General features: G+C 49.2%; 6 protein-coding genes, 2 long non-coding RNA genes and 1 other non-coding gene across 18 annotated transcripts; 4 read left to right on the top strand and 5 right to left on the bottom strand.

The window, feature by feature from the left end:
- Positions 1-569: 569 nt before the first annotated feature.
- LOC139036801 (uncharacterized) lies at positions 570-3,792 on the bottom strand. The gene is made up of 2 exons (XR_011489665.1): positions 3,439-3,792; positions 570-1,458 (listed from the first exon to the last, which is right to left on the bottom strand). It is a non-coding gene; the product is annotated as an uncharacterized lncRNA (long non-coding RNA).
- Positions 3,061-59,145, top strand: BCAS4 (breast carcinoma amplified sequence 4). 3 transcript variants are annotated; one of them, XM_020888680.2, is made up of 5 exons: positions 3,066-3,288; positions 18,695-18,766; positions 26,505-26,606; positions 32,809-32,943; positions 58,594-59,145. In XM_020888680.2, the coding sequence occupies exons 1-5, from the start codon at positions 3,199-3,201 to the stop codon at positions 58,714-58,716; spliced, it is 522 nt and encodes a 173-aa protein (XP_020744339.1). In that variant the 5' UTR covers positions 3,066-3,198; the 3' UTR covers positions 58,717-59,145. The 3 variants fall into 3 exon arrangements, with proteins under 3 accessions (XP_070328857.1, XP_020744339.1, XP_070328856.1); XM_070472755.1 differs by having other exon boundaries at positions 3,101-3,288; positions 58,597-59,145; XM_070472756.1 differs by lacking the exon at positions 32,809-32,943 and having other exon boundaries at positions 3,061-3,288.
- Positions 59,146-68,021: 8,876 nt separating this feature from the next.
- Positions 68,022-103,756, bottom strand: ADNP (activity dependent neuroprotector homeobox). Of its 6 annotated transcripts, none has more exons than XM_070472759.1 (6): positions 98,430-98,534; positions 96,224-96,397; positions 95,244-95,322; positions 78,477-78,589; positions 76,625-76,717; positions 68,022-73,500 (listed from the first exon to the last, which is right to left on the bottom strand). In XM_070472759.1, exons 4-6 carry the CDS (start codon positions 78,582-78,584, stop codon positions 70,393-70,395), a joined length of 3,309 nt encoding a protein of 1,102 aa, XP_070328860.1. In that variant the 5' UTR covers positions 78,585-78,589; positions 95,244-95,322; positions 96,224-96,397; positions 98,430-98,534; the 3' UTR covers positions 68,022-70,392. The 6 variants fall into 6 exon arrangements, with proteins under 6 accessions (XP_070328860.1, XP_070328859.1, XP_070328858.1 ...); XM_070472758.1 differs by having other exon boundaries at positions 95,210-95,322; XM_070472757.1 differs by lacking the exon at positions 95,244-95,322.
- Positions 98,137-111,478, top strand: LOC139036458 (circumsporozoite protein-like). The gene is made up of 3 exons (XM_070471830.1): positions 98,137-98,713; positions 99,043-99,117; positions 105,046-111,478. Exons 1-2 carry the CDS (start codon positions 98,137-98,139, stop codon positions 99,114-99,116), a joined length of 651 nt encoding a protein of 216 aa, XP_070327931.1. The 3' UTR covers position 99,117; positions 105,046-111,478.
- Positions 99,726-118,949, bottom strand: DPM1 (dolichyl-phosphate mannosyltransferase subunit 1, catalytic). 3 transcript variants are annotated; one of them, XR_002313023.2, is made up of 10 exons: positions 118,643-118,949; positions 115,618-115,717; positions 112,151-112,184; positions 110,678-110,754; positions 110,572-110,597; positions 108,785-108,880; positions 105,737-105,805; positions 103,667-103,781; positions 100,286-100,349; positions 99,726-99,827 (listed from the first exon to the last, which is right to left on the bottom strand). XR_002313023.2 is itself a non-coding variant. In XM_020888737.2 (9 exons), the coding sequence occupies exons 1-9, from the start codon at positions 118,801-118,803 to the stop codon at positions 102,482-102,484; spliced, it is 783 nt and encodes a 260-aa protein (XP_020744396.1). In that variant the 5' UTR covers positions 118,804-118,949; the 3' UTR covers positions 100,523-102,481. The 3 variants fall into 3 exon arrangements, 1 of the variants encoding a protein (XP_020744396.1); XM_020888737.2 differs by lacking the exons at positions 99,726-99,827; positions 100,286-100,349 and adding an exon at positions 100,523-102,586; XR_002313025.2 differs by lacking the exons at positions 99,726-99,827; positions 100,286-100,349 and adding an exon at positions 104,900-104,977 and having other exon boundaries at positions 103,701-103,781.
- Positions 118,950-118,985: 36 nt separating this feature from the next.
- MOCS3 (molybdenum cofactor synthesis 3) lies at positions 118,986-121,912 on the top strand. The gene has a single exon (XM_020888730.2). It carries the CDS (start codon positions 119,090-119,092, stop codon positions 120,497-120,499), a length of 1,410 nt encoding a protein of 469 aa, XP_020744389.2. The 5' UTR covers positions 118,986-119,089; the 3' UTR covers positions 120,500-121,912.
- Positions 121,913-155,917: 34,005 nt separating this feature from the next.
- Positions 155,918-177,895, bottom strand: KCNG1 (potassium voltage-gated channel modifier subfamily G member 1). Its single transcript, XM_020888789.2, has 3 exons — positions 177,664-177,895; positions 165,623-166,422; positions 155,918-162,117 (listed from the first exon to the last, which is right to left on the bottom strand). Exons 2-3 carry the CDS (start codon positions 166,394-166,396, stop codon positions 161,347-161,349), a joined length of 1,545 nt encoding a protein of 514 aa, XP_020744448.2. The 5' UTR covers positions 166,397-166,422; positions 177,664-177,895; the 3' UTR covers positions 155,918-161,346.
- A 39,853-nt stretch (positions 177,896-217,748) lies between these two features.
- Positions 217,749-217,852, bottom strand: LOC139036815 (U6 spliceosomal RNA). The gene has a single exon (XR_011489682.1). It is a non-coding gene; the product is annotated as a U6 spliceosomal RNA (small nuclear RNA).
- A 924-nt stretch (positions 217,853-218,776) lies between these two features.
- LOC139036803 (uncharacterized) lies at positions 218,777-222,782 on the top strand. The gene is made up of 3 exons (XR_011489666.1): positions 218,777-218,882; positions 221,136-221,342; positions 221,830-222,782. It is a non-coding gene; the product is annotated as an uncharacterized lncRNA (long non-coding RNA).
- Positions 222,783-283,489: the final 60,707 nt, after the last annotated feature.

Below are 283,489 nucleotides of genomic sequence, written 5' to 3' on the forward strand. Positions count from 1 at the left end.
GACAGGCAACCATTTTGCAGCTGGATGTGAAGCCAGATGGGGTGGGGGGCGGGAGGCCGGGGGGCCTCGGGGCCGAGCCCGGGGGCGGCTGCGGCGCGCTCTCGGGGGTCGCGGGGCCCGGTGGGCAGGGCGCCCGCAGTCCTGGCTGGTCGGGAGCCAGGGGCCCGGCCCCGCGAGCCGGGCGGGTAGGAGGCCGGAGCGGCTCGGAGCGCGGCTCGGGCGCCAGGGGGAGCTCGCGGCCCCGCCGCGCCCCTGTCCCCGCAGCTGGTTCAGACTGGTTCGGGCAGGGTGCGGCCCGGCGGGCTGCATTCCAGGCCGCGGGCGCGCCGCCGGCTCCGGGGTCGCCCCGAGCGCCTCCGGGGGGCCGGGCAGACTTGTTTGTGTTTGTCTTCTTTGTTTCAGATCATTCATTTGGCCCCCCGACACACCCTGGGCTATCCTGGTGTCCTGAGTGCATCACAGGCCACCGCAGAGCTTTCCAGAGGGCCCCCGCCCAGCGCCCCTTCTCCCAAAAGACTCCGACTCCGAAAGCTGGGGTGGGGCTCCGGGCAGCTGCATTTTAAGCAAAATGTTTCTAATGCATCATTTATTTAGGAGGGGGGAAAAAAAAAGACGGGAAGCAAAATGACTGTTGGCTAGCCAACTTGGCCCAGGGTAGGAATCCCCTTGATGCTTGTACAGAGCGAAGATCTCTTCCCCCGACACCCCGTCTCCAGGAAAAGCGGGTCGGGGTAAGCAGCGTTTTGAGCTAACACTCTAGGGTTTTGGTTTTTCTATTTTTTTTCCCCCTCCAATGAGTCATATTGGGCATCTTAAAAGTTTAAATACTGTAACAAGCATCAGCGGAAGAAATAGAACACTACGAATACATAATTGAAACCCCTCTCGTAGCCTCCCCAGTTTCCTCTCCGCCACCCCAAAGGAACCCGTTTCCTGAATGCGGCGCCGCACCGCCGTGCACAGCTTTATACTGTTACTCCATATGTCTGTATCCATAAACAATATATAGTGCGGTTTCGCGTGTTTTAAAAACTTTATGTTAATGGCAGCGTGCCCTACAGAGCCTTCTGCGACTTGCTCCCCCCCCCACCTCCCTTCCTTCTCTTTTTCTTAGCATTATGTTTTTGAGAGTCCTCCATCAGGGGAAGTTTGCTGCGCTTAGGCCTGTTTGGCTAATCTGAAGCCGTTTCTGGGTTTTTCCGAGGGGAGCCCGGGTCCGTCCGCAGGGGTGAGGGTCAGAGCTGGGCTCCTGGCTGTCTGGTGTGATGCAGAAGAGCTCTGGGCATCAGACGCTTCAGGACAGTAATGAATGTCCAAGTGCAGGTTCAGTGAGTTTCTGCTAAATCCTCTTCCTTAGCACCTGAGGCCCAAGTCTTAGCCAGGAGTTTTCCAGAATATTCCACTGGCCCGAAAGCCTGGATATTTGGGCCGCGATGTAGAGCAATTAGCAATGGACAGCTGTGGAAGGGGGAAGATGGATTACCCAAAAGACACACCAAGCATGTGCTCATGCCCCCTACCTAAGCTTGTCGGATAAAATACAAATTCAGATTTAACAGGATGGGGATAAGGGGAGTCCTGTATACTTATTTCTAGCTCTAAGCCGAGCCTGATTTTAAAAAAACCAATGTAACACTTTAAAAAATAATCATAGGAAAAATTAGACTGCTAGACCTCCAGATACCTCATTACATTTTTTAAAAACTTGACTCACTAGCAGGTCTGTCTAGTCAAAGCTATGGTTTTTCCAGTAGTCATGTATGGATGTGAGAGTTGGACCATGAAGAAAGGTGAGCGCGGAAGAATTGATGCTTTTGAACTGTGGTGTTGGAGAAGACTCTTGAAGAGTCCCTTGGACTGCAAGGAGATCCAACCAGTCCATCCTAAAGGAGATCAGTCCTGGGTGTTCATTGGAAGGGCTGATGTTGAAGCTGAAATTCCAATACTTTGGCCACCTGATGCAAAGAGCTGACTCATTGGAAAAGACCCTGATGCTGGGAAAGATTGAAGGCGGGAGGAGAAGGGGAGGACAGTGGATGAGATGGTTGGATGGCATCACTGACTCATTGGACATGAGTTTGAGTAAACTCCGGGAGTTGGTGACGGACAGCGAGGCCTGGTGTGCTGCAGTCCACGGGGTTGGAGTCGGACACGACTGAGCGACTGAAGAAGGATAGCATTGCTTTGGACCCTGCCCTCTTCAGCTAAACTCTAAGGAGTTTAGACTAGCCTCTTAGGGGTGGGGGTCAAATTTAGTGCGCTTAAGGAGTCCCTGTGGAGTTTATTTTAAAATCTGTCCCCGAGAAGAATAGGATCGCTACATCCAGCTTCCCTGTTAGGACTGTCAGCCAGGAGCAAACAAGCTGCAGTCCTAGGAGAGGCCTGGTGGGCGGGGTGATGGGGGAGGGGTGTTCTTTAAATGAAAGGCTCCTCTAAGTTAGCTGTTCTCTATACTGAATGCACGCTGGAACCACCCGGAGAGCTTTACAAACTACTGATGCCCAAGCGCCACCTCCAGAGATTCTGGCTGAATAGGCCTGGGGCGAGGTCTGACTTACGGGCTTTTAGAAACTCCCCAGTTCAGTTCAGTCGCTCAGTCGTGTCTGACTCTCTGCGACCCCATGGACTGCAGCACGCCAGGCTACCCTGTCCATCACCAACTCCCAGAGCTCGATCAAACTCGTGTCCATGGAATCGGTGATGCCCTCCAGCCGTCTCATCATCTGATGTCCCCTCCTCCTTCCTTCAACAAACTCCCCGGGCCACTCTAAAGTGCTGTGGGAGCTGGGACCCGCTGCTCCACCGGATTTCAGTGCAACGGGGTAGTCTGCAAGCCACGCTTCTCAAACTCAGCGGTGTGTTAGACTCACCTGGCGAGCATCAAATCGTGCAGATGCCCAGGTTCCAACCCTAGAGACTGTGTGTGGCCTGGACTTGGGGCGTTTTAAAGGATCCCTCGGTGATCGCCATCTGAAGGCGGGTTTGAGACCAGGTGGTGCGGGGGCCGGGCGCAGGGAGCGCGGCGCACCACTGGGCGGCGCTGCCCACTCGGCCCGGCGCTCCGCTCGGCGCTCACCGGCCCCGCCTCCGCCAGGCCTGCCGCGGGGCGTGCTGCGGGACGGGGGCGGGGCTCCGAGGCCGGGACACGGCGTCGGGCTACCGGGCAGCCTCCGCCGGCCGGACCCTGCCGTGCTCGTGATGCTGCTTCTGGACGCCGATCGGCCGGAGCCCGTGCGCGGCGGGGCGCGCGAGCTCGCGGTCTTCCTGACCCCCGAGCCTGGGGCCGAGGTAGGGGACGCGGCTGGAAGTGGGGGAGGCGGGTCTCGGGGTTGCGGGGTCCAGGACTCGCGCGCCCCAGGGGCGAGTGGACGAATGGGGGTGGGGGACCCCTGAGCGCTGGGCCCGGACCCTCGGCTTCCCCGAAGCTTTCTTTCGTACCTGGCGCTGGGGCTCCGGGCACGCACGGGCGGCCCCGGGGCTCTTCTCGGCGGCACGGTGGCTTCCCAGGGTCACCCAGTGATGCGCGTCAGGTCGCTCCAGCTCCGTCCTCCAGCCAACACGGCTCTCGGGGGCCCAGACTCGCCTCCCATCCTTACCTGATCACCCCCTCTTTCCGACCCCCCATCGCCGGCATCCGCCGGGATGCCAGAGGGAGGCGCGCTCAGAGCTGATGCCCTTGGCAAACCCGGGCCCTCGGGGAGGCCGAGCCCGGGTCCCGCCTCTGCCCGCGCGTTCGGCCTGCCCGGCTCTGAGCTGACGCCAGTTTCCCGCAGGAGGCAGACAGGCTGCGTCTGTGAGGATGCACCCGGCCTCGGTTCGCTTCTGTTGCTAGGAGGGAAAATTCCTCATCTCTGGCTGTTCTTGCTGTTTTAAAAGCACAGAATAAAAAGTAGATCTAACGCTGGATTCTTTATCTTCCAGCTGAAGCCAGTATGTTGACAGTGCCGTGAAAAAGTTATTTACCCAAGTTCACCCGGAGTTATTTAGGGCCAGAAAGTCAACCCATTCTCTTTTAAAATCTCAGAAGTGGTACACAAGTATTTAAAATAAAGAGGAAACAACTTCTTTCTCTCTCACCCCAGTTCTGGTTCCCAGAGATAACCATCTCCCACAGTTTGGTGTACATCATGCCAAGCATATTAAAAATGCATTTACAAATGTAGGTGGGGATGTATACTAATAATTATACATAATTAGTTTTTACAAAAAACCCTCTTGATAGCAGAATACTTTTCTGCAACTTGCTTTTCGTTATTCAAAATAGCATGGACAAGTAGAAAGTGATTTAATGGTAAGGCACAAGGCTTCTTTCAGGGTGATGAGAATATTCTGGAATTACTGCTAATGGTTGCACAACTTTGTGAATTCAGTGAAAACCACAGAATTGTATACTTTAAAAGGTTAAATTTTATGGCATATGAATTCTATCTCAATTTAAAAAATAATATGGACATATTTCCATGTCAGAATGTAAGAACTGTCCAATAGAAATATAATTTGAGCCAAATATGAGCCAATAATTTTAATTTTTTTAACATTTAAAATATTCTAGGAGTCATATAAAAAGGGGAAAGAAACAGGTGAAATTGTCAATATATTTTTTTCCAGTTTTATTGAGATCTAATTGACATACAGTGCTATAAGATTAAGATGTACAAGTTTCAGTATACTTAACATACCTATCCAAAATGTCCTTTCAGCATGTCATCAATGTAAAAAGAATTCAATGAGATTTTTACATTCTCTTCTTTGGACAAAGTTTTCAAAACCAGGCTTAGAATATTAAGCTTACAACACACCTCGGTGTGGACCAGCCACATTTTAAGCATTTAGTAGTCGTGAGGGGCTTCCCTTGTGGCTCAGCTGGTAAAGAATCCACCTGAAATGCGGGAGACCTGGATTCGATCTCTGGGTTGGGAAGATTCCCTGGAGAAGGGAAAGGCTACCCACTCTAGTACTCTGGCCTGGAGAATTCCATGGACTATAATCCATGGTGTCGCAAAGAGTCGGACACGACTGAGCATCTTTCACTTTCAACAGTCATAAGAGGCTGGTGGCTTCCATGTTGGAGAGTGTAGGTCTTCATCATTCTTCAGCTTCCTAGTGTCCTGCCATTACATAATGTTGTTGTTCAATTGGCAAGTCATGTCCAACTCTTTGTGACCCCATAGACTGCAGCACCTCAGGCCTCCCTGTCCCTCACCATCTCCCAGAGTTTGCTCAAACTCGTGTCCATTGAGTCAGTGATGCCATCCAACCATCCCATCCTCTGTTGCCCTCTTTTCTGTCTTTAGTTCTCCCGGCATCAGGGTGTTTTCCAGTGAGTTGACTGTTTGCATCAGGTGGCCATGGTATTGGAGCTTCAGCATCAGTCCTTCCAATTAGTATTCAGGGTTGATTTCCTTTAGGATTGACTGGTTTGATCTCCTTGCTGTCCAAGGGACTCTCAAGGCTTTTCTCCACATCACAGTTCGAAAACATCAGTTCTTTGGCGCTCAGCCTTCTTTACGGTCCCGCTCTCCCCTCCATACATGACTACCGTCACATAATAATCCCTCCTATTTTCTGAGCATATGCATGTGCCAGCAGCTTGCTGCACCCTGTTCATGGACTGTGCCATCGCATCCTGGCAGTGACCCCGTGGCTAGGATGTTGCTCTGTCAACTTCATATCTGTGAAACCTGAGGCCCTCACCAAATACGCAGTGTCCTGTGGATGTCCGGTAATTTCTGAACCACACCCCCAGGCGTGGGCATTTAGGCTGTGTACCTGCTTAAGGGTTTAAGTAACCTGAGTGTCTTTCTTCTTCTTTCTCTGCCTTACTCTCAGCAGCAAGATGTCATTGTGCCCAGGGGCTCAGCCTCATTTTGTCTGATTAGGGACAGCCTCCAGGAGAAGCTGCATGCATTCATTTCATTCGCTCACTCGGGGCTCTCTCTAACTCAGACGCGAGCTGGATCATGCTCATTTGTAAGGGCTGTAATGAAGAGCCGAACTCCCCGTAGCTCCATGCGGCAATAAAGGCACTTCGAGCTCTTGCTGAAATTTATTTACCAAAAGAAGCAAAAACTGCCCGGGTGGAGTCACTTGCAGCATCTACTTAAAGCTTAATTCATTAGCAGTTCCCCGTGCTGCAGCTGTTTGCAGAGATGGGCAAATGAGCTGGAAAAGGGAAGCCTGGTTTGGGATCAGGCCTGGGTGCCTGGAGCCTCCTGAGCAGCCCACGTCCTCAGGCCACTTTGGGCTTTTAAATGGCGTGGTTGGAGTCCCAGGCTCTAGTCCTGGGGGTGTCCTGGAGTTCCTAGGGAGGTGGGTCCTCCAACACCTCGAACCCCTGCTGTGTGCTGGGAGTGAACCACACGAGGGTCCCCCGTGCTCATGGCCCCACTCTCAGACAGTAAACGTGTAACACATCAAACCTCTGCGCTGTGATGAATGCCGTGGAGAACGCAGCATGGGTGATGTGGTAGAGAGTGTGTGGGAGACTTGGGTGGCGATGGCCTCTCCAAACCCCTGAGGAATGTGCAGGGAAGAGGGAGCGCAGAGGTCAAGAGGCCGAGTAGCAGGGGACCCCCACTGTGTCTGGGAGTGGTCAGGGAGGGCTTCCCTGAGACGACATCAGTTTAGGCTGAGCTCTGAAGCATGAATAGGAGTTGGCCGGGCTGAGAGAGAGGAGAAAAATGTCCCCGGCAGAGGAGACAGAACTTGCAAAGGCCCTGGGGTGGGATGAAGCAGGGCCATCGTGAGGGGAGAAGAGCAGCAGGTGGAAGGGCGGGCAGTGAGGGCAGGGTGGAGCCAGTGAGAGGACCAGAAAGAGGACTTTGCACTGCCTCCCTGGATGGAGGAGCCACTGAAGGGCTGCCTGTTGACCAGTTGACTGGGGAGCGTTTCACTCTTTCTAGAGCCTTTGGGTTTTTCTGTCTAACCAACTTTTTTGTGCTTTACTTTCTCTCTCTTTCTGATTTGAACTTCCTCTTTTGGGGGAACTTTCAGGCAGGGTCTCCAGAAGCTGCTTCAAGATGGCAGGGAGAGAAAGAGATGTTTGCCTCTTGGGGGCCCTCCTGGATGGCTCAGTCCTGATACCCACCCAGGGCGGAGTTCCTGACAAGACTCAGAGTTCCATTTGGTTCCTGTGCTGGGATGCAGGACAGGTTTGGCCCACAGATGGGGTTCATGGCCTGCCTGGAAGGAAGTAAAGGACTTCACTTGCTCACACTTGCTCTGCCTGAGTGAGCAGAGATGAGAGGGGAGAGTTAACCCGTGGATGAGGTCCCCGGCTGCAAACTGGTGGCCCAGGGGCTGAATCCAGAACTCCGATATGATTGGTTCACTTCACGTAGGGGTTCTTTTTTGTTGCTGTTGTTTAATTCTTTTTTCACATAGGGGTTCTTAAATGGAGAATTTTCATGAAAAAAAAAAAATCTGAGTTTCTTGTTTGTTTAAAATAATGGACAGTCTGGAAATCCACAGTCCCTGTTTCCTAGTCATGGTCGCCTGTGAGCCACAGTCCTCACCCCTTCTTACTGTCTCCCTCTACTGAAGCTGGTATCAGTTACCACTTACCTTTGCGCTTGAACCTGTGACGTTTCTAGTCATGATGAGAGGAGAGGAAACTGTTTCTCCAAGCCAGGAGTCTGGACTGAATAGGAAGACATGAGTTAGACCCAAATGCCCCTGGGTCTCAAGACAAAATGTAGAAGAGACCATTTCTTTGTGGAAGCAAAGACTATTTATTGTGTCCAACCTGCAGACACCATGTGCCTCTGGGAACCCTGGCACGTGTCTTATTCTTTTGACCTACTGGTCCCCTTTCTGCTTTCAAATTTTGGATGTTCAGATTAGAACTCTGTGGGTGGGTTCTAGGGCACAGTCTACTGTGTCTCGAGATATAGTCCTGGGTTAGTTTATTCCTCTGATCCTTATGGTGGACTTGCTGTGGGCCAGACAGTGTGCCAAGCACAGGGGAGAGGCCAGCAAGGTAGGTGCAGTGCCTGCTCTCAAGCACAGGAGCCGGCTAGGAACGATCCTACAGTTAGCGAACGGTGGTATCTGCCCCAGAGGAGACACCTGGGGGCTGTGACGGAGACACACAGGGAGGACTGGAAGGACCATCAGGCAGAGATCTGGCATCGTGTGCTAGAAGCAAGGAAAGAGGATGACCCAGGAGGTGCCCGAGTGGGTGGACCTCAGTGATCAAGGAGAGAGTGGACAGGGCCAGACCAGGGCCTGGAGTCAAAGGGAGGAGCCTGGAATTCGATTCTAGGGGGTCATGGGTGGAAGCTGTGAGCAGGGCCGAGCTGGGTGTGAGCAGGAGAAAGACAGGATCAGACCTGTGGATTTAGTGCAGTGCCAGAGGAGTTGGAGGGGCTGGCGCGGCCGCAGGGGGACCACCGGTGTGGACGTCCAGGTGGACGTGGGCTGAACCGGCCGGGCTCCCTGAATCAGAGCCTTCACGGGTGTGTGAGTCCAGGCCAAAGTGGGCGCTTGGAGAAGGGTAGTGTTTCTCAGAAGAAAGCTCGTGTTTTTCCCGTGGCAGAACTGCCCAGCGGCGGAAGGACCCATTCCCGACTCTGAACAGTCTCTTATCACAGGACATCTGGGCTTTGGGAGTGGGTCACCTTGGAACCGTGGCTAAATGCTAGAGTCTGGCTAGAGTCTGCTGACTCTCCGCATTAATCAAGAAGCTTGGAAACAGGTTCCCCAAAGGTGGGAAGGAACCCTGGTGTCCACCCGCGCAGGCTGGTCACGTAGGGATGCTTCTGCACAGCGGGCGGCTCACGGTTGCAGCAGGAGTCCACTCTGAACACACCATTCTGGAGCCAGGGGAGAAAAGAAGATGCCCAGAGGTGTGTGTGGTGTAAATGAAAACTTTGAGGGCAAAAAACACTTATCTCATGCATCTATATAAATAAGAGATGAAGATAGATCCATCTCTGGGCGGTGGGGGAGGATGGCCAAGCTGTGAGCCCTGGGGTAGGGCGTGGTCCCCAACTTCACCTCACATTGGCCTCATCTGTGATCTCCATCAACGACGAGAAGAACTGCTGCCTCCCCCCCACCCCAGGTACCCTCATTTCATTGGTGTGGGCACCTCCTGGGCACTGGAATGCCCAAAGCTTTCCAGCAGAATTGAAAAGCCCGGGATGACCAAGACTGATTTGTCTGTTGGAAAGTCCCCGTGGCTGCTGACTGTGGGGTGCACCCAGGAGGCACCCCAGGCCTGGGGATCTGGACTTGTAAGCCCTCTCCGGAGATCCTGATGGTCAAGCTGGTGGGTAGCTCACGACTTGCCTCCCTGCAAGTGGCACCTGCCGCAGGCCCAGAGTGCTGGCTCCCCGCCCCTTGCAGAGGGCAGAAAACCCTTCTATCCTGCCTGCTGCCGTGTCTACACCACCGGCTACTGACTCCTCACGTATCAATTGAAGCAGCATCCTTCGCAGCTGTGTGCCCCCCGCCGACCCCACCTGCACCCCTGCCCTGGTCAGGCTGCGTGGTGGGAGGTCAGCTCCAGAGCCACAGGGTCTGGGTTTGGATGTCGGCCCTGCATCCCCTCCACCCTTCCTCCCAAGCTGTGGGGTTGGGGGAGGTGATGCCCGGGCGATGCTTGGCTCGGAGTCTGGCCCACAGTAAGTGATAGGCGGCATTAGCTGCGATTATCCATTTATTCATTCTGTAGGTGTTTCTGGAACAGGAACTGGGTGTGGACCCCGAACCGGGTGCTGGGAAGTAAGTGTGCAGGGGAGGCACACCCACCTGCAGGGCTCTCGGAACAGGTGGGAGCGGGGCCCGGACACGCACTGATAATTCTACTCCGTGTTTGCAGGAGGGCGATTTCAGCCTCCACTTGCGCAGAAGATAGTGAGTTCTCACTAGCATGACCTCCTGGAGGCCTGGAAGTCCAGGGTTAACTTTCTCTATCTGTGTACATGAGGCCAACCGTAGATCCCAGGTTTTGGTTTGCAAAACAGTTGCTCCTTGCATGGTCCACATGAGCCCTCGGTTCTCTTAAACTGTTTCAGGATCTGAATTGATTCCTTGGGGCAAATGTGGTGGGCATTTGGCCTGTGGGTTCCTCTAAGTGGATTGGAGTTGATTTTATTTTTAAATAATTTTGTTTATTTTTGGCTGTGTTGGGTCGTCGCTGCTCAGGCTTTTCTCTGCTTGTGGCGAGCGGGGGCCCCTCTCAGGTTGTGGTGTGCGGGCTTCTCTGTTGCAGATCACGGGTTCTGGGGTGCGTGGGCTCCCAGACTCCAGGGCACGGGCTCAGTAGTTGTGGCACGCGGGCTGCGTTGCTCCTCAGCATGTGGGATCTTCCTGGATCAGGCTCCCCTGGTGGCTCAGCTGGTAAAGAATCCGCCTGCAAAGCGGGAGACCTGGGTTCCACCCCTGGGTTGGGAAGATCCCCTGGAGAAGGGAAAGGCTCCCCACTCCTGTATTCTGGCCTGGAGAATTCCATGGGCTGTATAGTCCGTGGGGTCGCAAAGAGTCGGACAGGACTGAGCGACTTTCACTTTATACCTGCATTGGCAGGTGAATTCTTTACCACTGAGCCACTAGGGAATCTGGGAGTTGATTCTCTTTAAACAGGTTTTGTTTAAAAATAAACACTGTGTGCGCAGGGTACAGAACCCCAAGGTCCCTGTGACCACGGGGCCACGCGTGAGGCCCCGCCCTGCCCGGTGCTTGGCTTGCGGTCCCGGCCACCCGCTGCCCCCATCGGCATCCTGCTTTCTTCACTCGCTGTGTCTCAGCTTTACACGTGAGTGCACAGCGAGCTGGCCAATTATTTCTAGCTGCCAAACAATCTCATCGTCTGTCTGAATGGTAATTTAGGTATCCGTTCCTCTCCTTTTGCCGTCACAAAGTCTATTACAATGCGTATCTCTGTACCTACACCATTCTGTATTTGTGCAGATATGTCTGGAGGACAAACACCTCGCGGGGGAATTACAGAGTCCAAGGATACCTGCTTTTAAAATTTAAGGGGGACTTCCTCGGTGGTCCAGTGTTGGAGAGTCTGCGTTCCGACGCAGGGTACTTGGGTTGGATTTCTGGTTAGGGAGCTAAGGTCCTACATGCTGCCGGGCAGCTGAGCCCGTGTGCCACAGCTAAGACCCAGTGCAGCCAAAGATCAATAAATAAATATTTAAAAAATTTTTTTAGTTGCTGTTGCCAAATTAACCTTCTTGTCAGGGTCAGGGCAAGAATAGTCAGCCCTTTTGGACATTTAGACCTCAAGGTCAAGGGTCCCTCAGGGATGGGAATGCTTTCTTGGGCTGCTTTGGGGGCCTGGGAGGAAGGAGTTCCCGCGTCTCCTCTTTGGGAAGGGGATTATCATCTGATGGGCCAGGCCCCTCTGGGTTTGAGATTACAGCGCAAGAAGGACATTTCCTTCCTTTGCTCTTTCCACGACTTCATTCGTGGCTTGCCCCAGCTCCCAGGATCTTTCTGACATCAATCCAGCCCGTTCATCCTGTGCCCAGAGACGAGACTGCTTCTGCTAAAGGCCTTTACTGAAGGTAAAGGTCTGAAAAGGCTGTCTGAAGGGGCCACCATGAGTGCTTTTGGAGAAGAGGAGGCATTCCTAATTTGCCTGCCCTGGGTGTGGGCAGGCCTCACAGTCCTTGGGCGGAGTTCATTTTCACCCCCATCCTGCACTCATGGACCCTGGCCCAGCCTGGCTGGGGGAGAGAGGAGCAAGGTCAGGCCAAAGCACCAAGTGTTAAGCAAAAGCTGAACCCACCCCACTCCCCCAGACTTGATCCAGCGGCACGTGGGTATCCTATGGTTGGCCCAGTGATCTGATCTGTAAAATGCTAAGTAGACGCCAACTCTAAAAAAAGTGGAGTTTTCACATAAAAATCCTAATGTCTGGCTTTTCTAAAAATGTTGTGACAAAAGGTGTAGATCTTCAGTGGCCTTGTTTCTGGGCTGAGCAGACCTTGTGTTTTCTAGAAGGATTCTCCAGACAGAGAGAGAGAGAGAGTGTGTGGGTGTAAGCAGTGTTATTGTGATATAATTCACATAACGTCAGTCCACCATTTAAAGTATACAGTCGCATTCAGTTCAGTTCAGTCGCTCAGTCCTGTCCGACTCTTTGTGACCCCCTGGACTGAAGCACGCCAGGCCTCCCTGTCCGTCACCAACTCCTGGAGCTTGCTCAAACTCACGTCCGTCAAGTTGGTGATGCCATCCAACCATCTCATCCTCTCTTGCCCCCTTCTCCTCCTGCCCTCAATCTTTCCCAGCATCAGGGTCTTTTCCAATGAGTCAGCTCTTCGCATCAGGTGGCCAAAGTATTGGACCTTCAGCATCAGTCCTTCCAATGATTATTCAGGACTGATATCTTTTAAGATGGACTGGTTGGATCTCCTTGCAGTCCAAGGGACTCTGAAGAGTCTTCTCCAACACCACAGTTCAAAAGCATCAATTTTTTGGCACTCAGCTTTCTTTATAGTACAACTCTCACATTCACACATGACCACTGGAAAAACCATAGCTTTGACTAGATGGACTTTTTTTGGGAAAGCAATGTCTCTGCTTTTTAATATGCTGTCGAGGTTGGTCATAGCTTTTCTTCCAGGGAGCAAGCATCTTAATTTCCCATTTCTTTAAGAATTTTCCACAGTTTGTTGTGATCCACACAGTCAAAGGCTTTAGCAATTTCACTGCTTTTGGTTTATTCACAGGGTTGCACAACCATCAACCACAATCAATTTAAAACACTTCTGTTATCCCCAGAAGAAAGCCTGTCCCTCTTCACTCTCACACCACCAAGAATCCCCTGGCTGACTTTCTGTTTCTGAAGATGTGCCTGTTCTGGACATTTCATAGATGTTTGTGCTTTAAAGACACTGGTAAGCCAGAGGGGTGAAGGCCACATTCAGCTTGCAGCGAGGCTTGTTTGGCCATCGTTGTTCAGTCGCTCAGTCGTGTCCCACTCTGCAGCGCACCAGGCTTCCCTGTCCTTCACCGTCTCCTGGAGCTTGACTGTCACAGTGTTTTTTTAACTTTTTAGGTTAGTTTTCAACATTTTCAAATTGGGAGAGTGTGTAGGAAGACCTCTGTCACTGTTCATCTTGAATAAAACCAGTTTGGTGCATTCCCACCTGGAATGAGCCACTCAAACCAAGAGGCAGATGTCCTCTGTAGATGGGGTCAGGGGCCTGTTGGCCACAGTCTCCACCCCTCCCTTTTGTCTTCCTGCCTGAGTGTCAGCTGCCATTTATTACCCTGCTGATGCTACTGTTTCTTAGAGAAAAGTAAAAAGTCTCTGTCAAGAGTGGGAAACTGAAATAAGCAATGTGAGGAAAATATCTTCTTAAGCTTGCCTTCTTTTCCCTAGCATTCACTTCCTACCTGGCTTCCGTGTCTTTCTGAGTTTGGAGACCCTAGTGGGTCACAGTCCTCTCCTGTGTGGGTGGAGCATCATGCCAAGAGTAACCTAGAGAAAGAACTTACCAGACCCATCTCAGCTTCCCGCTCAAGACAGAGGAAGTCTGAGGCGTTCCTCCCGCACACACTCTTTCACATGGGGAAACTGAAGCACGGGGATGGTCAGAGGTGTCGTTAGGACCACGCAGCATGAATGGGAGAGCGGGACTCAGGCCATCCCTCTTCCAAGAGAGCACTTTTCCTCCTTCCTCTGGCCTTTCTCTTTTCTCCTCCCTCCTCTCTTTCTTGCAACAAATATTCATTGAGCATTGTATTGGTTACTGGTTTCCAGGTGACAAACCACCCCCAACTTCAGTGGATAAATACGACCCCCACTTTAGAGTGCATGATTGTGCAGTTGGTGGGCTCCTCTGAGCCATTCTCTCCCGTGGCACTGGGTGGGCTGCCCCACGGGGCTGCAGACAGCTGGGGGTCCGCGGCAGCTGAAGGTCCAGCATGACTGCACTCGTGTCGGGTGTTTGGTGCTGGCAATTGGGGCGCCTTGGTTCTCCTCCACGGCCGCTCGTTCTCCGGGACTGCTCTCATCCTGTGGCCTCTCAGACGACCAGAACTGCCTGCTGTCGTCTTCCAAGAGGGTGAGCCAGAAGCTGCAGGGTCTCTAGTCTCGGAAGTCAGACGTGGAGCAGCGTGTTGCTTCCACATTTTATTGGTCAAAGCAAGTCCCAGGCTAGTTCAGGGGTGGAAAGCAATGACGGTGCCTCCCCATGGGCAGAGGAGCAAGGCCATATTGTGAAAAGACATGGAGAGAGTTGGAAGGCTGTCTTAGGAAACACAAGTAACTACTATGTGCCAGGCATTATTTTAGTCCCTAGGGGCACAAAGGTAAATGAAACGAAAACCCCTGTTCTCCAGAAGCTTTCATTCTGTTGAGGGAAGATGACAACAAATAAGTAAAATATGTAGTAAGTTAAATGGTGATGCAGGTTAAAGAGAGAGATAAATTGGTGCAGGATGGGGCATGGCAGGAAAGCTACAAGACCAGGGAAGGCCTCACGAAGGAGAATCATATGGGCAAAGGCTGGAAGGGAGTGTGATATAAGCTTTACCAGTGATGGGAACAGCAAGTGCAAAGGCCCTGGGGTGAGGACATGGTTGGTGTAGTTGGTGGGGAGTGAGCAGTCAGTGATGAGGTCAGAGAGACGTGGAGGGCTGGGATGGTGTGGGGCTGGGGAGGCCCCCAGTAGGTGTTTGCTGACTGAGGCGGAAGATACAGTAAAAGTTAAGATATAATCCATGCAATATAAAATTTACCATTTTAGAGTATACAATTCAGTGGTTTTTAGTATATTCCCTATGTTGTGCAGATATTACCACAACCTAATTCCAGAACATTTCCATCACTCAAAAAAGAAGTCTCATAACCATTAGCAATTATTCCCTGCTCCCCCCGACCCTGCACCAATTCCATGGGGGAGACAACCACTTTCTGTCTCTGTGGATTTGCCTCCTCTGGACATTTCAAATAAAAGGAATCATGTAAGGATTATTTTCAAGGATTATCAACATTGTAGCATGTATTAGAGCTTCATTTTTTTTATGGCTGAATAGTATTCCATCCTGTGCACATGTCACTTTTTGTTTGTCCATCCATCAGTTTATGAACATCAAGTTATTTCTACTTGTGGGCTATTAGGAATAATGTAAAAGCTTTTCTGTAAGAACCTCTGTTTTCAGTTCTTTTGGGTACATTGCTGAGTCATAGGGTAACTGTTTAACCTTTAGAGGTTGGTCTCCAAACCAGGCTTGTTTCCAAAACAGCTGCACAATTTTACAGTCCCACCAGCAGTGGATGAGGGTTGCTTCATATCCTCACCAACATTTGTCACTTGCGATTTTTGTGATTGTGGCCATCCTAGTGGCTGAGAATGGTAGAGTGGAAGATTGTGAGCTGAAGAGGGCTTTGGTTTTCACAGAATCTCTGAGGACCAGATTGAAGGGGAGCAAAAGAGGAAGGAGGGGACTAGTGAGTAGCAGCCTACTGCAACGGTCCCGTCAAGGGAGAGCGGTGCCTTGCACCAGAGTGGTGGTGAGGAGTGGCTGGATGTAGGATGTATTGTGAAGGCAGAACTGAGAGGATTTGCATAGAGGATGGATGGGGTGAGGGGTGGGAAAGAATGATGAGCCAAGGATCCTCCCAGCTGTTTGGCCTGAGCACCTGGATGATGGGGTTTCCATTTGTTGAGCTGGAGAAGACCACGGATGGTGGAGGATCTTTTTGTGTTTTCTTGTGCCAGTCACTGGTGGACAGGGCCAGCCCTTTTTCGGTTTTTGGCACATCCGGCTGGGAAGCTTGGCTTGGAACTTTGGGAGAAATCAGGGGGTGTGGAAGAAGACAGTAAATCATAGTTCACGCGTATTAAAAAATGCCCACCTGCCATCTCCAACGGTCAAGCCCTGAATGTCACTTAAAGAGGAATCACTTGCTTCCCTCCCCTCAGAGTGGGACAGTTTCTGCATGGGGAGGTGCAGAGGATGATGAGGGCATTCATATTGCTTATGGGCTGGGTTAAAAAGGCATGTGGGTTGCACCTGCAGGAATCATATTTCTGGGGCCACTTTCTGGGAGAAAATTGCCCGCTGAATGATTTGTGGGGCACGGTGGGGTGGCTGATCCTTCCCTGTTGGCTGGGAATGTCTTGGGACCTGCTCCTCCCTTAGCTGACCAGGCAGTCAGCAGATCATTGCTTCACTCGCCTCCTGCTGCTTGGTGACCCCCTGGGTACCAGGAGGAGGTGGGGGGGCGAGGGTGACTGTAGTTGACAGGCAGCTGTAAGGTGGGCACGCTTTCCCCCTCCCCAGAGAGCACCTTGGTCCTTGCCAACTTCTGAAGTTGTTAGGTCAGATGTTGGCTTCTGTATTTTTTAGCTGTGTGACCTTGAGCAGGTGACTTAAGCTCTCTGATCCTCTGCTTCTCAATCCATAGAAAGAGGGAAATTACGGCACCTGCAGGACAGTTTTTGTGAGAATCAAAGGAGATAATTCATATGTAGTGATTTGCCATTTCTTCTATTATCTAGTGAGAGAGATCCATAAAGCTACCGTTTATTCACGCTTCCTGCGTGCCCACACCCTGTTAAAAGACTTAGCCATAGCATGAAGTGGACCTAGCAACCCTGCCAAGTAGGCGTGGCCCTTCTTGTCCCTGGTGAGCCAGCCCAGATGCCCAGCGGAAGCCACTGGGTTAAGGTCCCACAGCTGGCAGAGGGAAGATGGGGTTAGAACTCAGGACTGACTTCCTTCCTGAACGTGCTTGGAGAGGTCCAGAGCTCTTCCTGCGAGCAAAGAACTGCACGTGTGTCTTGGGAAGAGGTCACCCAGCCAGGGGTCCTTCATGTCCCTCCGGGGTTCCGTCTTCCCAGGCATGTTTGGACCTGGGGTGTAGATCATCTTGGGGTTTCCCTGGTGGTCAGAAACTAAAGGATCTGCCTGCAATGCTAGAGACCTGGGTTTGATCCCTGGGTCGGGAAGATCCCCTGGAGACAGGAATGGCAACCCACTCCAGTATTCTTGCCTGGGGAATCCCATGGACAGAGGAGCCTGGTGGGCTACAGACACGACTCACCTAGACTGTGCTCCACCGCGGATCTGTGCCCCCTCCCGTCTCTCGTGCTTTCCTCTGGGTCCAAAGGAACCATCAACTTCCCCCGTCCCAGCTCAGTGGCCTCTCAGCTCCTTCTTTCTCCCTTAGTGCATTAAGGACATTTTTTTTAAACCATGCTTTTCTTTTTAGGGGGTGGGAGGGGGAGCTTCCTGTGTGTTTCCAATCCCCCTTCCACTGTGGTCCCCTTCCCCTGTCAAGCCTCCTCCAGTCAGGCACAGAAATAGTCCCAGCTGTGAGACGAGGCTCCAGAGTTTAAAATTGCAGCTCTGTACTATTTATACTCCAGCCGGAAAGAGGTTTTTTTGCACTGCCGTTTATTTGGTTGTGGTAGTGACGCCCTAGGCTGCAGGCGCAGCTCCTGCACTGTATAAACATTTCTCTGGGGACAAGTGGGCGCTGAGGGCAGCCTTCAGGTGAGGGGGCAATGCCAGGCCTGCCCAGGAACGCCTGAGAACATCTCCCTGCAGCAGAACAGTTCGGCCTCGTAAGCCAGAGAAAGTGCTTCATGTTCCAGCCGAACTTCCTTCCGAGATGCCTGGTTATTAGGGGGAAGAAAGACAAAAAAGCAGGTATTTTATTCGTCATGAAAATAATACACGCTTGAGGGGGAGAAGGGTTCAAACTCCTCCTTTACGCAAGTGATTAAAGCAGACTCTTCATGTTCTGTTTTGCTTGGCCCACGAAGCATTAAAATGGAAAAATAATTTTAAAAAAATATGTGCCACTATTTATCAAGGGATAAATTTATAAGGGATCCAACTTGCATCTCTGGTGTCTCCTGCACTGGCTAACCCCCTAACTGTTTGCAGTTTGGTACATGGCATTCAGGTGGCTCTAGTGGTAAAGAACCCGCCTGCAATGCAGGTGACATAATGAGACTCGGTTGGATCCCTGGGTCAGGAAGATCCCCTGGAGAAGGAAATGGCAACCCACTCCAGTATTCTTGCCTGGAGTATCCCACGGACAGAGGAGCCTGGCGAGCTACAGTCCATGGGGTCGCAAAGAGTCAGACATGACTAAATTGACTTAGCATGCACATGTCACTCCAGTTGAAATGAGATGAGGTGAAATCCCACTGTTGAAACATGCACATTTCTCGGTATTCATACAAGGACAGTTTTATATTCTGCCTCTCGCAGTTCACTGCTTCTCTCCAGGGTGTTTCTCAGGAGGCATTTTTCGGTGTTGATAAGAGCAGGCTTTGAGGCTGGGGACTCAAACCTACCTGAGAATGTGGGCCCCGACCCTTGTTAGCTGTGTGACCTTGAGCAGGTTCCCTTACTTCTTGGAGCCTCAGTTGCCTTATCTGGACCACGGATGGTGATAAGGGGCACTTTGTTATCTCCAGTGAGTATTTATTTATCTCCTTTCTTTTGAGAACTGCATAGAGTGGATGGTCCACAGTGGCTTTAACCAGAGTGGTTAGACAGAGGAGTCCACAGGCATCAAGACTGCCACTGGCACTTCCAGGTTTCAAATGAGGCTTGAGAGGTTTTGAAAAGGCAAAGTAGGTCTGGAGGGAACTGGGCAGATAATCCTAAGATTTAGTTTGCTTTAAAAAAAAAAAGAAAAGAAAATGAAGGGCGTTTGTCTCCCTGGAAACCACTTGCTAATCTCCAGGATATTGTCTCTTTTCAGGCGAAGGAGGTGGAGGAGACCATCGAGGGGTTGCTCCTCCGGCTGGAAGAGTTTTGCAGCCTGGCTGACATGGTGAGTGGCTGGCTGACATGGTGAGGGCCTGCCTGGGAGGCGTGGGTCGAGGCCCAGGCCAGGCTTCAGGGCCTTCCTGGGCCTCCCTGGGGAGCCATCTTGGTGGTGGCTTAGCGAGCAGGAGGCGTGGGCAGCGGCCGGCCTGGGGAAGCCACCCTTTCTATCTCTCTCTCTCTCCCTCTCTCTCTCCACACAAGGCTCCCTGAGGCGGCCATCTTGTTAACGCCCTTCCCCCTCGAGACGCTTTCCCTCCATGGAGGAGGCGGGAGTAGGCCACCAGGTGGCGCTCTCGGCCCCGATGCGGGGCGCCGACCGGCGGGGATGCTAAGACTATATTTAACTTTCCTCGCTCGGCGCCGTTCACCAGGCAAACGTGGAGACAGCCAGGAAATGGCTTAAGGCCTGGGAGGCCCAGGGGGAGCCACCGGCCGGGCCCTGGCCCCGGCGGGGTCGGGCATGGAGTGCCTTCCTGAACCCTTTGCTGGCTCCACTGTTGCCTCCTCCCCTGTTGTGTGGGGAGGGCTCCTCCTGGCTGGAGGGAAGATGGTGCCCTCGGCCAGGAAGACGAGGTCTCCAGGATTGCTGCCAGATAGATGTGGGGCCCTGAGGAGCACTGACAGAATCTTCTGGAAGTTCCCAAGCTTATTAAAGGCACACCAGCAGCCAGGGTTCGTGGTTTCTGCCTGGAGGCCCAAAGGGTTGAGCTCCATGTTGGGAACAGGCCTGCCTCTCGCCGGAGCCCCGAGCCCCGGAGCCCCGGCTGGGTGCGGCCGTGTGGAACGGCCCCAGGTGTCTGGAGATGCGGTGCTGAGAGCCCAGGGAGCCACGTGTGTTGAGCATCTACTCTGTGCCAGGCTCCGTCCGGAACCTGCTTCCCTGTCCTCCCGTCTCGCCTCAGAGCCGCCCGCCATGATGGGTGCAGCTCTATCCCCGGACGTTCGGCGGATATCTGAGTGCCTCGCTGCGCCAGCCCCTGGGGACACTGCAGTGAACCAGGCAACAGACGTTCCCACAAGGACCTGTGTGTGTTTTTCTCTGCAGAGCCGAGTTTTTAGTTCAGATGTGGGTCCAGGTGGGAACCAGATAACGAGACTGACTTTGAACAGCGTGAATAGTCCTTTCTTCATCCGAACATTGTGCACCTTCTCCGACTGGTCCCTTGAAGAGCCTGAGAACGCAAAGAGAGACCAATCTGTCTCCCTTCCCCGCCCCCTGCCCCTCTGATCCCCTAGGTTACCGGGGAAACCGATATGTGCATCAGCGCTGGCCTGGAGGTGTGTACCAGGTGCAAAGTGGAGGCTTTGTGAAGGGAAAGAGCTTCTAGAAGGAACCAGGCACCTAATCCCAAGATTCGGTTTGCTTTAAAATATATATATATATGAGGAGCAGAGGTGTTAAATTCTGCCTGGAAAATTGGGGAGGCTTTGCAGAACAGGTGGTGATTAATTTGGGGTTTGAAAGAGGAACGAGAAGAATTCAGTTGCTGGGAGTGGGGGGTGGGGGTGGCAGGCACCCAGGCAGAGGGACTGGTCTGTGGGGGCGGTGTGCTGGGCCCGGCGGGACTGATGTGGGCCCCCACAGCAAGGGTATTGTGACGGTGGTAGGGACAGGCAATCCTGGGACATCTCTGATCTCAAATCCCAGCCCATCTTCCTCCTGTGATGAGAGACCCACTCTCCACCCTTTATGAGAGCTCTGGACGGAAGCCCGCTTGGATAGACAGAAAGGGGTCCAGATAAGGCTAGTTTTACTAGCCTTAAAAACGTCAAGGCTTCCCAAAGCCTGCGTTTATCTTGCCAGGAGGCCCAAGGTTGCATGCAGCATGGAGAAGGTCCTTTCTGAACTCAAAGTCTAGAGATGCATTGATGCAAAGGTTTTAAATCCAGAGGTCACAGGATGACCTGTGGGCCCAATCCTGCCTGCAGACGTGTTGGATGCTCCTGGGAAAAAAGAAAGGAGGGCTAAGCGGCTGACATTTATAGAATGTCATGCAAAAAAAAAAAAAAATGTGGGTTTCCGGCTTCTCTTGGAAAAGCAACGACCTGTCTTGCACTCGCATCCCGCTACCCCTTGGGTGCTTTCTCTCACCTGGCCAGCATCAGCCGGAGCCCCCGTGGAGCACACACATGCTCTACAGCTTGTCGTGTCCTCGTGGGAGCCCCCCTGACTCCCCTGCCCCCCGCCAGCGGCATCCATCCTGCGTGTGTGTCTTTTGTGGGAGCGAAAATTTCTCTGTACTTCGGGCCCTACTGAAAGCAGGCACATATCAAACAGAGCAAGAGAGTCCTGTGCTTTAAGAAATGGAAAAGAGTGCACTTCTTTGAAAGTAAAGACTATTTCTGTGTGCTTATATGTAGATGAGCATGTCTATGTCATAATAGAACGCACCTAGTTTGATGCTTTTGTGGCCCTTGGAGCTGTTTTTTATTTTGAAATCCCTACAATGAGGCTCTGCGCTGATGCCATTTAGATTATAGAAATCCTCTCAGTCCCACCAGCTGATGGTTAGCTTATCCGGTGTGTCTGTGCTGGGGTGTCGTGGACTCCACGGTACAGAGAGAGATCTGTCCAGCTAGTGGCCCTGGCTTGGGACCTCCTTTTTTCTTCTGATCCAAGCTAGAGACAAGTGGGGACCTGTGGGAGGCAGGCGTTGTCACAGCACGGAGCGCCATCCCATGCTTTGGCCTTTGTGAACACCAATCAGGTTAGAGGTCCCAGAGAGGCTGGGCTCCCCGGTGCCAGTCCAGAGAGAAACACTTCATTTCTGATGAAGTCAGGCTACTGCAAATGAGAGTCCAGCTTCCAGTCTGTTGTATTAAGTCCTCTGCCAGCCTGTCCCAGGTCACTCTTGAGTAAGCAGCGTTCACACTGTGTGCTCAGGACCTGTTCTGACCTTGGATATAATGCCCCTTGCCATCACCCCGAGCTCTGACGCTTCCCAGTGTGAGGCCGTGGTCACGGTCACTCACCTTTCTGTGCCCTGATTTTCTCCTCTGTAAAATGGAGATGGTGGTTGGTTCCGAGTATCTATGGCAGCATCAAACTGCCCCAGAACTTCGTGATGTGAAACAACCACGAGTTTACCACGTGGGCCAAGACAGGGCACAGAGGGTGCGGTTGGTCTGAGCCAAGTGGCACCTGCTGGGGTGAGGACGCCCAGGGCGGCTCCTTCGCTCACTTGTCCGGTGTCTCAGCTGGGGGCGCTGGGTGGCCGGGGACTCGTTGGCCACATGGGCTTTCTTGTACCATGGCAGTCTGGCCTCCCAGAGCCAGCATTCCAACAAACACAACGTAGACGTCTCTGAAGCCTTGGGTATGGCAATTGACACAGTCACTTCTGTCATATCTTATTAGTCAAAGGAGCCACATAGCCTACCCAGATCCAAAGGGAAGGACATCGACCCCTCTTCTTCATGGAAGGAACGTGTGGCCATCTTTCATCCGCTGCACATGGTACCCATCTCCAAAGAGTCATCGTGAGGAATAGACAAGGCCGGGGTGTGCCCTTTACATCCACTAGAATGACCAGAATGCAAGACAATAGCACATGTGGGTGAGGGTGTGGGGACGCTGAAACTCCCCTTCATTGGCTGGTGGAAATACGCAAAGGGACAGTCACATGGAACACAGAGCCGTTTCTTGTAAAGTCAGACATATACTTAGGCTGCATCCCAGCAGTTCTAATCCTAGATAATAACCCATGAAAAATGAAAACAAGAGTTCAGAGACTTGCTGATAAATGTACATGGCAGCTTTGTCTATCATCTCCAAACTGGAAGCAACCCTGGTATCTGTCAGCAGTTGTCATTTAGTCGTTCGCGTCTTTTGTGACCCCATAGACTGTAGCCCATGGATACTCTGACTATGGAATTTTCCAGGCAAGAATACAGGAGCGGGTTGCCATTTCCTGCTCCAGGGGATCTTCCTGACCCAGGGATGGAACCCACGTGTCTTGCATTGGCAGGCAGATTCTTTACCACTGAACTGCCACGGAAGCCCCGGTCAGCAGTAGAAACCAGTAAATAGGGAATTCCCTGGCGGTCCAAAGGTTAGGACTCCGTGCTCTCACTGCCAAGGTCTCGGGTTTAATCTCTGGCTGGAGAACTAGGGTCCCACAAGCCATGTGGCATCGCTGAAAAATAAAATAAAAAGAATCGAGTAAATAAGCTGTTGTTTATCCATATGCTGGGATGCACAGCCACGGAAGAGAATGACCAGCCATATACAACAACACGGGCGATTCTCACAGACATGCTGTTGAGAGAAAGAAGCCAGACACAGGAGTACTTCCTGTGTGGAGCTCCGTAATCTGAAGTTTAAAAACAGGCAAAACCAGTCCCTGTGATGGAAGTCAGATAGAGCTTAGCTTTGGGTGGGCGGCCATGACTTCAAGGAGGCTGGAGGGAGTCTTATAAAGCAAGGGGTGTTCCATGCGTTGGTCTGGTTCCACAGATGTAAGCACATGTACCAGTTATCAAGCTGTTGGCTAAAGCCTGGGCTCTTTACTGTATATCATTTGCACTCAATTAATAATAATTGCTTAGCACAGTGCCTACTATGTCTTAAGTGACCCATGAATAGTAGCTACTGAGGTCAGCAGTGTCGTCAGTTTCAAATCACCAGAGGGTCATGCCACCCATGAGTTTATCCACAGAAACTAGATTTGTGAGGCTGCTCAGCTCAGTGCCCTTGGGGGCTTGGGCAGCTTGTCTGGGCCCTCTGAAACCCCAGTGGCCTTGGACCCACCTTCTGGCAGGGAGCAGATTCTCCCCTGTCTCACGTAAGCGGAGAAAACTTCCTGTTGGCCTCGGCCCAGCAGTTGCATTTGGCATTGGGGTGTGTTCTTAGGTCAAGTGCATTTGGCTCTCCTTTCTGGGCCCTGCGTCGTCCAGGACAGCCGCGTTTGCTCTGTGATAACCTCCTGCATCCACTGCCCAGACTTCTGGGCTCCGGAGACCAGCTCTGGGGAGTGGAGATGACAGGCTCCCAGGTCCATAATCCTGGCTGGAGGTTTGTCCCAGCAGAGGCTCGGAAAGCACTGATTCTTCCGTGCCATCTTTGTTCTTCTGAGCAGTAGGCACAAGCGTGAACTCACATGTCTGTGATGTGATGATGTGAAGTGGGTTGGATGTAAGAAAAGCAATGTCTTCCTTTCCTTACACTCCCCTAGAAGATGAAACAGTGTAGGGCGTGGCCATGGACGCTATTTGGGGAGACTTTAGGGAGCGGTGGAGGCTGTGGTTAACCCAAGGAGGCCATTGTCACCCGGCTCCAGTTGATTGTTGCCATGTGGAACCTGGGATCAGTGTGGCTGGGGCCTTCTGGCTTTTCACAAGAAGCTAGAAACCTGAGTTTCTGAGGGGAACTTCCTGAACTTTAGATCTTGGCACCTAGATTGGTTATACTTCTGGGGCTTTAAGCGTGACACAGGCCAGCTCTGTGTGGGCCTGCTGGGACACATCTGCAGACCTCTGGTATTAGCAGGTGGCCTCAGACGCAAAGAATCTACCATCTCCCACTTTGCAGCTGTGTGACCTTGCCCAGATGATGTGGCTTTTCTCAGTTTCGTCACCTATGCAGTGAGGTTGAAGAGCGAACAGTTCCTGCTGTTCCTCGTTCACGTGATGAATGCTCCTGGGTGTTGGTGTCCCGCCCTCCCTGGTTTTTGCCATTTGGTTCCCAGCTTACTGGGAGCGCAGGGGAAGGCTTGGGTGTTTCAGACGCCCTCCGTTTTCCCCTCAAGGACTTGCAGGCTGCCTTCCGGGCAGGAGTGGACAGCTGCCCTCACCCTCAGCCAGTGGAGAGGCCTCTGCAGAGAGGGGCCTTCCTGCTCGGCCCACAGACCCTTGACCTTCCAGTTCCTGCAGATCCGGAGGAAGGCGGGGAGTGGTCCCTGAATCTCTTCTCTACCACGTTCCCTTCACCCATGGGTTGCTAGGTCCAGTCCCTGCTGATGCTCGCGTGTTTCCCCTTTTTAGATATCAGCAGGAAAAAAAAAGATCTGCCTTTGATCCCGGTGCTCCCGATTGACACGAGTTTCCTGTTCTGCATTGTATCTTAGCAATTTCTCCTGAGGTTAGCCTTGTTTGCTGACAAAAGTCCATCTAGTCAAAGCTATGGCTTTTCCAGTAGTCATGTATGGATGTGAGAGTTGGACTGTGAAGAAAGCTGAGTACTGAAGAATTGATGCTTTTGAACTGTGGTGTTGGAGAAGACTCTTGAGAGCCCCTTGGACTGCAAGGAGATCCAACCAGTCCATCCTAAAGGAAATCAGTCCTGAATATTCATTGGAAGGACTGATGCTGAGCTGAAGGTCCAATACTTTGGCCACCTGATGCAAAGAGCCAACTCATTGGAAAAGACTCTGATGCTGGGAAAGCTTGAGGGCAGGAGAAGGGGATGACAGAGGATGAGATGGTTGGATGGCATCACCGACTCAGTGGACATGAGTTTGAGTAAGCTCCAGGAGTTGGTGATGGACAGGGAAGACTGACGTGCTGCAGTCCATGGAGTTGCAAAGAGTCAGACACGACTGAGCGACTGAACTGAACTGAACTAGCCTTGTTGAGGGATAGGCCTCTCTAGACATTCAGCCTGGGGGAACAAGGGAGGATATTGAGCACTTTTCCCTATTCCAGCTGACAAATGCAGGTGCCTGTGGGAGCTCCAGCATAGGCTTGGAGCTTGGCTGAAAACAGGTTGCCAGCTGACCCCACACAAGCTAGACCAGACTTGGAAGGGCCTGGGAATCTGCATTAGGCTTCCTCCAGGGGATCTGGATGCTCCTTAGCACCTGAAAGTCATATGTATACTGCCTCTCTGCATGATGAAGATGTGATAACATGGAAATTGTATCTCTCTCTCTCTCTCTCTAACACACACACACACACACACACACACACTCTTAAGGATTAGACTTGTCTTCTTGGCTGTGAATGAAAATGGAGGCTTAAGTGTTCAATCTCAGTGATCAAGAGGAAGATACAACTTCCCAAACTTCACAGTCACTTTCGGGGTCCTTCCAAGCAGAAGAAACTTAAGTGAGTTTCGTGATGTGCAGGAAATACTTCACACAGTGGCTACATATAGGAAGCACCGTGAGAGTGAGATTTGTGGTTATCATTATTAGTGTTAATGATTATTATTAACTCTTCTCATTAGGGCTTCCCCAGTGGCTCAGACGGTAAAGAATCTGCCTGTAATGCAGGAGGCCTGAGTTTGATCCCTGGGTCAGGAAGATTCCCCGGAAAGGGAATGGCAACCCACTCCAGTATTAGTTTCAGTGGAACAAAAACTCGACTTTGCTCAATTTAGGGGAAAGATTTTGATTCTTTCCATTTGGTCCAGTTCAGTGGTTAATAAAGATACTTAGTTTGAAACTGGTGCTGTTTTAGATGTTTGCAGGGGACAATTAACTCTCTTTTCCAGGGGATCTTCCCAACCCAGGGCTCAAACCTGAGTCTCCTGCATTGCAGGCAGATTCTTTACCATCTGAGCCACCAGGGGAGCCCAGTTAATTTGTAGCTCAGTAAATCACACCTGGCTGGGTCTGGGTCCCCAGGGGCAGTGACATCGGTCCCCACCCGCGACCCTGGGTCATTCCTGGGCCTGTCCCTGGGCAGGGTGACACTTGGTGTCTCGGCCACTGGCGAGGTCTCTGCAGAGCCTGGCCACCCCCAGAGCAGGCGGAAGCAGGGGCCGGAGCAGAGGGGCTCACGAGCTGTCCTGTTCCCTGCAGATCAGGAGCGACACCTCGCAGATCCTGGAAGAAAACATCCCCCTCCTTAAGGCCAAGGTGGTGGAAATGCGTGGCATCTACGCCAAAGTGGACCAGCTGGAGGTGAGTCCAGGGTAATTAACTTTGTGAGCCTGTGGACTTGTTCTGACTCTTCTGTCCTCTCTCCCAAGACGCTGATCTGGCGTTGATAGTGTTAGGCCTTAGACCCAGTGGAGGGAGTGGGCGGCCCAAAGGGGCCTACATGGTATTTTAAAAATATAACAAATATGAATTTATATAAAGAATCTCATTTTAAAGTTGGGGTGCTTTCTATAAAAACCTGAATTTCAAGCTGCTTTTTGTCATTTATTTATTTTTGGCCATGCCATACAGCTTGCGAGAGCTTAGTTCCCCGACCAGGGATTGAACCTGAGCCACGGTTGTGTAAGTGCGGAATCCTATCCACTGGACCGCAAGAGACATCCCTAAGTGGCTTTTGGAAATTTAGCATTTCTCAGAACTCTGAGCCCATATTTCTTTAAATAGTTTGATCTGTTTACTTTTTAAGGTGCAAATACGTAAAGTGTACATATCATAAGTGTACAATTCAGTAAATTTTAACATGTATCAACCCACTTGAGGGCTTCCCCGGGGGCTCAGCGATAAAGAATCTGCCTGCAATGCAAGAGTCACAGGAGACGAAGGTTCGATCCCTGGGTTGCAAAGATCCCCTGGCAGAGGGCATGGCAACCCACTCCAGTATTCTTGCCTGGAGAATCCTATGGACAGAGGAGCCTGGCGGGCTACAGTCCATGGGGTTGCAAAGAGTCAGACACGCCTGAGTGCACACACGCGTGAACGCCCGCGTGAAGATGGCCCAGGTTGAGAAACTGAGCCTTCCCACCCCTGGGGCTGTTTCCTGGGAGAACTGGCGCTCAGACAGGGCACGGGCTCTGTTTCTCCGCAGTCCCCACCCCGCCCTGTTGCCTCCTGCTGACTTAGTTCACCTGCCTTTTGTCTGTGTGGGCTCCGGGCCAAGATGCAGGGTATCTCATTTGCTCCTGGCTGCACTGCGAGTCCACACCCTCCCCTTCCCAACTTCCCGACGAGGAGCATGAGTTCCTTGAGGTCAGCCCCTTCCCAGGGATCACACAGCTGATTCCATGAAGCGGGGGCTTCAGTTCACATCCACGAGAGCCCAGGCTTTTCCTCAAACTGGGGCCCTTGGGCTGGGCTCCTGGCTCCTTGCGCAGTGAAGACCGGGAGGCTGGAAGAGCCTTCAGCATAGCAGAGGTGGCCTGGACTGGACGTCAGCCCCCCTAGTCTGCCCAGGAAGGGAGCCAGCGGTGGGCCCTGGAGTTCACAGAGAATTAACATTCTTGTCAGCAGAGGAGGCAGGAATATAATTAAAACTTTGCCCTTGGAATAGCTGATTCATTTGAATTTTATTCCACACGTTTGAAGGAGGACAGAAAAATGCAAAGATGTGCAGCCCTGCTTCTTACCTCGCTTGGGCCGCCCCACCACTCAAGCCGCATTGTTTCCTTGGTACTCAGTTTCCTAACGCTTATTGAGGGCCTATTTGATGCCGCTGCGGGCCCTCACAGCGAGAAGGACAGAGTTCAAGGCTGTGGCTCCCTCCAGGAGAAACAGCAACCGAGTGTAACCATTGTGTTTCCCGGGGCTCCTGTGACAAGTTATCACAAACGGAGTGGCTTAAAACAGCATGAACTAAGCATCTTACGGCTCCAGAGGTCAGCAGTCTGAACTGTGGCAGCAGGAGTCAGCAGGGCCGGCTCCCTCTGGGGGAGAATTCCCGTCCTGGCCTTTGCCAGCTTGCATCTCCCAGCTCGTGACACCTTCCTCCCATCTTCAGAGCCACAGCACAGCATCTTCCAGGCTCTGTCCTCCTCCAAGTCTCCTGCTTCTGTCTTATAAGGACCCCCGTGATTACCAGGACAGTCTCCCCAGCTCAGCATCTTTTTCACACCTGCTGAGTCCCTTTGGCCATGAAAGGTGATATGTTCACAGGCCCTGGGAGTGAGGCTGGGGACCTTTGGGTGGGGTCATTACTCTGCTGCCCACATTCACCAAGGGTGACTTCAGAGGCGTGTGCTCTGGAGGGCAGCAGGGAATGGGCAGTGGATGCTACAGGCCCTGGAGCGTGAGTGGAAGGAGCTGTGTTGGATGGGAGGGGCAGGTGGGCGGCACAGCCAGGGGTAGACGCTCAGTGGTGGGAGGCTCCGGGCTCTGGGCAGCAAGGAGATAATGGACCAGAAGGATCTGGGATGGCCAGGTTACAGGGGCGAGGGGGGCGATGACCAGAGCGGGGCTGGAGATGCCAGCAGGGTCCAGGACTGTCCTGGGCAGCCAGGGATGAGAAGGCCAGCCCCAAGCCACTCCTCCTTGTCCTCCGGGAACAGTTGGAGCTGAGACGCACCCTCCCCTCCCATGAGGTGTGAATCTTCAGGCCGCCGCAGTCACCACTCTGACCTAGAGTCTGCTACCATCGAGACCCAGTAGCATTTGCCTCCTGTCAGCCCCCTGGGCTGCTGTTTTCTGTAGAGCAGAGAGAGATTTCTCTGCAGCTGGGCCCTAGTTAAAAAGAAGAAAAACTGCGTTGGTCCAAGAGGGTCATGGATTTCAAGGCAAATGGGAGACTCCGTATTTCCTGCTGAGCTACCTGCGACATAAGATGTAGGACCTGATCAGAACCCAGTGTTGTCCTGAGGCAGATGGACTCCTCAGATCTGCCCCTTGGAGACTGTTTTTTGTTTGGGGTTGTTTTGTTTTTATTTTTTTGACTGCATCATGCGGAATCTTAGTGGCCTGGCGAGGGATCAGAGCTGTGCCCACTGCATTGGAGCACAGTCTTACCCACCGGGCCACCAGCGACATGCTGGATCTGCGCATGGGCCGCTCACTCCCCTCTCGCGGTCAGCTTCCTTCTCTAGGTGGGGTGTGTCATCGTGAGGGTGTGAGGCCGGCCCCTGGCATCCTGCAGGTGCTGGGGAGGACAGGCTGTCACTGTGGGGGTGCCTGCAGGCCGAGAGCCGGGATCCAGCGCCTGCTCATCACTCTGCCCAGCCCACTGGAGGCTCCGGGGAGCCCAGGAGCGCTCTGCTCCCATATCACTGTGACCCGCTGGGGGCCGGGAGGCTTGAGAACCGTGGGGGTGACCTCTCAGGCCCGAAAAAACTAAGTTACTGAGCAAGTGCTGTGAGCCACGGCCTCTAAGTGCTTTAGATGAAAGAACTTGCTTACCCCTCACAGCAGAGAAGGTCCTGGTATTGGTCCTGTTTTATAGAGCGGTGAGGCACACAGAGGTGAAGGGATTAGCCCAGGGTCACACAGCCGGGGAGTGGTGGAGCTGGGATTACAGAAGTCCGTGCTCCTGACCCCTCCTCAGTGCTGGGTGCTGGCACCGTCTGGACCCGGGCCTGCCCTGAATCCGGGGGCCTTTGTCACAAGGATGCAGGCGCATCAGAACTCACACCTGTATTTTAAGACCACATCTCACCCCTCCCCTCCTCCTTCCCTTCCTTCCTTCCTTCCTTCCCTAGCTTCTCATAATAAAAGTGGTTCATTTTCACCATAGAGACAATTATGTGGAAGTCACCTCTGCTCCCAAAGGCAGTCACAGTCCCCAGCTGCCCCCATCTGTGCCCTCTCCTCCCCTCTCCACGTGGATGCCCGTCGGGGTCGTCCCGCTGCCCCCGTCAGCTTTCCTGGCCAGGTTTGGCCTCTCCCTGGCCGCGGCCTGGCCGGCCTGCCCTCCCTGGCAGGCGTTTTGGAGGCGGATCAGACCTCGTGAGCGCACATTCCTCCGCGTCCCTCACACTTCCCACCACAGCGGCATTAACGCAGGGAGCGTAAAATTGGAACCGGCTGCAGGGAGGGCCTGCAGGGCTTCCCTCTGTGCTTTATAGCCAGATGCGCCAGCCGGTGAGGCCAGGGGAAGCGGCCTGGCCCGGGGCCCCTCGTGTCCCCCTCCACCCAGCACACACACACACACACAGACACACACACACACACACACTTGATGTGCCTTATTCAGAGCCTTTCAGCTCTGCCCTTGCCAGAACCATAGGGCAGCAGCCGCACAACAGTGCTGCCATCCTGGGTTCATCCACTGTTTTTTTGCTGAGGATGTGGTCATTCATTTATTCACTGACTCTTGCGTGTATGCCTTCATTCCTGGGTGTGCATTCATGCATAGATGCATTCATATGTGCATGCATTATTCATGTGTGTGTGCCTTCATTCACGTGTGCATTCATGTATACATTCATGCATGTATGCATTCGTTCATGTGTGCATGCATTATTCATGTGTGTGTGCCTTCATTCACGTGTGCATTCATGTATATATACAATCATGCATGTGTGCATTCGTTCATGTGTGCATGCATTATTCACGTGTGTGTGCCTTCATTCACGTGTGCATTCATATATATGTACATTCATGCATGTGTGCATTCGTTCATGTGTGCATGCATTATTCATGTGTGCATGCCTTCATCCACGTGTGCACGCCTTCATGCACACACGTGTTCTCCTGTGCGCACTCATCCTCTCACGCATGCATTTATTCCTGCCTCCGCCATCCGGCTGAGCAGGCCCTGGTTGCGGCCTTGTGAACAGCACTGACTCAGCACCTGCTCTTCCAGAACTCACATTCTGGAAGGAGATGGACCCTGAACCGGCAGACAGGAAGTTGAGAGGGCGAGGGGAGCTAAGAAGACGGGGCCTGGGCAGCTCTGCGGTGGGGCCATGTTAGCCTAGGCGGTCGGGGAAGGCCCCTCTGTGGAGGGCCAGCAGACTCAGGGCCTGGGAGAAAAGCAGGGTTCACCCATGGAGAAGAGAGGTGCCCGGGCAGAGAGAGAGCTGCTGCTAAGGCCCCAAGGAGGGTGAGGCTGGGGTTTTCGAGGAACCAGAGGGAGGCCTGGGTGGGACACAGGGAGGGGGCAGAGCGGGTGCTGGGCCTTGCTGGGTGGGCGGGCCTGGGGCCTTCCATTTGCGGAAGTGGGGCTCTCCCGTGGGGCCTGGCGCTGAGAGGGTCTCTGGCCTCTTCCTGATGCAGGAAAACCTTCTGCATTTTCCTTTGGGAAAGGAGAGGCCCACAGAGGGGCGGCTTGTCCGAGATGGACCTGGAGTCGCCACCTCTGGCGGCCTTCCCGGGTGGACGAGCCATGCGCGCACATGTGACACGTGCTAGCACATGCGCAGGTACACACAACACACACATGCGCACAGACCCAGGCACAGATGCCGACGCATGTGCACCCAGCACAGACGCAGCAGAAGTCACAAACAAGGGGGCCTGCACAGCCTTTTTTTATTGCTAACATTGTTCCGGATTTATTGCTAACATTGTTAAAAACTGGACATTTTTCATGAAATCTGAATGCCCTGTTGTTTTTTTAAATGATGTTATCTGGCATTAATTGAGCTCTTAATATGCCCTGGGCACTAAACTGCTGAGCAGGGTTGATATCATTATGATTCCTGCTTCACAGATAGTAAAATTGGGGGGTAATAGAAATAAGGTAACCTGGCAAAAGGCATATGACCAGTGAGTGGTAGACCCCTGGGTTCTAATCCAGTGGGTCTGACCCCAGCCTTCTCTTTTCTCTTCTCAATACTGGAGGTTTTGCAGTAGAGCCCCAAGCCGAGTGACCCCCCGGGGCCAGGGACCTGGTATTCCAGCTCACCCAGCCTGTTCTCAGTCTGTTTCACTCGCTTGTCACCTGCCTGCCCCTTGGCGGTTTCTGAGTGTGAGGCTCCCCAATACCCATCAAATATTAAACCGAGCAATTTCGGGGAATTCCCTGATGGCCCAGGGGTTAGGACTCCACGCTTCCACTGCTGGGGGCACAGGTTTGATCTCTGGTCGGGGAACCAAGAGCCTGCAAGTTGCGCGGCATGACCAAAAAGACAGAGCGGTTTCTAAAAACTTCAGTTTTCATAAAGAAGGTCGTGCAGCCTGAGTACCCTCTCTGCTGCTGCCTAGCTGTGTGACTTTGGGCAGGTGGTCCGACCTCTCTGACCGTTGGTTTCTCCCCTCTGTAAAATAGTCTAAACAGAGGGTCACTAGAGGGAGAAGGAGAAAGGATACGAGTGGAGGCTCGGCAGGCCGGGGCTCCAAGAGGAGGCATCACTGTTACCGTCAGGGTTTCTGAAGGTGCTCCCAGCAAGGCACCAGCGAGCCTGAGGTCTCCCAGAGCCTGGCGCCGGTGGGGCAGGCGAGAGGGAGGCTGGAGGCAGTGGCTGCTGGCGGCCGAGGGAGGCAGCCGTGGCATCTCGTCTCTCCGCTCCCCCGACAGGCCTTTGTCAAGATGGTCAGACGGCACGTCTCCTTCCTGGAGGCCCACGTGCTCCAGGCCGAGCGGGACCACGGGGCCCTCTCGCAGACCCTGCGGAAGTGGCTGGGCTCCTCGGGGCTCCCCGCGCTCGGGAACGTGAGTATCCCCACCTCCCCGCCCCCTCCCAGACCCCGGAGCCGGGAAAGGGGCACCGGAAACGGGAGTTCAAAGGGCACGGCTGGCTTCTGCAGACAGGAAGCGGCGTCTGGCTGGCTGGTGGGGGGCTGGCCGGGCGGCTGGGGCGTCGCAGACTCTCTCTTGGGTGCCCCCGTGTGCCCTGAGCGGTGGTGCCGTGGCTGCCCGCCCCCTCATCCACAGTTTAGTAAATGCCTGCTGTTTGCCTAGCACCGGTCTGTCTGGAGTTCCCGCGCTGGTTAGAGACAGCTCTTGTCCCTTCCTTCCGCATCAGAGGCTCAGGGCCATTTCCAGAATTCAGGCGGGGTTCCCCGTCCCCGGGCACGAGTCAGGGCCATTTCCAGAATTCAGGCGGGGTTCCCCGTCCCCGGGCACGAGTCGGCCTCCAGCTGACCAGAAGGGCGGGGCGCAGGGGGAGGGGCAGCGAGCCCACGGCTGGCCAGGGCCTCTCCCTCCCACACTGCTACTTCCTTGGAATCTTCCCTGTGCAAAAGGAAGGGTCCTTGTGCCCCTTATACTCGTCGAAAAACTGCTATGTGCTGATTACCTGCTTGCCTGCAGGTGAGGGACTGCCCCAAAGCCAGTAACAGCTGGATCGTGGCATCAGAGTTCATGGTCTCAGAATTCTTACTGATCCTTTAGAGCCCAAGTTAATGTCACCTCCTCTGAGAAGCCCTCTAGGATTGCGCTCTCTTTAGACAAATGCATTCTCTTGTGCCTTCCAGTGACAGTGAAGTCAGGAGCGGCCTGCTTGGTCCTCCTCTCCCTCAAGTTATGGTGACTATTGCAGGGTGACCAGGAGCCCCCCAGTCACACGGTGCTCTGCCCACCGATGGCTCAGAAGCACCACGGAGGAGGGAGGACAGAGGTCCTGGCTGCCTGCTGTCTGCGGCAGCAACCTCACAGTCGGGCCTGCCAGGCCCTTGGTCTAGGCAACCTCACAGTCGGGCCTGCCAGGCCCTTGGTCTAGGTAACCTCACAGTCGGGCCTGCCAGGCCCTTGGTCTCCGCACCGTGCAGTCTTTTTCTGTAACCCGCACGGCTGTCCCTTTGTGGTTGGCACCAGTGTCTTCCTTTAGTGGCAAGGCTTGGAGGGGAGAGTCAGGCATCTGAGGTCAGTGCTGGGGTTGGAACTCAGGCCCGCGGGGCTGTGGAATGGGGTCCCCCGCCCACTCCTGCTGCGGGATCCCATTAGGGCGCGGCCAGGCACGCTGGGACCTGCACCCTCTCATCTCTACCAGACTCGGGGCCCCCAGCCCTCCCTGTGGTGACTTGTTCCAGGAAGCGCGTCCCAGCCAGGGCTGGTGAGCCATTCAGCAACCCCGGCATGTTGGTCTTGGCCCTGGGAGGGCTTTGTGTGGTCCAGGGGATGCAGGTGAGTGTGCGCACATGCGCGTGCAAACCTGAGGGTTTCCGGGTGCACGTGCACCCGGGCTGCCAGCTGCAGGGGCTCTTCTAGATAAGAGTCGTCACAGCTTGCCCTGGGGCCCAGACCCGCTGGCATCTCGCAGCCCATCCAGTGAGGGAGGGCTAGTCATCAGATGAGGAAACTGAGGCACCAAAGGGTCAAACCACTTGCCCGCCCGAACATGGTGGAGCTGCGATCTGAACCTGCGGAACCGGCGCTCTGCAGTGCCTGGTCCTGCTGGGTCTCTCGGGGCCTGGTTCCGACCGCTGCAGCTGCAGTCTGGGGTGGGGTCCTTGAAGAGCCCCCACGTGGGTCCCCGTTTCTTCTGTCTGGAAGAACCCACCCAGCCAGGGTTCCACGCTGTGTCCAGTCAGTTCCCCTCCATCCCTGCCGAGGTGGACACCTCACTGACCACTGCCCTCACCCTCGAAGGCCACATGGGCCCGGATTCTGCCTTCCTGCCGCCACTTACCCTCCTTGACCCATGCAGTGAGGGGCTGGTGCAGGGCAGGGGCTCTTGACTGAGAGTCCTGTCCCCACTCCTTTGGAAGCCCACCCCCTCAAAGGAAACGGGCGGCTCATCGCTGCCCTCAGGCCCTCCTGGAGTTAGGGGGCATCAGCGAGGGGCCTTCCTCCGGGGGCCCAGGCAGGAGGCCCTCCGCCCTTCTCCCCTGGAGCTGGGCAAGGGCCTTTTGGGGGGGGTTTGCCCCCCTCCCTGCTCAGCCATCTGTTGGAGCAGGAGATCCTGGGGAGGGCAAGGGGTGGGGAGAGGCTGGGTCTGCGGTGCTGTTAACTCTGCCAGCGCCACCTGCCCTCCTGGCCTCCTTTCTCCGTCTTTTCTCTCCCTCACTCTGCAGCTAAAGTGGGGAGGCCAGGGAGGGCACAAGGCACCAGGCCAGGGTCTCCCAACACAGCAGTGATGGGGCCAGAAAGCCCCCCTGCCCCCACTGCCCCTCTGCCCATGTGACTCGCTGCTGGCCGAGGCAGGGGCCAGCCTGGGGATGCCAGCTGAGTGTCCCTCCTCGCCACGCGCTCCCCCCGAAGGCTGGGCCTTTGGCCTCTGACTTGAACTGTTGGAGACGTGCGTGGTCAGTGCCCAGACTGGGGTGAGGCTGGCCTGGTGCCCTGGGCCCTCTGTGCCCAGACATAAGAATGTACACACTTCCAGGCTTCAGTTTTCATGCTAACACACACATGAATATTTTCATGGTACAAAGGTTCGTGTTTCCATGCTGTGTGGCATGAAAGTTTCCTGTTATGCTTTTATGTTGATTCTTACAATGCTGCAAACCTGTAATTCAGAATCGCACCTCTCTTTGGCTATGGCATTTTTTAGCTGTGTGACCGTGGGTCAGTCTGTTAGCCTCTGCAGACCTCAGATAGCTTACCTGTTGGTTACCATGGACTTGATCATGAAACAGTCTGCCTGCTAGAGAACTGGTTTCGATTTGATGTGCGATGAAGAGGGCCTCCTCCACTAAAGCCGTGGGAAGAAAAAGAAGAAAGAGAGTCCAGAACTCTCAGACGGAGGGTTCCGAGCACCGGTGGGTCTGCCGTCAGCTGCGCCTTTAAATAATGGTTCAGGACAGACTGCCTGAGCCCTTCGTGGCGGTGGTGACAGAGAGCAAGCCGGGCAGTGCCAGCTGCTGTTCTCAGCCCCAAACCCCACAGGGGAGGCGCTATTTTTAATCCCGGCCAGGGAACTGAGGCACAGAGAGGGGTCACTTAGCCAGGGCCACACAGCTGAGCACCAGGATAGGAGTCTGCATCCTTAGCTCTGTCCCTCATTATCTTGGGAGAGAGCCATGACCTCTTACTTCAGGAAGCACATGTCCAGTAGGAGAATAGAGGCAGTGACCAAATCTCAGAAAATTCAGTAGCTGGACATTTCTAAAGAGGGCCTGGCTTGCTCTGAGGGATGACCTGTAAGGAAGGGCCATGTAAGGTGAGACCTGGACGGTGAGTGAGAGCAGGCTGAAGTCAAAAGCAGGGATGTTCCCAGCAGTGGGGGTGGCGGGCCGGGAGGCTCTGGGGTGGGACGAGCTTGGGTCCTGAGGAAGTGCAGTGAGTCCCATGTGGGGAGCCGGGGAGGGTGTAGGAGACGAGGTGGGGGCAGCTTGGACAAAAGCAGGGGTCTCGGGCCACACCGGGGGCCCGAGCACTAGTCCAAGGGCGGCGGGAGCCTTGGGAGGGCTCGTAGCCAGGGAGTGACTTGGTAGATGTGCTCTGCTTTAGGGAGTTTCCAGGGCTCATTCTCTACCCTGAGCTCAGACTGGCATTTGGGGTCAGCGCTGTCTTGTTTAGACTTGACCACGGGAGCCGGGCCGGGCACAGGCATGCCCTCCAAGCTTCAGAGTTCAGCTGTTAGGGCTGCGTTTCCTTGGCCTGGAAACCCCACATGCTGTGCCTGGAGCTCCCTGAGACCCTTGCGTTGCTGGGCCTCGGGGCCTTTGTCCGATTGGGAGAGAAAACGGGGACTCTCGGGGGGCACCCTGGTCTCCCGGCGTGTGTCTGGTCCCAGAGACCCTGCCTGAGGAGGCGGCCCCCCTGCCCACTCACACAGGGCCCCTCACATCTGGAGATCATTTCAGGCACATGTGGGAGTGAAAGTGAGAGGGGGCTGGAGGCGTGTGGCCTTGGAGGGGCGTGGAGAGCACGCCAGGGGTCGCCGTGCCCCCCCGGGGGCCAGGTCCCGGTGAAGGCCGAGTGCCCACCATGGTGTCCTGACCACGCCAGGCCCTCTGCTCGGCGCCTGCACCAGAGGCTCAGAACAGCCTCGCTCATTTGTTGTCAGCCACTGTTTGTTTTCCGCCAAACCAAAACATCTTGTTCACGAGGTGTCATTTTGATTAATTTCCCGATGGATAACAGTATACTGTTTTCCAAGGAAGGCTGTCTGGCTAAGCGCAAAACCACTTGGGGCCAAGTCCTGACACTGCGCAGAGCAGGCTGCCGGGGTGGGCTGTGGCCTGGGCTCGACTTGGGGCTGCCCGACTCACCTGTTCGCCCCGCACCTGCCCACGGGGCGATCTGGTAACACAAATGGGTGTGTTCCGCCAGGTGTGATACAGCAGGGAGTGGTGCGGACTGTGGCGAATTGCAGAGCCCGTGCCTTAATGATAGAGGTAGCGAATTTCAGAAGCAGCCTTTGCAGAAACGGGATCAAGGAGGGCCAGATTTTCCTATTTGGGGGAGCACGCCGGGCATGTGGAGTTTTATACGAATTTTCTATTGTCTAAAAGTCAGCAACTAATTTTTCTCACTGTTAAACATTTGAGGGGGGAAAAATGTGTTGTGCCGTGGGTCACACCCAGCACACTCCCCAGCTCTGGATTTGGGGATGATGGCCGGTATCCCAGAGCTAACCCCCCTCTCCCCAGAGGCATTTGGGACCAGGGAGGAGGGGACAGCCCGTGGCATCTTCCTCCACTCTGCGCCAGCCCCAGCAGGGGCCTTCAGCTCTCTGCAGCAGCGTGATGAGTGACCAGCAGTTTTGTTGGGCGTCTACTCCGGTTCCGACTGTGGTTGTATTGAGTACTTGCAGGCTTCCCTGGTGGCTCAGGCGGTAAAGAATCCGCCTGCAGTGCGGGAGACCTGGGTTGGATCCCTGGGTTTGGGAAGATCCCCTGGAGCAGGCCGTGGCACCCCACTCCAGTATTCTCACCTGGAGAACCCCATGGACAGAGGAGCCTGGCGGGCTGCAGTCCACGGGGCTGCAAAGAGTCAGACACGGCCGAGCAGCTAAGCGCAGCACATCACGTTGAGTACTTTCATGAAGGGCTTCCTGTGTCTTGTCTCGACGTCCCGTAACAGCCCCAGAGGTGAAGGGACCCGAGGCTCAGAGAGGGCCGTTCACTTGCCCAGGGCCACACAGCGCAAGCGCCAGAGACAGATCTGACCCACCTCTGGTCTTGTTCAGGGTCTCTCCCTTCTCTCTGTGATCCTCCCAAGTGCAGGAACCACAGCCTAGATGGTGGAAGTTGCAAACTGGAGATCCTGGGGCCGGGTCTGCCCCACCAACATGTGTTCTTTGGCCAGCTTGGTATATGTACATGTTTAATTTGAATTAGCTGCCAGCATCTAAAAAAGGAAATTTTACATAAGAAGGTAACCTCTGGCTTCTCTTGAGAAAGCAGAAGGGGGATTTCCTTGGTGGTCTGGTGGCTAAGATTCTGCCCAGTGGAGGGGCATCCAGGTTTGATTGCTTGTCAGGGAACTAGATCCCACGTGCCATGACTGAGACCTGGTGCAGCCAAATAAAAATATAAAAGAGAAAAAGCAGAGGTCTGGGCCCGCGAGCAGCATTCCTGCTGAGCACCCGTCTGGCCCATGTCACCCTTTGTCATTACCTGCCTGTGTGCACTTGAGTTTCCTAGTGGGTTGAGCGCCTAGTAGGTGTTTAATAAACGTTAATCAGTGGATGCTCTGAAGGCGTCCATGGCCCTGGGAGGCCCCCTTCCCCCGGGTCCCTCTGGGGGTGGTCCCCAGGCAGTGGAGAGCTAGGCCGGACAGGGCCCAGGTCTGCTGGTCTGCCCAGCGGCCCGGGGCCCCCTCCTGGGCTTCCCTGGAGGTGGCGAGGCTGTGGGCGGAGCTGCCCTGCCAGGCCCGCCTGCAGCGTCCTCGGTGCCAGGCTTGGCGCTGCCCCGCCCCCCGCCGTCCCCCCACCCCGCCCCCAGCTCGCCCCGCCCCGCCCGGCCCTGGGGAGGCAGGGGCCCCCTGCCCCGCCCTCGCGCTGTGCCCAGTCCCCCGGAGGTGTGACTCCCGGAAGGAGGCCCGGCCCGGCTGGGCCTTTATCTCGGGCCTCACAAAGAAGGTAGAGGAGATCCCCTGGCGCCTTCTCCCGGCCTTGGAGCGGCCTCTCCTCCTCTGCCCCGTCGTCCCTTGCGGGGGGAAAAATGCAGCCCGAGCAGATGGCAGATATTAACGCAGCAGTGGAGGCGAGGGGGGCTGGGTTAGTCCCCCCAGCAGGCTCGCTGTCCCCGAGCTCCTCAGCACTCACACGTTAACGGATCTTGTTTGAGTCCAGATAGTTGATGACACGGGTGCCAGGGAAGGACAGAGGGCTGTTGGCTGGCTGCTTTGGCAATCAGATTTTTTGTTTTCAGTGTTACATTTTTATTTAGGTTTTGAGCGGGAAGGAGGCTCCTTTCCACAGAGAGGAGTGTTTATTTGGGTCAGGGGGCACTGTTGAGGCCCACGTGGGGGTACCCCAACTTCTCTATGGTTGGCAGGGCACAGCGCCCTGTCTCCTAACAGCATCGCCCTCAGGGCCGCCCCCTTGAACATCCTAGAGCCCAGTGCTGCCTCGTGGCCCATCCCTGGGCCTGGTGGACACTGTCTCTGCTCTTTGCTCATGCGGGTCCCCTGCCTGGAAGCCCCTGCCTGCTCCCTGCTTGGCGCTGTTTATTTGTCATTCAAGGCTAAATTGAGCGTCACCACCTCCCGGAAGCCATCTGGATTGCCCCGGGCAGCGTTCCTCTGGGCTCCCCAGTCCCCTGTGGGCACAGCACCCTGGGGAGTCACCTCTGTTTTCACCTGTGTTCCCCAAGACAGAGTTTCTCAAGGGTAAGGACTGTCTTCTCTTGGACTTAACAATAGTAGTTATGACGACGTTGGTGCCAGCAGGGAGCGTTCCTTGGGCTCTCCTTTGGGTCGACCCAAGCTAGCGCTTCACCTTCCCTGGCTCGGTTCATCTTCATGTTCATCCACCTGTTCCGTGTGTTCAGACGCTCAGTCGTGTCTGACTCTTTGTGAGCCCGTGGACTGTAGCCTGCCAGGCTCCTCTGCCCATGGGATTGCCCAGGCAAGAATACTGGAGTGGGTGGGTTGCCATTCCCTCCTCCTGGGTCTTCCTGACCCGGGGTGGAGCTGGGTCTCCAACCCACCGCCCGAGTCTCTCCTTGCGTCTGACACACAAGCCCGCACCATGCCCCCTCTCCTCAGCCCCTCCCTGGCCTTGGCGTCTGTTCAGCTTCCCTAGGGCTCTCGCTGGGACCTTCCCCCCTCAGAGGGAAAGAGAAAGGCTGTGGGCCCAAGTGGGCTCTCGGTGGGGACCGGAGGGGCAGGCCGGCTGTGCGTCCAGTCTGCGCCTGCTGCCTGGGCAGCACCAAGGATACCTCCTGCCCGTCTCAGAGTCCGGGGGTCCTTGTTGGACATAAGCGGGGCCACAGTTGGTGGGGGTGGGGGGGTGGTCCTACAGAGATGTGCTTAGCGTGCTGGAGACTCTGGTGAGGGCACTGTTAGTGATATCGGCGGTGAGCTGGGCACTGACGAATGCAGAAGTGATGACACTGGTCCCTGCCCCAGCTCACGCTCACCCTGGAGAGTAAACTCATGGGCGGGCGTTACAGCAGATAATTGTGGGTAGGGTGCATGCCAGAGACCGGGGGAAGAGGGGTCAGGAAAGGGCCGTGGGAGGGGATGGTGCCCGGTATGTGGCATCAGCTTGGCGCTGGGTGTCACGGTGGTCCTGAGCGAGGCAGGCCCCGGCAGAACACAGCAGCTCCCATCCGCGACTGCAGGTTGCAGGTGACGTGATGGATGGAGGGGGTTCCTCCTGGTGTAGGAACCCGTGTGATGCCTGTAGCTGGGGTTGAGGCATCTGCAGAAAGTGTGATCCCTTTAATACCCAAGGAGCCTGGGAAGTTCTTGAACTTGGCTCCATTCACGGCCAGCTTTCTGCCAGGAAAATAAACCACGTCTCATTAAGCAGTAAATTCATCTTGGTGCCTGTTCTGGCTGATACCATCACACCTTGTCACATTGTAATGTCAAGGCCAAAGTTCTTGTTACTTGGAGAGTCCTAATAAGTAACCTGGGACACCTGGTCGAAGAGTGAGGCGTCCTGGCTTTTCAGTGGCGTGAGGAGTTGGAGCAGGGAGGTGGCTGGTGCAGAGATGGCCCTAACTGAGCCCCGCGTGGGAGGCGGCCCCTGGTGACCTGGGCTGGGGACCTCAGCACTGTGGCCCCAGCTCTGCCCTGTCCCCGCCTGTGTCTGGCGGCTCCTGACTGGCTGGACCTGACTCCAGAGGCCCCGGGCACCACTCCCAGGAGTGTGTATGAGGAGGGGTGGTGGGCAGGCAGACGCAGATGCCAGCGGTCGTTGCTGGTGGGGGACGCGGGAGGCCGTGGGCCAGGGGGCTGGTCTCAGGGCTGGTGCCCAGTGTGCCCCCAGAGATCTGTCCCTGTCTGGCCAGCAGGTGTTCCTCAGCATCTCCATTGAGCCTGGTCACCGGGGTGATGATAAGCCATGCCTGTTAGGGGCTGAGAAGTGTGCTGGATAATTTTTGAGGGTCGTTGGGAATTAAAAATCAAAGCAGTACCAGAAACTGGCTTCCCCAGTTGTGATTTAGTTTAAATACTCATGCTTTGAAACTGAATGCATTTAACACTGAAAAAACGCAGTGTTGTAAAACTGTACCCTTGAGCTGTTCCCGAGCTAATGGCATCATTTAGGAGAACTGAGGGGCCTGACGTCTGCAGCAAGATGGACGGGCCTGGAAACTGTCACTCTGAGCGAAGTAGGTGAGACACGGAGAGACGCATCATTACGTCACTCACAAGTGGAATCTGAAAAATGAGGGAGGCACAAATGAATGTATTTGTAAAACAGAAGTAGAGTCGTGGATGCAGAGAGCAAATCTGTGGCTACCAGGGCACAAGGTGAGGAGAGATAGATTGGGAGATTGGGACTGACATGTCCATCCTGCTGCACATAGAATCGGTAACTAATAGGCACCTGCTGTGTATCGCAAGAAACTCAATACTGTGTAACGACCTATATGGGAAAAGAATGAAACAGCAAAAGTGGACACAGGTATACGTGTAACTGATTCACTTTGCAGTACCACAGAAACGACCACAACATTGAAAATCAAGTATAGTCCAACCTGAAAAAAAAAAAACCATTCAGAGGGCAGTAATAATGAAATTCTCCAGCATTCATTGAGGAGTTACTGTGTTCTAAGCACTGTGGGGGTATTTGGGTAAAACACCCTATGAGGTAGAAATGATTATTAGCCTTGTTGGCAGATGAGAAAGATGAGGCAAGAGAGGTTAGGCAACTTGGCCAAGGTCACGCAGCTCAACAGAGGGACTGCTGCCATCGGAGGAACGTGGAAATGGGGCATCGTTTACTGTGCTGGGGGAGGGGTCTTGCTCTCAGCACTGGCAGCTCCAAGTAGGGCTTTCGAGGGGATGTTGAGAGCATCGAAAAGTCTACTGACAGTAAGTGCTGAAGAGGGCATGGAGGACAGGGAACCGTCTTACACTGTTGGTGGGCATGCAGACTGGTGCCACCGCTATGGAGAACAGGGTGGAGGGTCCTTAAAAAGCTAGGAATAAAGCTGCCACATGACCCAGCAATCCCACTACTGGGCATGTGCCCTGAGGAAACCATAATTGAGACAGACACATGTACGCCAATGCTCACTGCAGCACTGTTTTCAATAGCTTGGACATGGAAGCCACCTAGGTGTCCATCAACAGATGCATGGGTAAGGAAGTTGTGGTACATGTACTCAATGGAATATTACTCAGCTACAAAAAGGGAACACATCTGAGTCAGTTCTAATGAGGTGGATGAACCTAGAGCCTATTACACAGAGTGAAGCAAGAAAAAGACAAAATATTGTACATTAATACATATGTATGGAATCTAGAAAGATAGTACTGACACTCCTATGTGCAGGACGTCAAACAAGACCCAGACACAAAGAACAGAGTTTTGGACACAGTGGGAGGAGAGGCTGGGATGATCTGAGAGAATGCCATTGAAACCTGTGCGTTACCAGAGGTGAAATAGGCCGTGGGAGTTTACTGTGTGATGCCAGAAGCCAAAGCTGGTGCTCTGTGCCAACCTGGAGTGATGGGGTGGGGAGCGAGGTGGGAGGGGGTTCAGAAGGGAGGAGACACGTGTACCTATGGCCAGTTTGTGATGATGGCGAAAACCATCACAATGCTGTAAATAATTATCCTTCAATTACAAAAAAAAGTGCCAGTCGGAGGTCCTCTGTGACCCCTGCCTTCACCCCCACCCCCGTCCCCACAGGCAGCTTGAGCTGCTCCAGAGGCAATGGGCAGGTGGTGGGAAGCTTTTATGGCTTGTCCCCGGGCCCCCCAAGAGGCCCCAGAAAGGGAGCTCAGCCTCCAGCCCACCCCAGTTTGTTGTTCTCGAGAGCGTGTGGGCTGGACACCGTGGCCTGGCCTGCGGTATTGTCCCAGCTGCTGTCCCTTCATGCCTCGGGCTTCTGCTCCGGGAGACCTAGAGAGCGCGTGCCTGGAGGCCAGCCCGCCATCCCCCTGTGCTGGGCGCTTCTTCCCCTTCGGCCTCCCCTTGTGTTCCCCAGAAGGCCCTGGGTGCTCCAGGAGCCAGCAGTGGGCAACCCCACCTCTTTACCCCTTTCTTCCGTAGCCCCTGGGCTGGGCTTGACTCCTTTGATGCCTCGTCTCCGCCCAGCACCTCCCTTTTCATTCATTCGTTCAAGTACTTATCATCCACCACCTACCTGAGGCAGATGCTGTTTCAGATCCTCCGAGGCCCGGGAGGACAGAGAACGTTCCTGCCCTCCAACAGCCGATAGTCTAGTGTAGCCTGTGAAGTGCCTCCTGGGGGAGAAGGAGGTGAGCGAGGGGGGTGACATGGGTCTGGGGGCAGGAGGGGTCAGAGAAGGCCTCCCTGAGGAGGAGACATGGAGCTCAACGAGGTCCCGGAGGAGGTGAGGAGGGGAGTGTGCAGGTGTCTCAGGCAGGAGCGGGAGGCGAGGCCTGGTGGGCGGTGTGTTGGAGCCGGGGGTGAAGGTGGGGGGAGTGGGGGGACCAGGTCGTAGGGTCCATGCAAGGACTGGGCCCTGGAGGGTTTCGAGATGCAGAGGGAGATGCTGGAAGGGCAAGGGTGGTCCAGAGGGAGACGCTGGGGGCCTGGGCTGGGGGCCAGAGTGCAGGTGGGGGAACGTGTGTGTGTTTCATTGAAGTTCTTCATTGACACAGTTAGAGATTCACACGCAGTTACAAAAAATAATAGAAAGCGCCCTTGTACACTTTGCCCAGTTTTCCCCAAATGGTAACATTTTCCAAAACCGTGGTGCATCACAACCAGGATTTCAACCTTGGTACAGTCTGCTGCTGCTCTTGGATCTCCCTGGGTTTTTTGGGTTTTTTTGCTACATCACATGACATGCGGGATTCTAGTTCCCTGCGTGGTTGCGTTCCTGCCCAGTCACTTCTGCGTTCGTGCCCAGTCGCTTCAGTTGTATCTGACTCTTTGCAACCCCTGGACTGCAGCCTGCCAGGCTCCTCCGTCTATGAGACTCTCCAGGCAAGGACACTGGAGTGGGTCGCCATGGCCTCCTCCAGGGGATCTTCCCAGCCCAGGGATGGAACCCGCATCTCTTGTTTCCCGCATTGGCAGGCGGGTTCTTTACCACTAGCACCACCTGGGAAGCCCCAAACACCCCCCCCCCCCCCCCCGCCTTAGAGGGAGTCTTAACCCCTGGAAGTCAGGCAAGTCCCTTGGGTTTCCCCAGTTTTACCTGTACTCGGTGGTGTGTGTTTTAAGTTCTGTGTAGTTGGCTCTGTTCTGTACAGTTCTGTTTTATTGAGGCTCCTGTCTCCTCCACCGCAGCGCACGCTGAACAGTCCCAGCCCCGAAGGGGTTTCTCACGTCCTCCTGTGACCACCTCCACCTTTCCTGCCCCAGCCCTCTGCCCAGTTCCTGCAGCCACCAGTCTGTCCTGCATTTCAGAAATTCAGCTATTTCAGAAGTGTTCTATAAACGAATCACACAGCATGTCACCTCTGGGGACTGGCTTTTCTCGCTCAGCATAACTCCCTGGAGATTCATCCAGGGAGTGTGGGTCGGGGGTCGCTCTGGGTGCACTGGCAGGCAGAGCCAGGGTCGGAGATGCAAGGGTGGGGTTCAGGGCTGGAGGGGTCCAACGGGGGCCTGAGGCCTTAGCCCCGAGGCAGAGCGAGCACTTGTTGATCGAGCATCTGCTGTGGACCAGGTGCTTCTGGGCACAGTGGATGCAGTCATGGAAGAGAGGAGAAGGGAGACGCCCCTGCGAGCGGCGCCAGGCTGATGCGGGGCTGGAGGCCTGGGCTGGCCCTGGGGCCGGGGGCGGCCCCGAACCTCTCTTCCTCTTTCTGGCTTTGCAGCTAGGGACGCTTTGCAATGGGCACCGCCCCTGGGTGGAAGGGGGGAGACCAGAGGTTTCTCCCGGGTCCTGAGTCAGATGAGAGAAGAGCCTGGTGCTGTCCCTTAGGCCAGATGGAGTCCGCTGCACCCAGACCACCCTGTCTCCTGCACCGGCCTTTGTCCTTTCAGAATACTGTTATTTCTTGGACAAAGGGGTGGGGTTTAGCGTGGGGTGACTTGGGGAGTTTCTCGTGTGCCTGCCGGGCACACCTCCTGGGTTTGGATTAGGGAGGCCCTGCATCCCAGGACCGACTCCCAGCTCCCATCACGTCTGCTCCCTGGTCCTCGCCAGAGCCCACTGCCCCTCGCGGCCCCCAGTTTCCTGTCGGGGCTTCTTGGCGCTTCCCTCTCCTCCTCCCTCTCATTTTCTCCCCCCCCCCCTCCATCTTCTCCCTGCCCCTTCCCACTAGCTCTTCCCTTTCTGAGCTCTCCTGTATCTGGTCACCACATCTTCTCTCTCTCATATTTTTCTCTCTGTTTCTTGTGTGTTCTGTCTGTTTCCCTTTGTCCGAGTCTCCGTCTTTGTGCCGCGCTGTGCCTAGTCGCTCAGTCGTGTCCGACTCTTTTCAACCACATGGACTGTAGCCTGCCAGGCTCCTCTGTCCATGGGATTTTCCTGGCAAGAATACTGGAGTGGGTTGCCATGCCCTCCTCCAGGGGATCTTCCCAACCCAGGGAGTGATCCCAGGTCTCCCACATTGCAGGCAGATTCTTTACCGTCTGAACCGCCAGGGAAGCCCCCATCTCTAATGATGTTCATCTCTGTTTCCACCAAGCTCTGTCTCTTCCTCTTTTCCTTTCACTTGCTCTCAAATGTTATGTCGCAGACTTTGGAAAGCATCCTTTTTCATGCTCAGGGGGCCCAATGGATAAAATGTCCTAATCCAACCAGGAGAGTACGCAAGCTGAGTTCTTGTGAAAGGGCCTTGTGAGATCCGTGTCTGGGCCTCTGGGGCCACGGGGATGGGATCGGTGTGGCGACCGTGACCGTCGGAGGCTCCCAGGCCACCCACTCACCTGGGGTCGGGGGTCGGAGCCCAATGCCGGCCTGGGGCGGCCTTGCAGCAGGTTCCTGCCATCCTGGGTGAAGAGCAGGGGCGCGAGGCGGGCCCGTGGGCAGCTACTCGGTGCCCACCAGTCCTGGTGGCTGCCTCCGTTTTTGCCCTGATGGCTTGTTTAATGGAGAATAGCTGCCCACGTGTAGGATGCCGACAAAACGGTCGATTGTGTCTGTCTTTGCTTTCTGCTTCCCAGAGCTAACTGGTGCTGTTTCCAACATCCTTTCATGGAGTCAACCACCTTTGAGGTCGGCCAATGAAGCCTCGAGGATTCTGTTGTAAATTGGCATCAGAGTGAAACAAGGATGGCTCTGGTGAGACCGTGACCAGCTGCTGGGCCCTGGCCAGCTGTTGGTTTGGGCTCACGGACGTGGAGAACCCCAGTAGGACAGGGAGGCCGCTGGCCGTGGGCAGCTGGTTTGGTGCCCTGGCCTGGAAAAGCATCTTCTTTACCTGATCTGTTCTGGGACAGCCCCAGCTGCAGCCAAATCCATCTGCCAAGGTTCTCCCCCAACTCTACCATTGCTAGCCAAATCCATCCGCCAAGGTCCTCCCCCAACTCTACAGTTGCTCCTACAAGCCACCCTTGGCCCCATGAGGTTTTCTCAACCAGGAGTGCTGGGCCCATGCTGTGCACGGAGGTGACTGCGTGTGACCATCCTAAGGATGGAGAACGCAGATCCCAGTTTGTAATCCGGCTCTGTCACCACAGCCCGCTACAGAATTGGCAGGGGCCGTGCAAGATGAAAACCCGGGACCCCTTTGTCAGGACTTACTGAGAGGGGCTTCCCCTTGGTGGCTCAGTAGTAAAGAGTCCGCCTACCAATGCCAGAGAGACAAGTTCGGTCCCTGATCTGCGAGGAGGGAGCCACAGGCCACAGAGCAACCAGGAGTCACAGCCTCGAACCCGAGCATGGCAACGACTGAAGCCCGTGTGCCCTGGAGCCCGAGCTCCCCAACAAGAGGAGCTGCCGCAGTGAGAAGGCTGAGCACCGCCAGGGGCACCCAGCACCTCCAGGGACACCCAGCATCGCAAGGGGCACCCAGCACCGCCAGGGGCACCCAGCACCACCAGAAATAAGTGAATAAAAGTTTCCTAAAATATTAAACTTACTGAGAATTTCAAGACAGTGATAGCAGAGCAGCAGATCAAGCCGTCTGGCCGCCCCACCTGTCACTTACAAGTGTCGTGCTTTGCGTGGAGCTTAGCTTGCAGGATCTCAGTCACAAGGGCTTGATACCCAGTCCTAGCCCCTGTCCAGGACTGTCCTGAGTAGTGGCTGAGATAAAGGAAGGTCCAGCTGCCATCTCCATCACTGGCGTCGTTAGGACATCAGTGTGATTGTTCAGCCCTTCACGTGTTCTGCCGGGAATACACTTTGTGTGTTTATTTTTAAATTACCTTTTTACTTTGAGTAATTTAGATTTGCGGAAAACATTTTATAAAGACGGTACTCCCGAGAGCTTCCGCACTCCCCTTGTTTCGTCTTCCCGTCTCCCGTCACCTCACGTGACAGGTGGGTTGACAGCCACCCAGGAGAGTTGTCAAAACCAAGACCTCCCGCACTGGTCCAGTGTTATTCACTGAACTTTGGATTTTACCAGATTTTCCCTTCTCATCTGTTTTCTGTTCCAGGCTTCTCTCTAGAGCCATGCATTGCTTTTACTGTGTGCTTTTATTTATTTGACTGTACCAAACAGCACGTGGGATCTCACCAGGGACTGAACCTATGCCTTATGCAGTGAAAGCACGGAGTCCTAACCACTGGACTGCCAGGGGATTCCTGAGAGCCTCAGTTTTCTCATCTGTGAAGGGTCTTTGTGATCTGCAGATTTAAGTGTCTGAAATGTAGCAGGTGCCCAGTTAAATATATATGTGAGTGCACAGTAGTTAGACGGTTAGCCTCAGTGTCCATCTGATGAGAGGCAGAGCCCAGGTCAGACACCCGCCTCCTCCAGGAGACGGCCCCGGGAGAGCAGAGGGGCCATGGCTGGAGGGGTCAGGGAGCCCCCAGAGACCCAACTCGGAGGGGGCCATGCCGTGACTCCGTACCCGCTGTCCTGTCTTGCCTCCCAGACCCCGTGTGTGTTTGCAGTTGGTCGCCAGTGTCTTGGCAGAATTTCCGGGGGCTCCTTCTCTGCTGGTTTCCACGTTAACACTTTTCCTGAAGCTAAAAGCGGGATCCACAGGGCTCTGGAAGCCGCCAGGGTCAGCGTGGCCTCTCACGAGCCTGCACCAGCTCGTCCCTGCTTCTGGGGTCTGCCCTGCACCGGAGCTGTCCCAGCTGGGGACCCCAAGCCCTGTCCCCATCACCCCAGCAGCCTCCGCTGCCGCCGGCAGCTGTGCTGAGCAGGCTGGCGAGGCCGGGCAGGAGGGCTCGGGGCAGGGACGCTATTGCGTGCGGCCACCATGGGGCCAGCCAGCCCACCCCGCAGGCAGGATTGAACACACAGGGGCTGCTCGAGAGGGATGGGAGGGGCCCTGCTCACAGCTGTCAGAGTGTTCTGGAAGGCTGGGGGCCCTGCAGCAGACACAGTCGCTCCGGCAGGACAGGCGGGCGGGGCCTGAGGAGGCCTTGAGGGGGGCTGAGAGGCTGGGCCCCGGGGGTGAAGGGCATGTGGGCTGGCCGAGGTGGAGGCCGCTGCCAGGAGCTTGGGAGAGCCCGTTTGGCGCTCGGCTCTGCCGTTTAGCAGCTGTGTGACCCTGGGCACATGCCCTGCCCTGCCCTCTGCCAGCTGGCCTTCTCCCCACAGAACAGCCCCAGGGCGCACCTGACTCCGGCCCCGGCACGCCCTGGGGGGCCCCGGGTTGAGGGCGGAGCCGCTGGTCCCAGCAGCGGCCCGGGCTGGCCGTTCCCCCCACCCCCGGGGACCAGGCCACAGGACAGGAAGCACCCATGGCCCCACGGTGATGTGAGCCCGGAGCCCATGGGCCCGATGTCCTGAGGGCGAGTGAGGCAGGCCAGCGGCAGGCCGGACAGCACGTGCCCAGACATCTAGGGGCCCAACTTGCCACAGCCCGCGGGAAAACGGGCCTGGCGTGGCCAGGTGGCTGCATTGTTCCGGAGAAGCAGGCATGCAGTGTTCACGTGAACCATCCTGGTGCCTCCACGGTGGCAGGTAACGCGTTTTACAGTTTGCACCAGCCCATCCTGTGAAGTGGCAGACTTTATTTTTGAGGGCTCCAAAATCACTGCAGATAGTGACTGCAGCCATGAAATAAAAAAGATACTTACTCCTTGGAAGAAACCTTATGACCAACCTAGACAGCATGTTCAAAAGCAGAGACGTTACTTTGTCAACAAAGGTCCGTCTAGTCAAGGCTATGGTTTTTCCAGTGGTCCTGTATGGATGTGAGAGTTGGACTATAAAGAAAGCTGAGTGCAAAGAATTGATGTTTTTGAACTGTGGTGTCGGAGAGGACTCTTGAGAGTCTCTTGGACTCTAAGGAGATCCAACCAGTCCATCCTAAAGGAAATCAGTCCTGAAAGTTCATTGGAAGGACTGATGTTGAAGCTGAAACTCCAATCCTTTGGCCACCTGATGTGAAGAGCTGACTCATTGGAAAAGACCCTGATGCTGGGAAAGATTGAGGGCAGGAGGAGAAGGGGACGACAGAGGATGAGATGGTTGGATGGCATCACTGACTCAATGGACATGAGTTTAAGTAAACTCCAGGAGTTGGTGATGGACAGGCAGGCCTGGTGTGCTGCTGTTCATGGGGTCGCAGAGTCGGACATGACTGAGCGACTGAACTGAACTGAACTGATCCTGTCAAGTGTGTGGGCCGGACGCTATCCAAAGGCCACTGGTTTGCTGTCTCTGAATAAGCTAGAGGGGGGTGCCTGAGGGTCCAAGGTTGGAAAGCAGATCCTGGAGGGACGTCTCAAGTCCTGGGCGAGAGCACGGCTCCCTGCCCCACTCGGCCCCAGGGCCCCTGGGTCCTGGCTGTGCTAGGCCAGGGCGAGCCTGGGTTCGAATTCCGCTCTCTGCCAGTTCCCAGTGGGGCGATCCTGGGCAGGTGTGTCTGTGGGCCTTCATTTCCTCTTCTGGAGAATGGGAGTAGGGACACCTGTCTCTCTCAGCAGCTGGGCATGAACGGGCTGTGGGCCTGCAGATCCCACTATGGGCTGGGCACTCAGGAAGAGCTCATTACTCGGCCACTGTGGTTGAGATGAGAAAGACTGGGGGCCTGGTCTGTCCTGATGGACCAAGATGTTTCTTCTGTCTGCCTGCTTCACCCTGCCTCCACCCAATACAATTTTGTACGTTAGAATTAGAGACCAGTTGCTGTGATAATACAGAGTTCTCATATGCCGCTCACCCAGTTCCCCCAAGTGTCTTGCTTGACTGGGGTGCACTGTCACAGCTAAAGGACCCTCCTTGATACACTGCTGTCTAACTAACCTCCGAAGTTTATTCGGGTTTCACTGGTTTTCCCCAGTGCCCTTTTCTGTTCTGTATTATAGATAGTCCTCGTGTCTGCTCCGCCACCTCTGGTTTATGACAGCTTCTCAGACTCTCATTGTTTTTGATGACATTGACAGTTTTGAGGATTATGGGCTAGGGATTTTGTACAACGTCTCTCAATTAGGGCTCATTTGATGTTTTTCTCGTGATTAGGTTGGGGTTGTGGGTTTTGGAGGAGGGGGAGACCCTGGAGGTGAAGTGCCCTTCTCGTCACATCAGATCCAGGGCCCCTGCTCTCAACGTGACGTAGCACAGATGATGTTGATCTTGACTATCTGGCCGAGGCAGAGTTTGCCAGGTGTCTCTACTGGGCAGTTATTTTCAGCCTGCTCTCTCTCCTACTCTTGTTCTGCGGAAGCAAGTCACCACGTGCAGCCCTCACGCGAGAGGAGTGGAGCTTCTGGAGGGGGCAATGCATACATCAGTTATTTGGAATTCCATTTTATCTTTTGGAACAATTCTGAGATCCAGAAGTTTTCACTGTTTTGGTGATCATTCCATTCATCACACGAACGACCTGGGTTGAGTCCCGGCTCCACCCATTTCCTAGCTGCATGACCTTGGGCAGCTCACTATTAACTGGAGTGATGGTGAGCGTAATAGCATGTGTCCGTCAGGCTGTGCAACAGAAACCTGACTGAAGTGGTTTAACCAAGTAGGGTTTGTGTTTTTTCCTTGTGTGACAAGAAGTCCTGGATGGCCAGTTGATTCTCTGAGCTACTACCCTGTCATCTTTAAGCCTCTGGCTTTTGTCCTCACAGTGCCAAGGTGGCTGCAGCGCCTCCACAATCACTGCTGTGCTCCAGGCAGGACTCCACGAAGTCGACGGCATATCCTCATTTGACAGAGAGGAAACTGAGGCTCTCGAAAATGGGAAACCTCTACCTTGAAGGAGTGCTGTGAGGGTTAGAGATAAGCGTATTGAACAGGGTCACAGGAGGTGAGGTGGTTGTTTGCCCAGTAGGTTGGGCCTCTTCCAAGTCCGCTGGGCTGGAGGTGCCTGGTAACGTGGTGGGTGAGGGTGAGTCTCTGGCTGCCTGAGCTTGCATCCATGGTCAGCCTGAGGCCTCTGCCTCCCAGAGGTGGACCACACCTTAGAGCCTCAGAACCCGGCCCACGTGTGGGATGGCGGTGTGCTGTTTCTTTTGAAGTGGAGGATGCTTAGTGAATTGGGACAGGATGGAGTTGCAGTGATGTCTCAAGAGCAGCCGACCAAGCAACACTCTGGCCTGGGGATGGTCAGCAAGGTGGACCCAGCCCTGAGCCCTCAGCCTGTGTCTGGTGGCCCCTTACTTGGTGACCACTTGCATGGGCGAGGGATGGGTTTGTTATGCCTGTTCTACTTAGGAAGACAGATTTAATTTAGGGGCAAACTAAAAATACCAAACCTGGCCTGCCCCCATCCTTTTTTTGGCTGCTCTGGGTCTCAGTTGTGGCACATGGAATCTTTTAGTTGTGGCATGTGAACTTCTTAGTTACGGTATGTGGGATCTAACTCCCTGACCAGGGACTGAACCCCGGGGCCCCCTGCATTGGGAGCGTGGAATCTTATCCGCTAGGCCACCAGGGAAGTTCGTGGGGCCTGCCCCCATCTTTGTAAATAAAGTTTTATTGGCACACAGCCACGCCATTACTTTATCATTGCCTGTGGCCGCTTTGGTGCTGGAAGGGCAGAGCTGAGTAGCTGTGACCCAGACCATGGGGCTTGCAAACACTTACTGTCTGGCCCTTTGCAGAACAAATGTGCTGAGCCTGGCCAGGACTCACAGGGGTCTGTGGGGGACTTCTGGGAACAGGACTGGGTGGATGAAGCCCTGAGGCAGGTGGGCCCGGCTTCAGCAGATGGTGCTCTGACTCGGGGGGTGGGGGGCTTCAGAGGAGGGGCCCCCAACCCATTCTGGCCTGAGGCTTTCCTTTGCCACTTGCTGCAGTGGCCTGGCGGGGGCTTTGTCAGAAGAGGAGCTGGTTGGGGGTGCAGCCCGCCCGGGGGGGCCAACCCCAAAGCACCCACCACCAGAAGCAGTGGGTTCTGGAAAGGCGACGTGGCCGCCAGGGGCCCGGGGCCGCCCGCAAGGGGCGCCTCAGCCCAGCCACTGGGAGCTTCCAGATCATCTGATTTTCCAAGAGAAGCTAGCTGGCAGGCTGGTTTTTCTGAGAAATCTGATTTTTTTCAACATGTTTGAAATTAATTCCAGTTTTTAAAAATCATGCAGCCAACCAAGCGCGCGCATGCACACACACACACACACACACACACACACACACACACACACACGTCTGGTGTGTGGGCTGCGGGTTTGGGAACTCGGGGGTCCGGGGTGGAAGTGAGGAAGACGTGGGAGGCTGGGCAGACCCGGGAGGGCCTGCCAGGCCTGGTGCCCCAGCTCCAGAGGCCCTCCTCCAGCTGGGGGCGCGGGCTGGTGGCGGGGGGTGGGAGGGGGCCGGGGGGAGGGTGGCAGGGCCCTGGACCTGTGGTTTCAGGTTTCCTCCCATCCGGTTCCCCCCTTGTGGAACCTTCCCGCCCGCAGGCTGGGGGGAGGGGGACGAAGCCTCAGGGAGGTGAACAGTCCTCCTTGCGAACCTGGCCGCTCCTGGGGAAGCATCTTAGTATCAGCTGCAGGCCAGGGATGGGCCGGGATGCTCTCAGAAGTCCCCTCCGAGATTCTCCAGGATTTGGGTTTGAGGCTGGAGCCTTGTGGGGAAGGGGCAGGGGTGACCTGGAGCCGGAGAGGCCTGAGTGGACCCCAGCTCCGTGGCTCATGTGACCTCTGAGTTGGGGACCGCCCCTCCTGTTGCAGGTCTGTCCTGAGAATCCAAGAAAGCATGGGCGTGAGAGGGCTGGGTTTCCTTGGCATCCTGAGGGGGGGGGGGCCCGGGATTGGGTCCTGGCCTCCAGGGTGTGGTCCTGCTCAGCCTGACGGCGTCTGGGGTGCCTGGCTGCCTGTAGCTTCTGCACCTGCCACTTTCGCCTCTGGTTTCCAGGCGTTTGCCCACACTCCTGTGAATTTATTATTTGCTTTAGACAGGATGCTTGGTTGCAAGTGACAACTGCTCAGGTCACCCTGGCTTAAGAAAAGAAGAGAATCCTGTGGTCTCATGAACAGAAAAAGTCCCAAGGTAACACTAAGTGTGTGTCGGTCGCTCAGTTGTGTCTGGTTCTTGGCGACCCCATGGACTGTAGACTGCCAGGCTCCTCTGTGCATGGGATTCTCCAGGCAAGAACACTGGAGTGCGTGGCCATTTCCTTCTCCAGGGGATCTTCCCGACCCAGGGATTGAACCCCGGTCTCCTGCATTACAGGTGGATTCTTCACTGTCTGGGCCACCAGGAGAGCCCAACACTGACTAGTTAACACTAACCTTGGGCAAAATGCGGTTCAGGTGCTCCAAGGATCCTGTCAGGATTCTATGTTGCTTCCCCTCCCAGCTCTGCTCCCCTGTGTTGGTGTCTTTCTTGGGCAGGCCCCCTAGCATGGTGGCAGAAATGACCCCCAGGCTCGTGGCCCATCCTCGCACAAACCTGCGAAGGGCCGATGGGAGCAGAAAGCATGCCTCCCCCAATAGCCAGAGCCCCAAGCCTGTTTCTCAACTGGATGAGCCTGGGTCACCTGCTCACCCCTGGACCAGTCACGGCCCGGGTGGGTCAAGCCTCCTCTCACCCCTCCTTCAGCTGGCGTTAGGGGGTGGGGAGGGCAGCGGGGATGGGGAGCTGACACCAAGGACCCCTCAAGACCATCAAGGTACTGATACCTGCGCAGGACGTGGAGGCTGAACAGGCTGAGCTAGCATCCCATGCCCACCCGCTCTCCAAGAGCAGCATGGAGGGCTGAAGCGGCCATGTTCGGAGCCCCCAGCTCAGCTCCGGGCACCCCCCCCCCAGGCTGACTGCAGGCCCAGAGCTCCGGTGAGCTTTGAGTCACTTTCCCACAAATTTCCCATGTGTCCCAAGAAGTTATTAGGGGCTGGGCCCAGGGCCAGGGTGGAGGGGCGAACCGGCCTCCAGGGTGTCTCTCACCATCTCCCAGGCTGGGGCCCCCACAGAAAAGGGGAGCAAGTTCGTCTGGGATGTCTCATCCTCATGAGTCCCTGTGGGGTCCGGGTGAGGGGCTTCCTCTTGCGAGCACACACGTGGCCACTCTCTAATAATCCACGGCGCTGGCAGAAGGCTCACCTCTCCAGGTGTTCCCCTCCCCCTTGAGTCTGAACGCAGGAGGGACGGTTCCGCCTCATCACCAGCAAAAGTGCCACCGCTTTTTGCACTAGACCTTGCTGGCACTAAAGATAAGATTATATCTAAAGTTGCTCGGAGAGTCTCAGGACTCCTTCTTGGTTCCTTCATCGTTATATGAATTTTCTCCTTTTTCCTGGAGCCTGTCTCCTTGAAAGAGGAGGCAGAAGCCCCATCCCCATTGGGAGAACCATTTCAGAAAGAATACGGAAGGACTTCCCTGGTGGTCCAGTGCCTAAGACTCCAAGCTCCCAGTGCAAGGGGGCTGGGGTTCGATCCCTGGTCAGGGAACTAGATCCCACGTGCCACAATTAAGAGTTCAGAGGCTACAACTGAAGATCTCGCATGCGGCAACTAAGACCCAGTGCAGCCAGATACACACAATAAATAAATAAATATTCTTAAAAATACAAACAGAACAGTGGGTCAAGAGGCCCAGCATCCTCAGGACAGGGACACCAGCTCTGGCCTGGCCCCTTTGGCTGTGTCCCGAGATCAGGAGAGGAAGGTACACTTTAACCCCCAGGCCATCTGTCAGGACAAGGGAGCTGGTCTTTGAACTGTTATTACTTGCCTGTTGCATTTTCTAGATACTACAGCAGTCAGATCTCAGGAGAAAGAGGGTGAGGATAATCTAAAACGATGGCTTATCCACGGACGGCATCCTTCAGGCTGTGAGACGATCTTGGGGCTCCTTTCCCAGCTGTGTTTTGGTCGTGGTGCTATGGGAGGACTCCAGTCCACTCGCAGGGGTGGGGGACAGCCTAGGAAGATGCTGGGAGAAGGGGGTGAGTGTGTCCCAAGTACCCACCCCCCCCACCTCCACCCCTGCCAAGCAGGCTGATCCCAGAGCAGCTGACCCGGTGTCCACTGGTTAAATGTTCCCTTTTATGAGGCAGACCCTTGGCCAAGGTGACTTGCTTGCTTGTCCCAGCTTTCCAGATGTGGGTGGTGGTGACTCAGGGAGGTATGCAGTCCCTGGACCCCGGGTGCATTCTACCTTATCTGAAATGAGGTAGATAAGGTATTCTTTGGTGGTTTCTTTCTGCAGCAGAGACAGGCTCTGGGGAGTGGGGAGTTCAGGGCTCAGACATTAGAGTCTGTGCTCTCTCACCCCAAATCCAGCCACTCTCACCTTGAAGGGATGCCTGCCTGCAACAGCTTCTGCTCTGGTCCCCTCTTTCCCCTCCAGTCTGGTCTCTGCTCTTCCTAAAACACATCTCATTACACACACTCCCTGCCGCCCCCCGCTCCCCCCCCCCCTCCTGATCTCTTAGGATAAAGTTCTTAGTACGACCTCCAAGGGCCCATGTCGTCTGGTCCTGGTTTACAACTTCCTGTCCACACGCTGACCTGGCCCGACTCCAGACGGACCCCCTTGGTGCCCGTTGCCCAGCACACCCCCCAGCATTGTCTGCATGGTCACGGGGTGTCTGCAGCCTGGCCACCACCCTTCCCGCCGACCCCCCACACAGCCCCTCCTAGGTCCTCAGCTCCTGGGAACCTCTGACCCCTGCAGGAGCTGGGCCCCTCCTGGGCTCCGAGGGCCCCGGTGCCACGTCCCGTATTCCCCGTCACAGGTTGGGGGTGTGTTCCCAGTGGCTCCCTTGTCTGCGGATAAGCAGGGAGCCCCTGATGACTGGGGCTGCGTCCTTTTCACAGTGGTGCCCCTGGCCGGGTGCGAGCACGTGTAAGGTAGGAGTTAAGGGGACAGGTGCTCGGAGTTGTGGCGGGGTAAGTCACCTTCCTGGGCTTTGTCTCCCCCGCCCCCCGCCACAGTGGGGAGGGCGGTCCTGGTGTTGCTGCGGGGACAAGCATGGGGCAGGTGAGGGCACACGCAGGGCAGCGTGGGGCTCATGGGGGTCTGACCTTTGGGGGAGCTGTTATTAACCGTGGGCCGGAGCCCCACACCACGTGCTGGTACCTGTGGCGGCCGCTGAAGGCTGGGGCAGAGATGGGATCCCGGGGGCGGAGCTAGGACCTAAGGGCGGAGCTGGGGCCCAGGGGCGGAGCTAGGGCCTAGGGAAGGACCTGGGGCCCCGGGGCGGGGTTAGGGCCTAGGGGCGGACCTGGGGCCCCGGGGCGGAGTTAGGACCTAGGGGCGGAGCTGGGGCCCAGGGGCGGGGTTAGGGCCTAGGGGCGGACCTGGGGCCCAGGGGCGGAGCTAGGGCCTAGGGGCGGAGCTGGGGCCCGGGGGCGGGGTGGGGGCGCAGCTTGGGCCGGGGCGGTTGGGGTGGGGGCGGGGTGGGGTGCGGAGGTGGCCTGTAGATCACACAGCAGAGGGAGCTGCGGGTGGGGGTGAGAGGACCAGAAGGTGGTCAGAGGGACCCCAGGTGGAGACATGCAGAACTTCCTCCCTCCGCCCCCTGGACCCCCACATTACTGCCCGTATCTGCCTGCCGGGTCCACCTGGGAGCCTTGCAGACCTTCCCTCCTCCGAGCAGGTCACGGGATCAGCCCCGGCTCTGAGAATCACCTGAGAGCTTTGAAATACTCAGGTGCACAGACCGCACCCCAGACCGATGACCGCAGGCTATGGGGGCGGGGCCTGGGCATAAGCATCCATTACTCTCGCAGGAGGCCCCCTGTGCAGCCAAGTTTGAGAAGCACTATTTGGGGCGGTCCTCTGTGAAACCGGTTTGACCCAGAAATGCCTATGTAACCTGTAGGGTTAGGAGAGCTTGGAGACCATTGGTTGATGGAAAATCTCCCCTCCTTAATCTCCCTGCTACAAAAACCCACACGAGACATAAGTAAACCCTTCTTAAAATGGTTCAATTAAAAAAAAAAAAAAAAAAAAGGAACACATGCATATAGCCCGGTCTTCAGGAGCACAGACAGGCGCTCACAGAGCCATCGCCGACCCCAGATTCCCCCAGCGGCGGCCTGTGGCGCGGTCTAGACTGCGCTGCTGCGGGTCTAAGTGCCCCTTCTTGGCACTCGGTGGCCCGAGGTGCAGCTGCGTTCTCAGCCATCCTCCCAGAGCCTTGTTCCGCCTGTGCTCTCAAACACTGCAGAGCTCTGCGCACACGGACCAGCCCTGCCGGTCCCCATCAGGTGTCAGACGGGCTGGCTTTGGCTGTCACAGGCAGTGTGACATTGCTCTGCATTCTTCACCATGATTCTTGGTGAAGAATCATGGACTCTGCTCGCCTGGACCACCCCCCTGCGGGGTGAACTGCGACTGGAGTTCTTGGCTCTCAGAACAAGTGGCTTCACGTGACTGACCGGGCACCTGGTTTTCTGTCCTTCCAGAAGCGGTGGGCACCGGTGGCCCCGACGTTCAAGCTGCCCGCGTTGTACAGAACGGAGGACTATTTTCCCATGGACGTGGGGGAGGTGATGCCCCGAGCCCCCAGCTGTCAAAGACGTCTGTGAGCGCTTCGGTCCTGCCATCCCAGCCGTGGGGAAGTGAAATCTGTGTGCAGAGCAGATGTGGTTTTCTTCTTTTCTTTTATTGTTGTGGATTCGTTTTCTGAGTTTTCCCCTTACTTCACGGGGGTGCATGGGGTTTGGAGAAGCGCTTGGGACCCAGGGGGTGGGAAGTGCCTCAGTGATGAGCTGGGAAGGCCTCCTCCACCAGCTGTGGCCTGCTTGGTGGTCTGGACGAGGTGGTCACCCCTGGGGATAACTGGTCACCCCAGGATACGGGCTGTGGGGACATGGATAGCTTTGCACAGGAATTGTGGGGGTCTTGGGAGGTGTCACCAGGGTGCATGGCTCCAGGTCCATCTGTATTGGCTGGTTTGTCTGAACCCCAGTGCCCACTGGCCCTGTGAACCATCTCAATAAAGTGTCAAGAGGTCACCTGGTGTGAATGTTTCCTTGATAGGTGCTCGGGCCACCGAGTTGAGCCAGATCCTCAGAAGCTGCTTATTCTAAAGCCCCTTGCCTGAGGGGAGCGCACAGCTCTGGCCTTCAGATGCCCAGCAGAATGCCAAGACCATTAGGATTTCCTGAGGTCTCCCAAGCGGTGTTTGCTTTAATTTCTCCTCATATAGGTGGGTTTTGAGCTATTATCCTGAAACGTTGGGTTCCTCACTTTGGTGATGGCTGTTTCTAGTTTCTGGAATCTTTCCCAGAGCTGAGAACACACACACACACCCCCCCTGTACTACAGACCTGCACTCAGATTTCAACACACACACACACACACACACACACACCCTGTTCTGCAGACCTGCACTCAGATTTCAACACACACGCGCACACACACACACACACACACACACCCTGTTCTGCAGACCTGCACTCAGATTTCAACACACACACACACACACACACACACCCTGTACTACAGACCTGCACTCAGATTTCAACACACACACACACACACACCCTGTTCTGCAGACCTGCATTCAAATTTCAAGGAAATCTGACATCATGAATCAGGCAAGAGAGCAGTAGTAGCAAGACAAAAAGTTGAGCCTTGTCAATTTTAGGAAACTTTTTTAAATGAAAAGATATTAAGTGAAGCCCTTGTTTCATGTAGAGCCAGTGTTTTTGTATACAGATAATTTTTGTAAACTTACTTTAAAACGTTGAGACCTTATTATCCATTATTGAAGTATAAATCCAGTGTTGAGGTCACTGAACTTTCGCACATGAACACATCTGCCTGACCCTCACCCCATCTAGAAGCGCACTCGTCAGAAGCCCCCCGTGCTTCCTTCCAATACCCCCCCCCACCCCCACCCCGAGCTGACAGCATCCTGACGTCTCGCAGCGCACAGGGGGCTGCTGTCTGGGCTTCTCTTCTGGCCCTGGAGGCGGACTGGCGTGTGCAGGCTCAGCGTGGCACCTTTGTGCCCGCTCCCCCGGCCGCCGCCGAGTCTGTGGGCAGCGTCCCTGTGGCTGCTGACCGTTCGTTGTCACAGCTGCGTTGTATTGATCAGGACTGTTTTTTAATGAAGAGGGATGCTTAGACACTTCCCCGTGCCCTGGTCTGCTGAGGGAGAGCGGAGAGTCGACAGGAAGTTCGTTTTTTCAGACAAGCGGCCAGGGCACACGTTTCTGGAAGACCGGGCTTGTGTTGATGGCTGGAGGCGCCCACGCTTCTTTCTCCTTCCGAAGCCTGGACCGAGGGCCCGGGAGAGGCGGGTGGGGGGCCACGTGATCAAGCCACAGCCGCGAAGTGTCCTGAAGTAGAGACCCGCGGCCCCGGCGCACCGTGCTTTCCCTCTCTGAGCCCAGCCTCCTCCCCAGTAAGAGGCAGAGAATAAGGGCGCCTGCCTCTGGGGGTGCAGTGAGGAACGACGGCCTGCGAAGGGGCCTGGCAATGGGCTCTGGGCAGCAGGCGGCTGTGACGGTGGCGGGGCTGGGCGCGGGGAGGGCCGGCCGGCCCGCGCTTCCCGGGGGCTCTCGGCACCCCAGGGCCCGGGCCTTGGGAACGGCCCTGCCTTTGAGAGTGAGACCGGGGCAGCGGAGCGTGAGAACCTTCGGAGTCCTGCTCAGCCTCGCCGGCTCTGCTGTCCGGGGACTCTCGGGGGGCCAGCCCTCACCCCCAGGGCAGTGAGGAGGGGTGAGGTTCCTTGACAGCATCTATGGGGAAACGGTGACTCATGAGCTAGAACTGGTTTTCCCAAGTTTCCTGGAGCTGCAGTGCCAAGCAATGAAATTTTAGGGATGCTTGGAGACGTTGGGCGGGAGGGTGAGCCAGGGCACAGGGCCTGCCAGGAATCGCTGACCTCGGTCCTCTGAGCGGCTGAGGTGCTGGCCTGGGGCCACGTGCCCTGACGGGTGTCATCTTCAGAGCAAGTGGCAGATGTCTCCTAACAAGTCGATGAAAGCCCTGGTGGGTCAAACCCACCAAGGGTCAAACCCAAAGCCCAAGGCCAGGGTCACTTTGCACCCGGGGAAAGGGTGATCTTTGTCTTTTCTTTCTTCGGTGGCTGTTTTCGGACAGGGGTCCCAGAACCTAGGCCATCGTGAGTCTTCGGAAAAGCTACGTCCTTTGACCATTCCTACGTTCCGCATGGATGTGAACTTCACATCTGTCCAAAGCAAGAGGTTTCAGGATAGTGGCCCACAGGTTGGCAGAGCCATGTGGTTTGCCCTGAACTGTTTCAAAATTGTTTTCATGTTGAGACAATGCGGTTACCATCTGGGAAAAATAAAGTGAGTTCCATACCTCACTCTGTACGCCAGGAACAGTTCCAAAATTCCAAATGGATTAAGGAGGAGTTCAATGTGTAAAATGAATTTATAGAATAAGGAGGCGGAAACATTGGAGAATCATAAAAAATCCAGGAGCCATAAAAGAAAATTGTGATATTTAAAAAATTTTAAATCCTCTGCATGGCAAAAACAAGCAGAAAATTCAACCAAAAAAAAAAAAATATGAAAACAAAACAACAGAATTCTAACCAAATGCAAAAGCCAAATGACAAACTAGTAAAATATATTTGCAGCTTGTACTACAAAGGGATAATCTCCCTAGTATATAAACATCTCCTACAAATAAATAAGAGGAAAGAAACCCCCCAAAATAGCAAAGGATATGAATAAGCATTTCACAGAAAAGACTATGCAAAAGGCATTTTCAAAATATGAAAAGATATTAACCTCAATCTGTAAGTATGAAAGAATATTGAATACTCAGTTTTCATTTCTCACGCTGGCCAAAATAAAATGTTTTTTATGACACTGTTGGTGAAATTTTGAAGAAAGGTGCATGCTTATACACTGGTGGTGAGACAGGACTCTCATGGAGATCATGGGCAGTGTCTATCAAAGCTAGGAACGTATGCGCCCTTAGGCAATGTGCATACCCAGCTCCATCCCCAGAGATCTAGCCTCCCAGTATATACACACAAAGAGAAATGATAAATGCAAAAATTTACTCACTGCACATTGCAACAGCAGGAGATCGGACAGAATCTGTGTCCATCAACTAGGGATTGGCTCAGTTACAGTACCTCCATACATGCATGGATGGGTGGAATCCTATGAAGATGTAAAAGTAGAGTAGGAGTTCTTTACGACTGGGTGAGGAGAATCCCCAAAGCCAAAGTGGAAGAAGGACACGATATGCTATCACCTGTGTAAGAAAGGAAAGCACTAAAGTTCTCTGGGAGGATAAACAGATATTTGAAAATGGTGAACATTCTGTTTTCGGTGAGATGTGGCCTTTCCATTTTTATTTTATACTTTTTGATATTTTGGTGTTTCCCTATTCAAAAAATTCAATTAAAATAAGTTGCTAGCAATTAAAAATCAGGACATTTCTCATAAAGAACTGGGTTACCAGCTTCTACTCAAAAGCTAAAATATGGCAGTATTGGGCTCATATTCTAGCCGGATGATAAAGTTGAGTCCCTTTAGAAGGGCCTCACTCTCCACGTTTCTCTTGTATCTAAATTATCTCACGAATTTCTTAACATGCCTGGACTCACTGGTATTTGCATTTGCAGAAGTCCTCAACAAATTATTAGCAGACTGAATCCAGAAACATATAAATAGGATTAAACACCATGACCAAGTGGGCTATCTCCAAGGGATGCAAGGTGGGTTTAACACCTTAAAATCAATCAGTGCAACATACTTGGATCAATAAAAGTATTAAAACCCCCCACAAGATCATCTCCATAGATGCATGAAAAAGCATTTGACAAAACTCAGTGTCCATTCATCATAAAGGCACTCCTTCTTGGGGTCAAAAGGAGAGTTCCAGAGAAGAGGTGAGAAGCCGGGCAGACACCCCCAAAGGGGTCTGTTTCCAGGATTATCAGTTCTCTCAAGACAACCTGTTGACCAAGGCACCTGGAGGCCTCAGGGCATCTCCCTCTGCAAAGTGCTTTGTCTGCTGGTCAAGAGCACAACCATCTTTGGGTTTGCAAGAATTCAAAGCAATTATGACTGAGCAGCTGTCACAGAATTTCCTCTCTGAGCCCTGTGTGTTTGCTGTAGACATAAAAGATTCAGAATTTGTCTTATCAGGAAGCACCATCTGGATGCATTTTAGCCTTGCAAGCAGCTGGGCAGGGCCGGGGAGGCTTGCTTCTGCCTTCTTCTCTGGGACTTCCGACGACTGTGCTTTGCTGTCGGCCTGTGATGCCGAGTTTGAGGAAGGAGGTAGAGAGATGGCTGCTGGAGGCAGGTGTACTCCGTCAAGAGAATGACAAGATTTCCTCAAAGCACCAAGTCAAGCCAAGCCTGACTGCTGGAGGTCGGCCCCTCAACCGGAAGGACTTCCTCGTGAGGTCATCCAAGGGAGCAGCACCATCATACATGCTAACGGTCAGTGTTTCATCAGCAAGGCTCTTCCGGGCGGAGACGTGCCCGAGGAGCGGGCAAAGGAGACCTGGAGGAGCGCCCTGGACGATGAGGTCTGTGCTTTCCTTCTGTGGGCACCAGGGCTGGGGTGGCTGCAGCGGTGACCCCTCCCGGAGTAAGGGTGCCCAGTGAACACCCATGGTCTCCTCATGGCTCCCAGGGAACCGTGGAGACATCACAGCATCATCGTGCACACGTGCTGTTTTCTACACACAAACTGCACCCCTGGGTGTAGAGATGGGGGTTCTTAGGCTGTCCGATGAGGGTATGTTTGTTGAATGGAGAGAAATAGCATCAGTGGTCTTACCCAGGAGACCACTGGTAGCAAACAGATGAACTGGGGAAGGCTCACGCTGTAGCATCATTCGCTTGTGTCTTTAGAATGGTGGGAAAAAATTTAAAATTAATTTAAAAAGGGACTTCCCTGGTGGTCCAGTGGTTAGGATTTTGCATTTCCACTGCAGGGGGGCACAAGTTTGATCCCTGGTCGGGAAACTAAGATCCCACATACCAGAAGGCGCGACAGAAGGAAAAAGAATGGTGGTTTTCCGGCTTACTTGTCCTTTGGAGTCAGCTGGGCCACAGCCTGTGACCAACTGCGTCAGAATCTCTTGGGGAGGGTCCTCAGGATCTCTAAGTGTTAAAACTCCCCAGGTGACTTGGAGACGCAGCCGGTTCTGGGACACGTTTTCTAAGAGCTGTTAAGAAAAATTTCAAGGAGGTTTCCTTTGAAGAGTGTCGAGACCTCAATATCCGTTTCACATCCTCCCTGGTGTAATAGATGGAATTGGGTTTGAGTTGGTTTCTGGTTTGGGCTTCCCTGGTGGCTCAGATGGAAAAACATCCGCCTGCAATGTGGGAGACCCGGGTTCGATCCCTCAGTAGGGAGGATCCCCTGGAGAAGGAAATGGCAACCCACTCCAGTACTCTTGCCTGGAGAATCCCATGGATGGGGGAGCCTGGTGGGACAATCCATGGGGTCGCAAAGAGTCGGACACGACTGAGCGACTTCAATTTCACTTGAGCTGAACTGATCGCGCCCCAGCTCGGGATGGGCACTGCCTGGTCGAAGCCCAACCAGGTGAGCCCAGCTCACGGTGACTCAGCAGGGTGGTTCTGGTCTAAGCCTTGTTTGGTGGTGTTCAGTCAACAAGTTGTGTCTGACTCTTCGTGCCCCATGGACTGTAGCCCGCCAGGCTCCTCTGGCCATGGGCTTTCCCAGGCAGAAATACTGGAGTGGGTTGCTATTCCTTCTCCAGGGGATCTTCCCTTCCCATGGATTGAACCCAAGTCTCCTGCACTGGCAGGCGTTTGTTTTTTTTTCTTCAAACCACTGAGCCACCACGGAAGCCTGTCTTAAGCACACCAGCATGGAAACTGGTTCTGGAATGATCCAATTGGCCCCCAGTTCAGGACTCTTGCTCAGTAGTGAGGGAGGGGATATCCTCTCTCAGGGCAGGTGAATGGGAAGCAACAGGAATGCCAGGGCACCTGCTTAGAATGAAGGTGACCGCGTGAGTGGCAGGGCCAGAAGACAAGAGGCCCGGAGGCCTGCCCACATCGCCAGGCAGCCTGCCTTCTTTGGGCACCACTGCTGCTTGCATTTTCCTTTACAAAAAGCCCAATTTGAGTTGGAGTTCCCATTACTGCCAATGAGAATCCTATGTCAGAAAAAGGGGTGTAAAACCAGGTAAGAAGAGTGGGGTACTCAGTGATGGGCAGAGACTTCCCTGGGAAACTGAACCAAAGCCATCTGTTGACAAATGGGTTTGGTGCCATCTGGCATGCATTAGGTAACATGACACAGAGACACAGCCAATTTTTCCAGTCTTGCCTGGGCCAAGGAAAAGGTCTCACCTTGGTGCTAGTCTGCCCTGGACCCCTCTGATTTTCCTTTTCAACCAACAAAGCAAGTCTCAGACTCACAGCCCTCGGCAAGCAATGGCAGGTGGCAGTCTGTCTTACCGTTTTGCCTTTGTGTTTTTAGGGGTGCCTCCATTAATAGCAAATCACGCTGCTTGGACTTTTCTTGCAAAAATACAGTTTTCCCTTTTAAAAAGGGGAGTTGAAACATACTAAGTATGTAAAGCAGCTGTTAGGCAGATGTGGCAAAAATGACGAAGATGGCAGTGTGAATGAGTCGTTTGGGAGACACTGTGCTGGGGAAAGTAGGACGTGTTGGTTTAAAACCCGGGGCTCACGTGTCCTTGCGTTCACAGCAGGGAAAGCCTTTCTTGAGAGGGTAGTCTTCAGCCAAGATCAGGGCTGGATGGTGTGGCTGGGAAACCGAGGCTGTGGACTCAGGATATCCTGGGTCCAAATGAGCATCTCCCCTCTGCCAGCTGGAGTCTTGGGACAAGTTGGCTTCGCTCAAGCTTCATGTCCTGAGTACTAACACTCCTTTTACAAGACTTTTTTTTGAGGGGGTGGAGGTGGATTTAGGGAATTGAGGCAGGACTGTTTTGAGGATTCAAATTATCTTGGAACCTAGTACACTACACTTGTTGGGCGTTCGGAGAGTTTGGAAAGTTCTTGAGTCAGTATGTGCTCAGGATGTGTGCTGCGCTCTGGGTGATTTTATGAACAGTGTCAAACTCCTGGGAAAGGTGGAATGTTGCCCCTGGCCTGGAGGTCCCCTCCTTGGAGGACTCTGTATTTAAGCCTCCGGAGTCCTCTCCGGGGGAAGCCGACACAGCCAGCCCAGCAGATGCAGCCGTGCAGCCGTCTTTTCACCTGCTAGCCTCAATGCGGGGTCTTCAGTTTTCACTCCCAGACGGCTGTCCCTGTTACACAGCGGTCACATGTGGCTTCAGGCTAGGTGGCGACACTTACCACATGCATGCACTGGAAAAGGTCCTTTTATTTCTAGCCTCTTGCTTTATCAGCTTCCAAAAGGTGGATGATTTGCTTATCAGGAAATCCATTTCGTTTCACTTGGTAGTAAGAAGATATTAATAAAGGTACAGCCAAACTTTTGCAAAAACCAGTTTAGGTTTGACTGTCCTTACATCTTTCTAAGGGGTCCTGATGGTGTCCCAGTGCGCAGGTGGGGGTTGGTTCGCATCACAGATGTGCGTTGTACACATGCTGAAAAAATAGACGCCCCCAGCACCTCAGTTACGTGGTGCAGAGCATGTGTCCTGGAAATACTGGGGCCCTTCCCTCCTGTATCCTTAGCTGGAGCCCTTTGAAAACATGACTCGATTTTCAGGACATCTGCAGCTATGCCTTAACATGCAGATTTTTCAATACAACTCCACTAAGTTGTAATCCCTCTAGGATTCAAGTCATAGTGAATATTAATTTTTTAAAGTGGAGTTTGTTGATGGACGTAGCAGGATGCAAAGAATTGCCAAATAGCAATCTTCCTTTTGTGCAAGTTTTGATTCATTTTTGAGCTAACCTTCTAGTAGCAGTTGGTAGAAAACACCGTTTTATCTTTTAACTTGCCTGTCTGGTTTATCTGTCTTTTTCTAGATCATGTCAAGGTGGCCCGTTAATAACTGGTATGTTGGAATGCATTTCAGTTTGGTGAGAGCAGTCTCTTGCCTTTATTTTCAGTCCTCTAGGGGTTTAGGAGTTATGCTCCTACATGACACTTGGGTGAAACATGGCCTGCAACTGGTGCCAGGCCAATAAGCTACTGGGTGGGTTAGAAATAAGGGTCAAATGGGTTGAAAAGATCACTGCCTGAGGGAGGGGCAGAAGGCTGACCAGCTGCTCTGTGGAGTCCAGATTCATGTCCTCTACTTAGTCTCTTGGTAAAAATCAGATCTTCCCATCACTCAAGCTAAGTGGCTCTCAAGCTGTAGTGGCGAGATGATCTGAGAGCCCCCCCTCAAGGTTTAGTCCTCAGAGTAGAGAGACACCCCTGTATATGGCGGTACTCATTTGGCAAAAGCAAGCTGAATGGCCCCTAGAGAAGTGTTTCAGGTGGGGCATTCCTCAGTCTTTGATACAGATCTTTTTCAAATGTATTTTCTCCCTTCTGAAGAAATGTACATCTTTACAAGTGGGTAGGCATTTGGGCTAGACACAGCCATGGGGGTTGGGAGGGGGAGGAAGGGGCATTTCCTTTTCTGCTTGGAATTTAAGAGGGAACAATGAGCTGTTTGCTGAAGACCCTGGTACTATTCAATGGTAAGGAACCAAAGATGGGACAAGAAAATGCTTCTACGAGCTGAAACGGGAGAGAAACCATAGTGCTTACTCAGGTTGAGTCTGGATCTTCTGGCCACAGGGAAATTTGAAGGGCAAAAAGTGCTCTGGAATTTTGTTTTTCCTTGTCCAAAAGAAAATCTCCAGGATTATTCATTCAGTCTACAGTTATAGACCTTCTCTAATTAGAAGATGGTAGAAGGTCAGCTTTTCTTTCCAGATTATTCCAAAAGCAAACAGTAGCAACAGCATTGTTTTAAAATGGCTTTTATTGAGACACTTTCAGGGCTTCTCCAACAGTTCTTACTGGGGAATCTTTATTTCCAGTTCTTGGGTGGCTCAACTCTCTTCTCCGTGCTGACAAGGCCCACTCACACCACCACAGCAAGGAAGTGTACTCAGCCACCTCTGCTCAAATGTCCAGCCCGGGGCGCACCTCCCCACCCGCACCCCCTATTCTGCACAGTGTAGGACTCATTAAGACCAAGCTCAATTCTTCCTATTAGGCAGAGTAATTTCAAAGCAAATGTGAGATGGCTTAAATGCAGCTGGTATTACTATCCTCAGGTAAGCCATGTTCTCAATGCCACCTTTTCTGATTAGGTAATCTGTAGCATCTTGGATGTCCACAGCATTTATAATCTGTGAGACAGATTTAAAATAGCTCCAAAAAAAAAAAAAAAAAAAAAAAAAAAAGCTCCGTGCCAGCCCTAAACACCCTAAAGGTTCCAGTCCATTCTTGTGCTTTCTCCTGTATTGTTCTGAGAGGCATGTTACATTCTGGGGGGAGGCTGGTCAAACTTTTGCTCTCAGGTAACAAAAGCGTTAAGCTGAACTTTCTGCAGCCTTGGAGATCACGGAAACTAGCCACTCTATGAACTCTTTAGGCAGATGTCCCTGAAAGGTGACTGATCAGCCTCCGCATGGACTAAAAGAGCATCCATCCCATCACATTATCACCACCAAACGCACTGGACCACTTCTGCCACCTCCTAACTCCCTGTTCTTTGGTACGGGGTCACTTGCACCCTACCAGCTCCTGCATCTTGACAGCCCCCAGAACGCGTGCTCTGCAAAGCCTTTCTCTTAATAGCAAGATGGTCCAGAGTTAAAATAAAAGCAGAGAGTAGTTCCCTGGTTAGTACAACTGTTCCCATTATAAGGTGAAAACTACTATGAACTTCATTTAGAAGAAAGAACACCAGGGTATTAAAATTCTGCTTGCAAACCAATGCTTATTTATGTTTACATCCTTTATCACTGAGACACTTACATATCTAAGCAGGTTCTGATCCTTAACAACTGGGAACTGAAAAAATTCAAGGATGTTTATTTTAGTGATTAAAAAGGTAAAAGACAAAAGCCAAACTGAACCAAAGAATTTGCAACAGGAGCCTTGAGAGAAAGCAACTGTCATGCCATTCTTGGTCTTCCACAAGTCTCCTCAGTGGCTGTGCCTCCATCTCTGACGAGGAAGCCATGGCATCAACTGGTCCAAGGCCTATCTGACACACAGGACTGGAAGGTGTAAGAAAGCAAGTATTTACATTAAGCACAATACAGCAATTTATTTAGATGCTTAAAATGAATACAAAGGGAAATAAAGATCACAAAATTATACATACTACAACAGTGTGTCATATATTAGATGGTATAAATGAATACACCAGGGTGGTGTTTAACTAAAGATAAAACTAAATATCCAAAAAGCAGCACTCATCGGTCTGCTGCTTCAACACAACACACTTCCATACAGATCTAAAAGGTGTCAAAATTAGTAGCTGCAAAGTCAATTCTTGCATGTGATTTTTAGCTTAAAAGATTTCAGAAAACATCTGAAATGCCAGTTTTTGTTTTTGTCAGCTGTCATGTCAAGGATATTCAGAACAAGAAAAATTCTATAATACAAGAGAGTCCAGATATATATCTTATGTGGCTGGCCTCTGTCGCGAGATTGTACAAGGTTATGTGCAAAAACTAAGTCTGTCCCGAAGTCCACACTAGCGTAGTTTCAGGCTTTTGCTAGGTCAACTAGATACAGCGCTTATTACACAGCAAGGGCAACACTAAAAAAAGAAACAAATCTATGGTGGGTACACGATAACAATATCATAAGCATCACTTGAATAGGTCTAAAAGACTGTACAAATATACATTTCAACTATTCAGAATGAATACATGAAAAAAAATTGATTTCCCCAAAGTCTACTGTACACATTGGACTGGTAGCTTGTGTGTTGGCCCTACACTACCATTTTAATCAGGAGAACGCTTCTCAAGGATGTCCAACCAGACACTGTTTTACAGAGGGAAAGAAATGTTGAGAAGGCAGATAAAACAAACCTCTGCTTTTTCTTGTGTGCGTTCATGAGCCACCAGCTTATTAGTTTTTCACATTTAGTTACTGTGTCTGTCACAGAGCATTCTAAAGCAAGATCAGCCAATCGTGTGTCACAGACTTAGAAATAACCACTGGGATTGGAGTGGCCACATGTCCCCACCGCCTGATGACCCGACACTCAAAAGGCAGTACCAGTGAGAACACAGCTTTGCAGTCATAACTGAAAGGAGAACAGAGTTCCAGGCTGCAGCATTTGTCACCAAAGCCAGAGAGGTCAGCCCTTAAGCCTGCTGGCTGCTCAGTTTAACCCCCGTCAAGCTGCCGTGCATTGGTTCAGCCACCCCATCAGTCATGTTGTCAAACTGCTCCCCATCCTCACTGTCAATTGTGCTGTTCTGCCACTCAATCTGTGGGTTGGATAAGCGCTCATCATTTTCAGTTGCATTCTTCCACTGTGACTGGTCCTTGGACCAAAACCCTTCAACTTTTCCATAGGAACTATTCTTCCACTTCAACTGCTCTCTGTCACCTTGCACAGTAGCCTTTTTTTTGGCAGCTGGCTTACTGCTCCTTGCGTCTTCACTCTGGGAAGACTCATCGGACCAGGTTCCTGTTTTCATCTCACACGTGTTGTCCTCAAAGTCTGACACTTGTTGGGAACCAGGGCCGCTCTCAGATGGAGAAGCACCATCTTTCCACTCGACAACATCATCTTGGTCAACCTCACTATCAGAGGCATCATGCGTTAGTTTGGTTGGCTCCTCAGTCAAATGAATAGTTTCATATTTTGAACCATCCTCCTCTTTTTGGTCTAGCTTCTCAGATTCTAAAGCATCTTCAGAAATTACCTTCGGTATGTGTTCCTCTGGGTTATCATTAGGGACTTTAGGTTCAACTTCAAAAACAGGGTCAAAAGGGCTATCACTTCCATTGGATTCTTCCTCCAAATTTTCAAAACTGTCTGAGGAACTGTCATCTTCCTTCCCGAGACTGAGCTTTTTGTCCGCTGTTTTACTAGCATGGACTCTGGAATCCTTCTCATCATGGTTTTCAAATAGCCACTCAGCATCAAAATCCATCTCATGCTTAACTTTGTTTAACTCTTTCATGTTGAAGCCCAGTAACACACCAGGCTTGTACTTTTCACAGTCTCTGACACATTTCTTCCTCTTGTTACTAAAATGGGAAGCAATGTCACTCTTCCACAACCATAAGCTTGCCGCCAGCTTCTCAATTTCTCTCCTGGTGGGATAGGGTTGTTTGTTGAAATATTTTGTTAGGAAGCTTTTCCTGGCTTCATAGGAATCATCTTCATGACCCTTAGGGTCTAAAGCTAAAACAACAGGCTCCTCAGGCTTCTCTTCAAAGAAGCCTGGTGAGTCACTATCTTCATCCAGCTTTCGCTTCTTCAGCAAGGGAAACTCCATCTGCTCGTAAGTGCGCTTCACAGGTGCCAGGCCTGGAGACTGGTTGAGCCGCGAGGGTGCATTTGTCTTGTCTTGGCCGTTCTGGGTCTTCCCCACGCCCCTGCAGTGAACCAGATGCAGAGTGATGGTCGAGGCGGTCATGTTGCTGGTGTACACGCCAAGGCAGTGGATGCACTTGTAGGTGAGCTTCTTCTCCACTGGATGAACCGTCTGAATCACCTGGTGCCTCTCTCGTAAGTGATGTGCAAGTGCGTCGGATATGGGTCCTTTCAGGATTGAAAAGCAAAGAGGGCAAAGGGTTTTCCCGACATCTTTTTTATAGGGCACTGCAGCTTGAGGTGAGCTCTTAACAGGGATATCTGCCTTTTCCTGCACTTTTGGTTGTGGCTTTGGAGGGATGGGTGGGTTATTTTGGGCATGGTAAGCAACAGACTCAGCAGGAGCATCCCTCAGGTTATACGTGGTTACAAGGAGATGGATGTTAGTGTGACTACCCTGCTGCAATGTCAAATCAAAACTCAGAGTAGAATCTGTTTTAGGTCCCATCTCTTCGTCCACGTGAACCATCCGCATGTGAGCTGCCATCTTTTCCACATCATTGAAGGTTGACCGGCAATACGGACAGGACAGACCATGAATTAGCATATGGTTGAGCAGAGTGTCTGTGGGCAAATAGCGATTACAGTAGAGGCATTTGCTAGTGAAATTGTGTATTTTCATAATGTAGTTGGCTACTGCTGGGACTTTCTCAGCTTTATGTTCTTTTTCGAAGTGCACACTATATACATTTTCAGGAAAAAGCTCATTACAGATTGTACATATTTTCCACTTCTGAGTCGAGGAAGTATTGGGTGGTGGAGGGCCAGTGGCAGCTGCAGTTGGCTTGGAGCTGGACTGACCTAATACTCTGGATGCCTGTGACTGGGAGAGGGAAGGAGACTTTAACTGGCCTGAAGAGAGAGATGGGGCATTTGGAGACTGCAGTGAGTATCTTGCTGGTGCCTGGGTCCTCTGCTCTGACCCAAGACCGTAAGATCTTCCATTGCCACTTGGAAGCAACTGCTTCACAGACTGAGACTGTTGAGGAATGGAAACTGGTGCGTTGCCACCTAGCCCCAGTCTCATTGACTGACCAACGCCATAGCCCTGGCCTACAGATTTGACTCCGTAGTTGTTCTGCTGTAGGTGAACATTGGACATCATGTTGACACCTGTGGAATTTAAGTTAGGCTTTGGTATTGAGAGTCGATTTACCATCTGCTGTGATGGCAAAGACCGTACGTTTCCAGAAGCGAGGGAACCAATTCTCGATTGGAGTCCCATGCCCTTCTTCTCTTGAGGTTTGGGAGCAATGAGCATCAAGGGTTTGGATCGGGGAACCACCACATTTGTGTGGCCAATCATGGCAGTGACCTGATAGCCTATGCGCTCGTGGTCTTCAATGACATGCTGCACCAAAGCTTCGTAAGACTTCGGCATGAAAAGGCATCGCTTGCAGTGAATACTGCTTTCCTCCCGGGCATTTGCGCCTAAGGGGACTGCACCATTGAGTGACTTTTCTCCTGCCTTTGCTATGTAAGGTGCTGCCACATGCTGAAAATGTTCCCTGTAAATGTGCTTCCTAACTATTTCATAAAGAGGATCTCGGTAAGTGCACTTCTTACAGTAATAAACAGCTTGCTCTACACTGTCAGCCTGCTTAGGTTTAAGGCCATCACTTTTGCTTTTATCTTTGAAAGTGCTGAGGCTGCTACTTGGTGCGCTGGCGTTTGGAGCATGAAATATTTTAATGTGTGTTTCCAAAGTCTTTTTGTCTGCATTGAACGTACAATAGGGGCAATTAAGGAGAATCCTATTTTCAAAGTCTTCACTATGGACATTCCGGAAATGACTTTTGTAGGCAGAGAAAAATTTTGAAGAAAATGGGCAAGCGCTGCAGCAAAAAGGTTTTGTCCGATAGTCCTAAAGAAAAGACAAAAACTGGAATCAGAATGCCACTTCAGATAAGCATTAACAGGTTCTAGATATTTTTCCCCAAGATAGTCTTGAAGAGACAATGTTATTTTTAGAACTGAAACTGTAATGCATTGATCTGAGTAAAACTTCCTTTTGCAAAATGCATAATTTATAAAAATTAGGTTGGTGCAAAGGTAATTGCGGTTTTGGACTGAATTTTAATTATAACTAGGCTCAAACACATCTTTATAAATAAAAATAGGAACCATGACAATCAACACATTTTTGCCAATGAGAAATAAGTTTGTTTATTCCTGTAGCGTGGTAAAACTCTGTGCTTCAGGATTCAACAAACTCTTGGAAAGCATTTTCTGCCTCCCGCTGGTTGTGAAAGCCTTTTCCCTGCAAAAAGCTGTCAAGATGCTTAAAGAAGTGGTAGTTGGCTGTCAAGAGTTCAGGTGAACATGGCGGGTGAGGCGAAACTTCTGACGGGTGCAGCCTTCGAAGCGCTGGCTGTGCCACATGCGACCGGCTGGTGTTGGCACAGAAATGGGGCCCTGCTGCTGACCAGGGCCTGCTGCAGGTGGGCGGGTTTTCGGTGCGTCTCATCGATTTGCTGAGCATGCTTCTCTGCTGTAATGGTTCCATCGGGATTCAGAGAGCTACACTGGCTCAGACAGGCGGCGACCACCGAACTGCGATCATGCTCTTCCTTCAGTGCCAGCATGGCTTTGGGAAGCACTCTGGAGCTTCCTCTCGGTCACGACCGAGCCGGCTGTCGCCGTCTGTCTCATAAAATCCACTTCCTGCTGCACGTCATGACCCGATAGAGAAATGGCTTGTCGTCATTGCGTGGAACAAGAGAAGACACTTCAAAAGGCCTTTTTTTTTTGAGTTTTGGTTAGCTTATCATGAGACACCCCCTTATCGAGTTTTTCTACTTTTCCAATTTGCTGCAAATGCTGAACAACTGTAGAATGGGCAGTGTTGTTCTTTGGCAACTTCTCTTGTAGTAAGAAGATCCGCTTCGATGATGGCTCTGACCCGGTTGTTGTCAACTTCTGATCAGTGACCGCTACGTTCCTCATCGAGGCTCTCATCTCCTTCACGAAGCCTCTTGAACCACCAGTGTGCTGTACGCTCGTGAACAGCTCCTGGGCCAAATGCACTGTGCTGTTAGTTGATTCCGCTGCTTTACAACCCATTTTGAACACGAATAAGAAAATCACTTGAATTTGCTTTTTGTCTAACATCCTTTCCATAGTCTAAAATAAATATAAACAGCAAGTAATAAGTCATTCACAAAAGACATAAAGTGAGACACGTGCATTAAAATGTATAACATAACTACATTTATTTAAGTGTATTCCAATAGCAAAGGTAAATTTCAACAACACAAAAACCGCAATTACTTTTGTACCAACCTAATATAAACTCAAATGAAAAAGCTGTTGTAAACTAGTAGACACTTATTTTGGTGTTACAGATAAAAACTCCATTCAGAATTCTTCCTCAGTGTTTTCAGAAAAGAACAGTCACATTTGCTCACTGGTTTAGAGAAACCCAAAGATAAATGGCTTCAAGATAAACATTTTATAGTTAGAAAGGACAAAGAATAAGCTAGGTGAAATCACTACAATTACTCTGTAAGTAAAACTGTTAAATTGCCAAAGGTTTCAGATTCACTGTATACTAAAACTTAGGGCCCAGAGTGTTCTAGTGCAATTAGGCAATACGATATAAAGACACACCTTTGATCATTTCCATCATGGAAAATTTTTCATGTAAAAAAAGGGCACATTTTCAAAAATCTCAAACATTTCCCCCCTCTAAGTAGAGTGTAGTATTCGGATTTCACTGAGATCAAAAAACCCACTGATCTGAAAAGGCAGCTTTCTTCTGTAAGCCATGCTGTTCCTTCTTCTCAAGCAAGAGCAGCTTCAAAGGAAGTAATGAAGTGACAGCTGCTCTGATTCAAATTAAGAAATTAAGTAAAAAGTCCTACAGAATGTGGGGAATGCAGGATGTTAAAAAGCCAATAAAATAAGCACTGCAGAATTTACTAGTATCAAAGAGCAACTTACAGAAACAAGTTCATTAACATCTGTGCAGTTGGTCCTTTGATGATAGGGAAACACAAATTTGGTGAGAGGTGATCTTTTTTCCTTATAAAAAATTTCCCTTGTTTCAGACACTGGTTACAACCAAAATTAAATACTACACTTTTCCTTCTTTAGTGTCAGTAAAACTGAATCAACCAAGTGATGTGTCCTACTGGAAGGCTTTCCTATTTTAAGGCTGCTGGTTAATACCCTTTCCTGGGTTATTAATAAGAAAAGAACCTGATGACATCACATTTCTGAGGTGGAGTTTAAAAGTACTGACTCCCTGCCAAGTATGTTCCAACGGATGAACAGATAAATAATCCAGAATTACAATCACCACTGAAATAAAGAATGGTACAGTTTGAATTGATAATCACTTCTCCCTGTGGGAAAAGACACATCACCCATAGCCCTCTATTTTTGTTATAACATCACCTACCGTTATTTGTTGGCACTGCTGGTGCCTTTGATTTCATGATACTGTTTTTAATTCCAATCAGTAACAATTAAGCTACCCACCTCTACCATCCTCCAGAGCCACCTATCCCACACCCCAAGTGCTGGCTCAGATTACCCCACAGAGGCTAGGTGACGATACAGACGAGTAAGAAAACCTAAATGGAAGAAACAGTCCCTACTTCCCCTTTATAGAAAAAACAAGGACTGCAACACAGAAAAATGATGGATACCCTAGATAAACTGAACACTGGAAGGAACATTTTAGAATCAGAAGAACCAGAATACTTTTGGCAGGGTTAGGGGAGGAGAGGGGAATTCTGAAACACACTGGGCATCACAACTTTTAAGTAACAAACTTTCCTGTTCATCTTACATATAGTTTCAGGACAATGAAAAAAAATAGACCAAAGTACTTCCTATTTTTCTCTCTCTCTTAGGAAAATATGAAATAATAAAATGCTAACACTTTCCACATTAGGTTGACTACCAATAATGCAGCACTATGAAAGGTCTAGAACTGAAAAGGGAAGATGCTGCTTTTTGGGCAAGTCTCCTGTGCCACTTACCTGGTTTTTTGTAAGCGAAGGGTCCCATAGTCCTACATCCTCCCATGTAGTGTTTTTCAAATAAAAGTCATTAGGTTCAAACTGTTTAAAGTCCTAGAAAACAGTGAAAGAAGTTTCAAAAACATGGTATTAATTGTAGCCCAACTTGACATATAAATCCTATCTCTAACTAGGGTTGGGGAGATGCACAGGAAAGTCAACCCCACCCAGAACTAGATTAGGTGTAGTAAGGTTCTTAGGGTATACAAAAGGGCACATGGATGTTACAGTGAACATTGTATCAACTAAACATTCCCCTCACGGTCACCAGGTTTCCTAAGAAACCACTGGAAGTTCTAATTCAGTAAAAAATTAAGCCATGTATTGATACCAAAGCACCCTTCTTAAGAGTTGTAACTCATCAGCTGTAATATTAGAACAGAGTGTAGATGTGGGATCCTGGTTCTGTGCAAGAAAAATGTTCTATGGAGATGGGGGTGGGATTGGACTACAAGGAAAACTCAGGACTTCTGAACCCCAAAAGGAGGACAGCTGCTCAAAGAAAGCATGTGGTAGGTATTATGTTAAATTACTCTTGTGTAAAAATTTGATCCCCCCCCCCCACAACCTTGAGATAGGTATATAAGTTTTATGGTAAAATTCCTCTTGTTCCCAAAAGGTTCACAGTTCAGTGTGGAATATCAAGTATACATAAATATATTAGAGTACGTAGTGGGTGTAATAGGGATGAAAAAAATCAAATGTAGGATAGGAAAAGTACCTTTAATATTTGCACTATTTATTCTTGTGAAGATTACTCCACTGCATGGGAAGTAAATGGACTATTTCATCAGGTAGATCTACCTGCACTTGAAGTATTGGAGAGGGTGTGGAGTGAACTTCCACACTGGGGATGACATAGCTAGAGAAATCCAATTCTGAGAAGCTTTAGTCTTCATGATATGCCCCTAGAGTAGGTAAGGGAACCAGGAAAAGAAAACCTGTTGCATGAAGGAAATTGCTTTTTTACTTTCAATTTCTTCTGAATATTTACCAAGTGCCTGTTACATGCCCAGCACTGTGCTGGGTGCTGAGGAGATACAGACGGACAAGGTGGTTATAGTCCCTGACCAGCTGGACTTAAAAGGCTAGTGGGAAAAACAGCTTTAAACGTTTCGTTCCAATCGGAGGTTTCTGATCCACTAACCACAAGATCAGAGTAATGAGATCTAGAAGAGGAGACCACTGCACTGGTTATCCCACAGGGCTGGTAGAAAGTTCACAGAATAAAAGGCGAGAAAAACAGTTTGTAAAGTCTAAACTGTTACCGAGGGAAAGACAATAGTCTATGATGGGTCAAAAGGGCCAACAAACGCTCAAATCCCAAGGAAAGAGACAACAAGCACCCCAACTACTACGCCTCAACAATCAGAAGGTCAACCAAAACGTTCAGGCACACCAGAATGAGAACAGGCTCTGGAGTCCCACAGACAGACCTGCCACATGTTCAGCTGTGAGGCGGACCTAAGTCTTTACTGGTTCTTCATCTGCATATTTGAGATAAGAATTCCTATATCCCCCTAGGGTCTATTTTAAAGGATTTGAATTTAGAGACCACTTTAAAGCACCTAGTAGCAAACGTCCGACATGGTACATTCTCAGTGGTAACTGCTTTTGCTTCAGGATGCAAAGACGAAAAAGCCCACTTTAGGGAGAAGGGAACAAGTTAGGCTAATTGAGAAAGTTCTAGCAAAGCTAATGCTGCAGTTAAACTTCAGAATCACACCTAAAAATTAACGATCCTGGCCACTGACACAAAGTAATGGAGCAGAAGCTGAGTCGTGTGAAAATTAAAAAATGACATGCTACTTACTTCTATGTGTTCTTTACAGTATTCCAACCCAATGTCACTAAGTATTTTTTTCACAGTTTTCCGGGCTTTTCTTAAACTGCCAAGATTGTTGACAGGAAGTTGGAACATAGTTTCTATTGGAAAAAAAAATTTAAGTCAAGTCAAAACACGAACAACTTGCAATATTTACTAATTCCACTGATGGTAGGATCACAAACCCTGGCCCAGTATGACAAAAAAAGGTGAGTAGATATCCTTATCCAGTATGTTCTCAATCCCTAAAGGAAGCACTCCCTGATCTTTTCTATTTTTAACAGGACATTTTATGTTGTAGATATCATGAATCCAGTGTGGCACAATTCTGATTAGACCTTTAAAAAACTAGTTTGGGATGAACTTATTTAAAGTTGAGAATTAGGATTATATCCCAACCGATTACTTTAAAATCAAATGTGAATGTTTTTCTCCTTGTGATGTTGAACCTCTGAAAACAGAAACATGTTCACCATTTCAGCATCATTCCCACATAATCTTGAGTGCCAGAGGAAGTCAGTTTGTGTTGCCTGGGAACTTTCCTGTAGATTGTGATGGTGCTGGGAGTTTCTGCACACTGCCCAAACTAGACACGGATGGCCGTGAAGCCTGCCCCAGTCAGCACCACTCCTGGACAAGGGTGCTCGCACGTGGCGTGGAGCGAGTGCTGAGATGGGGAAAGCCTAGCACTAGGCGTCAGAGCAAATGCTGACAGAACATCGGGGAGCCTTTAGAGAAAGAAAAAGCTTCTGTGTGTGTGAGGGAACTGAAAAATCATTTAAACGGCCCAATACATTAAAGCAAAAATTTAGATCCACTTTTCCAAGTTCCTTAAAAACAATGGTTAAGAAAATAAAACTTGGGCAACTGATAATTTGTATAGCTTCAAAAGTAACCATGAATGTTTCCTACACAGCAGGGTAAAAATTTATTATCAACTTAATAATCTAAATAAAATTTACAGGCTATAAAGTAGCTCTAAAGACCAAAACCAGGCAGAAACAAAAGCCGATACAACATCAGGATTTAAAATTCAGTACATGCAAATCTGGCTTTCTAATTAATAAAGGCTGTCACTCTGTAATACCACTACCATTTGTAAACCACGATCACAAAGTCAACTATCTCAACTGTAGTAAGGTAAGTTACTGCACTTACTAATCTAAAAATCAATATTAATTATGAAAAATGGGGGAAAAATGAATCTTACCAAACCCCTCAGCAACTTCTAGAAATCCTGTGTCTGAATGTATCACCAGGACCCAGTACACTCGAGCCAAAAGCAGCACGCAGCTCACTGAAACCACCACCCTCACGACGGAACTCCCGGCTGTAAGGCATGGCCACGGCGTCCTCCGCACATGTGGCACAGCGTTTTGCAGACAGACTGAGAAGTCAGTTCTGGTGCAAACTGATGTACACTGAGGCCAAATTCACTGTCCCTTATGGAGATTTCATTGCTAAATTGTTTTGAACCATCTTTTTGATTTAAAAAGTCTGTTGCTTAATAAACTGATTAAAAAGAAAAAAAACTAGGTTCCCACAAACTTGGTCATTCAGAGAGAACCACCTGACAGAAAAGTGTTTCAGAAATAAAGGAGGTGTTCTAGGCTAATTCTGAAGAGACCAAGCATTACAATGAGTTCTGAGAAGAGACATCTTGTGTCTCCATTCATTTCATAAACTCTCCATGGGCCCATATCCAATTCTTTTGGAACTTCCATGTTAATCCCATTTCACTTCAGAACAGAGATGCAACCCAAAGACAGCACTTTCTGGTTTTCCCTGCCTCCTGGAAAAGCAGCTCAACATCTTAGTAAAACAAATACAGAAAGATTTGGAAATGTCACCACATACAGAAAACATTCTGGGGGGTCAAACTGCAGCTCGGGATAAAAGAAAACCCCATTTCCTACGAAAAATACAGGTGTTCTAAGTGCTGCCCCACAAAAGCTAACAGAGTTGTTTTAAGACTTCCAAGTGAGGTGCACCTCACTGCTTCATGGCACCCAATGTTATCTATCCTCAAAAACAATTAAAACTTCCTCTAGCGTTTCACTTACTGAATAAAACACTTTTCTCAAATATAAAGCAGGTACACGGTAGAGAAAAACAGTAAGTAAAGGAGGCTCCCTCCTCCATTTCCTGTGTATATTTCTTCAGTTCTTCTATGCCGACAACAAGCCAAAGGTTCCTTGAAAGAATGTCTCCAACAACCTCTATCAGCTATGTTAGAATTATTATGCGTGATTAGAAAAAGAACTCAAGGGGCCTATGTTTTTTAATTTTTGCCCAGCTTACTGCTTGCTGTTAAGAAACAACTTCAAATCGACAGCTTCCTTTGGGGTTCATTGATGTTATCTATTTGATTCTTGTTTGAAAACATTTAAAAGACACTGGTCTTTTCTTCACCCCTTAAAATCCTTTGAATTAGAAACTGAATCAAAGGGCCCACACCTTCCTATTTATTCTGTTCTTAATTGGGGAGGGAGGAGGACAGAGTAAACAGGCAGTTGACTGCCTGAGGTTAAGAGGTATTCTTCACTTCTGAATAGAGCTGAAAATATTTACCATCATTACTCTTAGGGAGGAAGATGTCTTACAATAACATCAAAAACTGTCTAGAGGTGGGCACTGAAAAGGATGCAGTGGGATGGGCTTGTTTTCCAGATCTGTCCCCAAGTGGCTAACCATTCTCATGAGCCTCCTGGGCTATCAGGATGGCCACTTTCATCAGGTCAGCACCACTATCCAAATACCAAGGAAAGCTTCCTTTAGCCAAACCATAAACTTCTGGGCTCACAGCATAAAAAAGGGAAAAATATCCAATTTAATAGAATGAAACCACTGTTCATCTGTTCATCAATCATTTCTGGAGCACTTTATCCATTTATGTGCTAAATATAGAGAGCTGAACAGGATACAGTTCTTCCCCTTCAACAGCCCATCACTTCTTGGGTATACAGCAGGCACTGGGTCACTGGAGGAAAGGAGACTCACTCCCCTCCCTGCCCAGCTTCCTCTTGGAACCATCAGAGCAGAGAGTATACGACTCTGGTTAACCAAAGACTTCGACATGTGCCCCAAACGGGGCTGACAGTGAGCATGAGAAAAGCACAGAACGGAAAGCTCTCCTGCTGCTGCTGCTGGATCCTCAATCAGCTGTGCCTGAAAGACAGCCCTCTTGATCTCACCATTCCACCCCCAAACTTTTCATAAACAAGAACAAGCACATGATCACTGTTGCTTACGTTTTGGTTCATGGTGCTTGCAACCAAAAGTTTTGGTAGTGGGAAGTAGAAGAGGAAGTGAGTAAGAGGGAAGATCGGGAATTTTATGCAAAATAATTACATTTGTGAACTGGGAGTAGTAGGAAGAATAGAGATTTGTCAGGAAGATACAATTATTCTGAAATAGCCATCGGCCCCTGGTTTCATTAATTAAAAACAAAAACACCTTATGGGAAGAGTAAAGCACTTTGTAAATTCGAAAAGATTTTGGGAAAAGCTCAAACCCATTAATAATGGAATTAACATTTCTAAGTGTTTTATTAACTGAAGTTAAGTGACTTTTGGTTAAGCATATGCCATCTGATGAACTACATTTAAATCTTCAATTTTTGAGAATGATTTAAATTCACTATTGAATAATTCAGCCATATTCCTTCTTATCAATCTCTGCAAAATATACCCACACCTACTGATTTGGGCCAAAACACTCAAGTTTTTACTAATAATCCCGGCCAAATTCCCACTCAGAAAGTAATTCCTTCCACAGAAAGGAAGAGTCAGATGATCGAAGTGAAAATATGAGATCTGTGGCCATAGGGTACCGATGATTTAAAACCATATGAATTAGCTATACATAAGACTGATCAAGTGCATGAACCTCATCTCAAAAGCTAAAATACTCCTTTACACAAACTACAAAGAGGTAAACAAAAGCAGAACGTCTGTCTCATGAGGAAGTATCTATAGGTCAAAGCTTGACAGAAGGATCATGATACATCAATGACTGTGAACTCTATTTAGGCAAAGCGGTCATTAACTGACAAACATAATCATCACCATTCACAAACGAGCTCTGCCAAAAGGCTTAAATCTTGTCAGGTGCTGCACTCAGGCTCATCTGGGTCAAGAACATGGAGAGGAACCCAAAAGATGGCAGCGCGGGTCCAGGAGGCTGAAGGTGAGACCTGCAGGACCTAACGTCCAACAGCAGGGCTTGTCTGTATACTGCGGTCCCTCAGCAAAGAGGCCGTATCAAGGACAGCATCACTTAGGCCCTATTTTTAGGAGAAAAGCATTTATAATTGCACCATCAAAGTAAAAACAATACAACAAAAAGAACCCCCAGGAAACCTAATGTTAAACCTTTGACTAGGCATACATAATCAAGTCAGGAAAGAAAAAAAAAGCCTCCAAATCAAACTTCTACATGTTATATTTTAAATAACTGCAAGTATGGATCTAGTACAGCATTTTCCTGTATGCAAACTCTTCATATTTTTATGTGTATTCTTATATGTTTCAAGTTGCTAATAAAAATATATGGTGCTAATTTAACAGGCCAGAAAATACGGAAGTAAAAACAGTAGTGTGTCCTGGTTTCCAGCACCTGCAGGCATAACTCTGTCACTTTATAACATGTGGGAACTCAGATCTGAACATATACTAGAATGACAACTACTACATCAGTTATACTGGTGAATGCAAATCTACAACTCTCATGGAAAAAAACATTTCTAACACTGTATTGAGAGGTAGACCAGACCAGGTTTTTGGTAAAATCTGAACCTAAGTTGCTTAGTTTAAACCAGGGGTTTCCACTGCCCCCACCTGACCGTAAAGGGGTGAAATCCTTGTTTTTAAAGAAATCTTAAGTTGAAATATGAAAAGGATAAAAAGTGGAGAGAGGGGCTCAGGTTGATGGAAAGAGGAAGAAGGAAAAGTTCTCCATCTCCAAGTCTCTCCTTGAAATAGTCACTTGTCTAAACTAAGCTCAAAATGCAAATGTATGCCAAGGTCACCCAAAGCATTAAATCTGATGGCTAGAGCAGAATTCCAATGGTTTACTGAAAATCTCCCCTGAATAAAATTACAGTCTTATCAGAATACGGTTATAGGAAGCCCACAGTAAGCCTAAGAATTAGGACACAGTTATACTCTTCTGTTTTCTAAACATTTCTACATTAAAGCTGTTAAAAAACAAAACAAAAAAACCCACCTCTCTGGAAACATCTTTTTGGTAGGGAGTGGGGAAGAATCAAAGGGCAGAAATGATGCCATTACTAGTGAAGAAAAAAAAAAAGGCAGCAATATATTCTAATAAAAAAATCAGGAAGACATTCAGATACATACTACAATAAATACTACATTCAAATACACTACAATATAAACAATTTCAGTTCTGGTACATCATCAACCCAAAATATGTAAGAAATTCAGATCCTAAATACTTAAAACAATATTCCACTTAATGTTGGTGCAAGTATTTACATAACCCACACTGGGGTTTTTAAGTCAGTATTTGAAACTTCTTTAAACCACTGATCTAACTAAAAATATTGTTATGCTTTTTTCTAAGAGGCGCAGGCATTTGAAGAGTCACAGGAAGAGAATTAAAGCATCAGCTACTCCACCGCTACCCATGAGGGCACTTAAAAAAGTGTGCTGTGTCTCTGTGGAAACATTTTGGACCCGTTAAGTTAAAAACTACTCAGGCAGAAGGAAAACTTCATTCCCATATTTCTGTCACCCCTCAACAACATATTTAATACTGTAAATATCACTCACTGAGTAAAAGTGTGGTCACTATAAAACACTTTCTTTTTATAACCAATTAAGTGTTTATCTTTCCTGACTATTCTGGAATCCAAAGTGGTTAACACAGACACCTTACATGCTTTTCAGGATGTCACTAGCCCTACTTTAAATTAAGCCAGATGTAAAAAGGTTTATAAATTTGTATTTTAAGAAAATGAACCTTGTAAAGCCTTTCTACAACAACCCTCTGATGAGTGAACACATCGGGAGCCTAGAGCCTACATTCAGTCTGGAAGCAATCACCCTACTCAATCTTTTCGCAAAACACAGACCCGAACAGAAGCAGCTTATCTTTCAATTTCCTATAACCGTGGGCAAAAGACCTTCCAGATGCCACAGGCTTTTCACATAAAAGGCAGCTGGGTCTCCTCCTTTTCCTCTCTTCCTCAATCCCAAACACCACAAAACAAGTAACTGACTATCCAGGAACAGAATGCTACTCTGGATTAGTGGATAAAACTGTGCAGCACAAAAGTAAGTTTAGTCTTCCTTCGCACCAGAAATGCTCAGTAGTGTTGAGGAATTTGGAAAGCCCAGAGGGATTAGAAAAAGAAACTACCTTGCACCAAAGGTAAATTTAAATACTGAACATCAATTATGTTGCTTAGGATAATCATATTAGGACATTGTTAATAAAGACAAGCAAGTAGGAAATGTAACTAATTTTTCTTCTGTTCTTAACTACTAACTGAATTTTTTTCACTATTCTTTCAGTTTGATAATAAAAGAAACCCAATTAATCAAGTGAAGTGACATATATGAAACTGCCTCCACTTCAGGAAAAAAAAAGATTTTCAAGTTTTTAACCAAATCAGTTATTAAATCCCTTATAATTAAGTTTTCATAACTATTTCTGTGGTAGGTAATTGTATTTATGCAAGGCAAAATGACTGTATTCTCTAGATACAGAATCCTGTACAAAACTGTTTTATCATAGGCATACTTTTGTCCCGTTTCTATAAAGTGTGTGACTCTTCCACAAACAGCTCCGCTCTAAGAGACTGTCTGCCTGACTGCTCAGCGTGAGCGAAGCACAAACCCCGCCAGGCAGCCTGCCCGACTCGGGACAGTTCTGTTCACAAGTTCACTCTACAAGGCTCTGAAATGCCCACAACTCCCAGTTCAGCCACGTAAGTCTAAATACTTAGCTACCTAACAGCCATTCAAGTTTTTAAGACACTTTCTCCTTCCCTCTCAAGAGGTCCCCTTCTCCAAGTTAATCATGCTCAGTGCCTGTCACCATTCCTTCTGTTTTTCACCTAGGCCAATCTCCAACAAAGGGGCTCCAGTTGGTCAATCTCTTTGGTGCCCTGTTAAAACATGGTTACTTCAGGCGTGACAAGATCAGGCGAAGCGGGACAATGCTTCTCTAGTTCTCAGTATGATTTTTAAACTAATGCTCCTAAAAAGGTGCATTTGTATTGGCTGGATCCACTTCACACACATGACTACAAACAACCTTTTTTATTTTGGCATTATGTGCCACCTTTTTCAGCATTAGCTGATTAGAAAAAGATACTCTATTCTGAATACATGTCTGGTTAGAAAAGAAATAACTACCAACAATCTTTAGGCATCTTCTCATTGAAGGGGCATGGACATACAGGTCTTAAGAAGGACAAAAGACTGAGACTCATATTTCAACTAAAATCAATTATGAAAATGCAGCACTTTGAATCACTGGGAAGAATCTAGGGTTTTACCTAAACTCTTCTTGTTTTACAGAGGAGCAACTGAGAGGCAACTGGCTTAAGGGCAATAAGCGTGTCACTCACAGAGCTGGGTCTCAAGGTCATCTCAAGATCTAGGATGCAGTGCTCTTCCTATTATCCATGCAGATGAAGCTCTGATCACTGACATTAATTAAAAGTAAACAATGCATACGATATACACACGTCTGAAAGTGTCAAGACTTTAATATTCAAGGTTGAAATAACCATAAATAATTCAGTCACACCAGCTCAGAGATATAAAATTAAGAATGCATACATGTATCTCAGGTTAGATGGTCCCATTACCTTCAAAGAAGTGAAACATGAACTCAGCTCTGACTGAGACCACTTACTCTAAAGCGCTTTAAACATCACTATGGATTCTGACAGTTACTAGATGGTTACATCTGAGAGACAGCTTTCTATTCAAGTTGTAATGGCAGTATCTTGCAAAATGAGAACCACAATCTTAGAATCCTTAAATAAAGCAATAGCTTTAAAAAAGCCAGATGTATATTCTAGGCCACCCCTATGATAATGAACCGGTTAACCATTATCATACTCAAAGTATGTTCTGAGAACTGCCTAGAAAAACCAGAGGCTTTGGCAATCTTTTTTCTTTTTCTAAAGGGCAAGGGTAGACAGGGGACTAGTTTGCTCTCAACTATCTCTAAAGTTCAGGTTCCTTTCCCCTGCCAAATTCTGTTCATTACTGTTACAAAGGCAATTGAGAAATGAAAACATATGCCTAGACAAAAACTTGTACATGCATGTTCTCTGCACTATTCATAATATCCAAGAAGGAAAATCAACCCAAATCTCCATCAACTGATGGTTAAGTAAAACGTGGTATTATCGATACAATGGGACATGATTTAGCCATAAAAAGGAGTGAAATACTGATATATGCTCAATATGATGAACTTTGAAAATACTAAGCCAAATGAAAAGTCAGTCACAAAAGGCCACTTATTTTATGATTCCATTTATATGACGTATCTAGAAAAGGCAAATCTCAGAGGGTACTAAGCAGGGTCTTCGAGGGGTGAAGAAAGTATTTTAAAATTTTGTGCTGATAGCTGCACAACTCTGAATATACTAGAAAACACTGAATCATACACTTTAAATGGGTGAACTGTATGAAATATGAAAAATATTTTTTTTTTCAAAAATATTTTAAGCTGTTAACAAGCCTAGCATAAGATCACAAAATGTAGATAAGGCGATGAACAAAGACAAGACAACAGTAAATACTGGGGTATACTTATCCTTCCAGATTTTATGCACGCATAAATTTTTCTTAAAAACAAACACACACACACACACACAAAAGAAGGGAATCAAGGTATTTCATTCAGCATTTACTCATACAGCAAGAGAATCCATACTGCTTGAAAATTTTCTAAATTAAAAAGAATTATGTGTTCCAATATGGCAGATATTAGCCACACATGGCTCCTATGCACTTAAAACGAGGCTAGTATGAACTGAACTGAGATGAACTGAACTGAGATGAACTGAACTGAGATGCTTTAAACTTCTTCTACGCTAACATCACCGCCATCCATCTCCACAACTCTTTTCACCTTGCAAAACCGAAACCCTATCTGCATCGAACATTAACCCACCGTCTCCCCCCTCCCATATGCACTTGGCACCCACCATTCTGCTGGCCTCTAGGATTCTGACTCCTTTCCCACCATTCTGTTGGCCTCTAGGAGTCTGTTAGGACTCCTCTAAGTACGTCACGTAAGTGGAGCCATAAATGCCTGTCCTTCTGGTACTACCTATTTCACTTAGCATAAATGCCGGTAAGGTTTATCCAGCTGTAGCATCATGTCAGATTTCCTTTCCCTTTCAGGCTGAATAATATTCCATGCTATGTATGCGTGGCATTTATCCATTCACCTGTTGATGGACACTTATTCTATCTTTCAGCTACTGTGAGTAACACTGCCATGAACATGGGTGTAAAAGCAGCTCTCTCAGACACTGTTGCTACATCACATGGTAACCCTGTGGCTCTGCCATTTACACTCCCAAGTGTACAGGTTTCAACTTCTTCACCTCCTCACCAACACTCGTTTTTCTTTTTGACAGTAAGCATCTTAATGGGTGTGAGGTTATTACTTTCATTATAATTTAAATTTGCTCTTTCCTGAAGATTAGCGATGTTGAGCATCTTTCCATGCACTTTGGGGCAATTAATATATCTTCTTTACCCATCTAGATTTGCTTTTAAGCATAAAATATATCTGAGATTTCCAATGCTTAGTATGAAAAAAATGAAAAGTATCTCATAAATAACCTTCCAAAAATAGACTGCATTTTGAAATGACAATACTTTGGACATACTGGATTGAAAATTATTAATTTCACTTTTCATTTTTTAAAAAGTAGCTACTGGAAATATGGATAAACCTCAAAGATATTACACTAAGCAAAATAAACCTGTCACAAAAGACAAATATTACATGATTCCACTCACTTGAGAAACTAAGAGTAGTGAAATTCACAGAGATAGAAAGTAGAAGGGTGGCTGCCAAGGACTGGCAGGGAGCGGAGAATGAGGATTTACTGTTTAACAGGGACAGAGTTTGCACTCTGCAAGATGAAAAAAGTTCTGGAGATGGATGGTGGTAATTGCTGCACAATAATCCGAGTGTACTTAACAGCACAGAACTGTACACTTACAAGTGGCTGGTTAACGTGATGCATTAATTTTATGTTATGTATATTTTACCACAATTCAAGTAAAAAAAAAAAAAAAGCGGCTACCAGAAAATACAAGACAAACAGCAGTGAATACAGGAGCAGATAATGCTGTTATTGTGTCTGTTAAGATTGTTAAAAGCTTCCTTTGAACAGGATAGATGCTTTAGAGCAAGTCCTGGATGTAATAAAAGAACTCTGAAGGCCTTTACAAATTTCTAGACTATTTTGGACTATATTAAACGAGTGTCTCTCTGGTAACACATGAATGGCCTCCAAACTGTTAAGTACCTAAAAAGAAAAATCTTAGTAGAGTTCACTTTCCTGGCAAAACTGCTTCACTCCAAGAGGTCAGGAACAGAGGAACGTTATCACTTTTGTCAATGTCAAAGACCGTCAAATTCACTCTGCCTTAACTAACAGTTTAACCCAGTTAGGGTTACTTTAATAAGAAGTTCAATTATTTTTTAATTTTTCAAAAAATTGAAATGATTCTACAGCAGGTAGCAGCAGTACAGAAATGATTTCCACATAATTTTCATGTATTGAACTTTCAAATCACCTTATCTTTCAAAAGATAGCGAGTTTCTTTGCTATCTTTTGTACAGGATAGAACTGTATAAAAGGAGAGGTCCTAGGAAAAACAAAACAGGAAACCTTTCCAAAGGTAACGGAATGCTGAAAATTTTAATTTTTTTAACAGTTTAAACAAGTATTGTTTTCTTTAATGTTGGTGTGGTTCATTAGTAGCAAACCAAGAATCTAATGGGAAATAAACAACCTAGTTCACCACAATATCAGTCACCAAAATTATAATCACACTGTGTCTTAAAAAGTTTTATTTTAAATCCTCATCACAGGTGACCTCGAGATTTAGTAAAACATGACTTGAAAGTGTAATTCATATAACTGATAAAAAGATCTTTATGTCTTTACATTATAATCACTATGAATAATTTTTCAGCAGAGATCAATTTCCCTGATCTCAACTGATAGGCTAAACAGAAAAATTAAAACAGGCAAGAAGACAAGGATGCCATCTCACTATTCAAAGCAAAGCATGTTCATTAAAACATTTTTAAATGTTTTCCTCTGCTATCTCTCTAACATGTTAGTCAGTGGCCGGCACGTGGCACGCGCTCAGTAAGCGTAGAATGAATGAACAGTCCCTGCCTACAAAGGGCTTACAGAGATGACTCCCTATACGTATAAACACACACATACGGAAAGAAGAAATGTGTTCAGATGCGTCACAGATTAAATATTCTGAGGCTCTGTAAGAGGGACAGTTCATTCTTGGCAGGGGTGGTCAGGAGAGGGTGGAAGAAGCTATTGCACTGTGGCCACTGTGTTCAGAGAAAAACCTGCATTTACTGCATGGCTGCTCCATTGAGCTTCTGAGATCTGAGGGAGCTCACACACACTGCAGACCTACCTACTCAATCTGGACAGTCTGCAAAAGAGCCAAAGCCTTAGGTTTAAGATAACAAGATACAGAAGTGATAGCAGAAGGACAGAGGTAAAAAGGTGAAGCATAAAACTACAGCTGACATTAAAAATTTATGTTTTCCAGCAAGACTATATTGGTTTTATGGACAAAAATTCAGCTTCCTTATCAGTCACATGTAAAAAATCTCTCCCCCGCATACCTTTAAAGTCCTATAATACAATAAGTAGGGCGACACGGTACAGTAAAATTTTGCCCTGCTAGAAAAGATGGTACAATGTAGTGAAAAATAGAGCTCTAGAGCTCAAGAGATCTAGAGATCTGTTTAAATCTTTGCTCTGCGGCTTACTAGATTTTTGACTCTAAAAATGTCACTTAACCTCTGGAGGTCTTGTTTCCTAGGCCATAACCAGTGTAACACCATTGCACTGTTCAAATGTCAGAAGAATCAAGTAAGATGAAGCCAATTAAAGCTTAGAGCAGTTATTACCTTAAACTAGATCAGAAGCTAGAATAACTCTGCAAATTATGAGTTCATACCAGGATATAGTCTTTTAAAAAGCCCAGACTATTGTTATTACTGAGAATCAGATGTGGTTGCCATACATGTTCCTGAATGCATTATAATGTGCATTCATACTTACAGAATAGTGTTTTTATACATCACTGTCATTCATGTTAAGAGTTAGCATATTAACTTCACAAGCTCTGTGGCACTTATAATAGTTATGCAATAGAGTATCCACAAGTACCCAAAACAAACCTGGGTGACTTAGAAATACAAAGGTGTGATCTAGAATTTGCTTATAAAATACGTGTGTACTTATACAATTCGGGTCACTCCTGTGTTGAAAGGCTTTCAGGCAGAAACTCGTGCCTGTAACTAGGCGCTGCCACCTCTGAGTGCTCCGCGTCCACACGAGAACCCCAGCGCAGCCACCCGGGCTCTCGTGGAGCCACAGCTCTCGGGGGCGCCTCTCAGAGTGCGCTGAGAGGGACGTGCAGCTGGGGGGGAAAGTGACAGCAGGAAAGCTGACCTTGTATCAATTTTAAATACTAGAGTTCACATGCAATTTTATTTGAAATGGGGAACTATACCTCACTGCTTGAAAAAAAGAGAAAAATGATTGAGAACATGGCTTACATCCCAATCTAGCTTCAGGGAGGGTGTGAGATGGGAAGTGTTTCCACATTTACTCCACTTTAACAGGCCCCCAGCAAGGCAGGGACACACCCTGTTGAGGGGCTCCAGCACGCCGCTGCCTACGCGGAACTCCACAGCCTGGGGACTGCTTGCTGTCAATGGACCAGGTTTAAAAGATGTGACAGTGGGAAATCAAATGAATTCACAGGCAGGCCTAAGAGGACATCCAGATATGTTCATTTATAAGCATTCCAGAAGCACATCTAAATAGCCTAAGATAGAAAGTAAGTTATTTTCAATTCCTTAATAAGTTTTCCATGCTCTAGCAAAACTAGTCAAAACAATTTTCCCATAGGAATGGGAAATGTCTTTCTTACTATTCTTGAATAACAAAATACATAATTTTCTTAAATTATCTTCTCACGTTTTTCTAAGCTATCTCCTACAGTCAAGGCTTACCAAAAGCATTATTCTTACAGCAGGTTTTGCCACTTGATGGCTCAATCCTTACACTTTCCACCAGTTCTACTTTTCTGATCCCAAACCAGGATTCTTAAGCACTCCCTGCATTAGAACACACCGAGTCTCACTTCATCTTTTTCACCAGAGCAAGAATTCCTAATTGCTGACTTAAAACGTACAATATGTAAAATTTTAATAAATCCCACATTTCCACTAGATAAGAGGTTTCTTCAGATACATTAGGTTTCAAGAGACCACTCATACAGGTCCTCAATTGTTGCCAGCTCCCACCAGAAAAGGAAAGCCTTACAAATTTTCAAGGGAAGCTCAAGTTTCCGTAACCTCTTAAATGGGAGCATAGAGGGTTCAGAAAAAGAAAAAGCAGAAGGGCAAAAGCCAGCAATTATCTAAGCAAAAATTACTGCTCAGAGGAGAGAAGGAACAAGACTGCCCTAAAACAAAACACTGGGAAAAGCAACGGACTAGAAACAAACTTTCTTTTTAGATCCTTATACAGGCAACTTCAAACCTTACACAGTTGCTACTTCTTCAACTACCTGCCACTAGCACAACTCTCACCCATAAAGCAGCTAGTGTAGCTCGATGCTTTAACTGCGCAGCCTACTTGGAATCCTTGGGTGTGAGCTGACATCCAAACACAAAACATCACTATGAAGTTATGAAGCACTCATATGGGCCCTCATCAGCCAAACAGCTCACAGAGGCACTATAAAAGCCTGTGCTCCAAACACAGGCCCGGGAGCCAGGCCAGACATGTTCCAAAGCTCACTTCACTGCTGAACACCGTAGTGCCTTGATTTCCCTACTTGTGAAACAAGGACAGTCCTGAGAGAATTGAGAATGGTTTATAAAGTGCGAAGAAAATGACACCAATATTAAAGGCTTCGACCAAATCGTATGTGAAATGACGTACAAACAACTGAAAGCTAAGAGACTCAATTACAAATCTACACCCTTACTGGAGAAGGAATTAAGATGTGGAAGGATTTGTTTTTAATTCTAAGAGATGGTCCACGTAGGAGTCTCTTACAGATTCCACACATGTTTTTCAGCTACAACTCAGTCTTAAAATGTGGCATATGTTCAAGGCTGTCTTACCCTGGTAATTCTGTTCGGTCTTTTATGCTCTTCTCTTTAATTTTCAAGCCTTTATTTCTGGAACACTGCTAAAATTATTGAAATATCAGTATTTCTCTAGCTGCTGTCTTGGAACTAAGCTAGGGATCAATAAAACCAAGGAGGCCTGTGACTGCACCTAAGACAGAGGACAGGAACACATACATGGAGAGAAACTGTAACAGTGAAAAGAATTCTTTATTTTACACTTATTAGAACAAAAATGTGCACCCCTCATCAAAACTCACTTTACATAGTTGGCTCACATTTTACCTGTGACTTCCTGTACACAAACATATCCCCACACAATCAAGTTGAGAGAGAGAGATATATGTATCTCCCAATTTGAGAAGCCTGCTAATATGTAGAGAGCCTTTCCCTTCTAGTGAAGCAGAGGATGAACTCTCATTCCCAGCGACCCCTCAACTGGCAGATTTTTAAGACAGGTTGTGATCAAAACAAAGGTATAAGGGGCACTGAGACCATAAGAGACTGAGGGAACCCAATCACCCATCCCCTCAGGTTCCAATGAACTGAATCAGGCAAACAAAAAACACAGAGTCACATGGAGCTGTGGCCACTCATGCTGGGCAAAACACAGGTGACTGCTCTTACAAAGTGTCTCAGCAATCAAGGTGGAAGGTGCCAATGTGTAAACAAGAAACAGCCTCTACATTCAAAATATCAATTCACTTAATTAGTGTGGGGTTTGGCTCATACCAGTCTCAAACACCAAGTTTCCAAACTAACAACATAAAATGTGTAACTAACAGAGATGCACATCAGCAAAACCTGGCATTTGCTCCAGACACCACAGGTTCTTATAGAACCAGGGGAGGAAAACCTTTGTAAGTTTACTGATGCTAGCAACACATCAAGGTCTGTGAATTTAACTATAATTAATACATAATAACATTTCTCTTAATGTTCATGCCTCTTAGGCAAATAAATGAAAATTACACTCTCATGGAAAATATTTCACCTTCTGGACGATATAACAGACTGGATGAAATTTTTTAAAAGTGAAAGTCCTTTGGAAGCCTAGGTTGAACAAGTAGTTTATTACACAACAGTACTTGGGCACCTTGATGTAAGCTATGAATTAGGTTCTAATCTTATAAAAAAATTTTTTTTTGTATTTTCACATTAAAAAAAACTGTTTATCTAAAGTTCAAACAGATTTAAAAAAAAAAAACAAACCCCGAACATTTATTGATTTTTTTCCCCATACGCTTAAATGTATTGTTTTTTAAACTACTTCTGATATTTGGACCTTTTATTTGTATTTTAGGTGTATATATCATTTCAACACTAAAAAACTATCATGTGTGTATATATGTATCTCAACCCATCTATTAAGAAAACCAATTTGCCAAGGTCTGTGACAATTTATGCAATTTGTTATTTATGCAAGGTTCTCAAAACAAAAAACACTACTTTCAGAATAAATTCTCAAGTTTTCCTTTTATTTTTTTCCCTACCCAAGGAGGGATCCCTACTTGCTCCTTTATAACAGAACAGTCCTATCTTCCTTATTAAACTGTATTTTTCACAATTAAATGTGCAGTCAGAATGTGTACATTAACCACCAGATTGCTACTTAAAATTTCATACTAAAAAGTACTTTTAATGTTTTCTAAAACTTACCAGTAGTTACACTTCAATATATGATGCACCTAATATAATTATAGTTCTAGCAAGCAAATTAAATAATAAAGACATGTAGGAGTGTACGTCACTAATAAAAATCAAAAGCCATTTTTATTTGATAAAGCCTACTGATTATTTGCAAACAAGTACACATTCATGGAAAGGTTTGTTCTGATCACAGAATGTTTCAGGTTTTTAGAAGCTTAGCAACTCTTGAGACTGGGTCATCAAAATAACAATAATCTAGAACTTACTTGACATTTAGTCTATTCAACATGGTGACATTTTATTTTTAATATAAATAGCATTATAACTTTCCCTGCACTCCGGTTTAAGGGAAAAAAGACATAACAGGTATGTTTAAAACCAATGACTTTCAGAATAAGCAGGACCAAGGATCTTTAGAGATTCACAGTCCAACTTCCTCTAATTCCTACATAGAGACTATAAGAACCAAAAACCAAAGACTTAGTTAGTTCAAAGTATAGCAGTCTCTAGTATGGCAGTGTTATTAGGAAATTTTCAAAAAGGGCCAACAACAAAGGAGTATCTACTTAAAGTTCAATTAAATAGAATACCCATTCCCCACCCTCTAGTTAATTGAGGCTTTTTAATAAACCCTCACAGTTTACCTAAATTTCAGCCCATCAAGGCCAACTGTTTCACCTTTTTTTTTGAACGCCAAAATCAGGAAACCCTTGAAATTGCAGAATTTATGCTTTTTAAGAGCTCACAGCAAGTTTTCCTGTAGGGGGAAAATGGCTATTACCACTAAGGACATAAGTTAACATTGTATCTTATGTGTAATTTACTAAATCAAACAAAAACACCTTCACAAACTTCGCCTCCAACATAAAACCTCAAAGAAGAATTTTATTCAAATTAGTCATTTAAAAAGTTGTACAACTCTATATCAAACACAAAATCAGATCAAAATTTTATCTACTTAACCAATACTAAACAGTATTTAAAAATTACAAGTAATACCCATTTAGATTATATATCTGATTCTTCTAATTACTAAACAAATTGTATAAGCAATTATAGTTAAGTCTCTAATGGAATACCTGAACCAAGTTGCCTCCTTTTCACTCACCAAAATGTTATTTGGTAGCAAATGTCCAATGCAAATTCTCCCTTAAGCATCAACTGGTTAACTATGTTTCAAAGACTACAACATTTATTTTCCCAAAGATTTATCTTGGTGAATCTTTATAAAATACTTGCATCAAGGTCTTAAAAGTACCCCTGAGTGTCAATAAACATTGTCAATCTTTGGTAGCAAGTACATGTTCATGGAAAGGCCTGTTCTGATCAGAGAATCTTTATGGTTTCTAAAAGCTTAGTAACTCTTGAGATTGGGTCATCAAAATAACAGTAATCAAATACTTAAGGTACTTCATACACAAAGAGTGAAGAATGCAAATCATTAAAACAATATTAGCAACTTTAAAATTTTCTCTTAAATAAGCCACAAGTCATTTCTCTGTTCAGAACCCACAGCGGCAACCAGCTCTAACCAGTTCCTTGAGGAATGTGGCTAGGCTGAAATTTTGGAAGTGTTGGTTTTGGTGGTGACCAAAGAGGAAGAAATCTCTGGCTTCCCTGTTGTTGCAGTTCCCACCCTCCAAAATGAATATACCCACCGGTGTGAATTGACAATGTGGTCCAAAGAGCAAGGCAGGAACGGAGTCCAGATCCTCAAAATGGTAGTACAGGGCATAACCACTAGGCCACCTATCAGTTCAGTACAAAAAGTACAACCCTGTGCATCATGGTGCAAAAGCTGGGGCCTAGGTTTCGCATTGTGCATCTCACACCTATGGAAATAACAAGAGGAGTAAAATCTACAGAAATCAACTCGCCCTAAGAAGGTGGGTGCTCACAGAAGACTGGTGTCAACGCTTTTGCAAAGGCGGTTGGCTACTGGGATAACGAATGGCAATTTCAAGTCCAAAGTTGGAAAGAAGGGAAATTTACAATCAACTCGGTTGAGTTTAACAGTGGAGAACTCAACATGGTCTTGATGTTTACCAACAAGGCTTTGCAAATCATGACACCCATCTACACGCTTATGAAAATTACTCCCCCACTAAAATCTAACATCCCTCAAGGATTCTGAACTCTCAAAGAGTTGAAAAGACATGGGGCCATGAAGAAGGAATGAAATCAACAATACTCCCCCAAACCTGCTCTCAGGTTTTGAATTTTTCCCTTTACCATCTGACCTTGGAAAGATATGGTGACACATTCAAAGCTTAAGGCAGAAGAATTCCAGAGAAGGGGGAATCTGTGTACCAAGGATGTGCCAAGGTGATTCGTCAAGAACAAATGTGGATTGATTAAGGGTCAACACTTTGAAAAAGTCAAAAGAGAAAACTTCTAAAGTGCAGGGTGCATTCTTTAAAAGAAGTAAAATCACTGCTCTTGGCTCACTTGATCCTTCACCATGTTGCTGTCAGCTCACCCACTAAGAGTGGCAGAGTGTCTTGCTGGGTCCATTTCCCCGTGGTCTGTAGAAGGCGCTGTGAAGCACATCCTGCTCTAGCTCTGGGGCCCTCCCCCCTCTGCAGCCTTACCCAGTGCGGGGAATGCGCCCCCTACTGACTCCAACACTCATCGCCTTTAGCCGACTTGGCTGCGGTGCATTTTGGGTGGGGGCTGGTATTTTCTTCATGGCCATAAACCAGAAGCAACAATGCAGATTTATAAAGAAACTCTATCAAGCTACCCAGGAGATTTTTTCCCCCCTTTCATTCTGAAGGTTCAAGACACTGGCACAAGAAGCATCAGGGAAAGGGCTTGGGTCTGTGGGGATGGACAGCATTAAAATTGGCAAACACAGGAAACAGTTTGGTTCTTTTCCCCTCCTAAGCCTTTGTCTGAGAAATGGGGTTATGGCAAGAACTGTCCAGAGGAACGGGGGAATGCAAGAACGTCAAGAAGACTTAGTGTGGTATGTGTGTGGCTGAAAAGAATATTAGGTCTCAGCGCCTGGACTTAGGCAGAAGAGGAAGAGAGGTAATCGCGCCTTTTCCAGCAGACAGGCATCCAGATTTGGGGGGGAGGGGAGGGCAGGGAGGCAGTCCAGAGGAAGAGAAGATGTGAATAAATGGGTGCTCAAAGAACTACTCCCCATTCATTGCACTAAAAAAAACAAAAAACCGAAACCAAACTCGCAGCTTTCTGGATTTCCATCTTTTACCATCTTATTGCAAAGTTGGGGCTCAGAATGCTCGCAAGAGGTGGTGCTGACCAGGCAGCTGCGATTGAGAAAAGGGGGTGGTGGAGGACTCAGTGGTCAGGATAGAAGGGAGCTGGCGTGTTGGGTAGGAAGGACCGCGCAGGGGAGGCAAAGACTTTCACTTCGTGCCCTGCATGCTCCCCGCCCCCCAACCTGTCCCCCTCCCCCAGCTAAAGGTGGGGAGACCCGGCAGAAGGCTCGTCCTAGGGACTGGGGTTGTGCGTGGGGGGGTCGTTTGGGGCGGGGGGCGGGAGAGAGGGATTGGTTCCAAGGATGGGAGCAGCTCGGTTCTCGCTGGGGGCGGGGTGGAGGGAGATGCCACTAGCGGCAAAAGCTCTGGCGGCCGGGGCGGCTGCCGGCCTCCGCGGGCTCGCGGGGCGGGGAAGGGGGGGGGGTCGGGCTGCAGGAGGAGGCGCCCGGACCCCGGAGCAGAGCCCGGGTAGCGGTCCGCGCCGCGGCGGGCGCTCCGTCGGCACCGGAGTGCGCAAAGGGAGCGCGTGCGGTCCCAACAACAATGCGCCCGCGGGGCCGGCGGGCGGCAGCCGCGCGGGCCGAGGGTCGGGAGCCGGGGCGGCCGCGGGTCCGCGCGCGGCGGCCGCCGGGCTTACCTTGACTCGGCCTCGAGGCGCGCGCGGGGCCGGCGTGCTCGGGGGCCGGGCGGCGGCGGCGGCGGCGGGCGGATGGCGGCGGCACGGCGCTGGCGGCGGCGAGGGCGCGCCCGGGGCCTCGTCGCGCTCCGGCTCGGCGGCCTCGGCGGGCTCCGGCTCGCGCCGCGGCCGCGGCTGCTGCCGGGGGGCGCGGCGGGCGCAGCAGAGCGGCGGGCGGCGGCGGCGGCGCGAGCGGATCCCTCCAGTCCCCGCGCGGGCGGCGGCGGCGGCAGCGTCGTCGAGCGGTGCAGACAAAGGAGGGGCGGAGGGAGGAGACGGAGGGTGTGGGAGAGGCGGCTTCACCGGCGCGGGCAGGCGGGCGGCGGCGGCGGCGGCCGCGCTCCTCTCGCTCCTCAGCAGCGGGGACCGAGAGAGGGAGCTGTATCTGAGGAGACGCCAAAATCCCCCTTAGCGCTGCCTGCGGGAGGGGGAGGGGGCACAAGATGGCGGCGGCCGGGGGGGGCGGGAGTTCAGTTCATGGATCCCGGCGGGCGGCGGAGGGGAGACCGGGCCGGCGGAGGCGGCGGCGGCAACGGGCGGGGGAGGGGGCTGATCCCGCGTCTCCCCTCGGCAGACAATACAGGCGCCTCGGAGCGACTCCCCGAACCTGCCCTAGCCAAAATGGCGGCCGAGAAAGAGCGGAAGTGACGTAAGTACCTCATTAGCATAAGAGGACTCATTGTCCAGCTAAGTAGGGGGGGCAGTGGGGGCCAGTACCCCTTCCCCCCATGCCCCCCAAAGACAACTCTCACTTCTGTATGTGCTTGCACGTAACTTTTTCTGAGGGAGGGTGGCATCAGCACCCCATCCCCGCCTAAGGGAAATTATATAATCCCCATTGAGGGGGAGCTCTCGCGAGAGCCAAAAGGATTTGCCATTGACCCACTAGGAGGCGCCGCGGATAATGGCCGCAGTGCGCTTCCATGGCCCTTGTGCACGGCGGGCGCCTTCCTCTGGTCACAGCGCCGACGGCGGAGGCACAAGCAGCGGGCCGCAGCACGCCCTGCACTCAGTCAGGTGGCCGAGCTGGGGATCCCTGCGCGGGCCCGGACTACATCGGGCGGGAGGGGCGTTGTGGGCAGCCCCGCGGCTCCACGTGCTGGGAAGCCCGCGCTCCTGGGCTTGGCAGAAGGAAGCCCAGGACACCTGGCCTGCCATGCCAGACACTTCCTGCCTTAGAGGAGGCGTGAGGGCCTCGTGCTTCACACACCGACCTGAGATGCAACCCAACTCATGGGTGCTTGATCCCTTGCCCGTGGGGTGGGCTATTCAGTGGACAGGCCTGCGTTTTACAGAAGGCTGGCTGTTGCTCGGGGACAGGGCATTCTTCCAAATCATTGACGGGCGCTTCTCTTTGGCCTGAAGAAAACAAATGGGGTCCCTAGTTTTTTGAGGCCATTGGACTAGTGAGCCCAAGGATGAGAAATGATGTTGCCAGTGGGCCTCCACAAGATCCTTGAAAACCACAGACTAGTCCCAAAGAGTCACTGAAAGTGCTCCCACAATTTGGATAGCACAGGACGTAATTAATGGAGGCCTTTGAAGCGTTAGGTCAACCCCAGCCAACACATCGTCTCAACATTCTTGAGCCCATCTTTTATAGTTGAGTGCCTATGAGTGTCTATCATTGGCTAAACATACTAAACAATAATGTCTATTGTGAGCAATTAACCAAACCCATTAAGATGTGCTCTGTACATCTTACACTTATTTTGCTGTTTCTCTAAATTTCAAATTAAGTTTCAAACAATAGGTAACATCCCCAAAGAAGCTGACTTAATTGAAAACAGTACAAATTATGGTTACATAGAGCTTACTGTCTAAGGCTTCAGTTAGCAGGTTTAACAAGCTGTTTCATCCAACTCAGTATTCCATTCATTTCTGAAATTGTGATAAAATATATCTTTAAAAGCCAAATCAGTACTTCAAGGGAAAACAATAGCTGGAAAAAGTTCTATTAAAAGGGGGGGGGGGCACTGAAAACAGTTTGATTTTAGAGACAAAGATGAGGAATCTAATTACATGTTGACAGAAGACACAAGCAACAACTAATATGAAATAAACAAAATAATTTTTAGTTTTTTTTAGATACCATACTTAAGATTCATACACAGATAATACAATACAAATGGAGAACATCTGGATTTCATCCCTGGCCCCATTTACAAAGTAAAAAGGGATGCTGGATTCACATGCAAATGTTTAAAAAGATTTTACAGTGTTTAAGTCACCAGATTTACTACAAAAATGCATCTAAATAGTCCAGATTCTTTTCTAATAACTTCCAAATGGTGAAAGTTTTCACTGCCCAAATACTTCACAGTAAATTCCAACAGTGATAACTGTTGTAATGATTGTAGGAATAAGAATCAAACGACTAAAAAAGGCAAAAGGTACCTAACCTACTCCAGTGACATCTGAGAAGGCAATACTGAGTTCTCTGAGGTGGTTATTTAATCTCTGCTCCACATAGCTGACAATAAAGATTTAACTTTGGGTTTAGATGAAAAAGAAAACATACAAAAAATTACTTCTGTTAGCTTAAAACTAATTTTACATCAGTGATGATAAATTTTCTAGTTGTTATCAGTGATGAGAGAAGTCATTTCCCCAAGGAGAGGGGTCCATGGTGGGCCAGCTATTCAGCTCTGCACAAAAGGGAAACACACTACTACTGGCCCTTATTAGAACATGTCCTATGATTCAACTATGGGAATAGGTAGTGTTCAAAATGACACCAAAGGTTGTATACTCTGGTATTCATTTCTGGTAAGATCTGTTAGGAATGCAAATGGAAAAATCAGATTTTAAATTGCTTTAGCAGCCAAATTAAACTAGGAAAATACACTGTCCGCTAGATATGTTTATTTCATTTAGAGATGCCTCTCCCTTTTACTTGTAAATGAAAAGTCAACTTGATTTTAAGCTTATTTGCTCAAAGTATGTTTCACTCAAAATTTTAAAAGATACTACATGATCTAAAAGCTATAACTGGAAATTGATCTTATTTGCAATACCTGCTTAAAATGGGTAAATAGAGTGTCTGTGCTGGCTTTACTGAACCACCTTTTAACTTCCAGAACAGTTTCCTCAAAAGAAGACATCTAGGGGATTCACTCATATTACTAAAGATGTATGCTTTGTTAAGGGTCCTGAAATAACATGGAACCAAATTATTTTGAGGGAAAAAATAGTTGTTTAAAAATTGGTGGTAATTCCCAGGTGGTAATTCCCTGGCAGTCCAGTGGTTAGGACTTGGGGCTTTCACTGCCAGGGACTCCAGTTCAAGCCCTAGTTGGGGAAGTAGGATCCGACAGGCCTCATGGCCTGGCCAAAAAATAAAAATTATTACAGCAGCTAAATTTATGCCTTAATGTCATCAATGTTTTTCTTTACTGAAAGAAGTTTGTGCCCAGAAGAGAAAAAAAACTATGCAATAAAATGTTGTTGCTTCCAATGCACGATATGTATTTTAAACAGACTTGCTCTGACAGGTGAAACGCTTTCTCAAGTCAACAGTTGCAAACACCCAAATTTAAATTGTACTCTAAATGTATTATCTGGCTTAAGAAATTTGGGGTACATTGTAAAAGAGCAAGCAGAGGTGTGTATTTTTCAGTTCATACAGAAACAGTCATATATATATTTCATGAATGTAATTAGCATTCATCTTACTTCTGGATGTATTAGGTATGAATTCAGTCATTTTCAACATCTTCCCCGGTAAGAAAGCCTGCATTTATATACTTTAATGAAAGCAGCAGTATTTTTATGCAGAAATTCCATATACCTTTATTTATAGGTCTTAATACAGCAAAATGTAAACGAAAATTGACAACACTGCTCATTTTTCTAATTTAATTTGACATATAAAATGGAGTTTCTCCAGAAGATAGACTTGCCTTACCTTATGACTTATGTTCTAAGAGTACATTTTATAAAATTGAGCAACCAGGCTTTTTCCATGTTTAAACTGAATTGAACATGATTAAGTATAAATGAGTAACTTTCTTTTATGTAGTAGCAAAAAGAGTCAGTAATCCTTTCAAGAAAGAGACTATTTCATTTCCTCCCAACTTGGATTCACCATAAACACGATCCACAAATGATATTGGCACCTAGTTAAGAAAATATATGTTAAGTGAGTCTTCAAGCCCGAGAGAGAAGTACGGCAGGCGCGGCAATCATCAGACAACAGAAGCAAGACTGCCCCCCTCTGCTGCCAAGTCCTTCAAGGCCAGTGCAGACTATGGGGGGCTTACAGTGACCGCCTGCACTTCCCAGTCTTCAAAAGTAAACGCAACATGCATTTTATTATCTTAAAACAGGTTCTTTGAACCAGATCTACTGTTCTGAAAGGCGCTGATCCTGAATATTAAGTTGGTTTACTCAAGCTTCAAGAAAAAATTATCCTCCAAAAGTAAAATGGCCTGAATTTTCTTCAGTAGTCCATCAAGTTTAGTGTTAGTTGCTCAGTCATGCCTGACTCTTTGCGGCCCCATGGATTCTAGCCCACCACGCTTCTCTGTCCATGGGATTTCCCAGTCAAGAATACTGTAGTGGGTTGTCATCCCCTTCTCCATCATCAAGTTTAGCTGTGGCTATTTTAGCACGAAGCTAAAAATCTTACAACTTCCACAAAAGCAGCAGCATTCCAGTTAGCTATCTTCTTGCTCTGAATAAGAGTGTTAAACTGCTCCTCCAATTCCTGCCCTTTTCATTTACGGGATTCACCATGCATTTTTTTTTTTTTAATTAATTTTGGCCACGTGGCATGTGGGATCTTAGTACCCCTACCAGGGATCAAACTTGTGCACTCTGCAGTTATAGGGAGTCTTAGCCACTGGACCACCAGGGAAGTCCCTCACCATTCATTTTTAAGTAGGGTGGCTAATGGCCAAGACAAGGGGAAAAGCAGCAGACAGACTCATCCCATGATGCTGAGTGGTCAGAAGAAAAGGCAAGGATGAAGATACCAGTCACTTTTATTTATTTAAAAGGGGAATACTGCCTTCTGTTAAGCTTTAGATCTTGGTACATCAAATATGTTAATTTTAAAAGAATGTGAATTTTCACTCTTTTGCATGGACACCTGGAAGCCTTCCACATTTATTTAGTAGTTTATGAAAATTAAGCTTTTATTATAAAAAGTCTAAACCTTATCATTTCTTTATGAGGAACTGACACTATTTACATACCTCACCAATAGTATAATTCAGCTGTCTTGCTCGAACAATCATCTCCATCTGGAAGACGTAGCCTTTAGAAATACATTTTCCTATTAATTTCTGTAAAACTTCTTTTCTGTATAACCTATAAGAAATTAAAATGTATATGAACACTTGGATAAATATACATGCCTACATGTATCCTGACCTTTCCAAAAATTCACTGGTATTTATAAAAACTTAACTTTCACTGGCCATTTATCTACAGGAAAGTTCTCACAGTTGATGATTATGATACATTTGTCCTGAACTGGAAAGGCCATAAAAATATTTGGTAAATAATTTAGGACAATTGTGAAAATGAATCCTTAGTATCTTTTAAAGAGTTATCTTCCTATCACACTATTAGAAATTATTAAAATATGGTAAAGTGAATCATGTGGAACAAAACCACCCATGGTTTGTAGTTTCAAAATTTTTCTTATTATTTATTTTTAAAGTTGAAAAAGAAGAAACTGTTTCAAATACTGGGACAACAGAGTTGGTAGATGATGAAGCACAATATAAACTCGATAACAAGAAAGAAGTAATTATCAGGTGATTCCTCTTAAGTATCTATGCAGTTTCTATTTCCTGAGATCTAAATAAATTCCTGGGATAAACTAAGTCCCTCTAGGTTGAGCCTGGTTAAGTTAAAGACAGGAAGTAGGGATCACAAGATTGAGGCAATACTGGTGGGAATCTGCTATCAGTAATGAGGTCACAGTCAGACAATTAAAATGGGTGAATGCACCTCTTAACTTTAGACGGACTGCAGGCCAAAGGCAAAGCTCATCAGGTTTACAAAGACGACAGGAGCTGGGAAGTCCTATGGGTGAACTCAATCTTGTTCTTCAGGAGCTCTGTTTTTAGAGTCACTGAGGTTAAAAACCAATTCCCCCTGAGTCTCAGTGTATACAAAGGCAGCAATTTCTACCTTTTTTTCTTGTAGTTTTTCAGAAAGCTATGAGAGAAGGCACTAGGTGATGAAGTAACTAGGGGAACTAGGCCCCAAAGCAAAGTCCCCATCTCCACAACCGATGAAGCTATCCTGGGTCTTCATTCAAAATCATTGTAACACATGTGGGCTTCATATATTCATTTGCCTCAAAGTGTGCAACTGAAGGATGTATGTATGGATCTGTAGCTATCTTTCATACACCAAACTGCTTTCAAAACAACTTACATTTTAATTCTAGAGAGGTTTCGTTTTCATTATCTGACCTCTAATTTGTGATGGCTCCTCTCTTCACTTCTGACTCTCTCTTACTGTCTCTGAACTGCTATCCAACAGACTTGCAGCTGCAATAGAAGTACTCATTACCTTCAACAGCAGGCTCCTAACTTCTGTATTTGTGTGTTCTAACAAGGGCTTCCCAGGTGGCGCTAATGGGAAAGAATCGGCTTCCCAACGCAGGAGATGAGGGTTCGATCCCTGGGTCGGGAAGATCTCTGGAAGAGAGGGCATGGCAACCCCCTCCAGTATTCTTGCCTAGAGAACCCCGTGCACAGAGGAGCCTGGTGGGCTATGGCCCACAGGATCGCAAGGAGTCGGACACTGAAATGACTGAGCATGCCCACATGCATTCCATCAAAGGTCAGAAGAATCAACATTTAATGGATAGAAGCATACACGGCAATATGATGTTTTAACTAATGCATGGAGTCTGGACCTTAAAGTAGATAAAGAGACATTTTAGTTTCAGAGATTAAAACCCCAAGGACCTAGCAGGAGGCTTTGCACCATTTAGACAAGAAGTTATGTCCTGAATGAGCAGTTAGTGGTCACCTCAGGCCTCTCAAGGGCTGAGCGGTGATACTAACTTTGGGCACACCAACCTGTCTTTCCTGCTCTTTAAAAAGTACAGTATTTTCCCTTAAGAAGATGCTTAGGCTTCATTAGCACCTCTAAGAAACTTCAATCTGCCTTTTTTAGTGTTCCAGAACAAAAATGGGGTACAAATGAAAAGAGTTTCTTTAAAGTAAGTCATTATAAAACAGGAGATTTAGGCAAGAAATCGTAAATAGTAGAAAACATACAGTTATAAGTTTTCACTGTACCTGAAACTCCCTGTTAAATCAGATGCTCCTGGTCGCAGCAAAATCTGAGTTATAAAATTGGCCACACGGCTGTCAAAGAAAAGATTTTCTTTATAAAATAGTTTCTACATGAAAGAAATACAGCCAAGTGCACAACGCTAAAAATGCTATACTAATTTCAAAAATGCAACAAAGCAAGGATTTGTCAGTGAAAGGAGATCTGACAGTTCTCATTTTTTCAGAAAATAGGTATTTTTTATTCTTTGAATGTGACATGTGGAGATGACCTATAAAACAGTCATTCTCCAAACACCAGTCATTCTTACCAGGGTAAGAATGGTAATAGATTTTTAACTCCACTTGCATATTCTCCAATAGTCATAACTTAGATTACAAACATCTGTCAAGACAGGAAAAGTGATCTATCAGGGATTTCAAACTGCTTTTTCAGATTCAAGTCACCAAGGGAGGGCTGTTTCCAACCACAGGTTCCACTCTTGAGACTGCTCCCTCTGCTTGGGATTCTGTAACCCACAGACTGGGTGACTTAACAACGGATACTCAATTCGCACAGTTCTGGAGGCAGAAAAGTCCAAGATAAAGGTGCTGCAAACTTGGTTCCTGGTGAGGATCCTGTTCCTAGCCTCCAGATGGTGCCTTCTTGGTGGGTGCTCTCATGGAGGGTGTAGGAGCTCAGGGTGGGGGTAGGGAAAGGCCAAGCTCTCCTGGTTTCTTCTTGAAAGGGCACTAATTCCACCAAATAATGCCCCACATTCAGGACCTCAGGTAAACCTAATTACCTCCCCCAAAGCCCATTTCTGAACACCAACACTCCCAGGGTAAGGCACACATGAATTTGGAAACATTCAGCCTGTAACAACGACTTTAGGGTCTGTGCTTCAAGCACAACCATGTATCAATCAATTATAAGCTATTACTAATAGGTATTATTAACATTTCAAAAAGATGTAAAGTACACTTGGAAAAAATGACTTTGGCACTGCAGCTATTTTAGTGTGCTCAGATTCAGAAAACTAGTTGTTCTGGAGGGAGGGAAGGTGGCAGGGAAGCAGTGTGGAAAAAAGTTTCTCTCCAAGGCCAGGAGAACCATCAAGGCATTCCTCAGAACAGCCTATCTCATATAAAATTCACGGCGAGGGATCTAGTTGGGATAATGGCTAACAAAAACATACCCCGCTGCCCCCGCAATTTGATTCTAATCGTTACAAAAAAATTCCAAGACATAGTTTATCCCACAAAATTGAGTCTGACCCAAGGAATGTGAGAGTATATGTATTTATGTGTATGTGTGCATGCGTATGTATATATTTATACATTACACATCTATTCAAGGTAATGCATTTTAAAGTTGGGGTCTTTAACCAAAATGCTGCAGTCCATGGGGTCCCAAAGAGTTGGACATGACTGAACAACATCAAAATACAGCAAGAGTCACAGACTTGGGTTCAAGTTCCGGTTCTGGAATATAAAAATGAGACCTTGAGCAAGTGATAATCTTTCTCAGCCGTTTTTACTATAGTCAGTGCAAACATTAAGAAGCCATGATGGATACAACTCAATACAACTAAATGATCCAACCAAAAGTTGTAAACTGTCTCTCACTGGGACTCCCTGATTTTAAATAATAGTTTTAATGACCAAATTCAGAGAGGCCCAAGAGATCACTGACTTGTTGGTCTCAACCATGGGTGCACAACAGAATCCTCTGGGAACCTGTGAAAAATACTGAGGCTTTTGCACCATCCCTGGAGATCCATTCAAATGGTCTCCAATATGTGTACACACAAGAAAGGAAGGGAGGATGAATAGGGAGCAGATGTGTATAATTTCCTCCTATATGATTCTAATCCTCAGAAGGAATGAAAACTGCTCATTTATCTAACCCCTTCATTTCACTGAAGATTGAGGCTTTTTACATGTTTTAAGTTTCACAGTTAGGAGGCAAAATTGAACCTAACACAAACCTTTGATAGGAATGAGTGATAAAAAGTACTATCAGTAAGAATTTATATAAAGTTATGTTGTTACACAAAAAGCAATAAGCTAGGTAGATCTTTTAGAGATAGAAACATCTCTCTCCAACAACCTAGGTGAGATAGACTAAATGTGGTCAAAAATTCTTTGTGGGTCTCCCCATCAAAAGAGGGATTCTACTTCCCCAGCCCTTGATTACGAGTTTGCTTTGACCAACATTTAAAGTGGTGTTAGCCCCAGAGCTCAGGACTGAAAGAGTGCTTGCAGCTGCGGTGCTTCTGGGTGTGCCTTTCGGAGGCCATGTGAAGCAGCTGAGGCAGCTTCCCAGGCGAGCGGCCACAGGCAGGGGAACTGAGGCGGGCCCAGTCAGCCACCAGCACCGACTGCTGAACACATCAACGAGGCCACCTGGGAGCTACCAGCAGAGCTGACCTCACGCTGAAGGAAACTGCGTGAACGAGCCCAGGTAAAGGCGGCGGAGGAACCAGCAGGCAAACCAAAGAATTTACAGAAATGATAAATTTGTTTTAAGTCACTCAGTTTGGGATGGTCTGTTACACTGTAACAGAAAACTGAACCGGCTTGTTTTACTTCCATTTCATCATGAGGACAATAAAGCTTAGAAAAGGTAAGATAAGCAAGGGGACACAGGTAATTTAAATGACAGAATCAGGATTTTAACCCAAGTCTGCCTCCAAAGCTTCATCACTTTTCTCAGTAAAAGCTGAAATCATGATGTATCTTAAATTATTAGAAAATATTGATATATTTAGTCCAAAAATAGATGAATAATTCACTTAGAGCTGAAGGTTCACACAGAATAAATTTTGCTGAATTAGATCACTTCAATGAAAGGTTGAAAGGTTTATGCAGATTTTCCCCAAGTAAAAAGCACCCAAAATAAAATACTCTAGAAAAATCAGAGGTAAGAAGCTACCTGGGAATATTTTTTGGAAGTCACAATCTGATTTCACAAACCCCACATGGTAATTTAATCCAAATACTTGTTAAAAACATAATTCTAATAGTTACACTAAAAGAGAAATCATAAGCACATTTTCTGTATGTATATACCTGATTATTTTTCTTTTCAAGTCCCAGCCATATACACCACCATTTCCTTTGTAGCGAGTTCCAGAGACAATGTCAAAATTACCCTCCTTTTGCTTCCTATAGAAAAAATAAATTAGCTATCAATTTAAAAAAACCACTGAGCTTTCAATAAAATTGCTAAAGCAAAGCTCTTAAGTATTTTTAATTCTAACAGATATCACAAGAAATTACTTTCTGAAAAGGCTGCAGTAACTCACACTTCTTCCAGCAACACTTGTGTCCATTTTCTACCATCTTATCGGTGCTGGATGTATTGCTTCATAGGCTTTTAATTTTGAAAAACTAACGGGTAGTAAATAGTAACACATGGTTATTTTAATTGCATTTCCCTGACTACATCCCAGGACGAGGTTCTTCGCTTAGGTTTATTAGCCACTTGGATTTCTTCTACATATGGCCTGTTTGCATCTTTCACCCATTTTCTAGTCCACTGGTTCCACTGCCTTACCAGGTCAAAGGAGTTTTTGCATACTGGTGACCCAAGCAGAGAAGGTGTTTCTGAGGTGACTTTGTATGCAGAGATGAGAGGAGTAGCTGGCATTAAGGAGCCGTGACAGAGCACTTCAAAGGGTGGAGGGCAGAGGAGGAGTTCAGATTGCAAGGCAGGGGCCACTTCAAAGTGGGTTGAGTGGCAAGTGGATTTTCCATGTGTTCCCAGAACTCCTGGTAGTGTTCTAAACAAGTGAATGACATGATCTGACTCTGTTTTTCTATTTAGTTTATGTTCAGAACAGGTTCCAATTTCTTTTTCTGGAATGTTTCATGGTCTCTTGGATTTTCTAAAAATATTTTTACATTACCTGCAAATAAATAGAATTTTGTACCCTTTACTGATATATGTTAAATTCTTATGTTACAACATTACTTAAAATTTCCGTGTTTAATGATATCCTGTACACCTACAGTCATTGATGTGTTTATTGAAAATTAATTCAACATTTCACCATTTGGTAAGAGTTTCATGGGGAAATCCACTGGTGGTTAGGACTCCTGCTTTCACTGCTGAGGGCCCAGGTTCAATCCCTGGTCAGGGAACTAAGATCCCACAAGCTGTGGTGGTTTAGTCACTACGTTGTGTCCAATTCTTGCAACCCCATGGACTGTAGCCTGCCAGGCTCCTCTGTTTATGGGATTCTCCAGGCAAGAATACTGGAATGGGTTGCCAAGCCATGCGGTGCAGCAAAAAATAAAAAGGTAAGACACCTCTGACTTAGGACTAGGTTGTCTTTAGTATGTTTAAGTGATTTCCTTCTATTTCTATACTAAACTTTTAAGAAGAAATGGATAGTGAATTTTATGACATACCCTTTAAGCACCTACAGACTTAATCAGACTGCCTTCTTTGTTAATATGATAAATGAATTATTTTGACAGATTCCTGATTTTGGCATTCATTCCCCATCTATTCATAGGGTTCCAAGCTTTTGATGCAGGGTTTAATTCCAGTTAACAGGGAAGGTGTTTTTCATCTTTCTCTATAGCGATTATAGAAATTAACTATACTTTATAGAAATTTCCTGTAGTGTTTATAGAATTAGATAATAAAGGGATTATTTTTCAGTTAGTCCTCTCAGGGCCCCTAAAATACTTCCTTTAGTCTTGTAACTATATTCACATGCCTCAAATCTATACACTGGTTTTATTTTGGATACAAACTTAAAACAGCATGAGCATTTTAATGAATGAAAAATTAAGTAAAAATATAAATGACTTGAATTGTAATTCTTTCAAATATTAGAAATACCTACCTAATGAATTCAGGAATAAATTTTGGCTGAAATTAAGAATAAACAGTAGGTCAGTAAAATAGGCTAAGACTATAATAAATAGCTAATAAAGAAACATACCACTTACATGGTGTGAGAGGTCAGCATCCATGATGATTATGTAGTTGCCTGTGGCATGTTTCATCCCGTGAATATATGCAGTTCCTAAAAATGAAGACATCTGTATCCATTAAAGGAAGTCACTGGAAATGCTGAGGTCTACATCTAAACAGGGAAGAAACTGCTAAGCCTCTCTGAAAAGCATCCATTAGTCCTCTAAAGCTGACACTGAACGATCATCTCTTTAGTCCTGGGCACCGCCATGTGATGCCTGGACCCCACCTAACCATTTCTCTGCTTCTGCTCGTTCCATCACAAGCCACCCAGGGAGTGTCTTCCACACTAAGCCTGGTACACAAGAGCCCTCTGTCTGGGGCCAAAGGTGCAGCTAGCGATTACTCAGCCACGCTCATGCCTGAAAGTTCCTCGGGGACTTGGCAGGTGAGAGAAACTGGTCAGGAACAGGAGACAGGAATTCCTGCGTTCTCAAGCCCCAAGCCAACACAGTATCTTATTAGCAAGGCTGAACTCTTCTGACTTTTGTTAAGAAGTGACTATCTATAGGTTTTTGGATTGCCACTGACTGGTTAATAATTCTTGGTGGCTTTCAGGGCAGTTTCAAGATTACTTCAATCTCGAAGAAGCTTCTGGATTCAGATATTCAGAACATTTGATCATCCCATGAAATCAAGGATCTTCAGGACAACAGATATTCAATTTCCAAGGACTGTGCTTCCTCCATGCTCCCCTAATTTTTCAGTAATAATAACACTTTTCAACATAAAACAACTGTGACCCACAACAGAAATAAAGGCATTCAAGATTTTTATCTCAGAATGAGGCTGAGTTCATTTGAGATTTGCTAGAACCTCTTACATTGTAAAGCCAGAACAGCTTTCTTTTTAAAAAAAAAAAAAAAAATACCTTTTAAAAGCGTTTGACTTAAAGAAATGTTCATGGACTTACAGCTAAGGCAGTGTGCTGGTCCAAATGTTTGCCCTTAGATCCCTTCTCTGTTCTAAATATATCGCAGGCTACTATATTTGTTCTCTTGTCAACTGATTTCCAAACAGCTTTGGGAAGCACAGGAAGAAGGGAGATTTCAAGCAGAAGGGGAAAAGCCCAAGAGTCCTCCCCCCACTCTGCCTCTCAGCGTGGACCAGACTCCCTCCACGGCGCCCACTTCCACCAGTATCCCTGACTCTACCATTCTAGCTCCTCCAGGCACGCAGACCGGGTTCCTGGTTCTAAAAACACCAGCTCCTCCATCGCTGCTCCAGCCCCAGGGGAGTAGCAGTGACCTCCAGCAGCTACCTATCTCTGAGTAGCCTCACTCTTCCATTTGGCTTCTCAGCAATTCCTTCACCGGTGTAACCAGATTCTCTATATTAAATTCCTTATATTCCAAACTGGGAAACTACACATGGGAAATCTTAACAAGGTAAGGAGCAGGTATTGGGGGGGGGGGCAGGGGGGAACAGGGGTGAGAGGTTCTGCTTACCTAGTCCCAACTTTTTCTCCCGTGGCCTTAGAAGCTGTAAGGATAAGAAATGGCATTTTAACACAAATGAAAATCTAATAAAAACTTTTTAAATAAGTGCTCACTCATTTTAACAGAAATACAGCTGCATTTATTAGAACTTAAAGCAGAATATGCCTAACATTTTTTTTCCAAAATAAGAAATGCATTTAGTAACAAAGTATAATTTAACAGCTTTTAAGGAAAAGTAACATTTTTACCCAAACCCCCCACAGAGAAAATCTTAAACTCCACCCCCATCCACCAAAAAACAATGTTTTTTTTTTTTTTTTTTGGTCTATTACTTGATTTATCATTTTAAGCAGTATCTATTGATTCCTTCCTAAGGAAACTGAGGATTTAACTCACTTATACCTTTTTGGAATATATACTTGTAAAATTCCCTCTTTGATTTTAAATGTTGATATTCCATCAACTTATCTTGATTTTATGCTTAGATGACCTTATCTCACTCTCTATTGATCCACTCACATGATTTCAGGTTATATTCCTAAAAGATTGTTTTTCTTTCTCCTTATTGTTTGTCAGTCAGTCTTTCTACACTTTCTGGTTCGCATATAAACCCTGACTTATTTAGTTTTTCCCTTTTTTCTCTAAATCCCTGGAAAAGTAGAATGCCAGTGTTTGACACCAAGTTTCTGAGGTACTGGACGAAGACTCACCGCTGAGCATTTCCTACCCACCCCACTGCACTGGGCAGTATGTAGGCAGACTGCCTCAGACTGCAAACCTCCAAACAAAGTATTTTCAATTTTATTCAAACAGGTTATACTTTTTAACTACATGCAAGCTGCTGTAGGTCTAAAGGAGGAACAAAGATAGATAAAATAGATTCCTACTTGATGAGCTCTTATATACAGGAGAGCCATTCAATCAATCATCTATGATAATTACAATTCACTAAACAAAATAAAATGACGTGTCAGGTTTTATCTGATTCTGTGCTTGATGGTTACCATCAAAATACTGACCTAAACAAACTCATTTTAAACTCAAATTGTTTAAAGTTTATCTTAGATTTTCTATAACCCTGTTTTAGCTTAAAAAAAAAAAAAACTTCTTTTCAAAGGATAATTTTATTATTTATAATTTTCAGACTTTCAAAGGTTTATATTAAATAGCTCCATCTTTCTCTCACTGCTGAAATATTCCTTCCAGCCAGTTTGAAAGGCTAACAAAGCATCTATGAATATTTTATCTGAGATTTTTCTAAGATAGTTCCTATTTTTCTTCAATTCCCCCCACCCCTCCAACAACTAAATATACTTATGTGACCCAAAAAGCAAGCAAGTACCATCTTTGGCATAGCTTCTTATTGGCACACACATACACACACATCCAGTAATTTTCTTAAATGACCTAAAAATGATAAAATAATGAGTAGGCAATTTCCCTGAGCCCATGGAAATCGTGACAGTAAATGCTATTTTTTCCCCTCATCCATTTTAGATTTTATCAGATTGATGGAATTCTTTGAAGACCATGTTTTAGAATTTGAGGTCAATTCAGCAGGCACAATCAATCACACCTCAAGGTTGAGGTTCGAAGATAAAAGTATTCAAAAAACTGTCAGGCTGATGTTTCCGGGTTAAATGGAAGTACATAATGAGAATATTCTATGCATTATGTGAATCAGTGCAGTTGGCCCAGAATCTATAAAAGAAGAACTGAGGAAGCTGTTGGCCAAATTAATTGATTAATTATTAATCAACCATTATCAAAAGTCATTGCTAAAAGGATGAAAAAGTTAAGATTTTCATCTAAGTTTTCATTTCATTTTTATCTCCTCTGTAAGCTTGTACATCTGGAAATATTCAGAGGACTGAGGTGTGACAGTTCTGTGAATGGCGTCTGTGAGACGGAAGGAAGCTCTAGCACAGCATAGATTTACACTGTACATAAGCGTAACACATTTCCTGGGACTTCGATACGGTCCAGTGGCTAGGGTTCTGAGCTTCCAATACAGGGGGCCTGGGTTCAATCCTTGGTCTGGGAACTAGAACCTGCATGCAACAACTAAGATCTGTCACAGCCAAATAAATTAAAAAAAAAAGAGAGTGTAACACATTTCCTTTAAATTCTTCTCATTAAGATCTGACAGCACAGAAATTATTTCATTATTGGAATTAATCAAGAATATGTGCACTCAAGAGTCTATTGTTTATGATCCTTAATTGCTACTTCTTGAAATACAAGTATCAATAAAGGTTCTCCAAGAGACTTCTTTATGCCTACACCAATGGGTTCTCTTTAGCATGAGGGGATTATTTTGCCCACAGCGGGACATCTGACCATGTCCAGAGGTATTTTTGGTTGCTGCACTCGGGAGGGGGGTTGCTGCTGCATCCTGAGGGTAAAGTCCAGGGCTGATGCTGAACATCCTGTAACATACAGGACAGTCCTCACAGCAGAGACCCCTCAGGTCCCAAAGTTGGTAGTGCCGAGAACAAGAAATTCTGGTCTATGCGAATTACAAAATACTCAGTGTCTAAAGTGGCATTTTCTAATTAAATCGGGATTTAACTGTTTTTGGCCCAAGAATTAGCTGAAGTAAACAAAAAAATCTGCTCCAGCACTGATAAAGCCAAATCAGTGATTAAAAATAAAAACAACAAAGCAACTATAAAAAGAATTCTACATCAGCCCAAGTTACTCCCGTAGAAGAACAACAGGCTTTAAGGTTCAGTGAGAAAGTTTATGACTCAGAAAGTCAATCTATTCCCACAAGACTATCCTACAGGTAAAACTGTCAAGTTCTTTGAAAAATCATGTTTCACATGAAAACTATCAGTCACCTTTCCCAACTACAAATTTTTAGCTGCAGACAGTATCCTCTACTGAAAGTAGGAGAATACCTAGAGAAAGTGAGCAAGAAAGATCAAGGCACACATTACTAACTGCAACCTAGGTTTAAACATTGTTACTTAGTCGCTGAGTTGTGTCCAACTCTTTTGAGATCCCATGGACTGCAGCTCAAGAGGCTCCTCTGTCCATGGGATTTTCCAGACAAGAATACTGGAGTGGCTTGCCATTTCCTTCTCCAGGGGATCTTCCTGACCCAGGGATCAAACCCAAGTCTTCCTGCACTGGCAGGATTCTTTACCACTGAGCCAGCAGGGAAATCCCCAGTTCTATAATACTCCTTCTGAATTCAGTATCACGCTTTAATTCTGCCCTTCAAGGAAACTGATTTGCAGAGTCAGACATAAAGAGTTCATCCAAAGGCCCACTGTTCTGCTATAAATCTACCAATGACTCAAAATACCAAAGGTATGTAAAACCTCAAGCACAATGAAAATGCATCTAAATCCCAAGCACATATACTGCTCTTTATTTTTTCAGTTTCTAGACAGATGGAATCTGTGCACTGTTCATTTATCATCTTTCCCCCATATAAACATAACTGACATGATAGAAAAATAACTTACAATTCTGTCTGACCCATAGATCTTCTCCAACTGTTCAGCAACGTCCCTTGTTCCATCTGGGCTTCCATCATCTATGATTATAATTTCATAGTTGAAGCCACTAAAATAAAAAAAAATTAAATTTGTATTGCTTGGAGACAGTAGTCTCAAACGAAAAAACAATTTAAAAGTCACTAACTCCTCCCTAGTATAAGTGGAAATCTATTTCCATGTTAATTACCAAGGAAAACTTCAATTATCAATTGAAATAAATGTCAAATATTCAGTATGTCACTTCCAAACTATGTAAGTGAAAGTGAAAGTCACTCAGTCATGTCCAAGTCTTTGCGACCCTGTGGACTATAGAGTCCATGGAATCTCTAGGCCAGAATACTGGAGTGGGTAGCCTTTCCCTTCTCCAGGGGATCTTCCCAACCCAGGGATCAAACCCAGGTCTCCCGCATTGCGCGGATTCTTTACCAGCTGGGGCACAAGGGAAGCCTCCCGGGTGCCCCGGGGCCAGCAAGAGCAACTCTTGCCTATTGCTGGGCCCGACTGCTGGAAATGCTACTATACAGTCCTGAGATGTTAAAATTCTCACATAAAACATATCCTTTCGTTAAAAAAAATTATTGATCATATATTTATATATGATAGGGTATCATATTTTACTTATCCACTTGGGAAATTTTATTTCAAAAATACATTTAAAAGGTATCTAGTCAGCTGAGTAGCTCTGGATGATTATTCTTTTTAACTTAACCACCAATAGATTGAAATAACATAATCAGGAATCTGATTTTATTACATCCTTAAAAAAACTCCACCTGAGGATGGTGACAGTCTTTGACACCACTATTTCAAATAATTGTACCCATTACCCCACACTATCAAATAAAAAGCACAGAACTACAAAAGATGTCAGTGCTTCTGAATTAAGGTCTTTCTATTGTTCTCATTAACTTCACGTGATAGTTTGCACTCAAAAAACAAGTCAGCATAATACTTGGCTGTACCTGTGCTCACCATCACATCTTCCCCCATCCCCTTGAAAGAAGACATTCTTTTTGTTAACTTCTCCGGAAACTTATGGGGAAAGAGGAGGTACAGATAAACCCTCATAACACGACATTATGTTTCCTCTGCTCCTGCTTTAAGAAACAAATGCAAGGAAAACCACCAGAATACACATTCCACTGTTATAATGCTTAAAAAAAAAAAAAAGTCAGCCGCCAGCACGCTCGGAAGAAAGCAAAACCCGTTTTATCTATTCTCTAACAGCAAAGACAACTTCAGTTCCCCACAGGGCACTAAATCCGGGCATGTGCTTTACAAGTCAAAACAAGTTAAGATGTTGATTCTATTTGTGGTGCTGAGATAATTCATAAACAAATGAAGTCATTCATAAGCAAAATTATTCTCCTCTACACTTCAAAGCACCAAGACCACCTGAGGAAGAGGTAGCTTAAACGAATTGAGCTGAGCGGACTTTAGGTAATTAGACTGCCATCTGAAAAGAAAATAGTTGTTCCCCATTAAACGTCATTCTCCACCCGGAAGTTACTAAAGATAAACTGCACTACATCAAAGAACAGAGCAGAGAAAATATCGCGTCATCAGAAACAAGACAAGGCAAGGCCAGTTATGTGACAATTGCTCTAACTTGGAAAGTTTGAGAAATCAAAATATAACTTAAAAAAAAAGTTAAAAGCCATGAATAAAAACTTTGAAAAGCCATGAATGTGAAGATAATTATAATCAAACAGCAGTGTTTTTCACTAATCAGCATTTCCCACAATGTACGTTTAATACCGCTGGCTGGTTCGTGAGGAAAAAGGTCCCCTCTGATAAACGCTGCCGAGTGCTAAGCTGGTACAATTTTTTTTTTTTTTTGACAGCAATTTGGCATTAACTACCAATCTTAGTAGGATTGGGAATCTCGGGATTCCCTAGTGGCTCAGACGGTAAAGCGTCGGCCCGCAATGCGGGAGACCCGGGTTTGATCCCCGGGTTGGGAAGATCCCCTGGAGAAGGAAATGGCAACCCACTCCAGTACTCTTACCTAGAAAATTCCATGGATGGAGAACCCTGGTGGGCTACAGTCCATGGGGTCGCAAAGAGTCGGACACGACTGAGCGACTTTACTTTTACTTTTTTATCAATCTTAAGCACATTCCACCGCGAAGAAAGAATGTGTAAGGAGCACTTACTACAAATACGTCGGGGAAAAAAGTCTCCGTCCTCATTTGTAAAACAGAAGTCAAAAGAGGAAAAACAAAAAAGTCTGGAAATAACGCGTACTCGATTGAGAGCACCCGGTTGGAAAAATGAAAGATATATGATATTATCTAATTTTCAAAGCACTGTAATTTGCTAAGTTTGTATGTGCTGATACCTAAAGATCAAAGATTTATACATGATCCCCAAAACAAGGTAATTCGTACTAATACCATAATTTTCTGAAGACAGAAAAAAAAAAAAAGTTTAACATTTTCAAACTCAACACCAACACCTGCCAGTTTTTTTTTTAAACAATCAAACATCCACCTGCAAGTCTGCCCTTCTGCCTTCTCCACAAGGTTTGCCCAGCCCAGAAGCAGCTCCCTAAAACACAGGACCCAAACCTCCCGTTTACAGAAGCCCTCGGCACGGGAGCGGGAGACAGCGGGCTCGCTCAGCGTCCCGGCTCCGGCCACACCGCCCGATCATCTAGATGAGGGAGAAGCGAGGTCAGGTTTTCGGACCCGCGGGCATTAAAAACGGTGGCCAGCCCTTCTAAGAAAAGACGGGCAGACGGCTATCGGAGAGTGTACAATAAAGAAGAGCTTCATAAAACCCAAGGGCGGGACTAAGAATCCGAGACACGAAGAGAAGCGCAGAGGAATCCGCCTCTGCTTTCCTCGGATGGCGACGTCCTCCCCAGGTGCTCCCGAGGGGGCCGAAGAAAGGCCGGGCAACGCCGCCTCGCGCAGCCGCCAACGGCCGACACCCAGGCCCGGAAAGCCAGCTCATCTCATTCCTCGGGGAGGGCGGCCCAGCGCGCTACCTCTCGGAGAAGCTCTTCACCAACAGCCACACGATGAGCGGTAGGTTCTCGCGCTCGTTGTAAGTGGGCAAAAGCACCGAATACTTGTCTTGCCGCGGGGCGCGCCCCTTCGGCTCCCGCCGAGACCTAGGAGAAATACGACTCGCTTCCAAGGCAGCCATGGCGGAACTGCGCGACAGATCGGAAGCGGAAATACATCACACGGGGCGGAAAGTGACGGGTTGGACAGGACCAAATCCTGAGAAGGGGGGGCTGGTCTATGTGGCCGAGTTCTAGTCCTCCTAAGGTTCCTTTCGCGGTTCCTTTGGAAGCAGTCAGAACTTGTGAACATTTAAAACTGAATCTGAGTGTGGCGCAAGAAATGCGGATCTATTTATCACCTTTGCTCAAGCTCCATAAAGTTTTTGTTTTGGTTTACTCCGGCCTCGCGACAAAGAGAAGCCGGAAATGGAAATGCCTTTCACGACGACTTCCGGAAAGAGGCCGGGTATGGCGGCCGGGGAGGAAGTGCTGGCCCTGCAGGCCGAAGTCGCGCAACGTGAGGAGGAGCTGAGTTCCCTGAAGCAGAGGCTGGCGGCGGCCCTTTCGGCGGGGCAGGAGTCAGCGCGCTCGGTTCCGGTGTCGCCCCTGCCTCTCAGGGCCGCCCTGTCCAGAGAGGAGATCCGGCGCTACAGCCGGCAGCTTGTGCTGCCGGAGCTCGGCGTGCAGGGGCAGCTGCGCCTGGCGGCCGCGGCCGTGCTCATCGTGGGCTGCGGGGGGCTCGGCTGCCCGCTGGCGCAGTACCTGGCCGCGGCCGGCGTCGGCCGCCTGGGCCTCGTGGACTACGACGTGGTCGAAGCGAGCAACCTGCCCCGCCAGGTGCTGCACGGGGAGGCCCTGGCCGGCCAGGCCAAGGTCTTCTCGGCGGCCGCCGCCCTGCGCCGCCTTAATTCGGCGGTGGAGTGCGTGCCCTACGCCCAGGCGCTGACGCCGGCTACGGCGCTGGACCTCGTCCGCCGTTATGACGTGGTGGCCGACTGCTCCGACAACGCGCCCACCCGCTACCTGGTGAGCGACGCCTGTGTGCTCGCCGGCCGGCCCCTCGTGTCCGCCAGCGCGCTGCGCTTCGAGGGCCAGCTCACGGTCTACCACTACGGCGAGGGGCCTTGCTATCGCTGCGTGTTCCCCCGGCCACCCCCGGCGGAGACGGTGACCAACTGCGCGGATGGCGGGGTGCTTGGCGCGGTGACCGGGGTCCTGGGCTGCCTGCAGGCGCTGGAAGTGCTGAAGACTGCTGCGGGCCTGGGCCCCTCTTACAGCGGCCGCCTGTTGCTGTTTGACGCTCTCCGAGGCGATTTCCGCTGTATCCGGCTGCGGAGGCGCAGGCCCGACTGTGCCGCCTGCGGGGAGCAGCCCACCGTGACAGACCTGCAGGACTATGAAAGCTTCTGCGGCTCCTCGGCCACGGATAAGTGCCGCTCCCTCCGGTTGCTGAGCCCGGAGGAGCGAATTTCTGTCATGGACTATAAGCGACTTCTGGATTCTGGGTTACCCCACCTGTTGCTGGACGTCAGGCCTCAAGTGGAGGTGGACATCTGTCGTCTGCCTCACGCCCTGCACATTCCTTTGAAACGTTTGGAACGGCGGGATGCGGAGAGCCTGAAAGTCTTGGGAGAAGCCATCCGGGAAGGGAAGCAGGGCGCACAGGAAGGGGCGTCTGTCCCCATTTATGTGATTTGCAAACTGGGCAACGACTCCCAGAAAGCCGTGAAGGTCTTGCAGTCCTGGACAGACTTAGACTCTTTAACAGTTAAGGACGTTGTAGGGGGACTCATGGCCTGGGCTGCCAAAATCGATGGAACGTTCCCGCAGTACTGAGGTGGCTGGTGGAGTCTGACCAGCGAAGGGTGTGGGTTGCCATGTTACCTAAAGTTTTTTGACCTTTATTTATTTGCAGTTGTTTTTTCCAGTATGTATGGAAGAGTCTGGGATTCTACAGTACCTGTGATTAGGTGGACTTCTTTTTATAAGGATCTTTAAAATTGTAATTTATCGAATGATGTCGTTATTAAGGGGTGATAACATTGTTCCTGTGAACTGTCTTGTGTTTGCAGCACTTGCTGTAAGTGGTGTCTTGAACGGGTGAGATACAATGTAAGTGACAGGGCTTTGTGATTTGAATTCAGGTCGTTTGCCTGTGCTGCCCCCTCCCTCCCCCCCAAATAAAAAGCTTCTCAGGATGTGAGGGCGATCTGGTTGTAACACCCGTCGCCCCTTTGATCACCAGGGTTGGTGCGACTGACCTGGCTAGCTAGGCAGGTGTCTCCTTCCTCCTCCACTGCTCCCACGAGCGTTTCTCCCGAAGCTGTGCCCTCACTGAAACCGGACCGCCATCCCTGGTGGAGGAGGACGGGTCTTCAGTAAAGGGCCTGGGAGTAGCTGTGCTTCCCGATAGACCCTCCCAGCAAGCTCCCAAGTTTACTTGCTCTTTAAATTGTACATTTTAATGCTTGGAAAGGTGTAGTAAACTTAATTGATTACAGATAAAATAGTTAAGCTCAGTTTATTGTTTACTAAGACATTTTTTGGATGTTATTTCTACTTCAAATGCTAAAACAAGTTCTAGAGCAGTGGTCCCCAACCATTTTGGCACCAGGGACTGATTTCATGGAAGACATGTTTGGGGGGGGTGGGTGGGAAGGGCGGGGGACGGATAATTTCGGTTTCCATCACCCACCTCTCCACTTTGCAGTCCGGTACCTAACAAGGCACCAACCAGGACTGGGATTCCGGGACCCCTTTAATAGAGAAATCAATATTTAAAATGTAAATTATTTAAACATTAAAATGCAAATTACCTGGGACGTGGTCATTTTATTGTTTCAAATTAATAGCCAAGTAAGATACTTACAGTCTAGTAAGATAGAGACCATCTTTGTAGTTTGTCAGTTTCTTTTATAAATCACTGATGTTTTTTATAGGTTTAGCTTCAGGTTCCACCTTCTGTTGTGCAAATAGAAATTTCTAAACTGTGTTGTGTGGCTTGCTCTGAAATCTTAAGGTCCAAGTCCCAACTTTCTGCCCTTCCCTGTCCTTTTTTCCATGTTCAACCTGTTACTTTAATTGTTGGCTTTACTGTGTGGCCAGGATGCCAAATACAATATTAAAGTGAAATAATAAACATTTCTTCTCTCCTTCACAATTTCAGGTGAAAAACTTTGACCAATATTACCTGTTGTTGCTTTACTGTAAGTAAATAACCTCTCTCAGATTAAATTTCTATTTATAGTTTGCTAAGAGTTTTCATTGAATTCATCAAATGCTTTTTCTGCATTCTTAGGTGATTTTTTTTTTCTGTTAACATTGTGAATTCCTTTTTTTTTTTTTAAATTGTGGCAAACAAACACATAAATTTCACCCTCCTGACAGTCTCCATGTGTACAAACAGTATTGTCAGCTACATGCATGTGCTGGCACCAGATTCCAGAAGCCCCCATCCTGCATGACTGAGACTACACCTACAGAGCGCCTCCCCATCACTCCCCTTTAATTTACCTTTTCTATTTTTTAATCTATTCTAGCATTTTATGTTTGTTTTCTTATGCAACAGCATTTTCATGAAATGGCAGGTAGCCTGCCCAACTTCCAACATACACAACAAAATTAAAAGTGAACATGTGGCATATGAGTATATATTAGAGGCAATCCACATATCCAAAGGGAGCCTGTCCTCCAGCTGATTGACGTATGCAAGCTTATAACTGTCAGAAATCACAGATAAAAATGTGAAATGTTTGCATCTCTGAGTACAGTTTTTAAAGTTTCAAGGCATTGTGGGCCAGGATTTCCCTGGTGATCCGGTGGTTAAAAAGCTGCCTGCCAATGCAGGGGACACAAGTTCGATCCCTGGTCTGGGAAGATTCCATGTGCTTTGGGGCAGCTAAGCTTAGGCATCACATCTACAGAGTCGGTGCTCCCTAGAGCGCGTGCTCCACAACAAGAGAAGCCACCAGAATGAGGCGCTCTGGCACAGCCAAAAATAGATAACTAGTTGTAAAAAAGATCTTGCAGCCCAAGGGACTCTCAAGGGTCTCCTCCAACACCACAGTTCAAAAGCATCAATTCTTCAGCGCTCAGCTTTCTTTATAGTCCAACTCTGACATCCATACATGACTACTGGAAAAACCATAGCTTTGAGTAGATGGCAAAGTAATGTCTGTTTTTTAATATGCTGTCTAGATTTATCATAGCTTTTCTTCCAAGAAGCAAGCATCTTTGTTTAATGGCTGCAGTTACCATCTGCAATGATTTTGGAGCCCAAGAAAATGTCTGTCGCTGTTGCCATTATTTCCCCATCTATTTGCCATGAAGTGATGGGACTGGATGCCATGATCTTAAGTTTTTTGAATGTTGAGTTTTAAGCCAGCTTTTTCACTCTCCTCTTTCACTTTCAAGAGGCTCTTTAGTTCCTCTTCGCTTTCGGCCTTGAGGGTAGTGTCATCTGCATATCTGAGGTTATTGATATTTCTCTGGGCAATTTTAATTCCAGCTTGTGCTTCATCCAACCTGGCATTTCTCATGATGTACTCTGCATATAACTTAAATAAGCAGGGTGACAGTATACAAGCTTGACGTACCTCTTTCCCAACTTGGAACCAGTCTGTTGTCCATGTCTGGTTCTAACTGTTGCTTCTTGACCTGCATACGGTTTCTCAGGAGGCAGGTGAGATGATCTGGTATTCCCATCTCTTTAAGAATTTTCCACTGTTTGCTGTGCTCCACACAGTCAAAGGCTTTGGCGTAGTCAATAAAGCAGAAGATGTTTTTCTCAACCACAGCTCGGGGGCCAGAACACAAAGTTGGCTTTACATTGCTGTTCCCAGGTGGTGCTGGTGATAACCTGCCCGCCAATTCAGGAGAGATGAGACATGGACAAGATGAGGACGGCAGGCCGAGATGGTTGGGTGGCGTCACCGACTCAATGGACATGAGTTTGGGTAAACTCCGGGAGCTGGTGATGGACAGGGAGGCCTGGCGTGCTGCAGTCCGTGGGGTTGCAAAGAGTCAGACACAACTGAGCGACTGAACTGAACTGAACTGAAGAGGCGTGGATTCGATCCCTGGGTAGGAAGAGCCCCTGGAGGAGGGCATGGCGATCCATTCCAGTATTCTGCCTGGAGAATCCCATGGACAGAAGAGGTCTACAGTCCATAGGGTTGCAAAGAGACGCAACGAAAGCGACTTGGCCCTGGCACTGGCTCTGTTCTGAGTCAGTCCTTTGAGGGTGTGTCTGGTGAGCAGAGCCTGCTCACATGCCTTTATCCTAGTCACAAGAGCCACTGGGATTTTGAATTCTGACGTCTACAGTAGGGAGGCAGAACTCTTAACCCAGGTTTTTTTTCAAATTAGGGAAAGGTTTTTCAGTAGATAGGCTGTTGAGAATATGACAGGTGTCCACCCATGCCATTACAGGACTCAGATCTTTTTATTCTTTGAAACTCACTTTTCTCTTGTAGCTAGGTTTTTACAGTCAGATGGGATTTGAACTAGATAACTTTTTCCCTTTTCATTTAACATCAAGTGTACCAGTACTATTCTGAGCTCTGCGGTAAGGATGAACAAGAGGGAATTGCCTGCCAGTTCAGACGCTAGGACTCAGAACTTTTACTGCCAGGGCCTGGATTCGATCCCTGGTTGGAGAACAAAGACATAAAAAAAAAAAAAACCCAAAGACCGAGAGATTTCCTATTGGTATGGAGCTTATATTTAAATGGGGGCGGGGAGAGACTAGTCAACAAGTAGCAGGAGGTAACCCTGTCCAGGTCAGTGATAAGTGTCATAAAAGAAATGAAACGGTGATGTTTTAGGTTGGGGAAAAAGGAGCTATTTTGAATAGATTCAGAGAGGGGTTGATATGAAACCCAAAAGCTGAGTGGTGAGAAGCCGATTAGACCTGGTGGAATAGCTCATACCAGAAGAAAAACAAGTGGGAAGACCCTGAGGCGAATACACTTGTAATGTTGGAGAAACTGAAGAAGCAAATGGGTTGTGAACAGCTCAGGAGAAGTTTAGGGAGACGGGGAACATCTGTAGGTTGTGGACCATAATGCTGCTGCTGCTGCTGGACCATAATAGAAGGTTTTTATTCAAAGTAAAATAACAACTAACATTTGCTGAGCGCTTACTGGTGACTTGGGATTTGAACCCAGATGGTCTGAGCAGAGATCCTGTGCCCTAAGCAGTATGCTGTGCTCCGCTGTGTAATTGCGTATGTTTTCACTTTTGAAAAGCAATCTGTGCCTGGATCATCAGGGAAGGGAAAAAGCTTGTGTTTCAGATGCAGCAGGATCGTACTCGGCTGCACTTGGTCTGCAGACCTCTCTCTGGGGAAGGAACATCAGAGCGAAATCCCTGGGAACCAGCTGATATTGATGTGTCACCTACGCGGTGTCCACAATTGCAGTGCATCCTTTGGTATGAAGGAACCACTTAGGTCGGGGAGAAAGAAGTAAACTCTCAACGTGGAAGTCACAGCTGGTAAATGGAACGGTTTCCAAGGAGAGGGGCCAAAACAGGGCAGTAAGAACCCTGAGAGAGTTCCCACTGAAGAGGAGGTGTTTTGTTTTTTAAGCCTGTTTGTTTTTAATTAGCTGCTCCCTCCCACACCTGCAAGAGGGTCCCCTCAGAGCCTGGAGTTAGGTATGTGGCCCAGTTTGCTCAGGAGAAGATTTTTTTACTTTCACAGATTGTATTTTCCCAGGGTTCCATATATAACATGAGGTAACCCTGTCCAGGTAAGAGTAAAATCTCATCACTTGAAATTATGCACCTGCCTTGGGGTTCAGATAATTTTGCAGTCAGTTGGGAATATTAGGAAAACTACTATGGTGCAGGAGTGGGAAAGTAATTTGCAAATAAAAATGGTAAAGGGGGTTAATTATACCTTTGATGAAGTATAGTTTCCAGAGCTCACTCAGGATGTGGGAGAAAGCTAACTAAACCATTCCAGAATTTGGCTGATAAGTAGTAAGTATACAGTTTACCATAATTTACTATGAAACCGACTCATTGGAAAAGACCTCGATCCTGGAAAAGATTGAAGGCCAAAGAATGGGGTGGCAGAAGATGAGATGGTTAGATAACATCACTGACTAACGGACATGAATTTGAGCAAATTCTGGGAGATAGTGAAGGACAGGGGAGCCTGGCGTGCTGCAGTCCACGGGGTCGCAGGGAGTCGGGCACAACTTAGCGACTGAACACCACCACCACCGCCAACTATGAGGTCCTACATATTGACACTGATTCTTGTTTCTAACCTTTGGTCCAATTATTCAGAATTGAGAAAAAAATTTGACTTATTCAGGTGTTTTGTTCCTGACACTTAATGCCAATTGTTGGATAGCTTGCTGAAGATAAAGAAAAGGCTTTATATATATATATATATATATATTATATATATATATATATATATATTTAAGGCTTATATCTTAAAATTTCCCTTCTTGGTGGCACGTTGGTTAAGAAGGTGCCAGAGTAGGGTGACATTGCGGGAAGATGTTTGGGGCATTATTTTTAACTAGCAGTATTTCCCTTACTCAGTGCTTCCTGATTAGGGAGCCGTGAAACCAATTGGAATTTAACAGACCAAAGTTCAGGTGAGTTGAAATAGTTGACTCTCAAGTAGAAGAAATCTCCCAAGCAAGCCTTGCTTGTTCAGTAAGAGCCAAGGGAAGCAGTGCTTTCAAAACCTCGACTTAGTCATCTGGGGTAAACTCAGTTGTCTACCCAAAAGCCTCCCCACTCCCACTTTCTTGCTGGCACTGCTGAAAATGTCAGGCTCCTTTCCCAGCCTCCCCTGTGATTTTGGAAGAACCTGCACTTCGAAACAATTTTTTCCATCGAATACAGTTTTCTGTCTCCAGTGCTGCCACCCCAATCGAGCCATCTTTCCATCAAATGTATCACTTTTTAGGAACGCACACCACCAATCATGGATTACCAAAGAACCAAGTATTGGTCTTAGGTCTCAAGATAACAGAAGAGGTCCCTGTGGGCAGCAGGGACTATCAGCCTTATATATGTCTTTTTGGCAGTCTTGAGACCTATGAAGGAAAACAGGACTTTTTAAACATTTACTTATTTTCATTAGAGGCTAATTACTTCACAATACTGTGGGGGCTTTTGCCACACGTCGACATGAATCAGCCACGGGTCCTCATGTGTCCCCCTGTCCCGAACCCCCTCCCACCTGCCTCCTCACCCCATCCCTCTGGGTTGTCCCAGAGCGCTGGCTTTGGATGCCCTGCTTCGTGCACTGGACTTGGACTGGTCATCTATTTTACCTATGGTAATATACATGTTTCAGCGCTATTCTCTCAAATCACCCCGCCCTCACCTCCCCCAGAGTCCAAAAGTCTGTTCTTTGCATCTGTGTCTCTTTTGCTGTCTTGCATATAGGGTCACTGTTACCATCTTTCTAAATTCCATATATATGCGTTAATATACTAAAACAGGACTTTTAGATCACCTTTCTCCTAATGACATAGTGAACAAGCCTAATCTATTTTGCACAGACCTCAGAGGGATTTGCCAACTCAATAATGGCAGGGGCTAGGCAAGTAAAGGGGCGAGCAAAGGTGATCAGCCGGGTTCTCTGGCGAAGTAGAAACAGCTGCTTGAAAGCCATTCATTACACAGCTAGCTCATTCTACCAGACAGGACTGTGGGTAGAGAGTGGATGAATCTTCATTGTTTTAACAAAATCTCAGGGCTTCCCTGGTGGCCCAGTAAATAAGAATCTGCCTGCCAATGCAGGGGATACGGGTTCGATCCCTGATCCGGGGAGATTGCGCATTCCGTGGAACATCTAAGCCCGCCAGCCACAACCACCGCCACAACTACAGGAGCGCTAGGGCCGGTGAGCCCCCGCCTACAGGCCCGTGAGCCGCGACTCGTGAACCCCTGAGCCGAGCCTCGAGCCTGACGCCACCGCAATGAGACCCCAGCGCTGCCAGGAGGAGGAGCCCCTGCTCTGGGCTACTAGAGAAAAGCCTGTGTGACAGCAAAGACCCAGCGCGACCAAAAGTTTACAAAAAAATTTTAAAGAAAACCTGGACATTTGGAGTTTTCTGTGAAACCTCCTAATTTAAAATGTTGAAAGCAAATTTTAAAATTCCAAAACTCTTTTTGCCGTTGAAATATACCTATAGGAGGCTGGATAGAGCCTTTAGTCTTAAATAGGAAAAACCAAATGAACCGACAAACAAAAAGCCCAGAAACACATGATTTATCTTATTTAATTTGGTGGCCATGGAGGTTACTGAGTGATGGGAGAAGCCTAAAGCAGTTTTAACAATTTGTTAACACCTGTATTTTATGTTTTTCATTGTTTTCTTATTTAGAAGCTAATCATCTTAGATGGTTAAAGTTTTGAAGGGAAGTACAATTTTCACTCATTTTAATGTCATGTAAATTTATATGTAAAGTAATTTGAGTGTGACATTTTTCCAAAGGCTGAAAAATTGGAATTGGGGAGCTGCATGTGCTAGCAGTCAGTATCTTTTGTTTTTCCTGCTATTTTGGTGAATTAGTAATTGAATGCAGTTTTTTAGAAAACTATACCTGCATAAAGGGGATGACAGAGGATGAGATGATTGGATGGCATCATTGACTACCAGTGGACATGAGTTTGAGCAAACTCCAGGAGATGGTGAAGGGCGGAGAAGCCTGGTGTGCTGCAGTCCACGGGATCACAAAGAGTGGACATGACTGAGCGGCTGAACAATGACAAACGGAAAATCATAGTGAAGGTGGAAGAGCGTAGTGATGGAAATGAGAGTCTGCACTTGATGTTTGGAAACTTTGCACCTGTAATGTTGGGGACTGAATGACACCCATGAATGAACCTCTAATAATAGCAAGAAAGAGAGTTTTTGTTTAAAAAAATTGTTGAGAGAGATGATTCACAATGACTCTCTGAAAAAGAGGTTTTATTATTCTCGAAAACATTTGCTTCTAATTTAAAGAAGCACTGTGCCGTCAACGCATCAATATTACATGACTGTTATGATCATACATTTCATTTTTATAAATGATTGGTTTTTACAAAGTATTTCATGCTCATGATAAAATTTGAGCAGCTTAAAGGGATACATACTAAATGTAGTATGGGATCCTGGATTGAATCCTGGAGCAGAAAAAGGGTATCAGTGGAAAAACTGGGGAAATTCAAATAAAATCAATAGTCAATTTCTTAGTTTTGACACATGCACCAGGGACATGCACGATGTTAACTTTAGGAGAGACGGGCTGAACCGTACACGGGAACTCGGTTTACTAACGCTGCACTTTAACATTCTTTAAAAGCAAAAGTTTAAAAGCAAAACAGAAAATAGTACATAAAGAAAGTGCAAGTCTTCCTTCCCACTACTAACTCCTATCCTTTCAGTTCCCTCCCTAACGACAGTCTATGTTACCAGCCTTAGAGAAGCGCTTTTTGTAGATATACCTTTTTAAGATAAATGATATTTACACCATTCATTTACATCATTTTTTTAAAAGTAGTATATATTGTCCACTGTTCCAGTTCCTCTGACTTCACAAGGATCAGCTTTAGTGTCTGATTTTTATTTTTAAAATTTTGTGGTCATACCACATGGCATGTGGGATCTTAGTTCCCCAGCCAGGAATCAAACCTGTGCTTCACCCTCAAAATAGAATTGTGGCAGAAAGTATGTCCAGTTCTAATGCTGGGTAGGCAGCACCAAACTCCCTTTCCAAGGGGCTGTATTAATACATACCAGTATGCTTAAGAAAGGCTGTCTCCCAGCATCCTTGCCAGCGTAGTCTTTTTGAATGTTTAGATCTTTATCTAATAGCTTTTAAAAATCTTATTGTGTCATTTTAGATTTTTTATTATAAGTAAGTTTGAGCAGTTTTTCATGTGTTCAAGTCTTCTCAAACAAAAAATTCCGTTTATTCTTTGCTTACTTTTTTCTATGAGCTGTGTTCTTTTTTTTTTTTTTTTTTTTTGAGCTGCATGTTCTTATTGATATGTATAGTTAAGAAAAGACCATTTAGGGGCACTTCCCTGGTGATCCAGTAGTTAAGACTCTGCACTTTCAGTGCAAGAGGCATGGGTTCAATCGCCTGATTGTAGAACTAAGATCCCATATGCCTCGTGGACACAAAAATTAAAAAAAAAAAAAGAAGAAAGACTGCTTAGGGGAAAAAGAAATCTATATTCCTTAGCAAAAGAGTTTCGAATTTATTCCTTCTACAGACACTTATTGAAAGTCTATGTACCAGGTTCTAGGGATACAAGATAATGAGAATGTGGGGCTTGCCTTCCAGGCGTTCATTTCTCAACTACATAGGTGGAATTGACTTACAGAGCACTTCCCCACCTACATTGTTTCATTTACTCCTTCAGCAAGTCAGAGCTCATAGACTTAGCTCTATGCTTAGCTCGGAGAACTAGCTTGTATGTTTTTACCAACAATAGACTGTCGTTGTTCACTCGTTTAGTCGTGTCTGACTCTTTTGACCCCATGGCCTGCAGCACACCAGGCTTCCCTGTCCTTCACTATCTCCTGCAGTTTGCTCAAACGCAACCATTGAGGTGAATAGGTTACCCTGAAATAACATAGTTGGCAGGGAGCTGGATTCTCAAATCAGAATCCTGTCACTATGAGATCAGGCTCTCTTGTCCCTGTGTAGCCTTCTAGAAAAGTTTCTCTTGTAGACTGGATGAATTTCCCAGCCCTTCCCAAGTATTTTATGTGTCTTCATCATCATCAAACTTGGAGCCGTGGCGGGCTGTGGTGAGTGTGATGCATGGCCACTGTGAAGCTTGTCTCCTGTTTCACTGTTGGTCTATGGACGGGGTCAGACTCACTTCCGTGCAGACGTTGGTCTTCTTTTCAGACCACGTGGTTGGAGTCAGGGCACTTGGGACACATAGGCCGTTATTGAAGCACAGATATTTCCGACACATTCTTTATTCCCAATGCATGGGTTGCATAAAACTGCTTCATTTAAGATTCTCTGTGTACATATTTAGGATACAGTTTCACACTTGAGTTTCCTGATCTGGAAGCGAGGATTTCATGGGAACTGTTTATCCTTGGTTGAATTTTTTAAAAGTATTAATTTTTTTATTTGCCTGCATCGGGTCCTAGTTGTTGCCTGGGGGATCTTTGATCTTCATTGAGTCACACGAGATCTTTAGTTGCAGCGTAGGGCATCTAGTTCTCTGATGAGGGATCCAACTTGGGACCCTTGCATTGGAAGCACAGTCTTAAAATACTGGACCACGAGGAAGTCCTCCAAATTGCTGCTTTTTTAAGCCAGTCAATTTCTGGCAGTTGGCCATCCTACAGCCATCCTACAGCCATCCTAGGAATCGGATACAAGGTCTACCCAAATTTTTGCATGAGTGTTTCAGTAGTTTGTTCCTTTCTGTTGCTGAGTAATGTCCTAGTGTGGATTGCATGGCATTTTATTTAATCACTGATCAGAGTGATTTCCAGTTTTTGGCTATCATGAAGAAAGCTGCTGCAAATATAGGCTTGTTTTTTATCAATTTTACTTTCGATTTTCAAGATAAAGCTCCAGTGAAACTATTAACTCTGAGAAATCTCCCCTTCGATGTTGTATTCTGAAATCTGGGTGCCCATTTTAAGTAGACTTGCCTTTTTTTAGAGCGGGTTATATTGGTCTCCTGGGGCCTGCTCTCCTCAGTTCAGCCAGCTTTAAGATTTCCCAGCATGTTGACTGGACTCCCGTTTTGTAGAAGGGAGGGCAAGCTAAATTGGCCAGAATTAATACAAAAGGAAGGCCTGCCCTGAGTGGGTGGAGCTCGGAAATGCAGTGTGAAGGCTCTCCCTCGGCCCTTATCTGCTTACATCTGGGGATTACCGCTCTGTCCAGCTGACACGGCATATGGAGCCCTAGAGAAAGGCCCACAGACCACACAGGGGGCATTTGCCGCTTGACACGCTTGAGGAGTTTGGAAGAATGTTCCGGCAGCCTGGGGAAGGCAGGCTATTGAATAGAGCATAGAGCGACTTAGGCAGGTCGGCTGAGGTTACATTTCCTTCTGTTCCTCAGCAGGGGTGGTGGGGGGGGGAGGTTGGGGCTGGGGGTGGGGTGGGGATGGCAGCCCCAGGGCCTGGATTCAGCTTCTTCCTTGATCCTTATTTGCACATATTTTTCAAGCACTTCCTCTGTGCTGGCGCAGAGGGTGCCACAGTAAATAAGGTAGACGCATTCTTTGCTCCCAAAGCCAGTGCTGTGAAAGTGTCAGTTGCTCAGTGCTGAGAGAGAGAAGCATTTAAAAAAAAAAAAGGTAAGGACTTCCCTGTCGGTCCAGTGGTTAAAGCGTCCACTGCAAGGAGGGCAAGTTTGATCCATGGTTGGGTAGTTAGGATCCCATATGCCTTGTGTTCAAAAAACCAAAACAGGAAACAGAAGCAATATTGTAACAAATTTAATAAAGACTTTAAAAATGGTGCACATTAAAAAAAAATCTTAAACTGAGGTACACAAACAGAACCCAGCCACACAATTTGCAGGGCCCCTTGTTTAGACACTAGTAAGAATATTATGATGGAAACAGCAGAACAGTAAAGCACGTGTGGGAAATTTGGCGATGTCTGGAGACATGTTGCTGTCCCCCTGCGGATGGGCAGGGGAGTAGTCACCAGCGTCTAGTGAGTGCAGGGCAAGCATGCTGTTAAACGTTCTAAGATCCACAGGAGAGACACAGCAAAGATTTCTGTGACCCTAAATTTCAGTGGTGTCGAGGTCAAGAAATCCTGCTTCAGTCAATGGCAATTTTGATATGGGCCGGAGAGAAGGAAGGGCTGCAGTCCAGGAGACGGCAATTCAATTCCAGGGTCGGGAAGATCCGCTGGAGAAGGGACAGGCTACCCACTCCAGTATTCTGGCCTGGAGAATTCCATGGACTGTAAAGTCCATGGGGTCGCAGAGAGTCGGACACGACTTTCACTTCACTTCTGAGAGGAAGAAAATCCAGAGGGGTTTATGAAAGCACACAGCCAGGGAATCTGCCTTGGGCTGGGGAAGGCTTCTTGGAGCAAAGCTTCTTTTTAGCTAATAGGTGAAGACTGTGTATGAATTAGCCAAGCGCTGAGAGAGAAAAGGAGGGGGCAGAAGCTGGAGTTGTGGGGTGTGTGTGTCAATTCTTACCATCCTTTTCCTCTCTAGGGAGGTTCACAACCAAGTGAGAAAGAGACCTGGGACTTAGGGAGACGGAAGTGAAGATTCTACCTTAATAATGGGAAGAGCTACTTAGGGACTGTGCTTAGGTTCAGCCGACCTTGCTAATACACCGTCCCGCCCCACAGCATGCACTGGGGCGCCGGTGGGGAGGCTCTGCGCCAGGGACAGAGGTGCCAGTCTCAGAAAAGGGCCAGAGGGGACGAAGCACATATGCCCACTTCCCTTCCCCCAATTCATCAGCTGTAGAAATCATTCCTCCTCCCCAGTAGAGGCTGAGGCTGGGTGAGGGGTTCGGAAGCCAGGGTTGACGGGGTTGATGAGATCAGGTCTCAGTATTTTTTTAAAAAACTCCACCTCCAAGCATCATCTGATAAACTACAGGAGGCTGAAGTAACTTTGTATTTCAGCTAAACGACAAATAAAACTTTTCAGTTCAAGTAACAGTCTCGAAGATTGCATGGACACACTTATCAATACATTGCAAATGCATTTGTTATCTGAGGGGCTTCCCAGGTGGTACTAGGGGTAAAGAACCCGCCTGCTGTTGTAGGGGATGCAAGAGGCTCGGGTTCGATCCCTGGGTTGGACAGGTCCCGGGAGAAGGAAATGGCAACTCACTCCAGTATTCTTTTTTTTTTTTAATTTGTTTGTTTTTCTGGCTGTGCGTGGTCTGTGCTGCTGCACAGGCCTTTCTCTAGTTGTGGACAGCCGGGGCTGCCATCCAGGCGTGGCGCACGAGTTTCTCATTGCGGTGGCTTCTCTTTCGCAGGGGCTCAGGGCGTGCGCGCTTCCGCGGCTGCAGCGCGTGCGCGCAGTAAGTTGAGAGCACAGGTTCAGCAGCTGTGGTGTCCGGGCTCAGTGGCATGGGGAATCTTCCCAGACCAGGGAACGAACCAGTATCTCCTACATCGGCAGGCGGATTCTTTACCACGGAGCCACCAGGGAAGCCTCACTCCACTATTCTCGCCTGGAGAATTCCATGGTCAGAGCAGCTGGGCAGGCTACAGTCCGTGGAGCCGCAAAAAGCTGGATATGACTGAGCTCCTGAGCACCTTAATGGGCCGATCTGAAATACACAGTGAACTGAGACGTCTTGGGTTATTAATCTGTGGGACCTGGCAAGCCCGTGAGCCCAGCTGATTCCCACCTGCAGCAGGGTTGAGGCCAGGGGACACAGGGAAACGGTGGAGTGGGGAGCAGGCATCCTGCTCCCACGTCCTCCCACCTTCGGTTCTTCTAACTCTAAAACCTAACAGTGAAGCCTGTGGGCAACCGGGGGTGGGCTGTCCTCATGGTGGGATTGCAATCTTTCAGTCCAGTCCCGAGCCTGCCTTCTTGAGCCCTGATATCAGCCAGTGCTCCTTGTGGGTCCTCCTAGAACAATGACTCAGCAGGGGGCTGGGAAAAAATTCCTCCTCTGAATCAACACTGAATCAAGCCTACCCACTACTCTCCATTCAAAATGAACTCTGTTCTTTTCCCATCTCAAATTATGTCTGACTTTATAATCCAATGGGCTTCCCAGGTGGCTCAGTGGTAAAGAATCTGCCTGCCAATGTAGAAGACGCAAGATGCGGGGTTCAATCCCTGGGTTGGGAAGATTCCCCTGGAGAAGGAAATGGCAACCCACTCCAGTATTCTTGCCTGGGAAATCCCATGGACAGAGGAGCCTGGTGGGCTACAGTCCACGGGGTTGCAAAAGAGTTGGACACGACTTCGCATCTAAACCACAACAGCATTATTATTCAATATAGTTTATCAGAGTGCATATAGATTGTATCTATATATATTCCTATAATACAAGCCAATGGTATATTGCCTTCCATTCAAATAGAAAGTCTCTACAATAGTCTCTGGGACAAATTAACGTCCAAAGATTCCTTGAAGCTGAAGGTGCAAATAGATTGAAGTTGAAAGAAAGGCTGAGGTCAAATCCACTGGCCCTTATGAGTTGTCAAATTCAAGCAATTAGGGTCTGAATTCATCTGCCCTCATTTCGTATTCTGCTCTAGGACTGACGTCCCTGTCTTCTACCTGCTGTCTGCAGAATCTTCCAGTCTGCTCCTAGAAGCTGCCCCATAGCTCCTTGCCATGTGGCCCCCAGAAGCAGTTCAGGACCTGGCTACTTGGTTTTCTCCAGGCCAAGAGGAACACGTTCTTCTGGCTTTTGTTTCAGACATCTAGCTACCCTTGAGAGCGCTCACCTGATTAGGTGAGGCTTACAAAAGATAATCTTCCTTTTGATGATCTCAAATGATTAGGTATATTATTTACAACCACAAACATCCTTTTTGACTAAAATGTAACATATTGCAGGAGGGGATATCTCTCATATCATATTCAAGAGAGTCCCTAAATTATTTATACAAGCATCAGGGCCCTGAAGCCTGGCTCCACTCCATTCCGCGCCTTTCAACTCATTTCCTCCAGTGCCTCAATTCCAGCAATGCCTTGGCCCGCCAGGCTTTATCAATTCCTGACCCTGCAACCTTCTCTTTTCACTCCCCGGCTCCTCCCTCCCCGTATTTCAGTTCCTCTCCAAACCATTTTAGAGTCTGTTGTCCGTTGCTGTTATCCCTTTTCAGCATACTCCACACCTTTGCCCCTGCTGCTGTGTTAAATATTTCATGGGCAAAATCCCAGCGGTCACTGAATCCAGCCTTCTGGCTGACTCCTGCACCTGTGCCGCTCAATGCAGCAGGAGAAAGCACTTCCGTGCTGGTAAGTGTTGCTGTCAGTCCAGTGGGTCCTTGGGTTTCCGGCTGGGGAGAGCCTGCTTGAGAACTGAACCAGAGTGGCAAAGCAGAGATGAGACATCCTCTCATCCACTCTTCCCCGACTGGTCTAGCGAAAATCTCAAGACGGACTCTCATTGGACATTTAACGAAGGCACGCAGGGATAGGATACTCTGATTGGCCAGATCTGGGTCACGTACCCACCGCTGAAATGGGGCTAGAGGTGGGGTAGGTAAGCTGCATTCAGTCCCGCGGACTGCACGTCGGGGGAGACATCATTTTTGTTTAAAAATGCAGGTTTTGTATATATACTCAGGAAGGGTGAGGCTAACAGCTCAGGCGATGGCTGCCATTGAAAAGATGGTTTCAGAGACTTTGCTGGTGGTCCGGTGGCTATGACTATGAGCTCCCAGTGCAGAGGGCCTGGGGTTCCATCCCTGGTCAGGGAACTAGATCCCACATGCCTCAACTAAAGATCCTGCATGCCACAACTAAGACTCAGCCCTGCAAAATAAATAAACTTTTTTTTTTTTTTTAAAGAAAAGATGGTTTTGAACTGACGGATTCTAAGAGGTAGGGGTGTACCAGGGGGCAGCTACAAGGGGAAGCAGTAGGGTTGGTCAGAGTGAGGGAGACAGCAGACTTTCTCGTGGTTTGCATGAGCGGGAACAAGGGAACAGGGTAAGTAGCCTCGGGACTGGCTAGTCTGAATAATTTCAGTGGGCTCTCGGGCAGAGGGCCTCCCCTAGTCGCTTGGTCCCTGGGTCTGGAGTAATTAGGGCAAGTGGATAGTGGCCTGGAGTGAGTACCAAACCCGTAGAGGAGGCGATGGGGGTGTGGCTCTGAATTGGTTGGTTTGCATATAAAAAGCAAGCTCCAGGCAAGAAATTTACCTTCCTCTTTAGGAACTGACTAACTGAGAGGAATGTGTGTGCTAAGTCACTTCAAGCGGGTCCAACTCTTTGTCACCCCATGGACCATAGCCTGCCAGGCTCCTTCGTCCAAGGGATTCTCCAGGCAAGACTACTAGAGTGGGTTGCCATTTCCTCTTCCAGGGCATCTCCCCTACCCAAGGATAGAACCTGAGTCTCTTCCGTCTCCTGCACTGGCAGGCGGATTCTTTACTAGAACCATGTGGGGAGGTTGTTGCTCGGTCGTGTCCGACTCTTCACGACCCCATGGACCGCAGCACGCCCGGCCTTCCTGTCCTTCACCAGTTCCCGGAGCCCACTCCAACTCATGTCCATTGAGTCGGTGATGCCATCCAACCATTTCATCCTCTGTCACCCCCTTCTCCTCCCACCTTCAGTCTTCCCCAGCATCAGAGTCTTTTCCAATGAGTTGGCTCTTCGCATCAGGTGGCCAAAGTATTGGAGTTTCAGCTTCAGCTTCAGTCCTTCCAATGAATATTCAGGACTGATTTCCTGGGAAGGTTAGAGTCTCTCCAAACGTCACAGCATCAGATCTGCATAATAAGAAGATGTAATTAATACAGTTCTCCAAATAAATAACCGATTTCTGTGGCCAGAAGTAGAGACAGACAGGTGCTGGGCAGGCAGAAACAAAAGATCCTACTGCAGAAGTAATAGTCTAGTTCTCACCCCAAATTGGGACTCTGCTTAGCTTGTCAATTTTTCACCCTCACAGTCCCAGAGGGACACTCTCTTCTTTGTCCCTGGGTTTCACCACACCCTTGGGCCCCCCGGTTAGCCCCGTCCAGGGATCCCTGACAAAATGTCTAGGCCTCCTCCAGGCTTCTCCGCACCCGGTCGCCGGGTCCTCGGGCCGCACCTGCTACTGCCATTCATGCCTGATCTCTGTGGGGAGAGGCTGACAGTTGCCAGCGGCTGCAGTTCTCACTTCCCCTGGCACCAGGCCCTCTTGTTTTATTTAAAGCCACCCAGAAGCGGCGCCTGCTGTTGCCAGGAGCAGGGGGTGATCTGAGCCGTGTGAGATGCTTGTCTTCAGGCGGTAATGGCCTTGTCAGACTTCCCCAGAGCCACGACTGTTGGCCAAAGTGAGAGACGCACCATCCGGGCACTCGCTATTCATTTTGAGACGCTTTGGGCTGTTTAAGAGACTCGGCCCCTTTTTGTCCCCACCTCCTGTGTTGAGCTCTTTCCCAGGAGAGCTGGGCATTCATTCGAAGCTGCAGATTAGAAAGCACCTCCTTTGGGGTTCAGAGGTTGAGCCACGTTGGAAGTGGGAGCTGATGAACCAAGGATCCAGGGAGCCTGGGGCCTGGATTCTGCTTGGGGAGGGGGCCCAGGGGCAGCCCCCCGCTCCGGCAGGAGGCTTTTGAGCTCAGCAATCATCCTTCTCTTTTCTCCAGCAGCCCTGACTTACCTCTCAGCTTCATCAGTGGGAGCTTCTGCAGATTCGTTCAATAGCTGCCTCTGCAGCTTGTAAACTGAGCTGAGTAGTTTCCCTGGTGCTGGACCGATGTTTGGGGTTTTGTGAGTGTTTGTCTGGTTTTCATCTTGGTCTGTGTGAGTGCAGACAGGTCTGGTCTATGGCCACAATCTTCTCCCAGGCCCACCCTTCCTACAGCAGAGTCCCCAGCTCTGAAGGTGGCGCCTGGCTTCCAGGTGCTACGGCGATGAACTCTGTAAACGTGCTTGCCTCTTCTCGTCATCCCACCTACCCTCAACACTTTTGGCTCTACCTGCAAAATACACCCAGAACCTGCCCATTTCTTGCCACCTCTGCTGGTCCAAGCACCATCACCTCTTCCTTCTGAAATATTTATTTGTTTGGCTGACGAGGGTCTTCGTTGTAGCACTTGAGAACTTTGGTGTGTCCTGCGGGCTCAGTAGTTGCATCACACGGGTTTAGTTGCTCTGAGGCATGTGGGATGTTAGTTCTGTGACCAGGGATCGAACCCATGTCCCCTGCATTGGAAGGCATATTCTCTCTTTTTTTTAAAACTTTTAATTCCCACATTTACTCAGGCATGGCTCAAAGGTGTTTTTTTTTTTTTTTAATTTTTATTACTTCAATATTTCTCTCTTTTTTAAAAAAAAACCACTTTATTTTGTTTTGGGGTTTAGTTGATTAACAGTTTCAGGGGCACAGAGCAGGGACTCAGCCACACGTACACATGTGTCCATTCTCCCCCAGACCCCCGTCCCATCCAGGGTGCCACATAACAGTGAGCAGAGTCCCCTGTGTGGAACAGCAGGGCCTTGCTGGTTCTCTATTTTAAATATGGCAGTGTGTCCATGTCCACTGCGAGCTTCCTAACTATCGGAAGGTGGATAGTTTTTTTTTTAATGTTTATTTATTCATTTATTTTTGGCTGCACTGGGTCTCGGTTGCTGCACGCAGCCTTTCTCTAGTTATGGAGAGCGGGGCTCCTCTCTCCTTGTGGTAGGAGGGTTTCTCGTTGTGGCGGCTTCTCTTGTTGGGGAGCACAGGTTCTAGGGGCCTCGGGAGCTGCGGCTCTCGGGCTCCAGAGCACAGGCTCGGCAGTTGTGGAGCACAGGCTTCGTTGCCCTGTATCATGTGGGGTCATCCTGGACCAGGGATCGACCCTGTGTCCCCTGCATTGCAGGGCAGATTCTTCACCACTGGACCATCAGGGAAATCCTCAAGCACTGTCACTTCCAGCCCAAACAAGCACACCCCTGGTCTCTGCTCCCGCCTTGCCCGTCTCAACCTGATCTCCCGAAGCAAACAAAGGGAATCTCACCTCGGTGGTGTCCTGGCGCACCTGTGCCCAAACCCCTCCCCGGGAGCCCATCTCACTCAGAGTGAAAGCCAAGTTGTCCAGAGGACTGCCAGCTGCCCTCTCAGTTCCGTGGCCTGGCCTCCTGCGTTCTCCCTGCTCACCGTGCATCAGCCACAAGGCCTCACAGCTGCGCCGGCAGCACACCGGATGTGTGCCTCAGGGCCTTTGCATAGGCTATACCTTCTGCTTTGCCCAAATGTCACTTTCTCAGGGAGCCTTCATTTACTGAATTAAATTAAAAATTCTAAATGCAGCTTTAGGGAATTCCCTGGCAGTCCAGTGGTTAGGATTCCAAGTATTCACTACCAAGGGCCTGGATTTGATCGCTGGGTCAGGGAACTAAGATCCCATAAGTTGTGCCATCAAGTGCCTCCCCTCCGCCATCCCCCCACCCCGGCCAAAGAAATTTTAAATTGTATCTCCTTTTGGACTTCCTTGCTTTGCTTTTCTCCATGGCATGTCACACGTCACCCTCTGACATCTTCCATGTTTTTCCTTGCTCATCTGTTGACGTCTGTCTCTGTCACCAGAACGTCACCTCTGTAAGGGCGGGGACTTGGGTCTGTTTTGTTCCCTGCTGTATCCCAGCGCTGAGAACACAGTAGGTGCTCAATAAGGATTTGTCAAATGGTTAATTGATTCACTCTGACTCATCGTATGGTCTGAATAAGGCTTTGGGATTGCTGATGACTCTTAAAGAAAAAATCTGCATGCCAATTTGGTGGCTGGGGGACGGAGGCAACCGATTACCCTTCCTCATGAGTGAAAAGTTCCATTGATACTGTGTCTACACATTCTTTGAAAATGTCAGTGGGGGTGAGTCATGGGCCAGGAGATTGCTCGATGACTAAATCTCCCCCACGTGATGTCACCAGAGTCGGAATGAGGCCCCAGCCTTCGCCAAAGGGGAAAAGCATTTTCACTGGGGAGGTCTGACCCGACTCTGGTGCCGCCAGGCTCGACCTGGGCAGCGTGGCGGCCGTCAAAGGTGTGGCCTCCAGGGACACTGCTGTCTGGCGAGTCACCCCTCTTCTCGAAGTCTCCTTGCGTGTAAAGTGGAGATAATGCTCATCCACTCAACCAGTCTTCGTGAATACTGAGTAGGGGCTGGAGATGCTGAGTGAGTGAGCCAGCAGATCTGTTTCCTAGGAGCTCACAGGTGGTGAGAGATGTAGATGACAAACAGGAAAGGAAAGAAGGACAGTACCCGCTCTGCTGAGAGTGTCACGAGGGGAATAAAACAGGATAGTGGCATCGAGAGTCGGGGAGTCAGCCGGGGTGGGAGCCAGTGTCCGCAGGCCACTCAGGAGGAGGTGGCATGAGGCAGAGGCCTGCGGGTGGGGAGCGAGCCACGTGGAAATCTGGGTGGAGAAACCACAGAGGCAAAGGGCTTACCGGGGGAAATGTCTGTGCGTTCAGATCACAGGCCGGTGTGACTGGAGGTGGGAGGAGAAACCGAGGCTTCCCGGGACTTCTCCCTGTCCTCTGCTTCAGCTCCTCTCTGAAGTACCCCAGAGAATAGTATTTGATGCAAATTTCCTGAGTTGTTTTGCACAAATGAAGCACATCCCGGCCCCAGTGGAAGACGTTAACTACTTGACCAGGAGCATGTAGCCCCTGGCCTCCTGGCGTCTAAGGACTGTTCAAGTTAACCCTGTGTCTTTCAGCATCAGCCTGTCAGAGACCTGTGCATGCACTGGTCTGGAGCCCAGTGACCCCCTCCTCCCTCACCTGGCTTTTAAAAATGCTTTGCGGAAACCCTTGGGGAGCTGGAGGCTTTTTAGGGCATGAAAGTGAAAGTGTTAGCCGCTCAGTCACACCCGACTCTTTGAGACCCCATGGCCTGCAGCCCACCAGGCTCCTCTGTCCATGGGATTTTCCAGGCAAGGATACTGGAGTGGGTTGCCATTTCCTTCTCCAGGGGATCTTCCCGACCCAGGGATCGAACCCGGGTCTCCTGCACCGCAGGTACATTCTCTACCGTCTGAGCCACAAGGGAAGCCATTTTTTAGGGCATAAGACCCCACATCTTGTATGGCCTGCAACATACCTTTCTCTGCTCCAAACTCTGACGCTTCAGTTTGGCGTCACCGTGGTCAGGCACGTGAACGTGTACTAACAAGGGGGTAAGGAGAGTGTCCATAGTCGCTTCAGTCCTGTCTGACTCTTTGCGACCCCGTGGGCTGTGGCCCACCAGGCTCCTCTGTCCATGGGACTCTCCAGGTAAGAACACTGGGGTGGGAACCCTGCCCTCCCCTGCGGGGGACAGAGGATAAGTTTAGGCTCAGAGGATGTAGGCACTGGAAAAAATCGGGGTGTGTCCTATGGCCCTACCAGCTGCTAGCTGCCATGATGTACAAAGAGCAGGAAGGCAGGGAGACGAGACCTTCCTTCTGACGTGTCTTGGCTGGCAGGGCCCAGGCCCATGCGAGAGCGGACAGACCTGCTGGGCTTTCCCTGGGCCTCCGCACACCTGTAGACCTTCCCCCGAGAAAACCAGGCCGGCCAGGACCGTGCCACACTGGGGAACCAGAGGTGGGTCCTGGGGTGTGTGCCGGGTGGCTGGCTGAGCCTGGTCACCGTCACCTTGGGCCACATCCAGCCCTTGATGATCGGTGAACAGCAGTGTCTAAGGAAAGGGAGCCACGGAACTGATGCCCACTCTTCTCATTTTCTGCTTCCTAAGTAGGGGACCGGCACGACGCTGCATCCCCAGGACCAGGAGGGGGCGCCAGATCGCCTTGGAAAAATTTGTTACTTTGTATGCTTGAACTTTGGAAAAAATGGAACTTTCTTTAAATCAACTTTTAAAAATTAAAAACATACTTTAGTCTCATTTTAAGCAGTACCATTCATGAAGTCATAGGTTAGCTGTTCTGGTTTAATTTTTTCCCCAACAGACATGAAAATACAGCCCAACCATCACAACTATAGCAGTCCTTCATACTTCCTGTGAGCCAAGTATTGTTCAAACAGCTTTATAAACAGGGCTTCACACAACCTTGTGAAGTGAGTCCTACTTTCATGCCTGCTTTGAGGATGAAGAACTGGAGACAAGTTGCCCTGACATGCTCTGGGTCCCACCCAAGGCTTGGAGGAGGTACTTCTTCCTAGGAGGTGCTAGTGGTAAAGAACCTGCCTGCCAACGCAGGAGACATGAGTCATGGGTTCAATCCCTGGGTCAGAAAGATCCCCTGGAGGAGGCATGGCAACCCACTCCAGTATTTCTGCCTGGGGAATCCCATGGACAGAGGAACCTAGCGGGCTACAGTCCACGGGGTCACAAAGAGTCAGACACGGCTGAAGCGACTTAGCAAAGCACAGAGTAGATAAAATCATAGAAACGAATGGTGGTTACAGCGGCTGGGGCGGTGGGTGGGGCAAATGGGAGTCTTTCGGTGGGTACAGAGTTTCAGTTTTGCAAGTTCTGAAGGTCGGTTGCATAATGTGAATGTACTTAATATGAACTGTGCGTATAAAAACAGTTCAGGTGGCACATTTTATGGTATGTGGCTTTTTTTTTAAAACCAAATTAATATATATATATATTTAAAGTGGACAGGATAAATATTTTTTCTTCTTCAAGTTCCTGCCACTTAGATATTCTCCACCATAAAATAAAGGTTCAAGGACAGTAGGGAGAAAGGTGTATGTGGGAGACCCCACATCAGGGTGTCCCTGGGAGAGCACAGAGACTGGGGACCTCCCCATCTACCTTCTGACAGCCGTGCTCCCCTGGGGTCACCCCCAAGGGCCCTTCTCTGGGAGGGGACCCCGAGCATCGCATCATGGACCATGCACTTGACATAGTGAGGCTTTTTTTTTTTTTAATAAAGTAAGTTTGTAGTCATTTAATTATGTATTTACCTTTTTCCAACAAATGTCATGAGACTATTAAATGTTGTGGTTTCAAGGATTAAGCCTCAGATTTAGTTAAACCTTGCACATTGAACTTTTAAAGAAGATGTTTGTAATGTTTGACAAAATCCAAACAATACAAAAAGATAAAGAGGAAAAAGGAACTATTATTCCCACCCCGCCTCTCAGACCCCCAGTTCCCTGGCTCAGAGCAGCCACGTTATCAGTGTCCTGCATCTCCTTCCCGAGAGGATAAGTGTGTGCACAAGCACAGATGTAAAAATGCCCTTCTCTGAAAGGTAAATATGACCATAATACTATTCTGCACCTTTAACGATGTCCTTTGGGATTGTTCTGGATCAGTGCACGTAGATAGCCTAGTTCTTTTAAACAGCTCTGTGACCATCCCACACTGTGCCCGTACCGCCGCCAAACCAACCCGTCTCTTTGGGTGCGGGGCTCGGCATCTTCCTCCGTGTCCTTGGCACCGAACACAGCTGCACATGCCTGATGCACAGTGAGGTCGGACGAATCAGAACGTCGGGGTCTGGGGCAGAGGGTGGGTTATGGCAGAGCCCTGCAAGGAGACAGAGTGGCTCAGGCCCTAAAAAGCCTCAGGCTCCCTGAAAGGTTTTGGCAAAGCATTTTTAAAGGGCCGGTGAATGTTTGGGGGGGGTGTGGCAGGGTAGGTGATCAGATGCTCACAGTTCTGATTGGCTGATGATGAGGGCACAGGGTGGTGTCTCCAAGGTTAACTTAATCAGTCCTTAGGGCTTGCTGCTTGGAAGAAAAGCTGTGACAAACCTAGACAGCGTATGAAAAAGCAGAGACGTCGCTTTTCCGACAAAGGTCCGTACAGTCAAAGCTATGGTTTTTCCAGTAGTCATGTATGGGTGTGATAGTTGGGCCATAAAGAAAGCAGAGTGCTGAAAAATCAATGCCTTTGAAGTGTGGTGCTAGAGAAGACTCTTGAAAGTTCCTTGGACTATTAGGAGTTCAAACCAGTCAATTCTAAAGGAAATCAACTCTGAATACTCATTGGAAGGACTGATGCTGAAGCTGAAGCTCCAATATTTTGGCCACCTGATGTGAAGAGCCAACTCACTGGAAGACTCTGATGCTGGGAAAAGATTGAGGGCAGGAGGAGAAGGGGGCGACAGAGGATGGAGGTCATCATTGACTCAATGCACTTGAGTTTGAGCAAACTCTGGGAGATAGTGAAGGATGGGGAAGCCTGGCATGCTGCAGTCCCTGGGGTCACAAAGAGTTGGATAGGAACCAACTAAGCTACTGGACAACCGCAGGCTCCCAGAGGCCTGGGGCTACATGCTCAAGGTCGGCAAGCAGTTAGCATCTTCCGTTTGTTGGGGGCGGGATGAGGGGCAGTTCTACTTTAGCAAAACAACTCAGAAAGTTTGCATCAAATATTATTCTCTAGGTACTTTAGAGGGAAGCTGAAGCAGAGGATATGGGGGTAGGGCCTGTCCTGGTAAGGCCCCAGAGGGTCCTGCTCAGTTACAGAACTCGTGGCTGGTGCTCAAAATCCCTGAACTCCCAGAGGTTTAGGGGGAGAAATTTTTATAGGCAAAATCCGGGATGAAGGCGGTAACTTTCTTCTGATTTGTTGGTGGTGAGGTAACAGGGCGGTGCTCCAGGAAACTTGTGCTCAGCCTGAAGTTACTGTCCTCCACCCAGCTGGGGGCCTTAGTTCCTGAAGAACTCAGAGACACTGTATGTTTGTCCCTTGAGGAGGAACCAGGATCTTACTTTAGTTGCTACACTATCATTTCCTGATCGCTCCCTCTTTGTTCTGCATTCCCTTTTGTTGCTGTTCAGTTGCTAAGTCATGTCCGACCCTTCGCTACCCCATGGACTGCAGCACTCCAGGCCTCCCTGTCCATCACCAGCTCCCGGAGTTTACTCAAACTCATGTCCATTGAGTCGGTGATGCCATGCAGCCATCTCATCCTCTGTCGTCCCTTTTCCTCCTGCCTTCAATCTTTCCCAGCATTCCCTTACTTCCCCGATTAATAACTGATTGAATCTGCGCTTTGATACTTGGCTAGGAGGGGGGGAGGGTGTCTAGGAGGCTGAAACCTTTACCCTGCATTTAAGAAAAGAGGAACCCAGAAAGAAATGTGCTCCAGAGGGCCCCACAAGACCCTGCTCCGTTCCACCTTAGCTACCTTTGGCAGCAGGTGAAACTAATGGACATCTCAGAAATGTTTTTAAGAGCATAAAGTAAAATCCACAGGAACACAAGGGAAACCAATAGTGAAGGACAGGAAAGCCTGGTGCGCTACAGTCCATGGGGTCGCAGAATCGGACACGACTGAGGGACTGGAAACAACACAAGGGAAGGACACCTCTGCCTCAGTCTGTGGGCCCTGGAATGAGGACTCCCCACCTGATTTCCAGTCTTTTTCCTCCTAAAAATTGCTTCAGTGAACTTCTCGCACTTATACCTACTTATTGTTGTGAAATAGCTTTCCAGAAGTGGAATTGTTGGGGCTGTTGCCAGAATCTTGGCTCTCTGTGCACCAGTGTTAAACAGAAATATGGAGACAGAGTTCAAAGAAAAGAGTGGCTTCATTACTTTGCTGGGCAAAGGGGAACACAGTAGGCTAGCACCTCAAGACTGGTGCCCCCTTCCACCCCTCCCCCTGGTAATTAGAGAAAGGTTACACAGTCAGGCAGGGATATGTGATAAGGACAGGGGCAGCCACAGTCATCATTCCTTCTTCTGCAATTTCCCACTGTTTCCCCATCTATTTGCCATGAAGCGATGGGACTGGATGCCATGATCTTCGTTTTCTGAATGTTGAGTTTTAAGCCAAACTTTTCACTCTCCTCTTTCACTTTCATAAGAGGCCCTTTAGTTCCTCCTTGCTTTCTGCCATAAGGGTGGTGTCATCTGCATATCTGAGATTATTGATATTTCTCCCGGCAATCTTGATTCCAGCTTGTGCTTCTTCCAGACCAGCGTTTCTCATGACGTACTCTGCATAGAACTTAAATAAGCAGGGTGACAATATACAGCCTTGACATACTCCTTTCCCAATTTGGAACCAGTTTGTTGTTCCATGTCCAGTTCTAACTGTTGCTTCTTGACTTGCATACAGATTTCTCAGGAGGCAGGTCAGGTGGTCTGGTATTCCCTTCTCTTTAAAGATTTTCCACATTTTGCTGTGATCCACACAGTCAAAGGCTTTAGTGTAGTCAGTGAAGCAGTAGGTATTTTTTCTGGAATTCTCTCACTTTTTCTACAATCCAACTGAGCAACTGAACAATAACAGTCTCCTAGGCAGCCCTCTCCTAATCTTGAGTCTCTCCAGTCCTTTAATCTTGCCTCAGGCAGTTCCATTGTTGCTTCTCATTTGATTAGCAGCCTTCTGCCCTTTGGAGCTCAGAGAGGGTCACAGAGGCCAAAGTATTGCCTACAAGGATGGGGGACCAAAAGGCCTCCGTGCCCAGCCCCACAGGGCCCCGCTCCGCATCAGGGCAAAGATCTCAACTTTTCATGAAGAATGACCCGTCACATGTCTGCATGACATGTGATGTTGCTGTTCAGGTGCTGTTCAGTTGCTCATCTGTGTCTGACTCTTTGCGACCCCATGGACTGCAGCGCGCCAGGCCTCGCTGTCCTTCACCACCTCCCCGAACTTCCTCACACTCATGTCCATTGAGTCAGTGATGCCATCCAACCATCTCATCCTCTTCACCTCCCACCTTCAATTCTTCCCAGCATCAGGGTGTTTTCCAGTGAGTCAGTTCTTCGCATCAGGGGGCCAAAGTATTGGAGCTTCTGCTTCAACATCAGACCTTCCAAGGAGTATTCAGAATTGAATTCCTTTTGGATGGACTGGTTGGATCTCCTTGCAGTCCAGGGGACTCTCAAGAGTCTTCTCCAACACCACAGTTCAAAAGCACCAATTCTTCAGCACTCAGCTTTCCTTATAGTCTAACTCTCACATCCATACATGACTACTAGAAAAACCATAGCTTTGATGGCAAAGTAATGTCTCTGCTTTTTAATATGCTGTCTAGGTTGGTTATAGCTTTTCTTCCAAGGAGCAAGCATCTTGATTTCATGACTGCAGTCACCATCTGCAGTGATTCGGGAGCCCAAGAAAATAAAGTCTGTCACTGTTTTCATCATTTCCCCATCATATTTTCCATGAAATGATGGGACAGGATGTCATGATCTTAGCTTGAATGATTTCCCTGTGCCAATACGGAAGGATCTAGAAGAACATGGAGAAGAAAAGGAAGCCTTGGAGAGAATGTCTTCCAGATGCATAGGTATTTTAGGGGTTTTGCCTCCTTTTAGGAGGAGAAGGGGATGACAGAGGGTAAGATGGCTGGATAGCATCACTGACTCAATGGATGTGAGTTTGAGCCAGCTCCAGGAGATGGGGAAGGACAGGGAAGCCTGGCATGCTGCAGTCCATGGGGTCGCAAAGAGTCGGACACGACTGACAGACTGAACGACAACAACCTCTTTTATGGAACTTTACAGACCTGGACCTTTACAAGCAGGGTCAGTGGGAAGAGCTGTCTGGACTCCAGATTGGGTAGTTCTTAGATGAACCAGTAGGTGGGGGTGAAGGACAAGAAACAGACTGAGCTTTGTAGCCTCTAGCTGGTTGCAGTTCAGGTAGAACCAACCAATCACTGAGAGTGAAGTTCAGGAATGCAGGAATGCCAGCTTCTGGTGAGTTAATGTCTGAATACTGCGCGCTCCGAAAGAGCAGAGTCAGAGCATTTATGTAGCATTTGTCATGGGCCCAGGACCTCAGGCTTATTTGCTTGTAAATCTTTCCCCCTCTCCTTCCTGCTGCTGTGTAAGTCAGGCTCGGTTCTAAGTTCTCTCTTCTCATCCTGATTCCACAGCTGTGAGGTGTAGACAGCGCGTCTCACAATTTCCCACGCACACCAGTCACCTGGGAAGCTCATTAAAGTGCAGCTGCTGGCGCAGTCGGGCTGCTTGGAGCCCGAGCATCTGCATTTTTACAGGCCCTCGGGCAAGGCGGACGCTGCACACAGGTCCTCGGACCTCACTTTCAATGCTGAGGGTTCCTTTAGTCGCTAAGTCATGTCTGACTCTTTAGGGACCCCATGGACTGTAGCCCGCCATGCGCCTCTGATAAGGGGACTTCCCAGGCAAGAGTGCTGGAGTGGGTTGCCATTTCCTCCTCCAGGGGATCTTCCTGACCCTGGGGTCAAACCTGCGTCTTCTGAATTGGCAGGCGGATTCTCCACACGGAGCCACCGGGGAGACCCCCTAGTCTCTCTTCAGCCTGGTGTATAAGCCCTCAGGCCTCATCATTTCTCTGGGTCTTTGTCCTTATGAGGAAATATCACAGAAAGTTTTATTAAATCGATGTTTATGCTTTCCTCCTGTTTACCTTTTGTTACCAAGCCCAGTTGAGAACCTAGAGGGTAGAAGGAAAAAGCTCTTAATTTCCCCGACCCGACATCTACCACAGAGAAAATCCCAATTACTTTCATATTCCATTACACTTGCTGTAGATATCTTGAAATACTGTGTATGTTTAGAAGCCCCAGGAAATTCTAGTGTGAGCAGGGCTGAGAACCTCTGGATAGCTTGAGAAAGAATCTTAGGTTGTCTGTGTGATGCGTTCTGACTCCATCCTATTCAGTTTCTGGATTGTCTGTGCCTCTTTGCAAACGTGTATGAAGCTGGGTGTCCCCTCACCTTTGTCTCCGCCGGATACTGGTCCCACCTGTGTAGGTTTAGACCAGCGTTTCTCAAACTTCACTGTCTGTACAAATCACCTAGGTTCTTGTTGAAATGCAGACTCTGATTCCACAGGTCGGGGTTGGGGCCTGAGAACCTACATTTCTTTCTTTTTTTTTTTTTTTTAAACTCTTTGTATTGGGATATAGCTGATTAACAAACAATGCTGGGAGTTTCAGGTGAACATCGAAGAGACTCAGCCATACACAGACAGGAATCCATTCTCCCCCAAGCTCCCATCCCCTCCAGGTTGCCACAGAACATTGAGCAGAGTTCCATGTGCTGGACAGCAGTCCTTAATTATGAATTAGTTAATTAAGTTAATTAATTAAGTTAATTAAGCTAGCTCTTTAAAAACAGCAGCGTCTACACGTTCACCCCAAGTTCAGTTCAGTCGCTCCGTCGTGTCCGACTCTTTGTGACCCCATGGACTGCAGCACGCCAGGCCTCCTTGCCCATCACCAACTCCCAGAGTTCACTCAAACTCATGTCCATCGAGTTGGTGATGCCATCCAGCCATCTCATCCTCTGTCGTTCATCCCAGACTCCCTAACTACCCCTGCCCCCAACCCTTCCTCCCGGCAACTGAAAGTTCGTAGAACCTGCATTTCCAACCGGTATCCAGGGGACACAGGTCCATGGTTGGGTGGCAAGGGCTCACACCACACTCAGGTTCACTGGAAACAGCTACTATGATCACCCCAAAACTATGAACGAGAGAGGCTATGATCACCCAAAAAGCAAATCTGTACCTCCTAAGGCAAATGCAATCCAGTCCCCTCTCTACCAGGTTGCCCAGGCCCCAGGTTTGCAGCAAAAATTAGCTGCTGAATATATTTTTGCTTAAAATCCAATGCACACCTCTTGCAGGCTGGACCCATCACAGGCACTGTCTATTTGGTTTGCTTTCCAATTATTGGATCCCTCCTGCTTGGGTGCAGCGGGGCTGCATTTCTCATCTTTCTCTTCCCTTCTCTCTTCCTTCTCTTTTCACTCCACAGAAGCCTGGGTCAGTGTGCAAATGAAAGACAGTCCGTTGGAAAATGGCAACTCTTGCTGGGCAGCCGTATTAGAAAGAGATTGAAATAAGATTTTTCTCTCCTCCTGCGGTGAGCAAAGGCCGATTTGTTGAAATTGCTGGAAGGGATGACACTGACCTTTGAGCTTCTAGGGATGCTTTTTTTGAAGAGTATCTCAAATCTCTGTGGTAGCACCCCACAGCCTCTGTCCCCTCCTACTGCTGCTTACGTAGAACGGCTCCAGGCTGGGCAGTTCAGCATGGTGGCGCAGGGTGCTATGTGAATTTGGCAAGTTTCTTTTCCTAGCTGTAAAACGGGGGTCTTGACTGCTTGCTGAGCTGGACATACCCTGTTGTCCCCCAGACCCACTCTCTGCCCTGAGAGGTTGATCGCTACAACCTGCACCCTTTGAACGTTCTGTCTTCTGACTTTGGGTTGGGTTTACAATGGGAGGTGCCTGCAGAAGACAGGTGCTGTTATTTATTACCTGTCCTGTCCTTACTACAGGCGGCAGCATGCATCTCTCTGTGCCCACTGCTCCTGCCAGGCAGATGCCTCTACAGCTCTGGCCCTGAAATGTCTGCTAATTACCAATTCTTGCTTCTCAGCTCCAGGTCCAGCCCTTCAATGCCAGCTCTGCGTGATGGCCAGTTCCTTCTCAGCACCTTTCCTCTGCAGGGAGTGCAAAGGCTTCTCAGCAGAGGGCGCGAGAGGAACACTGCTGGCGGCTTCTGTTCTTCGCCTCCTTCGCGTAAAGAGATGGGAGTAACAGACCACCTGACCTGCCTCCTGCAAAACCTGTGTGCAGGTCAAGAAGCAACATGGAGCAACAGACTGGTTCCAAATCGGGAAAGGAGTACGTCAAGGCTGTATCTTGTCACCCTGCTTATTTAACTTCTATGCAGAGTACATCATGAGACAGGCCGGGCTGACTGAAGCACAAGCTGGAATCAAGATTGCAGGGAGAATTATCAATAATCTCAGATATGCAGATGACACCACCCTTATGGCAGAAAGAGAGAAACTGAAGAGCCTCTTGATGAAAGTGAAAGAGGAGAGTGAAAAAGCTGGCTTAAAGTTCAGCATTCAAAAACTGGAGATCATGGCATCCAGCCCCATCACTCATGGCAAATAGAAGGGGAAACAACGGAAACAGTGACAGGCTTTATTTTTGGGGCTCCAAAATCACTTCAGATGGTGACTGCAGCCATGAAATTAAAAGACACTTGCTCCTTGGAAGAAAAGCTGTGACAAACTTAGCCCTCATATTAAAGAGCAGAGACATTACTTGGCTGACAAAGGTCTGTCTAGTCAAAGCTATGGTTTTTCTGGTAGTCATGTATGGATGGGGAGAGTTGGACCATAAAGAAAGTTGAGCGCCAAAGGATTGATGCTTTTAAACTGTGGTGCTGGAGAAGACTCTTGAGAGTCCCTTGGACAGCAAGGAGATCAAACCAGTCAATCCTAAAGGAAATCAATCCTGAATATTTATTAGAAGGACTGATGTTGAAGCCAAAGCTCCAATACTTCGGCCACCTGATGTGAAGGGCTGATTCATTAGAATAGACCCTGATGCTGGGAAAGATTGAGGGCGGGAGGAGAAGGGGGTGACAGAGGATGAGATGGTTGGATGGCATCACCGACTCCATGGATATGAGTTTGAGCAAGCTCCAGGAGATGGTGAAGTGCTGCAGTCCATGGGGTCGCAAAGAGTCAGACACGACTGAGTGACTAAACAAGGACAACTTTCAGTCCAGGAGTTGAAGCGTGTTTCCGGGACCCGCCCATCAGGGCCTCACTGATTGACTCAGAGATGTGCAGGTGGTCTGGGTACCAATCAGAGTGAACCTCTGGGCTTAGGGCAGGAGAGCTACCCCAAAGATACCCTGCTTTTTCCTGTTTGACTTAAACTTGAGAAGATGAGGGGCTGGGCTGCTGTGGCCACGTTGTCACCGGGAAGGGAGAGTCTTGAGCTACCTGGTGGAGCCGGAGTGTTCACCATGAGAAGCCTGACAAGGTGGGGACCATCAGATGGGAGAAACGTGCCTCACGACACTGAGTTCTGTCCTTGGGGCTTTTCAGTGATGTGAGCGTGTAAGAGTCCTCTCTCCACATTCCTTTCTCCACCTCCACAGTCCCTCCCACTCACCCATCACAAACAAAGCAGTCCTGCCTGGCAGAATATCCATTTCATTCTTTACAAAATAGTTTTAGGGAAAAAAAAACCACTATCACTAAGTATCTACTCTTTGCCAAGCACTCTGCTGCGTTATCTCATTTAATCCTCTCCCCACCCCCTCGAAGCCCTTGCAGGGAGGAAGGAAGGTATGAAGTCATTATCCTCATTTTGCAGTGGAGGGAAACAGTGCTCAGAGAAGACGGGTAACTAGCTCAAGGTCACCCAGCTGGTCAGTGATGGGAGCAGATGATGGGCCCAGCAGGGAGGCAGGCAGTAGTCCTTCTTCTCGTGTGGTCAGAGCTGTGCATCACAGCAGAGGGGGTCCACCCTGGCGGCGGCGGAGATCCAGATGCCTGAGTAATTGTAGAGGAATGCGGCCCCCTACATTCACTCTCTGCTAATGAAAAGAGCCCCAAGTTGTGGCTCTGCCAAGTCTTTTGGAATGAAGTGCAAGCGTGCATTTGTAATTAGCAGCCGCTGTGCAGACAAATGAGAAGTATGCAAAAATCACTTGAAATGTTATAAAAAAATCAGGCAAGAGCCTACTTCCATTACCTTGTGTATGCTATTAATTTATCAGACTCTTTTCATTGTTTCTGGCTGAGTTTGAAGAGAATAATAAACAATCATAGCAATAGCTACTATTTATTGGCCCTGGGGATGGGCCAGATTCTGTCCTTGATGCTTTATATTCTTCATTTCATTTAATCCTCATGTCATCCCAGTATGTTGGGTGTTATTGTTCCTTCTTTTTTTTTTTTTTTTTAAACAGAGGATGAACTAGATGTTCAATAACTTGCCCAGGGACACACAACAAGGTAGTGATTTATCATGGAGTTGAACTTGAGAGTCTCTGGCTTCAGAGCCCAAGTTCCTTCTGTTTGTCCTGGGACTTGCAATACTTCCTGCTCCTTCAGGGTGTCCCACTCACATAATAGTGTCTATTTGGTGTGATTCAAATTAAGAAAGTTATGTGGGCTGACTCCTCTGAAGACCTGTGTGCTTCAGCTTGAAGATGCTTTTATGGATAAAGGTGACTTGATCGATGCTAAATGTCACAGGATCGTTCCTGGACTTCTAATTTGATTCCAGTATGTATCAGTCAGTTAAAAAGGACAGAAACCTAATTTATTGGATCACATGAATGAAAAACCCAGGGGAAGGGAAGGCTTCAGGCACTGCTGGATCCAGGGATTCTAGTTGACGTTAGAACCTAGTTTCCCTCTTTCCCTCTCTCTGTTCTGTTTCTTCGTATTAGCTCCATTCTTAGGCTCCCATGTGTATAACATTCAGGTTTATGTCCAGTGAGGAAGAGAGAGGGTCTTTGATGATAGGGCTTATATAAATCCCAACACTGATTTGGAGAATGGAGTCCAGGATGTGGCAGTCCTAAGATGCCCCCAAGGACCCAGGTACCCAAGTTCCTGTTCTATCATCCTTGGTATGTGGCTTATACAGAATCACCTCACTGTCCAATAGGGCTGCAAGAGGTCCAACAATCACATCTGAGTTCCAGGAACAGAGAGAACAGAAGAAGGATCATTTTCTCTCTCATTAAGAGCCTTTTCAAAGCCCATACAAGTCTTTGCTTTTATCTTACTGGCCAGAACTGTTTTCATTTGGCCACATCCAGCTGCAAAAGAGGCTGAAAGATGCAGCATTTATCTCAGCAGCAGTGCACTTGGACAGAACTGGGGCGTGTTAGTAAGGAGGAAAGGGAGAGTGGGTGGTAGATGAGCCACTAGAGTTTCTGTCCCAGGGACCATTGCCAGGTGCTGGGGAGGCAAACCACAGGTGCCCACCCAACGTGGCAGTGAGTGCTGTGCTGGGGTCTAAAAACTCCTCCTTAGACGTGAATATTTTTGAAAGAGTGCTGGATTAGAAGTCAAAAGTTCTGATCGCTGATTTCAGCTCTGCCACTAACTGGCCATGTGGTCACATGCACTTCATCTTGCCTCTTGTATCTTGGTTTCTCCACCTGTAAAATGGGAACAGTAGTCACATCAGTCAGATATGCCTCTGGCTGCAAGCAGAGAATGCCTGACAACCAGTAGGGTGACCAACTCATCCTGGTTTTCCTGGGACTTTTCTGAGTTCAGCACTGAGTGTGTGAGAGTGTGTGTGTGTGTGTGTGTGTGTGAGTGTGTGTGAGTGTGTGTGTGAGTGTGTGAGTGTGTGTGTGAGAGTGTGTGTGTGTGTGTGTGAGTGTGTGTGTGTGTGTGAGTGTGTGTCTGTGAGTGTGTGTGAGTGTGCGCTCAGTCGTGTCCAACTCTTTGTGTCCCCATGGACTGCCAGGCTCCCCTGCCAGGCTCCTCTGTCCATGGAATTTTCCAGGCAACAATACTGGAGTGAGTTGCCATGCCTGCCTCCAGGGGATCTTCCCACCCAGGGATCAAAGCTGCATCTCTTCTGTCTCCTGCATTGGCAAGCAGGTCCTTTACCACGAGCTAGCGCCACCTGGGAAGCCTTTAGCACCGAATGTTAAATGCGGCATCCTGGGGAAGCCTGAGTTCTAAGCAGACTGGGATGGTTGGTTCATCTAAGTAGCAGTAACTTAGAAGGGCATTTTTGGGACTTCCCTGGCGGGCCAGTGGTTAAGACTCTACCCCAAGACTTTGCCAGATACCATAAATCTTGGTGTTTGGGGATGTACTTTCAGCTGGGCCTTCCAGTTTATTCTCCTCTGAAAGCAAGGCCCAGCCCAGCAGCTGGGTGGGTAAGACTGAATATCTGAGGGCAACAGAGTAAGGTATTGCTTCTCTTCTGCCAGCGCCTCTCTTTCCCCACAACTGTCCCCAGAAACCGTGGGTAGCTCTCACTGCTGAGTAAATTTTATGCCTATTTCAGCCCCCCCGAGCTTCTAAAATGAGACACTTCCCATTTAATCATCTTTATGGAAAACAGCTCTATCTATTTAGCAGTGGTTCTGTTAAATGGCGTCACTTACCCACCTCCTTGGGCTTGTCCCTTATTAAATGGCGGTATCATTTAGAGAATGATTCTCAGGACTTCTTTTTGGGGTCTCATGTATATAGAAAAATGAACATGGGAGAGTGCCAACAGCTATCCAATAATTCAGACCTGGGATGTAATCCTATTAGGTGTTCCCCTGTGTTTTTAAAGGCAAGGCTAGTTGGTGGCTTTAAATTTATTACAACAAATTTATTTATTTGCACATTTACTTGTCATTTGGGTAAGTGGCATGTTCTTTTCAGAAAAGAAAATGAAAGAATAGCGTGGGCTCTATTTTATGTTTTTAGACTAACTCCCACAGTATCTTGTCATAATACATGGATGTTGGTGGAGGACCACTTTCCCAGGTGGAGGTGATTTCCAGGCAGAAATCATCGGGTGACCCAGGGGTGGTGGTGGGTTATTTGCTTAGTTGGGGTGCCAGTAAACAGGATTAGATTATAATGAGACTCATGCCACCGTATATATGGACAAATATGGTTGATGTGTGTGTGTATTTTGTAGGCCTCTGTATAGAGTAAGGGATTCACAGATTCGTTTAGTCAGCAAATATTTATTGAGCACCTACTATGTGCCAGGTGCTATCAAAGACTGCTGATACTGTCGTGCAGGTCCTTGCCCTCATGGAGCTGGTCAGCTAGTGGAGAGAGAAGCCCATGAGCGATAAATATATAAGGTATTGGATGATAACTAGGCTCTTCCAGGAGGATGAAGCCGGTAAAGAGGCTAGGTGTTTTAAAGTATACATTTTATTTCTATTCAGGTATGGTAAGGCCAATAGGTCAGGAGACAATTGCCGTTGAAAAGAGAGTTTATTATACTCATCGTTCCCCAAAGAAGGGTATGTCCCACACTGCGGGGGGCCACGTGGGGAAGAACCAGGTCTGGTCAGAGGCAGAGGGAGGGGAAACTGTGGGCAAGAGCTTTGCTGTGGTTTTAGAGGGAAGGAGTGGGCGAGGCAGGGTGAGCAGGCTTAGGATGGGCTGGTCTGAACAGTTTCAGTGAGCTCTGGTCATGGGGCTGTCCTTGGTGGTCTGATCTGGCGCTGGGGTGATCAGGACGGGTGGAGAGTGGCCTGGTGTGTGAGACCCCGAGAAGGGCGGTGGAAAGAGGTGGTCGAGGGGATGGCATCCAGGTTGGCTGCTTTGCATTTGAAAAGCACACTTGCAAGTGTGTGGTCCCCGGTCTCTAGGAACTGGCCATCCTGGGAGAAGCAGCCCCTCAGAGTCTGCCAGGCCCTGGGTGTCCAAGCGTCAGAACATCAGTGCCCTGGGGCATGCTGGGAGCGTGGTCTTTTGTGCAGGCTGGCGGCAGGAGGTCAGATAAGGCCTCTCTGTTAAGTGGCGTCTGAGCAGAGACCCTAATGAGGAGAGAGAGGGGCACGTGGATGTACCCTAGGGAAGAGCCGTCCAGGCAGGGGAAGCAGCAAGTGCAAAGGCCCTGAGGCTGGGCCATGTTTGGCCTGTTTGTTGAGTAAAGAGGTTGGTGTAAAAGCAGAGATAAGGAGAAGACCAGGCAGACCAGCTCCGGCAGGTGGGGCTGAGAGACTCCAGCTTTGACTGAGTGGGATGGGACGTCATCTGGTTGGGGGGACACTCTGAACAGCGGGTGAGTGTGATCTGACTTGCATTCCAACAGGGCCCCTCTGCTGCTGTGCTGAAAGCTGATGGGAGGGGAGGCAGGCAAGCGGAAAAAGAGAGGAGGCGGCTCAGGCAGCAATGCACGTGAGAGAGGCCGGGGGCCGGCCCCATGGAGCAGGCTCAGTGGGCGAGTTCCCGTGTACGTTAACAGGACTGGGTGGGGAGACAGGAGAACACTGTCTTTTTTTTAGGCGGAATACTGTCTTTTTTTTCCTGAAGGAAAATATATGTAAGGCCATTTTATTAATAACAAATGCAAATCTGAATGTAAACCATGCTTCCTTTAGTTGATGCCTTTTTTTTTTTTTTTTTTTTTGCCATATCAAGCAGCTTACAGGATCTTAGTTCCCCAACCAGGGCGTGATTCCAGGCCCCAGCAGTGCAATCTGAGCCTTACTCACTGGAAGGCCAGGGAATTCCCAGCTATCATCTTTCTCCATGCTGGTACAGCCCTGGGCACCTGCACCCGGATCGTCCCGTCTCTGCAGAAGTCTTTTCTCACGTGTCTTTCCCCACGGATCCAGCAGCCCCTCTGTGGCAGGGACTGAGTCCAGTTCTGTGGTTTGCTTCTCTGTTTTGTCCCCAGCTGCTCTGAGAGGGCCGGGCTTCAAGTGAGGTCTCCGGAAATGTTTGTTCAGAATGTCCCCTGTGCAGACCTGGGTATCCTCCCTGGGAGGAAGGCTGCACCCAGGGGGGCCATGTTTCCGGGCCCACAGGCTCCCTCGACAGCTGGTGACATGCCTGGGGCCTCCCACCTCCGGGCTTTGCGCTGACTGTCTGGCCTGCTGGGAGTGGTGCCCCGCCCACTCCCCAGGTCCTCATTGTGAGTCACCTCCTCTGAGAGTCCCTCCCCGACTGTCTTTGGGGCCCACTCTCTGCCTGTCCTCTGGCCCTGGTCACTGTCTGCCGGGTCATCCTGTGCTCACCATCAGCAAGCATTTTTTTCAGTTCTCATTTCACTGTTTCTCTCCCTCTCCCCATCCCTGTGCACGCCCCGTGAGCACAGGGGCCTGGTTCTGGAATGTTCACTCTGGTAGGGAGAGGGGTCGGGGGTCAATCCGATCCCCTCCAAGGGGAAGGGGCCCACGCCCAGCAGCTGCGGTGCCAGGGGCTACAGGCTTCCGCCTGCGCTTCCCGGGAGATGGGCTTGGGTGGCTGGAACTGTGCTGCACGACATTCTGGGGGTCCAGGCAGGAGGTGAGGCGTGTGGGTCCAATTACACAAGTGCAAAGGCAGATCCTATCTTTGTGTTGGTCACTGTGAGTTTGTAGAACATTAATCTTGATTTTAAAATTACTGCATTAAAATATGATTTATCTTGATGACCAAGTTTGTTTTTTTTTTTTTTGCTCCCCTAAATTCTGTGCCCAGGGTGGGAGGTCCCAGCCCTGCTCACACGTGGGCCTAAGAATCTGTGTCGAGAAATCAACCTTCCCCAGCGCCCACTGTGAGTCTTAGGGCAGCGCCAAGTTCAGCTGGAGATGGGGGCATCTCCCTGCGTCCTAAAAAACTAAGACAAATTGGGGAAAGTTCTGCTTTGCCATTTCCCCCGGAGCAGTGACTGTCACTTGCCATCCCCGGCTGTATGGAGTTAGTTGCCTGTATGGGGGTCAAAAGGAAGGCCCCCATTATGGTCAGGGGAAGAATTGGGCCCCTACTTCAATCAGAATGGCTTTCATTTAATCTGATTTATAGCTGGGCTTCTGCATCAGATTTCATATTGCTTAAAAAAAAGAGTGGAAAAGCCACGATGGTCAAGTTGATGATGGTTTTAGAAGTGGCTAGTTAGCTGTCCTGAGGCCTTGGGATTCTTAATTTGGACCAAGGATCCTTAAGCCCACTTTGGGCGTGAAGGTCAGTATCTTGGGCTCCTTTGTCCCTCAAGGGAGGTCTTGAGAGGTGCCCATGTTTGGGTCTCCACCTTGGCCACCAGCAGAGACCAGAATCTGGGCAAGAAGATGCCAGAAACTTGGACCTTCAGTGACCCCGGCTCCTCTTCTGTCCCCGGAGTGGTGGAGGCATAGCTCTCCCCGCAGCGAGGCCCAGTCAAGGCTCCCCCAGACCCCACCATTTCCCCTCCCCGGAGTTTTTCTTTAAAATTTAAATTCATTTATTTTTAATTGGAGGATAACTGCTTTAAAATATTGCGATGGTTTCTGCCATTTACCCGCTTCTCCCTGGAGTTTTTAAAGGCTCTGTCTTAAATCTCTTCGAGTGTCCCATTTCTGTCTGTCTAGCATTTTCAGCTATCTCCCATGTCTCTTAGCCACTTCGGAGTGGGGAGAAAGGTCATTCCATAAATCTAAGGTATTATTACTGTGACAGCAGTGCCCAATCGCTGTAACGCCCACCAGGCTGGGGATGGTAGAGCTAATTAGTCGGAAAACTTACTTTTCAGGCGTGAGTCACTGGGAGCAGGTGTCAGGGGAGCCTTTAACGAGGCTCTCGTGACTGGTGTGATATTTCCAGCCTGCATCCCCGCATGTCTACTGCGCAGAGGGAGCCCTTGTCCAACCTCCCCACCGGGGAATGAGAGAGAGACAGAGAGGGAGAGAGAGACCCGGGGATGGGGAGAGCGAGAGGCGCCCAGAAGCCCCAGTGTCCACCGTTAACAGCAAACGCCTTTCTGCTCTCGGCGGCCTTGCTGGTTCCCCTTGCTCTTTCACTCTGAGTCCCAGCTGCGTTCTGGGCCCGCGTTAGGTGCTGGGAGTCGCCATGAGCCGTGTGGCCGAGTCCCTGCCACTTGCGCACGGGGCTCCTTGGGCGGGAGACAGACCGTAAGGGTGGAGCAGAGAAGTGAAGGAGGCGGTTCCAGGGCCCATCAGCGGGTGTGAGGATAGACTGGGTGAGGGAGACAGCGGTGGCGGGGGCTGCCGGGGCGGACCCTCTGCAGCGAGGGTCAGGGCGGCGGTGGGACGGAGCCAGCTGCGCAGTCTGCCCAGGAAGGCTGTTCCCCGAAGAGGGACTGATGTGTGAAGGCCCGCGGTGGGCAGGGGCTGGGTGCCTCTACACCGCAGCTTGCAGGCTGCTGTGACTTAGCGGAGTGAGTGAGAGACAGATGGGAGAGACGGGGCTGGAGAGGTGGGTGGGCCCAGGCAATGCCAGGCATTTGGGCGTCATTCTCAGCATGATGATACCTCTGTGGGTTTAGGCGGGACGGTGATGGGGCCAGAGTTGCTTTGTTTACTTTTTTATTTTTTGGCTGTGTTGTGTGGCGCATGGGATCTTAGATCCGTGGCCAGGGATCAAACGTGGTGTCCCTTGTGCTGGAAGCGCAGATTGTTAACCACTGGACTGCCAGGGAAGTCTCAGGTTTATCTCAGAGCTTGCTTTCTGCAGCTGGCCCAGGGGAGGGGGTGAAGACAGCGATGCTGCTGCAGCATCAGTGAGGGTGGAGCAGGCACGTGCCCACCACCTGGATGGGAAGCCCCTCCCCAGATTGGCGCCAAAGGCCTCTGAACCCTGAGAGCACAGTGGGTCTGGTGGGCTGGCCTGGGGCTCAGGCCCTACCCCGCATCTTCCGCACTACACGAGGTCGTGAGGTGTTCCGGTCGGGTGGGTGCTCTGCGGGTCTCAGGGGCCCAGAGATACCCTTGAGGGCTTCAGACTGTGCTCTCAGGTGGCCCAGAAAACTGAGGTCCATTTTTCCAAAGCATCAATCTAATGCAATCTAGGTTTACATTTAGATTTAGGTAAACGGTTTGAAGCATTCCCCCTCCCCCCAAAGTTAAGATCACTGTGGCATAGCATAAAAAACCCACACTAATTTTTAAAGATAAAACGAAGTGACTCCACCTTCGTACTCAGCAGGACTGACTCGATGTCCACTTCGCTGTTGGGGGTGCCTCAAGGGAAAAGTTTGAGAAACAGACTTTAATGTGCAGAAGAGGAGATGGGAGAGAAGAAAAAGGTGGGGAGGAGGGCCTCGGAGAGGGGAAGAAGCGAAGAGAGAGAAGAGCGAGGGGATGTGGTATTTACCAGCAATTTCCCAAAGGGGTCTACCCTGTCTCTTTCCGCCAACCTCATGGGGCCTCACCGGGTGTGAAGGACCCGAGGAAAAAGGCTAACCCAATACTTCTGGTACCACACTGGCTGGCTTACTGGAAAGGGCCATTTCCTCTCTTCACAGAGCCCCAGGGAAGGCTTTCTTCTCTTTTTCACCGGTTTTCTTTAATTGCACGCGATCCGCACTCAAGACGGACTTTTAGCTGCTGTTTGTATTGTCCCCTAGGCGGCCCCACAAAGCGAGTCTTTGCTGGGCATGTTATTTACATGGTGGAAAGAACAAGCCATCTCCTCACTAGGGAACAGGCGTGGGGGCCTGGGTGGGAGGGGCCATCAGGGCTGTGTGCTGGGCTTGGCTTCTGGACGTGGGGGACCAGGGACGCCCTGCCGGGGTGGGGCCATCTTCCCTGGGGCGTGGCTCAGTCCGTCCCAGGCCAGGGCCGCGCTCAGAAGCAGCACGTGCCTTTGGAGGCTTCTGCAGCAATGGCGATAGCGTCAAGCCTCAGAGGGCGGGCAGGGCTGGGGGCGGGGGGCGCGTCCCGGCGGTGGCGGTGTTGGCGGGGTGCGTCGTCTGGGCTCAGTTATTGTCTCTGGTGTCCGAGGAGGCACTTCCAAACAAGATGTCACTGTCGTGGGACATGCTGCTCAGCTGCGACTTCGTCTTGATGAGAAACTGGGTCCTGCGGAACATCACCTTCTCTTGTTCCTGCTTGAGCTCCAGGTAGGAGCGGGAGAAGGTGTGGAAGATGGAGGTCACGGGGAAGGCCATGAGGAGGATGCCGCTGAGGATGCTGCTGAGCGCCACCACCTGGCCGGGCGTGCTCCTGGGTACCATGTCGCCGTAGCCCACGGTCGTCATGGTGATGACGGCCCACCAGTAGCAGGCAGGGATGCTGGTGAACTCGGGGCTGTCGGCCATCTCGTTCTCGATGACGTAGAGGAGCGGGGCGAAGAGCGCGATGGCCACGCAGAGGAAGAGCAGCAGAAGCCCGAACTCGCGGGTGCAGCGGCGGGCCGTGAGCCCCAGCGTCTGCAGCCCCAGCGAGTGGCGCGCGAGGCGCATGACGTAGAGGATGCGCAGCGCCCGCAAGACCCGCAGCGCCAGCCCCACCTTGTCCAGGTAGCTGTTGCCCGCGCCGGGCTTGCGGCGGCCCGAGGAGGCGCCGTCCACCAGCAGGGTGACGTAGTAGGGCAGGATGGCCACCATATCGATCAGCGTCAGCGGGCTCCGCAGGAAGGCGAACTTGCTGGGCGCCTGGATGAGCCGCAGGAGGAACTCGAGGGAGAACCAGCCCACGCACACCGACTCCACGATGAAGATGTTGCGGCACATCTGGGAGCACCGGCCCTGGAAGAGAGAGCGGGGGTGGGGGTGGGGGGGGGGGAGGTCAGCGGTCCCACCAGCCAGGAGTGCGGGGCTCGTCCTGGGGGGGTGCTACCTGGGCCAAGGTGGTCTGGGTGTGATGCCTGTCCCTGGGTCCCCTCTCTCCGGTTATGCCCACTGCCTGGGCAGTCCTGTGCAAACCTGGAGCTTGAAGCACCTTCTCAACCCCGACTATCCCTAATCTCTCTGCAGCCCAGACCTCCCTGCTGAACTCCAGACTCCAGACCAGTTGCCTCCTGGGGCGTCTGATAGGTGTCTCAAACTCATCACATCCCCAAAGGAGCTCCTGACTTCTTTCTTCATAAAATTTATTTTTATTGAGATGTAACTGACATATAACAAATACAAGGCATAGTGAGCTGATCTGACACATTTACTGATTGCAATATGAATTCCACCAAGGGTGTATGCATACTCAGCTGCTTCAGTCGTGTCGGCTCTTTGCGACCCTAATGGCTGTAGCCCGCCAGGCTCCCCTGTCCGTGGGATTCTCCAGGCAAGAAGTCTGGAGTGGGTTGCCATGCCCGCCTCCAAAATATGTTTTGTAAGTTACTTATTTACTGTTTTTACGGTCGGTCTCAGCCCTGCTCACCCACCTACCCTGCTCCGGAAGACTGTAGGCCTACAGGACGGTTTGTGTATTGCTCACTCTCAGGCCCCAGGGCCAGGGCAGGTGATCGGTTACCAGGATGATCTGTTGCCGGGATGGATGGCAGAGCACTGGCCTGTCTTTAGACAGCGTGCCAAGTGAAGGCCAGGCAGGCCAAGGGGAACCAGGGGAGGTGGCCCAGGTTGGGTGCAGGCCCGCTGGGGAGCCTGGCCATCCTGCTCGGCACCCCCGAGGGCTGCCCCAGGCCAACTCAGTCTTGAGGCTGCCTCATCCATTTTTTTTAAAGAGAGGCTGGGAACTGGAGTTTTACATGGAATCTCCTGGGTTTTAAATGTTGTGACAATTCGCTACAAAGAAAGCACTCCACATTTCATTCAGACACATCTGCGCATTTGCCACGCAGGCTGTCAGGTTCCTGCTCTGATCTGCAGCGTGGTGGACCATCCCCAGTTTAGACCTCAACCTCAAAGGGGCTTGGCAGAGGGGAAGGCATAAATGGTTCTACCTGGGGCATCTTGTCAGTTCTGGGGCACAGCCGGGTTCTATCAGACTCGCCACACTCGCTCTTTCTCTGGGAATACATGAGAAGCTGGAGAGATGAACTGATACTTGGTGAGGCTTGGAAGTCTCAGACTTCTGGGACAGGAAGCCCCCTCCTCTGGGAAGCCTTCCTGGAGTGCGTCCGTCCACGTATCCCCAGCACGGCTGGTGGGCCTCTTACAAGAGCCCTCTTGGCTTGTGCCCCATACTTACGGTCACGGGGCTGTGACCGAGGCTTGATGCGCCCTGAAGCTGGAGACTCACTGTGGTCACCCTGACTGCCCCATGGAGCCTGAATACAGGAGGCACTCAAACGCCTGCTCGGCTGAGACAGTGAAACCCACTGGTCCCCCAAACGAAACTGAAGAACAACCTTTTCACTGAGTCGTGAAAAAGGCTGGGTATCTTTTTTTTAAGCAGGTATCAGAAGTTGAATAAAATTGTGGCTTTATTAGTATTTTCCTGATAAAATCAGCATGGCGGGTGTTGGGGCCAAGAAGAAATCAACACTAAGCGTGGGTGCTTCCAGATAGGTCTCCAGTGACACGCACTTGCTCTTTTTTGGGAGGGGCGTATAATCCTCATAGTGATGCCTGAATGTGCAATGCCAGGCACTGTTCCAGTCGCTTCTCACTCACTGAACCCTCCCAGCACTGTGAGCTGGGCCTGTTCACCTCTTCGACGTGGGGCGTATAATCCTCATAGTGATGCCTGAATGTGCAATGCCAGGCGCTGTTCCAGTCGCTTCTCACTCACTGGACCCTCCCAGCACTGTGAGCTGGGCCTGTTCACCTCTTCGACGTGGGGCGTATAATCCTCATAGTGATGCCTGAATGTGCAATGCCAGGCACTGTTCCAGTCGCTTCTCACTCACTGGACCCTCCCAGCGCTGTGAGCTGGGCCTGTTCACCTCTTCGACGTGTCAGGAAACAGAGGCACAGAGAGGCTGAGTGACTTGTCTACAGAAGCACAGCCGGAGTGTACGAGGTGGAACTCACGTTCAGGCCGCCCGGCTCTAACCCTGCCTGGTTCATCACTACCTCTCATGCATCGCAAGTGTTCACTTTACTAACTGAGAGTTCATTTTACTGATTGAGTATTTTCCTAACACTGGTTTTTAAAACTCAGTGTATTCAAAAAGAAGTGTCAGAAACTCCCCGAGAGTTATAAATGTAACACTATTGCCACTTTCCCCACAATATGTGTGTGTGGAAAAACCCTCACGTGGTGAGTGGTTTTAATGTTAACCCAGAGGGTTCACATAAAACCCCTAGCACATACATGGTACACAGCCAGTGCTCAGTAAATGCTGGCTGGCATGATATTTATGTTCAGTTCATACTGCCACACCTATTTCTCCAGTGCCTACACAAGTTGCACCTGTCTGAACGTTCCAGTCTGTCTTGAGCCTTGACTCTGGAACCCCTGCGTGTGGGGAGAGGGTCCCAGAGATGGGTCTCATACAGACGGAGGCTGACCTGAGGGGCTGCCTGAGGGCCCAGGCTGCCACGTGGGACCCATACTTCCATGATAAGAACCCAGACTGCAGACTCAGTTAGACCTGCATCTGGGGGAGCTGCTTTTCCTCCGTGTTCTCAGCTGTCAAGTGGTGTGGGAACAACTCCCATACTGGGATGCTGGAAGATTTGCTGGGGAGATAGGAGACAGGCAGAGCCGCAGCCCAGCCCTTTGCTCCCATTAGCCGCCGGTAAGTAAGTGGTATCCCTGAGAACTGGGCATGCACCCCATCATGCCCTGGAGTAAACACGTATGGGAACTCCCTTCTTTAACAGAAAGCAATGCTTACTATTTGAGGTTGCCTGCACACACACATCTATCAGTGAACATCATATTCAGGACCCCAAAGAGCTTTCTGGGATCTTTTCATGTAAGGGAATTGGGAAGGCTGAGAAAGAATGCAAGCTGATGAAACAAATTTTGGTGGTGCACGTCACGTGCTCAGCTTCGGGCCAGGCACATCATACATCGCGTCATCATCCATCCATCCATTCATTCAACAGAGTGGCTGAGCGCCTCTCCCATGCTGGACAGTGTTGCCGTGGGCAGGGGGCACAGCGCGGACCTGAACAGGCTGTGGAGCTCAGGTCTGCATGTGGAGGAGGACGACACATAGGTAGACACTTTTGTAAACACACGTAAACACAACGATGGAGTGGGATGCTACTGAGCCAGTGCGGTCAGGGAAGGCTTCCTGGAGGAGGCGACAGGGCAGGCAGAGAAGGACGTGCCCTTCCGGGCGGGGAGTGGTGCCTGCGGCAGCAGCCCCGCCCTCCCCCAGGGCAGGGGCGGGGCCCTTACCTGCTCCTCCTCCTCCCTCAGGCTGGGCAGGGTGCTGATGGAGAGGTTGACGGCGGTGACCGTGACAAACAGCACCGACAGGCAGGCGAACACCTTGCCGGGCAGCCCCGAGTGCGGCCTCTCCACCATATCACGCAGCCGCCGCATGCAGCGGCCCAGGCGGCCCTCTTCCTCCGCGGGGCCCTCGCTGCCGGGGTCCTCACTGTCCAGCGCGTCGTCCTCGTCCTCCCGCTCCACCGTGTCGGCGAACTCCTGGATCTTCTGCAGGTAGCGGCGCTTGCAGCAGCCGTCCAGGTGGTCCTCGGCGATGCCCCAGTAGAGCAGCTCCTCCTGGAAGGACAGGGCGCACATCTCCCGCAGCAGCCGCAGCTTGCCCGCGCGTAGGAAGGTCAGGATGGTGCCGAAGGCGCCCGGGTTGCGGTCGAAGAAGAACTCGTTGCAGCTGACATCGTAGTCATCGCACACGTTGAGGATGTCGTCGAAGTTGGTGCAGGCCTTGAGCTGGCCCAGTCGCGTCAGCGGGAACTCCTCCAGCGTGGTCCAGGGCAGCGAGTACTTGATGCCACCCACGTTGATGATGATCCGCCGCCTGCGGTCCTCGGGCTGGCCGCCCTGCCGGGGCTCGTCCTGCGGCCGCAGCCGCTGGGCCCGGCGGTAGAAGACACCCTTGAGGGACTGGCTTTGGGGAAAGAAGGCCGGATGGAAGGAAGCGTCCGACGTGCAGCTCAGGGCGCTGTAGTCGTAATCAGAATTGTCTCCCGGTAGGAGGGTCATTTTGAGCTTTCACATCCCTCTCCGGCCTGGGGGCGGGGTAGGGGAAAGGGGAGGAAAGAACCTCAGTGACTCCCAAGTCTCCGGGGACAATGCGGATCCTGCAGCTAATTGCCGATATGGACCGCATTGTGGTCCCCCTGATTCATAGGGGGAGGCCCTAACCTCCAGCTGGATGGTGTTAAGACGTGGGGTCTTCAGGAGGTCATCAGGCTGAGATGAGGTCAGGAGGGTGGAGCCCCCAGGGTGAGATTAGTGCCCTGATAAGGAGAGGAAGAGACACCAGGGCCTCCTCTCTCTCCACCGAGTGAGGGCCTGATGAGAAGGCACCCAAGCTGCAAGTTAGGAAAGCAGCCCTCCTCAGAACCCGGCCTGACCTCAGACTCCCAGACCCCCAGATGGAGAGCAACCCATGTCTGTTATTTAAGCCCCCTGGTCTAGATACTCTGTTACAGCAGCTTGAGGGAAGATACTCAAGAGTCAGAAGAGCCACTCTATGGTTCAGCATCTCCTAAACTTCACCATTCCCCCGTATCCACATCATTTACACCATAAAAATGCCCTGAGTGCTATTGTAAGCCAGAGGCTTCAAGCACTGGGAGTTCGCAGCCATGCGTAATCAGGTGTGGCCCCCAACCCCACGGAGCTGACACAGCCTACATCGGTACTGTGACTTACTTAACGCTTTAAGTTTGTCCAACTTTGGGGGATATTTATTTAGCTTGGAAAGGTAGTTTAGTGTGGGCCAGTGGTTCTCAACCAGGCTTGATTTTGTCAGCAGGGGACAGACAGCAGTGTCTGAAGGCATTTTTGATTGTCGCGACTAGGGGATGCTACTGGCATCGAGCAAGGATGCTACTAAAAGTCCTATGGTCAGATCCCACAACAGAGAATTATCCTGCCCCCCATGTCCATAATGCGAGGAGGAGAGGCTCTGCTGTGGTGGTTATGAGCGTAGATTTGGAGCCTGAGCACATTTTCAACTTTGATGTTGAATGTCCTCATCTGTAAAATGGGTATAACCATACGATCTACCTTATAGGATTACTGAGAAGATTCAGTGAATTATGTACCCAAGACCACTGAACACAGTATGTGGGACATGGTAGGTACTCAATACTTGCTGTCTACTATTTTTTTTATTACTTTATTATTATTCTGTTTTATTTTATTTTTTGGTTGCACCGTGTGGCTTGTGGGATCTCAGTTTCCTGACCAGGGATTGAACCCGGGCCATGGCAATGAAAATGTGGAATCCTAACCACTAGGCACCAGGGAACTCTCACTGTTCATTATTATTACAAGTATTAAATTCAAAGGGACCGCCTGTATTCATTCCAGGCATGGAAAACACATCACTTGCCATAAATCAGAGGGAATGTCCAAGAAATGTACAGTTGTCATGACAGCGACATATTTTGCTCATGGGTCAGCAAACGTTATCTCGAGGACCCAGGACTGAGTTGGACAGCCTCGCTCACTCCTCCAGGACGTCCTCCTTGGCTCTTGCAGCTAAATCAAGTGTCATCCCCACTCACCCCCGTTTATTTTTGCCGCGCTTGCCACCCGTTTCAGAATGATCTGGTGCAAGCCTGGCTCCTTCCGTAGACTGCTTGCTCCCTGGGGGAAGAATGTGCTCTACTCATTTCCAAATCTCTGTACTCAGCAACATAAATGCTCCAAGAAATGCTCAACAAATAAGCACATTTCCTGTTGGTGAGGCCAACCTGATGAGGGCACTTCCAGGAAACCAAGGTAGAAATCTCAGCTTATACAGACTTCTTCCTCCCCCGTCCTACAAAGCTAAGGGTTTGTGCCATTAGAATCAGATTGCTTATGCAGTCACAGCTCATGGGCTGCATTTGGTTCACAGATATTTTGCCTGAGAAGATTTTGAAAAATGGAGACATTGGCTGACTCATGTCAATGTATGGCAAAAACCACTACAATAAAAAAAAATCATATGTTTGTTTTGGGGGGGAAATCAGATTATCTGCAACCTTTGCTCCAGATTCCAGCTGAGAAACGCCTGCCCCCTTTAGGCAGGGCAGGCATGCTACGATCCACCATCATCCCCACCTCTCCCTGTTGTCTTCCTGACACCCACTTTACTTCCCTTATGTATGTTTCCTTCCTGGTCACTGTGGGCACTTGAATTTGACACCCCTAGATGACAGCAACAGAGCTCTCCAGAATTAAGCTGATCCGGGGAAAAGTAGTGTAGTAGGAGTCTATCATACTTGGCTGTTACAGTTTTTCTTTTTACTTGGACTGCACCGGGTCCTATTTGTGGCATGGGGGATCTAGTTCCCCGACCAGGGATGGAACCTGGACTCCCCGCATTGGGAGTGCAGTGTCTAAACCATTGGATCACCAGGGAAGTTCTAATACTTTGCTTTTAAAATTCACCATCACTCCCCCCTGCCCCAGGTCAATCACCCATGGATGCACATGGTACCAGCCAAGTCTATCAATTCCAAATGGAGACCCGTTTCTGATACCTGAGTGGCCATCCATGCTATGGGCATGTTCAGGGGAAACACACGCAGGTGCACACATATACACACAGCCCCGGGTGGATGCGAAGCAGTGTTTAACAGGAGCCACGGAGGTTTCCGCATCTGAGAGGGGCAACTTCCTAACCAAAATTCTTTCACAAATGCAAATCATCACTCCATGCATTTATCTTTGGGGCATACTATCATTTCTCAGCTCAACTTTTGGAAAACTAGGGTACACCTGTGTTTGAAAAAACATGATCTGACTTTAAAGCGTTAAGCGTGTTTTTAACGTCACCTAAAATTGGAACTCGTCTCCTCAGGCAGAGCCTGCCAGAATCCCTTGGAGGAGGAAGATGGCTTTTAGTGCCACAGCTTTTCAGCTATGCTGCTTTATCTTTGCCACCAAAGACAAGAGGGAAAACGACATTCTGTTTGGCAAGAATAGTGATGGAGGCACGGGAACCTTCCTCTCATCCTGCAAGCTCTGGAGAGCGCTTGTGAAACCCCACGTCTGTAATCACCTCTTTTCTTGCAGAATTTTTTCTTTCAACCCTCCTCGCTTTCCCTCCAGCAGAAAGAAGCTCCCCCAATTAGCAATTCCTCATTTTTTCTCTCGTGATCTGTATCAGCTGTGAGTCAAAGCCTCAGCCTCCTTCATGGAAAGTTGTCCTATCTCAGAGACAAGTGTGGAGAGGAGAGAAAAAGATGCTTCGTGCAGGCTGCTTGTACACGGAGGGCCAGGGGACCCGGGGGAGGCTCAGATGCTGAATTTGCTAAACAAGGGAGGGGCACGCTTGCCCTGAGCTTTTGGTCTTGGGGTTGTCCAGCCTGATGGGGGTGCAGGTAACAGTTTTGCCTGCTAGAGTCTCTGGTAAGGTTCATAGATCAAACAGGCTCCAAAGTCCTGCTTCTGGAAAAGAAAGCTACTTTTCACCCAGTCTGATATCCTCATGAAAAAGCTGATCTTTTAAAATTTAAAAAAAAATTTTTTTTTCCCCTACTGTTAGGTCTGTGAGCATGGTGGGATCTAGTGATTTTGCCTCTTAGGGTCTATGTATCTACTTAGGGAGGGGAAGCTGTTTAAGAAAGGGTCTCCGATGGTGGGAATGAGAACTCCTGAGGGAGCTGTCATTCATTCATTCATCCAACACTACCACGCGTAGGACTGGGCCAGGCCTGGAGGCACAGCAGAGGGCAGGACAGACCCAGTCCTGTCCTTACAGAGGTGACGTTCTAGTCTCTAAATAAATACACAGATCATTTCAGGATGTAATGAGTGTTGTGATGGAAACAGAACTAGGTGACCGATGGGAGATGACCAGGGTGGGGGTGGGGGTCAACGTTAGCTGGAGGGACCCAGGAGGGCTTCTCAGGGGAGGGGACCCTGGGGCAGAGCCAGCCCTGGGAGGACCTGGGGAGAAGTGTCTCGGGTGGAATTAGAAGAGCTTGCTCCTGACCTGGGGATGGGACTGGATGGTCAGACACCAAAGTAAAGGACAAGAGGCCAGGCGGAGTGAGCGAGGGGGAGGTGGGAGAAGATGAGTGTGTGGGGGGTCAGCCGGTGACAGACGTGCTGGGGTTTGTTCATGGGCGGGCCATCCTCGGGAGATGTCCCAGGCTGGGCTGGGGAGACCACCCTGTCTCTGGAAAGAGACCACCGAGGTTTGGAGCAGTGGAGGGGTCTGGAGAGTCAGGATTTGGGGTGGGCTTTGGAGAGAGAGAGCTGAGGCGACTCTTGCTGTGGGACGGGAGTGTGGTGAAGGGGAAGGACAAGGATGCAGGGTGATCCCAGGGGTGCCATTCACCCAGGTGACCGACAGGTGGCGCTAGGAGGCCCAAGTTGGAGGCAGCCTTTCCTGGCTACAGGATGATGGATGGAGAAATTGTGGGCCAACCAGACAGAGACAGGGGTCAGGGATGGGGCTCCCAGATGGGTGATGGGTGGTATCAGAGCACCAAGGCCGAGCTGATGATCACTGGGGAGCAGGCGGGGGAGCTCTGACCTGGCTGGGCTGGACGGGGCAGGAGGGCCCGGCGAGCAGGGACATAGCAAAGCCTGCGGGCTGGTATCCCCTGTGCTCAGCACCCAGCGCCCACCCCCTTGCTGAAGCTGCACACCACTCCAGCCGTGAGTGTCAGTGCAGGTAGACACTCCCCCACCCTACCCAGCCCTGGCCAAGAGCTGTCTGTGTGCTTATTCTGACTCCTGGAAGCGGTGACTATCTTAGCTTCTCTGGCAAGCAGGAATCAAGGTTACAGATGGAAATAAGGTTGCTAACCAGCTTCCTTTGAGGTGGGAAGATTTTCCTGGACACTCTGGGGGCCCCATGCAACCATCAGAGTCCTTAAAAGATGGAAGAGAAAGGCAGGAGAGTGCATCAGAGTGATGAAATGCCGTGAGAAAGACTCAACTGGCCAGTGCTGGCTTTGACGATGGAAGGGGCCACGAGCCAAGGGAAGCGGGCAGTGTCTAGAAGCTGAGACGAAGAACAGACTCTCCTCTGGGCTCTCCAGAAAGGAGCACGGCCTTTCCATGCCTTTATTTTAGCCCTGCAACACCCATTGAGACCTCTGTTCTCAAGAATGTGAGGCAGTAAGTTTGTGTTGTTTTAATCCACTCAGCTTGTGGTGATGTGTCACAGTAACAGTTGGAAACAAATACAGCCAGTGTTGAGAAAAAGCTGGTTAGACTCCAGCTTGGGGGTGGGGTGGGGGGTGGCAGTTTGCTGACGACCTCAAGGTGGGGAAGCAGAACAGCCCGCTAGCTCTGAAGTCAGGAGACCTGGGTTCAGGGTCTCCCGTGACTTTGAACAAGTCATGTCCTGCCTCTGAGATGCAGTTTCTTTATCTGTAAAATGGGGATATTTGTTGCTCTGACCTCCCAGAGTTATGGTCAGGACTAAAGCAGAGGACACAGATGACAGGTGCTTGGCCCAAAGCCTGACCTGCAGGGGACCCTCAATGGGCCTGCTAGTATTATTACTATGAGGGGGATCTGTCATTCTCCCCTCTTCCAGACAAGGGTGACTCCTTTCTTGACCTGATTAGGCAGGACTGGACCCCAGCATTGTCTGACCCCCGGCGCCCGTTGCTGGAGGGAATGCAGTAATATAGCTTCTGGGAAAGCCTGAGGGGTACCAAGGAGAATGAATGATGCTGGTGTCTTATGACCCGGGAATCCCACTCTTGGGTATATCCCTCAGACTTGGATCCACAGGGGTTATGACAGACATTGTCTGTGATATATTGTTTACATTCCAATCCTTGACTCAGGATCTGCTTCTGGGGACTCAGATGTTAGCAAGAAACAAGGCACAAGAACACAGAACACATCTTGTGTTGCTTTGGTGCTAGGGGTCTCCCAGTGTCCCTCCCGGGGGTGGGGGAGAAGAACAAGTGATCCAGATGGCAAAAGCCTGTAGATTGCACAGGAACTGGAAGCAATGGACTAGATGCAGGTTTAGCAACACTTTAGATCTTAAAAACATGGTCCCAAGTGAAAAAAAAACAACAGAAGTTTATAGCACTTTGCTGTTTATGTAAATGAGCACACACACAACAGTACATATCTTATAAAGACTCGAGCACATGTAAGGATCTCTGTCAACCACAGGGAGGGTGCCTGGGAGGGCAGGGGGAGGGAATAAGCTTGGGGATTGGAACGAAGGGAACAGTGACTAAGACAGCCTGGTGATGCAAAGCAATATGAATTAAAGAGTGTGGTTAGCACAACCCTGGGTTTTAATCCAGGTTAGAGAAAAAGAAGAGCACAAAAACTGTCACATCACTGGGTTTTGCATCTCCCTGGACTCAGTTCAGATACAGACCCCCAGGTCCCTCCCAAGACCCTCTCATCAGAATCCTTAAGGAAAGGGGCAGGAACCGGCATTTCTGAAGGCTCCCTGAGAGCCTGCTGATGTCTGAGAGAGAGGAAAGGCAGGGGCCAGGAAAGCCGGCAGGCCTTCCAGGTGCTCTGGGCTTTGGCTGGGAGCCCTCTGCCTGACTTCCCAATCTCCTTGGGGTTCTGGAAGGCTCTGTGGGTCCCACATGAGTGGAGCCTTGCTGGAGAAGTGGAGACCCTCTGGTTTGTGAGAAAATCTTTCCGCTCTGGGGCTGCCTTGATCAAATGCCCCTTCACGAGCCCACAAATCTGTGGATTCTCCCCAGGCAGCTTCTTTTCCTCCTGGGAGAAAGATGACGTTCAGAAGCTGTGACAGAGGGCTGAGTGTACATTTCCAAAGAGAGATGTTCACTGAAACCAGAGGGGTTCTGAAGGGCAGCACCCCCAGCTGGAGGCTGCGCTGTGACCAGCGTGTGACTGGGGTGGGGTGCAGGGCCCGGGAGCGGGGGTAGGGCTCCGGAGAGGGGAGCAGGGTGGGAGGAAGATCTCCGTCAGGCTTGTCTGGCTATTGCTGCTGCTTCTGCTGTTTACCTTTCAGCCTGATACAACCATCTGTATCCGCCAAATCGTCGGCCCTCTTCTGGGCCTGTTTCCCCCAGAGCAGGGACAAGCATGTCAAGCTCACCAGGCTGTTAAGAGGATCTGGGGAATGGAGGTTTCACCCCCATTTTACAGATGAGGAAACTGAGGCTTTGAACGGTGAAAACTCATGACTCTGGTGGCAAGTGGTGAAGCCAGGTTCCAACTAGGTCTGTGGGACTCTGAGCAAACCTCTTTGACTCTGCATTCTACTGTCTCCCTGCATCGCTGGTTCCTGGTGGCGGCAGGGTGTCCAGCACCAGCAGCAAGCCAGCGACTGGGTCTCTTGCCTCTATTTTCTAGGCACAAGCTTTTGAAGAGTCTTTGGGGATGGGGAGAAGCCCATAGCTGGGGAAACATCCTTGTTTCTACCGGGAATTTGCACAAGAGCAGAGTAAGGAATCAACAAAACTGGTTTCATCGAGTTCTGGGTTGCCACTTCAGCCCCTGGGCAGAAGAACTCTCCTGTGGGGTAGCAGGTACCAAGCAGGGCTAGGGGTGTGGCCTCTGGACCACGATGCCGGGCCCACTGTTCACCAGCTGTGCGGCCTCCTGCAAAGAACTGTGTCCTTAGCTGTAAACTGGGGTGTCATCACACTCGCCTCCTAAGTGCCTGGAGCCATGCCTGGCACATTCGGAGGGCCCCCTGTTTGCTAGAACGGCTTCTGGGCAGCATGCCTGGCACCTCACCTGCCCGCTCCTCCTCCGGCATTTCTTTGCTCAGAGGAGCAGTGTGAAGCCGACGACGCCTTCCGGAGACCTCAGTGCCTGCTGGCCTCCTCTGGCTGAAGTCGAGTCCCTCACTCCGCTGGGCCTCCGCTTCCCCGGCAGTCAACAGAGACTGCCGAGGCACAGGCCTGCGGTCGGCAGAAGGGTGGCCTCCAGAAGAGGTCCGCACCCCAAGCCCTGGATGGAACCTGGGCGTGTAACCTTACGTGGTGAAAGGGAGGATGTGACTGCAATTAAACTGAAGATCTGGAGATGGGGAGACGGCCCTGGACCGACTGGGGCCCAGTGTCACCACAAGAGCCCTTATCACAGGGAGGCAAGTCCATGGGGTTGCAAAGAGTCAGGCATGGCTGAGCAGCTGTCACTCAAGGGGATCAGAGTCAGAGAAAGAGATGTGATGGCAGACGCTGAGGCTGGAACGTCGTAAAGCCAGGAGCCAAGGACGCAGGGAGCCCCTAGAAGCTAGGAGAGGCAAAGGAAGGGGCTCTTTCTGCAGGAACACAGCCTTGCTGCCCCCTCGGTGTCAGCCCACTAGATCCATCTGGACTCTTGAGCCCCCCAAACGGTAAGATGACAAGCTTATACTGCTTTAAGCCACTATACTGTTAGTAACGTGGCAGTAAGAAACGAACCAGGCGTAGTGCAACTTTTTTTAAAAAACAAAAAAGCATTCCTCCCCCGAGCTCCTCAGGCTTTGGTTTCTTTCTGTCCTCCCCACATTTGCCAACCCGCGTCATCCCTTAATGCCGAGTGGGTTTCGAGGGGGACTCCAGCGGTCTCTCCCTGCAGTCCTTCCCCTGCCAGGGGAGCTTCATCTGTCATGGTCAGGGTTCCTGGCTGGGCTGACTCAGAGGCGGATCATGCCGCATTAATCCTCAATTAGACCGTTAATCAAAACGGATCCAGCCGTTAGGCTGGCCCAGGCCCTGGCACACCGGATCCCTGTGAGATACTGTGCCCGCGTGGGAAATCCATCTTCCCTGACGCTCTCCTGTCCGCCCTGATTACGGTCCAAGGAGGCTGGCCCCCGGCCCTGTTTCCAGTGAGCTGGGGCCTCAGTCACCAGGGTGCGGGGATCTTGTGGGAGCTGGGCTCTCTCCTCCACCCCACCTGCCCCCTAAGGGGGAACATCCAAGACCCCCTTCCCCACCCCCAGATAGAGGTGGCCCTTGGAACCTCCCTGCAGTGTTCCTCTGGCAAAATAAAAGCACCTGCACGCTTGCCTTCTACCACGAGGGGCTTTGGGTCGGGAGCCAGGAGGGTCCTTTTCTGTTTGTCCCCTGGCAGCCTCTGATTCAGGAGCACAGGGGGCAGTGGGGACCTTGGGGCAGCAGGGGGGGACACCGACTTAAACAATCCTTCGCTTCTTGCTCCTCAGTAAGTGTTGAGGCCACGTGTCTGCGGTCAGCTGCGGTGGGACGGAGCGGGGAAGGAGGGACGGTGTGCCCTTGAGGCCGTCATTCGGGTCCTACCTGAACCACCGTGACTCCATGCGTGGATTCTGTCAGTCAGATACTGTCTGCTAGGGAACAAAAATGGCCAGGAGGGACTGAGTGTTGGCAGCTAGCCTTCCTTGCCTCCCCCTTTTCCAGCTGCCATTTTCCAACCATGGGGCTCCATCTTTGGGTTTAGTGACCCAACCAAGGGTGGATTTCCAGACCCTCTATCTCCGACCACTGGAAATGTTGGCTCTGCCTCACATATTTGGAAAGGGGACATGGAGAAAGGCCGGCCAGATCAAGACGCCTTTGAGGGGCCCCGGGGGTCGACTCCTCAGTCCTGGTTGGGGTCTCTCAGAGCGTCTCTGTGCCCTTCTGATCTCTGGGGCATCGTTCTCACCTCTGGCCACGGCCCAGCTGTGTGGGGTGCAGGGAATTCAAAGTGGCGGCGGGATGGGAGCCTGACTCCCAGATCTGCCCCCTGACAGACTCCAGAGCTCCCCTGGCCTGGCCCTCAAGGCTTGGGACAGGGACCAAGGTTGTACACTCACAGCCCCTGTGGGTTTGAGTCTGTCCCATGACAGACATCCTTCCACTGGAATGGGCTCTTAGGGAATGGTGGATGAAGGCAGTCCCAGGAGCCATCATCGCCTGCCTTTCAGACCTGCCTTCCCTCCCTCCCCGCTTGGCGGCTGCCTCTGCAGAGCTCCAGGACGGAGGACACAAGGTCAAGCTCAGGTCTGACAGCTCCTGAGAGTCCACCCAAGAAAGCCGGCACGCGCCCTGGCTCCGGCTCTGGGGCCGGGTCGCCAGCAGTGCCAAACCTGCCTTGGAAACGTGAGCGGGTGAGGCTCCCCGGAGCGATGCTGAGTGTGTGGGTATCAAACACACCCTAGTGAATAAACCTCGGCTCAGATTCATGGAGTCAGAAGAAGCCACCCTCCTTAACACACTCGATGAATCAGAGCGGTTCTGGCTCCCTTCTCTCACCTCCCCTGCGTTTATCTTGAGGGGTCAGCAAAGGGGGTCTCTGCGACTGCCCCGTTCACCTTGCTGACGCCTGGCACCCTGGATGTGCATGTGGACAGCAAGTGCTTCAGGAAACGCTGGCTGGGTGGACAACTTCCGTAGTACACCCCATCGGGGGAGCCTGCCTTCATCAATCTGGTTAGATGGGCTTTTCTCAATCCTCCTCCCCATTAAAACCCTCCCCCTAAGGAGCTTTTTAAACGTCTTTTCTTCTTATCCAACAACTTATTCCAGCCTCCCCCTCCCCTTGAGAATGAATGCAGTAGAGGAACCAAGGAAAGGCCATTCTGCAACCTGTCCAGTGACCAGCCTGGACACAGGGGGCGAGGGGCGCTCTCTCCAAGGGGCAAGCCGGCTCCTTCCTGTCCTGCCCCCACCCCACCCCTCTCCCGCCCAGTTCTGTCCCCAGCACAGCGCCTCAATAACTGTTAGTGAGATCATGAACAGCTGAGATTCGGCAAGGTGAGATGCACATAGTAGGCGCTCAACCCATCTCCCAACCAACCCGTGAATGAATGAAGGAGCTTCCCTCCTTCCCCTCCTCACCCAAAGATTCCATCCAGGCTGAGCCCCTTCTGGGCAGGGAGACCCCCGAGGGTGAGGAGGCCACCTTCCCCTCCAAGGAACAGAGTTGTCTCAAGCGTCCCCAGCGCCTGGCACACAGTGGGTTCTCAATAAAAGCTTGTGGCCCTAATGAACGACTCAATAAACCCCACTGACGCCAGGCTCCACTCTAAGGATGGAGTGAATGAGCGGGTGACAGACGGACGCCCCCCGCCCATCCAGCTCTCCCCAACACCCCCTCCTCCCTGGATCCTCCTGCGAGACGGCGAGAAACCTCGGCCACAGCTGGGATGCGGCCCCCGCCCTGTCACTTCGCGCACCAGGGGACCTCAGGGGAGCGCAGAAGCCGGACCCGCACGGTGACGGCCGTGCGCAGCTGCTCCCGGGTCCCCTGTCGCCCCAGACCGCCCCCCTCGGCGGCTTTCCCAGTCCCCGTAGGGGCCACAGCTACGTGCGGCTCCCCCCGCTGGGGCCCGAGTCCGCCCGCCCGGCGGCGCCCGGCGGGGCTGCAGCGCGCCAGGGTCCCACCTCAAGTTCTCGGCACGGCGTCCCCGCCGCGGAGTTGGCCGGGCCGCGGCTCGCGTCCCCCGGCGGCCGGCGGGTCCCGGCGAGGACGCGACCAGGGGCTGGAAGCCGCCCGCGCCGCCTCCCGGAGCGGCCGGCCAACTTCGGCCCCCGGGCCCCTCTCGGCTTCAGCACCCGGATCGAGGGCCACCCGCCTGTGCCTCCCGGTCCCCGCCGGGCTCCGAGTGCGCCGGGAGCGCCGCGCGGCCGCCGCCGAGGGAGGGAGGGAGCGGGGCGGGAGGCGGGCCGGAGGGAGGGGCGGGGCGCGGGGCGGGGAGCGCGGGCGGCGGCGGGGAGCGCGGGGGGCACGCGGCGCCCGCCGGGGGTGTCCAGCGGCCCAGCTCCGGGCCTCGGCTCTCGGGTGCGCCGCGCGGCGCCGGGCTCCCTCCGAACCTCCGCTCGGCCGCCCGCGCCGAGCGCCCCGCCGCCGCCCTCTCCGCCTTCCCCCGCGCTTTCGCCCTCGACCCCCGCCCGCCCGCCCTCGGGGTCCCGGTGCTCAGCTGCCCTCGGGCTGCAAGCGCCCCGCGGCGCGCAGGCCTGCCGGGGTCACGTGTTTCCCCGGCCCCGCAGGTCGCGGACCTCTCGCGCGCTGCCCGGGGCTCCAACGTGCCACATAAAGTGCCCCCGCTCCGCTGCCCCGGGGCGCGTGCCGCGCGGGCCGGGTCTTGTGTCTTTCCGGGGAGGTCCGGGTGAGCCGCTGCCCCTGGGCGCCTCGTGCGGCCGCGGGGCAGGACCGCAGGCGCCGGGCGCCGTCGACTTCCTAGGACGGCCCGTGCCACGCCAGGTGCCTTTCCCTCCAAGTCCCCGTGCGCCACCGCCCCAGAGTCCGCGCGGCCCCGCTGCCCGCACCCCTGCCATCGCGGGGCACTCGGACAGGGCCCTGGGGTCCCGAGCCGGCTGAGAGCGACGCCTCGCCTCGGAATGGGTAGGAGTCGCGCTTTTGCCCGGGTGGTTGGGTTGGAGGGTTCTGCCGGAGAGGGGGGCTCCACCGCGCAGCCGGCGTTTCAGGATTGCTGGCCTCGCGACAGCGCCCCCACCCCACCCCACCCCACCCCACCCCACCCCACCCCCTTCCTCTTTTCCTTCCAGTCTCTACGCCCTTTTCCACCATCAGAGAACCAGGCAAGGTCGTGAAGAACCTGCCCTGGGAACAGCCTGTGGCCTCCCCCTCCTCAAGGATGGGGAGCGCCCCCTCTTTCTGGGAATAGAGTTTGTTGTTCGTTGAGTCGCTCAGTTGTGTCCTACTCTTTGGGACCCCATGGACTGTAGCCTGCCAAGCTCCTCTCTCCATGGGATTCTCCAGAAAGAATACTGGAGTGGGTTGCCATTTCCTTCTCCAGGGGATCTTCCCGACCCAGGGATCGAACATGCACCTCCTGCATTATCAGGCGGATTCTTTACCACTGAGCCACCAGGGAAGCCTGGGAATAGGGTGAGAGTGTTGCTTATTAGGCAGACGTTTGTTCTCTGATACTGTTGAGGTGACCACGACAAGAAATTGCCCCCCAGAAGTCATGTTCTTCTGGGAGAGAGGCAGGACTAGGAAGGCCACCGGAGGCGCAGGATTGGAGGCTCAGAGAAAGGCAGGGAGGAAGCCAGGGCAGTCTGGTGGGGGTACGGAGTAAGGGGAGAGACTGCTTCAGCTTGACCTCAGGGGAGGTGACTCGGAACCCTGGACAAGGAGAAGGCGCCGTCTTCGGAAGATCCGATGAGAGGGTTTTCCCTGTAGATGGAATGGTGAAGGCCACGGCCCTGAAGTTGGAGCGAGGAGGCGTGTTTGAGGAACGGCAGCGACATCAGAGAGGGGTTGGGGGATGTAGGAAAGGAAATCCACCTGAATTTGGGGGCGCTAGTGCTCAGGTGGTCCCTAGAATGCACTGAGAAACAGCTTTATGTGGTGGGCCACGCCCTGCCTTCCTCTCGCTTCTGAAAACTGGCGTTTCTATCTTTTTTCCTCGCTCATCATCTGTCTCCATGGAGAGCTAGACCCCACGCTCCGTCAGGGTCAGGATTATGTGCTGTCCCCCAGTGTCACCCTCTGTGCCTGGGACGGACAGACCAGGCTTCTGAAATCGTCATTGGAAGGATACTGAAGGACCGTCCTATAGGACAGAGTTGATCATCTCAGTGAGGCCCAGGACTTGCTGATGACCACAGGGCAAAGGTGGAGAGCAGGAGTTCTCAAACGTATTGTCCATCTGAATCCCCTTGTTCAAACCCGGATGGTGGACCCTACCCCCTGAGTTTCTGTCTCCGTGGGTTTGGGGTGGGGCCCTGCAAATGCGTTCCCTGCTGCTGCTTCCTGACGGCACGACAGCTGGTGGTCTGGGGGGGTCACATTTTGAGAGCCTCTGATTTTGAAGATTTGGAATGCAGCCCAGCTGAGTCTGACTTCAAAGTTCACGTGAGCTACCAGATCCCCTGGGCCTTGCTTCTGATTGGGTAGGATCAGCTGGACCTTATGAGCATCTCTGTGGAGGGGCTGTGCCTATCAGAACCCCGTGTGCTGAGTCCAGTACTGGGGTGACTTGTGGACAGAGCCCCCGAAATGGTGGTGGAGACCTCAGTAAGGCCAGACCCTCCCTCCCACCCCCCATCCACCCCACAGGCGCAGGCTCACTTGTGGGGCCCAGGAGCTAAATTACTGTCTGATCTTATCCCTGACTCGTGGTAAACTATGCCCAATAAAATTCTTTTAAATCCTTTTAAGGAATTCCCTCGGCGGCTCCCACCTCCCTTTGGAGGCTTCCAGATTTTCAGCTCTTCTTTTCATATCTCCATGTCCCACCCCAAGAAGCATTCCTTCCCAAGCTGTTGTGTGGAAATGGATGTTGATGATGCTTGGAGAGTTTCCGGAAAAGATGCAAACGGTCCGTGTTTGCTGAACACCTGCTAGGTGCCAGGCAGGTTGCTGGGGGCTTTGTGGATGTCAGCGGCACATATTGGGCCTGTTGGTGGGCTCTGGCTCCCAGACCTGTTTTATTTGGCCCTGCTGGGTTAGCATTTTCTTAAATGTTAAATTTCTTAAATTTCCAACTAATTTGAATTAGTTGGCCAACTTTTAAAAATCAGAAGATTTCACTTTTTTTTTTTCTTTTGAAACACAGGGAGATCTGGCTGGCACCCCCCTGTGAGCGGGGTGCTGGTGCTGGATTGTGCCCGCCCCTTTGGCTGTGGTTTGCCCGTCAGCCGTCATCATGTCCTCTAAGTTACCCCAGACCTCCCACCAGCATGAGTTGCTGTGTCTCGTCTTGGTATCTCGTCTGGGGACTCACAATAAATGGCAAAGCTGGGTCTGAATCCGGGCCTGGCTGACCTAAAAACCCAAGCCTGTCTCTGAAAGACAAGCTGCTCTTCGAACTGGGGGCAGGGGTAAGACATGTTGTCTCTGGCCCCAAGGAAATACCTTAAAAGGGAGTTACTGTCAGCGGTTTAAGGTTATGCTTTCCCTGCCATTCATAACCCACTGTCAGTAAGTCATAAAGTTCTGGGTTGTTTTTCCATGCCAAGAAGAGTTATACAGAGCTGGCCAAACTTTTTAATCCATCTTGCCCCTTGAGATGAAAAGGCAAAGATTTGCAAGACAACTGGTTGGAGTTAGGAGGGGGATGTCAGGGTGGGGGGGCCCGGAGGTGCCATTTGCTCCATGAGCTTTCCTGGCAGGGTCTGGCTGAGTGTCCTTGGAGCGCAGCTTGTTGCAGGAAAAATGCAGCTCTGCGAGTTGGGATGGGGATGGGAGTCGGGGTGGCATTCGTCTGCTACCTCTCCTGGCACTCCGCTGCTTTTCTGCCCTCTTCCTGGACTGATCTTCCCGTAGATTTCCACACCACCGTTTTCTCCATGTCTTGGGCAGTTGTCACCTCGGGACTCCTAGTTTGGGCCAGGATCAGGGTGGAGGTTTGTGATGCCAAGAACTGACTCATTGGAAAGGACCCCGATGCTGGGAAAGATTGAAGGCGGGAGCAGAAGAGGGCGGCAGGGGATGAGATGGCTGGATGGCATCACTAACTCAATGGACATGAGTTTGAGTAAACTCCAGGAGATGGTGAGGGACAGGGAGGCCTGGCGTGCTGCAGTCCATGGGGTCACAAAGAGTCAGACCAGACTTAGTGACTGAACCGCAGCAGCAAGGTGGAGTGGGGGAGGTTGAGGCCCACAAGAGTATAACTTTACGTCTTTATTTTAGAAGTGGCAATCTCTGTTATCTTGGGTTTGTTTTGCACTAATTTCGATTTTTAAAAAATATTACATCAAAATGTTAACTTGATCACGGAGCCTTGTGGCCCCTCCTTACATTTGGCTCCCCAGGCAAGGGCCTCAGCTGCCCCGCCTAGTCCCAGCTCTGCTCTGAGTCTAGAGTGTTCTGGACTGGGAGTCAGGAGAGCTGGGCTCCGGTCCAGCCTGTGCCCCTTGACTCGCTGTGTGTCTGGACCCACATGGGCTCAGGGCCCATTCATGCCCTGAGCCTCTCAGCTGTACCACCTAGCCTGAAAAGGGCTTAAAATGATACGGTAGTTTTTATAATGTACTGATTCTAAAATGATCCCAGACACCCACTAAGGTCGTGCATTGTGTCCATCCCCTGGGGCTTTGGGGCGCAGGATGCCTCACTGACTCTGGTCATTATGGGGTGCCACTGTCATCTTCCCGCCACCCCACACAAGGTGTTTCTCTGGACAAACACCAGGCCTCTCTGGCTGTCGAGTGCAGTGAGCTCTGATGAGTGTTCATTTCCCCCCCGAGGGAGATGCTCAGTTCTGGAGGTGTGGGCACGCACCCTCTTCTTTGATGTCTTGTTCTTGGGCTTCTCTTGTGCCTCAGCTGGTAAAGAAACTGCCCGCAGTGCAGGAGACCTGGGTTTGATCCCTGGGTTGGGAAGATCCCCTGGAGAAGGGAAAGGCCACCCATTCCAGTATTCTGGCCTGGAGAATTCCATGGACAGCATAGTCTATGGGGTCACCAAGAGTCGGACAGGACTGAGCAACTTTCACTTTTCTTGCTCTTTGGTCTCAGTCACTGCCTCGCACGACACATGTCCCTTAAGGGTCTTCCACATGCCCAGCACATAAAAGGCACACCTTTGGCTTTGGAAGAGCTTAGTTCTAGAAAAGGAGGCTGCACGTATCCAATCCAAGTGTGAGCGGGGTCTGCTCGGGGTAGAGGACTTCCAGTTAATTCCACATCCGGAGATCTGAGCACTGCCTTTCCTCCTGGGAGGAGCCTGCATCCTTGGTGCTGTCTCCAAGGGCCCCCAGCCCGGAGCAGCCTACAATCACCTTGCTAATAGAATCCTCTCAAGAGTGCTGCAGTGTGACTTTCTGCATCCACACTGGAACGGGCACACCTCTGAGTTAGAGCCTTCAGTTCCTCTGACTCCCCATCTCCACCCCCCCCGCCCCCCATGTCCCGTCCCTCCTCTGGATTGTGCTTTGGTTTTTTCTGGTCTGACAGCCCCCAAAGCCCACTTCAAAGCCCGCCCCCTTTCTTTTAGCTTTCCTCCACCGCTCCAGCCCTCGGGAGACTCTCGTCCTCAGTCTTTCCCGAAGCCTTGATCAGCTAATAGGCGCTCCGCCCGGAGCTTAATTAAGATCTGTCTCCAGCCCAGCCAGAGTGTTCGGATTTCTTTGCAGGGAGATGGCACTTGCCCAGCAGCCACTTTAACAGCTGGGGGGGCTCTGCCCCTCAACTTAACTGGGTGCAAACAGATGAATCTTGCTAGGGCTTCCACGTTTTTAAAAAATAAGGAATTATGTGCCAATATTTAACATCAGGAGATCGCACATAAAAATCTGGATTTCTGGCTTCCCTTGAAAACTAAAAGATGTGCCAACCCTGGACCTACATTCCTCCCTGGCCAAAGCTGGCTAGAGACGGCAGCAGCGTTTTCCCTCCGAGGAGATGTGGGTTCTCTAGTCTGCCGCAGTCGCCGCCACTCCTTGATGGCTAACGCTGGCTCCCTTTTAAACGCCTCTGCTTTACCTTCCCGGCCCCTGCAGACATCTGGGATTTTAACTCTTGCTTTCAACTTGTTCTCTTCTAAGAGGAGAGGCAGCTCATCAGAGCACTGTGCCCTGGCAGAGGCTCAGCAAGCCTCAGAGGGAGGCTGGGTGTCGTTGCTCCAGATTGTTGCGTGGATGGGGGAGGGGAGAGTCAGGCGATTGTTTGCCGTGAATCCACGCTGCAGTTTCTTCGTTGTCAGTGAACTTAGATGGCTGTTTGAACTTGGCTGGTACTATGTTGCTTTCCTTGTATGTATAGCAACATACTTAATGTGACTATAAACAGTACAAAAATTAAAATACACTAGCTTGTTGAGACCACTGACTATGTGCCAGAAACTGTTCTCAGACTTTTTTTTTACATTAAATTCTCACAATGACCTTGCATGGTTGGTGCTATTATTTCCTCCAACTTAAGAGACAAGGGAACAGGTAAGTCATTTTCAGGATAGGACATGGCTGGAAAACAAGAAGCCATGATTGCCATGTCCACAGAATGACTGTGGAACCTGGGGCTTAGCAGGACTGGAGGTGCCGGTAGACGATGGTTTTTTAAAATCATCTGTGTCGTCTGTCTCATTGCCTGGCATGGGAACCTGCCACCTCCTGCTGGGAATCTGTGAGCCTTGAGGCTCCCTTGCCCCGGCACAGGGTTGGGGGTTAGGCGGCCCTGCAGGTCAGGCCCTGGAGGTCTTTGCCCTGCAGACCCCCAGGAGGATAATAAGGCTTCAGCAAGAGGAGGATGGAGTGGGGCTGGGTCAGGAAAGCAGCGGCCCTGCAAGCCAGGACCGGGTCCCCCAGCCAGCCCATGGGTCCCCGAGACTCAGGTGCCCCCCGCCAGTCCGGGGCATCAGCTCGTTTCCCCTGTATCCCCATGTCCGAGGTCAGCGCCCCATTGCTCGGCTCTCTGCATCTGTCTTGCTGCAGTGGAAGATTTCCATGCCCTTGTCGTTACTTTGCATTGCTTCTGGGCTGCTTTCCCTCTTATTTCATTTTCATTTGAAATCCTGAGCTCACCCTCCTCGGAGCTGACGGGACCATTTATTTCCAAGGCTGCAGCCAGTCGGAGGGCGGCCGACAGCTGTGTGGAGTCCTCTGGGTTTCTGCCACCTTGTTTTCTTGGACAGGGGTGGGAGACGCGGGAATGTCTTCATTTTGCAGCAGCAGCGCTGTCAGAGCCTCAGAGCTAATCCCTTTGGCCCCAGAGGCCGCCGCCTGGGTGGACTCAGTCCCCTTGTCTTTTGTCCTTTTGGACCCAGAACCGTGAGAGGGCACAGGAGGTGCTTTGCAAGTGTCCTGTCCGGTACCCTTGGGTGATCATAATCGGGAAGACGCCTAGAGACGGTTTGCAGACCCTCTCTGAGTGTTCAGATAAGGAGACAAAGACAGAGAGGGCAAGAGATTTGTGGAGATTGCACAGCAAGTGAGCCACAGAGCCAGGCTGAAGGGCTCCAGGTCTTTCCATTAATTATACAAGCTGGGCTCTTCAGAATCTCAGAAGGCTCAGCCTCGAGACCTCCTGCTCATGCGCCAGCCCTCCTCCTCCTTTGGTCTTAGCTCAGGTGTGTCTTCCTCAGGCGGCCTTGCGCGCCTGCATCCAGAGCAACCCTCCCCCACATCACGTTCTTTCGCAGCTTCTGCTTTCTTGTCCTGAGAGCTCTGATCAGTCCCCCAAATAATCTCCTATCCGAGTTCATTTACGTGTTTATTGTCTCCCCCACCAGAACGCAAGCTCCATGGGGGCAGGGACCGGGTCTGGTGTCTGCATTATTTACCCCTTTCTCAAGCAACTGGCACACCAGAGGTGCTCCATGGCTATATACAGAACAAAGAAATAATCCAGGTGGATTTCAGGGACTTCAGCTTATCCTTAGATTAGGAAACAGTTTTCTGTAAGCGATGAACATCTAAATGTCTGCGGAATCACTTTCATTCGCTCTGTTGTTGTTCACTTCAGTGGTGTCTGACTCTTTGCGACCCCATTAATGGCAGCACGCCAGGCTTCCCTGTCCTTCACTGTCTCTGGAGTTTGCTCAAACTCATGTCCATTGAGTCAGTGATGCCATCCAACCCTCTCATCCTCTGTCATCCCCTTCTCCTCCTGCCCTCAATCTTCAGCATCAGAATCTTTCCCAAGGAGTCGGCTCTTTGCATCAGGGGGCTCCAGGTATTGGAGCTTCAGCATCAGTCCTTCATTTGCTTTAGGTCAGATTTTATTGGTGGAAATAAAGTTCACTCCAAAAAATGCTCCCAGGACATATGTCTAGCCTCGCTTTGACTGGTTCATTTGATACCGTTTGCTGAGCTCCGGATCTATGCCACGCCCTCTGCAAGGTGCTGGGTGCGCAGAGACGAGGAGGAGCTGGTCTTCACCAGGCTCAAACTGGGTCTCGCCGCAAAGGAGAAGCTGTTGGCTTGTGTGGCTGAAACATCAAGGGGCTCATGTGTCTGGCTCCAAATCCCATGTTCTTAAAAAAACCTCCGAGGGACTTCCCTGGTGGTCCAGAGGCTAAGACTCCATGCTCCCAATGCAGGGGAACTGGGTTCCATCCCTGGTCAGGGAACTAGATCCCACGTGCCGCGCAACTGAGAACTTGCATGCTGGAACTAAAGATCCCACATGCACCAGCTGAGACCTGGGAGAGCCAAACAAATAAACAGTTAAAAACAGCTACTTAAAAAATTATGGTGTCACTTACATATAGTGAAATGCGCAGGTCCAAAGTGTATGAACTGATCAGTCTTGACAAAGGCATGAGCTTGTGTAACACACAGCTGTTGAGGTACAGAGCATTTCCATTATCCCAGGATGTTCCCCCTCCTCTCCTATGAGGCCTTCCTCCCCCAAACCTGCCATCCCAGGGGCCACAACCGTTCCCATTTCTTTCACCATAGATTAGCTTTGCGTCTTCTAGAATTTCATGAGAGTGGAACCATACCAAGTATACTCTTTTTTGGCGTCTGCCTCCTTTGGCTCAGTGTCAAGTTCAGTGCTCAGCTTTGAACTTGGCTTATCGTAGCACGTGTCACAGTTCGCTTGTTTTCATTGCTGAGTGGTATTCCGTGGTGGGCTTCCCTGGGGGCTCAGTGAGAAAGAATCGTCTGCTAATGCAGGAGATGCAGGTTCGATCCCTGGGTCAGGGAGATCCCCTGGAGAAGGCGGTGGCAACCCACTGTGGTGTTCTTGCCTGGGAAGTTTCATGAACGGAGGAGCCTGGCGGGCTATAGTCCACGGGGGTTTCAAAGAGTCAGACACGACTTAGCAGCAACAAACAGGTATTCCACTGTGTGGACACGCCACATCTGGTTGCTCCGTATCCTTGTTGATGGCCGTTCGGGTGTTTGTTCCCTATGAGGGGCTTCTGTGGATAAAGCTGCTGGCGGCGGGTGGTCTGCAGGGGTGGCCTTGGCTTTCCATGGCCCTCAGATCCTATTCTTGGTACCCCCCCAGTTCTGGACTCCCAGTCTCGCTGAGTCCCCTCGGCCACCCCGATGGGGATGGAGCTCTCGATAATTTCTCTGTCCTCTGCTTGTACCCTTATTACGACTTACGCTTCACCTTCTTCCCCCTCAGGGCCTCCCATTTATATTCAAGAGCTTCCTTTTGAAGTAAGGAAAAAGGGAACCTCATTCATTTCTCCTTTCATTTCTGCTGAAACAGTTTTAATCCTCTTTCACACAATGTGGACTCTTCTGATGTATGGGGCAGAGTCTTAGATGGGAAAGAATGGGCAGAGAAGGCAACCAAAACATAACCTCCTGTTTCGAGAGCATCTGTTGTGGCCTTTACACATTGTGGGATGGGTTTGGAGGCGAACGCTTTCTCTCTCACTTCAGGCTACTGGTCAAGTCATTGAATGTTTATAAAGCACCTACTGTGTGCCAAACGCTTTCATGACTCCTGGACCCTGAATGCTTAAAAGATATGCTTTCTTCTCGGGGGTAGAGTGGTAGCTCTTGCCTTTAATTTCATCGGGACGGGAATGAAAAGTCTTTGGGGGAAAAGAAAAAAAATTAGCTGTCAGCCATAATAGTAGTTTGTGTGTTCATCGGTCCACTCTTTTATGCATCATGAGACAAACATTTATTGAGTGCCTGCTTTGAGGAAAGCCTTCTACTGGATCTTGGGGCTATGGCTTTGATCATGACTGGTAAGATCTCTGTCTCCATGCATATTTTTTACTTTTTAATTTTTTTTTAAGATTGTTTTTGATGCAGACAATGCTTTTTAAAAGCCTTTATTGAATTTGTTACAATATTGTTTCTGTTTTATGTTTTGGTGTTTTGGCCACAAGGCATATGGGAGCTTAGCTCCCCGACCAGGGATTGAACCCACAGCCCCCAGCATTGGAAGGTGAAGTCTTAACCACTGAATCTCCGGGAAGCCCCTTTCATGCGCTTTAAAGATTAGTGACTGAGAGAGGCAGTGAATGATAAATACGTATGGAATGAGAGGCAGTGGTTAAGGAAGGGCGGACAAGTCAAGCGGTGAGGGTTCCAGAGCAGTGGGGGCAGCTCTGGGGAAGTGATGTCGGGGGGCTGAGTCCACTCACGATCAGAGAGCTGAGCCAGAACCTTCCTCCAGAGACTGTCCCTGGTGCTATTTTTCTCCGAGTCAGGGGTTCACTGTGCGGAGCCATGGTCGCCCTCATCCTGCTCTCTCTGGCTCCTGCCCTGCCTGCATCCAGCCCACCTTCTCCTGAATCCAGCCCACCGCCCGGGACAGCAGTCCACTCATGCCTGGACCAGCCCCGGTGCAGCCGCTCCAGCTGTGCCTGCAGGTGCTCCAGCTCAGCAGGCTGGAGAGTTCTGCCCTGAGATACCTGCACGGCTTGACCATTGACTTGTTTTTAGGTCTTGGCTCAGACATCACCTTCATGGTGAAGTCCTTCCGGGTGGCCCTCTTTAAAGGTACAGCCACCGCATCCGTGCTCTGGGACCTCCCCACCCTCTGTCCTGGGTCCTTTCCCTCTTGGCTTTTGACCACCTTTTGACAAACTGCAGATTTTGATCATCTGGGATGTGGGGAGGGAGCGGTTACCAGAATCCTAGGGAGAGTGCGGTGCAGACAGAGGGCTGTCTGGGGAGGACCCTGACCTCAGGCTGAGGGAACAGGGCTCCTGGTGAACGTGCGGTCTCCTCACTGCCCCCCTAGGCTTCCCAATGCCCAGGCCTGGTCAGAGGATGGAGGCGGGCACTTGTTGGCCTCTAAGGGCCCAAAGAAAGGTGGAAAGTTGATCTGGAGGGGGTGGACTTCAAACTCTTGTTTGAAGCCCTGAGCTTTTACTAAAGAGTTGTTGGCGGTCACAGTGGGCAAGGAATAAGCCAGTTGGCTGGACCTTGGTCAGGCCGACGGCATTTCCACCAGGGTGTGTGCGGAGAATTACAAGGCCTGAATCTGAACTTCAGCTTTCCCCTGACCAGGTGGGTGATTTTGGATAAATCATCATGCCCTCAGAGTGCAGATCCTCATTTGTTAAAAATCCTTGCTTGGGTTTCCCTGGTGGTTCAGTGGCTGAGACTCTAAACTTCCAATTCAGGGGGCTTGGGTTCCATCTCTGGTCAGGGAGCTAGATTCCACATCCTGCAACTAAAAATTCCGCATGGCACAGTGAAGATGGAAGATCCCAAGTGCTGGAATTAAGGCCCAACACAGTCAAATAAATAAATATTTCTTAAAAAGCACCTGCAAATCAGAAAGAATTAAGGAAAAAACCTCTCTTCTTCATCCCTCTCTGGATGGTTGCACAGTTTCAGTGAAGATTAGGGAATGCTCTGCAAATGGCAGAGTCTTGGACAAAATTGGTTGTTTTAATTCCAGCCGCCTAGCACACTGCTTTTTTTTTTTTTTTTTTTCTTTCTTAAAGCACATTGCTTTTGTTGACTTGGGAATTCCAAATCTAGATGCAAAATGGGTTCCTGGTCACCACGAGGAACAGGGAATGACAGATGTTTCCAACTCAACTGATTTCCTGAAATTGGTTTCTGATGGAAAAATCCACAAAATGCGTAAACAGGTATGGGTAGCAGTTCTGTTAACCGTCAGTATGCAAGAGGCCCAGTTTCTGCAGGAGCCCTGTAGACAAGCTCTTGATTCCAGCTTTTAATAAATGCTTCAGGTAGTGCTCGCTTCGGCAGCGCGTATAATAAATGCTTCAGGTAGTGATCGGTACGTCCCCCTCCTCCCTTCGTCGCTCCAGTCAAGGGGAGCGCCCCTCTGGGGATGAGAGAGGGTGCTAGGTTGGTGGGCAGAGCTGCTGGAAGAGGGTGGGGAACACTGCCCACCCCCATCTCTTTGTTCCGGGACTCTCAGGCCAGGCGATGGCAGGTAGGAGATAGCCTGCGGCCAGAGCCCGGGCCGCCCTGCTCCAGGGATAGCAGGGGACACCGCCGTGGATGCCAAGGCGTTTAGAGGCAGAGGACGCGTTCTCCGCAATCTGGGCCCCTAGCCCAGGGTGAAGTCGGCTGGGGGGCACGGCATGGCTAATCGCAGTGATTTGGCGTTCAGTGCTGGGAATAGGCATTGTCCCGAGTGCCCGCGTTAGAGGCGGCTCTCAGCCAGCTGCCGCTGTGTGGCCATCTCTGGCTCTGATGGCGGGAATCGTGTTTGCCGTCAGGGGTGGGGACAGAGGCCCTCTTTCTCTCACCTTGGCAGCTTGTTGAATCCATCCTGCTTTCCCACCGTGGGGTCTCAGGGTTCAGCGGCCCAAACTCTAGCCTTGCAGGGGAACTCCGAGTATTCAGCTCTGCCACTTCCTTATTCCATCTGTGGACAAGTTGCTTCGTGTTCTGGGCCTCAGTTTACCCATTAATAAAATGAGAGAGTCGTATTGTGATGTGTGAGTTTTCTTCCAATGTGAACGCCTTGTGTTTCAAGGTGGGGTTTCTCAGCCCAGACACAGCAGGATCCTTCCTGTTTTTGTGCTTCGTCATATTGCATTTCACAGATACTGTGTTTTTTTGTTTTTTTTCTTTTGCAAATGGAAGGTTTGAGGCAACCCTGCCCCTGGCAAGTCTCTCAGGGCCGTTTTTCCAGGAGTATCCTCTCACTTCACGTCTCTGGGTCAGTCAGTCAGTTCAGTCACTCATTCATGTCTGACTCTTTGAGACCCCATGGACCGCAGCACGCCAGGCCTCCCTGTCCATCGCCAACTCCCAGAGCTTACTCAAACTCATGTCCATTGAGTCAGTGATGCCATCCAACCATCTCATCCTTTGTCATCCCCTTTTCCTCCTGCCTTCAATCTTTCCCAGCATCAGGGTCTTCTGCAATGAGTCAGCTCTTCCCATGAGGTGGCCAAAGTATTAGAGTTTCAACTTCAGCATCAGTCCTTCCAATGAACACCCAGGACTGATCTCCTTTAGGATGGACTGGTTGGATCTCCTTGCAGTCCAAGGGACTCTCAGGAATCTTCTCAAATACTACAGTTCAAAAGCATCAATTTTTCAGTGCTCAGTTTTGTTTATGGTCCAACTTTCGCATCCATATATGCCTACTGGAAAAACCATAGCTTGGGTGTTCACTGGAAGGACTGATGTTGAAGCTGAAACTCCAATACTTTGGCCACCCGATGCGAAGAGTTGACTCATTGGAAAAGACCCTGATGCTGGGAGGGATTGGGGGCAGGAGGAGAAGGGGACAACAGAGGATGAGATGGCTGGATGGCATCACCGACTCGATGGACATGAGCTTGAGTAAACTCCGGGAGTTGGTGATGGACAGGGAGGCCTGGCGTGCTGCGGTTCATGGGGTCGCAAAGAGTCAGACACGACTGAGTGACTGAACTGAACTGAACTGACTAGATGGACCTTTGTCAGCCAAGTAATGTCTCTGCTTTTTAATGCCCTGTCTAGGTTTGTCTTAGCTTTTCTTCCAAGGAGCAGGCGTCTTTTAATTTCATGGCAGCAGTCACCAGCTGCAGTGATTTTGGAGCCCAAAAAAATAGTCTGTCACTGTTTCCATTGTTTCTCCATCTATTTGCCATGAAGTGATGGGACCAGAAGCCATGATCTTTGTCTTTGAATGTTGAGCTTTAAGCCAACTTTTTCACTCTCCCCTTTTATCTTCATCAAGAGGTTCTTTAGTTCCTCCTTGCTTTCTGCCATAGGGTGGTGTCTTCTGCATATTGATATTTCTGCCAGGAATCTTGATACCAGCTTGTGCTTTATCCAGCCCAGCGTTTCGCATGATGTACTCTGCACAGAAGTTAAATAAGTAGGGTGACAATATACAGCCTTGACATACTCCTTTCCCAATTTGGAACCAGTCTGCTGTTCTATGTCTGGTTCTAACTGTTCCTTCTTGACCTGCATACAGGTTTCTCAGGAGGCAGGTAAGGTGGTTTGGTATTCCCAACTCTTGAAGAATTTTCCACAGTTTGTTGTGATCCACACAGTCGAAGGCTTTGGTGTAGTCAATAAAGCAGAAATAGATGTTTTTCTGGAACTCTCTTGCTTTTTCTATGATCCAACAGATGTTGACAATTTGATCTCTGGTTTCTCTACCTTTTCTAAATCCATCTGGAAGTTCTTCGTTCATGTACTGTTGAAGCATTACTTTGCTAGTGTGTGAAATGAGTACAATTGTGTGGTAGTTGGAACATTCTTTGGAATTGCCTTTCTTAGGGATTGGAATGAAAACTGACCGTTTCCAGTCCTGTGGCTACTGCTGAGTTTTCCAAATTTGCTGGCACATTGAGTGCAGCACTTTCACAGCATCATCTTTTAAGATTTGAAATAGCTCAACTGAAACTCCATCAGCTCCACTAGCTTTGTTTGTAGTGATGCTTCCTAAGGCCCACTTGACTTTGCATTCCAGGATGTCTGGCTCTAGGTGACTGATCACACCATGGTGGTTATCTGGGTCATGAAGATCTGTTTTGTATAGGTCTTCTGTGTATTCTTGCCACCTCTTCTTAATATTTCCTCCTTCTGTTTGGTCCATACTGTTTCTGTCCTTTATTGTGCCCATCTTTGCTTGAAATATTCCCTTGGTATCTCTAATTTTCTTAAGTCTCTGGGTCACCTTTTGGTTATTCTTGCCAAATTTCAAACATTTTCATTGTTGTATCAACATTTGTTATGGTGGTTTGTGATCAGTGGTCTTTGATGTTACTATTGTTCTTTGTTTTGGGTGCCACAAATCATACCCATGTAAGAAGATGAATTTAATCGATGACTGGTGTGTGTGTTCTGACTGCCCCCCATGACTGGCTGTTCCCCCAGCTCACCCTCTCTCGTGGCCTCCCTGTTCCCTGAGACACAGCAACGTTGAAACTGGGCCAGTTAATACCCCTACAGTGACCTCCAAGGCAGACAGGGTTGCCTGATTCTCACTTTAAATCAGGAAGCTGGAGATGATTAGACTTAGAGAGGAAGGCATGTCTAAAGCTGAGAGAGGCCAAAAGCTAGACCTCTTTTGCATTGCGGTCGGCCAAGTTGCAAATTCAAAGGAAAAGTTCTCGAAGGAAATTAAAAGCACTACTTCAGTGAACACATGAATGATAATACAATGAATCTGCCTTATTGCTGATGAGGAGAGAGTGTGAGTGGTCTGGATGGAAGACGAAGCCAGCCACAGCATTCCTTTAAGCCCAGACCTGATCTAGAGCCATGCCCTGACTCTCAGCTCTGTGGGGGCTGAGAGCGGGGAGGGACTGAAGAAGGCAAGTCTGAAGCTGGCAGAGGCTCATGGAGTTTAGGGAAAGAAGCCATTTCCATCACAGATAAATGCAAGGTGAAGCAGCAGCCAGTTATCCAGACGACCGAGGGGAGAGAATCCACAAAGGTGGCTGCACTGAACAATGGATTTTCAGCATAAAAACAGCCTTCTATTGGAAGAGACATCATTTTGTTGACAGAGATTGGTATAGTCAAAGCGATGGTTTTTCCAGTAGTCATGTAGGGATGTGAGAGTTGAACCATAAAGAAGATTGAGCACCAAAGAATTGATGCTTTTGAAATGTGGTGCTGGAGAAGACTCTTGAGAGTTCCTTGGACTGCAAGGAGATCCAACCAGTCCATCCTGAAGGAAATCAACCCTGAACCCTGAATACTCACTGGAAGGACTGATGCTGAAGCTGAAGCTCCAGTACTTTGGCCACCTGATATGAAGAGACAACTCACTGGGAAAGACTCTGATGCTGGGAAAAGATTGAGGTCAGGAAGAGAAGGGAGCGACAGAGGATGAGATGGTTAGAGAGCATCATCACTGACCAGTGCACATGAATTTGAGCAAACTCCGGGAGACAGCAAAGGACAGGGGAGCCTGCATGTTGCCATCCATGGAGTTGAATTAGACCTGAATGAGCAACTGAACAACAGCAAAATTGGAAAAAGATACCATCTAGGACTTTCATGGCTAGATAGGAGAAGTCAGTGCTTGGCTTGAAAGTCTTTAAAGGACGAGATGCCTCTCTTGTTAGGGGCTAATGCAGCTGATGATTTTAAGCTACAACCACTGCTCATTTGCCATTCCACAAATCCTCGTTGCTGGAAAATGAAGGAAGAATTCTTGGGAGGTTTTGGTCACATACTGTATGACCATATAGGACGTACTGGACATTGGGAATATAAAGTTGAACCAGAAAGACCTGTCCTTGCCCCACACATGGAACACATATTCTAGAGGGAGCCTGGGGAGAAGGAGATGATATTCAGGTAACCACGTAAGTGATAAGGCATTTTCAAATCTCATCCTTGAAAAAGAGATAAGATGGAGTCCTCCATGGTACCTAATTAATTTTCTTCTTTAACAATTTTGAAATTTGCACATTAAGTATTAAGTAATTAAGTAGTGTAATCAGACTTATTAAGCACTAGGTGACATACCTATAGATAAGACTAGAAAATATATGTACTTTTCAGCTTCAGAATAGATAGAGGCTAGGTGGGAAAAATCCTTTGAATTCCTAAGGTTTGTGTAATTTGTATATAGCATTTTTTCTATTATTAATTAATTAATTTTGTGGCCTCACCTTGTGGCATTCAAGATTTTAGTTCCCTGACCAGGGATAAGCTTTGTGTAATTTATTGAGGAGTGTGTATGTGTGTGTTTAGTCACGAAGTCGTGTCCGATTCTTTTGCGACCCCATGGACTGCAGCCTGCCAGGCTCCTCTGTCTGTGGGATTTCTCAGGCAAGAATACTGGAGTGGGTTGCCATGCCCTCCTCCAGGGGTTCTTCCTGACCCAGGGATCGAACCCAGGTCTCCCACATTGCAGATGGATTCTTCACCTTCTGAGCCGCCAGGAAAGCCCAAGAATACTGGAGTGGGCAGCCTGTCCCTTCTCCAGGGGAGCTTCCTGACCCAGGAATTGAACCGGGGTCTCCTGCATTGCAGGTGGATTCTTTGCTAGCTGAGCTACCAGGGAAGCCCATACAGACCCTATGTGATCATATTCTTTCCCAAGTCTTAGAATACCATCTATACCGGGATGAATCCTAAGTTTATATCTCCAGCACTGATTCTCTTTTGCTCTCCAAACTCCTGTAGCTATGTATTCATCAACTCCACTTAACGAAAATTTCCACTGATCCCCTCCCAAGCTTCCCCAGATCACTCTTGCCTCATCTTCCTCACCTCTTCCTCACCCTAATGTTATCAGCCTAAAGCCCTCAGAGTCTTCCTTTATTTCAGCTCCCCCCCTCTCCATCCCACATCCAGTCGATCAGCCAGTCACATTGGTCTTCCCTTCAAAACGAATCCTGAATCCAACTTGTCATCCCTCCATGGTCCTCCTCTGAGCCAAGCCGCCGTCATGTCCTGCCTGGAGGGATGTGGCAGCCTTTTAACTGGCTCCTTGCTGCTGTTCTTGCCTCCTTACAAGTCATCCTCCTCCCTGCTGCTGGAGGGATCTTTTGAAAACAATTCAGATGATGTCATCACCTGCTCAAAATTCATCAGTGGCGTCCCATTGCACTTAGGAGGAAGAAAAAAGTCCCGATTCCTTCCCGGGTGTCTGGTAGGGCTCCCCCTCCACTGACCCAGCCTGTCTTGTCACCTCTGCCGTGTCTAGGGTACTACTTCTGGCTTCCTTCTGCATCTTGAACAGTCATGGGGCTTTTGTCCTCGATGTCCCTGTAGATCCTTTCATGGCTGCCTTTTTTCTGTTCTTCATGTTTCAGCTCAAAAGCCACCTCTTCTCAGAGGCCTTTCCTGGTGGGTGACGCCTAGCAGTCTTTGTTAGTTTCTCCGATTTCTGATATGATAAGACGTCCCAGACTCGTGCTGTGTACTGCCTGCCCCGGGCCTAGAATCAGTCATTTCTCCAGGGGGCTCTGGTTCCTTTATTGGGAAATGAAACCTAGAGACCATGATCCAGGTACTAGGGTGTTCATTGCGACTGGGTTGGTTATTGTTCCTAGGTATTTTCAGAAGATAGCATTAGGGTGCTGTTGTTATTTTAGTCCCTAAATCATGTCCAACTCTTTGCAACGCCATGGACTGTAGGCCGCCGGGCCCCACTGTCCATGGGGTTTCCCAGGCAAGAATACTGGAGTGAGTTGTCATTTCCTCCTCCAGGGGATCTCCCCGAATCAGAGATTGAACCCGCATTGGCAGGCAGATTCCTTACTGCTGAGCCACCAGGGAATCCCACTCTAGAGTCAGTAAACAGGACTTAAAATATATACAATAAATCGTGATTTCATACTTCAAATTCAGGAACTACAGGGTTTTTACTTAGCTTCGTTGATTTTACATTGTGTCTCCTTTTCCTCACACCAAAACCTTCATTCTTTCAACAAAAGCATGATTGCTCATCTTCTTTATTCCATTACACACACACACAGCAGTCTCAGAAGAGCAAAATATCAGTGTTACCATCAACAGGATGATTAACTTAAGCAATTTAAGATTTACTTGCGGTCCTTTTTTCCCTTGGAATGAAGGGTGAAAGTTGCTCAGTTGTATCCAACTCTTTGTGACCCCATGAACTGTATAGTCCATGGAACTCTCCAGGCCAGAATACTGGGTAGCCTTTCCCTTCTCCAGGGGATCTTCCCAACCCAGGGATCAAACCCAGGTCTCCCACATTGTGGGCGGATTCTTTACCAGCTGAACCACAGGGAAGCCCAAGAATACTGGAGTGGGGAGCCTATCCCTTCTTCAGAGGATCTTCCTGACCCAGGAATCAAACTGGCGTCTCCTGCATTGCAGGCGGATTCTTTACCAACTGAGCTATGAGGGAAGCCCTTGCCCTTGGGATAATGCAAGTTAAAATACTGTCATTTAAAGTCGCTTGGTGGGGGGACTTCCCTGGAGGTCCAGTGGTTAAGACTTTGTCTTCCAATGCAGGCGGTGCAGGATTGATCCCTGGTTGGGAAGCTAAGATCCCGCATGCATCCTGGCCAAAAAACCAAAACATAAAACAGAAGCAATATTGTAACAAATTCAACTCAGACTTAAAAAATGGCCCACAGAAAAAAATCTAAAAAAACAGTGAAACCACTCGGCACACCTCCTCTCTGTGAGGTGACGGCACCAGCTCACACGATGTCTTCTGTTTTAATTTGTTGTCATTTTCCAAGTATTGCTTTGTGAAAAATCCAACTTTGTCTATGAGTATGTAAAATATTTTTGTGGTTTTTCATATTGATTAATTTTCCTGCCACTGCTCCTAGATGTCCACAATCTAATCTCTGGACTGGAAGCTGTGAATATGTTACTTTACATGGCCAAGGGATTATTGCAGATGAGACTGAGGACCTTGAGATGAGAAGATTATCCGTGATAATTAGGTGGGCCCCATGCTTATGTGTGTGCTTCCTTAGTTGTGTCCAACTCTTTGCAACACCATGGACTATAGCCCGCCAGGCTCCTTTGTCCTTGGAATTCTCCAGGCAAGAATAGTGGAGTGAGTTGCCACTTGCTTCTCCAGGGGATCTTTCCGACCCAGGGGTCGAACCTGCGTCTCCTGCCTTGCAGGTGGGTTCTTTCCTGTCTGAGCCCCCAGGAAAGCCCGGTGGAATCATAAGGGTCCTTATAGAGGGAGGCGGGAGTGGGGGAGTCAGAGTGAAACTGGCAACGAGGTCAGAGGTTGGAAGGGAGAGCCGAGGCTGCAAGCCAAGAGCGCGAGTGGCCGGCCAGACTGGCGAGGTCTGGGACTGCATCTCTCTGAGAGCCACCGAAAGAGCACAACCCTGCCAGCGCCTTGACTTTACCCAGGGCCCCCACCCCGCACTCTCAGAGAACAAGTCTGGGTTGTCTTGAGCCCGTTGTGCTAACTTGTCATAGCAGCCATATGAGACGCACACACTTCCAGAGACTAGGTCTAGCGTTTACTCCTGCCGCCCCCACCCTGTTCTCCCCTCCCTAATAGTCTTTAACATGTGTTTAGGGCCCATCCTTCCATCTTTAAAAAATACATGCATTTATGTCATCAACCAGAAGCCCTTGGTGGCTCAGTGGTAAAGAATCTGCCTGCAATGCAGGAGATGCAAGAGATGCAGGTTCAATCCTTGGGCAGGGAAGATCCCCTGGAGGAGGAAATGGCAACCCACTCCAGTATTCTTGCCTGGAAAATCCCATGGACAGAGAAACCTAGTTGGCTACAGTCTAAAGGGTCGCAGAGAGTCAGACATGACTGAGCATGCACACACAGCACACGTGTAATCAACCATATAAATATACAACCAAATGCACATATCTTTGTATGCCCTTCTTAAATCAGTAAGTTCTATACATGCTCTTCTTTTCCTTGCTTCTTTCACTTAACTGTATATGCTGGAGCTTACTCTGTCACAGCAAGAAGAGTTATTCCTCTTTCCTTTTACAGCTGCAGACCATCCCCCTGTGTGGAAGCACCGTACTTTCTTTATTGGTCTCCTTTTGATGACAGTGGATTGTTTCTAGTCTTTTGCTGATACAAATAGTGCTGCAGTGCATATATCCTTTTATATTTTTGCCAGCATATCTTTGGGATGAATTCTTGGAAGTAGAATTGCTGCATCAAAGTGTAAATGCGTGTGCAATTCTGCAGATATTGTCAGTGCCCTTAACAGAGTGGATAGCATTTTGCACCACCACCTGCAGTGTACAGGAGGGCTGGTTTTTTCCCCCAAACTTCGTGTATAAATCTGGATTATAGCCAATATGATAGAGGAAAGATGCTCTACCAGTGTTATTTTTTTTCTTTTAATTTTTATTTTACATCGGAGTCGATTTGCAATGTTGTGTTAGTTTCAGGTGTGCCAGTGTGGTTTTAATTTACATTTTTTGAGATTGAACACCTTTTTTTTTTTGGTTCATAGATGTTTGCATATCTCTTTTGTGAGTTGTTCCAATTACATTAATATTGAATACATCGGATGAATGAATGAATGAGTAAACAAATAAATATATCAGAATTTCCAGGAAGAAGATGAGCTCTTTGAGGAAGAGCTAAAAACTTCCCATTTCTTTGGTAGCGGTAGCCACTACTCCTTCAGATGCCCAGCACCATGCCGGGCACCTGAGTGGTCCTTGTTGTTATTCAGTTGCTCAGTTGTGTCTGACTCCCTGTGACCCCGTGGACCGAAGCACGCCAGGCTCCCCTGTCCTGCACTGTCTCCTGGAGTTTGCTCCAATTCATGCCCATTGAATTGATGATGCCATCCAACCATGTCATCCTCTGCCGCCTCATCTCCTTTCATCTTTGATGGGTCTTTTCCAATGAGTCAGTTCTTCGCATCAGATGGCCAAGGCTTTGGAGCTTCAGCTTCAGCATCAGTCCTTCCAATAAAAATTCAGGACTGATTTCCTTTAGGATGGACTGGTTGGATCTCCTTGCAGTCCAAGGGACTTTTAAGAGTCTTCTCCAGCACCAAATTCGAAAGCATCAATTCTTCAGTGCTTGGTAAACATTAATTTTATCAGGCTAGAAAGTCAAATCTGCTAGCCTTTCACTTCCGAAAAGGGAGTGGCAAGAGCAGGCTTGTGACTATGAGCACTGGGAAGCCTGCGGATCAGACTGTGCTGTGGGTCGTTAGAGCTGGGAAACTGACGAACAGGGGAAGGTAGGGATGGACCCTTGTGTCGTGTCTGCAGCAGCCGCAACCCCTGCCAGGACTCAGCCCTGGCTGGGAACCCCTGGCCACTGCCGTGCCCACTGTCTCACCCTCCCCACAGCTGTTCTACACCCTCTGGCCTGACCCGGCTCTCTGCGTTCAGGGAGTGGGAGCTGTTGGATGGATAAGGGGGATAAAAGGCAGGTACCATGGTGGAAACATGGCTGGCTTTGAGCCTGCTAGTGCTGGGTGCAAATCCTGGCTCTGACATGCCCTTAGCTCTGAGGACTTGGGGGAGCTGGTTAATCTGTTTTGTGGAAAATGAGGATAGTTGTGCCTTCAGCATCATTTTTTAAAAAAAGTATGAAATTGTATCTGTGAAGCACATGGTGTCTAGCAGTGATGGTTATGCCAATAAGTACGGTCAGCTATCGTACACTTAGTATGAGTGAGGTCTGGTACTTGGTGTATGTTTTTAAATTTATTGATTTATCTTTGGCTGTGCTGGGTGTTCATTGCTGCGTGAGCTTTTCTCTGGTTGTGATGAGCAGGGGCTGCTGTCTGGTTGCCGGGGTACATGGGCGTCTCATTGCAGTGGCTTGTCTTGTTGCAGAGGACGGGCTCTAGAGCAGACGGGCTTCCGGAGGTTCAGCTCCTGGGCTCTAGAGCACAGGCTTAGCAGCTGTGGTGCAGGGCTTGGATGCCCAGTGGCACGTGAGATCTTCCAGGCCCAGGGATTGAACCCGTGTCTCCTGCATTGGCAGGCCAGTTCTCGAGCAGGGAGCCGCCGGCGAAGCCTGGTGCTTTGTGTTTTTGCCTGTCATCTCCTTTATCCCTCACGGTAGCCCTATGAGGTCACTGTGTGATCATTCTGCTGACTCAAGTGGGGAAACTGAAGGGCAGAGTTCTGGCAGTGGCCTGAGGTCTCAGAGCTACCCACTGGCAGAAGCAGCAAGTGAATCCAGATAAGTTCCCAAGCCAGGGCGCTTCCCTGCCTTGCTCTCAGCGGCTGACTCTGCAGACCACACCCCAGCCTCACCTGGAGGCTAGTGAATCTGACCTGGCCACCTTGCGGTGGGTGGTTTTCCAGACTGGCTAGGGAGTTTGCAGGGTCCAGTGTGAAATGAAAATGTGGGTCCTTATTTGTGAAACATTCAGCATTTTAAGACGGCAACAGCAGAGCATTCACCCAGGCTCAGGCCCTTCTGAACAGGGGTCGCGCCCCCAGCAGCCCACCTGGGGGTCTGCGTCTCCCAGCAGACTCTGGGCTGGCTGGAGGGACCCTGCCTGCTCCAGAGACCCCTCAAATGCCTTGCCAGCCTCCTAACTTCTGCGAAGGCCCAAAGGAAACCCTGAGATTGGCTCCGTGGCCCCCAACACAAACCCTGGAAGTCTTCCTGGCTGCCCTTAGCTCCACAAAGAGCATCACCGCGTCTGCATGAACTCTTTACATGTGACTCAGGCTGGCCCAGAGCCCTGACGTGCCCAGGTGATGTCGGGAAATGCTCCAGAAGGTGATTTCGCTTCCCTCCTCCTCCTCCCCCTCCTCCCCTGGGGGATACTTTTTTGGAGACGTTTTTGGTTGTCACGACTGGCACCTGGCGGGTAGAGTCCACACATGCTGCTAAACACTGCAATGCACAGCACAGCTTCCCACAAAACAGAAGTATCTTGCCTCTGCTTGTGCTGACATTGAGAAAGCCTGCTTTAAAGATTCACAGGCCTCTATTTTCCCAGGTTTCTGACTTCTGACCACTTCCCAGTCTGGGAACCTCTTTTTTCTTTCTCTTCTTGTTGTTCTGAATGGAGCATCCCCCTTGTTGTCTTCTAAAGTAACGCACCTTTCAAAGAGCTTAGTCTTTTGCCAGCCACAGAAATGAACTATGACAGGTCTAAGCCAGTCGTATACACACCCCAGTGGTAGACACTTCTTGCATCTCTTGCAGCTCGAGGTTGCCATGTGACACAGTTCTGGCCAATGAGATATAAGGGGAGATGTGCTGGGGGCTTTTGAGAAAGAAATTTCTCCTTTCACGAGGTGTTCTGGAGAGGAGAGCTGTTTGATGTCAGATCCTAAAGCCTCCCTGCCTGAGTACCTGGGTAGGGATGTGGTGTGTAGGGCTGTGGCAGCCATCTTGTGACCATGAGGTAAGTCAGGAGACTCACAGAGATGTCTGACCTTAGTGAGCCACTGAATAAACCTCGGAAACATCCTTATGAGTTTAGACTACACTCAAACATCCTTATGAGTTTAGACCATACTCAAATATCCTTAGAGTTTAGACTTGATACCCTTGGGCAAGCAACTTAACTAGTCTCTGTCTCACTTTTTGTGTAAGAAGCAAAGAATAAATACTGCATAAAGTTAGTGAGGACATTTAATGAGATAATATGTGTAAAACATCGAAGTGTCTGGAATATAATAAATATTCAATGTATTATAAATGCCTTTGTTACTGTCACTGTTAACTGAATTAATCAGTTAATTGTAGGTCTTATGGTAAGTTTCTTCTATTGATTAATTCTCACTTAATTATCCAACAAATATGTTTGAGAGCCTGCCATGCTAACATACTGGAAATGATAGGAAACTATTTAAAAAGAACAAAATGAGAGGGAAACAATACCCAAGAAGTTGTTTATCAGATTCCATCAAAATTCCATTTTATTTAAGAACAATATTTTTCAAACTTTAGTTTTCTGCATTCCTTATATTTGTCATATCCATTTATCATGTCCATACCATAGTACAATACCTATACTATTACTGAAAATTTTTCTGATTCTTTTTGGCTAAATGGATTTATTTTATGAAGAAGCTTTGTATCATTACTATGGTAAATGAAAAAACTAACATCAATTGGCATAAGTAAAAAATAAAATAAAAATGCAATAAGAGATTCCCTAATGTTATTAAATTAAAACAAAATAGTCATTTATGTGATGCCTAAAGTCACCTTCTGCACCACAATCAAACCACTTAGAAAACACTGAAGGGAATAATCATAATTAGTGAAAACATTTAAAAATCAGCTAGCATTCATAAATGCTGCAGTGGGTCTTGATATAGAAGTTAGACATAAGTAATATGATTATTATGCCTAATTATTCCTCAGCAGTTCAACATACTTGGAGGAAAATCACTATGAAATACAGTGTTAGCTTTCTGATTAGCAATGTTCTTCCCCTCCTTATTAAGTTTATGAAACATTTCTCTATCATAATCCCCCAGATATTTCACTGTGAATGTAGGAATCCAGTAATCCCTTTCAATAGTAATTTACTCTGCATTCAGCATCACATTTACTTAACTTTGCAGGTTATGGACTTTCTGAAAAATCAATGGTACCTAATCAGCCTGTTTATGTCTGAAGTTATAAACTGCCTTTTCTTTCCTGTGCTGGAAAAACTCTTTAACACTACCGTTTCCTGTAAAATTCAGCCTAATATTCCAACACCTTTGCAAGTTGTTGGCAAAAAGGTCACACACACCGCCCCCCCCCACTCTCCCTCTGCCTTGGGATTTGGGGGTGTATTTCTCTGATGCTGTAGGCCCCCCAAATACTCAGGCCCCTTGAACTTGTCATTGAATTACTGCAAGTGCTTATTTATTTGTTTATGCTTGCTGTTCTGGGTCTTCGTTGCTGCACTCAGGCCTTTTTTGGCTGCAGTGAGAGAGGGGACGACCCTCTAGTTGTGGTGTGTGGGCTTCTCATCGACAGGCTTCTCTTGCCAAGCAGGGGCTCGAGGGCACACGGACTTCAGTAGCTATGGCTCACAGGCTTAGTTGTCCCTAGGCATGTGGAATCCTCCTGGACCAGGGATCGAACCCGTGTCCCCTGCATCGGCAGGCAGATTCTTAACCACTGGACCACCAGGGAAGTCCTGTAATTGCTCTTCTGATGCTACCTCCGGCCCTGAACCAAATGTACTTCTCACCATAAGTTCAGATTCTTCTCCTGGACGCTGTCATTCTCTATTTCCCTTTGAAAACAGTCTGAACTCAGTTTAGCATTCGGGGTTCTCCACGATATGATTCTCACCTGCCTCCCTAAGCTTGACCTCCTCGCCTTTTGCACCTGGCCACTGACTGAACAAGTACATTGTTCTCTGCTCCAGCCTCTTGTGTCTGGCCTATTTGTCCTTGTCACCCCTTCCTCCCCTGACGCTCCTCTCTCAGCCTGCTCCATCCCTCCAGATTGAGTTAGCAGTCGCCTCTTACAGGAAGGCTCCTGGATTCCTTCTGTTTACTGCTCTTGATCAAAAAAAGCATCACCTGCTATCTTGAGCATCACCTTTTATGCCGTAGTTTATTATTTGTGTCCTTCTAAGAGTTTCTCCAGCCTGTTTCCAAGCTTCCTGACTAAGGAAGCACTTGTGATTCATTTCTGTGTATCTGGCTGTGATTAAAGGGGTGGCACATTGGGATGACAACGGGGAAAAGACAGTAATGTGAGTGGATAGGGCTCTGGTGGAGATACAGTGGGGGTATGGCTAGCTGCCCCTGGTGGGGAGAAGAGATTCAGTCAGTTGTTGCCACAAGAGACCACAGCTCAGACCTGTGGATGTTGTTCAGGCACTCAGTCGTGTCCGATTCTTTGTGATACCACGGACCACACACACACAGCACGCCAGACTTCCCTGTCCTTCACCGTCTCCTGGAGTTTGTTCAAACTCATGTCTGTTGAGTCAGTGATGTCATCCAACCATGTCATCCTCTGTCATCCCCTTCTCCTCCTGCCTTCAATCTTTCCCAGCATCAGGGTCTTTTCCAATGACCTGTGGAGCTCCTGTTTTTCCAAGAGGAGGAGACAAATCCGGAGTTTGATGAGAAACCTCATCCAGTGGGCCATTCTGCACAGGGTCTCTGATTTAACACTGTTGATATGCTAGCCTGCTACCTGCCTGCAGGGTACGTCATGGAGCATGTGGACAGAGAATGTCGCTTGCCATTTCAGTAAACAAAGGATGTTGTGGTCATCAAGTCATCAGCCACTGCAGTCGCCCTGGACACTTCACCCTGAGGGGACTCAGGAAGGAGGCAAACAGGATTCTGGCCCTCCATAGCTATGCTACATATCATACCAAAGGCGTAATTCCAATGAGTCCAAACTCTTGCATCCTTCCATACATGGAAAAACACTACAGTCGTTAATTTGAGATATCTGTTTTTTATGATAAGCAGTGATTTTTTATTTTTACTTTTTTCTTCCAGCAAAAACGCCTATGTATCCTGGCTCCCCCATTACCTCTTTAGAACAGTCCCTCAGAGCTCTCTGAGAGGATGTGATCCTGGTCTATAGATGCCAGAAAAAGCATAATGCTCAAATTTTAGGTGGTGCATTTTTTTTTCAATTGACAAATGATTAACTGTATACTGAAAAATTTAGAAATGGAAAACCAGCTTGCCCCACTAGCTACTTTATCTGTTCTGCAAAAACACTGGTTTGCTGGTTTTTTTTTTTTCACCCAGATGAATATGGCAGTAATGCAGTTGTAGTTTATGGGGTGTATATTCTGGGGGGGGGGGCAGGTTCTAGGTGCTCTAGGGGAGCGTGCTCATTTCATCATCCTGACAGCTGTGATACAGGCACTATTATCATGCCTGGAGGGATGCTGTGAGTGGAAAGGTGGCAGAAGGGGCTTGCATGGGGCTGAGGTAAGATTTGAACCTGGGGCATCACGTTGGAGGCAGGACTGAGCCCGAGGCGTGGAGTCATACCCCAGAGGACAGGCGGTCAGGGGCAGAGGGCACAGAGCCGTCTTCATGCCAGGGTCTGTAACTGTGCCCCATTTTGGCCCCCTCTTCTGGGCCCAGCCCTTCCAAGAGTGCCTTACGCCATCTGAATTCCAGCTTTATTTCACACTCAGGGCAGTGAGGGGCCTTGCCTAGGAGAGGCTGGGGAGAGGCTTAAACACGGTTAAGCACCGTTAGAGGGTCTTGAAGGGCGAGCAAGTTGTGGTGAGGTGAGGATAGGTAATTAGATTGGAGAGGAAGACCCCAGACCATAAGACTGCTGCTGTCCTGAGGCGACCAGCCTGCGAGATGGATCACAATTGGGCACCTGCCTCGGCTTCGTGTCCTGGAGGAAAAAGTCCTTCTGCACGTCTGGCATTTGGGGACCAACGTTACTGGCCCCTGTTCCAGGCAAACTCCATCTCCTGGAACATCTTTCTTTATTCTTCCCACTATCTGGACTCAGAGTAATAACAATAACAACAATAATGGTAATAATGGCTAGCATTTGTTAAGGAATTATGTGCCTGGCACTATTTTAAGGGCTTTACACGTTTTAATTCATGTAATAACCCCAGCAACGTATGAAGTCGAGCTATTCTTTCCATTTTAGTACGGAAAGGATGAAGAAACAAGAGGCAGGGAGGTGAAAGTTACTCGGTGGGATTTGAATCCAGGCAGCGAGGTTTGAAAGCCCCGCTCTGACTTCCCGGCTGTGGAGAGCGGCCCCGCGGCTCAGCGCGCCCCCTGCCGGCCGCGCCCAGCGCTCGCAGCCTCTTCCTCCCCGGGAAGGACCCCGGGTACTGCGCCCTGGCCCTTCAGCTGTGTTCGCAGTGGTACCAGGCGCTGCTTAAGCCTTTCTGTTCCTCTCTGTAGGGGCTTCCCTGGGTGGCTCAGACGGTAAAGAACCCGCCTGCAATGCAGGAGACTTGGGTTCCATCTCTGGGTTGGGAAGATCCCCTGGAGAAGGGACTGGCTACCCTCTTCAGTATTCTCGCCTGGAGAATTCCGTGGACAGAGGAGCCTGGATGCAGTCTATGGCCACAGAGTGACCGACTGAGTGACTTTCGCTTTCTTTCTGGTGGCTCAGTGCTAAAGACTCCGCCTGCCGATGCAGGAGACATGGGTTTGATCCCTGGTCCGGGAAGATCCCACATGCTGCGGAGCAACTCAGCCCAGGCGCCACGTCTACTGAGCCCGTGCTCTCCAGCCTGGGGCGGCAATGACTGAGCCCACGGGCCCCGCTGCTGAAGCCCGCACGCCCTGGAGCCCCTGCTCCGCAGCAAGAGAGGCCACCTAAGAAGCCTGTCTGCCGCAGATGGAGAGCAGCCCCAGACCACCACAACTGGGGAGAAGCCCGTGCCACAGTGAAGACGCGCACAGCCAAACATGCGTGAATTATGAAAATACGCGTCCTCTCCTTAAAGTAAGTTTCTGTCTTAATTACAGGTCTGTTTTATTCTCATTTTGTGGTGGTGCTAGTGGTAAATATATATATATATATATATAATATAAAGTTTGCCATGTTACCCATTTTTAAGTGGATATTTCAGTGGCATTATAGTCACACTTGTTGGATGACCATCACCACCATCCATCTCCAGAACTTCTTCATTACCCCAGAATGAAATTCTAGATCCATTAACCGCACCCCCACCCCGACCTTGCCCAACCCCTAGCCCCTGGCAAGCGCCATCCTGCTGTTTCTACGAGTTAGACAATTCTAAGTACCTCATCGAAGTAGAACCCAGAGCCCCGTGTTCTTTTGTGTCTGGCTTTCTTCCCTTAGCACAGTGTCTTCAAGGTTCACCCATGCTGTAGTGTTTCTCTCTATTTCATTTCTTTTTAAGGCTGAATAATATTCTGTTGTATGGATATACCAACGTTTAGTTTATCCATTCTTTTGTTTATCCATTCATCTGTTGATGGACACTTGAGTTGCTTCCACCTATTGGCAGCTATGAATGATGTTCAGTTCAGTTCAGTTGCTCAGTTGTGTCCGACTCTTTGCGACCTCATGAATTGCAGCATGCCAGGCCTCCCTCTCCATCACCAACTCCCGGAGTTTACCCAAACTCATGTCCATCGAGTCGGTGATGCCATCCAGCCATCTCATCCTGTGTTGTCCCCTTCTCCTGCCCCCAACCCCTCCCATCGTCAGGGTCTTTTCCAATGAATGATGTGAGGTTGCTATAAATGTGTGTGTACAAATATCTATTTGAGTCTTTGCTTTCAGTCCTTTGGGGTATATGCCTAGAAGTACAATTGTTGTGTCTTACGGTTGATCTGTGTTTAATTTGTTGGGGGAGCCACCATACTGTCTTCCACGTCTCTTTCTTTTTGTGCTGCTTTATGGATGTCTAGTCCGCTTGGTTTCATTTACAATCAATGCTGCAGGGACTGTCTTTGGACATGTCTCCTTGCACACAAAGCAATGTGTATGCCAGGTAATCTCTGAACAAATCAATGCTGTTGAGTTGAGGATACACTTAATTAAAACGTTTATTTCACTGGAGTAGGGGTTCAGCCTCCTTTGCCAAGTCCATGATTACTTACAACCTCACTCTTCTTCCGTTGCTCCAGCTGCGCCCAGTAACTCCCCCTAGGACCGGCAGAGCCACCTGCTGCCTCCATGTACGGAAAGGCAGAAACACAGCCCTGGTGACCTGGCCTTCAGCTTTGTCTGTCTGTCTGTCCTGAGGCTGTGTCACCCTCCAGCGCCACCATCTGTGCCTCTTGAAAGTACCCTCCTTTTTATGAATCCCAGCAATTCAGCCGTCATCTTTCCATTCGGTCTGTGCAGTTTCATCTGCCAGAGTTACTCCCCTAAGTAGTTCCTGCTTAATTCTTCCCATCCATTTAGTTATTCCTACTTTGACTCTGCCTCTTCCAGGAAGCCTTCCCTGCTTATTCCTACTCCTTCTTATCTCCTTCTTTTCTGAACTTGATAATGATAGTTTCCGGTACAATCCATGTATTACCTCTCAAACTCCTACACAAGCTCTGTGGGGGAAAACACTGTGGCTATTTACATTTTAAGAGGAGGAAGCCAGCACAGACAGATGAAGTAACTTGCTCCAGGTCGCCACACTGTCGGGTTTGGCAGAGCTGGTTCCAAACTCAAGCAATCAGGCTTCAGAGTTTTGAAATTTGCAGTGTGAATCTCATGCCTCCCACTTTTGCTGCATTTCTGTCTGAACTCTGCTTTGTCACATCATCAGAAACCGGAAGCCACCTGCCGTCATCTCTCACGCACAGCAAGGCTGGTGCCCTTCCCGAGAATGCTGCGTCTTCCTCCCCTGGTGTTCTAGTGGATGCAGGGGCTTGGTCCTTCTGGTCTTTGCCTCATTATCATCTGTGAGTCAATCTGCAGGCTGTTTTCCAGGAAAGACGGGAAGTGATTTCCTGTCATCAGTGGAAACTGGCTGATGGCAAAGGATTCTTAAAAAGAAGTCTTTCTGTTTGTGAAAAAGAGCAAAGGAGACACAGCCAACTCAAGAAGCAGAGTGAGTCACTGACCCTCACTTCCAGAGAGAAATGATGAACGACATTAACGTATTAAAAATATATTGATGCCTGTAGACATTAGACCCTAAAAATAGGGAAACAAAACCTCAGTCCCTGATTTCAGGGGTTCACAGTGGAACCAGACTGGGTGGTCAAAATGCAGTGACAAGAAAGTTTGATCAATCCTAAGAGCAAGGTGTTATAGACAAGGGACGCTTCATGCTCACTGGTGTGTGAATGTATGTGACAGTGTGTGTGTGTGTGTGTGTGTGTGTGTGTGTGTGTGTGTGTATGTCCACGTGCATATGTGAGAATGTGTAAGGACATAGGCATTCATGGATATGCGGGAATGTTTGGGAATATGTAAATGTGTGTGAGAACGTGTGAGTAGGTGTGCATATGTGGTTATGTGTATGGGAATATATGTTTGAGTGAGTGTGCGTGTCTGTGGTTGAATGGTAGATGGCAGGTGTGTGTGTGTGGTCAGTTGTGTCTGATTCTTTGCGACCCCATGGATGGTAGTCCCCAGGCTCCTCTGTCCATGGAATTTTCCAGGCAAGAATACTGGAGTGGGTTGCCATTTCCTACTCCAGGGGATCTTCCTGACCCAGGGATCAAACCTGCATTTCTTATGTCTCCTGCATTGGCAGGCGGGTTCTTCACCACGGCACCACCCAGGAAGCTAAATCTTCCTAAAGAAGCTGATTGTATTCACTATGTGATCCTGTGTAACGAGTGACAAAACCTGGTGGCTTGAATAGCAAGCGTGGGCTCACAGGTTCAGTGGGTCAGAAATCAGGGCTCACTTAGGAGCTGCCTGCCATCAAGATGGGGTTTCATCTGAAGGCTCGGCTGGGGACGGATCAGCTTGCATGCTCCATCACACAGGTGGTGGAAGGACTTGGTTCCTCATGGGCTGTAGGACTGAGCCCCACCCCCCCCCGCCCCGTTCCTTGTCACACGAGCCTCTGCGTGGGACACTCACCACTGGACAGGTGGCTTCCAACTGAGCAGAAGAGCTAGCGAGGTGACAGGGAGCCAGGTGGAGACAGGAGCCTTCTGTCACCGAATTTCTTTTCTTCTTTTATTTGGCTGCTCAGGTCTTAGTTGCGGCACGTGGGGCGTCTGTTACTTCACACGGGGCCTCTGTTACGTCAGGTGAGGCCTCTGTTATGTGACGCGGGGCCTCTATTACGTCACACGAGGCCTCTGTTACTTCACACGGGGCCTTTGTAACGTCACGTGGGACCTCTATTACGTCATGCGGGGGGGGGCCTCCATTACGGGACCCAGGGCCTCTGTTACATCACGCGGGGCCTCTGTTCCGTCACGTGGGGCTCTGTTACATCATTTGGGCCTCTGTTTACGTCACTCGGGGCTCTGTTACATCATGTCATGTGGGGCCTTTGTTACGTCACGAGGGCCTCTGCTCCATCACGTGGGATCTGGTCGTTGAGGCCCACGGACTCTCTAGCTGAGGGTGGGTGCAGCACACAGGCTCCAGGGCACGCGGGCTTCAGGAGCTGCAGCTTGCGACTCTCTAGTTGTGGCTCATGGGCTCAGTTCCCCGGGGGTATGTGTGATCTTCGTTCACCGATCAGGGATTGAACCCGCGTCCCCCTGCATTGCAAAGTGTATTCTGAACCACTGGTCCACCAGGGAAGTCCTGTCACCTAATTTCAAAAGTAACAGTCCATCACTTCTGCCACTTTCTGTTTGCTAGAAGTGAGTTAGAGGGTCCAGCCTACACTCAAGGGGAGGGGCTTACACAAGAGTGTGAACACCAGAAGGCAGAAATCATCAAGTCATCCTGGAGGTTGCCTGTCACATATTTGCTCTGCTTGAAACTTTAAGGGTGACCCAGAGTTAATCAAGTGACTAAGGGTCAGAGGGTGCCGTAGGCAGACAGAACCAGTGAGCAGAAGCACAGAGAAGAAAGTCCACGGCATCAGGAGAAAGTAATGCTCGTGTAGCTGGCATTAGCTTGTATGTGTGCTTGCACACACGTGTTTACATGCACACGCATGTACACACAGGCTTCCAGATGGCACTAGTAGTAAAGAACCCACCTGGCAAAGCAGGTAGACATAGAGGCGTAGGTTCGATCCCTGGGTTGGGAAGACCCCCTGCAGGAGGGCATGGCAGCCCACTCCAGTATTTTTGCCTGGAGAATCCCATGGACAGAGGAGCCTGGTGAGCTACAGTCCATGGGGTTACAAAGAGTTGGACATGACTGAAGCAGCTTAGCATGCATAGACACACGCATGAACACAGATGTAGTTATGGGGAAGTATGAGAAAAGAGATGAATCTAGAGTATATATTTGCTGCAGAGGCAGTATCACCAACAGGGAAAATAATTAGTTCTTGTAGGGAGTGAAAAATCTTATATATTACAATGGTAAATGGTCCTCCAGAACTCAACCCTGTGCAGTATATCTGAGATATTAAATTTCATGAGGATGAGAGGGTCAATTAGGGAAACACTGCCCAAAAGGATCCTTACTATGAGAGTGATAATGAAATAAAGGTCAAGAAATTCTGATCTGAAAAAAGCAAGAGAACCAGTTATTGGATACTTATAATCTATCAGACATTGTGTTAAGCATTTTCTATGTTTATAATTCAATTTTGCAACACCTCTGTGTAATTTGCACCTTGTACTGTGCTTAGTCGCTCAGTCATGTCCAACTCTGCGACCCCATGGACTGCAGCCCACCAGGCTTCTCTGTTCATGGGGATTCTCCAGGCAAAAACACTGGAGTGGGTAGCCATGCCTTCCTCCAGGGGGTCTTCCCAACCCAGGGATTGAACCCAGGTCTCCAGCATTGCAGGTGGATTCTTTACAGACTGAGCCACCAGGGAAACCCAATTTGCACCTTAGGGTGAAGGAAACTGGGGGTGGGCAGCTTCTGATGTGGCCCCCAGTGATCCTCACCCTCTGGTGTTCACACGTCTGTGTAATCCTTTCCCCTTTAATGTGGGCTGGACCTAGCGACTAGCTTCTAACAAACAGAGTATGGCAGAGGTGTAAGATGTCATGCCTGTGATTAGGCTATAAGGATGGATTTCTTTTATAACCACCTAACCCTTAGACTGCAAGGAGATCCAACCAGTCCATCCTAAAGGAAATCAGTCCTGAATATTCATTGGAAGGACTGATGCTAAAGCTGAAACTCCAATACTTTGGCCACCTGATGTGAAGAGCTGACTCATTGGAAAAGACCCTGATGCTGGGAAAGATTGAGGGCAGGAGGAGAAGGGGATGACAGAGGATGAGATGGTTGGATGGCATCACCGACTCGATGGACATGAGTTTGGATGAACTCCGAGAGCTGGTGATGGACAGGGAAGCCTGGCATGCTGTAGTTCATGGGGTCGCAAAGAGTTGGACGCGACTGAGCGACTGAACTGAACTGAATCGTGTAAGTGACTCTCTGGCGCTTTCTGTCTTTCAGCTCTTCTCACGTGGTTGCTCTGATGAAGCAGGAAAGATATGGGTGGAAGCAAACTCAGGAGGCTCCTGCTGTCTGTCAGGAGCTGAGGCACTAACTCCAGAAGCTCCCGAGGTGCTGAACGTTACAAACGCCAGAGGCGTGAGCTTGGAATTGGATCCTTCCTCAGTTGAACTTTCAAATGAGACCGCAGGAAAGCCTGACACTTTGCAACCCATAAGAGACTCTGATCAGAGCACCCAGGGGAGCTATGCCTGGATGCCTGATCCCCAGAAACTGTGAGGTAACAAAAGTGTGCTGTTTTAAACCCTCTAACTTTTAAGTTATTTTATTGTATTATTTTGAACTTTTTGGCCACACTATCTGGCATGTGGAATCTTAGTTCCCAGACCAGGGATCAAAACTGTGCCTCCTGCATTAGAAGCATGGAGTCTTAACCACTCTATCATCAGGGAAGTCCCAGGTGGTAATTTTATTTTTTTTATTTTTCCATTTATTTTTATTAGTTGGAGGCTAATTAGTTTACAATATTGTAGTGGTTTTTGTCATACATTGACATGAATCAGCCATGGATTTACATGTATTCCCCATCCCGATCCTCCCTCCCACCTCCCTCTCCACCCAATCCCTCTGGGTCTTCCCAGTGCACCAGGCCCGAGTACTTGTCTCATGCATCCAGCCTGGGCTGGTGATCTGTTTCACCCTAGATAATACACATGTTTTGATGCCGTTCTCTTGAAACATCCCACCCTCGCCTTCTCCCACAGAGTCCAAAAGTCTGTTCTGTACATCTGTGTCTCTTTTTCTGTTTTGCATGTAGGGTTATCATTACCATCTTTCTAAATTCCATATATATGTGTTAGTATACTGTATTGGTCTTTATCTTTCTGGCTTACTTCACTCTGTATAATGGGCTCCAGTTTCATCCATCTCATTAGAACTGGTTCAAATGAATTCTTTTTAATGGCTGAGTAATATTCCGTGGTGTATATGTACCACAGCTTCCTTATCCATTCGTCTGCTGATGGGCATCTAGGTTGCTTCCATGTCCTGGCTATTATAAACAGTGTTGTGATGAACATTGGGGTGCACGTGTCTCTTTCAGATCTGGTTTCCTTGGTGTGTATGCCCAGAAGTGGGATTGCTGGGTCATATGGCAGTTCTATTTCCAGTTTTTTAAGAAATCTCCACACTGTTCTCCATAGCGGCTATACTAGTTTGCATTCCCACCAGCCAGGTGGTAATTTTAAAATGCAGCAATATATAATAAACAGGCTCAGAGAGGTGAAGGCACTTGTCCAAGATCACACAGCTATGATCCCAAACCTGAGTACTAATGCTCAGCTCAATTATCTTTATCATCCCCCCTGCGCCTCTAGAGTCTCGATCGGAGTGGCCTTAAATGCTTGGTGCAGGAGTGGGGCCCCTTTCATGAAGGTGATGGGAAGCTGGGGAAGGTTTTGGTGGGGGGTGACATGGGATGGGGGAAAGTGTGTGTCTTCTTGAGTCGAATGTCTGGATTCCAGCTGGCAGTGGCTAGCCTGGGAGCTGGGGACATCGGGATCATGCCAGCAAGACCTTGGAATGTTCTCAGGAATGAAGCTGAGGCTCAGAGGTAGCAAAAGAAATACCCCCTTGGTCTTCTTCCCATCACTGTTTCCTGAAGACGCCTGTGCTCAGCAGGAAGGCAGGCAGAAGCCCAAGGCCGATTCAAGGTGCTGGGTCTGTTTCCTGCGACAGTCCCGGAGTCCCGAGGATCGTATTCTCTGCGTTTGGGCCGTCACCACAGTGGCCTCCCTCTGGACGCTCGGCCACGCTCCCGGGCGGCCAGCGTATCTGCGACCACCCGTGGCCCCGGCACGAACCGCTCGGGAGGCGGGCGCCTTTCATTTCCTTGTGACAATAGTGCTGGAAAATAGCTTTCTGAGCTTGGCCCCAAACTGATAATTAAAGGAACGCTTTATCGCCAGCAAGGGCAGAAGTATCCACCAATGGCCTTTCAGAAAAAGGAAAAAAATAAAAATAGCCTCACTCCTTTCAGTGTCTTTATGTTCAGATGGAAATAGCTGACAGGTTTGGAAGCAGCCTTAGCTGTTTATCTCTCCTCTGTTTTTCTGCCAGGGACGCGAAGGGACGTACTTCGCAGGCTGAGTTTTAGTTCGGTTTCTTATTCTGCATGGACCCAAAGGCCCCATCTGTTCTGTCTTTGGCTTCCTCGGGCCACGTTGTTAGAAAATGCCTTAGGGTCAGCTGCTGGGGGCCACGCGGACCTAGGCAAGGCCCAGGCCTCAGAAGTAGGGTGTGAGAGTGCAGGCTTTGGACTCAGATTGCCCCCAGAAGCCAGCACTGGTTCTGGCATTCTCTAGCTGCGTAGACTTGTCAAGTTACTTCAATGTTCTGAGCCCCAGGTTTCTGACCTGTCAACTGCTTGTACCTACCAGACGGGAGATCGTGAGGATGAAAAGGGAAGATGCAGGGAAAGCACTTGGCCTGGTACCTGGCATATATGAAACGATCCAAAATCTTAGCAAGATACTGATGCTAGTGGGGGTCGGGGGGTGGGGAGAGTTGGGAGGGTGGGCAAGGGCAAGCCTGTAATCCCCAAACATCACACCCATGGACCTGATGCTGCTTAGCTGAAGCAGCATGTCCTGGAACTTCCCTGGTGGTTCGGTGGTTAAGATTCTGAGCTTTCAATGCACGGGGTACAGGCTCAATCCCCAGTCAGGGAATTCAGACCCCGCATGTTGCATGGCGTGGCCGCCCCCCAAAAAGTGTAACCATTTAAAAGAAAGGCTTGATGTCCTCCAGGAACACCAGCTCTGGGGCCTCCCTAAAACTCGGCTTTGCTGTCCTGCTTGTTGTCCACGAAGGGCCGTAGTCATTGACGGGAATCAGGTTATTAAAGATGGTAGACAGGGTAATCATGTTAGGGATTAAGGATACCACAGATGGGTTTGTATTCCTCTCGGGCTGTTTGAAGTAAAAGATCCAACTGATGTGTGCGTGTGAACAAGAGGTTTTGTGATTAAAGACGCAATCCTGACTAGAGGCTGAAAGGTCTGATGTGGCTGGAGGAGCCCTGTAGGGCTCTGGACGTTTGGTCCGAGGCTGACGCATGTTCCGCATCCTCTTGGCTCAGCGTCCCTAAGTGGGGCGGCAGCAGCCGGCATCTCTGACCTTGTGTTGGTTCCTCCCGCTCCGTCTGTGTGCCTCTGGGCAAGTGGGCTCAGCAGTCTCCGCCTTTGATGTCACCTGTGAAACGCGGCTGACAATCGCCCCAGCTTGTGGGACTGTTGTGAGGCTGCGGCCGCGCCTCCCTTCTGCAGGCGTCTCCCGAGAGTGGGGCTGCTGGAGGAGCGTCCGTGCAGGAGAATGCAGGGGTCTCCTCGGGGACGGAGCCCGAGCTGGGACGGCGGAGGCTGCGCTGTGCTGGGGGTGCGCCCCCACGACAGGGGCTGAGGCAAGCAGGATGGGGCAGGAGAGGAACTGAGTCAGCCTGGGGTCAGCTTCGGCCTGTTCCCAGTGGTGGGCGGGTGAGGGGGGCTCTGGCTGCAAACTGCACAGAACTGGTCCCACGGTGAGGCAAGAGGCTAGAGCCTGTGACCCCGTGTCAGCCAGCGGATGCTCCCGGGGCAGACGTGGGGGCTTCCTTGTGCATGAAGGTCACTTGCCAGGTTGGCAGGAGCTGGGAGCCATGGGATGCCAGTCCTCACTCATGCACCGTAGGCAGGGCCGGGTGCGTGCCTGATAAGGGGTGGAGGGTGGGCACCCGCAGGACCTTCTGCCCCTAAAAGATGGAGACAGCACAGTCCTCGCTCTTGCCATGCGGACTCTTGTGGGATCACAGCCTGTGACGGGGGCGGGGACTGCAGACTGATTGACTCACCCTTCCCGGTGGCGTCATCTACCTGGGCCCCATGCTTCTTCACCTCCACTGCCCTGGTGCTATCCGGCAGCAGAGATGGGAAGGTGTCTGAACCCTTTGCACGGCCCTTCTTGCCCTTTGCTGGAAAGGAAAGCAGCCAGAAACATTGCCCCCTCAGAGGCCAGAGAAATGAGATCCTGGGGGCTGCTTGATGTGAGAGAAATTGCTGTAAAATGCACATTACCACAGCAATGGAGAGAAGGATGTTAGCAGGCAGTCCCCAGGGAAGCGAGGTACCTTGGCCAGGCATCAGAAGGCTTCCCAGGGGTGTGAATAGAATTCTTCCCTGTGCTAGAGGCTGAGCAATTCCAGGCCATGAAATTTGCTGCAATTCGGTTCTGTCCTTGCAGATAAAGTGGGTGGGTGTTAGAATTTGACAGATGAAGTCCCCTTGGCTAGGGACAGTGGGCTAGGAGACAGTCTCAGGGCTGTAGGGGACGGCGGGGGGGAGAGTCCTAGAATCAGCAGAGAGGCAGGGCTGAGAGAAGCTGTGTTTCATAAACTAAAGACCTCAGACACAGCACAGAGGCTGCTGCTGCTAAGTCGCTTCAGTTGTGTCCGACTCTGTGCGACCCCACAGATGGCAGCCCACCAGGTTCCCCCGTCCCTGGGAGTCTCCAGGCAAGAACACTGGAGTGGGCTGCCATTTCCTTCTCCAATGCGTGAAAGTGAAAAGTGGAAGTGAAGTCGCTCAGTCGTGTCCGACTCTTAGCGACCCCATGGACCGCAGCCCACCAGGCTGCTCTGCCCATGGGATTCTCCAGGCGAGAGGACTGGAGTGGGTGCCACTGCCTTCTCCACAGCACAGGGGCAGTCAGCCTCAAATTGGAGATTAGCCTGGGAGCAGCCCCATCCTTGTAATTGGAGTGTGGGGTCCAAGGAGAGGTATTGTGGAGCAAGTGTGTGGAATGGGAACTGTATATACACTCATTTTTCTGTCTACCCATCCATCATCCATCCATCCATCTGTCTATCCATTCATCCATCTATTCGTCCAGCCATCATCCATCCTCCCACCCATTCTTCACCATTAATTCAAATATTTCTTTTGAACAGTTAATATATTCACATGGAAAAATTCGAATGGAACAGTGGAATAAAAGGTAACAACAGTAGCAACTTGGCTTTCCTCCCTAGAGAATAAGTTACCAGTTTCTCTGGTTCCTTCCAGAAAGATTGCAGTCACACAAATGTATCTGTGTGTACAAATGGCAGAAAACTGTGTTCCATGCCTTGCTCTTTTAGCATGTCTCTAAGACACAGATGGAACTATGTCAGCTTGGGCAAGCTCAGGGTGTACCACGTATGTTTTGGGAACCAGGGCGAGTGAAGAGAATCGTAGACCCAGGCTTTGAAAACTTCTGCCAAGTGGCTTCCCAGAAATCAAACAAAGATCTGATTTTTCACTTTCTGTCGGAGTAGGGACAGCTGGAGTTTCATTCATCTGCAATACTTGATGTTAAATGGTTTTCTTGCGCAGGGGCCATGCTAATCTTCTCTGTATCGTTCCAATTTTAGTATATGTGCTGCCGAAGCGAGCACTAAATGGTTTTCTTTTCTACTTCTCCAACCCCCCGAATAAATTAACAGGGCATTTTCCACTGATGTTGCTGAGTAACCAGTTTTTCACAACAAAGCTGTGAACAACTTACCTGTTGTTATTGTAGCAACGTTCACAACTACGGCTGAAAGAGGTCTCCCTTTATCCACACATGTAACCTGGATTTTCATGCCCAATTCTTCATTTTCCCCAACTTTTCAAATCTATAGAAAAGGTGAAAGAATAATACGATGACCAGTCAACCTTATCTCTTCATTTAGACTCACCAATTATTGGCGTTTGACTTTTTTTTCGCCACATTTTTCATTTTTCCCCTCTACCATTTGAAATTAGATTGTGGACATCATGATCCTTCATCTCTTAGGAGTCTCCATCTCCTAAGAACTAGGACATTCTCCTACGCAGCTACAATACCGTCATCATGCTCAAATATTTAATAATTGGTACAATTGTTTTATCTAATGTAAAATTCGTATTCAGAGTTTCCAACTACCTTCTTATTGTTCTTCGAAGCTATTTTTTTCTTTTCTGACCCAGTCAAGGATTACACATTCCATTCAGTGGTCATGTCTCTTAGGGCTCTTTAGCCTAGAATATTCCCCACACCCCCTTTCCATCGACTTTGTTCTTTCTGCTCCACATGACACTGGCATTAAAACATTTTTTTTTTTTTTTTGGTCACATACCACAGCGTGTGGGACCTGGGATCCCTGACCAGGGATTGAACCCTGGATTGGAAGATGGAGCCTTGAGTGCTGGGCCACCAGGGAAGCCCAATGCTGGCAGTTTTTGAAGAATCAGCCAGCTGTCCTCTAGAGTGTTCAGTAACTTGGATTTGTCTAATTATTGCCTTCTGACTAGATACAGAATAACTCTTTTTGGCAAATGTCATACAGAGGGGATGTTTGTCACTCACCACCGGGTCCCTCTGGAGGCACATCGTGTCCGTTACTCTCCATCGTTCGTGATGCTGCTTGTGAGCACTGGTCAAGGTGGTGTCTGCTAGTAAAGGTACTTCTTTCCTTTTATCAGGAGTAGTTGAGGCTGACAGTTCCCTTCCAAACAGCCTTTCTTCAGTGGTTTTAACATCCACTGATGATCCTTCCCCAAATCCATCATTATATTGGCAGTTACAATCTCTAATTGTGCCTTTCATTCTACATTTGTTATCTGCATGGGTGCTAAATTGCGTTAGTCATGTCCAACTCTGGGCAATCCTATGGACCATAGCCTGCTAGGCTCCTCTGTCCATGGGATGCTCCAGGCAAGTATAATGGAGAGGGGTGCCAAGCCCTCCTCCAGGGGATCTTCTTGACTCAGCGATTGAACCCATGTCTCTTACATCTCCTGCAAAGAAGCCAGCAGGGTTCTTTACCACTAGCGCCACCTGAGAAGCCCTTATTATCTGGTGTTCTTGCATCAAGAAGGGCTCCATCCGCCTGTCTTTCCCCTCACCTTTAAGTTTCCTATTTTCAGCATCATTGTGGTCTTACTCTCCACTTCCCACAAGATTTGGCCAGCAGCAGTCCCTCCAAGCTGGCTTCTTTGGCCTTCTCACAAATCCCCATGAGTTTTGAGGAACTTCCTTACTCACTTACACAACAGAATGTTGCCCCAGAAATGGAATCAGTCATCTCCCCTTTCAGAAGAGGCGTGGTATTTGTTTATTTAGTTGCTTATTTATTTGGTTGAGCTGGATCTGCATTGCTGTGCACGGGCTTTCTCTCGTTGCAACGAGCAGGGGCTTCTCTCGAGTTGCAGTTCTCCAGCTCCTCGTCACAGGGACCTCCCTTGTTGCGGAGCATGGGCCTGCTAGGTGAAATGACTGATGCTGGGTGTGCTTTTTGTTATTACTTCTAGCTCTTTTGAGTGCAGAGCTAGGTTACATTTGTATTTAGATCATGAGTGCATAGTGATACTGCCGATTTTTCCTCCCCTTTCCTCATTCCATATTTGTATCTTTATTCTCCCATGGTGAGTCCTAATTTCCAAAAAAAAAAAAAAAAATGTAGTATAGTTACTCATTTAATCTATTAAGACACAGAATACTTTCAGAATTACTGTTCTTTTATCACAAATCTATTAAATCAAGCTCAGAGTTTCTTTGCAGTTCTTTTTGTCCCATCCACTGAGGGTGTCCAGTTAGAATATGCATCTAAAAGTTACTTGAATCAATTATTTTCTCTGTGGATTACATTATTTATTTGCTGTAAGATAGAGTTGTTTCTGCTTGTTTTCAGCTTTAGGGTTTGCATCCTTCTATTCCTTTTTATTTAATTTACATGGTTCCAAAGCAAAATTATGTCAAAAGTTACACTCAAAGGGATATGCCTCCCATCTCGACCTTTGACCCCATCCTCATCTACACTCTCTGGCAAATAGTTTTCATGAGTTTCTGTATTTTTCTTCCCATGCTCTGTTTTTATGAAACCATCACACACACACACCCCCCCCCCCACACTACTGTTTTGCACCTTGCTTTTTCCCCTTGACAATGACAATATATCCAAGAAATAACTGCATATCAGGTCACAGGCTGATTCCTCTTCTTTTTTTTTAACACGTTCTTATTAGTCTACTGTGTGGTGGTACCATATTTTATTCAATCACTCTCCCATGGATGATCATTTAAATTTAGATGATTTTTCATATTTTGCTATTACAAATAATGCTGCAATGAATAGTCATGTGCATATTTTTCATATTTATGGAGTTATATCTGCAAATAAATTCCTAACAGTGGAATTTGGCAGGTCAAAGAGTAAAAGCATATGTAAATTTACCAGTTTGGTAAGGGAGAAATAACTCACGTAGTTTTAATTTGCATTTCTCTTATTATGAATACAGTTGAGCATCTTCTTATGTTTGTCTCTTTTATTTTCTGTTAACTGTTCATGTCCTTTGCCTATTTTTCCAACAGATTTTTGGTCTTTCCCCCCCCTCTATTTTTAAGAGTTCTTCATATAGTTGAGAGATTAGTCCTTTATATACATATATATATATGGCTATGATATGGCTGTAATATATTATTAGCTGAAAAATTAGTTGCAGATATATTCTCTTGGCTTCTCACTTGTTTCTTGAAGTTTCTTATTTTAAAAATGTCATAATTCTTCATTTTAATTCATGTATTTTTATAGTCGCATAAGTCTAGGTTTAAATCTGAGATTTCTCTTTCTTTTGTATGTCTTTATTTAACTAACTACAAGACTTGATGTTTCTTTCTTCTTAATATTTCTTGACTCTGTTATTTCCCTTCCACAGACCGTGATTAACATCTTAGTGATCGTGCCCACGTGTCTATGAGATCCATTCTCCTGGATCCAGATTTTCTGCTCCTAAGCAGCCTGGATAATCTTCTTAGACCTCTTAATGTTGCCCTGAATGTTTCAGAGGTTTTATTTACTTTTGAAAAAAAATTTTTTCCATCTGTTCTTCAGATTGAATAATTTCTGTTGACCTATATTCAAGGTGAGCAAGTCTTTCCTCTATCATTTTCATTCTGCCATTATAGTTGCCCATTGAGTTTTATTTCATATACTGTATTTTTCAGACCTAGAATTTCTGTTTGGTTTCTTTTTGCATCTTTTCCTGTTGAAGTTTTCTATCATGTTTATTATGATCATGTATTCCTTTAAATCTTTGGGCAGTTATAGTAGCTCTTGAGAATGAGCTACATTTTCCTATTTCCTTGTATTATGAGTAATTTTATCTTAAATATTGTGGATATTATACCATAGAGACTTAAGATTGTTTTACATTTCTAAAGAGTGTTTGGTTTTTGGAATTTTTTTTTTTTTTTGGTAGGCAGTTGACTTGATTGAAATAAAATTGTAAAATTTGTTTCTTAAATGGTGGCTAATATCTTAGTTAAGTGGGTTTTTTAACCCTTAAATAAAATTGTAAAATCTGTCTTTTGAATGGTGAGTAACAGTGTTTTTTTTTAACCCTTATCTAGGCTTCTTGCAGTCTTCCTCATACTATTCAGGGGTTAGACTGGCCTCCCGCACTGCAGGCAGATTCCTTCCCAGCTGAGCCACCAGGGAAGCCCAAGAATACTGGGGTGGGTAGCCTGTCCTTCTCCAGGGGATCTTCGTGACCCAGGAAATGAACCAGGGTCTCCTGCACTGCAGATGGATTCTTTACCAGCTGAGCTACCAGGGAAGCCCAAGAATACTGGGGTGGGTAGCCTGTCCCTTCTCCAGGGGATCTTCGTGACCCAGGAAATGAACCAGGGTCTCCTGCACTGCAGATGGATTCTTTACCAGCTGAGCTACCAGGGAAGCAGACCGAGAGGCAAAGTTTGTATACAGAGTTTGCAGCCTTTCCTCTCCGTATCTCTCCCTTTTAGGATTCCCCACATCCCTCACTTTCTTGTGGCTGCCGTTGCTCCGAACTCTGTCTTCCAGTTATTCAGGCCGGAAAGATTGTGCGCTTTCAATCAGAGTTTTAGCTTCCCCTGTAGCACGGATTGTGCCCTGACCTCAGGCTAAAAAAGTGTAGAGTCAGGAAACCTACCTCCTCCAGGGCCACTGCCTCCGAACAGCCCACCTGCTTTGGCTGGCTTTCCAGCGCCTTCCTCTAGTGGCGTCCTCTGCCCCCTGAGTTTGCTGCTGTTATTTGTGGGAGAGTCAGTTCAGGAGGCGCTTACTCAGCAAGAAGCAGAACTCCGATTCATTTTTCAAAAGCATTTTCAGCCTTTCCCTCTTTGTCAAGAACTGGCTCCTCTTTCACTTGTCACGTGACATAGGTCAGGATGCACATGGCAAAATACTTGCAGTTCAAGTTCTCTGTTCCTCTCTGCTGATGCCTTTACTGTGCAGTGGATCCAATCACAGAGCCTTTACTTAACCATGGAGAATGAAAATATCAATGTGCTGTTTGAAAATAAAGATAATATTTAGAAGAATAGCAAGCATGTCTAATTATTTCTAATGATTAGTATTTATACTTACTCAGTGGAGGGTGTAATTAAGAGCATGTTCTAAAGGAATACAAACCCCTCAATACAATTAAGTATCATCTTATCATCTTGCATTCTCTGTTACCCATAGTTGCTAAAATTAACTCTGGTTTTTCCCATTTTGCTTGAAGAAATACCCTTTTACCTATCTATACCTTAACTTTCGGCTTGCTCACAGGTTTCCTAGCAACTAGGCTAATGAATGCAGTATTTTTTTTTTGTATTCCAGTATACTATGCTATTTTTAAGTATCAAAATACTGCCTTTAAAAAATGTAATACTGTTATTTTGGTATTTTAAGAAATCTGAAGCTGAATCACTTACATCTTGAGACTTTAAGAGAGCTTTATGCTTCCTTGAGAGTTTTAATTGAACAGAAGATCACCTGTTTAGAAAACGTCTTTCTCATCTCCATTAACCTCAAGAGAAGGAAAAAATAACATGTATTTGACAAAGCAAAGCGTGTTTCAGAGCTGCCACTAATGAAAGTTCTCTGTGTAAGTGTGATGTAGACACGAGCGTATTGGGACTGAGGTGGGGCTTCTGCAGCCACAGCTGAACCCAGTGATTCTGCAACCGTTTATTAAAAACATGAAAGAACTTGAAGGTGAGCTGGCAACAGTTGCCTTAAAGGAAAACTCCAGGCTCCTATCAATAAAAAATTATACTCTCTATGAAGAAATCAGTTATTTCAAAGGATCTCAGAGTTATTTGAATATGAAAGTGTCAGAAGGAAATACCTGGATTAGCTAACTCTCTCCTCTCCATTCCTGTGAGTAGGTTTTTTTTAACAACTTGGCAATTTTTCATGACAAAATGCTCGGGAATCAACTGTGAGGTCACTGATACACACTTTTATTTTTTAATGATTGCATTTAATGAATCATAATATTTAAAAAAAATTCCCTAGTTATTAAAGCTTCCTTTTATTTTTATTCAATGTTGAATATGTTATTATGATTCATTTCAGTGGTTTAAAATAAGTTTATTCATTTCATCCACTTTTTGATAAAACTGCTGTCTTAAATACAAAATGCAGGTATGGTCATTTTCCAGTGATACCTGTACTCATGTGTCTGACCACTAGTAGAGTTATATCTGCTATTAAGTTCCTAATAGAGGATTCTTATCTGCGCTCTGCCAATCTCAGGGAGGCAGTCTGGGCGAGGACCAAGTCCTCGGAGGCTGCCCGGTGGATGAGAAAGAATGGATTCAGGTGTTAGACAGAATGCACCACCACGTTTGTATCCCAGTTACAGGATTCACTCCTCTGGGCCTGAGTTGCCCTGTTTGTAAAGTGGGTTCTGTCTACACTGGGGGGTTCCTGTGATCCTTAAAGTGGGTTCTGTCTACACTGGGGGGTTCCTGTGATCCTTAAAGTGGGTTCTGTCTACACTGGGGGGTTCCTGTGATCCTTAAAGTGGGTTCTGTCTACACTGGGGGGTTCCTGTGATCCTTAAAGTGGGTTCTGTCTACACTGGGGGGTTCCTGTGATCCTTAAAGTGGGTTTTGTCTACACTGGGGGGTTCCTGTGATCCTTAAAGTGGGTTCTGTCTACACTGGGGGGGTTCCTGTGATCCTTAAAGTGGGTTCTGTCTACACTGGGGGGTTCCTGTGATCCTTAAAGTGGGTTCTGTCTACACTGGGGGGTTCCTGTGATCCTTAAAGTGGGTTCTGTCTACACTGGGGGGTTCCTGTGATCCTTAAAGTGGGTTCTGTCTACACTGGGGGGTTCCTGTGATCCTTAAACGAGCACTTGCTGCCGTGGCTGTCTCCGCGGAGACGCTGACCCCGGGTTAGTCTTCTGTCGCGCCTTCCCTGAAAGAGACTCCCTGCTAGGAAGCACCGAGCACCGTGGCTCGATGAGGGTGTCTGATCCGCACCGTCTGACGACACGTGGCTCCGCTGGAGCGGACGCAAGGGTCTGTGAGCCCAGAAGGAGCTGCTTCAGTGGGGCCGAGGAGGGAAACTGATAGAGGAGAACGGACTGAGGAGTCCAGAGTCAGAAAGCACCCCCCAGATTCACACGGCATTTACATTTTCTCCTTGGATCGCCTCTCAACTTGAATGAAGAGTAAATTGAAACAGTGGGAACTGCAGTGTGGGAGCCTGTTCATTTGCTTGTGGAAGTGCTGTGAGGCTACCCGGCAGGAACCGGTGGGGCTGTGAGAAGGTGTTTTTCAAAGAGCCTTTGGGTGGGAGGGTGAAGGGGGGCACTTCTGCCATCCCTTTGGAACTGAGTCAGACCTTGCAAGTGGCTTCAGGAAACCTCGAGTTACTATTGACATTTTCCAGTGACACCACAACACATTGCCCCATCTCTTTCCTTGCTAAATAATTCAGTTCAGCAAGCTTAGCGGCCAAGAAGGCGAGCGTGCATGCATGCATGTGTGTGCACGCGTGTGCACATGTGTGCGTGCGTGTGTGTGTGGGGGGGTGGTCATTATTTGTGGTGATTCCAAGTTCATTCGATTTTTGCAAACCTCGTCTGTTTATCTGAGTCCATGACACAAATCTGATGGGTTTGAGAGTCTCAGCTGACAAGCCCTGTCCCGCCCAGCCACCGCCCAGGCTGTGATGAGCTCCTGGAGCAGCCTGCCATGCCTCACTGCCCCAAGTCCGTTTTTAAAATGCTGGCGACACTGTTTATTTCATTAAGGCTTTGTGCCTGCGCTGATTAAACAGACTCATGCGTGGGAGGGAGATGTGGGTTACAAAGCTTTAGCCCCCCTTAACCCTCCACTGGTGGTCAGGTCCGCCTGTCCCACTCTTGTGAACAGGAACTTTCTCCTCTAACCACAAGCACAGTACTGGGCACACGATGGGACCGTGAATCCACTTTCACTCAAGATCCCCGAGTCGCTGACTAGATCCACATGTTTATGGTCGATTTCTGGGGACACTGTCTCCATTCATTCAGATCAGGACTCAGTTCAGTAGATGGGTATTACTCAGTCCCAGGATGGCTACTGGGTCTTCCCAGGTGGCTCAGTGGTAAAGAATCCGCCTGCCAATGCAGGAGACCTGGGTTCAATCCCTGGGTCAGGAAGATCACCTGGAGGAGGGCATGGCAACCCACTCCAGCATTTTTGCCTGGAGAATCCCATGGACAGAGGAGCCTGGTGGGCTACAGTCCATGTTCCAAATACTGAGATACAGCAAGAGGACAAAGTGATGAGAATCCCTGAACTTGCCTTCTGGGTTTTGGGGTAGGAAGCATAAACAAAGATAATAATTAATAAACAGATGTACCCCAGAGTGTGATAAATGCTAAGGAGCAACAAATAGCCGGGGAGAAGGGCAGACAGTGGGTGGAGGGCAGAGGAGGCACCACATCCTGCTGGCCCCACAGACGTACCCAGAGAACAGCTGATGGGTACTGACTGGAAGCCAGGCCACTGTCTGCAGGCCAGGGCGGCCGATTAAAGTCTGGCCAGAGTGGGGATGGACGTGTCACAGTGACTTTGGGACTCTCGGTCCCTGAAGACTTGCCCGCGGGGCAGGGCAGGCATGGGGAGAAGGAGGGGATGGCCTCAGGGCGTGGAGTCCACCCTGGTATGTCTACACTTGTGGTCTTTATCTGATCTCTTTCTAGTTTTCCTCCTCTTTCTCTGACTAATGCTTATTCACTCTGTACATCCTAGTTTAAGCAGCACATTCTCGGGGCCGGTGGGGGGGGTACACTGTTCCCCAGACTAGGTTAAGGGGCTTCCCAGGTGGTGCTAGTGGTAAAGAACTGTCTGCCAATGCAGGAGATGTAAAAGATCCAGGTTCGATCCCTGGGTCGGGAAGATCCTCTGGAGGAGGGCATGGCAACCCACTCCAGTGTTCTTGCCCAGAGAATCCCATGCACAGAGAAGCCTGGTGGGCTACGGTCCATAGGATCACACAAAGTCAGACACCGCTGAAGCGACTCAGCACACAGACTGGACTGAAACGCTCTTCCCAGGATTGCTCAGTGCCCTGCGCTTTCCCATCACCACCAGGTACCCCTGTGACTTTCTGGCGCGCCTGTCATTCCAGTTAGATCCCAGCAGCCGGACGGTGGCCTCACAGCTACTGGGGGCTAATGGCACAGGAGCTGCCCTGCCTTGTTCTCTGAGCTCAGGGTCTTGCTCGGTGCCTGGAACATCTTACAGGCAGGGGCTCGAGCGAGAGAAGGAAACGGCAGGAAAGAATGGATGTTCACAAAGCAGAAGGGAAACACAGAGGGAGCAGCGGACCCGGGAGGTGGGGGAAAGCATCACGTGGGGAGCTGATGTCAGTTGCATGCTGAAGGGTGAGTAGGCGTCTTCCAGGTGGAGTGTGAGGGTGGGCGTGTAAGGGAGACAGGAGAGCAGGTGTAAATGCATGGAGGTGCGGAGCTGCATGATTTACTCACAGAGTCATTTGTGTACCAAGTCTGGGGAAGGATGTCAGGAGGTAGGGCAGGGAGCAGGTCAGTGACTCCGAGGCGGCCGTCAGAGGTCACGGTATGAAGGGCCTCGTGAGCTGTGTTTGACCGTGGCTTTACCCCGAGGCTCAGTGGAAGCTACTGCTTGCTTGTGAGTGGACGGCATGGCGAAGTTTGTGTTGTAGAAAGATGACGGGGGGTTGTGGAGTCGGGGAGGCGGGGCTGGGAAGGTATCGAGGCTCATTGTGATACATCCAGAAGCTAATTCCTGTCCTTTGTCCCAGCTTCTGGGACAGGAAGCTGGACAGTGGCCCCCACTGCTACACCAGCCCTCTCTCAATCACGAGGGCAGTGTGAGAAAGCGCAGCCAGGGTCGGTATGGACCAATGAAATGAGAGGGGTTCTCCATGCCCCTGGCTGCCATCCAGGTGGTTGGAAGGGGGCGCATTTGGGGAAATCTCCCCTACTCTTGGGCTTTCCTGGTGGATCAGATGGTAAAGAACCTGCCCAGAATGCAGGAGACCCGGGTTCGATCCCTGGACTGGGAAGATCCCCTGGAGGAGGGCATGGCAGCCCACTCCAATATTCTTGCCTGGAGAATCCCATGGATGGAGGAGCCTGGCAGGCTACAGTCCATGGGGATGCAAAGAGTCGGACATGAATGAACGACTAACACATAAACCCCTGCCCCAGCGGCTCCGGGGTGGCTCCTGACTGAGGCTCTGCTCCTTGTCTGGCCTCAAGATAGGCTGAGCCAGGACTGGAGATGTCTGGATGAACCCAGGAAGGGCAGTCACTGGAGTTGATTTAGACTTCGGAGTAGGTTGGGGCTCCTCCAGGAATCAATGCTCGTTTCAGTCCCTGTGAAATCCATAGGAAACTGCTGCCTGGCCACTTGTGCCTGGAGATCAGGCTTTCAAGGAGAGCCCATCTTGAAGGTGGACAAGGTCCTGGACCCACCATTTCTTGAGGATCAATTACGTGCCAGGTGTTGTTCCACGTCATCCTCGGGCAACCCTCCCAGGGAAGTGCAACTCCAACTTTCCAAAGAAGAACCGAGGTCCGGAGAGGTTAACGGCCTTGCCTGAGGTCACAGAGCAGGCTCCTGCTTCCCCTGGACCAGCCACCGGCTTGTCTGATTCTGTCTCAGGTGCGGTTTCACTGCTCAGCCCAGTCCCTCCGCAAGTGAGAGAGCCAGTGCGTATTAAACACCCTCACAGCGTCAGGCACTGTCCATTATGTTACTTCAAATTCTTGCGGCAGTTCATTCAAGATGAAGGTTTTTATCCCCATTCACAAAGAGCTGAGGCTCCAAGAGCTTGGTCAAGGTCACACAACTGGGAAGCGATGAGAGCAAGTTTGAATTTAGGTGGTCTGAGTGGTATGGGGGCAGGGGCGAGGGGTATGCCGGCTTGCAGCAGGATCTCAGTCCCTGTCTTCTTTGAAGAAAAAATTCAGCAAAGAGACGAAGATTGTGAAGCAGACGAAGTGTTTATTAGAAGCAAAGTACATGTGAAACACCACGCCGGTGAACTTGGGGAGTGAGCTGCACCCAGTGGGTGCGGCTTACATCACGCGCATGGGGGCGGACTTCCGGGTTGTCTCTGGCCGCTCACCTCAGATCACGCGCATGGGGGCGGACTTCCGGGTTGTCTCTGGCCGCTCACCTCACATCACGTGCATGGGGGCGGACTTCCGGGTTGTCTCTGGCCGCTCACCTCACATCCCGCGCATGGGGGTGGACTTCTGGGTTGTTTCTGGCCGCTCACCTCACATCACGTGTATGGCGGCAGACTTCCGGGTTGTCTCTGGCCGCTCACCTCACATCACGTGTATGGGGGCGGACTTCCGGGTTGTCTCTGGCCGCTCATCTTGCTTGTGCCGGTATCTGGCCTGACTCAGGGCCCTTTCTGGTGGGTGCACGTGCACCCCTCAGTCAAGACGGACTCCAGCTGGAAGGTTTCTGGCAGGTTGACAGGACATATTATGGACTGGCAGCTCCTCCTTCCTTTGGCCCCTCCCTAAACTGAGGATCTTCTCCACACAAGTGTCACTCTGGAAATTCCCCTTGACCACAAGAATGAGAAAAATGTGGTTGTTTTGTCTTCTACCATGTCATCCGGTCCCGTCACTTCATGGCAAATAGATGGAGACACAGTGGAAACAGTGGCAGAGTTTATTTTGGGGGGCTCCAAAGTCACTGCAGATGGTGACTGCAGCCATGAAATTAAGACGCTTACTTCTTGAATGAAAAGTTATGACCAACTTAGACAGCATATTAAAAAGCAGAGACATTTCTTTGCCAACAAAGTTCCATCTCCCCAAGGCTTTGGTTTTTCTAATAGTCATGTATGGATGTGAGAGTTGGACTATAAAGAAAGCTGAGGGCCGAAGAATTGATGCTTTTGAACTGTGGTGTTGGAGAAGACTCTTTAGAGTCCCTTGGACTGCAAGGAGATCCAACCATTCCATCCTAAAGGAAATCAGTCCTGAATGTTCATTGGAAGGACTGATGCTGAAGCTGAAACTCCAGTACTTTGGCCACTTGATGTGAAGAGCTGACTCATTTGAAAAGACCCTGATGCTGGAAAAATTGAAGGCGAGGAGAGAAGGGGACGACAGAGGATGAGATAGTTGGATGGTATCACCGACACAGTGAACATGAGTTTGAGTAAACTCTGGGAGCTGGTGATAGACAGGGAGGCCTGGCGTGCTGCAGTCCATGGGGTCGCAAAGAGTTGGACACAACTGAGCGACTGAACTGAACTGAACTGTCTTCTACCCAATCAGGGATCTACTTCTGGCCTTTTATCTCCAGGTGTCAGCAGGATACCCAGGGCTTCCCAGGTGGTGCAATGATTAAGAATCCACCCATCAATGGAGGAGACGTGGGCTCCATCTCTGGGTTGGGAAGATCCCCTGGAGTAGGAAATGGCATGCTACTCCAGTATTCTTGATGGAAAATCCCTTGGATAGAGGAGCCTGGTGATCCATGGGGTCGAAAAGAGTCAGGCACAACTGAGCACATGCATACATCAGCAGGACGGGGCTTCCCTGGTGGCTCAGAGGTAAAGAATCCACCTGCCAATGCAGGAGATGCAGGTTTGACCCTTAGGTCGGGAAGATCCCCTGGAGAAGGCATTGGCAACCTACTCCAGTATTCTTGCCTGGAAAATCCCATGGACAGAGGAGCTGGTGGGCTACAGTCCATGGGGTTGCAAAGAGTCAGATAGGACTGAGCGGCTAACCAGGAATAACACCAGCAGCAGGAGACTGCCTGCAGCTCCTTGGTTGGGGCCCGTCTGTCTCTCACTGTGACTTCACCATGGGTGCCCCTCTCACTTGCTCTTTCTCCTTCCATTCCTCTCCCTGCGGCCAGCACTTCTTCCCATCTAAGTCCTTCCCCAGCCCCCTCTCCTTCCCCTCTCCTCCCAAGCAGAGTCTCCACCCTGGCACTTCTGCTCAGACCTGTCTGTTAGGGAGCTTAGAAAGCAAGGATGAGTGTGTGTTAAAATGAGTCAGCAGGTTGTCCAAGCACAATTCTCTAGACAGCAGTGTGCGAGGCAGATGACAGAGTCAATTATCACAGCCCCAGGGAAGGGCTGTTTAGCATCTTGAAAGAATTAACCAACCAGTGCATAATTATTGCAAATGAACCGCCTCTTAATTATATCCGTGTTTCCATTACACACCCTGGTGTGCTCCAGCCCCAGGCATCCATGGCCCCAGGTTTATTAAATCCCCTTGGCCAAAGCCAACTTTTCAGGGGTGTGTGGGAACAGCTCCTCTGCTCAAACTATCAACTTAAATGCCATGTCTTTGCTTGTGGACATGTCTGCAGAAATACAGGAAAAGAGCAAAGCTGTTTCAACAGGCTCCAGCCTTACACTGCTCTCGCAGAGCTGTCTTCCGCCAGATTCAATTCAATTCCATAGTAACAGCTACCTTGGCTGGCATATTTCCGGTGCGCCAGGCACTTGCTGTCATTCTCACCTGCCTGGAAGGTGTTGTTGTCTCCCATTTTACAGGCTGGAAAACTGAGCCTTGAAGGTCATGGGGACTTGCCCAAGGTCATCTGTTTGGTCAGTTGCAGCCAGATCTACCTGGAACCTGAGTCTGTGTCTTGTGTCTCCTCTCGAGTCAGCCCGACAACACGTGTTCCAAAGAGCTCAGCTCTGGTCTCTGGTGCCCCCTCCTCTTACTGTCTAGTTAGAGCTTGGCCCCAGATTTCTGAGAAGTCTCTGGAGACCTTCTTTTCTGTTGTGTTGGGTTTGGTTCTGGCCTTTCCGACTAACTCTCTCCACTGCCCCTTGTTCCACATGGTGCCAATTTGAGGTTGACTCAGAAGAAATAGTCAGTCTGTCCCCCCACTTCCCACAGAATAAGCCCACCCCCACGAGGCATTTTTGCATAAAGCAGGCTTTAGAAAAAATGGGGAAATAAACAGGTGGTTTATGGGGCTGCAGTTTCAACAGTTTTCAATTGAATGTTAGGTATCCGGTTGTCGTATGTAAACTTTTTATTCCAGTACCTGTAGAAAGTGATTAAGTCACACGTGTACCATTTCGTGAATTTTCGCAAAGTGAACTCGATCATGTAACTAGTGCTCAGAGCAAGAAGAAGCGCTTCCCTCCTAAAGTGTAGCTAGGATTGAGAGAACACTGACTCTTTCTCCAGCACTTCACACACATCACCTCGTTTAAATTCTCCCACTTACTCTAAGAGAAAGGTGCATTTGTTGTTTTGGCCCACAGTGCAGCAGGTGGGATCTTATTTCCGTGCCCAGAGATGGAAGCTGTGGAGTCTTAACCACTGGACCACCAGGGAATTTCCTAAGAGAAAGATGAGGGAATTGAGGCTTTAGATTTTTTTTGCCTCAATTTTTTTTGCAGGTAAGTGGTAGATGCAGGATTTGAACCTGGGGCTTCCTGGCTCCAGCATCCTGATTCTTTTTTTTTTTTTTTTTTTGATTATCAAAGCCATATGACTATTAATTTTTATTTTTGAAGATAATTTATACCCACAGTATTTATAACTTGCTTCTATGCGTGGTATTCCCTGTAATGTACTTTTATTTTTTTTTCCATTTATTTTTATTAGTTGGAGGCTAATTACTTTACATCATTGCAGTGGTTTTTGTCATACATTGAAATGAATTAGCCATGGATTTACATGTATTCCCCATCCCGGTCCCCCCTCCCACCTCCCTCTCCACCCGATCCCTCTGGGTCTTCCCAGTGCACCAGGCCCGAGCACTTGTCTCATGCACCCAACCTGGGCTGGTGATCTGTTTCACCCTAGATAATATACATGTTTCGATGCTGTTCTCTTGAAACATCCCACCCTCGCCTTCTCCCAGAGTCCACAAGTCTGTTCTATACATCTGAGTCTCTTTTTCTGTTTTGCATATAGGGTTATCGTTACCGTCTTTCTAAAGTCCATATATATGTGTTAGTATACTGTAATGGTCTTTATCTTTCTGGCTTACTTTGCTCTGTATAATGGGCTCCAGTTTCATCCATCTCATTAGAACTGATTCAAATGAATTCTTTTTAATGGCTGAGTAATATTCCATGGTGTATATGTACCACAGCTTCCTCATCCATTCATCTACTGATGGGCATCTGGGTTGCTTCCATGTCCTGGCTATTATAAACAGTGCCAGCATCCCGATTCTTAACCTCTGGTTTGGGAGGGTATCGTCATGCACTTGATTCTTCTGTGTATGTTCCAAGCCATGGTTGAATGCTGACTTCACTCTCCAAAGGTAGGGTCTTGGAGTGGTCTTTGGTGTCTGATATGGTGCGATGCATCCAGAAGGCATTTAATAAGTCCTGGATAAATGAATGTGGTTGTTTGAGGCATAAGTTGTCTACTCAGATCCTACCTAAAAGGCAGTAGCTTGTAGCTCTTTTCTAAAAACCAGCCCTTTGTACACCTCTCCCTAGGTAGCAGTGGATTGTAAGGCTGAGCAATCCTTTGGTCTGGTGTCATCAACATTTCCTTGTCTTTTAATTTGTGGTAACAGAGCATGAAAAGAAATAAACAGAGTGATGATGGCGCGGTGGGGGAATGACTTCTTCCTGGCTCCCGTATAAGGGGAGGCATATAAGATAGAGTGCCCTGCCATCCTCTCAAAGTTCATGCTGTTTTTACTCCAAAGTTCTTGCCTTGTGTGATTTATCGTACTCTCTGAAAAATAATTTTTTTTTTCCTTCTCGAGACCACAGAAGAATCTCCGTGTTTCAAAACACATTTGTGCCTTTAAAACTAGCATATTCAGTCTTATTGCCTTTGGTATCTATAAGCAGACCCATTCCATGCTATTTTTAGGGTCATTTCCAGAAAAATAATTTACTTTTCATTGTGGAGTCTGTCAAGCTAAGTGAAGTTATTTTCTTTGTGGCGTTGGATGAGTAAATTCCGTGCTAAAAGATGGGGTTTTAAAACATTTCCTGCAGAGATGGGGCTCATTGCTGGGTTTATCTTGTGGATTCAAATAAAAAGAAGCTACCAGAAGGTCAGCATGTCCATTATACTTTGTTACCATCTATCAGGTCTGTTTTCTTAAGTAGTCGGAGCTGTTGGCTTGAATAATAATAATAGCTCTAGCAATAGCTCTAGCAATAATTGGTTGCCTTTGGGTGCTAAAAATAGCTGCTTTCTTAGGGTTGGAGTTGGATGAACCTGGAGTCAAATCTGGGCAAGTTAAGTTTTCTGGCTTCAGTTTCCTGATCTAAAAAGCAGGAAGACTTACAGTACCTTCACCATCGGGTTCTATTGGGGTAAGGCATGATAAAGCATGAGTGTCAGGATGGATGGATGCCTCCATTAGGTGCAGAAGGTACAGGACCCGTGATCCTTGTAGGAACCACAAAACATTTCCAATTAAAAATTTTAAAATCATAATGAAAACATGAATATAATGCTAATAATGAAATCATAATAATGAATCTTGACAAGATTATATCTTTGTACCTACATAGTCATACAATATAATTTTGAATTTTTTTATGGAGGAAGGTGCTCATGAAGGTACAGGTACTGAGGATCCCTGAGTCATAATGCAGCCCTGATGTGTATCCACTGGAATTAGATTATGCAGTGACAGTAGCTTCAAAAAATGGAAGTGTATTTTTCTTTTGTGTAAAAGAAGCCCAGAAATTGGCAATCTGGATTGGCAACTCCTTGGTATTCAAGGCCTTGGACTTCTTGTGTTTTCCTGCAGCACTGCCTTCAAGTTTGCCTCATGGTGCAAAATGGCTGCTGGAGCTTCAGCCATCATGTCTGCATCCCAAGGATCAGGTAAAAAGGGCAAAAGAACAGAGGGGGCCCACTTCTCACCTGGGGCAACTTCCTTTAAGAAACAGTCTAAGAATTTTTGCACAACATGCTGAACTGTGATCACAAGGCCACAGCTTAGCTACAGGGGGCAGGGAAGGAGGCTGGGAAATGTCATGTTTTGCTTGGATTCATTGCCTTTCCACTGATCAAACTAGTCAATCCTAAAGGAAATCAACCCTGAATATTCATTGGAAGGCCTGATGCTGAAGCTGAAGCTCCAATACTTTGGCCACCTGATGCAAAGAACTGACTCATTGGAAAAGACCCTGATGCTGGGAAAGATTGAAGGCAAAAGAAGAGGGCAGAAGAGGATGAGATGGTTAGACAGCATCACCGACTCAATGGACATGAATTTGACCAAACTCCAGGAGATATGCTGTAGTCCATGGAATCACAAAGAGTTGGATGTGACTTAGTGACTGAACAACAACAATTGCTTTTGCAAACAATAAGTTTATACCAAAGAAGGGAAAAATAGGGCCAAGGGTGCATGCCTCAGAAGTGAGGGGGCAGTAGCTCTCTCTTATGGGGAACACCCCGAGGAACCAAGAGGGAGACCGCCGAGAGCCGGACAGACAGACTCCTCCTGCCAGGTCCATCGTTAGCTCCATTTTACAGATGGGGGTAGGTAAACTGATGCGGAGAAATTAAATAACTCACCCGAGGCCTTGTGGTTCTTACTTGCTGACTGCAACTCTTGGCTTCAAATCTCTCCATTTCCATCTACTGAATGTTGGGAGAGAATTCTCTGTACGCTAGACAGATGTCACACCCTATCTATGAGTAGATGACTCCAGAAGCTGAGCAGTAGACAAGGCCAGCGTCTGTATTCTTTTCCCGCTCTCCAGTGGAGAAAGGAAAGCATTCGCCTCTGTGCTTTGTGCTCTGGGTCATTTGCGCTGCAAGACCCACGCCGCGCGGTGGCCCTACTGCTCACGACAAAGCGTTTACAAGACGTGTGCGCAGAAACGTCTCCCCAGATGAGGGGTTTCTCTCTAAAAGACAGGATCTGGAGTACGCGTGCGGCTTCCAGTCCTTATTGTTATATTTTCACACCCCTAGCCCTGTACCTTCTTAGTTCATGCTCCTGCCTACCCCTGGCCCTTGACAGTAGTCTTCAGAAGGTGGTTCTTGTAAAACTTGTCCTATTCAGAATTAAATTTCAGTGACTTGATAAAACCCTCATCAGGGAACAAGAATGCCGCAGAATTGGAATCATATTCTCAAGCGTTCCTGCGGCCTGCTCCAAGTACGAAGGCATTCAGAAATGAAAAGGCGTTTGCCCTCTGTGGGTTTCCAGGAAAAAAAGACACTGAGCAGTCATTTACCTTTTCCTACAGTTTCCTAATTTTCTCAATCTGTTCCTATAGCAACCCTAATAGGGACTGGGTTGCTAGAAAAGCATTCGTTTCTATAGAAACAATTTGTTCTATAAGAGAAAAAGTTTACTTGGTAGCACATGAAATCTAATATTAGGATTTTGATTTGGTTGGTGCATTTTTTTTGTCAGTCAGAAGAATATTTCCTGAGCCACCTACAGACGTATGTTGCATCTTTAAGCCCAAATCTTCATCTCATAGTGTGTTCTTATATAGATTTAGGATGGAGGTTACAGAGTCTTAGTCCCTGGGATTTTTAGTAAGAATATAAAATAAGATTTTAAAAAATTTAGAGCACTAGCAGGCTCATGTGCAAGGGAATATGTTAAATATTTTTGTGAGACTTTTTCTTTTGGTATAGCACTTGGCTATTTCTCTCTATTTTCTTATGAAAACCCTAAGTTTTTTTTTAATTATTCTAGAATCAGATAGATGGTTTTGGTTGCAAGTGACAGAGATCTAACTCAAAATTGGTTAAGCAAAAAGGGTGGTATCTATCAGCTCTCATATTTTAGAAGTCTGGAGGTTTCGGATACGGCTGGATCCAGGGCTCACCAAAGCCTGATTGCTTTCCCTCACTCAGCTCTACCTTCCACTGTGTTGCCTTTATTCCCAAGCCAGCTCTTCTCAGGAGGTTCCAGCAGCTCCAGCCGTACCCTTGGCAGCTTCCAGCTAAGTGTCTCCAGTGGAAAGGGAGCACTGCTTTTCCAATAGTTCCTGGAAAAAGCTTGGGGAGGACTCCAGCTGGACTGCAGCTGGACTGACTGAGGTCACATGCCCAACCCTGATCCCATCAGTGAGGACTTGGGGAAATGAAATGAGCTGATTGGCCAGACCTGGGTCTGGTGCTTACCTGTGGAGTGAGAGGTGAGCTCAGTACCTCCCAGTCCCCGCAGAGAGAGGGAAGAACTCTTCTACAGAGGAAAGTCAGGGGGTGGAGCTAGAAAAAAGAGGGCCCCAGTCAGACACTCCAGTGGGTGAGTGCAAATTGCTGGAGCAGACTCACTTCACCACATTCTGAAATCAGAGGGCTGGACCCTGAAATCCCACTTCTCAGCTTGGGCAGAGAGAGAGCGAGCCAGTTGGATTTTCCCTTTCCCAATCATTTCATTTTTCTAATTAACCTGCTACCAGCTACACCTCGAGAACATCTTTCACATAAGACTTTTCCCCCCCCTTCTGAAGGGAGTTGAAAAAAATCAGAATACATTTGCATGTTACCTAAAACATTTGAAACCCATGTCTTATCTTTGTCACTGCACAGCTTTTTCTTTTCAATGCTGGTAGCTATATAATTACAGTCACCTTCAGCATCACCAATTCCTTCTTGAAAAGGTTATTGTGGACAGGGGACAAGAAATCATTTGGAAACACAGCCTAGGTCTGTTTTTCAATTGTCTTTTCATCCCAAAGTTCAGAGATTTCTAGAAAATCTTATGTTAGCAGAAGTAGCGTATAAATAATCCCCTGGTGTTTTTTTGTTTGTTTGTTTGTTTTTGGTGGGGGGCAATATTCCCTGAGATGACTGAAGCTGTGAGTTATTTCAGGGAGGCTATTGATGTGTGGCCAGTAATTTAAATTAACTGGATTTCCAGGGCTTATTAAGAGCTTAAAATAGAATTGTTAAAATTCAGAGAATGTTTTAGTTTGAATGTAATTTCTGCTATAGGGGTTCTTTCCTTTTTAAAAAAAAACACTTTGTTTTCATTGTCATTCGCTCACAAAGATGTTTAAAAGTTTAAAATAGACTTAGATTTTTTCTCCTTGTTAAAAATTGGGTTAATGATTTCCATGGAGACTACTTCCAACAAAGCTCTTGTATTTTAGGTAAGGAGCTATCGTGTTGGCATCAGAAGGGAATCATTTAGAACCTTTAATCTCAAGACAAGACTAAGTATTTCCTATGGATGAATCTCTGGGTTTTAGTGGGACATTTGAAAGGTTCTTTAGGATAGAAAGGCTTGTGTTTCAGAGGAGAAAACCTTTCAAGCAGGGATCACAAGTGAAGGATTTGCTAAGCATGGTTGTAGGAAGTATGCTTGTGTGTGTGTATGTGTGCATGTGAGCAAGTGCATGCATGCACTGGAGGTTGGAAGAATTTGTGTTCTTCTAGGTGAAGGTGTCACTTGTAATAACAATGAAGGCCAGTGTTCGGCTTGAAAGCCCCCTGCAGGACCCCTCCAGAGGCCTTGGCATCAGGGGAGATTCAGACCCACCCAGAGAAGCAGGGATCAGTGCATCACAGAGCTGGAGGCACAGCATTTTGTTCACATCCATGTTCTGAAGCAGTAGGTCTGGGGCGGGGCCTGAGATTCTGCATTTGTAGCAAACTCCCGGGTGATCCCTCTGCTACTGGACCGTGGACTTCACTTTGAGTAGGGAGATGGTAGACTGTGTCATCATTTTGCCTCGATTGGGAAAGAGTCTGAAATTCCTATTTTGGATTCTACCAGCTCTTAGCAGTGCTGGCTCTGGTGTATCTTGGGACTTGATGTCACACCAGAAAAAGAATCCCATTGGAAGGGTAAAGCCCAATCCCCATCTACATCAGAAGGGCGAGATGAAGTCTTAATCCTGGCAGAGAATAGGGCTGCAAATGGATAGAGGAAGAGAGAACAGCTCAGCCGTGACTCAGACAAAACTCATTTTTCAAAGCAGGAATGGAAATGAAGCCTGTTGTTCCTTCCGAATTTCTTTAAGAATCTTTTTCAGCTAATGGGGCTGTATTCCCCAAGGGGGGTGGAGATGTTTGGTGATGTCTTTGTTCATTTAGCTGAAGGCAGATTTCTCTGTTCTCCTTCCTGGGGATGATCGTGTACCTGAGTCTTTAGTTAAGAAGAGGCCTCAGTGGAGCTTTTCTTTAGAGTTCTTGATGGCAGGTTTGGAGGGGAGAAGGCAGCAGGCACCCCTGAGGTTTTGGGTAAATCTCAAGTCAGGCAGCCTGTATCAGGTAGCTACTGCTGCGTAACAAGCCGCCCCCAAACTCAGTGGTTTTAGACAGCAGCTTGTTATTGTTTCTCATGAGTTTAGGAATAAGCTGGGCAGTTGTGCTGATCCCAGCTGGTCTTGCCGACGTGTTTGTGGTCAGCAGGCGGCTGGGTCAGGGGCTGGTGGTCTCGCATGGCCTGGGCTAGGGCGACTCAGACTCTGCTTCCTCCATGTCTGACCACACTCCCCAGAGCTCGGGCATGTGCCCATGGTGGTGGCAGTGGTCCGGGAGAGACCTGGTGGCCCAGTCACGCAGGAGGACAGGCGGCAATAACCCCGTGCTTCTCGGGCTCTGCTTGCATCACATTCGTTCATCTGTCCCACTGGCCAGAACAAGTCGCATATCCAAGCCCAGCCCCAGAGAGGGAGGGACAGCAAAGCGCACGGCTGCAGGCAGGCCTTTCATTGAGGCCACTGGTGGCGTTAATCGCTCGGTCAGCCCCGGTTTAAAGCTTGAATCTCTAAATATCTAAAGATGTGAGGGAGGATTCCATTCACTCATTCATTCTTCCACTCACAAAGCATGTATTGTCCTTCTATTATGCAAAGCACAGGCTCATCAAACTTAGCTTTTATTTAGAGTAATTTCCTGATTGTCTCTCTTCTTATCTTTTTTTAGAGCAGCTTCCTTGAAAGTTAATTTCCATGCATAACTGTCACCTTTTAAAGTTTGCAACTGAATTTTCAGTATATTCACAGGGTTGTGCAACCATCAGGATGATCTAATTTTAGAACATTTCCACTCCCCTGAAAAGAAAACCCAGACGCCCCTTCTCCCCAAGAATACTCAAAGACACTGGATGTATCTCTGGGCTTCTGCAGGAACCACCTTCCCTCTAGCCAACTGGGCTCAGGGGAATATGTGTGTGGGCAGGGAGGGGGTGCTGGGGTGAGGAGGGGAGGGGAGGGGAGGAGGGGCTGGGGTGAGTAAGAGAGGGGGAGGCTGGGTGGGGAGGGGAGGGGGTTCATGCTCACATCCCAGGTCCCAGAAAGCTTCACCTGATTATACTGAGCTATTTAGCCCCCCTCCCTCCCTGTGTGAATGGGGAATATTTAATTATTTCCAGGGCCACAGGCTGTTCTCATTTTACTGCCTTGTCATCCCCCCACCCCGTTCCCCCTACCACCCCAATCTTCTTTGGTTTGGGGAGAAAGCAGGCTTAGGTATAGGCAGGCCTCGGGCTGTCTTTGCCTCTGATGAGAAGCCTCTTTTGTTAAAGCTTTTCCTCTCTTTGGTTATTTCCGCTGCCTCCTTTCGGCTGCTCCCTCTCCTCTGCCACTTGCATCTGATTTTAGGCATCAGGATGAAGGAGCAGTGATTGGGACCCCCTAGTGTGTCAATCAAAAATAGAAACTTAGGAGTAGTTTTTCCAGACCAACCTGGAGGCAGCTGCTTGGTACTTAAAAACGAGGCTGTGTTCAATCACTGGGGGGAAAATATATATCAATTGCAGTCTGATCATAGTATTGTCTAAACACCCTTTGAATTTGTAAATGACATGTGGCGGGGTATTTTTAGCTCTTGTTATTTAGAAGCTGAACAGCACCCCCCCCACCCCCCCCCAATGCCTCTCTGTATTACACTTCTCCTGTGATAATCTCTGCTTCTGTTAGTTTCACCTTCCTTGGGGCTGTTAAATATGCAAATCCTGTTCCTCTCCTTCACCTTCCAGACCTTTTCTTTGTTCTGTGGTGATGGGTGTAAAGGAAAAAAAAAAAGGTGGATGAGCAAAATAATTTATCCTTGGTTGTTTTTGAGGCTTGAGATTCTTCGATTTGTTAGCAGTGCCCTGTGGGTGTATTTGTATTTCCTGGATGCTTTTTTTCTTTTTTAACAGTGAATCCATTTGGCATTTGAGGAGAAAGAATTTCATCAAAGTCCAGTCCCTCCCTCCGCTAGAAAAAGACCCAGTGGTAGGCCCCCCTCAAGGCTCAGGAAAGGTCTCCTGGGACCCTCACCCCAGTGCCCTTGAGTATTGTATCCGGGATTGCACCTTTAGACTTAAAGGCCAGCGCTTGGCCTTGTCCACAGAGCGCTGCTTCCTCTGTGGACTGCAGGCCCCTCCTGGGGAAGGAAGTCAATGGTTACTTGTGCGCACGCATGCTCGGTCTCTCCAGCTCTTTATGACCCTTGGCGTCGTAGCCAGCCGCGCTCCTCTGTCCGTGGGATCCCCCAGGCAAGATTCTGGAGGGGGTTGCCATTCCTCCTCCAGGGGATCTTCCTGACCCAGGGATCGAACCCGTGTCTCCTGAAGTCTCCTGCATTGGCAGGTGGATTCTTTACCCCTGTGCCACCTGGGAAGTGCTCATGACGACTTAGTGAGTGAATAAGCTTCGGAAGCAGGGTGTCTGAGTACACGGAGTGATTTTTCTTCTCTCCTTATTGAAAGTAACCCGGGCTTCCCAAACTGCAGCCGTGTTGTGAATATCATGAACCCAAGTGATCATAGCTTGCTCCATGGCGGGTGCGAGTGCACGCGCGTTCCTCGTGCGAACGCTTCTATCTTCCGTGACGGCGGGTCCTCACCCTCAGCTCCGGTGACATTCGGGGTCGGTAATCCTGGGCTGCGCAGGGCTGTCCTAGCTACTGTAAGGTGTTGACAGCATCCCTGGCCTCTGTTCCAGAAGCACCTCCGTCTGGAATAACAACCACAAATTCTTCAGACGTTATCAAATGTCCCCTGAGAGGGGGACGGGGTCACCTGCAGTTGAGAACCACTGAAGTTTGTTTGAGGGGGCACCAAAAAATAGAAGGAAAACAGTAGGGGAAGGAGGAATCAGGACACAGGAGTGCAGCCAACCCAGGGGGAAGGCGAGCGGTGAGCACAGGGCAGGGATGGTGTTAGAGACGGGATCTGAAGAGTTGGCCTTGGCTCTTGGCACCATGACCCAACTGGCTGTGGGTACCCCGGGTAAGTCTGCTTTTCCCGTGCCTTTGTTTTCTCATCTGTAAAATGGGCATCTGCAGCACAGGACTAGTTGTAAAGAGCAAACAGATGGCCTGTTGTGAAAGTGCGAGGCGGAACTCAGTTATCACTGCTGCACATGCTGATGACAGGCCTGTAGACTCAGGTCAGTTTTGCCTTTTTGTCAGAATCAACTAGGTTTCGGAGCTAGGAGACTCTTGGGTTTCCTGTCCACCCTCTGATGATTAGTACTGCGGCATCACCCTCTCGTTTATGATAAGAGAATAATTTTATTAAAAGCACATTTGGACAAGGAACAAGGCAAAACATCTGGTGAGGCCAACCAGAGGTGAAAGACGTTTTGTGGAAGAGGGAAAATAGATTTGGGACTTCCGGGTCTAGATGCCTCTGGAGTGCCCTTTATTCCTTTCTTCTTTTCTCTGCAGAATTCAGCTGCAGGAACTTTCCAGTAGTGTGGAAAATGCAGCGTTGAAAATGACACTTGGCAAGTATAGCTCTCTATCCATGGACTTAAGAGGAAAGAAATAGAGCGTTTCTTTATTTAAAAATATTTTTATTTCCAGCCCTGATATTTTGCTGATTCTTGGGGCTCTCTGAACCACCCCCAGCTTCATCCCCAGGGTGGAGAAAGCTTTGGGGGCCTAATCAAGCCCCGAAGCCCTGGGTAGGCTCCTGATCATGTGTCCACACGTGTTAGCTCAACCAGCCCCAGGTCTGCTCCCTCCTTCAGGCTTCTCGTGGTCAGACTCAGACCCTGTGACCATTCCTTTCCAAGGGTACGACATACTCCCACCCACCTGCAGCGTGGCTAAGACCCCCGCTCTGTCGAAGGCTCACAGTCCCAAGAAATCTTCTCAGGCCCCCAGGTCCTCTCTCCTGCTCCCCTCTTGCATTCCTCCGGGGGACTCTCGTCCTGTCCAGATTTTCCGGGTCTGAATCCCGTCCGCAAGCTGTTTGTCCTTTAAAGCAAAGCTGGAGGTAAGAGCCTCGTGCAGACCCTTCTTTCTTTCACTCTCCTGCAACCCCCGAGCTCCCTTCTCCCCCCAAGCGCAAACGAGGAAGCACAGAACTGGCCTTGCTTAGAAGTGGGGGGCGGGGGGAACAGGAAGAACGAACAAGGAGAAACCCAGATGTTAAAATTCCGAAATTTGGTCCTACAACTTATTTGTCGTCTCCTGAATTCTTGGCCCCGGTGGGCCAAGGTTTCAAGGCGTGGAAAACCACCCCAGGCTGGAGCCAGGAGCTGTGCACTTGCTGGCGCCTGGCCGGTGCTCAGCGCATGTTGGTGAGAGAGAGAGAGAGGATGAAGGGAGCTTTCTGTCTAAGTTAGAAGGGTCTGCAGCCCCCCTCTCCCGCGTTCCATACCCTCAAGTGGAAGTTCATCCGATTGCTGAGATGTGAGTTTTGGCATTCCTCCCAGCTGCCTTCCTCATGGAACAAAGAGCCATTTTTGTTCTCTGCTCTGCTGCTTGGTACAAGTTGGGGAACTCGCTCAGCCATGCCAAAGGGGCTTTTGCTTCTTTAATATAGCATTGCTGCTTTGACATTTCCCCCAACTCTGCGTCCCCCTCCATCTTCCTGGTTGTCAAGGAAACAGTTTCCTGGACAACCTGTTGACTTATTTGCTTGTCGAGTTTGTATTATCCAGTGTGGGGAGCTATAGTGGAGGATTTTTTTTTTTTAATGTCACCAAGGTAACCGCCAGCAACCGCTTAATTATACTTTTAGGTAAAGATGGATTCTCTTTTGCAAATGTTAGTGTATTTTGGGGTTGGGGGAGGGGGTTGGAAAACCACCCAGAGATTAGCATTCTCTAATTACATGCTTTCCATTGTGGACAACTCAGTTTTATTTGCAACTAAACTTGGTTTCATTCACGATTAATTTTTTTTATCCTCTAAAAAATCAGGGAAAACAAGTATCATAATGAAAACGAGGAAGAAAAAGGAATCCGTTTGGTAGGAAGCAGGCACTGAACGTGGAGGGGATGGCTGAGATGCAGGCATAGACTGAGGGGACGTCACTAGCACCTGTTTCCTGAAATGAATTTGTGGCTCTGAGAGGCAGTGTGGTGTAGTGGTTATGCCCCTGACCTCTGGGGCTGGACTGCCTGGGTTCAGATCCCATCTCTGCAGCTTGCCGGCTGTGGACCTCCTCCAGATGACCGCATGTGTGCTTTAGTGCCCACAGTGGTAAATGGGGATGGGAGGACGAGTTCATCTTTGTTACAGGTGTGCTGTGAGGGTTAAGGTATGTTTATTAGGTCCTTACGGAGAAGGCAATGGCATCCCACTCCAGTACTCTTGCCTGGAAAATCCCATGGATGGAGGAGCCTGGTGGGCTGCAGTCCATGGGGTCGCTAAGAGTCAGACACAACTGAGCGACTTCACTTTCACTTTTCACTTTGATGTGCTGGAGAAGGAAATGGCAACCCGCTCCAGTGTTCTTGCCTGGAGAATCCCAGGGACAGGGGAGCCTGGTGGGCTGCCATCTATGGGGTCACACAGAGTCGGACACGACTGAAGTGACTTAGCAGCAGCAGCAGCATTAGGTCCTTAGGAGACTACTCAGCATGGCATAGGCACTCTACAAAATTAGCCATCATTCCTGAGGCTGGAGGAGAGAGAGAGTACTTTAAAAAAAAAAGTTAAAAGATCAAAGTCTTAAGGAATTTATGAGTAGTCTTCTGTGAGCTGGGTGTAACTGTTTTATTTTCCCTCCTTGGTGGCATAGTATTGATCAAACCAAGAATCAAAGTGCAGGCTTTGGGAGTTAACCCTCTGTGCTAGGAGTTTGAGTGTGGTTCAGGGAAGCTCTTTGCATGCGTGCTCAGTAGCTCAGTTGTGTCTGACTCTTTTGCGACCCCATGAACCGTAGCACACCAGGCCTCCCTGTCCATCACCAATTCCCAGAGTTTACCCCAAATCCTGTCCATTGAGTCGGTGATGCCATCCAACCATCTCATCCTCTGTCGTCCCCTTCTCCTCCTGCCTCAATCTTTCCCAGCATCAGGGTCTTTTCAAATGAGTCAGCTCTTCACATCAAGTGGCCAAAGTATTGGAGTTTCAGCTCCAACATCAGTCCTTCCAATGAACACTCGGGACTGATTTCCTTTAGGATGGGCTGGTTGGATCTCCTTGTAGCCCAAAGGACTCTCAAGAGTCTTCTCCAACACCGCAATTCAAAAGCATCAATTCTTCAGTGCTCAGCCTTCTTTATAGTTCAACTTCCACATCCATACATGACCACTGGAAAAACCATAGCCTGGACTAAATGGACCTTTGATGGCAAAGTAATGTCTCTGCTTTTTATTTTTTTATTTATTTTTTTGTCTCTGCTTTTTAATATGCTGTCTAGGTTGGTCATAACTTTCCTTTCAAGGAGTAAGCATTTTTTAATTTCATGGCTGCAGTCACCATCTGCAATGATTTTGGAGCCCCCCAAAATAAAGTCAGCCACTGTTTCCATTGTCCCCATCTATTTGCCATGAAGTGATGGGACTGGATGCCCCAATCTTAGTTTTCTGAATGTTGAGCTTTAAGCCAACTTTTTCACTCTCCTTTTTCACTTTCATCAAGAGTCTCTTTAGTTCTTCTTCTCTTTGTGCCATAAGGGTGGTGTCATCTGCATATCTGAGGTTATTGATATTTCTCCTGGCAGTCGTGATTCTAGTTTGTGCTTCTTCCAGCCCAGCATTTCTCATGTTCTAATCACTTGATTACACTGTAACAATAAGTGTTTGTCTTAGCTAGCTGGGTGGCATAGTGATGGTAGAAACAGTTAATGCTCAGCCGGGCATATGCAGAATGTGGTTTCTATATTTTCTCACCTAATTCTCCTCATCATTGTGTGATGCTTCTAGAATAGAGTTCCTACATAGGTTTATGTATCATTAATCTTGTTTTGTAACTTACATTGTATGGGCAGTTTTCTCTTCCTTCATCTTTGTAAATCTCCCATTGCCCTACCCCCTTTAAAAACAAAAACAAAACAAAAAAACCTCCTTCAACTGAAATTCAGCTGTGTGGGCCAGCCTCCATCAGATCTACCTGTTAAGACCCCCAGGGAATATTTGTTTGGTGTGTTTTCCCCCTCTTCCTGTGGATATTGTATACGTTCACTATATTAGAACAAGGACCGGGACAGCAGTGAACATGTTGGTTCATGGCAGCTGGAGCTGTGAGTTTGGCACTAAAGCCTCTGTGCCCACTGGGATGGATTAATTAGGTGTCCAAGGCTGCTGCTTAGGCCAGCGCTTCCTTGAGTGGGTGAAGAGCAGTTACGTGGCTGTTTGTTCCCCACCCCGCCCCTTGCTGCGTATCTTTATTCATTACAGGCTTTCTTGAGGAGCACAGACACAGTATCCATCTCTGCTCACTGTCCCCTTCAGGGACCACGGAAATCTCTTTCTGGGCATTGAAAATACATGTCACCCCTTCCCCCCCCTTTTTTTTTAGGTCTCAGTGTTAGATTGGCAAGCACACATTTTGTTCAGGATGATTGAAGAAAGGTGATTATGTATTATTAAATGCAAAGAAAAAAGAAGAAATGGTTCTTTGCGACACCCCTGTGGCTTGGCAGAAACGAAAATAGCAAGATGCTTAGGTGGTTTCCTTGCCCGTGGGCTGAATGGACGCTTGTGCTTCTGGTCTGAGGTCATCGGCCACGGGGACAGCGCTCCGTGTGCGTGGGGTCCCCTAAGGCTGGGGACGGATGGCTCCATGGCGGGGCCTTTGTGAGGAGTGGGCCACAGAAGGGCAGGGAGGATGGGGTTCACAGAGGAGCTGGCCTCCTGGGTTCCCTGGGTTCAGAAGGCGGGTGGTCTCTGCATCTTGGGGCAAGTCACATAGCCTTTCTGTATAAGATGGGGATTGTGATATGTGATAATGAGAGTCAGTTTCTAGGTTTCCAAGTGTCCTGGTGCGGAGTGGAGATAAGCTTGGGCAGAAAGGCCGAAGTGCCAGGGTTGGAATCTTAAAAAAACTTTTGTTGGGGTATTAGTTGATGTTATAATTGATGTGGGCTTCCCAGGTGGTGCTAGTGGTAAAGAGTCCGCCTGCCAATGCAGGAGACGCATGTTCGATCCCTGGGTCAGGAAGATCCCCTGGAGAAGGGCATGGCAACCCACTCCAGTATTCTTGCCTGGAGAATGCCTTGAACAGAAGAGTCTGGCAGGGACTACAGTCCATAAGGTCACAAAGGGTCGGACATGACTGAAGCGACTTAGCACATAGTTGATGTATAATGTTGTGTCAGTTTCAGATGTTTAGCGAAGGGAATCAGTTATACATACATATATACACTCTTTTTTTTTTTTTTTTTTTTTAAGATTCCTTGCCCCTGGGTTGGAATCTTAACTCTACCACTTATCAGCTGTGTGACCTTGGACAAGTTAGTTAATCTCTCTGTACCTTCATATCACATCTGAAAAACTTGGATGATAATGATATATAGCTACCTCATAGTTGTTGCAAAATGAGTTAATGTTTATAAGCAATTAGAACAGTGCCTCCTAAGTACTGTCTTAAATGTTGGTTATTGTCATTACAGCTCTTCCCATCATCAATATCCAAACAGATTAAGTCAGCAAAACTGGCTCAGCTTCACGACCGAACTGCAAAGTGGAAAAACCCCAGCATTTAAACTAAGACCTTCGGATCTGGAATCTGGTTGAAGTTTTTTTATGCCCCACAGCTGCCTCCTGAGGGAGGGCTTTTAAACATTTTATTTTTGAAAAACTCCAGCACTGATGATATTAATAGCTTAGTAACCAGGTCTAAACACAAAGTCACACACACAATTAAACGACTGCAGGTTGAACTTGCAGAACCCGCCTTCCAGCTCCTCCGATTTTCTCTGCAAACTAAACTTTGTGACTGGGATAAAGTGACCCGACTCCGTTACAAATGGAACCGAGACGAGTGGCGGGGAAGTGGAAATCTAGGCTGCCGGGCACTGGCCTTGGAAGGTCAGGAGGGTCGCTCCGGGAGGTGACCTCCGCCCTGTATGTTCCCTTAAGAAGCTGGCAGGTGAAGGTCAGTTTTCAGAACTTCCAGGTTCTCCGGGGCATCCTCTTTTTTGACACTGGAGAAGGAAGGCAGCTTTTCCAAGAGGGGCTTGCTCAGTGAAATTCACAAAGTGCATCTGCTGGGCATTACTTGTTATGCAGAACTTGAAAGAAGGCAGCTGCCTCTCCTTTGAAACAGTCGTGAGGGCCTCGTTGCCTTTTGATGAGCCTCAGGCTGGGGCTGAGGATGAAGTTGGAAACCCGGCCCTTGGGCGGCTGTGGGCTCTAAAGCAGGGGAGGCCGCCCGGCGTTTACTCCAGGATGCGCCTCTGCGCCTGCTGGGTCCCGGGTGCTCACGTATCCGTGCGTGTGAAGTCCGTTCCCAGGGGCCTGGGCACTCTGCACAGCTCAGGACACCCGCTTCAGGGAGTCAGGAGTGCTGTGCCCCGGGAAAGCTGCCCGCCCCCACTCTGGGTGGGGTCGTTTGGGGTCTGGGTGATGGGGTGTGGAAGGGAACCTGCCTCCGTTTTGCTCGATACACGCTGATGAGATGCGGGTGAGAAAACTGCCACCGTTTGGAGGGCGCTCACTGTGCGGTAAGTGCTTTATTCACATACCAAGCAGTGTGGAGTGCTGCTCGGCTGTTGTCTGCTTCCCAACATCCATCCTCTCCTTCCTTGCTGAGCAAAATGGATGTTATGCTGTGTGGCAGGGTGCCCAGTTCTGGATGAGTTGTGCTTGGTTTGAGGCTTAAACTTTAACAATCCAGTTTCTTATTTTCCCATCTTCCTGTGAAGCCATGGCTGGCTGTGAGACCCATTTGAGACCAATGAATCCAATGTGGATGTCTATTCTGCTGGCTCACGAAGAAGCTTTGTTTTCTTAAATGAAAGAAGTAGATATGGTGACATACACTTCCATCATGCCTTTTTTGTGCCTTGCCTACAAATGTGATGGCTGGAGCTGAAGCAGTCATTTTGTAGCCATGAGCGAAAGGCCAAGTGTCTTATTATTCAAAGTGTGGTCTGAGGAGCAGGTTGTTAGAAATGCAGAATCTTAGATTCTACTCCAGATCTACTGAATCAAAACGTACGTTTTAACAGGCTCTCCTGATGATATGTGTGTGCGTGTTAGGGTTTGAGAAGCCCTGCCTGGAGAACCACAAGGACTGCCGTCTTGATGTGGTTGAGCTGTTGAACTATAGCCAATAAGAACCAACCTCTGAGTTTTGGGTCATGGGTTTTCTGTTACTTGCAACCAGAAGTATTCTTAGTTGATGTTAGTGCTTGAAAGTTAAACAGGTTTATATGAAAAACCACCCTAATTTACCCAGGAGCCCTATGAATGAAGAAAGGACTGTTGTTATCCTTTCTTATGGGCAAGGAAACAACCCCCGTGTTATTTCCCAGTGTGAGACAGCTGATGAGCTTGGTGAAGCCAGGTCTGCCCCACCGTCGACCTGGGCACTGAAGCATTATACTGTGCCTCCCTGTGACTCTGATGGAGGCACATCCTCTAAGCCAGCTGCAAAGAGACATCACTGCCCCTTGGACAGGCCTGTCCATCCTTCCACTAGTCCTGAGCCCAGGTCTCTACTCAGCTGTACCCTATTTGTCTTGCTTTGTATCACTAGCCTTTTTCTTCCCTCATAATCCTGCTTTTTGGCTATTGCTTCCCAAGGGCATCCTCTTGATGTGTTATTAGTTTCAGAGTTCAGGGGAGAGTCCAGGACTCTGTGATCCCCCTCACCCAAGACATGTAAGCTTTTCTCATTTATCACCTTCAGGGTTTAAAGTCGGACACCATTGCTTTATTTGTTATTTTTTTAGCCATGCTGTGATTTATTTGGTAGACTATCAGCGAAAACATTCACATGAAAGCAACTTATTCATCTTGTAACATCATAAGAACAGCACTTTGAGAACAGTGCTTGCCTTCCTGGCGTGGTAGCTTTTAAAAAACATCTTTGTCTATTTTTAAAAATAATTTTTATTGGGGTATAGTTGCTTTACACAGTTGTGTTAGTCTCCACTGTACAGCAGGATGAGTCGGCTCTGCGTACACATCCACCCCGCTTTCTTTGATTTCCTTCCTGTTCAGGTCAGCAGTGCATCAAGTAGGTTCTCTCTTTTGCACATGGCATCAACAGTGTAAACGTATTGATCCCAATCTCCCAATTCTTCCCCTCACCCCCTTCCCCCATTAGTGTCCGTATTGTTGTTCTCTATGTCTGTGTCTCTAGTCCTGCCCTGCAAATAAGACCATCTGTACCATTTTTCTGGATTCTATATATTTGCATTAATATATGGTATTTGTTTTTCTGACTGACTTCAGTCTGTATGGCACTCTCTAGGTCCATTCACATCTCTGCTGCTTTAAATAGGTGCATAAGGATCACCTGGGTGAAGGGGCGGACACAGCTAATATCCAGATTCCAGAGCCATCGTGCTCAGAGACTCTGAGCCAGCAGGCCTGAGGTGAGGGCTGAGAGTCAGCCTTTCTCCGAAATGGCTTCCCAGGTGCCTCTGGGGATCACACATGAAGAGTGTCCGTCCGAGCTGGGAGGGTTTGGCAGAGAGGTGAGGGCGGCAAATGAAATGGCCCTCCTTCTTCTTTCTCACATTTTTTATTACAGCTGCATGATTAATGTTTTATTTCAGTAGCTGCAGCCCACTTGGTGATGGCTGCATGAAAATCCATTGAAACTCTCTGAATGCAGTTTTCTTGGGGAGAGGACAGTCAGACACCTCTGCACCGCCCCGAACTCAGGCAGCTGACGTTGATGGGTGCGTTCCAGCCCTGGGCCAGTTAAGTTAACCTGGCAACATCTGAAGGTGGGGTCAGCTGGGACTCCTCTGGGTTGGATGCTGAATTGGAAGCCCATTCTGATGTGTGGTGTCAGGGGATCAAGAAGTCAAGAAGTGATTAGGAGGAAAGAGTCTTGGGGTCTGTTTGAGGCAGAATGGCCCTGCAAAGGAAACCATGCTCTAACCCTGGAGCCTGTCAGTGGGTTACATTACAAAGCAAAAGGGATTTGGCTGATGTTACTGAGGTTGGTGATCTGTCACTAAGGCTCTTTGCAACCTGGTGAGTGTAGCTCACCAGGCTCCTATGTCCATGGGATTTCCCAGGCAAGAATACTGGAGTGGGTTGCCATTTCCTTCTCCAGTTGTTAAGGTTATAGACCTTAAAATGGAGAGAGATTACTGTAGGTTATCCAGGTTGGTCCAGTCTAATCACTCGAGCCCTTACAAGCAGAGCAGTGTCCCCAGCTGGAATCAGAGAGAGGCTGCAGAAGGTGAAGTCGGCGAGATTTGAGGCATGGACAGAGGAGCCTGGTGGGCTACAGTTTATGGGGTCGCAAAGAGACAGACAGACTGGGAGACAGACAGATAGACATACGCACACACTAGAAGACCAGCCCTGGCTGAGAGCTGGGAAGGAATGGGGACCTCAGTCCTACAACCACAAGGAACTCAATTCCACCAGCAACCTGAACGAACCTGGAAATGGATTCTCACCCAGAGACTTCAGTGAGGGATGCAGTCCTATGCACACCTTGATTTTAGCTTTGTGACACCCCAAGCAGGGGACCCAGTCCAGTTCACCTGGACGTCTGACCTGTGAAAACCACAAGATAGTAAATCTGTGTTGTTTTAACAACACGACAACAGCCATAGGAAACCAACTAAGAGTCCCATTTCTGAATTCGGGAGAGGACCTTTACCATGGTGTCATCTTATTTCGACCCTCCAGTCTCATGTGTCCAGGAGGACTCCTAAGGAATGAAGTAATAATGCGCAGGAAAGTCCCGTCTGCACCTCACATGCTACCTTTGTTGTTGTTCAGTCACTCAGAACGAAATCTACTTTGAACTGCCAATTGTTGTTCAGTTGCTAAGCTGTGTCTGACTCTTTGCAACCCCACGGACTACAGCACCAGGCTTTGCTGTCCTTCACCACCGCCTGGAGTTTGCTCAAACTCATGCCCATGGACTCAGTGATGCTATCTAACCATTTCATCCTCTGCCACCCCCTTCTCCTCCTGCCTTCAATCTTTCCTAGCATCAGGGTCTTCTCCAATGAGTTGTCTGCATCAGGTGGACAAAGTATTGCAGCTTCAGCTTCAGCGTCAATCCTTCCAATGAATATTCAGAGTTGATTTCCTTTAGGATTGATTGGTTTGATCTTGCAGTCTAAGGGACTCTCAAGAGTCTTCTCCAACACCACAGTCTGAAAGCATCAATTCCTTGGCTCAGCCTTCTTTATGGTTCAACTTTCACATCCATACATGACTAATGGAAAAATCATAGCTTTGACCATACAGACCTTAGTTGGCAAAGTAATGTCTCTGCTTTTTAATATACTGTCTAGGTTTATCAAGCTTTTCTTCCAAGGAGCAAGCATATTTTTAATTTCATGGCTACAGTCACCATCTGCAGTGATTTTGGAGCCCAAGAAAAGAAAGTCTGTCACTGTTTCCATTGTTTCCCCATCTATATTCCATGAAGTGATGGGACCAGATGCCATGATCTTAGTTTTCTGAATGCTGAATTTTAAGCCAGCTTTTTCACTCTCTTCTTTCATCTTCATCAAGAGGCTCTTTAGTTCCTCTTTGCCTTCTGCCATAAGGGTGATGTCATCTGCATATCTGAGGCTATTGATTTTTCTCCCAGCAATCTTGATTCCAGCTTGTGCTTCATCCAGCATGACATTTCACGTGATGTACTCTGCATAGAAGTTAAATAAACACGCTACCTTGGATTGTTATAAAATCATTTCCCCCGAGTTTGTCATCCTTCTCTACTCCCCTTCTCCAGACACTATTTTACTGTGTTTCCTTTAGGCTATTTTTCTATGCATTTTATTCACACATTCAAGATGTGCAAGTCTGTATCCTGCTTTGCTCCCTCCATGAAATATTCTCACACCACTGAAACCGTTACATAAACCTCACTTTTAATGGCTCCCTCATAGTTCATCTGATGGGCGTACTGTAATTTCTTGTCCATTCTCCATTCCTTGGACTTCAATGTATTTCCTTTCCTCTCTCCCCCAGTTATGAATAATTTAACTTTTTACCTAAAGAGCCCCCGGCATTTTATATGAAATCCTTATCATGGATTCCCAGAGGGGAATTACTAGGCCAAAAGGCAGAACATTTTTCGAGGCTCTTGATCTAAATGCCAAATCACCTCCAGTGTCTGGGCACCATCTAGGCTGCTTAATTTCACTCCCTAAGAGTGAGTGGGGCCATCTCTCCTCCTCCTGCCTCCTCCACCGGGCCCTGCAGGGCTGGGTGCACCGCAGGTGTTCCGTTAACTCTGGCAGCTTCGTCATGTTCCCTGTCATCCTCAAGGCCTCATTACGACGTCTGACCTATAGACAGAAGGGGAAGGAGTTTGGGAAGCCGAGTACCACTCACCCCATTTTGGAGACTCCTCCTCCTGCCATTAACCCTGTGGGAGACACGAACCCCAGCCACTGCCACAGCTGTGCACCCAACCCTGTGTCTTGTTGGTGTTACCAATGTGCTTTTAAGCGCGGTCTGCTTTCTCTGAGCTGCTGTTCTGTGGGGCTGGTGGGAAATCCGTCTTGATCGGCCTTGGGCTTTTTCTCACTTGGTTCTGTAAACTGGCTTGGGTGGGGCGTCTCAGACAGCAGCGGGAGTTGTGTCTGGAGGGGGCGCTCCTGATTACCGGTGGGAGAGATGGCTCCTTTGGTCTGGAAGCTCTGCAGCTCCGGGGATGGAGTTCTTGGCTGGGCCCTGCGTCTCCGGGGTCCTGCCGTGCACTTGGAGGGGGCAGGGACTGCCGCTCTGCCGGGCTCTCAAGCCCCAGGGTGTTTTCTGTCTCTAGTTTTGCACATTCTTGCTTTTCTCTCCTTGCCTTCTGTTTAGCCATAGTTTAGGCATAACCGAATGCCATAACTGGGTGCGAGACCCGGGTTTGATCCCTGGGCGGGGAAGATCCCTGGAACACGGCATGGCAACCCACTCCAGTGTTCTTGCCTGGAGAACCCCATGGGCAGAGGAGCCTGGTGGGCTATGGTCCCGGGGGTCACAAAAGGGTCTGACATGACTGAATCAACTGTTCCCCAGGGCTCCACCCTCATAACCTACTCACACCCCGGCCCCGCCTCCTAATGCCATCACATTGGAAATTAGGGTTGTAACATATGAATTTTGGTGAGGGACATATTCAGACCTTGGAAACCCATCGCCCTTTCTCTGCTGCTAGAGGACATCCCACACTCCCCTTGCTATGTTACCTTACTAAAGGCAGAAAGAGACTTTGGTTTGAGGCTTCTTCTTGTTCCACCCTGCAACCCACCGGCCCCATTGCAGGAAGCACAGATAGGCTTCCGTGCCTTCTAGGAACAGGACCCACAAAAGGGAGGAAGAAAAAAATTAATTTTTCAAGAAAAATTACTCTGTCATTCTCAATAAATGCTCTGAGAAGTTCTGCAGTAAAGAAACTTAGAAACTTGCCTAACCTCTTTTAACCCAGTTTTTCCAAACTTATTTTACTACATTTCTTAATGTTTCAAAGTTTTCTTCATGGTTTTGTCAGACATACTGGAAAATACTGGTTTGACCCAATTAGTGTATTGGTTGGCAAATGAAGAATCTGATACTGGGCGGATCATTTTGCTGCATGCTCATTACTCCTAAGCTGACCCCTATATGAGGTAGGACTTAAATGTTTATCATTTGAGAGACTTTCCTGGACACGGTGAAGTCAGGCACACTCCTTTTCAGGAAAGCCATGCTTTCGTTCTCTCAAGGACTCACAGTTTGAAGGCATCCCATTTAAATTCTTTTTACAAAGCAAAGGATTCAGTGGATCATCTGTGTGTCTGGACCTCACGTTTCAGCCTTTGGATCGGCCCGGACTGTGAGTGTCCCCAAGAACCCAAGAAACCAGCCCAGAATCAGACAGCTGACCTTGCCACGCCGTGGAGCCCAGTTCCTCTCTCTGAAACCCCGAGTCTCATGGCCTTCCTGGCACAGGGGGCCTCAGTCTGCAGGGCTGGGCAGCTGCTCTCAAGATGTGAATTGTTGATAATGTTCCAGGAGACAGAATGGGACAGATAAAGAATATCCTGTCTGAGGCTGTCTGAGAATGGCTTTGACAGTGGAGAGGAGGGAGCAGAAATAGAATTTATTGAGACTGTTCCAAGCCAGACAACAAGCCAGGTGTTTATTTTAAAACTTTATTTACTCTTTAAATAAGTAATACATACCCAGGGCACAAAATCCATACAGAAATGTGAACACGAAGCATCTCTCTTCCATGTCAAAGTCCGGCTCACCCATTTATGTGTTCTTGTGCCCCGTTAATGACATCCTGTAAACAAATGAACAAATATGCAAATAAGGGGAACAGAAAATTAGCTCGCTACACATACTGTCCTGCTTCTTGGCTTTTTTGCTTGAAGATGGTTCTGTGTCCATTCCTAAGGGCCGACTTAACGTGCTGAGTAAATTTCACTGGGTGGATGCACCATGCTTTATTTAATTGATCCCCTTGGAATAGAATTTTAAATGACTTTTTAATCTTTTTATATTCAGTCAAGTGGTTCTCCACTCAGGGTGACTGTACAATGAAAAGAGAAATTTGGCAATGTTTGGAGAGATTTTGGGTTGTTGCAACTGGTGAGGGTGATGCTCCTGGCTTTTTGTGGGTAGAGGCTAGGGATGTTGGCAAATGTCCTGTGATACACGGATGGTCTCACCTGAAAGAATGATCTAGCCCACAATGTCAGTCGTGCCATGGCTGAGAAGTACTGTGCTGGGTGATCCCTCTAGCCTGTGGATTGGGGTTGGGGAATCAGGAGAGGGTGAAGTGTCAAGTTCAGAGTCACAAGATTGGAACAAATGCTCGTGATGCAAGAATGCTTCCCTTTTCTGAAGGAGGAGGTGAACGCTCCCAGCATATATGCCCCTCAGAGTCTAGAAGAGGTGTGTCTGGACCAGTGAGAGGCCGGAGGGCTCCTCCTGTCTCTCAACCACTTATTTTTTCCCTCTAGGTGCTGCCTGGGAACCCCAGAAAAGTGGGTAGATGATGTGGTTATCCTCCACAAACCAAACATAGTCATTAAACAGAATCTTGGAGCTTTTAATTACCAGCGTATTAGCATATTACAAATGGGAAAGCGGCATTTCACGTATCATAGCAGAGGCCTCAGGAAGGAAGGCCTATTTTTACCCCAAATTAAGAGAATATTATGGCATAGAGAATTAATTGTACTCCAGTACATCTTCATAAGGGAGATAATTGGGTAAAGATTGTTTCTTCCCTCCCACATCATAATATTTGCAGGCAGATGGCATTGTTCGGGCTGAGACAGTGTGGTATCAACACACGCCGTCTCCTCCCTCAGAAGCATTTAATACATTCATTGGTCTCCTCCTTGCAGGATATTATTACGATTATTTACCTCTGTGCAGCCCTCTGCAGTTCAGACACACCCATGTGCACTAACGTGTGGCCTTTATGGGATGGCCAGGACACTGTTTCCCCTTCTGACGGGTGATGCGTTGGAGGGACCAGAGTGACTTGCCGAAAGCCAGCAGCTCCAAACAGGTGCAGCTGGGATCTGAACATGGGTCCCGCCTCGGAAACGTCGACTTCTGGTCTGTGAGCGAGTCTTCATTTTCTCCCTAAGCCGGGTGGTCTGGTGTACCACTGCCCTCAGTGGACGTGTGCAAAACCTTTAGCTGGGGAGGGGGTCCCTTCGGAAACGAAGGGATGTTTCTGAACCTGTGCAGTCAAGAAGAGCCAAGTTTCTATTCCAGCTCTGTCACCTTTGGGCGTTTGACTATGGGCAAGTAGATGAATCTCTTCGGACCTCAGTGTCTTGACCTGTCAAAGAGAGATGGTGATTCTTACGTCCTGGGGCTGCCGTCAGGACTCAAGGCCTGCAATGTGCTCAGTGCAGGGCCACCCTGTGGTCCAGCCGTTGAGAACCCGCCGCCAGAGCAGGGGGCTCGGGTTTGATCCCTGCTCTGGGAAGACCCCACATGCCTTGGGGCAGCTAAGCCTGTGCACTGCGAACCTGAGCCCACGCACTCTGGAGCTTGCGCTGAGACGAGGGAAGCTGCTGCAGGGAGGAGCCCTCACTCCACAACTAGAGACCAGCCCCCTCCCGCCTCAACCACAGAAACGCCCTCAGGCAGCAGCAAGGCCCAGCGCAGCCAAAAGAAAAAAAGACGCTCAGCAGGGCTTCTGCGAGGAGGCGGACCGTGGCTGTGGCTGTTACCCAGGCCTGGATTTGCGGACTTGTCAAACGCTTCTGACCGTAACTGGGCTTCATGTGTGGACACGCAGTCCCCAGTGTGGGTGACTTCCATGGCCATGGTTTTTGATGCATCCTCTGGGCTGCTTGCCTCTAAGCCCTGTGGTCCTGCCCATGCTTGGGAGCAAGTCCCTTTGGTCTCTCCTGCCACCAGAGTTTCCCATCTTCATGTAATTGGTCAGCCCAGCAGCTCAGGAGGGCCCGTCTCCTGCCCTTGGGACGTACCCTGGTGGGGGATCACAGCGTGGGCTACGGGGCCCGTGATGTGTGCTGCGCTCGGGGTGGTGAGGGAGCCGAATCCCCTTCTTAGGGGAAGCCTGTCACCGAGCGCGGGCTTGCTGCCAGACACACAGAGGAGCCGATACTGTGGCCCAGCTTTTGAGAAAAGAAAGCTTATTGCCAAGTTGATAGGCAAGGAGGCAGGAGGCAGGGCTCAAATCTGTCTCTGCCATCCAGGGTTCTGGGATAAAAGGTAAGGGTTTAGGGAAATTTCAAGCCTGGAAGCTGATGGGCTAGTCTTGAATCAGTCCACATAAGCTACTCGTGCTGCTGGAAGCCAGGTTTTTCTTAGTGATGGGCTTCTTGCTTCATAAAGGGCGCTGGTGGCGACATCTATAATGTTACTACAGACTGAAGATTTTTGGATTCAGGGTCCTGGAGACACGGAGACAGAGACATCCTGGAGACATGGATTCCATCTTGCACGTGTGTCTCTGTAAAATAATTCAAGGTTTGGTTGATCAAGAACCTATTTAAGGAGGCAAAACCAGTTTAAACTGGTCAGTGTTTTATGTGCTGTTTCAAGCCCACATGGTCAAGGCCACCTAACGAAGGTGGGGACAAGTTCTAGACCTCACGCTGTCCAAGATTCACACCTTCCCTTGGAATCCCAGGTTCAGCTGCCAAGCTAGAGCCTTTCCTTGAGATGAGCTCTCCCAGGGGATTATCCTGGGTGATGGGGATTCTAGTCAACCCAGAATCCTTTGCCCTTATTTTGGTAACCGAACCTCACTTTTCCTGTACTTTACAGGGGAACTACCTGCTCTTCATTCTCAGTCTCTGCGGTTCGAGAGGGGTTGGTTCCAGGGCGGTCCAGGTTGCAGATGGCAGCGGAGGCTGGGATCCGGCTTTCTGGACTGTGAGGTCATCCAGCCACCGCTGAGGCAGCCTCTGTTGAGGGGCATGCGTGGCAAGGAGCACTCAGCTTGCTCCCTGGGGTGGACACTTCCATGCTGGTCATCCTTTGGAATTTGCAGCGTGGAGGGGATGAGGGACCAAGTTCATAGGGACCCCGTTTCTACCCTAGGTCCATGCCCTGTCCCTGGAGACAGTCACCACTCTCTCTGCTGGACCTGACAGAAGCAGAAGATGTCTAAGAAGAGGTGGCAAGAATACACAAAAGAACTGTACAAAAAAGATCTTAATGACCCAGATAACCACAATGGTGTGATCACTCACCTAGAGCCAGACATCCTGGACTGTGAAGTCAAGTGGGCCTTAGGAAGCATCACTATGAACAAAGCTAGTGGAGGTGATGGAATTCCAGTTGAGCTATTTCAAATCCTAAAAGATGATGCTGTGAAAGTGCTGCACTCAATATGCCAGCAAATTTGGAAAACCCAGCAGTGGCCACAGGACTGGAAAAGGTCAGTTTTCCTTCCAATCCCAAATAAAGGCAATCCCAAGAAATGCTCAAACTACCGCACAATTGCACTCATTTCACATGCTAGCAAGGACATGCTCAAAATCTTTTAAGCCAGCCTTCATCAGTACCTGAACTGAGAACTTCCAGATGTTCAAGTTGGATTTAGAAAAGGCAGAGGAACCAGAGATCAAATTGCCAGCATCAGTTGGATCATAAAAAAAGCAAGAGAGTTCCAGGAAAATATCTACTTCTGCTTTATTGACTATGCCAAAGCCTTTGACTGTGTGGATCACAACAAACTGTGGAAAATTCTTAAAGAGATGAGAATACCAGACCACCTTACCTGCCTCCTGAGAAATCTGTATGCAGGTCAAGAAGCAACAGGTAGAACCAGACATAGAACACCATGGTTCTTAATTGGGAAAGGAGTACATCAAGGCTGTATATTGTCACCCTGCTTATTTAACTTCTCTGCAGAGTACATCATGTGAAATGCTGGGCTGGATGAAGCATACACTATAATCAAGATTTCTGGGAGCAATATCAATAACTTCAGATGTGCAGATGACACTACCCTTATGGCAGAAAGTGAGGAGGAACTAAAGAGCCTCTTGATGAAACTGAAAGAGGAAAGTGAAAGAGCTGGCTTAAAACTCAAGTTTCAGAAGACAAAGACCATGGTATCAAGTCCCTTTACTTCATGGCAAATAGATCGGGAAACAGTGGGAACAGTGACAGACTTTATTTTCTTGGGCTCCAAAATCACTACAGATGGTGACTGCAGCCATGAAATTAAAAGATGCTTGCTCCTTAGAAGAAAAGCTATGACAAAACTAGACAGTGTATTAAAAAGCAGAGACATCACTTTGCTGACAAAGGTCTGTTTAGTCAAAGCTATGGTTTTTGCCGGAGCCTGCCGGCAAACGAACAGGTCACGGAAGCAATCGCCGAAATACCTAAGAAATAAAGACTTGGAAAGATGGGGTTGAGAGGGCCAGAGTCAGCTCTCGACTGAAACCGACAACTTTATTGAGGGGTAACATACATATATATGCTAACAGGACTCACTAAATTTAGATCAAGGACATGTATATGTGCAGAATCGCAGGCATTAGTCTTCGCTCAGGAATTTTATCTCAACTCTTTAAGACTATCAGAGCAAGGGACTGGTGTCTTAGTATGATTACAATCAGTTAAAGATTATCTAAAGATTACCTAGACATAAACCATACACAGGAGCCTGACAATCTCGTCAGGAAAATGGGTAAAAGGTCGCTGCAGCAATTTCCTTGAGGGAGGTAAGAAAGGCCAACCTGCACTTTAATAAATCAGGGGTGGCAGGACAGAGAGGGACCTCTTGATTTCTCTCAGGGCCAAGAAGGAGCCTGAGCAGTCAGGCCGGCTCCCCGCAGGTTTTTCCGTTAGTCATGTATGGATGTGAGATTTGGACCATAAAGAATGCTGAGCACCAGAGAATTGATACTTTTGAACTATGGTGTTGGAGAAGACTCCTTGGACTACAAGGAGATCAAACCAGTCAATCCTAAAGGAAATCAATCCTGAATATCCATTGGAAGGACTGATGCTGAAGTTGAAACTCCAGTACTTTGGCCACCTGATGCAAAGTATTGACTCATTGGAAAAGACCCTGATGCTGGGAAAGATTGAAGGCAGGAGGAGAAGAGGAAGACAGAGGACGAGATGGTTAGATGGCATCACTGATTCAATGGACATGAGTGATCAAGCTCCAGGAGATGGTGAAGGACAGGGAAGCCTGGCGAGCTGCAGTCCGTGGGGTCACGAGACAGACATGATTGAGCAACTAAACAACAACGACATGTGAATCTGCTTCCAACCGGCCATGAAGATGAAAAAGGAAAGCCTGGACCACAGCATCAGTGGTTTGAACTATCACTCTGCACATGGACCAGAAAAGTATGTGGGACTTTAAACTCACCTTCCTTACATATATCAAATGATGACCAGTAGGCTGATTTCCTGTCTCTTTGCTTGTAGCAAGGGACAGCTTAAATAAATATTAATAACTTAGATTGATCATGAAAAAGAAAAGGTTAACCAGACTCTTGGTGCCAAGAGTGGACACATGACCAATGGGAATGCTCATTTCCCTGATCACAGATCAATTTAGGGATTGGCATGTGACCCAGTAGGCCAATCAGAGCTAACTCTGAGATGTTTTAGGGAGTTACTAAAAAAAGAGATGATCTTCCTGCTCTGGTTGCTCAGCTGATAATAAGTATACTTGGCACCATAGAGGCCACCGTGTAAGGACAAGGGCCATGCCTTCTGAGAGTGGAGCCAACACCGAGGATGACAGAGACCAGACATGGCCAGGTTGGTTATGTCGTGAGCGCCTGGACCTGTCCATGCCTGAAGGTGGAAAGCTTGATTGAGTTTCAGTCACTTGCCACCAAAGACGTCCTGACTAATTCAGGGTCCTGTGGCTGCCCCGAGCATTTAATCTTCTCTCAAGCCCTCCCCTTCCAGTACATGAGAAGTGCTGACATTTGTCTGAATTCTGTTAATGGGCTGACTTCGAGTTCTTTTCATAGACAACTGAAAAACAGACACCTTCAAGGGGGAGGATGGAGGGAGAGGGGAAAGACAAAAAAAAGTCCCCTAATTTTCCATGCTGAATCTCTTCCAGCCTGGCTGAGACACTGTCTTACATTTTATTAGGCTTTTTCCCCCCCATTTACTTTCCAAGACCATCTCTGAAACTGGCTATTTTCAAGAGGAAATGACCTGGATTATTTTTTCATGATGGCTGCCCTCTTGTAACCTGGCAGATGTTTAATTAAAAATTTTATTACCTCCTAAAGTTAACATAGAAATTCATCTATTATGGCAGCATAAAGCCCCATCTTTGAAACTTTCCTTTTATACCCTAGTCAGGAAAGCTATCATTAGCCAAATCCCAGCATGTCCTCCTCCAGCCTCTCTAGACACTGCTGGTGGCACTTTTACAGCCCTGAACCTCAGCTTAGACACAAACGCCCTTGTGACACGTCCCTCGAATGTCCAAGTGTGTCTAATTTGGCTTCAGTGTCCCTGCCCTGCTCGAATCCCCAGGTGCGCCTTCTGGTGTGGTTTCACTGTCCCTGCCCTGAGCCCCCTCTCAGCATCGGGACACTCTGTGCTCGAATCCCCAAGTGCGCCTTCTGGTGTGGTTTCACTGTCCCTGCCCTGAGCCCCCTCTCAGCATCGGGACACTCTGTGCTCTGACTTGCTCACCCATCCCTCTTCCTCTCCAAGCCCCTTGAGGGCAGCGATTCTATCTCCTTCATTCTGCAGTGTGTTGGTATTTTTGTCTGCATTTTATTCATTGGCTATCTCCCCTCAGCTAAGTACCTGGTACCTAGTCTGTGCTCAATGAATACTCACTGAGTGCATTTCTGCATTGCTCATCCATTGCACAGGGCTTAGCAGAGAAACGCAGGACTGTGTGAAGGAAAGTTGCTTCCAGTGTTCCTAAAACCACATTCTCTGAGACTCGACATGACGGGCTCGTCTCCATCCTTCTATCCAATCAGACACCAGCTACACTTTTTTTTCATCGATTCATTTCATGTACTCCCCAGACGCTGGGGGATTGATGTTTATGCTGCGTCAGGTGTGAATGGATGAATAGATTCCTAACATTCTACATGAACACATTCAATCTTCACAGCACTGTAAGGAAGGCCCGTTGCTCTCACTTCACAAACGGGGACTAAGATTCTGAGAAATGAAAGAGTCAGAGGCCGCCAGGTGTGAGTGGTGGGACTTGGGTGAACCCTTTTTTTCTCCAGTTGCCTTACATGTGCGTCTTATCCACCAAACAGTATAGCAGTTCCTGGAAGAACAGAAGTCGGTGTCTTCTGTTTTGAGGGGAATACATGAGGCTCCCGTGGGCTCTCAGGAGCCAACCGCTGACACCTCACTGCGTGTGTTGCTCTGCCTTTTCAGCCTGCAAAGCGACCCGGTCATCTGGTCTTTGCTGGGAGGCAGAAACCCCTCTGTTTCACGATGGACCTGATTATGAACCTGTGGGCGCCTAGCAAATGACATCAGCTATTCCTGACTTCAGGATGGACAGAATAGCTGGTGCCAAAGAGACAGGGAGCTTGTCACACTGCCTAGAACAAAGCCACTTTCCACAGAGCTAACGTGAATGGAACATGCTGTGATTGCACATACACAGCTTTACATGGCGGTGCTAAATAATTCAGAGAGGAAGCTGGCAGCTCAGTGCCTTTTAATAGTAAATAATTCAGGGGCTCTTTACATTCCCCCCACCTGTAGATCGGTCTGTCTGCCTGCTGTGGAGAGAGAAGCAGGGGTTGGAGAGTAAAGAATGCAAGGGCCATGATAACGAGAACGTTCTCCCCCATGTGTGTTTACAGAGAAAATTTGCACTTGTCCCTTTAAAAAAAAATTATTTATTTAAGACTGTTGGGTCTGCATTTTTGCATGCGGGCTTTCTCTAGTTGTGGTGAGCGGGGGCTACCCTCTAGTTGTGCTGGATTCTGTTGTTATGGAGCGTGGGCTCTAGGCACCTGGGTTACGGTAGTTGTGGTACATGGGTTCAGTAGTTGTGACTCATGAGCTCTGGGGTGAGGACTCAGTAGTTATGGCGCACAGGCTTAGTCTCTCTGTGCCATATGGGATCATCCAGACCAGGAATCAAACCCATGTCCCCTGCATTGACAGGTAGATTCTTAACCTTTGGGCCACCAGGGAAGTCTCTGCACTTGCCCTTTGATTTAGGGGCAGAGAAGTTCAGGCTTTCAGCACACTGACTTTTGCAACAAGTTTTCAAAGGCAAGTGAAACAAGAAAACATCTTCCCCAGACATTGACTCTGATTAAAGACTAGCAGGTGTGTGCTGTTGTGCATGCATTTGTCAGAGATTTAAGTCTGTCTCAGCCAACTGTTCAAAGTGAGTTAGAAGGTTGAGAGTTGTGGGCATCTCGAGCAGAACAGTGTCCTGGTATGTAACTCCAGAGTCTGGGTTCTACCTTACTAGCTCTGCAACCCCGAGCCAGTGATGAAGCTTTCATATGCCTTGGTTTCTGCACCCATTAACCAGGTCCACAATAGTAACCCCCTCCCCCATAGGATTATCATAAGGACCAAATAGGAGTATGCATGTGACTAGTTTAGCTTAGGTCATGGATGGACCTTGAGGGTACTGTTGTGTGTGTGTGTTTGTATGTTAGTCGCTCAGTCGTGTCTGACTCTTTGTGACCCCATGGACTGTAGCCCACCAGGCTCCTCTGACCATGGAATTCTCCAGGCAAGAACACTGGAGTGGGTTGCCATTCCTTTCTCCAGGGGAAGTTTCTGGACCCAGGGACTGAACCTAGGTCTCCCGCATTGTGAGTGGATTCTTTACCGTCTGAGCCACCAGGGGAGCCCAGAAGGTGTTATGCTTAGAGAAATAAGTCAGACAGAGACAAACACTGGATGCTTTCACTTGCGCGAGGAATCTAAAACATAAAACCAACAGGACAAAAGAGACACAGGCTCGCAGGCACAGTGGACAACTGGCAGTGGCCAGAGGGGAGCGAGGAGGCTGGCAGGGGCAAGGCAGGAGCAGGGGGTTGAGAGGTACACACTTCTGGGTACAAAATAAATGTTATATGGATGGAATGTACAGCACGGGAAAATAGTGCATATTTTGTAACTTTGATGTGTTATCTATAAAAATATTGAATTACTATGTTGTATACCTGAAATCAATATAATAGGTCAATTATACTTCAGAGGGGGAAAAAAAAAGGCTTAGCACAGGGTTGGGCAGTTTGAAATGACTTCATAAATAGGACCCAGTGCCGGCAGTAGATAAAATTCCTCCTTTTACTAAGGAGGTCACCTCGTCTCAGAGAGACAGTAAACCCAAGGTCACACAGAGATAGCTCGTATGATGGGGCCAGAGATCGAATCCTTCCGGGCCTCAGCTTCCCATCTACCTGACCTTGTGGCCAAAGGGAGGGACCGTGTGGCCTGGTGGGCTGGGATATAGTGAAGAGATGTCTTTGTAGCTAAAGAGTTCTTTGTAATATTAAATGTGATCATAGAGAGTTTGTGTTTCTCTGCTTCAGGATAAAATAACGTTGACTCCTTCCAGTGAGCACATGTATTTAACCCCTACCAGCTACTTTGCAGGGGGACTATGGTCACAAACAAGACCAACCAGGTTCCACTCAATGAGTAAACAAGTTGACAGATCATTTTATATTGTGGTAAGTAAAAGTGGGGTAAGAAGCCGAGAGTGACCGGCAGCGCCTTCTCCTGGGAGCCTGGGTTCAGGGAGGGCTTCTGTGTGGAGGTGACGTTCAGGCAGGGTCAGGAACCGTGAGAAGGAGCTGGGCCCTGATGAGCTGGGACGGAGCACAGGAGCAGAAGGGCTAGCAGGTGCAAAGGCCCTGGGGTGGGGGCAAATGCAGGGACTTCTCTTCCCTTTTTAAAGTCTGCAATCATTTTCATGGCTGTATTAGTTTTCTGTGGCTGCTGTAACAAGTTCTTATACAGAAAGTGGCTTAATAAAACAGAAGTGTATTCCCTCATAGTGCTGGAAGCCTAGAAATCTGAAACCAAGGTGTCAGTGGGGCCACATTCCCTCTGGAGGCTCGAGGGGACACTCTCTTCTTTCCCTTTCCAGCTCGGGCTGCGGCCAGCATTTCTTGACTTGCAGCGGAGTCAACCCCCAGTCTCTCCAGCCTCACATCACGGTCTCCACTCCCATCTGTCAAGCCTGCCTCGGCCCCACTCTTATAAGTGTGGATTTATAACAGTGGCTTTGTCATTGGATTTGGAGCCCAAGCAGATAATCCAGGATAAACTCCTCCTCTCAAAATCCTTAAATCACATCTTTTGCCTTATACGGCAGTATTCACTCTTTTACCAAATACGGTAGAATTCACAGGTTCCAGAGATGAGGGCATGACAGATCTTTTGGGGGGCCACCATGCAGCCCCCTACAAGCATTAAGGAAGACAGGTAAGGCTCCATACATTAAAAGCAATGAGACAAGGGGCAAAACTCCACCTGTTGTGAGTTTAGCTGAAAGCAAACAGTTTCCAGTCGGGTAAGCTATTTCTGAGAATGTCAGCTTCTCAATACTCAGAATTGGCTCCAAATACGTTGCTGGGGGCTTCCCAGGTGGCGTTAATGGTAAAGAACCCAGCTGCCAATGCAGGAGACACAAGAGATGTGGGTTTGAGCGCTGAATTGGGAAGACCCCCTGGAGGAGGGCATGACACCCAGCTCCAGTCTTCTTGCCTGGACAATCCCATGGACAGAGGAGCCTGGTGGGCTACAGTCCATAGGGTTGCAGAGAGTTGGACATGACTGAAGTGGCTTAGCACGCACGTATACGTATTGCTGGACCCACACTCAGCTGAAGTACGGACCTTTATCTCAAAGTCCTCGTGGGCTGTGCTTTCTCTGGTCCAGTTTTTACTTACAGAGGGCTTACGATGCAGTGGGCTCTGTGCTGACCACACACACTCCTCAGGGAGCTTACTCACAACAGCCTTGGCTCACCTGGTAGGCATTTTCCTTCAGTAAGTCTAGTCGAGGCCTGAGAATCTGCATTTTAAGCAAGGCACCCGCTGATTCTGATCTAGATGCAGGCACTCTGGGGTCCCAGCCTGGAGACATGCTGCTGTAAGGGGTGGGGTGTGTGCGTGCCAAGTAGCTCAGTCGTGTCCGACTCTTTGTGACCCCATGGACTGTAGCCCACCAGGCTCCTCTGACCATGGGGATTGTCCAGGCAAGAACACTGGATTGGGTTGCCATGCCGTCCTCCAGGGGATCTCCCTGACGCTGGGATCGAACCCAGGTCTCGTCTCGGCCCTGGTAGGCGGGTCCTTTACCACCAGCACCACCTAGGAAGCACAAGGAGAGGGGACACCCATTTAATTGTCAGGCGGCCATGGTGGAAAATGTCCTGTTTGCGCTCTGTTTGGTGCAGACACCATTGAAATATCATTTCCATTTGCAAGAAGGCTCAGGCTGCCTGGAATGGTTTCCTTGCACAGAGGGTTCAGCTGGTGGAACAAATCCGACCCAGGCTTCTAAGCTTGGAGAGTTTTGCGGGGAGCCCCCCAGGGCCAGAGTACTGGATTCAGCTTGGTTTGCTGATCCTGAGGTCTTGGCAGGCCCCTCCCCTCTGTGAGCCTCAGTTTCCCGCCCTGAGAACAGGGCCAGCCAGAGTGCCGCATCTGCGTCACAGCCCTGCCTTGAAGAGTCACCAGGAGCGTTGGGAACCCCGAGCATGTTGGGACTTCGGTGAGCTGGCGTTGCTCGGAGGCTGTGATGCTGGTGGTGTGTGGGGTCCCTGAGACCTCCGCGCCCCCTGGAAGGACTCATCGGACTCAGCAGTGGTCCCCCTGTGCTGTGACGCTGGTGGTGTGTGGGGTGCCTGAGATCTTTGCGCCCTCTGGGAGGACTCATTGGGCTCAGCAATGGTCCCCCTGTGCCTGTGACTCATTCTAGTGAAAAGATGATGAGCAAAACCAGCAAAAGCAAAAGGCATGTGGGGCAGAGTCCAGAGGAAACCAGTCGCAAGCTCCAGGCATCTTTTCCCGGGAAGCCCCTGGGAGGCCATAAGCTCCCCAGCCACGAGGGGTGACAGTGACTGTGGAGTGTTGCCCACCAGGGAAGCTCCTTAGAGACGCAGTGCCCAGGGTTTGTAGTGGGGGCTGCTCACATAGGCAGCCTGTGCCTGGCGCCTGATTTTCCTCCTGGTCCCAGGAGGACCGCAGGGGTCCAACACGAATCACCTCGTATGTACAAACACTTTTGGTGTAACGAGCCATTATCATCAGTTCATAGCGGTAGGAACCCCTCCCCACGTGTGAGTTCCTGAGTGTAAGCCCAGGGCCAACCCTGTCGGCGGAGTTTCAGTGGAGAGTGGCCAGGCTGCGGTGTGAACCCACTTCCACACTGGTGTTCAAACCCCGTTTCTATGCCAGGGGAATCTCCTATATCCTGAGACAAAAATCCACCTCTCATGATAGAGGCTGAAGATGTCAAGTGCTCATTTTCCCAGCCATTTCTGCAGCGAGGGGACAGTGGCATGAGCACAGTCCTGCCAATCAGATGAACCCACCCAGATTTAGCTGGTGGGAGAAGGAAATGGCAACCCACTCCAGTATTCTTGCTTGGAGAACCCTGTGGACAGAGGAGCCTGGAGGGCTGCTGTCCATGGGGTCGCACAGAGTCGGACACGACTGAAGTGACTTAGCATGCACGCATGCATTGGAGAAGGAAATGGCAACCCACTCCAGTATTCTTGCCTGGAGAACCCCAGGGACAGAGGAGCCTGGTGGCCTGGAGAATCCCACGGACAGAGGGGCCTGGTGGGCTGCCGTCTATGGGTTGCACAGAGTCAGACACGACTGAAGCGACTTAGCAGCAGCAGCAGATGAGCGGGTAAAGAATCCGCCTGCAATGCAGCAGACCCTGGTTCGATTCCCAGGTCGGGTAGTTCTCCTGAAGAAGGGACAGGCTACCCACTCCAGTATTCTTGGGCTTCCCTGGTGGCTCAGATGGAAAAGAATCCGCCTACAACGTGGGAGACCTGGGTTCAACCCCTGGGTTGGGAAGATCCCCTGGAGGAGGGCATAGTAACCCACTCCAGTATTCTTGCCTGGAGAATCCCATGGACAGAGGAGCTTGGCAGGCTACAGTCCATGGGGTCACAAAGAGTCGGAGACACCTGAGCGTAAGCCCAAGAAGAAGAAGTGAAGTCACGGCCACACTGGTAGGAGTGGGTAGCGGTAGCTACATCCTGTTCCTCGAGGTGGCGCGGACAGCAGGGCTCCTGCTAGGGCCCCCGTCCAGGCTCCATGGCCCTGGCAGTACCGGGCAGCGTGGACCTCTGGAATTGCCCAGGGTTTGCAGGAGGCTTTGGGCACTGTGGCCCCTGCCTGGGTCTCTGGTCCTCCTGGAGCATTGGTGGGTTCCTAGTAACCAGCTCCATAGCAGACTCTCGTCTTGACTGAAGTTGGACAGAGCTGGGTTTCATTTCTTGGAGAGGAGAATCACATTAAGATGGTGCTAAACAAGATTGCATCACAGAGTGAAATGTTCCCTTTTCTATTCTTTTTCAGTTTTTTTGTTCTTGTTGTTACTTAGGGGACAGTGTCTGCTCCTAGCATCCTTAGTCTCTTTAATCTCTTTCTAATAGTTGTGATTCTCTCTTTTATTTATTTAAACAGCATGATTTGGGTACAATTGACAAATAAAATTATAATATATTTAAAATGTATATTGTGGCACTTTGATAGACATATTCATTGTGAAAGGACTCCCCCAACCATGCGATCTCCCTTTTATACTTATTTATTTTTGGCCAGGCGGAGCAGCATGTGGGATCTTAGTTCCCCAACCAGGAATTGAACCTTTGCCCCCTGCAGTAGAAGAAGTGCAGAGCCCTAACCACTGGACCGCCAGGGAGTGCCTACAATCTCTTTTAAACAAAATGGCAACCCACTCCAGTATCCTTGGGAAAATTCCGTGGACGGAGGAGCCTGGCGGGCTCCAGTCCATGGGGTCACAGAGTCAGACACGACTGAGTGCCTGAGCATGCTCCCTGTTAAACAGAGCGCACTGGAGACCAGGGTCAGTATCCAGGTAGAAGTGAATCACGTGGATGTTACAAAGTGGTTACCTTTTGTTTATGGCAAGTATAAGGTATCAATACAATGATTCCTTTTAAAAGTCTTTAAGAAAAAGAAATCACAATCCAGTTCTTGAAAAATGAATAATAGTACAGTAGTGTATTATGAGCACGGTTCCGAATGAAAGAATTGGGGGAAGCATGTGGTTGGGCCTCAAATTAGACACCAAACGGGTCCAGAGAAGTGAGTGGGGTGTTCTCAGAAACACAGCCGAGCTCCCCGACCCCGAGGGCTGCTGGGGGCGCTGTTCCTCTCCCAGCTGGGCCCCCACCACGTGCCCTGGAGGATGTAGCCGGCGCCCCCATGCCCCCCACCCCATCTGTAGCATGGGGACACGAGCTCCGAGACCCTCCTGGGCCGCAAGCCCTCGTGCTCGGCTGGAGACCTCCCTCCGCTGCAGAACCGGGGCCGGGTGGGGGGCGCTGGGAGGGCGGGAGGGGAGTTCTCTGGTTCGGGACCAGCCTCAGGTCTGGCAGGCTGGGCCTGGAGCTCTGACGCAGGCCCAGCTGCTTTCAGCAGCTCCTGCCTTGCTGGAGGTGGAATGGGGGTGGCAGGGGCTGACCCGGCCGGGCCCCGCCCCTGGCTCTCCCAGCTCAGCAGTCTGTTCCTGCTCCAGGGCCTTACTGCTTGCTCTTCTTTCTCCTGCCTGGAAGGTTCTCCCACCCACTGCCCCGTTCCTGGCTGAGGGCTCCTGCTGGCTGCCACCCTCTCAGGAGGACTTCCCTGCTCTCACCCTCTCAGGAGGACTTCCCTGCTCTCACCCTCTCAGGGAGGACTTCCCTGCTCTCACCCTCTCAGGAGGACTTCCCTGCTCTCACCCTCTCAGGAGGACTTCCCTGCTCTCACCCTCTCAGGAGGACTTCCCTCCTGTCACCCTCTCAGGAGGACTTCCCTGCTCTCACCCTCTCAGGGAGGACTTCCCTGCTCTCACCCTCTCAGGAGGACTTCCTGCTGTCACCTTTTCAGGGAGGACTTCCCTGCTCTCACCCTCTCAGGAGGACTTCCTGCTGTCACCTTTTCAGGGAGGACTTCCCTGCTCTCACCCTCTCAGGGAGGACTTCCCTCCTGTCACCCTCTCAGGAGGACTTCCCTGCTCTCACCCTCTCAGGGAGGACTTCCTGCTGTCACCTTTTCAGGGAGGACTTCCCTGCTCTCACCCTCTCAGGAGGACTTCCTGCTGTCACCTTTTCAGGGAGGACTTCCCTGCTCTCACCCTCTCAGGGAGGACTTCCCTGCTCTCACCCTCTCAGGGAGGACTTCCCTGCTCTCACCCTCTCAGGAGGACTTCCTGCTGTCACCTTTTCAGGGAGGACTTCCCTGCTCTCACCCTCTCAGGGAGGACTTCCCTGCTCTCACCCTCTCAGGGAGGACTTCCCTGCTCTCACCCTCTCAGGAGGACTTCCTGCTGTCACCTTTTCAGGGAGGACTTCCCTGCTCTCACCCTCTCAGGGAGGACTTCCTTCCTGTCACCCTCTCAGGGAGGACTTCCTGCTGTCACCTTTTCAGGGAGGACTTCCCTGCTCTCACCCTCTCAGGAGGACTTCCCTGCTCTCACCCTCTCAGGGAGGACTTCCTGCTGTCACCTTTTCAGGGAGGACTTCCCTGCTCTCACCCACTCAGGGAGGACTTCCTTCCTGTCACCCTCTCAGGGAGGACTTCCTGCTGTCACCTTTTCAGGGAGGACTTCCCTGCTCTCACCCTCTCAGGAGGACTTCCCTGCTCTCATCCACTCAGGGAGGACTTCCCTCCTGTCACCCTCTCAGGGAGGACTTCCCTGCTGTCACCTTTTCAGGGAGGACTTCCCTGCTCTCACCCTCTCAGGGAGGACTTCCCTGCTCTCATCCACTCAGGGAGGACTTCCTGCTGTCACCTTTTCAGGGAGGACTTCCCTGCTGTCACCTTTTCAGGGAGGACTTCCCTGCTGTCACCTTTTCAGGGAGGACTTCCTGCTCTCACCCTCTCAGGGAAGACTTCCCTGCTGTCACCAGCCAGTACACACCTTAGGTTACATTTTAGAATTTATTTAAAAATATATATGGACACATATATTTATATATTTGGCTGGGTCAGGTCTTAGTTGTGGTATTTAGGATCAGTTGTGACGCGCAAGCCCTGTGGTTTGTAGGGTCTTAGTTCCCTGACGAGGGATTGAACCTGTGTCCCCTGCACTGGAAGGCAAATTCTCAACCACTGGACAAGGAGGGGAGTCCCTTAAATTTATTTTTAATTGGCGGACAATTGCTCTACAACGTTGTGTTAGTTTCTGCTGTTCCACAGCGTGAATCAGCTCTAAGTGGTCACACATACCCTCCCTTCTGAGCCTGCGTCCCAAGCCCCACCCCTCACCCCGCCCTCTAGGCCATCACAGAGCGCCGAGCCCAGCTCCCTGTGTATACAGCAGCTTCCCCCCGCCAGCTATTCCACACGTGGCAGCATATGTATGTCAACGCCCCTGTCTCCATGTGTCCCACCCTCCCCTCCCCCCAACCCCCTCCCACAAGTCTGTTCTCTACATCTGGCATTTCTATTCTTGCCCTGCAAATAGATTCATCAGTACCATTCTTCTAGATTCCATATATATGTGTTAATATAGCTTACTTTCTTCCTGGCACTTCTCATGGCCTGAAATTAGGGTTCTATTTAGTGCCCTATTCCCCATGAGAACATGAGCGCCCTGTAGGTGCAGCCAGGACCGTGTCCAAAAATGATTGCGAATCTTGAGAGGGCCACAGCAGAGCATGAAAGGGCTCGGAGCCCTTGTAAACCCTGGCTCCTGTGTTGCTCCGCGGTCTGCACGCCCTGGAAAGCAGCCCCGGCCAGGAGCTGTGTCTTGCACAGTCCCCTGGGGTCTGGAACAAGCCTAGTGCATAGCAGGCCGTCACTAAATATCTGATGCTGACGGAACTGATGAATGAATGAGCCATGTGACTCCAGAGCTGATGGCTTTAGCTGCTACTTTATCTGCAAAATGGAAATAAAATACTCCTAATCATTTATTACCGAGATCAACTTGTCCATTAAGATTTAAAGCCAGGACCAGACCAAGAGGCTGGGCATGGGCGGGAGGTGTATTCTAAGGGCAATTCTAAGAGCCTCTGAGGTTTTGCAGCAGGGCTGTGATGAGCTGGGGTCACTATGTGAAATAATGTCCAGGTGGCCCTGGGCAACGCAGAGTAAACTTGGAGGAAGTTGGAGCAAGGAGATTTTTGCCGTGGTCCAGATGATGGAGATGTGGGGAGGTGGGGCTGCTGGTTTAAACCCATGTCAGGGAGACCCCAGTCTCCTGTCTTGTGTGTGCTCAGTCGCTCAGTCATGTCTGACTCTTTGGACTGTAGCCCGCCAGGCTCCTCTGTCCATGGAATTTTCCAGGCAAGAATACTGAAGTGGGTTGCCATTTTCACCTCCATGGGGGTCTTGGTCTTCCTGACCCAGGGATTGAACCTTCCTGTCTTATCCCATGCTGGGCCACGCCCCTTTCTGTCGTATCTCACGCTGGGCCACGCCCCTTCCCGTCGTATGCCACGCTGGGCCACGCCCCTTCCTGTCGTATCCGGATTCCTTCGTTAGCCTCCTTCCTTAGCTTTTGCCCCAACCTCACTGCCTCCACCTTCAGCCCCGAGTCAACCTATCCTCCACTCAACAGGCAGAAAGACAAATCACTGGCCTCAGCGTAAAACCATCAGATGCCTTCTCGTGCTCAGGGTCAGGTGAAAGCTCCCTTTGGAGCAGTTGCTGCAGTTTGCAGTTATATATTTGTGTGGGGTTTTTGTTTTTTTTTTTGTCTCCCCCACAGGGCCTCAAGCTCCAGCAGGACTGCCCAGTGTTTCTATCCAGTGTCTAGCACGGTCCCTGGCACTCTCTAGATGCTCACTCCATGCCGTTTAAGAACGGCAAAGATAAATGAACGGATGGATGGACACTCCCTGTGACGTCTGGAAGAGCCTGGAGAGGACCACTGGTTTCCTGGGAGGGTTACGACTTGTAGGCAGAGAAGAGACTGGCATTCAAGGCTGGGGGACAGCCAGGCAAGGGCCAGGAGTGGGGAGGCAGAGGACGTCACTGCCCTTCCGTAGCCCTTTAAGCAGGAAAATAGTACAGGGAAGAGATTGAAGGCCAGGGGTCTGGAGTGGAAATAGCTGGGTTCAAGTCATAGCTCCCAGCCCTCCACACACCGCTGCCAGCTGGTAATCTGCCAGGGCTAGAGAGATCCCCTTGCTCTGCCTCAGTTTTCTCATCTTATAAATGGGGACAATGGTGATATCTGCCTCGGAGAGCTGTTCCGAGGACTAAATGGGATAAACAGGTGTGTAATACATGTTGGCCAGCCTGTTTGGTTCTAGGGAGGGAAGTATTTATTAACACTTGCCAAGTATTTTCTATGGGAGGCACCCTCCGAGCTGATCCTGCTTAAGTGTTCTAGCAGGCTTTACCTGGTGTTTCCGTTTGGCAGATCAATCTGACATCCACCCCCGTGGGTCCCACTGTCCGCACCCCTTGGGTCATTAAGGATTTGGTCCAGCGCGGTGATGTTTAACCTTCACTGAGCCATTGGGGTCCCCTGCTGCTGCTGCTAAGTCACGTCAGTCGTGTTCGACTCTGTGTGACCCCATAGACAGCAGCCCAACAGGCTCCTCTGTCCCTGGGATTCTCCAGGCAAGAATACTGGAGTGGGTTGCCATTGCCTACTCCGTGCGGTCCCCTAGTGTGCGATATAAAATACCCACACTTGCACTCATTTCGGCCAAATGAATCCGAATTTCTGGGAGTGGGACTTCCCTGGTGGTCCAGTGCTTAAGAATGCACCTTCCAATGCACAGGGCCCAGGTTCAATTCCTGGCCAGAGAACTAGGGTCCCACATGCTGCAGGGCTCAGCCAAAAAAGAAAAAGAATTTCTAGGAGTGACCTGAGTGTCAGTATGTTTTGAATTTCCCCATATGATCCTAATGGGCAACCAGAGTGAGAACTGTTGGTCTGAGTTTGGGGTTGAAGATCAGGGAGTTGTCACCATGAGCCCCATGGGAAGGGGGTGGGGTGGAGGCTGTGAGTCACGTCTCACCCTGACGGCTGACAGCAAAGCCAGACAAATGGAGGTGTGCTCTGAGGGGTGGTTTTTAAGAGTTCAGCTCTGTTGCTTCGTGGGGCCTATGAATTCCAGGCATCCTTCTCTTTCATGGGGTTGTCTGAAGCAGGCAGCCAACTTGTATCAGTCAGCAAAGCCCCAGATTCTTTCCTAGTGGGGTGTAATAAAAGGGATCCCGAGATACGTGGTGATTTCCTCCGAGCCTGTCTGGGAGCTGACGTGGTTCCTGGTCCTTGTTGGAGGAGCTTTGGGGCCGGAATCTCACTTTTTCTAAAATCTCAGGATTGCTGCATTGTTTTCAAGCTTCCCCCACGGCAGTTTGCAGATAGAGGTCATTTCCCTACAGAAGACAAACAAGATGCCCAGTTAGACTGTAACTGAGCAGGACCCTATGGAGCCTTCCTAGGACAGACCCCTCTCCCATATTGCTGCTTTAGCTGCACTCTAAAGAACCCGGATAATAGTATCTGATGCACATTTCCTGAGTTATTTTACAGATGCTAAAACCCCCATCAAATGGAAGAAATTAAGTGTTTAATGACCATGAGCACGTAGTACCCAGACCTATTGAACCCTAGGGATTGATAATGTTAACCCCTGTGATACCACCCTATTACCCACCATCAACCAATCAGAGAATTGTACATGAGCCAATCAGATACCCTGGGACTCCCCTCCCTCACCTGGTCTTTAAAAAATGCTTTACTGAAGCCCATCAGGGAGACTGGGTGTTTTGAGCACTAGCTGACCCAGACTCCTTGTCTGGTGCCTTAAAATAAACGCTGCACTTTCCTTCATCACAACTCGGTGTCAGTAGATTGGTCTGAATAATGAATAATTACGATGGATAATTTTGTACGGGACACACTATGCTCAGTTCCTCAGTCGTCTCCGACTCTGGGACCCCATGAATTGTAGCCCGCTAGGCTCCTCTGTCCATGGGATTTCCCAGGCAAGAATACTAGAGTGGGGTTGCCATTTCCTTCTCCAGGGATCTTCCCGACCCAGGGATGGAACCTGTGTCTCCTGCATCGGCAGCTGGATTCTTTACCACTGAGCCACCCGGGAAGTCCATGAGACATACTGCTTTACTAAAAAAGAAAAAAAAAATAGCATTTGTTGTATACCTGAAATTCAAATTTACCTGGACGTCCTGTAGTTTATCTGGAAACCCTGCTTAAGGCTTTCCTTTCTGGGCCTACGCCAGGGCTAAGAGCGAGGATGTTGGTACCAGACACAGCCTTGCTGGAAACACCTCTGTCCCTTAGCGGTGACTGAGCTGCAGGCAAGGCATTAATGTCTGGAAGCTTCTATTTCCCCAAGAGCAAGTGCAAATGATAGTACCTGCCTCTTGTGTGTGCTTTTTAAAACCATGTAATGAAATAACATATATAAAGCAAATATTAAGCTCTCAGTAAACAGTAACCGCTATTAGGAAACAACACCGGAGACGTATTTTTAATGCATAGCTTTTATTTTTGGGCTAATCCTAAGGGTAATTCATGCTCATTATGGAAAATTAGAAAATGCAGACAGACAAAAGGAAAAAAACCCACCCACATTTCCACCATTCAAAGATAGGTACTTTTGGTGATTATTCTTCTAGCTTATTTTTTCCCTTGAAGATATATCTATACGGGCACAGAGAAGCCAGTGGGTCCTACTCCTCCCACCCCACCGCCACTTGTCATCAACTCTTAAGTTTTTCCCTAGTTTGTTAGACATTCTTTGAACGTCTAATTCTCAGAGTTTGAATAGATACACATTTATTTAGCCAGTCTCCTGTTGATCATGCAAGTTTTTGTTGCTGTTATAAACAGTGTTACAATGAGCTCTTTATCCTTTATTAAAAATTGCGTTTGCACTTGGTCAGACTTTCAGAGGCCAGTCCCAAAGGGTAGGCTCCTGGCTGAATTTCTGGTTGGCTGGTCCCAGCTTTTGTCAGAATGCTTATGTCAACACCAGAGACAAATGGATGCGTGGGTCCAGGGCTCTCTTGGAGCCTCTTGGAAACGGGGTCTGCTCTCTGCTGAAATGTACAAACACAGAGTCCTTTTTGATCAAAGGGGAATCCTTTCTTTAGCCTCCAGACACGGTCTGTTCTGTTCCTGGTTGTGTTGTGACATTTTCATTTATTGCCCTTATCTTTCCTGTTGCATGGAACTAGAGAGAAAACAATCTCCTACGGGCCTGAAGTCTGCAGATCCTAATCACCCATCTCCGTTGGGGCATCACTCCCTGTTTTTTTCTAGGACACAGAAAACTTTCAATTTCCACTGCTGAGTCTGTCTACCAGCCTTGTTTTGCCTGCATTGGTTCTCTGCATTGATAGAGCATTCTGATTTATGAGTAACCAGCTAATGGCTATTCTATTCTTTGTGCCCAGGGAAGTCTTAGGCAGACCACCTCTTCATATGATGCTTGTATGAATCTGCTTTTGGCCTTTCCTTGGTAGAAGGGCATGAGGAACTTCTGATAATCTCATAGCTATTCTGTCTTTGGGGAGATGGGACTGAATTCTAGGGTTGATCTCACTTAGGAACAGAAGGACCTGGTAACTGTGCAGCAGCAATGGTGTGAGAAAGGAATCTCTAAATACAAAGATACAACCAGCTCCTCGCCCGCAGTGGTGGGACACAATGAAGCACTTCAGCCCTGTTTCATGTGCTTTTTTGTGTTCTGGCATTTTAAGTGCAAAGAACAGTGCTTGGTTTTATAAAATAGTTTCAGTCTGGAGGGCAGACCACATAAAAGTGTCCAAACAAGTCCTTATGGCAGGAGGCCAGTATGAATGACTCTTCATCTCCTTTGCGCTCCATTCTTGCCCCAGAACCTTCTGGAATGTATTGATAACTCTCAGAGCAGATTTGAGATAGAGAACTGATTGAATCACGCGGCTCCTGTGAGTCCCCGGGCATGGCTTCTTGCATGCAGTGATTTTTTTTTTTCCCCCTAAGTTGGTTGACCTTAGAAATCTAATGATTATACCCAGATCTGCACAACCATTTTCTTCCCGGAAAATCAATGTGCTCTGTATGTGTTGTTAATGTTGAGCTACAGGACATGCTGGACTAAGTGCAGCTCCGGCATTTTGGCAGAGGGGTTGAAAGCCTTGATTGAGGTATCTGGGTTCAGGAGGGCAGCAGGATGACCCAGGGCTTGTCTGTCCCCAGGTGAACGCACCAGCTTCAGGGAGGGCAGCAGGTGCCGTCGGCTTGGTCTTGAATCTCGGCCTCAGCACGTGCCGGCTCTGAGACACTCAAGTGATCTCATGATCTGCGCCTCACGCTTCTCATCTGTAAGATGGGGGTAATAACAGTTCCTCCCTCATGGGATTATTTTGGCCCATAAATGAATTACTACACATGAAGCACTTTGAACCCTGCCTATTTCACTGCTGTTACTTGTTATACTACAAGTGGTATCTTTTAAAATTTTTATTTATTTATTTTTGGCTGTGCTGGGTCTTCGCTGGTGCACATGGGCTTTCTCTAGCTGTGGAGAGTGGAGGCTGCTCTCTAGTCGGAGTGCTCAGGCTTCTCATCGCGGGGGCTCCTCTTGTTGCCGAGCACGAACTATAGGGCGCTTGGGCTTCAGTGATTGCGATTCCCGGGTTCTAGAGCACAGGCTCAATAGCGGCGGTGCCTGGGCTCAGGTGCTCTGCGGCAGGTGGGATCTTCGTGGACCAGAGATCAAACCCATGTCTCCTGCATTGGTTTCGTTACCACTGAGCCACCAGGGAAGTCCTTCCAAGTGGTATTTGTGCTCTTCCCGTGGGAATGTTCGCGCTCGGCTTCTCAGAGTTTAATGTGCACACAAAACAGCCTGCTCTGCTCGCTCAGGCGCTCAGTCGTGTCTGACTCTTTGCGACCCCATGGACAGTAGCCCGCCAGGCTCCTCTGTCCATGTGGATTCTCCAGGCAAGAATGCGGGAGTGGGTTGCCATGCCCTCCTCCAGGATGAAACACCATAGGTTTAAATACAGATTCTTATTCAGTAGGTTGTAAGTAGGGCCTGAGAGGCCACACCAGCAACAAGTTCAGACTGCGGCCACGTGGCGGCTCATAGACCACAGTCCAAGGTACAAGGATCTTGAGAACTTAGATGAAGATTGCAGATTCCCAGGCCCCAGCCCAGACCCACGGATTCAGGGTCACTCCTAAGCCCTAAGGTCTCAAGGAATTTGTCTTGCTGAGCTTCAGACTTGTTTGGGACCTGTCACCCCTTCTTACTTTTCTCTCGTTTTTGGAATGAGAATGTCTGAAAAAGTGAAAGTATTAGTTGCTAGGTCCTATCTGACTCTTTGCAGCCCCATGGACGGTAGCCCACCAGGCTTCTCTGTCCCTGGGATTCTCCAGGCAAGAATACTGGAGTGGGCTGCCATTTCCTTCTCCAGGGGATCTTTCCATCCCAGGGATTGAACCTGGGTCTCCTGCATTGCAGGCAGATTCTTTCCCATCTGAACCACCAGGGAAGCCCTGAGGATGTCTCTCTTGTGCGTGTCCCAGCAGTGTGTTTTGGAAGCACATGCCCTGTCTGGTTTCACAGGGTCACAGCTGGCGTAGAGGATGCCAGCTTAAGGACGAAGCTTCAGGACGAATGGTACCCCAAGCCTCACCCATGTCTAAATGATCTTTAGAGATGACTTTGGACTTCAGAGTTGATGCTGGAATGAGTTAAGATTCTTGGGTCTGTTGGGATAGAATGAACACATTTTACAAGTGAGAAGGACATGGGCTGTGAGGGGGCAGAGGAAGAATGAACCTGTGTTCCCCAAAATTCATGTGCTGGAGCCCTGCGGTGATGTCATCTGGAGACAGGGCCTTTGGGAGTTGATGAGGCATGAGATGAGGTCCTGAGGGTGTGGTCCTCATGGCGGGATTAGCGCCCTTATAAGAAGAGACCCTGAAGAGTAGTCCTTTGCTCTCTGCCTGCCCTGTGAGGACAGTGAGGAGGTGGCCACCTGCCAGCCAGGGGGGAGCTCTCACCAGAGCCGGGCCATGCTCGGCTCCCAGCCTGCAGCACTGGGAGCAGTAACGTCCGTTGCTTGAGCCCGCAGCCTGCGGTCTGATGTTAGGGCGCCTGCAGCGGGCTCAGACCCGGGGGGAGGGGCTCAGGGGTCAAGGGTTGAACAAGCCTCCAGGTGTTCACAGGCTCCTAGATGGCTGGAAGGAGTTAATTCCGCTGTTAAGGTGGGTGTGGCTGTTCAAAATCTGTGTGTGGAGAGAAGGTTTTATTCTTTAGGACTTAGGTTTCTCCCTATCAACCCTCAGGGCTCAGATGGTAAAGAAGTTGCCTGTGATGCAGGAGGCCTAGGTTCGATCGCTGGGTCGGGAAGATCCCCTGGAGAAGGGAATGGCAGCCCATTCCATTATTCTTGCCTGGAGAATCCCATGGACAGAGGAGCCTGGCGGGCTATGGTCCATGGGGTCACAAAGAATCAGACAGGACTGAGTGACTAACCCTTTCACTTTCAGATCTCCCCCTCCGTCTTTCTCTCTCCTTCTCCCAGGCCAGGCAGCATAGCTGTCAGTGGTAAGACTGCTCCGTCTGCCTTTGCTGCCAAGCGTCCCCCTCCCTCCCCCTCCCCCACCCCCATCTCATTCACAGCATCGCCACTGAAACGCGTGCCACAGGGGGACTGTGAAACGGGAACCCAAGGACTGGCTTGGGAAGCTGGCAGTCACCGAGCAAGCCCTGACCCCTCTGGGCTGGTGGCACAAGGCGCGGGGCAGGGGTCTGCTCACCTGCGGCCTGGCCGCCGTCTGTCCGTTCAGCAGTGGTGCAGGCTGTGTGCGCCTCCTCTCTGGCATGCTGAGCAGCTTGACTATAGGGCCTTTTTCTGGCCTTTCCGCGGATTTCCTCCACACAGGACTAGATATTTGGGGCTCACCAATGCCTGCTGAATGGATGAACCAAAGACAACACGCAGCTGCCAAATTCTGGAGCCACAGCAAGCTGGAAGGAGCTCAACAGTTCAGACCAGCCGGTGTGGGTTCAACCACCTTCTGTTGATTCAAGTCAACAAATATTAGTGATCGTGAACCTTGTGAAGGGCCCAAATCTGAGGCCTGGAGCGGGGAGGTTGGGCAGTGAAACCAAATAACTATAACTTTTCTGTGAGCTGTCCCACTCCTACTTTATATTCAAGGAGCGATTATACTAGAGTGCAACCAGCTGTTCAATCAGTCCTCGTAAGATAAAGCGAAGTTGGCTCCATGTATGGTAGGTTATAAATTATGTTAACCAACTGATCTCATGTAGCTTCATAACAGCACTGGGAGAGAGGTATACTGTGGCCCCATTTCAGTGATGAGCAAACAGGCTGTGGGAAGCTAAGTAGCTTACCTGGCACCTGACTGGCAGAGGCACGGCGGTCGGAGCCCAGCCTCCCCCCGAGGCTGGAGGAAGGCTCAGGAAAGGGCTGGAGAGGATCTGGGCTGGAGGGCGGGCGCCGTTCAGCATGGAGGAGGCGGGATGCTGGGCAGGTGGAAACAGCGGATGTCTCCACGCCTCACGCCCCTCGTGGGGCACTCACAGCAGCAATGGTTTGTCACACCTGCAACGGAGCATGTGAATGAGAAGAATTTCCTGAGTTTATAAAATGGCAAGAGATTAAGCCTCGTGAGTGAATTGATGTGTGTTGGTCCCTCAGTCGTGTCCAGCTCTTTGCAACCCCTTGGACTGTAGCCCACCAGGCTCCTCAGTCCATGGGATTCTCCAGGCAAGAACACTGGAGTGGGTTGCCATGCCCTCCTCCAGGGGATCTGCCCCTCCCAGGGACTGATCCCAGGTCTCCTGCATTGCAGGCGGCTTCTTTCCCGTCTGGGCCAGCAGGGTTGATAGCTAAGGTGAATCTCATGTAACGCCTGGCTTTGAAGTACCCAGCAGGAAGGGGGATCGGAGGCCTCCGTGTGTTTGCAGACTGGCGTCACCTGCTCTCCCCCACCCCCAGGCCCCGGGTAAAGTTAGCACCAGGCAGCCTCCAGCCAGGGAGTTTCCTGGCTGTTCTGGGCAGCAGAGGGAGGGAAGGGGTGAGGTGCCAGGCACGTGGTTTAGCCCAGGCAGTGCTGATGGAAACCGGAGGGGTGTCCAATGCTACCCGGGGGTGACTGGGTCACACGAGCTTCCGACCAGACGGTCTTGTTCCACCTTCGGAGCCTGAAATCCTCGGAGGCCCTGGCAGCCAGGCAGCGCCTGGGTGGGACCAGTGAACCCTCAGGCAGAGACCCTCTGGGCAGATGCCTCCAAAACATGTGCTGGTCAGAACCCCACCTGGGGTCTTTTGTTCCCTGAGGCATCCTGTAGTACTATAAGGATGCCTGAGACAGATTGGAACTGTCTGACGTTGGAAGAAATTCAATCTCACTGGTAATAAAAGATAAGCACGTTAGAACAAGATGTAGTTGTATTATTCGTCCCTGGCCAGAAAGCTTGGCCAAGATTAGAAAAAGATAACATCCCATGTGGGGTGGGGGTGGGGGTGCCAGCCCTCTCCACACGGCTCCAAGGAGCGCCAGGGTTACCAGTGCAGCTTCCGGCACTTCACCTGTGACCCCCACCCACTTTCCCCATAGGCAGTAACCCAAGAAATAGAGACTCACACGAAGATGTGTGTGCAAAGATGTCTCGGAGCATTTCTATTTGGAGAAGATTAATGTCCAACGAGAGATGGCTAGTTAGAAGCGTGTTGGTGTATCCATGTGACAGACTGCCAGGCACTCATAAAACTGATGCAGAGCTTTATGTGTTGCTATGGAAAGATGGTCCAGATATACTGCTGGGTAGAAAATACAGGTTACAAAATCACATACATAGTATCATCTCAGTTTTGTAAAAAACTGAACCATCTGTCTACATGCAGATTATATATATGAGGAATGTATAGTTATGACTGTATTGATGTATATAGGTATAAATATGAATGCACATATATATGATATATATGAAAGATAGTAATAATCGTTACCTGCATGTGATGGGATTGTGGGTGAATCCTGTGCTTAAAAAAATTTTTGTTAAAGGGAAAGCAGTACTTGAATAACACAAATGGGAAATCTTTTGAGGCAAAGGACCAGGCTCCAAGGCCTGTGAGCGGGGAGGGGCGTGTGCTGGCTGAGAGCCCAGGCCATCTTGGGCCTGGGGTGACCCCTGCTCAGACGAGTGTCATCTGTGGGGCTCTGGAAGGGGCTGCAGCTCTCTGAGCCTTGGTGTTGGCATCTGAAGAAGTGCATCCAACAATCCCTACCTCACACAGTGGGGCTGTGAGTGTGAAGCGGGGTGGTATCTGCAGAGTGCCCGGCACATAGTAAACACTCAGTAAATCCTAATTAGATATCAGTGCACAATCCCCGGGGCTCCCCCGGGGGCTCACACTGTGAAGACCCTGCCTGCCATGCAGGAGACCTGGGTTCGATCCCTGCGTCAGGAAGATCCCCTGGAGGAGGGCATGACAGCCACTCCAGTACTCTTGCCTGGAGAATCCCAGGGACAGAGGAGCCTGGCGGGCTGCAGTTCACGGGGCCACAAAGAGTCAGACGCACAGGGTCGGTGTGGAATGATGTCATAATCTCCTTCCTTCCTTCTCACTATCTTCTCTCAAAATACACGCACATACGTAGTCCTGTGTCTAAAAGCATAGACTTGTTTTCTGAAACTCCAGAGGCTGGAAGTCACAGGGAGACCAATTATAACTCTGAATTAAGAAGAATTTCCCAGCTTTCCAAAGGGAGCCCCATCCCTGGAGGTATTCGAGCAGGTTCTGGGTGAACAGGTGGCAGAGGTGTGGCAGATGACAGATGACTCGGTTGAGTCAGGCCGTCGGGAGCCCCTTCCGTTTCCCCCCTTCTGTCCCTGCTGGCTCAGTGGTAAAGAATCAGCCTTCCGATGCAGGAGATC

The sequence above is a fragment of the Odocoileus virginianus genome, chromosome 9 (assembly GCF_023699985.2).
Source record: "Odocoileus virginianus isolate 20LAN1187 ecotype Illinois chromosome 9, Ovbor_1.2, whole genome shotgun sequence".
Taxonomy (NCBI): domain Eukaryota; kingdom Metazoa; phylum Chordata; class Mammalia; order Artiodactyla; family Cervidae; genus Odocoileus; species Odocoileus virginianus.

Bases quoted from the DNA above. Each gene is read 5' to 3' on its own strand.
- ADNP (XM_020888687.2), bottom strand. From the start codon at position 78,584: ATGTTCCAACTTCCTGTCAACAATCTTGGCAGTTTAAGAAAAGCCCGG. The intron at 76,718-78,476 runs GTAAGTAGCATG...ACTGTTTTCTAG, and splicing joins ACTGTAAAGAACACATAGAA to GACTTTAAACAGTTTGAACC. The intron at 73,501-76,624 runs GTAAGTGGCACA...TCTTTTCTTTAG, and splicing joins CTTCGCTTACAAAAAACCAG to GACTATCGGACAAAACCTTT.
- KCNG1 (XM_020888789.2), bottom strand. From the start codon at position 166,396: ATGACCCTCCTACCGGGAGACAATTCTGATTACGACTACAGCGCCCTG. The intron at 162,118-165,622 runs GTAAGGGCCCCG...TCTCTCTTCCAG, and splicing joins TGAGGGAGGAGGAGGAGCAG to GGCCGGTGCTCCCAGATGTG.
- DPM1 (XM_020888737.2), bottom strand. From the start codon at position 118,803: ATGGCTGCCTTGGAAGCGAGTCGTATTTCTCCTAGGTCTCGGCGGGAG. The intron at 108,881-110,571 runs GTAGGTATTTCT...TTTTTTCTATAG, and splicing joins TTTATTCCTGAATTCATTAG to GAAGCAAAAGGAGGGTAATT. The intron at 102,587-103,666 runs GTATGTAAATAG...TTTCTTAACTAG, and splicing joins TGAATTATACTATTGGTGAG to GTGCCAATATCATTTGTGGA.
- BCAS4 (XM_020888680.2), top strand. From the start codon at position 3,199: ATGCTGCTTCTGGACGCCGATCGGCCGGAGCCCGTGCGCGGCGGGGCG. The intron at 18,767-26,504 runs GTGAGTGGCTGG...TGTTCCCTGCAG, and splicing joins TTTGCAGCCTGGCTGACATG to ATCAGGAGCGACACCTCGCA. The intron at 26,607-32,808 runs GTGAGTCCAGGG...CTCCCCCGACAG, and splicing joins CCAAAGTGGACCAGCTGGAG to GCCTTTGTCAAGATGGTCAG.
- MOCS3 (XM_020888730.2), top strand. From the start codon at position 119,090: ATGGAAATGCCTTTCACGACGACTTCCGGAAAGAGGCCGGGTATGGCG.
- LOC139036458 (XM_070471830.1), top strand. From the start codon at position 98,137: ATGCCACTAGCGGCAAAAGCTCTGGCGGCCGGGGCGGCTGCCGGCCTC. The intron at 98,714-99,042 runs GTGCAGACAAAG...TCCCCTCGGCAG, and splicing joins GGCGGCAGCGTCGTCGAGCG to ACAATACAGGCGCCTCGGAG.